General features: G+C 45.8%; 3 protein-coding genes across 10 annotated transcripts; 1 reads left to right on the forward strand and 2 right to left on the reverse strand.

The window, feature by feature from the left end:
- Positions 1–1853: 1853 nt before the first annotated feature.
- Positions 1854–30560, reverse strand: LOC119176407 (type I phosphatidylinositol 4,5-bisphosphate 4-phosphatase-B). Its single transcript, XM_037427669.2, has 8 exons — positions 30354–30560; positions 15857–15996; positions 14650–14756; positions 12765–12867; positions 9928–9977; positions 8601–8691; positions 7820–7874; positions 1854–3567 (listed from the first exon to the last, which is right to left on the reverse strand). The coding sequence occupies exons 1-8, from the start codon at positions 30442–30444 to the stop codon at positions 3482–3484; spliced, it is 723 nt and encodes a 240-aa protein (XP_037283566.1). The 5' UTR covers positions 30445–30560; the 3' UTR covers positions 1854–3481.
- A 1804-nt stretch (positions 30561–32364) lies between these two features.
- LOC119176408 (ATP-binding cassette sub-family B member 10, mitochondrial) lies at positions 32365–34861 on the forward strand. Its single transcript, XM_037427670.2, has one exon. The coding sequence runs from the start codon at positions 32585–32587 to the stop codon at positions 34550–34552; it is 1968 nt and encodes a 655-aa protein (XP_037283567.1). The 5' UTR covers positions 32365–32584; the 3' UTR covers positions 34553–34861.
- Positions 34862–38643: 3782 nt separating this feature from the next.
- On the reverse strand, positions 38644–174805 carry LOC119176820 (oxidative stress-induced growth inhibitor 2). Of its 8 annotated transcripts, XM_075877600.1 has the most exons (6): positions 174535–174805; positions 137372–137590; positions 59068–59122; positions 55046–55182; positions 53000–53191; positions 38644–43249 (listed from the first exon to the last, which is right to left on the reverse strand). In XM_075877600.1, exons 3-6 carry the CDS (start codon positions 59096–59098, stop codon positions 42251–42253), a joined length of 1359 nt encoding a protein of 452 aa, XP_075733715.1. In that variant the 5' UTR covers positions 59099–59122; positions 137372–137590; positions 174535–174805; the 3' UTR covers positions 38644–42250. The 8 variants fall into 8 exon arrangements, with proteins under 8 accessions (XP_075733715.1, XP_075733712.1, XP_075733718.1 ...); XM_075877597.1 differs by lacking the exon at positions 137372–137590; XM_075877603.1 differs by lacking the exons at positions 137372–137590; positions 174535–174805 and adding an exon at positions 123637–123725.
- Between the last annotated feature and the right edge of the window lie 111980 nt (positions 174806–286785).

A 286785-nucleotide genomic window follows, 5' to 3' on the forward strand; every position in this document is an offset into this window, starting at 1 on the left:
GCTCCCTCATAATATGCTTCGCATCTAAAAATGTACTGCCATTTACATTGGCACGTTGGCAATGTAAATTGGCACTAGCAGTAAGATGTGACAAAGCAGAGTGCACGAACATGTTACAAGATGATAGTATCTTCTGCAGTCCTTGTGGGAGCATGGCTCAGTGCCAATATCTAGGAGGCGTTGCACGTGCATATAATTATAGAAGAAACTGCTTTCAACTGCATCATTTGTGCAAGCCCTCGTGTTTTCGCGGTGGAAGTGGCACTCCTTGCAATGCTCCGAAATTCCTCAGCTTTTTTTGTCCTATGCGACACTGCACAAGCGCGCATGCACCATTTTATAAGTGCATATTACATAAAGCAGCTCAATTGTTTCCAGGTCAGGCACACTGCGTGAAGGCAATGTTTCTAGTTCAAGTAGTTCTAGAAACTGAGTGCCGCTGCACCAACCGCCATTGTTACCCACCTAGCCTATTCACGGAAACTTTAAAAGGCCTTGATTTCAACATAACGAAAGATATTAAAGAAATGGAAAGGTTAAATTGTCATTGAAAGTTTTATGAAACAGTAATTAGCCCAATTCCACATTTTAGTTCACACACTATGCCTTGACAAGTTAAAAAGAAATTTCACTCTAGTTGCATCGTATGCTTCAACTTTTCACATTCAATTTTTCTTTTGGGGGAAGGGAGATGGCATTTCATGGGTAAAGAAGAGATGTCAGGATAGAGCTGAGGTCTATAACTATCTTGTCTCTTCCTTTTACAGTAAAGGTGTGCATGGCCAGGGTGACATGTATTTTTCGCACACATCAACAAAAATGTCAGTGCTAAAATCATAAGCATGGCTAGTTTTCCTCAAGCTCCCCGATCTGGCAGTGGTTGTCCACGGTGGTGCACAATAAAACAACTAGAACAGCCAGAAATGAAAAAGAGTTGCTGAGTTACACATTACATTTGTGTTCTGCAGTTTCTATGGCAAGGCCCCGTAGAGTACTGGATCCCAAATAATGTGTCAACAAGGAAAGAGGACGGCAAAAGCAAGGGGGAAGCAAATGTCAATAAAAACTGCTCAGAAAATTTTAAACAAATAATATCTGGGGTTTAATAAACTGAAACCATGATATAATTATGAGGCACATCATAGTGCAGGGGTCCGGAACTGCTGACCATCTGGTGTTTTTTAGTGTGCATTGACCCCGTTCAGTACACAGGCCTCTGCTATTTCGCCTCCATCGAAATGCAACTGCCACGGGATTGAACCCGAAATGTTAAACCAGATCTTACCTTTGTTGGAGATTTTGTACTATCACAGTGTCATGTTCTAAATAGCATCGCTGGTCATCCACCTTCACCTTCACAAAATAAAACTGTGTTGTTTTTTTTCTCACAAGGCATTATACGACACGCCATGGTGATCTAGTGGCTAAAGCACTCTTCTGCTGACGTGCAGGTCGTGGGATCGAACCCAACCGCAACGGCTGCATTTTCGGTGGAGACGAAAATGCTTGAGGGTCGCGTGGTTAGATTTAGGTGGACGTTAAAAAGACCTAAGGTGGTCGAAATTTCTGGAGCCCCCCAACACGGCATCTCTTATAATCATATGGTGGTTTCGGGACATTAAACCCAACAATAATAATAATTAAAATAATAATAATAGTAATAATATTAAGACGATATTGTGCAGCAGTGAAAGAGCACCAATTAGCCTAACTCACGTCCTTAGTAACACTTAAACAGCCCCATCTTAGCCTGCCTGGTCTACCATTTCAATTTTTTATGTAAGCTTGATGCGCCTGAGCACAACAGTCATGATTATTCGGTAGACAGATAAGAAACATTTCAGTGCTCTAACTTCAGCAGAGTGCTCAGCCTCGACAAAATTTATTTAAAAATATGTACTATTCCAATACAGCAGAAAATAAGCACTAAAAAGCATGTATCTTCTCATAAACAACAAAACATTTTTTTGACATGCAAAAATAAAGCACTTCCAAAAAGCTCTAAATAAATTCATGGCTGGAACACCTCTACTACACGTGAATCTGGGTATCCAGGTGCATTATGAAATGGTGATGGAACAGTCTCTTTTGAATAGGACCGTCAATCTTTCGTCAACAATAATCTAACCACAACGGCTTTTTTGCAACTGTACTTTGATGAACTAGAGGTACAGGTGCACAGGATCTTCGTCTATTTTCTCGACAGGTACTTTAGCCATGCCTTTCACACAGAAGCTGTCAACAAACCATGCAGTCCTCACTACACAATATAGAGCATTCCTCACATGTGCAACAATCAGCCAACATTCATGATACCCTAGTAAGACAGTCTCTCACTCTGCATAGCACCAGTTTCAAGGCATCATTCGTTCTTTTTTTTTTTTTTTACGCACACAGCCCAAACACTGGTTCGGTGTTCCATTAACAGCCATAACACAGTAGGAAAGAAAAAAGAAACTACATAAAACATGACTGACTACAGTTCCAAATTTCTGAACCCAAGTGCTGTGGTCACGTCATGTAAACTAGATACAGTCTAAAAAATGTGACTGAGTACAATATAGCTACTCAATGCATGCAAATGACTCTCTTTATGCTACACAGCAGTATTTAAAATAATTAAAACTCATACAATTTGTCAAACAGAGAGGCATATTTGTTCCTTAACATACTGGCCTCCCAAGAGAATCTTGATTAACAAATAGAAAAATTATGTTTCCCTTCATCCTGTACCAACAACACTGCTTTTGAACAACCTATGGCTAGAAAGTTACAAGGCCTGTTTAAAGTCAATAAAAGCATTGAAAAGGCACACAAGGACAACAGAAATGAATATTTTTTTTTTTCGGAAAAAGCAACCTCCGCAAAATCGGCCTACTAGCTCGCTAGTTTCTTGGTAACGGAAAGTTAAGCCTGAAGCATTAGACAGGCCGAGTGTAATATCCTGTACAATTTTTAATAAATGGGCCATGATATACTAAAGTTGATGCGTACACATCAACACATGTACCCATGCCACTATTTACTGGTTTGCATTGCACCAAGCTAAAATATATTGTAGCACTCTGTCAAAGGAAGCAAAATATAACATGGTCACATCCATGCCTGTACTAGAGAGTCGAGAAACATTCAGTGCTGTTGTTTCCCATTAAACAATCAGTCAAAAAATTAATATCAGAGCAAATTTTACATAGAAAAAGGCAGTACATGTCACAACACAAACACACATTCAATCTGGAGCTTCTGCGAGAACTAAAACAGGACCACCACAGAGCTACCTCACCACTGCTTAAAAAAGACAAATGTTATGTACACAATTGCAGCACACACAAAGAAAAATGACAAGAAAGGAAGTGTCAAAATTCTTCCAGCTTTCAGACCTGGATGAAGGGGCTATTGGAGGAATATACGAAAGCATAAGGTGCAGCCACTTTCAAAAGGCTTCGAATGCCTTGTCATTGACACCACAATTACTCAAACTTCACGCAGGCTCTTCAATATGAGACACCCTCATGGTGAGGTAATACAGGGAGCGCAGCAGGAATAGGAGGAATGCAATCAGACCACCTGAAAATGCAAATTAAAAAAAAAGAGAGAGAGACAGACATCAAGTTATTCAGGGATACTCAATAATATACAAAGCATAATTCAAAAATAAAGGCAGTAACATAACAAGCACCTCAGGAGCTGAAAATACCAGTAACAGATCACTCTTCGATAACAAAAGAAACTATGAGAACAATATTAAAGTTCATTGCACCCTACTAGACCACAGATGGGAAAATTGCAGTGATAAAAATGGTGCAGCATCTCGTTTAAATGCAACAACATTTAAAGATTTTCACATATATAACCAGTGCTCTATAAAAGAATTTCCTACCATGGAGCTGCCGCTTAATGCAGATTCCATAGACGAGCAATAGTAGTATGTCAATGGAAACTATCTTAAGCTGCATGAATTCCATCGGTGCATACACCTTTTTATTTTCTGCCTTGGGCACACACATACATGAAGTGTTTAGGTGGTGCCCGAACAACAGTTAGTGCCTGCTGAGCTTTAATTCACACATCACATTCTCATGGCTGAGAAATCAGTTCTGCAATATGCAAAAGGTGGAGCAAGAGTTATGAAAAGGAAAATTGCTACCAAGCTGTTTGTAGCACAAACCTACAAGTAAATCCACATGGCGTTCCCAGAAACAAAAAGCTTTGTAGTCAATGCCAAGAACAATTGTAGGAACCCAAAGAACTGTTTTGCCATGTTCAGTGTCCATGAGCTTCAAATTATTATGCTAACCTCGTATTGCCACAAGCTTGCATTCTGGCTAGCTAAACTGAAAATGAGTTGATCTCAGGTTCAAACCCCAGAAAAGGACGAAGGTTTCGTCAACTCAGAAGCATTTCTTTCCAGAGAAATCTGTATAGGTTTCCTAGTAGGTCTGTGCTAAAAACGGGTGAATGGTAATTTTCTTTCATAACCTTGTTGCTACCAGGCCTGAGTGACTCTCAACGATTGCATCATTTTAACCATGCAGTCTCGTGCGATACCTGTTCTAAACAGCAATCAATGCTAAAACAGTGTCAGCACATTCAGTATTTGGTTTACATATTGGCACAGAGACAGTTCTCATCACAAAAAGTCAGATTAAAACTAAAAGCCAGATAGAGGCAACATGGTTCCTATTCGAATGTTTGGAACAGCCCATGTAGAGCAATATTTCATTCGACATTATCTGTTCAATCTATGATGTCTAGAGAAAAATCTAGTTGATTAAACCCACCTGCAAAGCTAGACAGCAACTTACATTAGGGTCAACAATGGAGTTAATGCAGCGAATATATTAAACACGATAAAAATGAAAAATTTCAGCCATATTCATGAACTACCCTTTGATAACACCAAAATACCAACATCACTCATGCCAAAAGGTGACGCTTCTAGAGCACAAAAATTAAAAGCACACAGGTGGTGACGCTGCTTTGAGGTTTTCACGTGGACCCGGTGTGACAATGTTTGATGGTGTCTGCTATGGCTTACATAATTATTGACATCTAAAGACGAATTACATTGCATTGCAAGAAAGTCAAAAACTTAATGCAGCAAGTTTCAGGAAATTTTATAAGGCAGATGTGCCCGAAATAAAAAACAAAAAAAAAAAAACAGAAAGAGAAAGACATGTGCCTTCCACTGACTTTAGGTACTGGTGTGTAACTGTGAAAATTCAAAAATGAAAGTTAAGTCTCTATTTTTTTTAATCTTCTAATGTTGAATCTATGATGGCAATATTATACATGACAAAATTTTCAAATAACATTTTATTAACCTAAGCTGACATAGTGTTCCCCTAAGTGTCACTTTGGGACGTGATAGCACCAAAGTTTTGAGCGTACATTATGCACTACTTTTAAAACACTAAAAGGAACTGCGTAACAACCTTCACTGCTTTTCTGTTTTGTGTTGCAATTATATGTGTACCATCTAAAGTGGCTAACCTTGCAGCGATTTCTCTGAAAAGTGTATAGGAATGTTTTTAAAACAGAATTTTTCCATCTGCATTTAGTTTCCTTCCATCAGTGGGATGAATGGCCTCAACACTGTCGGTCGAGGCGATGAAAATTGCACTGCCGGTGAAAGTAGAAAACTGAAACCGCACGAGGTATTTTCAGGCTTTAAGTTTTGTTTATCAATAAAAAATATACCTTAGTGGTCCTTTAAGGCACGCACACACTTTTGTTGTTCTTATTAACAGCGGAAGATGCCATGCTCGCGTTTCTTCGCCGTTTGCAGGCAGGCATGCAGGAAAGCGAACACATCGCTGGCAGCACCACCGGGAGCTTCTTTTAACACGTGAGGAAAAAAAAAGTGTTTGGCGCAACATAAAACCGCTTCATGCGCACGAAATACAATTATAAGTTATAGATGTTTGTTTTTCAGCAACAGATTCAACCAGCCGGGATTTCTCATCCTACCAGTAGATTGACCACATCGCTTTTGGATGACGCTAGTGGTCATTTTTGGTCGACTTTGAACATCAAGTTAAAATTATAATTTTATTTTTATGGGACAAAGGCATGCTCATTGCTGCTGATCTGATGAACAATCTTCTCGTTTGCACTACAATCAGAAAAATCTTTTCGAGCGGTAGACAGTCCCTTTAACAGAGCAACTTGGTGAAAATTTGAGCACATTTAGTGAGTAGGACTAATCCACTAGCGACTAATGCACTAATAACTAGTGTGGCTCAATGGCACTTAATTATTTGGGATATACACACAGCAAAATATGTATCTTAGATGGAAACGAGAGACTTGCAACCAGCCATACTAGAAAGTTTGCAAGGTCCACGCCATTGTGGACAAGAATAAAAATCACCAAATAATGATTGCTGCAATAGTACTGAATGATAAAAAGGGGCATTGCATCACTGTAAGTATAACAAATTATGACTAAGGTGATAGTACAGACTTGGTAGCAGCAGCATAAGCTTGCATATCTTAGTTTGGACCGCCACTTGCACAATGAATCAAACAGTTTGCATATTGTTCCTTCCTACAGTGGTATAACTAGTGGTCAATGAATTGGTATTGTTTCTCAAAGCTGGAGGGTAATTTTATTTGCACAGCACAAAAGTAACCATATTTTAGGGAAATAAAGCCAGTCGAACCAGGGATCGTATTTTGACGCAGTTTAGCCAAATCTTGTGCAGGGGCAGCATTGCAAAATTTAGCACTCCCAAAAACTGTAGATTGATAAGGCATTTTTAACGTTATTAATAATAATAAAATAAATGATGGGATTTGATCTCCCCAAACCACAATATGATTACGAAAAAGCCGTAGTGAAGGGCTCTGGGAATTGTGACCACTTGATGTTCTTTAACGTTCACCTATATCTAAGTACACAGGCCTCAGGCATTTTCGACTTCAATGAAAATACGGCCACCGCGGTTAGGATTCCATTCCACGACCTGTGGGGCAGCAGTCAAGTACCATAACCACTCGACCTCTGCGCCACGGTGGGGTTTTTTTTTCTCTTCTTTCCAAATTCATGTTGTGTTTGAAACCCTGACATGAGCAGAGCTATAGATCCAATGACTGTGCAACTGCACTGCAATAAAATAAGCCATCAAGAATTATAATAAAATACGGCCACCGCGGTTAGGATTCCATTCCACGACCTGTGGGGCAGCAGTCAAGTACCATAACTACTCGACCTCTGCGCCACGGTGGTTTTTTTTTTTCTCTTCTTTCCAAATTCATGTTGTGTTTGAAACCCTGACATGAGCAGAGCTATAGCTCCAATGACTGTGCAACTGCACTGCAATAAAATAAGCCATCAAGAATTATAAATGGCGAGGTTATTTACAAACTTATACAGCTCCACAGGAAAGATAAATTTTCCAACTTTCTGGGCAGTCAGCCTTCCCATCAAGACCACAATTAAGTAATGATATCAATTTCTTTGGCATTACTTTTTATGCTTTTTACTAGTCGGTGATCAGAGTTACACAGTGCCAGCACTATCGAAGAAATCTGCCAGCCAAGAATGATGGACAACTAGGATGGCAAAAAATAGAGTGCAACACACTTCTACAAAAACCCTGCTATAGCACGCATACTTCACGTTAACTAGTAAATTATGCCCTACCTTTTTTTTTTATTCTGGGCTGTGTGCTAAAAACATATATGCCCATGTGCATAAAACAACAACCAACATAATGCATGAGCTGGAATTACTTTATACAAGAAAAGCAACAGTACGAAAAGCAACAGTACGACAGGCGAGGAACAAATGAAAAGAGAGAAGGAGGCTACTCACAAGCATAGACAACGTAAATACCCTTCTTTTCAACAGCATACTGGTATGTCCCAAGCTGAGAAAAATAAAAATAAAATCACGAATTTAAATTCCACACTCATAACTGCAATAAGGAAAAGCACCACACTATCACTACAAAATGATAAAACGACTCTTCAGGAACAGAGATTAAAATAAGATTAAGGTGCACTATTTATCGTTGCAATGATATTCAAGAAAGATAATTTGTGGGGTTTTAGGCTCCACAACCACAATACGATTTTGAGACACCGTAATTGTGGGCTCTAGCAATTTTGACCACCTAGAGTTCTTTGACGTGAGCCTAAATCTATGTGCACAGGTGTCTAGAATTTGTCTTGATTAAAATATGGTCACTGCAGCCGAGACTCAGTCCTGCGACCTTTGAGTCAGCAGAGCACCATAACCACTAAACCACATTCAAAAAAGAGAAGTGCAGCTTAGAAGTGAACTAACACCGCCACGTTTTAGCATAATTACACAGTGTGCCACATTAGGCATATAAAGCACATTCCTGGAATACGAATGCCTATTGCATTTCTACAGTGAAATTGTATGAACAAATCAAGTTTGTTCTTTTTGGCATGCTTGTGCAACCAAATGTGCATTCAATGTACCCAATGTACCATATATTAAAATTTGTGAAGCGGGAATTTGAACACCACTGTTCACTAACCTAGTAATCACGCAGAAAGTCAGATTTTCAGTTAACCTTAAAATTCACGGAAGATAGCCTCCACGTGAAAAATGATGAAGCACTTACTGTGATTCCAAGTGTAATGGCTAATATAACCAGAGCCAAAATAAGTGACAAAATTCCTCTTGTGCGGGCAAACTGGGGCCCTACAGATGATCTATCCAGAAGAAAGAGTATATAAAATGCAATTACTACAGACTGATAATTATACCAGCACAATTGAAATCCTGAACATCTAAGACATACTTGCTTATGTTTAATATGCATTTACTTTACAGACCAATGGGACGGCCAGATGAATCTAGAATGTATGACTGAATCATAGACTGCATTTGTCACGCGAGTCTATCTTTAGGAATAACTGATATTTTATGAAGCACAGAACTGTGCTCTTATTAACATGTGTGTGCACATATTATGCATACATGAGTAAGACAGCCAGCTGAGCTAGCAAAATTATTTCTCAGCGCTGAGTTGGTGGACAGCTGACAAGATAAAATAGAAGAGCCAAAGAAAAAATCTCAATATGATTCTGTTCTATTCATGCATTGGGATCTCAATACATACAGTTAATGAGAACTAATAGACAATGATTCCAATATAGGGTTTGTTACAAGTGTATAACTACAATGTGAATGTGAAAAACGAAAATTGGCCAAAAGATGACTTGACGCCAGCAGGGACGGAATCTGCGACCTTCAAATAACACGTCTGATGCGCAATTTGAAGGTCATATGTTCAATCCCTGCCAGCGGCAAGTAATCTTTTTCCCCACTTTTCTTTCTTCACATTTACATCAGGATTACTACTAACAATATCCCCTATACTTTTCTTGGCAAGCACCATTCTCTGTTAGTTCTCATTAATATTGTGTCTAACAAAGAAAACGAGCTCTTAAACGTACACTTCTTGCCAAAACTGTCCTGAAGTGCATATATACCTATGATGCATACATGTTCACAATGCAGAAGCAGTGTACAATGTGTACTGATGTACTGTTAACATACAGAAAACCCTAATGGTGCTTGTGCTGGGTGCATTGATTTGCTAAATGTGGCAACATTCAAGAACACGCATGCTTCTGTGAGCCAACAGTCATGGCTGATGGCTATAGAAAGACTACCGTTACTTAGCAACAAAATTTAAGCTGACAGGCTTGAATCTTCATCGTTATCAAGACTCGCTTAAAGTAGTAGAAATGCTAAAAAATTAGTGTGCATAAAAATATACAAGGTAACGAAAGATTTAAGATCATGAAATACTATACACAGGCTTTCCTGCACTGAATAGTTTCCACTGCACTAATTTTATAATTATAAGCCCCCAATCCTGCACAAGCACTTTTTTTTTTAACTGTTCCTGTCAAGAAAGGAATGAAAATCTTGAGACATACACTTTTCTGCAGTGCGGGCATCGAGACAGAGCATTGTTCAATGTGTTGAACTGTAAAGACAGAAAAACAATGAAAGAAGCAAGAAATGAGAAAGCAGGGACAGGGTGACATAAAAAGAAAGTATTGCAACTTTACTATTGTGAAGGCTGACGAAGGGCATACCACAGGCACTCAACGATTCTCGTCCTTAGCATTGCCACGGCTCCATTTACCAAAGTGTCGATGATGTTCGCCAAGTGCGATGATGGCAATGTTTGAGGCAAGCATGTGGGGTTTCCCTAACAGGAGTACAATCTTGTCAAAGAGATTCGAACACTCCACAAGCCACATGTGCACTACTTTTTGCTGCGTTTTACTGACTTCCTGCTTGTAATGACAGTTGAGATACGTGTTCTCTACAGCAAGTTCAATCAGGTTGTTTCCCTCATCACATGTAGCGACATAGCACCGGCGAAATGAGGGGCATTCGCTTGCTCGACGACGTGAGGGCACCCTTTTTTTGTCTGTGGCATGCAAACAATAAATGTTGAATTGGCAGTAAGCGATCGTGAGGGGCATTCGCTTGCTCGACGACGTGAGGGCACCCTTTCTTTGTCTGTGGCATGCAAACAATAAATGTTGAATTGGCAGTAAGCGATCGTACATGCCCTCTCTGTCCCTCAAGCTGCTGGTTCACCTATTCTCAACACCCAAACCACTACTCGTCCTTGGAAAAGCTTGCCTTTTCTCACGCTTTGACTTGTGTGTTGCGTCGCAAAATATCGGTTATTGCAGCTTATTGCTTCTCCGTGAGATGGCATGAAGCAACACTCAAAGGCAGAGCTGTTGACGCTCAGGTGCAATACATGTTTTAGATGTTGCGCATGGTAAACTAATGCTGTAAGAGGCAGCCTTAAGCGTAATGTACGCAGCGTGCAGCCCGTTGCAGACGTACAGCCTTGCTTACACTAAACTAAAATTCTTTAATAGTATTCCACGACTTTCATTACCTCAATGAAACTCTGAATACGTGAAGGCATTTTTGTTGCAAACACTGCATCTAATGCAGTTGTAAAGCATAAGGCAGAACATTGCCTTTTAGAACTTAGTGTTGAAATCCTCAATTGATTTTGATGAAACTTGCAAAGTTTATGTATATTGGTGTACTGATTTCAACTGTGCAATTACATGCACTAGTAAAATATGCAGTTTTTAAAATATTGAACACTTTCTGTGACTATTTGGAAGCAACAGTTTTTCCTAAATGAGGAGGATGACAAAGGAAATTAGCATACCACAATAATCTGGAATAAGAAATCTATGTAACACAACAAGGATGGTTGTTCTAAAGACATCTAGACTACAGTTGTGGCATCTTTAACATTCGCAAGGAAAATACCAGCTTGACATTGCCTCGCAAAGGTTCCACATGCTATAACTACATGTCAAATGGGTTGGTGACATCAATTCTTCTTCATATCGCATACATTTGTCATGCCAGATAATTGTGATACGTCGACTTATTTTGTAACTAAATCAGTTTAGGTAAAAATCTTGCCCCCAAAGTTCAAGTTAACTTTTACATCTGCATGCACAAATATGGGCTCAAATACATACAGCATCAGGATGTGCCAAGCGTGAAACTGTCAGAAGGACATTTTAATATTAGGGGCCCACATGAAAGATGTGTAACACCAGCAGGAGCTGTTACATAAAGTGTCACTGTCTTTAAAACTACATATTCAGCCCAAAAAATACTTGCATATTCAAAATCAACACACAAAAACATAAAGATTCGGCAAGTTTCATCAAAATGAACCAATAATTTAAAAATTTTCCTGAGCAATCAGGGCTAGAGCAAGATCAGACTGTTTGATGCAATTTCCTTAACGTACACCATCCATGAAAGTATCAAATAGTTTTATTTGGAAAAGTTCAGCTGAGGTGATGATATAATTATGAAATTATAGTAATGAAGAGTAGCTGTAGATAATTACATACTAGCTTCAATTACTTATGTATACTTCAATGCACTGCATAACTTGTTAAAGCTTTCAATTTCATACCAATAATTTTAAAGCAAATTAGAAGTACAGCTAGAAGACATATGCAACAAACTTGGCAATGCACTTTTTGCAAACCCCAGTTCACATCATTTAGACTAGTATTTGAGAAGCACTTTAATTCTTTTTTGCTTTTTTTTACTTTAACATGTAGCACCTGATGTGCCAAATAATAATGACATGCTGTTGATGAACCATATGAACAAAGAACATTAACACTTGCAATTATGGTTTTTATTTAGTGGACATGACAAAAACGATAACAATAGTTCTTTTTTTGTTATGTAAAAGAGAAAAATATTAGGGGATTAAGGAAAAAGGATGCTAAATATACATTCTTCCCGACTTTCTCATTTAAAAATTCTCAAAAAGCAGCTGAAGAAACACCACTTGTTTCAGTATGTGCCGATTTTTTAAAATGACACTGACATGTCAGAGTCACACAAATATGCAAATGAAGTTGTCTTTTCCTCAGATAACAAGCTGCCAGTTCCTCGTTCTGAGCTTAGGTGTTATCTGATCTCGGCTCATAATCTGAGGTAGAAGAGCCACTGCCACTGCAAGCAATAACTCAATGTCTTTTGCGTGCTGCCACTGCAATGCAATCACGTGGTGACACTAAAAAAAAAAAAGTGCTTTCGTTTATTTGAACTCTCAGCTACAAACCAAGAGGAACAACAGATAAAAGGGTGAGCAACATATGAAGATAAAGAGGGAGCAGAGGCCATTCAGGAAGAAGCCCACTGATGGAGCTTCCCACGCAGCATTCCAAAAATATGACACATGCCCACTCACCAAAAAAGTTTGCTGGCAATGCACGCAAGATACTCGACAAAGTCCAGGCACAGAGGCAGGAGGAATGTTGGTCGTACTGGGAGCCAAGTTGATGATTCGATGGCTGTAGCGATAAATTACAAGCGCAAAATTTACTTTAAGCTTTCACAGACATGACAGCACTTGGCTTGAATCTATGAAAACTTTGATGAAACGAGAGTGTTCTTAACACTATAAACCAAAATTTCAAAAGTAACACAATGCTCTTATGCAAACAAGAGGATCACCAACCACAAAAGAAAAGTAAGATTGCTTGTGAGCAAGGGTCCCAACAGAAAACCGCAAGACCTTTCTTTCACTTTTATGTGGTGTGTTGTGTGAAGCACGTCTTACTACCGTCAGCGTAACCCTTTTAGAAACACGTTTTGTTGCTTCAATACTGTAGAAAGTGAAGTTTGAAATACTGTGTTCTGAGGTGTCGTCACTAACCCGTCATTTAGTGCCTTCTAATGACAAAATTGTGAAACTTGCATGCCAGTTTCACAGCAGAATGATGCCCATTCACACACCTAAGATATTCTTTCCCCATGGCCTTTCTCGAGTGTAAAGCTTCTTACAACTTCTTACGAAAAATTACTTTGCACCACTGCTCTTAGACACCCTTTCCTACATTGTGTGCTGGTTTCGGCCTTGGATAACTGGCATGCAGCATGAGGCACTCGCACTGCACCAAGCCATATATTAAAAACAGTGAAGAGGAAAATGGCCACTAGTATGTTTTCAGTTTTCCTGCATTGAGCACCATCAGCCTTGGCATAATTGGCAAAATGAACATTGAAAAAATAAGAAGAAAAAATAAGAGAAAAAGCACAGAAGGAGAAGAGCATGAAAGATGGTGACAGTGAAAGCAGAAGAGGAGAGAGTATAGCAAAAAGAATGAGGATACTTTGCAAGCTTCAATTTTTAGGCAAGTTAGCATAATTATGCTAAGCTGTCTATAAAAAAAAGCCAACTGGGTACATTAACAGATAGAAAAGATTAGTGGATGTGCACTGACCTTACACCTGCTGTCTCAGCCTCGGTGCAAACACTAACTGAACTTCCGGCTTTTATATCTTTGGAGCCACCCCATCAAATAGCCTGAATTATGCTGGCTTGGGGCATATTTGTGCCTAGCATAATCTTTTTAGAGAAATCTAACTAAAAGGAGTTGGAAACCTGGTGCTAAGCACCTATTTCATATGATTCGTATCTTTTACTTGAAGTACATATGGTAGAAGTTATATATACTCTTCTATTCCATTCTTGTTTTCACAATGCTTCTTCGAAATTCCATATAAAAATGCTCAAACACTCTGTGAAGTTTTGCTCCTATAATTTACTAAAAGCACAAATAAATTGATTACAATAATTTATCTCACAATGTGCACGCTACCCTTGGAATGCCTTGAAATAAAATGATGAAATGACAACATTAAAATTAGCATATTTCTGAAAGTAGAGAATGAGATTAACTTCAAGTTCAAGTAACGACTTTTTGGCTCTTCTGGTAACCGGTGTCTGTACATCTGCAGTAATAATGAAGTAATTATTATAACTTAAAGGCTCTAGCCTGCAACAAACAAAAACATAACATTTCACAATTGACAATAATATATTCTTGCTTGGCCAGTACTGTAATTGGTTTTGTTGGTAGTGATCTGTCGCTTTGGATACTGCAGCTGGAAAAAAAATGCAAATAAAGCTTTGTGTAGTGTACTTTGTTTTCCATCTCACTCAAGCTATCTAAAGTTGTTAACAAATAACACTTGTGTTTAGAAATTCTGTCTGTTCACAGGCTGACACTAATGGTACCTCATGAACTGTATGATCAGTCAGACCAACAGGAAAAGAAACAGTGACTCACCAATTGGCCCTCGGGCAGCCTATCCTTTGTGATGTCACATTGCATATCAGTAAGCAGTTACATGGGCAACGCACATACTTTTTGCCATGAGGTGCATGGCGAATTGGCTAGAACAGAGAAACGAGAAAAAATAATTACTTCTGTATAACCATATGACTGAGGAAAAGTGGTTCCCCTTCACAACCAATCAGTTCGATTTCATTACATAACAGATGTGTTATAAGTACTATGAATAGTTATAAGCAGTGCAGAAAGCTGGACAAAAAAAATCCACTAAAAAATTGTATAGTACCCCATGCCCATAATGACTGCAAAGTTTGGGCAGAACTGTTTAAATATATAGATATTTATGTCAGGCCATCAGTGTGCATCTTTTCTGGGTGTTAAATTTGAACATAATGGACACATGCTCACCTTGCTAGCCTCAGTTTCCTTCAGCAGGTGTCCACAAGCACACATTACCCCCAAGCTGGCTTAAAGGCAATTCTTAGCAAACACTCATTAGAAAAATCTACCCATAATGAAGCTGCACACCTAGAAAAATCACCAGCTAAAATAGAACCAAAAGCATTGTAGCCTTGAAATGACATGCAGAAATTAACCTTGTTAGATGACAGAACACCACGAAATTGAAATTTAACTGAATGCTAGTTTACAGAACAAAACATTATGATCATGCAGAAAGTCTAGACAGCAACCTTTTAGAAAAGTGTGATGAAACAGTCTTTAGTAGAACCCTCAAAATAAGGGTACTGTTCCAAGCTTCTATGTAACTGTAACTGTTCAGCAGAAAAAAAAATGAAATATTAATACACGAAATGAAAGCCAAACTACCCTGATTGATCAAGACTAGCACCAGCACCAGTGACACTCCTGTTTCACTGATATTCAAAAGAGTTATTTTTAATTGTAAAGAAAAACAAGGCTAACATAACTCCACACACTACATACCCAGTGATTCATTCATAAAAGACTTGAAATGATACTGTTGCACCCTGCTAAAAGAACCTGAAGAAGATCTCTGGGTAAAAAAAACTATAAAGTAAGGCTACCTGCAGAAAACTTGCTAAACTAACAAAGGCTGCTTCCATATCATATATGTTAGCATTAAACACACTGATGAAGATGAACTACTCAAAATGTACAGTGTATAAAAACTGTCAAAAATAGCCATCAAGTCAATCGCATGACCAACAGGGCTGCTTACCGTAGCCTCATTACAGCGAGAACATTTGACCACATGTTGGTCTCGTCGATTGGTGATGTCAATGACATAGCCGCAGACTCTGCATGGGACAATGTTCCCCTGGGTGGCATACTGAGGACTGTAAGGTGGTGGCAGTTCATCTTTAAAGAAACAAAAATGATTATCAACATGAAATCACTCTGTTTAGTCAATAATAAGAACTGTAATTTTGTATAGCATTAAGGTAAAATTTAGGAGTAAGTCATAGAAGCCAAAATTAATTTATATTTAAAAATAACCCATTGAATACCTTTATTACCCATTTATACTTGGCTATTATGAACTATTTAGACTTCTAGGGTGTGTATAAGTATGCAAGTGGCATAATAAAATATGACATACAAGGAAAACCATAAACAACAAATGTATTCGATTTAATAGCACAACCAATAAAGGCATAATCAAGGTTATCAATGTAGACGAAAATGTTCTAGCTCATCGACATGCTCGTATTAAAAGCCATACTGCTCTTTGAAAATTTTGTTTTTCATGTACATGGGTATCCTGTTAGTCCAATCCGCCGTCATTGCTGCAACTTCTGGTGGTGGTAAGGGATTATTTTTTGCTCGGCAGAAGGACTATACTCTGTCAATAGGCCAGTGAGACGGTACTTTATCGTTATTTGCAGGTTCAACTGGAGTTGTCAAAAGAACGCTGTTCTCTAAAGTTTCATGCCATTATTTGCCCCAAAATTAGAATAGACTTAGGTACCTGTGCCTCAGGTTTAAATACAGTGCTGAACCAGTATATAGTAGAAATTTCTTTATCTCAGATCAAAGCCATGTTATCTGCACTTGATGACATGCTTATCCACTGATAACACAGCAGAGTTGTGACCACTGACTAAGTGCAATAGAAATTGAGAGTTTCTCTTACTAGGGTCAAAATTTCACACATTAGGATTATTTTTTGCAAGTCTACTATTTCAAAGTTAGTAAAGCTAACAGATGCATTACATATATTACAGAAAGTCTTGAAGTAAGCATCAAAGAAAGTATGCACCTTAAGCCAACGTTTTGACAAAAGGAACTATACTTGATATGCTTACCACAACACTCCTTGCCTGACCCCTTCTCCTCCATCACATTGCCCTTTAAAGGGCCACTAAACAACCCTATGGCCGAATATGTGCAAATTTTGCAAATATGTACTGTGATAAGGAAGTTGCAGGGTATAGAACAACCTGCTTCAACTGTATTCGGTTTATTGCTTGGTCTTCGCACTTTTTCTGGCAACCAAAAAGGGTAGTGGTATGATGATGTGTAGGGCTTAATGGCACAAGGGACAATTGGTGGCCAAAAAGCGCCATTTCAGTGACTAGATATGTGGACAATGATATAGTGCGTGGCTGAATAGGGGCCTTAAAATTCCTCGTGCTAACGCGGGTAAAAACGTAACTAATAAAATCATGACAATGGCGTGATATGGATAGTAAAAATGGGTGACAAAAGGTTTCGATAATAAAAGCATGTGTAAAATATTTGGCACTAGCACAAGTGCCTCATCAGCGCCCTTCTGTCCAAGGGCCGAGAGGCAAGTGCTTCTCAATGTAGCCACTGCAGCAGCAACCTCTCTTGAGAGGTCACGCTACGCAATTCCTGGGTATATTACATGGTAAAAACCGAGATCTCTTCAAAAAGCTAGCAATGATTTATGGGTGAAAAGTGGTTCCCTGCCGACAAACATTGCGGGGTGTAATGGTATATGTTGTCGGTAGAGTAATGGAAAGTTTTAACTTCTTAGAGTGTCTAATTGTTTACACTGCATTAAAACGTGAAGAACTGTTAATGCCTCACCACATCTGTCACACAATGATGGATCGTCACCGGACAAAAGATATGAGTGTGTCGTGTATGTGTGTCCTATCCTGAGCCTTGTTAGTGTTACCTCTGTATGACGTGATTTTGATACTGGGGGCCAATGGCCAATGTGTGGCTCGATAACGTGTAGTTTGTTTTGTATGTGTCTATCCCACTTGCTCTGCCAGTAGTCCCTGCGCTTTCGTTTGAGAGACGGCTTAAGATCAAGGGCTGGGATTGATATTGGTGTAGTGGCGGTGCTTTTGTGGACGGATGCAGCAAGCTGATCCGCCATCACGTTGCCTTGAATATCACTGTGCCCTGGCACCGAGCACACTACAACATGTTGTTTGATTGATTGATATGCGGGGTTTAACGTCCCAAAACCACCATATGATTATGAGAGACGCCGTAGTGGAGGGCTCCGGAAATTTCGACCACCTGGGGTTCTTTAACGTGCACCCAAATCTGAGCACACGGGCCTACAACATTTCCGCCTCCATCGGAAATGCAGCCACCGCAAACATGTTGTTTGAGTGTGTAGAGTGTGCATAAAATAGAGTAAAGTGAGACAAGGACAAGGTTTTCTTGTTTTTTTTTAAGATTGTGCAGAGCCATAACCACACTGAGGGAGTCTGTATAAATTACTGCTTTTTTGTATTTGTGATTGCTTGATGTGTTTAGCCGCCACAAGTATCGCGTAAGCTTCCGCTGTGAAGATACTTGTGCCTGGATGTAGAGGGCCAGCATGCGAAAAGGATGGGCCAAAAGCAGCGTAGGACACAGAGGAGTTAGACTTAGAGGCATCTGTAAAGAACTCAGGACGTGTGTGTTTGTGTTGAAGTTCCAGGAAGTAGTTTCGGATATGGGCAATAGGTGCATGTTTTGTAACTTCTAGGAAAGACACATCGCAGTCTATAATCTGCCACTGCCACGGTGGCTGGCATACTACAGGAGCCATTAAACTGTGTTCAAGTGACACTTCAGTTTCCTCAGCTAGACCCTTCAGGCGAACTGAGAAGGGCTGCCTCATCGAAGGCCTGTTTTGAAACAGAATAGAGCTCGACAAATCATTAATAGTGGAGTATAAAGGGTGCTTCTTGTCTGCTTTCACCTTACGAAAATATACAAAGAATATGCAAGTTCTTCGTAGATAAAGCGACCATTCATTTGACTCAACAGAAAGGCTTTGTACAGGGCTGGTGCGAAAAGCACCTGTAGAAAGGTGGATGCCCAAATGGTGCACGAGATCCAGCATCTTCAAAGCACTTTGAGTCGCAGACTGATAAACAACGGCCCCATAATCTAGGCAGGTGCGAATGAGGCTTCTATACAGGTTCATAAGACATTGCCCGTCACTACCCCACGTAGTATGTGACAACACTTTTATAACATTCATGGCTTTTAAACATTTTGTTTTTAAATACTTGATGTGTGGTACAAAGGTCAACTCGTTGTCCAAGATTAAGCCTAAGAATTTATGCTCCGCATTGACAGACAGACGTTGACCGTTCAGTTCAATGTCAGGTTCTGAGTGCACGCCTCTCTTTCGGGAGGACAAGACACACGTGCTTTTTTTCTGGGTTCAGCCGGAATCCGTTTTCCTCTGCCCATTTGGAGACTTTGTTTAAAACCTAACTGAACCTGCCGCTCACACATTGCTAGGTTGCATGACTTAAAGCCAAGCTGCACGTCATCGACATATGTGGAATAGAACATGTTGCGGGGGATGGACAGGTGCAAGGAATTCATTTTGATAATAAAAAGTGTACAACTAAGTACACCACCTTGCGGTACTCCCGTTTCTTGCACAAATGTTTGAGAGAGAATACTGCCCACACGGACACGGAATTTCCGATTGGACAAGTAACTCTCGATTATGGAAAGCATTCTACCGCGCACACCCAGGTGAGACAAGTCTCTTAATATGCCAAAACACCATGTTGTGTCGTAAGCCTTCTCGATATCGAGAAACACTGAGAGGAAGTATTGTTTGTGGACGAAAACGTCTTGGATCTGTGCCTCGATACGCACCAGATGGTCGGTGGTGGATCTATCCTCTCGAAACCCATACTGGAACTGGTCAAGCAGATTGTGTGTTTCAAATAAATGTAAAAGTCGGTGGTTTATCATTTTTTCAAAATGTTTACAAAGGCAGCTGGTTAGTGCAATGGGCCTATAACTTGAAAGTGAGGAAGGGTCCTTGCCCTTTTGCAAAATAGGGATAACAATAGCCTCTTTCCAGGAAGCAGGGATGGTGCCAGAAAGCCAGATAGCATTGTATAAAGAGAGTAAACCTTTTCGCGTTTTGAGCGGGAGGTTTTTCAATATTTCATACGTGACACGGTCGTAGCCTGGGGCAGAGTTACTGCAAGAGTTTAGTGGTGTTTGTAGCTCAGCTAAGTTGAAAGGTTGGTTGTATGCCTCGTGATTTGTGCACTTGTATTCTAATTTCTGCTTTTCTATCCTTGCTTTATATCTTTAAAAAGCTTCAGTATAGTGTAACGAGCTAGACACTTGCTCGTAGTGTGCACCGAGGAAGTTCGCCTGATCTTCCAGGCTGTCACCCTGTGTGTTTAGAGTGAGAGTGAGTGTACTTGTCTTCCTGCTACCCTACGAACCATGTTCCAGACTTTAGCCTCTTGTGTATATGAATTTATCCCTGATAAAAACTTGTGCCAGCTTTCTCTTCTGGCCTGCCGACGTGTTCTTCTGCGTTGAGACTTTATTTTCTTGAAAGAGTCAAGATTTTCGGCTGTTGGTGAGTTCCGAAGCAACCTCCATGCCCTGTTCTGTTCCTTTCGCGCATTACGACACTCTGTGTTCCACCATGAGACCTGTCGTTTGCCGGGCATTCCAGATGTTTGCGGTATGCACTTTGCTGCGTCAGTTAGAAAAGCTGTAAAGTACTGCACAGCTTCATCTATGTTTAACCTACATATGTCTGTCCAACTTAAACGTGTAGTGTTATGGAACTGTTTCCAGTCTGCTTTGTTTATCAGCCATTTGGAAACATGTAGAGGACATTCATATGTTGTTTGTGAACTCAACACTACAGGAAAATGGTCACTTCCATATGGATTATTTATGATTTTCCATTTCAGTAGGGGTAGGAGTGAAGGTGATACGATGCTGAGGTCTATAGACGAGTAAGTTTTGTTGGCAACGTTATAGTATGTTGGCTCTTTCCTATTCAACAAACAGGCACCGGAAGAGAAGAGAAATTGTTCAATGAGACAACCTCGTGCGTCACAGCAAGAATCCCCCCACAGTCCACTATGTGCATTTAGGTCCCCAAGAAGCAAATAAGGTTCAGGCAGTTCGTCTATTAAAGACTGGAATTCACGTCTTTCAAGACGGTGGTGGGGAGGTACGTATAAAGAGCAGATATTGACGAGTTTGTTTAAAAGTACCGCTCGAACAGCCACCACCTCAAGGGATGTTTGGAGTGGTAAATGTGTACACGCTACTCCTTGATTAATGATAATGGCTACGCCACCAGATGACACCACAGTATCATCTCAGTCCTTTCGATATATGACGTAAGCACGTAAAAAATTTGTATTGGAGGATTTTAGGTGTGTTTCCTGTACACACAGCACTTGAGGTGAGTGTTTGTATAAAAGCTCTTGGACGTCGTCGAGGTTTTTAAGCAGTCTTCTGACGTTCCCATGTATAATTTGTGTTTCCATATTGGAAGTAAAGTAGTGCTGTGTGTACATTAAGGGAGTGACTTGTTTAAGCTGAAAGGTCGAGCTCAAATAACAGGGCTATCATCAGGCCCTGTTATGAGCTTTTTAGTTCTCTTGGCGCCCTCCAGAGAGCCGCGCCGCTCTTTTAGCACTAGGGGCGCCGCCGTATCCATTGCCTCCTCGGAGGCACTGGATGCCCGCTCATGCGAGCTGGTTTTTCGAAGCTTTGGCCTCGCCTGGCGAGGTGAGGCCTTGAGACCCGAGGACCCTGGAGTCTCTGGTCTCTGTTCAATAGTAGGCGGAAGAGACTCAACTACTGCCGCCTTGGGGGCAGGCGCCACAGCCAATGGCTCGCTCTGCACAGGCCGAAGGAGTGGCGAGGGCTGGTCCGACGCTTCCCCCTGGCGCGCCGCATCAGCATATGTGGGGCCATAAAATGGCGAGACTCTCCTTCTTGCTTCTTTAAATGTAATGTTTTATTTTATATTTAAAGTGATGATCTCTTTTTCTTTTTTTCCAGAAAGAACAGGAACGTGAGTACGCGGCATGATTACCGCCACAGTTCACACAGTGTGCAGGTGCTTCGCAGTTGTCCGACGCATGGCCCACGACTCCATACAGAGCACAAGTTTTCCGGCCACGACAGCTTTGTGAGCCGTGGCCATATCTCTGACATTGGAAGCAACGGCGGGGGTTGGGAATATATGGCCTCACGGATGTCTTTGTATACCCAGTTTGAATGGTTTCCGGCATATCGCTCGAAGCAAAGGTCAGTACTAAGTGTTTGGTTGGTATTTCCTTTTGATCTCTTCTTATCTTAAAACGCTGTATGTTTGTCACGTTCTGGCTCTTCCATCCTTCCAGAAGTTCAGCTTCAGTCAGGTCAAGCAAATCTGCGTCCAATACTACCCCGCGAGATGAGTTCATGGACCTGTACGGCGTAATACTGATGGGTGCGACTCCAAACGTTGTGAGGGTGTTCAGTTTTTCGAATAGGTCTTTGTCATGTATCTCAAGGAGTAGATCTCCGCTGGCCATTTTGGTAACCTTGTACCTGGCACAGAGAGTTTCGGTTAAGCACCTAGCCACTACGAAGGGGGATACAGTTCTGGCTTGCTTGTTAGTTTTCTCGCAGTGTATAACGTGGAATTGAGGAAAGATTTGTCTCGCCCGGATGAAAAAATTAATATCTTCGGTGCGTACCCGCTTTGAGGAGGCACGATCACTAAGTAAAGGGAATGCTTTATGCATGCTAATTGTATGTTGTTCAGCAGCGTTGGCGGCCACCCACCACGAAGCCCAACGAGGGGACGCTGCAAGTTTGCGGATGCTGAAAGCTTGCAGACGTCAGCCGTACAACTCTGCTATAACCCAATGCGCCTAGGCCAAGGTAGGCTATTCACACAGGATTAACCCTTGCCGCCGAGAAAATTGGAAGTAAGCAGAAGAGAAGAGTAGACAGGAAAGCTAAAAAAGTAAGAAAAACGAAGATGTAGGGAGAGAGGGATAGGAAAAGGCGACTGCCGATTTCCCCTGGGTGGGTCAGCCCGGGGGTGCCGTCTACGTGAAGCCAGGGCCAAAGGGGTGTGTTGCCTCCGCCGGGGGGCCTTAAAGGTCCAATCACCCGGCGTCGGCTCAACCCCCAGGATCCCCTTTTCCCCCGGACATGGCAAAGCCACGCACTGCTAGGCATGGGAGGGAGGCAAAACACCCCCGTTAGCTCGGGTCCGTGGTGTCGCTACACACCAAACGCCTGCTTTCACAGGCACCCCTGCGGGGGAGGGTAGTCGTAGCCCGCTGTCATAACTACACCCACTTTTACAACAAAACAACCAAGAAAGGCTTCCTCCATGTGTCGCTCATGTCATAGCGACATATGCGCAAGATATGGTGTGGCATTTATTGCATGTTGTAGAAACACAGAAGTCCGGATAAATCCCGTTAATTAACAGCAGGTTCGGATTGAATGCTACTTTTATTTTAATAAAAGAACCTCCAATGAAAATGTCTGCTTCTCCTTAACAGCATCCTTGTGCATTACTAACAGAACATTTCCGCATAACGTGCAGAAAGAAAACAACAACTAGCAAGTAGTGTGCAGCAGTTTTAAAGAAGCCCGGCAGTGAAAAGATGAATAAACTTCTTGAAAATGGAAAGTCCCTTTGCTAAACCCCAAATAAAATGTTTCCTTTTGCTTTTCTACCGTTATTTATATTTCAGTGAACACTAAATAACGCCGGTGCATGAAAGTAGCAAGAACTGTTTCTACACAGCAGGGATTGCCTTGAGCACTGCATTGCACCAACATGATACAGCCCCATTAAACACTGCCGATGAGGCTAAGTGCAACTCTAAGCTATGCAACAATTATCAATGCATAACTTTGGGCAAAACAGCCCACTAGGTTGTCATACTATAACAGGAAGTAACAAACAATTCCCGTGAAAAGAGGAAGTACCTGAAGCTCAGGCACATCATCTAGGCTTGCAGCCCAATGTTCTGTGGGATGCTTGTGAACTATAAAACTTTTTTCTTGGGGATAAAAAAGGAAGTGCGACCAATTATTGAGAATGCATTTTTGTAAACAGACAGTGATTCACTTCTCGGAAATGGGTTGTATGATGTGTGAGCAGAAAATAAAAAGTTTTCATCTAGATATGGCTCGTGATTCTCGTTTGTGAGTATGACATTACGATGAGTCTTTATTTACAGATTAGTGCTTTAGAAAATGATGGTTTACTGTGGAAGGTGTTGCAAGCAATGGCTCACAACTGAGTTCATCATTCAACTCTTCTGCCACTTCAGATCGATAAAATGTTTCAGTGCCGTAACGCGCTCACTTTCGGCATCCTATTGACCTGACGATATTTCAGTTCAGTTACGCACCCGCGTTGGCATCCTGTTTTCCAGAAGCTAATTAACATATTTTCTCGGTCGCCATTTGAGGCCATGCACGAGTAAAAAAATATATTTGAAATGTTTCACATTGCCCGCGCATGTGGTTGATTCCCGTCTCTGGGCAGTGCATCGCTGCCTTTGGTGATATGCGAACATGCACCAGCACCACCTGGTGGTTTCCTCCCAAGGCCAACGGTAGCGCGATAGCCGGCGCGTTCACCACACTTCCTTATTCGCCTTCGCCAATGTAGCAAAGCAACTCAACTCCTCTCTAGTAAAAACAACCTATAATCATTATATGCACAGTCAAACCTCACATACACTCACATTTAATTTGTTTTGTAATGTCTCCACACAATGGTGATCAAGTCAAATATATGCACATATTGCCTCATTCATGCTCATACATAAAAACTATAATTTTAGTCAGAAGTCACTATGTGTACACACTATAGATGCCTAATCAGTGATCTCCAGTATACATAAGCTGCTTCCACATTTATGAAAGCACGAGGAAGTGATATCACAGCAAGCTGTCGCCGAATCCACCGTACTCAGGGATGGTTTCCAAGCAAGAAGTGACCAAATCGGTGGATTGCAATTTATCATTGCACAATGAACCATTTCATAATTAGAGGTGCAAAATTACTGAAAATTTTAATGAAAAAAAAAGACATTGCTACTTTTCTCTTTTTAAAAAATAGAGGTGAAAAGCACTTGTTTAGGTCGATCCACTGTTAGAGGAAACACGCGAGCACGTGGCCTGTACTCTGCGGCAGCTGAATACAGTGCCATCAACTAACAATTAAAGAAAACGCATTCACTTTCGGTGTCATCTATTGCCAAACACAATAATGAGTCATGGCCGGTGGGCAAGTGCTGCCTACTATAGATTACGCTCCCTCCCTGCTCACGCAAAGAGCGATGCCTGCAGTGCGTCGTCTGCTGCCGACAAATCGAAGATGGTGCGTGAGCACAACACAACCTGCAGGCATCGCTCAACATCGCTAATTGCTTGAGCGGTGAGGGAGTGTAATCTATCAGAACTTGTCAACCAGCTATGAATCGTTATCTTGGCTAGCAATAGATGACGCCGAAAGCGAACATGTTTTCCTTAGCTGTCAGCTGATGGTGCTATAGGCAGGTGCCACAAAGCGCAGGCCACGTGCTCACATGTTCCCTCTAAGATTGGACCGATCTGTACATGCTATGCAATCATATTCTGCATAGCCGTACATAAAGGTGCCCTGCCACGCTTTTCCAAGCAACTATCGAATGGCTCCATAAAAGAAACTTACTGCCTCATGAATCTACTACCACAAAACTCTTTGAATATGTCAAGTACGAGCTCAGAGTTCTAGAAATTACCACTCGTGTACAGAAAAGGAATAGGCATTATTAGTGCAAACAAGCTTGTGTATCTCCAGAAGTTATATTGATGGCCAATGGACATGAAAAAAATGTGTGGTGAACACTATATGAAATAAACAAGACAATTTACATCAGCAGTCTTGTGATTACACAATCTAGCTTTTTTTCTTTCAGCAAAGAAACTAGAAGCTTAGAATGTGGTTTTCCAATTTGGCCAAGCATTCTAGCACCTTGAGATAAATACTTCCTGCTTGCCACAACTTCTTTGCTCCTGCTGCAGTGCAAGAGTGTCTATACTTTACTATTTTGTATAAAAGGCATTGGGCACAGCTACTTGCTTTGTGAAAAAGCATCTTACATTATGCAAATGGCTCTCGGAAAACTCATCCAGGCAAGCAGACTGGTATTGCAGTCCATAAACAGACAAGACATGCTATAGCGCAAAGTGCATCGCATGAACTTCTATGTATTCAGTGGGATGTCATGACATGGACACCATACCAAGGTCACTAGCTGGGCACACAGCATGCTGGCGTTACTGAAGCACAACCCTTGGGGAAATGTGACACATTGGCCCAGTCAAAAACACTCAAAACTTCCTGTGCCTCCAGTCTCTCATATGATAATTTGCTCCACAGCAGATAGTGACCAGCACATACTATTGCATTTAAAAAAGTTAGTTTTTCCTACATTTGTGATGCTGAAACAAGTAGCTTAAAAGGAAGATTGCTTTATTTTCCAATTTTTTTCTTTTGTTTGTGCCAACCATGTTTGTGATATCTAAATTCATAAAAATATAGTCGTTTTTTAGGAAAAAAAAAGCCTAAAGCTTTTCTTCACGTCACATTGGCAACCATGTCTATTTGCATAGGTAGAAAAAACTGGCATGGCTGTGCTCTATTTCACAGTTGTGTTGACGGTGAAGCTTTTCTTTAAATCTTAACAGTGATATTCAAGCGCACGATCAGACTCAACTTGACATGGACATTACTAGTGCCTACTTATGCTCCCCTTTTTGACCATTTCTTCCTTTCTCAACAACAGAGACATTTCGTGTGCCCACATATTGGAAAAGGGTAATAATGTTTGGAAAGGGGCACACTTACGTGACAATGGATAAAATTTGAATATGGCAGTGCACTTCAAATGGCATGGTGCATAAGACTTGCCAAGCGAGCACGATCTAATCAGGGAGGTAGAAAACCAGACACTCTTACATACATGAATGCATTTTCTGTGCTTTGCCTTCTTCCATGAGCTGCTTAACACAGATGTTAAAAAGAAAAAGTGAAGGAAACAGAGACTGACATGTGGAGAATTGGCATGATTAAGAAGTCCGCACTAGAGATTTATCGAACTTTTAAGCAGGAAATTGTCAAGGAAAAGATTATGATAATACACGGGGTAGGTAGTTCTCTACTGTTTGAGGCCAGGACGGAAGTGTTGCGAACCAAGACATATCGGGCCAAATACGAAGGGGTAGACACAGTATGCAGTGCGTGTGGAGAGGAATAAAAACTGCCGAACACTTGATAATGTTCTGTAAAGGGCTTCACCCGATAGTTCAGGATGATGGCGCAGAGTTTTTCAAAGCACTGAGGTTTAGGAACAGGGAGGGCAAAATAGACTTTAAGCGGGTAGACTTAACTAGAAGGAGGTTATCTGATTGGTGGCTAAGGTCAAGGCACGAGTGAAAATAAACCTTTCACTGCAAAGTACGAATCCTCAACCTCACTATTTCAGAAAAAAAAAAAAAAAAAGATAAATCTAATGGTTAGTTCACTAAGTATTATGGCTGGGTGGCGTTAGCCGCCGCCCGATCTAAAGGGTACAGCCACATCCATACATCCATTCATTCGTTATGATAATTATACTCTCAGCCACGGAGAAAGGAAAGGTAAGGAGAGGGCATGCCCAGCCTGCGCAGGGCGTAAAAAATGTGGCGGAAATGACATCATGGCGGCCATATTCACTAGGCACAATGGTGGCATTGCTATGGTTACGTGTTGCGCAGTGGAGCTGGTCTAGCAGTGAGCGGCCGCGGCTGGCGGCGGAATGTGTGCCTCCACAGGTCTCGTGCTGAGCCGTGGCGGACAATGTCTGTGCTCTGCGCCGCGTTATTGGTTACACAGTATTCTCCTGGCTGTTACATTACTCTTAGCAACGTTTACAAATCCATTTGTCCATCACGGGGTTTCAACAGTGCGTAGAACAAGTGCATATTCATGTGTCGTGCGGCGGATGACGCGGATGAAGCAGTTAGTGTTCAGCGAAATTGCGTTGGGCACCATGACGAAGCTGAATGACGACGAACGCCTTGCAGGTCAGTGACGGTTGAGCAGTGTTACTGCTTGTGACAACGGACGACGCTGTTGAGCCCAGCAAGAAGCCGTGAGGACCATGTGCACATACATAGTTTCGTGTTGTGTGTGTACAGTAACAACTTGCATGTGCGTATTAAAACACCTTTTCTGTTTCGCTTGGTACACTCTCCACCAGCATTGCATGTAATCTCAACGTAACAGCAACCAGGTTCAACTGTCACTAGCACCGTGCTCCAAGTCACCTCGGTCGCAGAACGCTGACGCCGGTGTTTCACGCGGAACACGGACACAGTGGCAGGACGCTGCGTTGGCCGCGTGACGGAATGCAACCGTAGAAGGCGCACGAACGATCGTGTTGTCTGTACAGTTGCTGAATTAATGACGTGAAAGCACTCGCTGTTGTCAGTGTATCTAGCGCGCGTTCTCTCGTAGTTGCTTCGTTGTCAGCGAGCTGTTACTCCCTGTTATTACTTGGACGAAGCGATTTCGCTGAAGGTGTCCCGCTGGCTCAGAGTGATGAGCCCAGTTCAATTAATTTCGGATCGTCACGACACACGCGCTGCGCGGCCCACGTGCTTTCCGAGCCGGAGAGGGAGTCCCGCCTTCTGCTTCGCATTCATATGTAAACAAGAGAGGAGAATTCGCCTAGTCAATATGGCAGACTTCCGGCTTCATCGCGGCTTCACAACGAGCGACGTCAGGGCCTCTCCTTACCTTTCCTTCCTTCGTGCTCTCAGCAAACTTTTAGGGCAATGAAGCCAAGACTACAGAAATATATCGCATGTATCTTACTGCTAATGAATGTAGTCCCACTACTGTGTCCCAATTTTCTGCATGACATAAAACAGCCACCTTTATTTTCTACATGTAGCTTTTTCATCCAGGACGCAGCTCACACCAGTGAGATATTTGTATTTGTTTGTTTTTTATATGTTGTCCCTTCACACTTTTGCATGTGTGACAAAGTTGAGCCTAACACATGTACCTCAATCGCTCAGTGGTGCCTGCATAGATTTTAAACGCTGGTTGCATGCAGCCATCACCCTCCACAGCAGTGCTAAACGCATACCATACTGGACTACTTCCCGTAGAAGTACATGTGTTGAAGCTCTGACCCCACAGCTTTCCCTTCGTCGCCAAGAACTGTTGCCCACAAGTATGGTAACCAACACAACAAACCATTGACTTTGATTAATGCCACCTTATACCAGCAAAGGGGGCTTTCTTAGATCTACTGCAGTGTAGCATTATGTCCCTCACTTTTTTTTCTTTATTCATTAAGATATAACCCACCATAATTTACAGTCAAGTGAACTATTTTATAGATATGTATGTACATGATATTTGTTTTTGCTCATTTTGGCAAATGAACAGACAGTGCTTCAGTCTACACTGAACTTTAGCACTTACTGCGCTGAACACTTCGGAACTACATGTCCCACTGAAACTTCCACTGTCCTGAGACTAATTACCAAGCCTGCACTTTCACAGCATTCCTTCGGAAACTATTTAGTAGCGACAGGGGGTGTTGTCAGAAATACTGAGGGGGGGGGGGGGGGAGGTGCTACTACATCAATTTCGCATGGGCGTAACATATCGCATGTCTACAACGAAAAACGTATGCAGGTACGAGTACAATGCAGAGCTAGCATAGAAGTACAGCTCTCGTCAGTTTCATGTCAGACAATGAGGCTATTTGATATTAAAAGGACCAGAGTATCTAGTTTCGTAACATCGACCAGAAGCAATTTCCTCATATGCGTGTACATTGAACTTGTGGAATGAACATTTCCCGTATATCTTTATTAAAAAGTAACACCTCTCAGCAACTTCCCTAACGCGCAATGTTGACACAGTGACAAGCCCAATACAGAGCACTATCTAGCACTTCCTTGCAGCGTAACCAGCTGACAATTGATGTAAACGCTTAAATAAAGAGAAAAAATAGCTGCATGTCACTACGTCTTCTACGCGCAATATGCTTTGCACGCACTGTTAGGAACTACGACTTCTACGCCGAATAGCTAGTAGAAATTTCAATGTTATAGATACTTCGCGCTCAGCGAGCGACCGGAGGTATTGCTCATGCACAGCTGAGTCAACGAGAGAACTACGATATAGATGGAGTAACGAAAGTAAGGTTTCCACATTCGCTAGCTCGAGGGCATAGATTTTGAAATAGCAGTAAAAACCTCATCAAACACATCAACAACGTCCTATTTCTGCCAGACGGACAAACATCTGCGAAAAGCGATGGCCTAGGGGCTGTGCGAAATAAGAACTTCGATGGGTGGCGACAGTGTTGGTAGCCCCCTCTTATTTGCGTCTTCAGATATGTAACGGGTACAATTTATGATTGATCGACTTCACATACCCCTAGCTTGGACGTTGTAGCTGGGGAACGATGAATCGGATTGCTCCTGCAGTAACGGCGTTCGCTCAGCTGAATCGTCCCTCAGATCCATTTTGCAAAGACAACAAACATGTGACACACAAATTTCAGCGAGGAGGTGAGGATGTGCACCCCCGACCTGCAGTAGGCTGGCTGCAGCGTTGGGCGAGTGGCTGCAACTCAAGGACGATGATAGTGGTGGCCATGACCTACTACACTCCTGACCTGTTCAGATAGCGGGGTTCCTATGGGAGCGCGTGTCCCCGCTCTCGTTCAATCGCTCGCCGTAGGTGGCGCTACCTATAACCTGTTCGTCTGCTACTGTGCGGCCGGCAGGAGGGCGACGGACTGATACCATGCGTCTGCTTCTGTGACAAACTGCCTATACGTGCACGAAGGACTTCAATTATGTCATTATACCCGACCGCCTGCCAGCCCTATATAGAGTGAACAGTTAATCGCCACATTTCGTTACCGGCGTAACGTTTCTAATTACCTTAAGTAAGCTTATACAGAAACGAACAAAGCTGTATGGGAAGATAGAGGTTTGAGATGAGAAATACATTTGACCAAATTCGGTCGCTAACTTCAGTGACACCCAGTGTTCAAGAGTTGTCCATCGCTAAACACACACACACACACACACACACACACACACACACACACACACACACACACACACACACACACACACACACACAGAGAGAGACAAACTGTGGAGGCAGCACGTAAATATTTCATATCATTAATTTTTTTATGGATTTCGGCGGCATTTGTTGAGGCAGCCTTCGGGAAGGGTGCTCGAACCCCTCGCAACCCACCGCTACGCATTTTTACATAATTTACAGATTTCGTATATTTACTTTTTTCTTGTGTGCTATATTTAAATTTCTTGGCACTATTTGTGGAGCCTGCCATATTAGCCGCGGTACTTTAAAAAAGCTTTCATGTTTTTTAGCTCAGTGAATTAGCATAACACACGGAAATAAAGTTTACTAAAGCACCCTGGTGCTTCTTGCTAGCTTGCAACTCGTTCTGAATTGAAACGACTCTCAAAAACACAAGACTCACCTTTTCTTCCAATTGCCTCGATCCATTCTTCCCGTATGTCTGTGGCAGGAAACTCGTGAAAACTTACTTTACTTTGTTTGCCTTGTTCCGATTTGCAATATGGCACGCAGCAATACACCATACTTACATTTGAGGTGTCAGCTCATCTAAAAAAAAAAAACTGCACGCGGCCACTATTAGAGCTGACTACTGCAGCTATCTGCCGTCTGCAAGTTTCTGCACACGACCTACTGTGTTTCTGCGTATCTTCTGCAATTTGTGTATGCGTATCGTCTGGAACCATCGTGATTCAGTGTGAACAATGAATGCCTAACAATAGTTTTTTTTATCTCGTTGGACTACGTTTTCATTCAAGAAATATTTTCATAATAAATTTTCCTTCATTTGTAGAAAAGTTCCCGTCTGCTTGCCACTGTGACCCTTTGTGTGCTTTTTTTACGGTTCTATTTCTGCTTCAAACGTCCACACGAATGCAGCCAACTCTGACGAGGAATCATATCGCTTTATTTGCCATATTTTACACATTCATACACAATTCATGCACAATAAGAACGATTTGCACTGCCACAGCGATGGCTGAAGCAGACGACAGCGAACAGGTGCTGCCTAGCGCCACGCCGCTCGTAGGTGACGGCCCTAGCGGCAGAAGGTATGAACTAGAACGTGGGCGCTGGAAGAGGTGCTCTCTGGGCAGGTCAGGAGTGTAGTAGGTCATGGTGGTGGCGCCCCAAAACTTCACAGATGCCTAGATGAAAGTGCAAAGTAACAATATAACACACACAAAACAGCAAAAATAAATTTTACATCAGCAAAAACAAATTTAGTTTTTTGATTTTTATTTAAAGTAATTCTTGTTTTTTATTACTTGTTTTATATAAAAGCAGTCGGAAAGAAACTCAAAAAACTTCAGCAGTGGGCAACATTGCGCTCGTCTCCTGCAGTGGGGCAATGTGAGTATGGTGTGTGGTGCTGCTGGTGCACGCAAGGCACTCATCGCTCCAATATCAAACTTTTGCAATGTGTCGCCCTGAAACTTCAACTTGCGATCAACCACTGAGAAATGAACCCTACAGTTGAGTCCCACTAGCTACTTCAAGCGCTGTTTATTGCACCAAAAATAACCTCTTCTGCACGAGCTCAACATGCACGCTTTCGTACTGAGCGCTGGCTCTCAGTTGTTTCGTCAAGTGAAAAACCGTAAGCATGTGTTGCTTAGGTTTATCTCTTCGAAGAATGGTGGTGTCCTTTCTAACAGTAGTGCTATTCGTCGAGTCTGCGTGCCTCCGGTGAAATCACTTGCGTCTGTTGTACTCTGCCGAGCTTGCTCAAACGCTCGGCGTGTAGACAGTAGTGAACTAAGGAGACTGTTGCGGCAAGCAAGACCCGAACGATTTCGCCTCGGTGCTGCAGTCCTGTTGCTTTTTGTGTCTAGCTCCGTTATGATCGCTTTCCCATTTTGCATTGGCAAAGTGATCGACGTGATTTACACTTCATCTGATAACGCAGAACTTCGTGCCAACCTCAACTGGATTTGCAAGCTTCTGACTGGCGTTGTCGTGATCGGTGGTCTTGCAAATTTTGGTCGAGTGTACCTTATGAACAGCTCAGCCCAGCGGATAATCAACTCTCTCCGCAAGCAAGCTCACGCCTCGCTGATGCAGCAGGAAGTGGCCTTTTTTGACCGAAACCGAACGGGCGATCTCATCACAAGACTTTCGAGCGACACTGCGCTGGTTGGGATGTCCTTAACACAGAACATATCAGATGGCCTGCGGTCTGCTGTTGCAGTGTTTGGTGGTGTGGGTATGATGCTGTATACATCGCCGCAGTTGTCACTTGTTGGTTTGAGTGTTGTGCCGCCGGTTGCCATCATTTCATTCGCTTTTGCTCGTAGACTGAGGCAAGTGGCAGCGGACGTGCAGACGCGGCTCGCCGAGTCTAGCGCCACTGCCGAAGAACAGCTGTCGAACATCAGAACTGTGCGCGCCTTTACTAAAGAAAAGTTTGAGATGAACAGATACTCTGTAGGGCTTACTAGGTTGCTGGACAAAGTCAATACTGAAACAAGGTTGCGGGCAGTCTTTTTTGGCTGCACTGGTGCCACCGGAAACATGATTGTATTAGCTGTCCTCTATTACGGGGGAATTCTCATGTCTGATGGCAGACTTACTGTGGGAAGTCTATCTTCGTTTTTGCTGTATGCAGCTTATGTCGGTGTTTCCATTGGCGGCCTTGGAGGCTTCTTCACTGAAGCAACCAAGGCATTAGGTGCTTCAAAAAAGGTATGGGAAATTGCGGATCGTGTTCCGACTCTACCAAATTTTGGTGGACTCGCTCTGTCCAACCTCCAAGGGCAAGTAGAGTTTCACAATGTTACATTTGCCTACCCCTCCAGACCAGAGATTGAGGTTTTGAAGAAACTCAACCTCTCAGTGCCTGCCGGATCTGTTTTGGCCATTGTTGGCCCTAGTGGGCAGGGAAAATCTACACTGGCATCCTTACTCCTCCGGCTTTATGACCCTACTTCAGGTACTGTCACACTGGATGGAATCGATATTAGGGAACTGGACCCCCACTTTCTCAGAATGCATGTTGGAATTGTAAGCCAAGAACCAACACTTTTTGCTACCTCCATTTTCGAGAACATTCTTTATGGTGCAAAGAATATGGAGGAAAGCTCAAAAGAAGATGTGATCAGGGCTGCAAGTGAGGCCAACGCACTCGAATTTATAGAAGACCTTCCTGATGGATTTAATACAATGGTAGGCGAACGAGGAATCTTGTTGTCAGGAGGTCAAAAGCAGCGTATCGCTATTGCTCGAGCTATTCTACGGGACCCGTGTGTGTTGATTCTGGATGAAGCAACTAGCTCGTTGGATGCTGTTAGTGAGCGTGCAGTGCAAGAGGCCTTGAAAAAGCTAATGGTTGGCCGCACTGTGCTCACTATTGCTCACAGGCTTTCTACAATTCGCAGGGCAGATAAAATTGCTGTGCTGAAGGCAGGTACTGTTGTTGAGCATGGAACTTATGAGCAGTTGATGGGCATTGCTGATGGGCTCTTTCGCAGGCTTGTGGAACATCAGTTACATGATGAGAGAATGTCTGGGTGAATGTTAAAATCAGTGTTTCTCAGTTCCTGTGATATTATTGTAGTGAAGTGCAAAAATACAACACTGAATTCTGGCTGCTGGGCAGGTGTTATTTAATGTTCACATGCATGCACCAGTGCTTTTAGTTCTTTGTTGTTATCTTGTTATCATTAGTTAGTCAGTGTATCATGTGCACAATTCAAGATTATAATAAATAAGCTGAACGTTTAGAAGAGAGTTCAGTTGAATCAGGTCATATTTACACTACCATAAGAAACTCTGTACCTAGCTATGCTGTAGCAGTGCAATAAAACTATTTTGTATGCTGGAGGAGTTGCATTGCTTCTATAATTTGGCAAGCCATGGTTCACAGATGAGAAGTGGCGACTCAAAAAACAAGTTTCCAATACAAGACTGCACTAGATGGGGCAAAAACGCACTCGAAATACACCACAAAAAAACACCTGAGTACTCAGATTCTGGTGCATTTTAAAGAAACCCGGGCTGTTAAAGTTGCCACAGAACCCACTACTGCAGCGCGCCTGTTTATGGTTGTAGCATGTTAAATCTAATGAATAAATTTTTCAACCAATGTAGATCAGCTTGCATGGAGTGCTTATCATAGCAACATTATTATGTGAACCTTTGCCAGTGAAATTGTTCTTTATAGCAGAATGGCTGATAATGGCATGTAGATTATCTTAACTCCAGCGATAGCAACTGCTCTGGAGCAAATACAGCAGGGATCTCTTGTTTGGTCCACGAAGCCTTAGCATTCTTTGTTCTGGACAACACACCTTCAAGGGACACTAAAGAGCAATATGCAACTCTTCGCTGGTAAAGCATTCATTAGAACTTTTACTAGACCCGCCACGGTGGTCTAGTGGTAATGCTGCTTTATTGCATTCTTGCAGGGTGTGGGATCGTATCCTGGCTGCGGTGGTGCCATTTTCCATGGAGGCAAAAATGCTTGAGGCCCATTTACTTAAAGTTGTGCGTTAAAGAGCCCCAGGTATTCTAAATTTCTGGAGCTTCACTTCAGTGTCTCTCATAATCATATCGTATGGTTTTAGGATGTTAAGCCCAAGCAATTAATATTCAAACTGTAGCTCCACTTCAGTGTCTCTCATAATCATATCGTATTGTTTTAGGATGTTAAGTCCCAATAATTAATATTCAAACTCTAGCATTTATCGGGTGAAAAACTTTATTGCTATTTCACGAAATAGAAGCAAAGCACTATTATTGAATTTTGTGTTCAATATTGATATAATGTCATAAATTTCAAAACATTTATGCACTTCCCCAAGTTTGGGAAATTTTTTATGCTGAGTCTTAAGGCCCTTCAGAATACAACCAAATCACTAATGTATAGGTAAAAAGAATGAAACAGACAGTGTTAGAACTCAATCTTTGTTAGCTTTGCCATCATAGATTTATTTTTAGTACACCAAGTCAATGTCAAAATTTTATTTTTTAAATTTTCTTTCAGAAAATTGCACCTGAATATCAGTGCAATATTATGGATTTGTAATTGTTTTCTCTCTCTCTTTTTGTAATTCAGACACAACTTCATGAAGTTTTTCAAAACTTGTTCTGTTAAGTCTGTGGCTCCCTTAGAACATTATGAAATGAATTTCACACCAAAAGCTGTTGTGATCTTGCAACAACAAATAATTTCCGGGGCATCACAGCTATTACACACATAAGACAAAATACCTGGGTTCGAAGCAGATTTAAACCTAGGCGTTCTGCATAGCATGCCTGGGTTTCTAAACCTGCATAGCAAGGCGGTTTTACCACAGAGCCACACCTGTCTTTAAAACTTTTCAGAAGACGACTCAATATGAACATCATACATGGCATGGAAACGAGTGACCAGATGTAATGTTGTGTGCCAGACGAGAAGAATGGCCCTGGGTATCATAATGGGTATTGTTAAATGAGTAGGTAATTGGAACTTCTCACCAATTAGAAAGGGTTCAGCCATAATTCTTCATCCTTATCATCCACGAAAGCAATAGCACAGTGCCGTAGAAATGTGTACTAGGTGTTTCGCTACTTATAAAATGTGATAATTTAATGCAAAGCGAGTACCTCGCAACTGTACTTGCTGTATGTGCCCGAGCATAACTCGCAATGACTTGGATGAAAGATAGTTCCCCGACTTATGTTCCAACTGTGCTGCGTGTTCCCCACAGGCGTGGTATTTTTAATCAGTGAGGAATTATATACACGCCACAACGTTACCTTTCTGTGAAAGATCCATTTATGCCCAATAAAGTTGTCTCTCTCTCTGTAGCATCCAAATGCTATCAAATCTATGACACCATATTGAGTTCGTGCATAAAGCTCGAGGCAGCATTGCCACCTGTATTTTCTTTTTGCGAGTCTTCTAGCTTGCCAAATGTATTCTTGCAGCAATAGTGGTGTTTCTGGTACTGTTAAAGGGTCAGTAAACAAGCTCCATCTTTTTTTTTTTTCATTTCCAAACAAGCTTTTTTTCAAATTCAAGATTTTTCAAATATGACAGTTTTGCACACCGCATAGATGCTCCTTTTAAGTAATGATTCCCGCACCCATCTCCAGCGCCTGTTTTGTGGTTTCCAACCACTACGCGAGATAAGCTTGCCCATGGGAAAATTACATTGCACAGAGCTCAACTGGCTCTCCACACTACAGAACTGTACCTTGGCACTGTGGTGATGCAGTTTCAGCTGTGCAAGTGTCATGCATGTTGCTTATAAGTCATGCATGCAACATGGTGATATGCAAGTCACATTTGCCTCATCATTGCCTCACGTTATATGCTTCCTCATTGCACTACTTGCGAGTAGATGACATGAGCAACAGGTGGAGAAAGCTGTGCTTATTATTTAGCTGCGTGCCAATTGCCTCAATCACTGATATCGCATTACGTAGGCATATCGGGTTAAACAGTCACAATGACGGGCTGTGCCTACACTGCTCTGCTATGGAGAAGGATGTGGAAGGTGAGTGAAATAAATCGAAACCAGCCGAAGTGGCCACAAATGTATTCTGTAACCTTACTACAGCACTTATTTTGCAAAGTTATATCTATTTTGCAAAGTTATAACAAACGTTATGCATATTTTCAAGAAAGGGGATATGTTATTATTTCTAATTATCGACCCACTTCTATTTTAATCTCAATTAGCAAAATAATTGAGAAACTGTTTGTTAGTCACCTAAATAGTTACCTAAAAATTTAATCTCATGAACAACTGCCAATTCAGTTTCCGTTCAGGCAGTTCAACCGACTAGACAGTAATTTCACTAACAGACTACATTATACATTCCATTAACAAAGGACTATTTCTTGCTTCCAAATTCTTTGACTTTTCCAAGGCTTTTGATACAATTAATCACAGTATATGTTGCTGGAAAAATGAGAAGCCTGAGGAATAACAGGTCCAGCATTAACCTTTTTGAGAAACTATTTGTGTGATAGAAAGCTAACAATTTATTTATCTGGCAGCTTTTCAGACCCTAAAATAATTAATTGGGTATCATTAGCCCTGCTATCTAGTGTAGCGAAGGTCAGTATGGTCCAGCAAAAGAGGAGTCATTTTGTTCCCTGAACATAAATGCAGCGCTTCCAGTCGCCCACCTTTTCTGTGAGAACAGGAAAGTGTTGGTCAGAAATCCCACAAAGGCTAAGGAAAAACATGAAGAGAGAGAGAAAATTTATTTACAGAAAGGCAGAGAGGTCGGCCTGAGCGATAGCTTGCTCTTGCCTGCTACTCTACACTGGGGGAGTGGAAAGAGGAGAAGAAAGACCAATGGATGACGATGGTGAGATAGAGAGGCGAGTATGTGAAATTCTTTCTAGCCGAGACAAATTTTATAGTCGCGCATATAGTCTAGTTGCTTCCAAAAAGGTTATAACCGCTCTTATGACCACAGTTTCACTGTTGGTGTCTGGCCAAAGGCCCAACACGGTCTCATCAGTTAATGACCTACTGTGATAAAAAAAATGAAGATATTTAAAAAAGTATAAGGACCTTTAGCATTGTGCCTACGTCAAAACGCGTCTGCCGTGGTGATTTCTACTTCAATCGCAACTGAGTAGATAGTAAGGTCAGGCAATGTTCAAGGAGCTCATTTATTTTATAAACTGTAGTTTGCTATAACTATAATTGGTTGTTTTAAGTTGTAGTACAGTAATTATGAAAAATCAATAAAAGTGGGCAAACACCCTTTCCGTAGATGGGACCCATAGTAACCTTTGAATTACATGTCCAAATTTCTATCAGTTGAGCTATGTCAGTTGAGCTACAGAGAGTGTTGCCCCATTGTTGGACATTTCTGTACATTTCATTCCTGGAAATGTTGGCAAATGCTACACATACTATCCCAAGCAGTGAGTGCAGAAAACCCTCTTGTTTGCCAGAGGACATCAGGTGACCGAAGTTGACAGTTTGACCATGTAAAATTTGCATAGGTTAAAGCAAAACAAGGAAGTTTCATTTTCAAGTGGTACAGACAAGACGACAAATGTAATAGTTGCATAAACAAATACTTACATAGGCATTCATTAGTGTAATTTTGCATATTTATCAGAAATCCAATATAGCCATCCGATTGTGGATATTTTAAGTGCACAGTAAATTTCTTTAGATTTATTGCTTAAAGTTTTTGCTGGGTGTTCCACGCATATCGTTTGGTTATTTTGTCATGATGGCACTAGCACTGTTGTGCATAGCACTGCGAGATAGCTAAAACAAAAGTGCAGGCTCTTCAGAAAAAAAAAACAGCAAAATTGCTTGGTAGTACATTACAGAAAAGCTGTGGTGTACTATCTACAGTGGCCCAAAGCAGTTCCATTGAAATAGGATTTGAATTTACTACTGAGTTTCCTTTTGTGAAGTCTCGCTTTAAGCAAGACTACAACAGGTTATGCACATCAAGCACCTCTGCGTGTCATGCGAGAGAAAAACAAAGCTGTGGTGTACTACCTATAGTGGCCCAAAGCAATTCCATTGAAATAGGATTTGAATTTACTACCGAGTTTCCTTTTGTGAAGTCTCGCTTTCAGCAACATTACAACAGGTTATGCACATCAAGCACCTCCGCAAGTGTCATGCGAGAGAAAATGAGGATGAAGAAGTTACGTGGTAAAACCTGCTGCTGCAGCATCTGTTCACCTGAGAGATTGCTGTACTCCTGCTCAATGTACTTCATTCGGTCAACCAAAGATATTAAGGAATGTGCAAATAACAAACTACAGGCTTGTGCCTGCTCCTGGCAGCTACAACTCGTCAATCTCTGCAGAGTGCCCTTCCACAAACATAGGATACATTTTAGCACACGATTACCATGCAATGGCAAGAGCAGTCAAATTTTATTTTCTCCATGCTAAAAGAAAAACAGATAAAAAAAGAAATGCAGAACGACTGCTTTGTGAGATCTGTGGGTTTACTAGGAACCACTACAGCTGAAGCATTGTGTTCATGAGTCCACCAAACTTGGGTGTTCTAGGTTGTGCTACATAACCAGAATTAATGAAATAAAGGCAAAAAGTGTGGAGGTGGTATTTTTGGAAAGAACAATTTCCAACGTAGCATAAAAGATAACTGGTTGTGACATTTTCTTTAGACAGAAAATAATTTAACGTGACACATACAACAATTATGTCCGTTGGTATACCTTTTTCTTACAACTCATGATTAGCATAATAACAGTAGCATTACGTAAGCTAAAGAAAAAGTGAATCATGCTGATGTGTATGAAAGGTTTTGATGTGAAAATGTGCTCTGTGTGTTGCACCACAAAATCAAAGGCCAGACATTTACAGAATGGTGATGTTGCTTTGGTTATATAAACTGTGTAGCTCAGGCAGCTGGTGCATTTGCAGCAATACAAAATGACAGCGTTTCTGTCATGTTTGAAGTTCAGTCACCTGTTTCATGACTTTATATTGACATTACCTCATTCTGACGGTGGACTACAGGACAGACGAAACATTGGAACATTATTTAACAATGCCCACAATTTCACAAGATTCTAAGCTGCATGTACAGCTAGGTTAAATGTAGGCTCAATCATGTTCACTTTAGCCCATTATCAAACGAAGTTCATACCTGCAGTTTTATCCAAATACTAGAAATGCAGCTCCTTACTTTAAGAAAGAAATTTCAAAAATTGCTTATGATGTAAAGGTGCTCCAGATGAACCTACATTCACAACTACATTGTTCACGCCACAGCTGCAGACATAATAATCAGCACAAAAAAAATTCTTCCCGTACATAGTGCTGGCTGTAAGCATGTTTCTCCCACTGCTGAATGTCACAGCTGGTAGCACTATAGACTGTGCGCAGCTCCAGGCAGGCTCAAACACTATAAAAATGATGTTATAAGTCTGTATCACAGTTCTCCTTGAAGTTATGTAGTACTTTAACACTGCTGATCAGCTTAAATATACAACAACTTGACCAGGAAAGTGTTTCAGTGATGTACAAGTGATCTGCTACTGTCACAATGTAATGCAAATACACCCTACCTTTTGAGCAGGTGATATGAAAACTATATACGAGAAGCTTCAGAGCAATTACAATTCTCAGTCAAGTTAGTATGTGTAGATTCTGCAATACTTTTTGCTTCAGAAAACCAAATTCCTGTGACAGTGCGAAGCACCATATAGAGAATGATACATTTTATATAATTATCAACATGACCCACTGTGCAGGTATGCATGCACGTGATACATGTGTACATGCATGCATCCATGCACACACACAAAAAAACAAAAACTGTTTCAGCTACCACGGGCAGCTTAACCAACTCTAATACCAATGTAATACATGTATACCTATACTCATTAAGCATTTTTTATGAAACTACTACAGAAAATGAGCACTGGTTTATAAGTGACACTGTTATCACATTCCATCTTGTACGTAATTATGCAATATATATATAAATGTAGGTGTAGTACAACTTGTAACTTTACCTATGACAAATGTACAAGATTTTTCAGTGAACAATGAATATGCACAGTGCAGCTATATATGTTGCAGGACTACAAGACCAGCGATGTATATAAGGATTAACACATGTAAACACCTTGCGAAAAGGATGCTTTTCGAGTTTAGTGAATTGGAGCATCTATCTGTGCGTAGAAATTGATATGCATGAAAAATAAATAAACGTAGAAATGATAACAAACAAGTGAATCGGGGTAATCTTGTATATCATTTGTAGTATCTCGAAACCATTGTGATCCAAATTTTATCAGACCTGTGCTATAGTGACAGCGTAAACCTCAATTAAATAACATTACTACAAAGATCACAAATGGTACGCACCTACACTATAGTATTTAAAATACGTTTCTAATATTAAAAAAGTAACGAAAGTCACGATGTGCTACTTGACTAAAATGGCAACCGCAACAGTTTAAAAAAATGAATTCCCCTGTGGCGTGCACAGCAAAAACTGACAAGCAGCAGTAAACATACTATATAGATAAAAATTACAGACTAGCTCCTACATTGGTCAGAAACCACTTTGTACCATGACTGGGCTGCAACGCTTGTCAGGGCAGAGCTGCCCCATGGTAATTGGCCCATAAACATAAGGTCACAAACAACAGCAGGTAGCAACATGAGAGCCATCGTTGTTATACAGCTCAGCTCACAAGGATTCGCGTAGCTTTTGCGGCCTTGTTTCCATACCTCATGTACACCAGAGAGGCTTAGGTGCCACCCACACTCCTCCAAATATGTGCCGTCACAGCTAGAGCACCCCCCTGAAGGAATCGCACGAAGTTGTCCCCAACAAGAGGCCCAAGAGCATAGATTCCTTCGAGAGCCTCAGTTTCGTGAGTGTATTGATGAATTTGAATTGGGTTAGCCCTGCAGTCTACAGGCAGCCCAGCTACAAGGCCTAGCTGTGTGCCTGCCAAAGGCAGAAAGTCAAGGTTTGGGTGGGATCCAATCAGTACCAGCACGTGGGAGACATCTCGAATGTCTGAGTGCGAATCTAATTCTATTCGGCCGTCACTGTGGATGCAGCGCACTTGGCAATGGGCATATGCTTTGTAGCCCGGGTAATGCTCAGCCGAGGACATCATCTGGTGTACCTTATGGTACTCTGGATACATGGACCGTGGCAGCTGGTTAAATACCAGATCAGGATCATCCACCTTTTTGCGAAACACATGACAAACATCAACACCATGGAAACGTGCCGCAATTACAGCATCTGCGGCTGACAGCCCACTCCCTACAACAGCTAATTTCTTGATGGAACTCTTGGTGTCACGCAAGAGAACTTCCAGCCGTCCCAAATCATGAGACACAAAAGGCAAGTCCTCTCCTGGAATATTCAGTCGTCTTGGCGAATCGTAGTGGCCAGCTGCTAACACAACATGTGGTGTCACATAGCAGAAAGCGGCCCCAGCCTGTTTGTTGACACCTTTGACTTCCCACAGGTGGCCTCCTTTAGGGTCATCTTCAGATTTATAAGGCCGCACAGACTGCACAGAAGAAAAGTTCTGAAAATAATGCTGCAGACGCTTGAGGTTCACATAGTCCCGGTAGTACTCGGCCACTCGCTGCACTGACACGCGGTTTTGGCAGTTGGGGGAGCCCTGTGAAGGCAATGGCTTTGACGAGTCCCACTCCTTGAATGTCAAGTCCGGCAGCTCCATCCAAGAGCCAAGGCTTATGGTGAGGATTCCACCGTCCATCCTCTGCGTATAAGTTAAAAACAAAGTAAAAAAAGTCTTTGTCATAGACCAAGAAAAACATGGCAATATACATTCAAAACAAGCTCCTACCTCAAATATATGCGTGAAGACTGCTTATGGCCACCAGAGCCGATATTAATAAACATTGGTACCCACTATAATGTACTCATAAAATCACAATGCGTACCAGAGGAAAGTTGATCTTTTTGTCCATGTTAATTTTTTTTTACAGAATAGTTACTGCACTTAAACTAAAGACAATAAATAGTGCCCCCACCCCTTGTGTTTCTTGGCTTTACTATCTATTGGCTTCATGTCTTACAATAAATTATTATCCCAACACATTCCCTTCAATTATTTATTTGTTTATTCTTTTTAATTTCAGAGAAACATTCTAGAATGCAGCAAGCTTGATGCCATTAGATAGAGACCAAGGGTTTATTGCTCAGCTGCCAGTTTGCAAAGGTCAGATGCTACATGAAGCCATCAGCAAACTTTCTCCATTCCCAGCTGTGATTATGAGTGGCACTGGCTGACACTTCCAGTGTTGTGGATTCAGAAACACCCAAGGAAATGGACTGGAGAATGACCCCCATTGTAACAACTGGCAGAGTATCGCATATGAAAATCAAAAGCTGTGGGCTCATTCCCCCCTTAAGGTGATAAAAAACTGAACAACCGTTCCCCAGTGAGCTAATGTTATCAAAAATATATGTAGACACACGGAGACAAGAGCGCAGACAAGCACGAAGGCAAGTGTCTCTGAGTGCGCTGTAAGCTATTATGGATCTTCACCAACTAGCCCAGTCCAAAACCTTGGCACTCACTCAGTTCACCCACACATTATGAAAGCAAATTCTGACTTGATAGTGACAAAGAAATATAGAAAGCTCCGAGTGAGAGAAAGCAGCTCAGCCACAAAATGTGAAATCGCATTTGGATACGTCCAAGCAATACCAACATGAATTTTGAGGGCTGCTTGGACTAAACTGTCTACTGGTTTAGAACGTAAGAAATCATCATCTATTACTTCGTAGAATGTCAGTTACTGAATAAGTTGAACTGCTAGTCTGTCAGCATTGAAAATGTAAATACATGAAGGCATGCCCAAGCACCGGTTATGGGAAAAGCCAAATAGTTTGAAACACAACACAATGTGAATGTCCATGTAAGCTTACAATATACAGTAGACTCTCAGTAAACGGAAATCTGTTAAATGGAACTACTGCTTCAATGGAACTATTGCCTCTGCAATGCTTGGTTTCTGGCTTGTATTCTGCACTCATGTTCACCTCTCAACAAATGGAACTTCTGTTAAATGAAACATATTTTCCCAGTCCCTTCAGGTTCCGTTTACTGACAATGTACAGTATAATGTCAACATACTCCACACAGTAATAGCAACAGTCAGGCTGATTCAACTTTGGTATATTCCTTTGCAATGTTTTCTCCAGAATCATACTTTTTATATGACTCTGTGACTCTGTGCTGCATGTCTCTGCCAATGCACCAACCACATTTTCCACCTCATTTCATGGTTAGTACATGAAAACAAAGGTGCTATCCGAGGACGTTTATCAATGACACACAAAAACGCATACAAAAAGGAACAAGGAGTGTGCCGTAGGAAAACAACATCTATTGTTTCCATTCCTTATGTTCAGGGTGCACCAGAATTCGTTCAGAAAGCACTTTGTCCACTGGGTATTAAAACCATTTTCAAGCCTCATTGCACTTTGGGAAACGTGTTCACCAAGCCCAAAGACTGTGCCCTTGTGAACGATCAAAGTGAGTCGTTTACAAGTTACCGTGCGGTGACTGCGATGCCACATACATTGGCAAAACAAGCAGGATGCAGTCAAGGCCCAAGGAGCCCAAAGGAGACATCGCTATAGCCACCCGTGTCATGCATTCCAAGACAGAACTTGTTGAACACTGCTGGACAATGGGGCACGTCTTCAGCTTGAGTAACGCAACGACACTAGCTCGAAAACAAAGGTTTCATTCGTCGTGACAAGTCAACATGCAACAACAAACACAGCCCCCTAGCAGATGTGTACTGTTATGCCACAGGCATGATCCTCCTTTGGGAGTGCTTCTTTCCACAAGTACGAGCACAGTTCAGGCAAACTCTTCCCCCCCCCCTCGCCCTAGCCCCACCCTCCACGCAGAAGGCAGCACCGTGCAGTTCTGGGCAAAGCGTCGCCTCCTCCGCCGAGCCACCGTGCCGTTCCAGGGAAAGCTTCACCTTTTCCTCCAAGCGCTGGGAACTGGTCTCGTAGAAGAGACCAAAACGTTATTTAAGGTTGTGCCGGCCACATGTTCGAGAATTTTCACCTAAGCCGACATTGTCGTGCCGGCCGGCTCTGTACGAACTATAAAGTGCTATAGTAAACGTTGCTACCTGTTGCTGTTTTCAAAACCGATTGCCTCCCTATTCCGCCTTTGGGCGAAGGCTTCAGCGAAGTCCGTTCGACTGTTCGCCGCTTTCGGCTACTGCTACCATTGCAAGAAAAAGGAATTCCTAACAGTGATGGCAGCGGTGGGATTCTATCAAACCCGAATTTATAACAGTGGTTGGCAGCTTCGGAATACATTAACCCTGTTCTCAAAGTTTGCTGCTCTGGGATACGCTATCCTACGCTTGGCAAGTCTGATCGGATCTTTGAGCACGAGGAATACTGCCGTGATAGCATCTGGCTACGCTGGGGTATGCTACCCTATGTTTGGCTCGCCAGATCGGACCCCTGGAAGCTCGAGCACGACCCACCTGATATCGGCGTTTGGATACGCTGGAATACGTTACCCCTGTCCTCAACGCTTCACTGCTGTGGAACCCGCTATCTTGATCTCAACTGCTCGGAGTTGGAGTGAATTCCTGCAGGCTCGAGGACACCCATGACACTGTTCGACAGCAGCCACAAGTTGGACCATCGTCGGCTACTTTGGTTAGGTGAGTGCCCAACGTTTATGGTTCAGTTTGCCAGACCTCTCTAGGACAGGCAGATGTTAGGGGAATGTTTTTTGTTTTGTTGCTTATAATTTCTTATTCACGTGCTTTAAACCATGAGATTAGCTTTAGAGTACGGTGAATATCAGTAGTAGAGCATCACGAGGGACGAGATTGCGATGGAGCAGTACCTTGTGGAGGACCTCCTCGCAATTTGTGGAGCCATGGGGATTTCTGCCGAATTAGCTAAAACAAGGGAAGCGATTCTCGAGGTGATGCGGCAGAGAATGTGACTGCCGGTGAGGCTGATGAGTTTTGGGAGCTCATTTGTGAGCAAAAGCAGAAAGCCGAAAAGAGTTGCGAAGAGCTCGACGGTCAAAGACGCGAACAATGGGAAGCCGAGGCAAGTTGCAAAAGAAGGGAGCATGCACTCAAAATGAGAGAGCTTGATTGTAAAACTCAAGCACTTTAGTGTCAGCAAGCGAAATGCCAGCTCCGAAACTTTCAGATAGACGAGAACGTTGCACATTTTCTCGACGATTTTGAGGTTGTCTGCAGTAATGTTAGTGTCAGTCGCGACCTTTGGGTGGAAAGGCTCGTCACGTTGTGTCCGCACAAGATTGCGCACATTTTGCGTTGCTTACCTTTTGAGGAAGCAGGAGACTTTAGTCATGCTAGATATGCTTTGATAAGACATTTTTTTCTTTCAAATCGTGCTGAAAGTCAGATACAGACAGTGCTGAAACACGTCCTAAGGCGCCAGAGGTAGACGACCGCCGAAAAGAGCGAGAGAATGAGGCGCGACGTAGAGCGCTGGAGGACGAGGCGAGCTGTCGAACGATGGAGGCTGAGGCCCGTCGTGTAGCACTTGAAGGTGAAACTTGCCAAAAAGCGTTAGATGAAAAGGAAAGACGGAAAGAGCAAGAGGCTGAGGCTCGTCGCTATGCGCACGCCGCTGAAGTGCGTCAGAGAAAGCGGGACGCTGAGGAAAGTCGTGAGGCATCTGACGTTGAGGCTCGTCACGAGGTGCAGGACACCGAAGAGCGTCAGACAAAACCGGACACAGAGGAGCATCACGAGGAGTTTGGGGCGGAGGCCCATGGGAAGCCTAGGGACGCAGAGGCGCATCGTAAAGCGCTATAGACGGGGCCGCTTCTCCGAGCACATGATCGGGATGAATCACGTCAAATAGAGCAGGAGGCTGGCTACAAAGGCCTGGGAACACGGTTTATTCTGGAAAGGGAGAGAGAATCCTTACAAACTGAAGAGACACCTTCAGGCGAGTTGATTGGCTTTAAAGGCATCAGTAATCCCATTTTGTCGCAAGCAGAGACAGCTAGCAACGAGCCCGAGGAAAAGCTAGCTAAACAACCTGGAGCTTTGACTCCACAAAGTGAAGGCAGCGTACTTGCGAGTAAGAATGCCAGGAGCTGTGAGCACGGCGGTCAGTTCCATTGGGAAGAGTTGCCGGCGAAAACATAAGGCGAAGTCGAATAACGCCAAACACGCGAAAGTGGCTAAGCGCGATGGCTCTCAAGATGCCTTACTCAATGTCAGGGCTGATGTCGGGACAAAGCTCAATAAAAGAAGGTTGAAGTTCAGGACATCGCTGAGATCTAGATGAAACACGAAGCACGTTGCGAAGAAAGAAACTTCAGTGAAATTCTAAAGCTGAAATCTTTGTTTGGTCTCTTCTCCAGAGCAGACACCTAACAATGACAACAAAGATAAGTTGGTTCAGCCGCATAGAGTTTTGACAGAGCCTATCGAAGACAGCTCACTTGTGAATAAGTGTGTTGGGGCTTCCAGCATTCCTAACCATTCGAAGAGAAACAGGCATCGGCAAAAGCGTTCGAAAAGAATTCGAGAATCGCTCAAAAAAAAATTCTGTTTGGTTTAACAGTGTCATGCACTGACACTTGACTAAAGGTGTGTCCACATTATGTATTAGTCCTGAGATAAGTTGCTCGTTGTGCTATTTTTTAGCTGAGCTCAATCTCAAAGAAATATTTTCATTTCTGCTGGTCTGGTGATTTAATCAGCATTTGGAGGGCGCTTGCTTTGGCCAGATTGGTTTGGCTTTGTGTTCGACTTCGTCGTTCCAGTGATCCCCTGCAGGGCTCTGAAAGTCACCATGGGCAGAGAAAGCAGAACAGCCACAATTCTCAACAGTCAACCAGCATCCCTCCTTCCGAGCCGTGCTAGACTGCTCAAAACTGGATGCATTGTTTGGCGGCGGGGGTGCTGTTATGCCACAGGCATGATGCTCATTCGGGAGCGCTTTTTTCCGCAAGTACGAGCGCAGTTCAGGCGAACTCTCCCCTCTCCCCTCCCAGCGCCACCTTCCACGCAGAAGGCGGCACCGTGCAGTTCCGGGTAAAGCGTCGCCTCCTCCGTCGAGCCACCGTGCCATTATGGGGAAAGCTTCATCTTTTCCTCTAAGCACCGGGAACTGGTCTCGTAGAAGAGACCAAAACGTTATTTAGGGCCGTTTCGGCTCCATGTTTGAAGATTTTTGCCCCAGCCGACGTTGTCGTGCTTGCCGGCTCTGTACGAACTATAACCTGCTATAGTAAACGTTCCTACCTGTTGCTGTTTTCAAAACCGATTGCCTCCCTATTCCGCCCCTGGGCAAAGGCTTCAGCGAAGGCTTCAGCGAAGTTCGTTCGTCTGCTCGCCGCTTTCGGCTACTGCTACCATTGCAAGAAACAGAAAATTGTAACAGTGGGGGGCAGCGGTAGGACGCCATCACGGTAGGACGCCATCAAACCCGAATTTATAACAGTACAGAGACATACGAGACTAGCACTGGATTGTGTGACCTCTGCTCATTTAGTGCCAGTGCGTACTGAGGATGCAACCTGCATAAGTGCCAAAACGTCTGTGTAGATATTGTTATATTTTTCTTGTGTAAAGCCGGAATACATATTTTTGAATCACAGTAAGATATCTTGTGTTCAATAAAGGTTACAGGGGCCTGATTATTCTTATTCATCATCATGGCTTTTTCCCTTCTTTTGCTCTGTAACTACAAACTTCCCCAGACCTTCCCCAACTGCTTAATTCTTTTTTTCTTTCTTACACTCTTTTTAATAAGCAGAACAGCTTAAGAACTTGGACTGTCGTGTGTTGTGATCGCTTGGCATAATGCAGGCAAAATCACGAATAACATAGCCATCTATAGCATACTGAGTGTACGCTCGCGCAAAGGAGAAAGCAGCTTCCTCTTGTTCTTAGATTGCCTTGATGATGATACTGTCACTGGGTCGTGACGTGGACAAAGGGAGGACACTCGATGTTAACATGAAAAACTGTTTATTCTGCCAAACTCGCCAGCGCTGCCAAGCGTCAGCGGGCCATCAACTAACAAGCGGTGAAGCGCGTCGCCATTTATACACATGGCATCCAATATTCTAGTGCTATCGCTAAGCGGTGATGTAACTTCCAGAATAATTATGTTCAAAAAGTGGGCATCATCTTATCAAAATAATCTACGAGTATCACGAACGTTCTCGAACAATAATGTGCAGTGCGCTGAGCATTCCTGACACAGAAATTAGGGGGCGAAAACCGAATCAAAGAAAAGTGAAAATGAGAAAAGCGTGTGGCAATACTAAGTGAAGATTATTTGAAGGGCCCAGGCTGTTGTATGCTGTCATTAATTGGAATAACGCAGGCAAAACCAGGCATAAATATAGGAAAATAAAAGAAAAAGCAAGCAAGAAATAGAAAGAGAAAAATAAATATAAAAATAGAAATATCAAGAAAGGGAAAAAAAAAAGGTAGAAAAAGTACATAAGAGAAAAGAAGAAATAACTGAAGAGATGCAAAGAAGGCTGCCCAACTCCACACTTTCTTCAGACTGTGCGTTGCTATAGAGCCAAGCTGCCTTAATTTTCAACATTGGGGTGGGAATTGCGGGGTATCCTACTAGCAGTTCATTGATTGTCTTTATTTAGGTTCATTTTGTGTCTGTTCTCACTTTGACGCTACGTGATGTAGCTGCCTAGACAACACAAAATGGCTGGAAAATGTTTTGCAGACATCTAAATATCTCATGGTTCCACATAAAGATGCTCGGATTATGCAGGTCACTGGACTATTCAAGGTCATGTGCTTTTGAAAAACCCTATAAAGCGATAAATTACAGTGAACATCATTGAAGTATTTTATATGCCGAATTCGCAATAAGAAAAAAAAGCTTTTACATGAAAGTCCTGTGATTTCTGTCTGTGAAATCAAGAATGCTAACATAAAATGTCTCAATACCTAATAATGAACCTATATAGAGTATTTGTGACATCGCTAGATCCAAGTGTGTGCACGTGTGAAATATGGTGTGAGATGAAAGTAACAGAAATAAATAAGGCTGGCCTTGGTCTACATTCTAATTTCTCATACATTTATGTATATATAAACAGAGAAAAAAGGTAATAATCATATGAACTTTGCAAAGATATTTAAATATTTTTGTAGCATACTGCACATTTCACGATCAATACCTGAAAAGTTAAAGCATACTAAAAAGATTCACCGTGGTCTTCCCAAATGATTTTCAAATGATGCCTCAAAGCAAGCCATGAGGACAAGGTTACAATACATTGAAGGGCAGTCGAGAATGTCCTCGCATCAAATGTATTCTGAAGACATTTTTGATGTAAGTAACATGTGTTGTTTAAATTTTAACTAAGCCAGAAGTAATTAAACAATAACAGCTTCTCATTCTGTATAGGCTTGGGCAAATATTAGAATTCTTCGAATATTCAAAAGAATAATGCAGTATTCGAATTTACTTTGAATAAAATTTAATATATTGAAAATTTCAAATTATTTGAAAGGAACGAATCGGTGCACATTAGTCCACATGTAACATCTTGTAAAAGTAGTTTCACTGCAGTAAAGAAATGCTAAGCACTGAAAGCACCTAGTTAAATATACATATATTAATTCACATGTAACTTTTTGTAAAAGTGGCTTCACTGCTGTGAAGTCATGCTTAGCCATGAAAACACATAATAAAGAGAATTCCGCACTGCCACAAAACCTTACTACAAGGTTATATGAAGATATTACCCTCACATCAATTCATTTTTTTTTCAGTTTAAAATCTTGTTATACAGAATTATATGCTCTAAGTATAACAAATTTTAGAACTCGACATATTTTACAGGCTATCACTTGCATTCTACAGAAAGTGAAATCCTTCTACTATTCAAGGTTGTTTCCAGTTCCTTTGATGCAAAAAGAAAAAATAGCATTTGAACAGGCCTTGTTTGAATTTCCAAAAAAATATTGTGCAGGTTAGTATGGTTATCACAAATATGCCCCTCTTTTTCTAAACTATGCGATATATACACTATTCGAAATCGATTCAAAATTATTTGACCAAAATCACAATTGCTTCGAATTAGCTTTCAACCTAAAATTCACTATTCACCCAAGCTTCATTCTGTGAAATGCCTCAGAAAATCTGAATAACAAGTGTGCATGTGTAATTGCTTCTTTACTGTTTGCTGGTGCACATAATAAAAAAAAGTAACCAAACATCTAGTAGCAGTGGTGTAGCCAAGAGGTAGTACACTCGGTCCAAGACTGCCTCCCCTCGATTTTTTTTTTTTTTGCCGTGGCATACAGAAAAAAAAATGACCCCCCCCCCCCCCCCTTCCCCTGCAAAAGATTTCTGCCTACTTTCCTGTCTAGCAGCACTCGCTGTTAAGCTAGTTGGTGCATCTCTGAAACCAAAAGTCGGCTTCATTGGCTATTGATTTCAGAAGACGAAGAAACACACAGGCAGAATGAACTTCTGGTAATCAAACATAAAGGCATGATTATTTCCCCATAAGTGTCTTGGAAAAGCTTGCCAAAATGAACACGCTGAGTTTCTAGCTCATGCAGCAGCAAGTATATTTCTTTCATTTTTGCTCATTGCTCACTTGCTTTTCCTGCAAGGTTCGCAACACTTGTTTTTACTTCTTGAATTAAAGTACTTATGAATTGATATTACATATTCACCAGGTTTGGTCTTTCTTTTTTTTGAGGTTTATCATGTGAACCTCATTTACTGCTTATAAATTTCCCTGTCTTTATGAAACAACAACATACCATGCCTGCCAACCTGGAGAGCTTGAAATCCGGCAGATTCGTGAACTAAATGGGCGGGGTGGGGGAAACCGGCAAGAAGAAAACTGCTGTACTAAGTACTGTTTCTCACAGCTGTAGCGATCTCATAAGCGCATGATTGCCTGTAAAGTTTGTAGGTGTCAGCGATCATACTGGTGCTTGTCATTATATAGCATGTACATGTGTGTTTAATTAGGAGTCAAGATCTGCTGTGTCCCCCGACATCTATTATAGCCCCTGCTCACCTGCACGTTGCGCAATCAAATTCAGACTGCGGCGGCTGCATTTTTGATGGAGGCGAAAATGCTGTAGGCCCGTGTGCTCACATTTGGGTGAATGTTGAAGAACCCCAAGAGGTCGAAATTTCCGAAGCCCTCTACTATGGTGTCTCTTATGAGCATATGGTGGTTTTGGGACGTTAAACCACACATATCAATCAATCTATTATAGCGCCTTGACCATCTTAATTCACTTTTTTGCAAGACAACACTGTATTGGGGTGAAAGTGACATGCATTGAACATACGATCATAGCATTTTTAGAGCCGACGTCTTTAGTTTTCTTTTAACTTGAACCTATACCTGCTTTTAGGAAGATTTATGACCATTGACATACAATGGCGAAGGTTACCTGAAATTCTGGAGGCCCCTTGATAAATCGGGAGAGTAGGATTGTACGCCTACCTGCCAACTGCCTCCTGGTGGACCACTGCCAATGACAACATGGTCCAGTGCTTTGGATGAATCGTGAACCCAACTCAGAGTGGAAGGCTCGTCAGAGCCAAGATCAGCATCGGGATGGCACAAGGTGTCTAAGAGCAACGACACCGGGTTGCACGAGCGTCCCTCGAGGCCAGAGCTCAATGACGAGAGGTCCTGCATTCCAGAATGACAGAATAACAGTAGGCAGAATTCGATGAAACAGATGGAAGACAAAGCCAAACCATAATCATTTGAGTATCTCCAGTTTAGAAGCTTAGTGGCTTTTTTATCTGCAATATTAAAGTATATATTGCCATCCCTTTGTTTTTATCTCTCTTTTCATCATATAAAATAGAACAAATGCTCATAAATCAAAAAGTGTATTTTAGCACACTTTTAAGATCACCACGTTCAAGCACGCTTTACAAGATATCGTATTAGTGTTTCTAGCGAGATTTACTTTGTTGAAGACACATCATTTTGACGGTTTCATTGGAGTCGCTTTCTAATTATTGACACGGTTTGGTTCACTATAAACATTTTACAGAAAATATACTGCAGCAAAGTATCTACATGACTCATACAAGGCTTTATACTCCAACCCCTTTATATACTCCAACCCCTTTATAAGAAACACTGATATAAAACAAAAATGGGTATAAGAGGCACCAGTGAACCTAAAGTAAAAGCTGGGCTGAAAAAAGAAATGCATACGAGGTACCCTGCTTATAAGAGACATCTCATATAAAACACAAGAATTGCTGCCTGGAGTATGCCTCTTATAAAGAGGTTTAATTGTATATACTAAAATTATAGGTCTAAAGCAGCAATTACATAAAATTTTAAAGCAAACTGCAAAACAAAATAAAACCTCTAGGAATCTGCCAACTTACAGAGAAAACTTATCTTATACATATCCAACATTTGGTAAAGTCAGAGTATGCAAGGCAGCATACTCGTACCATTAATCTTTCTTATATTTATTAACAATATGCTGCTCAATAAATCTCCCACCATCATGTATAACAATAATAAAGCAGTATTGCTCTAACAGGCCTTTAAATGCCTTTTTTACAATGCTGCAAAATATCATGGGTATGGGGAGGGGATCCTCTTTTCATAAATGTACTATAGTGACTACAAATACCAACTTTACATCGTGATAGTTGAGTGCAGTAGTGAATACTAATGTGTAATTAAAAATAAGTTTTTATCAGACCAAAAATAATATCAGGTTTAACTGTAAATGTAGTTCCTTATCTGAACCCAGGATAGCCAGCACTTTGTCATCAGCCCCTTGCCCAAAATAGGGTAGGACACTGCATGTGCAGCCAATAATGTAATATATTTTCACTGTCTCCAGTAAAATAAATATTGCACACATTTAACCTAAAGGGAACTCTCAGTAGTATGCGAAGCAGCTATGGGTTGACTTGACATTCTCTAAAGAGGTGCTCTGTATTCATCACCATAGACGTTCATGGTTGTGTTTCCTACATCATAAACTTGAAGCTACAATGTCGATAAGTACATTGGCATTCTGGACCACAAGGGTTGGCTTGCCGGCGCTTGCGTCTCACTTCAGCTTCGAGCTCTCAACTCTGGGTCTTGCCAGTGCTTCCACGCTGCAGCCACTTTGCAAGCCCTCGCCTCCACCACACTCATGCTCATGTCTTCATTCATGCTACTACGCTGTATGTGTGAAAGAGAGAAGAGCAAGTTCTTTTATTATTATACAGAGCAGCGCAGCGCTGGTCTACTCGTACCGAAGCACACGCTTAAATGACGCGGATCGAGTGCTCTACCGCAGAGCCATCTATGGGCAGTCCGAGTACTAGCGGCGGCTATGGCATGACAAAAGATAGGCCTTATTCATAAGCTGATCTTCACATCTAAAACTACATGTTGCGAAGGAACAAGCCAGAACCCCAGAAATGTTCTGTATAAATGTAGAACTGTATGCTGGCAAGATGACTGCTAATACTTGTATGGTACAGATGTGTTAATAGGGCATGCTCATTTTCTTACCTGTTCAACTAGAGAAAGATCTCGATTATCTTCAAGTCTTGCATGTAGGTACGGGTTTGGGTGACAGGCACCAGGTGCGTAGTACGGCCAATTACCAGCCAGGAAGTATGACATGGTGATGCCCGATGGCCCATTGCCTGAATAGATCAGATCAGAACCATAATATGAGCACTGGTTATATATACATAATGCCAGATTGCTAAAAATGATTTTTGCACAATACCCGCACTAACTTCTTCTGTTATGTGATTAGGATAAATATAAAAGTGCCAAATATTATACCTATAGTGCATTATTTTTTAATAACCACTAACTACAGAAATATCGTATTTACACAATTATAAGTTGACTTGAATGCAAGTCGACCCCCGAAAATGGCACGGCATAAAAAAAAAAAAGAGAAGAGCACGAGCACATTTCAATAAAAAAAAACATAACACATCGTGAAGCAACCAATCTGTGAAGGTGGCTTCACGGCAGTACCTAAAAAATGTGCACAAAAGCTAGCTTTGCAGAAATACGCGGAGATCATTTTCAGAAAGACTTCACAACCGAAACTCGTTTTCAATTCAAGGTTCAACCCCCCCCCCCCCACCTCGGATTTCAAATGAAGACAAAATCAGTCGACCTTACAATCGCGTAAATACCCTCTATATATGTATATAAGCAAGGGGTGGGAGGACAAAGTCTGCTTTATAGGTTTACTCAGTTATGGTGACTGAGGTTTCTGACCGTTATGGCACTCAACGGTCCTTTAAGTTGCACTACAAGATCTGATTAATATGTTGGGTTTAACGTCCCAAAACCACCATATGATTATGAGAGACGCCGTAGTGGAGGGCTCCGGAAATTTCGACCACCTGGGGCTCTTTAACGTGCACTCAAATATGAGCACACGGGCCGACATTTCCGCCTCCATCGGAAATGCAGCCGCCGCAGCCGGGATTCGATCCCGCGACCTGCGGGTCAGCAGCCGAGTACCTTAGTCACTAGATCACCGCGGCGGGGCGCACTAAAAGATCTGTTTACTTCCCATCTTTATTTCAGCTCAAAGAGCCAGGGGCCAAAAGTAGGCCACTATGAGAAGCTACGTTTTCATTTTTTTTTTTTCATCCATTCTGAAACGTGTTATCCCCTACCAACCAGGGGCGGGGGAGGGAGGCTGCGATGAAACTTGGCCCACCCCTCCCCTCTATGCGGAACAACGCACACGCACACTGCAACAAACCTCGTTTCGGGATTCCACAGCTTCTCAAGTTTGCATTTTGGAGTCTTCGGCACTCCGCTGGTGCACTGCCTCAGCTTTGCGAGCTCGACGTTTGAGCGCATGTGAAGATCACGTGCCGCTAAGAAGGCGTATATATAATTGGCTAGCGAGAACATCTAATATCATCAGGAGCGGCACCAGGATTATTTTACAGGGGGCACCCACAATAAGTCAATTCCTTCAGGGGGCCAGAGAGGTGGAACTTGGTCATTGTGTTGTGTGGCGGCAACAATTTTAGAAAAGCTCCCGTACAGCCACCCCACCCCCCACCCACCCCTTCACGTGCCCACTCTTTGGCGCCGCCTCTGGATGTCATGAATTCGCCACCAGATTTGACAAGCGTGTGCTTCCACCTGATTTCTCAAAGAAAGTTTATGTGAACTGCCGGCTCCGTGATGACGTTTTAGGGGACGCTTCGTGATGTAAGTGCTCCGCGTGAAAGGCAAGCGCTTACAGCTGATTGGTCGATAAACTGACCTACCGGCCAGCTCAGCCAATGCTCAGATACCTACTACTAGGCGGCGGCCGTGGCGGCGGATGCTGCTGCTGCCTCCTCTGCCCTTCGAAATGCGACATTCCTTGCGACCACACAGCAAGTCTCATACGATGCGCTTCATTTATTTTGGCGGCTGATGTCAACATACCTATGACCGAAACGTGATACGTTCAAAACCAAACCACACTAACGGTGCTGCGATTTCCGTGTACACTTACAAGTCACATAGCTTGGCTGGTAAGCACTTGACGTCGTATTCGCCGTGTTGAAGGTCAGCGTTTTCGCTGCAGGCGCAAAAACTCTCTACACGTGCTGTGTCCGAAATTCGTACTCGGATGACTAGAGACAACCGGAACAACTCTTGCATCCGACATACGGACGGCGCGCATGAACGGACCATCAATAAAGCACGGCGGTGGTGTGGCCACCTTGCGATCACAGCTCAGCGAACGGGCGCTGCCATGTTTGAACACATGCCCCGCCGCGGTGGTCTAGTGGATTAGGTACTCGGCTGCTGATCCGCAGGTCGCGGGTCGAATCCTGGCTGCGGCTGCTGCATTTTGGATGGGGGCGAAAATGCTGTAGGCCCGGGTGCCCAGATTTAAGTGCACGTTACGGAACCCCTGGTGGCCGCAATTTCCAGAGCCCTCCACAACGGCGTCTCATAATTATATGGTGGTTTTGGAACGTTAATCTCCCCATATCAATCAACCAACGTTTGAACACGCGATCTAAAGGCTTTTTCCTTTCCACTTCACCGTCGACGATGGCCGGCCGATTCGCCGCCGCCGCTCCCGGATTGAAGACCAGCAAAGCGGTCGCAGCGCATAGTCTGCGCAGCCCGTTTCTCTCTCTTTTTTTTAGGGGCGAAGCTCCTTAAGGCGTGGGCTGTGCGTCCCCTGTATGTAGCCACCTCTCGTTTAGTTCTTGCAGTGTCCACTAGATGGCGGTACCGTCTCCTGTATGTCGCCTTCTCTCGTTTAGTTCTTGCAGTGTTCACTAGATGGCGGCACCGTCTCCTGCATGTAGCCACCTCTCGTTTAGTTCTTTCAGTGTTCACTAGATGGCGGGTTTTGTAGCTGATGATGAAGAGATGCAAGATGTTATAAACTAGACGGCGGTACTTGTAGTTGATGATGAAAGATGCGAGATGTTATAAAATAGGAATAATGTCACATACGGCACGTGTCATCATTGGCGAAAGGCAATCGTTCGATTTAGTGCGGCGACGTACGCTAGGGGGAGCATTGTAATAAAATCGAGTGGGCAAAAGGTACGGAAGATTCATGGTTTACCAGGTTTTCCTCCAGAGCTTCGCCCACTCATCATCATTCACTTCGTGGATATGGCGGCACTTTTTTCTCTTAGACACTGCGCCGTGTCGCGTTATGGCTGACAGAAATCGGGTGCCTTTTTTTCATTCTTTAAGAATCACTGCCACCACCGTTTCTCGCCGTAGGCTACAGGGAAACGTCCGCCCCACGCCACATCGCGGCCGCGCCGCCGAGGAGCCGGCCGTGGCCAACGTTTATAAATGTATATCTATAAACGTTGGCCGTGGCAGTGCGGTGGTGCCATATAGTTTTGAATATACAAATTAGCTGTGAAAAACTGTCTATAATAATTCGGAACACTGGCACAGCCGGGGAAAGGGTAGAGGTTCATCCCAACCACTCACCCGGAAAATTTTCAATATTGCATGCGTACAGCACACACACGAACGCACGAACGAGCTCAGACTACCTATAACTAACCTCCAACCCCCACCCACCCACGGGAAAAAAATTCTGGCTGCACTACTATTGTTCAGTATGCGAACTGCTCGCTCTACGTCACTTCATTGGCAGGTTTGCTTCTGCTGCGAACCCGACAAATCAAGCAAGGGATTTGGGAATAGTCCCCCAGTAAGTCCCGAGTAGCTCCTTCGAAGGTAGCCCTTGCCAACCTGAAGAAAAGGCGGTTGTTTCTCGTTTAGTTTCAAAATAAGGAAGGGGGAGGAAACATAGGTTCGAGCAAACATAGTTGCTTAGTCTAGTGTTTAATGTCTCAAATTGACTTATAGGCTGCACGAAACGCCATTATGGAGGAATCCATGTCACATGGATTGAATTTAGACCACCACGGAGTTCGTAAACGTAACATCGAAATGCGATCGCCACGACCGTGATTCAATCCGCGTCATTCGGGTCAGTAGCGGAGCACCGTGACCACTGGGTCACCGCGACGAGGCAAAAACAACGAGAAAAGAAGACTACTTACCAATAACAACAACCTCCTTGTAGACGGCCATATCTACACGTACGCCTTGAATTTCCTAAAATCAAAGAAATATGAGCAGTTACGAATGTGCTCTCGACACAGCAAGTATACTCACACGGTAAACACGTGTTGGACTGCAGCAACACACAATTATGTAAGACATAGTTGAGATTTGAGTGGACTGCGCACTTGCCCATAGGCTCAACAGGAACCGTTTGCTTGATGGGGCCTATTATTAGGCCTGGGTATCCTCGATTTTAAAGTTACTTTATAATGGAATAAGGCATAACTTCTCCGTTAGAAAAAAAAAAGATTTGTATGCAATATACTGTTCACATATAAGCAAAGCAGTTGTTTTCGGCCAGTATATTTCAAAAAAAGTTTTTGACTGTTTTATTGATTATGTATCCGCGATATATGCAATCGTCGAATCGATCGTGAAGGCTGCCTCTCATTGCCACCTCTTTTTCAAGCTTGTCTGCTAATAAAATAAAACTCTCGACGTGACGGCGATGCACACGGCGAACATTAACGGCCGCGTTCAGCTGCGATTAAAATGAAAAAGAAACTATTGTGTTTAATTCTCCAAAATCAAATGGACAAACATTCATCAACCAGATATTCTTGGCATGACTGGCAGGTAGTCAGCCGGAAGGTATTTGATAGCTGCAACCGAACGTTTGACAAAGTATAAGGTCCGGCTCACGCAGTGGAAATCATGTACTATCAGCATCAAATTAAAGCCGAACAGCGGCAAGACTTCGCGATGATATAGCCGTCCACTTATCAGCAAGGACAGGCACGCACATAAGCGCAGAGCTCCCAAACAGGATGCGCGCGCCTGTCGATGGTGATAACTGGACGGCACGCACTATGCCATCGTGACGGCTTGCCGCTGTTCGGGTTTCATTTGACGCTGATCGAACATGCGATGCGCAAAAAAAAAAATACTGACCCCCCCCTCCCCCCAATGACTTCTGACAGCAAAAAGCTAAAGGAAAACGCAGCCAGAGCCTTGCTTATTGAAGAGTATACGCATATAATATAGCTAGCCTCGCGGAAGTTCTGTATCCCATCCTTGAAAGAGCCACGTCAAGTAGCGTATATAGACGAAAAAAAAAAATGTTAGTTCCACAGTTGGTAAGTTCGTCGAAAATAAAAACAAATTACGCAAACTAGCATAATACTTGCTTATATATGCACACGAGTCATTCGCGGGCATTATTTTTTCCTTCATATATTGAGGAAACTCTACCACAACCAAGTTTTCACTTATGTAAACTTAACTGCTGTTTTAAGACATTGAAAAATAACCAACCAAAAAAGATTGAGAGGTTGGTAACCAAGCCCCGCCGCGGTGGTCTAGTGACTAAGGTACTCGGCTGCTGACCCGCAGGTCGCGGGTTCAAATCCCGGCTGCAGCGGCTGCATTTCCGATGGAGGCGGAAATGTTGTAGGCCCGTGTACTCAGATTTGGGTGCACGTTAAAGAACCCCAGGTGGTCTAAATTTCCGGAGCCCTTCACTACGGCGTCTCTCATAATCATAAGGTGGTTTTGGGACGTTAAACCCCACAAATCTAATCGAGGTTGGTAACCATCTGTGGAAGACATTTGAAGAAAGATGAAAAGAAAACAGTCGAAAACCACCCGTTCCTGCATCAAGCAGCGTCGCCGTTGGAGGCGTTACCGAAATAAAAGAGAAAAAAAAAATACCTAGGAGGATCAAATCCTCATGTGAAGGTGCCCCCGCTTACATGCCAAAAGCAGGAGACACCTCGTAACCTAGGCAGACATTTACCAGCCAATGCATCTTTAGCACTACCTCGGTCGACTAGGACCGTCCAGGAGCCCTGTGAAGTGTTCGGAAACCTCTCGCTCCCTTCCCCATTACAGGCGAGTTCCTCAATGGGCTCCTAGCCCCTCCCCAGGACTCAAATAAAGTTTGTCAAAGTGACCGACTGAACGGGATTTGAACCCGGGACCTCTGCGTGGCAGTCCAGTGTTCCATACCACAGAGCTCGAAACCCTTTCGCAAAAAGACATACCGGCATCATGTCGGACAAGGAATCGGTTAATCTACGTAATAGAGCATGACAGAAGAGTAAAATGACAACCAGTCATCTCACAATGCTAATTGCGCAACGAGTGTACGGTTTAAATCCCACTCACTGGAAAGCACTCAGCCATAATTCATCGTCATCATTTCCCGCGATCTTGTGAAAAGCGGCAAGTGATCTCACTTGCACCAAGTATCGTGTTTATTTCGTGCTGTGCGAAAGAATAGCGCAATGATTCCACCGTATCTTAATTTGCACAGTAAACAACTCAGGCACTGCGGAGCTTCGTCTTGCAGCCAGGTGAACCTTTCGCCCGCCTGCAAGAAGCAGCTCCGCAGTGGCTGCACCCGAGTTTGCCATTATTTCCCCGACGGGAAATACAGTAAATGCACACGCGTGAAAACGGCCGGTTTGGCACAATCGACATGTCACGATCTTGTCAATTCACACCACCAAACAAAATGGGAAAACATTCGCTTAACAACCAAAGATGGCGGAGGTAATGCGTCGAATGTAAAAGCGTTCATAGTTTAAAAAAGAGTAGGTAAGAACCATACATCACACACACAAAGCCAGCAGTCTACTCGTGTATCTTAGACTATTTGCCGTTTTTCCATGACCAGACTCTCCTTCAACGCGCCTTGTCGTCACTTCTTTGTCACGCAAATTCCGGTTTGACGTAACAGAGTGGTCGCATTTTTTGCGCGCCGGGCACTGCACTGCCAATTTTGATATCAACATTGAAATTCAATTGTGAGTATATCAAATTGAGTGCGCGTTTAGTGATTTTTAAAGAAAGACAAAATGTATGTCATAAAAAGGTATGTCATAAAAAAATCCCTAGAGTCAATACTTTAAAAACTAAGAATTTTTCGTTAGTCAGTTCGACTTCAATTTAGCTGTGACAAATCGATTCCATCTCGACGTATAGCGTTCACCTGCAAAAACAACCGAATCCTGACTGCGATAGAAATTTTATTAAAGATATGTATTGCATAGAAAGGTATCCTGCATAACCTTGCTGTCTCTTTAATTGGCATTCTATGACTAGAGGTCAGTGTTAGTTTGTAGCGATTGATTCTTTAATTTAAATAAGCCGAAAAAATTACTTCACGTACCCATTTCAGCCATATTTGCTGACACCAGAAGGGTAGTCAGCAGTCGTGGCAGGATGGTAAAAGTAGAGGCCAAGAAAAAAAAAGTATAAAGACAACTTACAGCAAACGTCATGCGCACGCAATCTGATCAGACAATATTTCACCCTTATGAAATCGGCGACGTCAAGGATATTTCCATTTATAGCCTCTTGCGTATGGCGATACGTGAGGGCTCATGAACACGGTGAAATGAGACACCACGTTACTGCGTACACGCGCGTCATATCGGGTTACAGATTAATGATTGATATGTGGGGTTTAACGTCCCAAAACCACCATATGATTATGAGAGACGCCGTAGTGGAGGGCTCCGGAAATTTCGACAACCTGGGGTTCTTTAACGTGCACCCAAATCTGAGCGCACGGGCCTACAGCACTTACGCCTCCATCAGAAATGCAGTCGCCGCAGCCAGGATTCGATCCTACGACTTGCGGGCCAGCAGCCGAGTACCTTAGCCACTAGACCACCGCGGCGGGGCTATCGGGTAAAAGGTACCGCACGAATGCTGACGAGTGTGGAGTAATGAGAGAGAACCTGCATGAAAATGGGCATCTTGCTTTCATAAATGGGATATGCCTGCAGGATGAACATGAATGCCGGATAGCGGTCGAAACGCTCGAATGAAAAACATTGTTACGTGCAGTATTTATTTATTTTCTTTTTCATTTTTACAGTTCCGCCTCCAATGCGGGTTCGCTTCGATTCCCAGTACCTCCGGCTTCTCTAACGGGAAGACAGGTACACCGGTCGAGCGCTTGTTGTTGTTGGCCCTCGTATCTCGATAAGATGACCTACCTTTTCCGCGGAATTCTCCCTCCCGTCCCTCCTTCCTTCAAAGACGCTGATTAACGCTCCTTTATGATATAGATTGCAAAAATAGGTCTTTGCTCTAACCAAAGCAACACTGATTGGCGAACAGCATGCAACTTTAACACCGCATTTTGCGTAGTGCTTTTCTCCGCAGACACTTCCCCCTTCTTACCATTCTCCCTTCGACAAACATTAGGTTAAAAAAAAAAAAGATCACTGGGCTAGTTGGTCGTGCATAAGCGGGTGAGATAAATTAGTGAAGAAAGAGGATAAAAAACGAGGAACGCCTTTCTTCGTATTCTTTCTTCCTATGTTTGCTCTAATTATATGAACTAATTACACATCAAGATGCCTGTAACGAAGGCATAACTGCCTCGACGTCCAGCCGTGCGCGTTCGCACGAACAGTCGCTTGAATTTTTCTATATTTTGTAAGACAGCGTATAATGCATACAAAATATAGCATGGCATTACAGTTATGACATAATAGCGGTACGTACGCCGGGCACTAAATTATACGCTGCATAGAATAGTCAATGACAATAGTACGCATGTAGTTCAGTTTCGTATAATTGAAATATAACTGCTTCTCATACATTTCAAAACAAGTTGAATCTGTTCACACTTTTACGTACAGATATGGTAGTAGAACGCAGCCACCTTTCACCGATTAAGTTGGTAGAAATTTTAGCTTTGATAAGAGCGGCGTCCTCTCCACGAAAGAGATACACATGACTAAAGCGGCGCGTCGGCGCTAAATTAAGACGGACGAAAAACGGATGTAACACAACTGACCGTGTCTGCACGGTCGAAACTTCCTTCCCTTCGAGATAATTGCCCCCGCTAAGTCGGCGCGTCAAGCCAGCAGGGTCCCAGCCCCACGGGTACGACACATGTCTACATATCACATTTCAAAGCAGACACACGATGCACTTGCAGGCCATTCGACTCGGCGGGCGAGGTGAACGCGCTGGCCGTGGAGGTTTCTGCGAAGTTTCGGCGCTACACGCGATCACGGAGACACTTTCCCAGACACAAACGAGCGCGCTTTCACAGTCTCGGGAGAGAATTAGACTGTCTGCGTCAGTTGGCGGACGCAGCGCGATAAAATCGGCTTGCGCGAGCCAGTCGCGACGCCGGCCTTCGCGCGGCCGGCAACCACGTGTGTGCAACTTTTGGCGGCCGCTCGGACACCACTGAAAAATAGAAGCGACTGGTCGCGCCCTCGCTGTAACCCAACAGTAGCCTTCTTTGGCTCGATTTCTTTCGGCACTGAGCACATGCATAGCACGCAGGTTAGTTCCGCGAACCACTGCATTCGACAGGTGGATCCCTTTCGCGATGTATAATTGATTGATTGATTGATTTGTGGGGTTTTACGTCCCAAAACCACCTTTGATTATGAGAGACGCCGTAGTGGAGGGCTCCGGAAATTTTGACCAGCTGGGGTTCTTTAACGTGCACCCAAATCTGAGTACACGGGCCTACAACATTTCCGCCTCCATCGGAAATGCAGCCGCCACAGCCGGGATTTGATCCCGCGACCTGCGGGTCAGCAGCCGAGTACCTTAGCCACTAGACCACCGTGGCGGGGCTCGCGATGTATAGCAGTCGCAGCTAACGCGCCCAGCGCATCTCTCTATACATTTAATCCTATCCTTTTAATCCCCCCTCACCCCCGTCCCTTGTGATCTACTGTTGAGGTGTCGCACTCTGATGCAGACAGTTACGGGGTTCACTTTTCTCTTCTTTTGCCTATTATACCCACTCCTCTCTCTGACGGCGTTCCCATTGTCCCGGCGAAGCGTCGCGCTTGGCGCCGCACACGTTGAACACGGTGACGCTGAACAACGCCGAACGTGTTCCCGAAAGTGATCGACCTAGAATACGGACTTTTGTAGAGCCAAGGTGGACCGCTTCGCAGATTTCACTGGACGTCAGTTACAGTATGGTATCACAAAACATATAGTTCAAGGAGCCTAGAAGTGCACAGGTCGCGGCGCTATACGCGTAAGACCAGCGCCCCATACTGCTCATGTCGTAATTGTCATTCCGTCTAACTAAGCGTTATCAACCAAGTTTCATAATGCGGCTCTCTTTTGTTCGCATATGATTGTGAGACGTGAAAAAGGCACTGCTGGCTCGTCCGTGTCCTGTGGTCGTGAAGAGGAACGCCAGTGGACAATAATGTCTCGTTTCAGTTCTTCGATATTCCGGTGCACTTAATTTTCGGGAAGGAGGCTCTCCCAATTCAGCGTTTTGTGAACGTGTTGCAGCGACATTCACAAGTATAGAACAAACAAAGTAAGCCAGCGACAGCACACTACGATTCATTGATTGATTGATTGATATGTAGGGTTCAACATGCCAAAACCACCATATGATTATGAGAGATGCCAACTCCGGAAATTTAGACCACCGGCGGTTCTTAATCGTGCATCCAATACTGAGCACACGGGCCTACAGCATTTTCGCCTCCATCGAAAATGCAGCCGCCGAAGCCGGGATTCGATCCCACGATCTGCGGGTCAGCAGCCGTGTATACCTTAACCACTAGACCACCAGACAGAACACTTCAGGACTTGCAGACACCATTTGTTATATGAACGGTGGCTTCATCATTCTTGTATACAATCCGTATTTATCAACTTAAGCGACCTTCCCTTTGCTTCAGAGCAACAGCCAATCTGAAATATAACTTCAAGGAAGAAGAATTTGCCGTCCGAGTGAGTGTTGCTGTAAAACGAACAAAATGTGTTTCTCAGAAATTAAATCATCCGGTTACAAAAAAATTGACGGTATACCACAATCGGACCATGGTTAACCGCGAATCCCATTTATATAACAGCCGTAGAACGATATACAGACAACTGGAGGCGTTAAAATCGCAATGGTGCCGATTTTCGAAATGAGACCCACGCACAATTCGCAACTTTCACACACACAGAAAAAAAGAAACTATCGAAACAACCATAGTGTGTATATTATACGAAAGATCACCTTTCTTTTTTCTTCGAAAAAATCCAGACGCAATTTCCCGCGCAAACCTGCCTCATAATAAGCATGCGCTTAAACTAATGGGATACGCTAACTAAAGAGTTTGGGTTGTCAAGCATAAAGTGTTGCTGCGAAGGAATTCGCCATCTCGCACAATTTTATTTTAAAACGAATGATGAAAGGAATATCTGGCAACTAGCCTTGTACACTACGCGAATATATAGTGTTCCTAGCTTAACTATCAAATAAGGAGAACAATGCACATTGATTGATACGTGGGGTTCAACGTCCCAAAACCACCATATGATTATGAGAGACGCCATAGTGGAAGACTCTGGAAATTTCGATCACCTGGGGTTCTTCAACGTGGGTCCAAATCTGAGCACACGGGCCTACAGAATTTTCGCCTCCATCGAAAATGCAGCCGCCACAGCCGGGGTTCAATCCCGCGACCTGCGGGTCAGCAGCCGAGTACTCCACTAGACCACCGCGGCGGGGCAACAAATCACATAAGCAGAATTCACTGTCTGTACGCTATGACCAGCAATCATTTTACAGAACGACCAGAACGTCGCCAACATAGAGAATGAGGATCTCGATTGATTGATACGTGGGGTTTAACGTCCCAAAACCACCATATGATTATGAGAGACGCCGTATATAGTAGAGGGCTCCGGAAATTTCGGCCACCTGGGGTTCTTTAACGTGCACCCAAATCTGAGCACACGGGCCTACAACATTTCTGCCTCCAGATTATCGAAAGTTAACGGCGACTTAAACACGAATATTAACGTGACGAAGATGACCTTTTTTATTATATGCACGCGTAATGATGAGTGAAGCAGGATTGTTTGAAGCCTGTGGGCTGAAGCAAACTGTTTTTGAAAAATGTATGAACAGGTGACATTTTTCAAAAGTTGCTGTATTCAAAATTTTTTTTCCACCTAAGATAAACCAGCTATTGTTTCATAACTTGGTGATCTATTAAAACACAGTGTTTACAATACTGCATGTCAATACCGTTGCTGTACCTCAAAAATATTTTTTAAATGACTCCAAACTTTCAATTTCGTCGATAATCAAGCCTATTAAAAATCAATATTTCAATGCACCCCTCTTCATTTTTTCTTATATCCCCCCCCCCCCCAAAAAAAAAAAGACCCTAGCAGATCACGGAAAAAGAATATGAAAAAAAAAAGCACGCTGCATTATTTTATTTGCAGCGACGATATTATGGGTAGAAGTTCTAGGTTTTCGAGGATGCATTTAGGCGATAAACGCATGAGAAGTCAGGAGTAAAAAAAAAAAAAAAGGTGGGCCTCAGCTTCTGAGTCAGTTGAACGGGACCATACTTGCAGAGGAAAAGCAGATTAAATACTTTGAGGAATAATTACCTGTAAAGGTGCATTTCTGGTGCGCTTCGCTTATCTTTAATGCCAGATTACGAATAAATACAGTGACACACTCTAAGGTAATCCGTACATATTTGCAGACAACGCGATGAATTAAAATGCTCTAACACCAGCATAGGAGCAATCAAATCTAAAATATGAACTTTCGGACCCGTGTCGACCTCTCATGGAATTACCCACGTCTTATTAGCTTCAAAAGACGAATGCAAAGACGTCTTAGGGAGCAGTATAGCCGGAGCACATTCTGGAAACGTCAGCTTGAAAAAGTAAGAGCAATGTGTACGGCTAACCTTTTTTTTTTAATTTGAGCATTTCGAGTTCTCTGTGTGCATCAAGGGTCGCAGCAATACGTCGGCATTGCGATTATGCGGCAATATGCGGCTCACATCGATACATCGTAAGTTTACGTATAAGTAAACACACGCGGATGGTGCGTACTGCACCGCGCTGAGCCTTGTTGGGACTCCGGGTCCTGCCGGTCTCGTTTTCGGTAGCTGGCGCCGTCGCAGGATCCATCGCCCAACAATTCAGCGAGAAGAAGCGCCCGAACGAACAACAGAGATTTATTTACACGTGGAGAAGTGGTCAACTGACCCAAAGAGAGATGAGAGCGTGTGATACAAAACGTCTTCGGCATTTTATAGCGCCGCGCCGTTGACACTGGGCGCCCCGCCCCGTCCGCATCGTCAGCCAATACGGTGTCTCCGGCACCTCGGCTACGAGAGAGGGGGAAACACACCTCACAACACATGGAGTGGCACAGCCTAACACAAGGTCCATATATGGTCACGGCGCCCTAAAATGTTACCAAACATGGTCACGAACGCACAGCAGACCCCGGAGCTCTCCCGGCGAGAGGAGGAACCCGAATGGGGAGGTGGGGGTGGACGACACCGTCGGTCAAGAACCGGTTCTCCCCCAAACTCTTCCTGCTTGGCTCCCCAGGGCCGGTCGTAACAGTCTCTCGCGCGGGGGGGGGGGGGGGGGGTGAAGATCTCGATGGGCTGAGGTTTGCAGCCACTGTCCGGAGAGATCAGCGCCGGCAGTCGGTTTGGTGACGACCGTCTTTGATGAAGTAGAGGGCAACACCTGCTTCATTGTGGGCTCAACAGACATCACATACGCACATGAAAACACAACTACTCAGCCGGTGAGCGCCGGACAATTCCGCCAAACTCCACCAGGCAATTTTCCCCTTTAACTGATATTAAAGGAAATACACAATTTATTAAAAATGTTACTCACACTTTAAGGTGACACAAAACAACAACACTGGAAGCACACCGAACCCGAAACCCTGGATAGCCGTGTCTTCAACGTTTTCAAACAAGTACACCTAAAAGAGTAAAAAAACAATCACTAGCTCTTGTCTAGGTCAGGAAAAAAAATGCCAGAGTTCTCGAGACATCCTCTCGCGTCAGGGGCATCGACTTAAGCCATCAGCGTTGCCATGGAGTACACCCTTTTTGTAGCGTATTTCAAACGTATATTGTTGCAAAACGAGGCTCCAACGCAGCAGGCGGCCGTTCTTAGAGGACATGGTCTGTAGCCAGGTGAGAGGAAAATGGTCCACTTCCACAATGAACTTGCTTCCGGCAATATAACAAGCCAGTTTCTGGACTGCCCAAACCAAGCATGCACATTCCTTTTCGCTAGCGCTGTAAACCTGCTCGCGAAGGGTGAGTTTCCGGCTAACATAGAGGACGGGATGCTCTTCATCCCCCTCATCCCTTTGACTAAGAACTGCCCCCATGCCTCTATCACTAGCGTCGCATTGGACTATGAAAGGCCTCGAGTAGTCCGGTGAACTAAGCAAAGGTTGGCTCGACAAGGCCGCTTTCAAAACGCGGAAAGCCTTTTCTTTCTCCTCATCCCAGTCGACCATTTGGGGCTCGGTCTTGCGCAACGCGTCAGTAAGAGTGCTGGCAATGTCGGAATATCTAGGGATGTACTTACGATAGTAACCAGTTCCAAGAAAGCCCGAATATCGGTTTTCGTGCGGGGCTGGGGAAAGTCTCGGATAGCTGCCACTTTCATTTCAGAGGGACGGCGATGCCCTCGACCGATAACATGCCCGAGATAGAGTACCTCTGCTTGTGCTAGCTGACACTTGGGCGCCTTTACCGTTAAACCTGCTTCGCGTAGGCGTGTCAGTACTGCTCTCAAATGCGCCAAGTGTTCTGGCCAGGACGAGGAAAACACGGCGACGTCGTCCAAGTAAGGCAATGCGAAGTCCTCTTGACCCCGCAAAACCTTATCCATTAAGTTTGAAAAGCAGTAAGGCGCGTTCTTTAGGCCGAAACTCAACACTTTAGGGCGGAATGTCCCCAATGGTGAAATAAATGCAGCATACCGGCTCGCCCTCTCGGTGAGCGAGCGGCACCTGCCAGTAACCTCTCACTAGGTCTAGCGTTGAGATAAATTGCGCGCTGCTTACCCTCTCGACGCGTTCCTCAATGTGGGGAATTGGGTATGTCTGATCCTTGGTGATGAGGTTTAACTTACGATAGTCTACGCAAGGACGCGGATCTTTGCCGGGTACTTCCACAAGAATTAACGGGGAAGTGTAATCACTTTCACACGGCTCAATCACGCCCAATTCCAGCATCCTGTTAACCTCTGCTTTTATTAGCTCAAGCCGGCGAGGTGACACCCGATACGTCTTAGATCTTACCGGTTCCGACGAGGTAAGCTCTATGTCATGAGTGAGGACGGATGTCCGGCCTGGCTCGCTTACAAATCTGTCCTGAAACTCGGTCAAAAGACCACGCAAGTCCTGCTTCTGCTTCATTGTCAGCTGTGACTTTGATACTAAATCCTCAACTCTTTTCTCGATCGGGACTTCGTCCGATTTGAGAGCTAATTCAGGAATTTCTGCCGGAACCTCTTCCGGAACATTTAAAGTCATGTTCACGATGGCTTCCCTCTCTTTATAGGGTTTGAGTAAGTTGCTATGATACACCTGGTGTACCTTACGACTTCCTGGTAATTTTACCACATAGTTGGTGTCAGACAATTTTCGAGTAATCTCGGCCGGGCCGACCCATTGCACTTCAAGCTTATTCTTTTGGGAGGGCCTCAACAACATGACCCTGTCTCCTACAGCAAAGTGTCGCGCTTTAGCTGTCCGATCGTAGTAAAGCTTAGCCTTCTGCTGTGCTTTGGTCATCGCACTCTCGGTCAGTTTTTGGGCTTTTGTTAGACGATCCAATAAGGTGAGGACATATTCCACTACTACAGGATCATCACCCTGACCTTCCCACGACTCTCTCAGCATACGAAGAGGAGACCGCAGTCTGCGGCCGTAAACAAGTTCCGCTGGCGTAAACCCTGTTGTCTCATGTGGTGCAGTTCTTAGTGCAAACATCGTTGCAGGTAAGCACATTTCCCAGTCAGTTTTTCGTTCAAAACATAAGGCTCTTAACACTCGCTTCATCACGAAGTGAAGCTTTTCTATCGAGTTCGACTGCGGATGGTACACTGAACTATGCAATAATTTCACGCCACACCGCTCTAGAAAGGTTGTCGTTAAGGCACTCGTGAAAATGGTGCCCTGGTCTGATTGTATCTCGGCAGGAAAGCCTACCCGGGCAAACACGGACAGAAGTGCGTTCACTACTTCGACGGAACTTAGCTCTTTTAGCGGGACCGCCTCTGGAAATTTAGTAGCTGGGCAGATTAAGGTCAGGATGTGACGGTAGCCTGAAGTTGTCTTGGGCAAATGACCTACTGTGTCAATTACCAAAAGACGAAAGGGCTCCGTGATTACGGGTACCAGCTTCATTGGAAATTTCGCCTTATCTCCCGGCTTACCCACTCGCTGACACACATCGCAAGATTTTACAAACCTCTCTACATCTTTAAAACATCCAGGCCAGTAGTATTCCTGTAAAAGACGATTTTTCGTCTTCTTTACGCCTAAGTGGCCTGACCATGATTCTCCATGCACCAAACTAAGCAAATCCTGACGATACGCCTGAGGTACGACTACCTGGTCAAATTCTACTCCTCGCCTATCTAGATATTTTCGATAGAGTATGCCGCTCCTCTCTTGGAATCTCACATTTCGTTTGGCGATTCCCTCTTTCGAACTGTCCTGGAATTGCTTAAGCGTCGGGTCCCCCTTTTGTTCGGTTATTAATGAAGCGGGGCTCACCTGCAGCAGCCGACTGAAATTATCCGAAGTTGGCATGACACACAACTCTTTTGTAGTTCCTAGTACCTGGAATGTGTCACCCTCTGTGCTATCCTCTGTACTACCAGGAAGCGGCTGGGGAGCAACGGCATTTTCTATTTGCTCGGTCAACGAGGTGTAATTGACCCCTTCCAATTCGGGAGGAGGTTCAACGTCGCCTTTAGGAATGGTTGCCTCCGCGACTACGGCTTCTGCAGCCTGTTCTCGCACAAGTCGATTTGTTACCGTGGTGTCCAACTCGCAACCAGACCCGTTGTCGATTTGAGGCTTGTTTGCCTCAGTGAATGTTGCTCTCGCAGCCAGCGCACGTGCCTTCGATCTAGTCAGTGCCTGCACTATGCCTTCTCCCAACGTTAGACCTTTCTCCTTCAGCATTTGATCTGACTTATTTGAAAATAAGTAAGGATACTGACGGGGTAGATATGGCGATACCGCGGCTTCCGTTTCCAACGTACCAAATGCGCCTTTAAGGACAACTTTAGCTACGGGAAGGCACTGACTGTTTGCTTCTACGGCTTGTCTAATCCAGGCACAGTCTCCTGAATACTGTCCGGGCTGAACAAAGGACGGATGAACTACGTCCATAGTGGCTGCGGAGTCTCTAAGAACCCGACACTGCTTGCCGTTCACGGTAAGGTCGTACATATAGGGCTCTAACAACTTCATGTTCTCGTCGGCTTCATTTATAGATAAAAAGGCCACCTTTTCTTTCGGGCAGTGTTTCGCGAAGTGCCCTGTTTCGTGGCAATTGAAACAAGCCGCCGGTTTTTTTGCCTCAAATTTCCTTTTGCTTGCCTCTGCCGACGCCTCATGGTTAGATGCCTTGTTTTCCTCACCCTTTTGTGCGAGACTTGTCGGTTGTTTTCTAAACGGCGCCTTATTCAGTCTTAGGAATTTTTCCCCTTTTGGCTCGCTGCTTGCCCCGAGGGCGCGGCGCGTAACGAATTCTTCAGCGAGCTCTGCGGCTTTCCTTACGGTGTTCACGTCCGGTCTATCTTGCACCCAGAACCTCACCTTTTCTGGTAACCTTTGATAGAATTGTTCCAGACCGATACACTCGAGCACCTTGTCATGATTCCCATACGCCTTTGCCTCTTTGAGCCACTCCCCCATGTTGGCCATTAACTTGTAAGCAAACTCCGGGTACGAATCATTGTTCTCTTTTACGGCGTTGCGAAATTTTTGTCTGAAACCTTCCGCTGACAACCTGTATTTCTTGAGAAGGCTCGACTTTACCTCACTGTACTCATCAGCCTCCTCTTTCGTGAGGCGTGCGATTACTTCTGAGGCCTCCCCCGGAAGTAGGGACAACAAGCGTTGAGGCCACGTATCCTGGCTGAAACCTTGCCTTTCACAAGTTCTCTCAAAGTTGACGAGAAACAGCCCAATGTCCTCCCCTAGCTTGTACGATCTCATTAGGTCCGTCATTTTGAACCTGACCCGCTCTGCGGTACCGGATGCCTCGCTGCCTCCTGCTCTACTATTATGGCTAATCTCTAGCTCGAGGCGCTTCATTTCAAGTTCGTGCTTTCGCATCTTATCTGCCTCGGCCGCGGCCGCCTTTCTTTCGGCCTCGGCCGCGGCCGCCTTTCTTTCGGCCTCTGCCGCTTGCCTCTCCTGAATCTCCTCGACACATTCTGACAGCTCGTCATCCTCCGCCCCCAATGCGAGAATCGCCTCTATCAGCTCTGGCTTTCTTTGAGAGTCCGACACCTCCAGATTCAACTCCCTTGCAAGAAGCAACAACATGGACTTTCGCAGGGATTTCAGATTCATGGCTGCCTCCAGTACCGCTGTCTCTGTTCCACAAAGATTCCTGTCCTGCAACTAATTAACCTTGACGGCAACGACAGCTCTAGATACCTGCCTTGCCTCAAGTTTTCCGTTAACTTAGTCTACAAATAAATCTTCAAAAGCTCTTACACGGAATCCTGCCCTGTCACTGTTAACCTTGACGCCACTGACAGAAAGAGCTTAACCAAGCTATCACACAATTTCTGCCTGACGCAAGTTACCTGTTAACCCAATGACCAAGACAGCCCCTCTCTACCAGCTTTTACTTAACACATAGAGTAAATGCCTGGTAAAATTTAACAGAGAAAGCCGGCACTCACCCAGTTCGCAGTCATGTCTCCGGCGTCGTGCCTCTCAGAAGTGCCGTTCGATTCCCTCTGGAAGTCGATGAGCTTGTGTCCTTCTTCTCCTGTCGTCCCGTTGTTGAACTTCGGGCTCACTCCGTCCAGTGGTCGCTTTCGGGGTTATCGGCATCCCGCCGCTGCCATCCAGTTGTTGGGACTCCGGGTCCTGCCGGTCTCGTTTTCGGTAGCTGGCCCCGTCGCAGGATCCATCGTCCAACAATTCAGCGAGAAGAAGCGCCCGAACGAACAACAGAGATTTATTTACATGTGGAGAAGTGGTCAACTGACCCAAAGAGAGAAGAGAGCGTGTGATACAAAACGTCTTCGGCATTTTATAGCGCCGCGCCGTTGACACTGGGCGCCCCGTCCGCATCGTCAGCCAATACGGTGTCTCCGGCACCTCGGCTACGAGAGAGGGGGAAACACACCTCACAACACATGGAGTGGCACAGCCTAACACGAGGTCCATATATGGTCACGGCGCCCTAAAATGTTACCAAACATGGTCACGAACGCACAGCAGACCCCGGAGCTCTCCCGGCGAGAGGAGGAACCCGAATGGGGAGGTGGGGGTGGACGACACCGTCGGTCAAGAACCGGTTCTCCCCCAAACTCTTCCTGCTTGGCTCCCCAGGGCCGGTCGTAACAGCCTCTAACATGGCGGTATGCACACGACAGCCGACAGATGGCAGCAATTTTACACAAGGTCTATATAGTACGGTGGTTTTGGGACGTTAAACCCCACATATCAATCAATCACAAGGTTTATAGACCAAGAAAGGCAAGAACAGCGCTTTGGACAGTAGTCAAGAACAGCCTCCTCGTATCGCATGAAGGAAACGGGTTCGAATAAAAAGACAAGGCCTACGAGCTTGCCAAGAACACCGACACAGAGGCACGCATGCACGAGGAGCAGTTAGCTAAGTATGAACGATAACTGACGCAACGGCGCGCGTTGGCCAACGGGCTGTTCATTCAGTCTTGGCGCCGTGCCAGCTATACGCGCGGCGCGAACTTGCGCGAAAGTACGGAAGGCACCTGTTAAACGGCTCTTATCGGTCGTACGGCAAGCATGTAGGCACAGCGTGCATTTAAATGTGCGGATATATGAGTAAGTATAAGAATAACAGCGGCTGGTTTATAATGCCCATTTAATTAAAGCTTACGTCCTAAACTTACTTGATGCGCGCGACGTATCCTTAGCGGTTTATATGCAATCCTTAGACCTACAGCTTGACGGGCAAAAATGAAGACGCGTTCCGTTCCTGCTCTGCGAGCGAACGTTACATTATACGGCAAGGGCAACGTGTACCAGTATGTCCCTAAGGGCCAGTGAGGTGGAGCAATGCACGACAAATCGTGCAAAACAGTGTCTCACGCAGTCAGCTATATAAAGCGCAGGTCACACACTACGCACATAAGTACGGCTGTTGATTAGTGAAGAAGTTCAGTCATGGATTTCTTTTGTTCATACAAATGTAGCGGACCAGAGGCGCGAGTTTCGAATTTGCCCAACGAAGAGAAGTCAACTATGTGATGAGAAATATCTGGCAACGCTTGTTGCCACGAAAATTTGGAAGCTTGCTTGTGCAACGTTCATTTCAGCGTTACGCCGCACCCGCCTTTTCTTGTATCTAACGCCTTTGGTAGCAGAATAAAAACAAGCGGCTGCGAAAAAGGTCCTCTGAGGGTGATTGCATGCTATCGAAGTCTACTATAACATATAGATCGGCAGCAGCTGTTGTCTTTGTATAAGCGAAAATAACGGTCGAATTCGCCAACTGTGCCATACTCATAACATTTTCACAGGAAGCGTGCGAACCGTCTCTACAGGGACTAAACTATAGTTCAGCGCTGGGTGCAACCACAGTGCGGCGAAATGAACCAGGCCTTTCGTTCAGACTCGCACAAAGCACATCACTTTTGGTTCACTCAGACTCACGAGAGAGTCGCGCGTTTGAATGAGACGACTCATGAGTCAGTCTGATTTCGTGGTGTTAGGAGCGTTTACACAAGCTCCAACGCAAAACTGCCTACAGCGGTTTCAAACAACTTGCAAGAGGACTACAGAGAAAAGAATGACCAAACATAAACAAATATTATAGGCACTGACGGAGATGTACTGCATAGTAGCATCTAAATGTCTATCACATTACGAAAGAAAGGTACATCACAATAAACCATGCATAAAAACGAGACGAGGCGCACAGAAATTAATGAGAAGAACAAGTAAAATACAAGACAAGACTAAAATGCACAAACTATTGCAAAGCATTTGCGCTGATACACAACGAAATACTGAACATGAAAACCACTGACACTGTGAGCGCCTACGACCAATATCTGTAAACTAAAAGTAACAGTAATACCACAAAAAGAAAGCAAGCTGCCTTCATGACTCGCAGCTGTCACGAAACAATAAGCAGATTCCCTCACTAGACAGATAGCGGTAAAAGCGCTTCTACACGTGGGAGTAAAAAGAGGTTCACATCAAGGAACAACGCGCTCAAAAAGCTCTTCGAACAAGATGCGTCACGGTCAGGGTCCAGCGTTTTGACAAGCTGACTGGTCTCCGCCAAGGCCCCGACAAAGACCAGTCTCGTTGTCGAAACTCTTGCGCGCCCCCGGAAACAAGCGGCGCAGGCGCCAGCCGCAACCAAGGTCCACCTGGGCTCTACTGTGCGCGGGGCCGATATGGCATGCCAACTTTGGGACCGCCGTTTACAAACAGGGAATCTCTTTGTTTGGCTCCCCTCCTCGCAAGCTCCCCAACACCGGCGTCACGCACCGATACAAACAGACGTTTTCCGGTCCCTTTTAAACGAGAAAACTGCACTCGACGTACGTCGGCCAGTGAACGAGCCTTCCAGTCTAATTACCTGAGATCCCTGATGCACGTGCGACGAGCATCCAAAGCGGTCTTCCACGGTGCAGCTCCAATCGAGCGAACAGCCACGAAGCTCGCCATTCATTGGCGCCGCACGTCGGAGCGGCGGCCGCTCACTTCCCTCTCCTCCGCAAGGCGACACACGCGTCAGATGAAGACAACCGCGCGAACCGGCGTGTGAGCGTAACGTGTTGAAACACGCGCGTCTTTTCCTGCTGGATACCCGGCAGGCGGGATCGTTGCTCCAGCAAGAAGACCACTCGTGCAGCCGAGGTGCGGAAAACTACGCTCGAAACACCCGCCGGCCCACTGATAATATAGTGAGAGAGAGTGTGTGAGGAGTAAGATATAAAAAGACGCCAACTCCCGACAGATAACAACCTCGGGGCAAGTGCCACGCTGACCTTGAACGAAGCCTGTGCGAGTGGGCACGCGAAGACATGCCGAATGAAAAATAACGCCGTGTCTCGCTGGAAATCTGGCGAGAAGCAAGGTGGCCGAGAACTGTCGGAGATTCTCCACCACGTTCTCTCAAAAAGCGCGCAACCACTTTTTCGTGCAACAAGCGTCCCGTGGAGAAGCGCGCGTAATCATTTTCCACCAACGTTAGCGAGGAACGAGAAAACGACATACTAGCGCTTGCTCGACGAGAGTGCTCAACTCTCGAGTGTTCAAGGATGCTTTGTGCCGAGCAAACACGGCGTAATTTCTGCTGCGTGTGCAGTTGGCACTTGGCGCAATACGTCTATAACGCGAGTCCTGCAACATCATTCGCATTCGCGAACCAACGCCCAAAGACGGCCGGACCCATTAGGGACTCACAGCACATCCATTTATTCGCGCGTCCCCGGCCCGGCAAGCGTTGAATATGAAATGATCTTAATAGTCCCGGATATAAAAACTTCTGGTAGCACTTATCACAAGGTACCACGGTGATTGCATAAACGCGTACTGTCATCGCGCGCGTTTTGTCACTTTATGACTATACGCAACCACACACAGACTGTTGCTAGACTTTTTACTTCTATATACAAACTTTTTTTTTCTCCTCCGTTTGCGAACCTCCTCGACGTGATGGCAAAACGCACGCGGTACCGGCATGCATTGCGATCACCTATGGTAACATGCGCATACTGCCTCATTCATTACGTTACTGCGTTGGCAGATGGCCCTGAAAAATCGATAAGTTAGTCATTGCCGTAGAACGCACTGTTAGTCGAGCAACGGGTTTCGGTATATATGTTCACATTTCTGGAGTACTCAACGTTTCGCTCAAAGTACCTGCACTAAATTGTGAGTCATGCGTTTTACAGCGACAGCTGTTATGAGATCACAACAATGGTCGCGAGCGCCATGTATAGTTGTCCGCCGCCGCCGGTGTCCGTAACCACTATCACACGAAGTAAAAAAAAAAGCTAAGGAAATAATGCCACGAAGGACTCAATGGTATTCGAACCAGCCCAGTACTCTACCACTGAGCCACACTGGTGATTAAGACTCCATAGCAATTAAACTGAAGCCAGGCTTCATGTCGGGAAAGGAATCGCGTCATGTGCCTAATAAAGCATTTCAAAACAGCAAAGGAACAACCAGGCGTCAAACAATGATAATTGCGTAAAGAGTGGGTCGTCTAATGGTTGAACTGATTACAAAAGCTTGTTATTGTTCTTGTTCACCTACTGACTGTGGCGCGTACCGACTATGCATGGGGAATCAGCCAAGATTTGAAGGCATAATTCTTCATCGTGGTTAGCCACAGCGTCAAAAAATTGCACGAAATTCCTAGCAAGTGCGTAGCGGATACCAAACTTCTACGAAGAATGACGAAGGATGACATTGTGAATGCCTCCCTACTACACAAAAATTATGATTTATAGCGTACCTGCAGGTGTGCTTGCGGCACTTACCCAAAGAGTGCTTAAAAAAGGCTGAAGGCCACTCTTCCAGCTTACGCTGCGACTGTGCAGCGCATTCCGCACAAGCCTACCATATATATATATATATATATATATATATATATATATATATATATATATATATATATATATATATATATATATATATATATATATATATATATTGTACAGCTCGAACCGGCATTTGTATAAATTTCACGACGACCACGTAGACGCATAGTTGTCTACAGCAGCGGAGCACGTGGCTGTCGACACTGTTGTTGGCCCCGCCTTGTATCTTACGTTAGCGTTCATGCTTAAATTATAGCACGAGGACATATAGCACGCCGTACAACCATGTTTCGTATCATTACGTTGTCGGTATTTACATATTTCTGCAGAAAACAGCAGCTGGAACAGACGGCTGAGCGCTCTGGACCAGTATAATTTCATCTGCACATAATGATTGATTGGTTTGTGGGGTTTAACGTCCCAAAACCACGATATGATTATGAGAGACGCCGTAGTGGAAGGCTCCGGAAATTTTGACCACCTAGGGTTCTTTAACGTGCACCCAAATCTGAACACACGGGCCTACAACATTTCCGCCTCCATCGGAAATGCAGCCGTCGCAGCCGGGATTCGAACCCGCGCCTTGTGGGTCAGCAGCCGAGTACATAATGCTACTGCACATAATGCTACTGGTACACACTGCGTCCCGCCATATAACATTTTCACCAGAGTGTACAGAGCAAAAAAAAAAAAAAGTTTGCTACACCGTTCTCACACATATAGAAGGTTGTCTGTACACCGTGTGCTGAACGGAAACAATCGTTCTCATGTGTTTTCTGCAGCAAAATGTGTTTTCAGTTAACAACGGCAATGACAGTGGGGTAGTTGTCTTCCGCCGCCGCCGCCGATATCCGTAACCGCTTTCGGGCGAAATAAAAACAAATAAAAAAAAACTTTTAACAACGTCAGTCACAGGTACAGTGCCCTCAACCTCGCTTTTCATATCAAGCAATGGAGTCAACCTGGGCGACACACACCACTGATGGTGACTGTTATTCCTTGCTTTCACCCACCACTTACCTATACCCATTGGTAAACGGCCACTCCGTGCTTTCGGCCGTGACTCTGATGACAGTAATGATGGTTTAAGCCCTTAATTATCGACGTAAAATCTGTATTGCAAAACACAACAAAGGGCGATATAAGCGCCGTATTTACACGCCGCCAACGCTAATGTCCATAACCGCTACGCTATCGCGAGAAAAACAAACGTGTAATTAGAAAAATTACTAGGAATTGATGGTATTTGAACTGGGACCTCTGCGTGGCCATCGAGCATTCACAGTGCCACGCTGGTTGTTGAAAATCCTTCGCCGAAACACGCTGCAGGTGCCATGTCGGGCAAAGGGCTTATATATACATAGCATTGTGGAAGAGCAAAATTACAAACAGGCGTCACACAATGTGAATCGCCCAACGAGTGGGTCATTCAATGCTTCCAACTTATTATAAAAGGCTCAATCATTATCCTTCACAGTCATCAGCCACATCATAAAGTGTGCATAATTCTTTACATATCTGTAGCGGGTACCTCGATTGTCCGCAGAATAACGAACAGTTGTACATGGGTGCTTCTCTGCATTCCTGAAAGACACGGTAGTTTGTGGCGTAGTATAGGCAGATTGCATGCGTAGTTTTATTAGTTACCCCCAAAGTCTACAGATGGCTCTAGAAAGAACACTGTTCTTGTTTTTGCTGCGACTGTGCTGCCTGGTAATTTTTGTGCTGTGTCAATGACAATAAGATATGTTCAGCTGCAGCTCGTACAGAAAATACGATTAAACTTCTAAGCTTACATATACGACATAGGTAATAAAAAACACGAAACCAACGAATTAAGTTACAAGGCTGGCTCGAAAGTGTCGTCATCCAAAACACATCCCGCGTTCCTCATTAGCCCGCACGTTAAATCATTTTCGTGCCACCTATACGGGGCTGTTGAAAGTATATACGACAACCGACCAGGAACAAGAGTTGACATTGTTTAACAGAATTAAGCTTGACGAATTCTGTGCATCTTGCGTAAGTACATCAGTTACGCTACAGGAGAAAAATGAGCCTATATAGAGGATGAAATAATTACAAACGCGTTAGGCGAAAGCAAGAAAAATATACGGCTGTAACTTTCCTGTACCACGGCGACGCAACAAAAAGGCGCAGCTGAAGCTTTTTACCGCCCGACCATGCCAGCAGATTTCAAGTAGAGATGAAAAAAAAAAAGAAAGAAAAAAGAAAACTCGTACAAATATTACCAATGCCGACATAATATTGAAAATTTTTTGTTCCAGCTGTTGTTATCAATAGTGCTGCTTTTGAGATCAAAGTGCAATCAATCCCCACCTACAGCCCGAACCTTACGAAAATGACAAAGACGGGCGCAATGTTATGAAAACGACCGGTGTCTTCCCCTGTTCATTGTTCGGGGTAATTGGCTCTGTCGGTGAACTCTCTGTTAAACAAAGAAAGGCCGCCCATCACCACCATAGCACGTTTTCGCCACTGCATTGTGTTTATGACAGCGGGCACGCCTGAAGCGGGACACCTGCTTACGAAATATCGCTACCAGACCTTATAGATGTAGCTTGCTTTGGTATAGCTGACGCTTGGCTATACAGTCGTGTACTGTGTACCCGAGGCGATGAAAGTAAGGCGGCATTTCGTTGCGCTTCACTCTCCACAAGCGCGACAGCGTCGGCCACTGTCACAATACGTTTCTTATTTTTTTGCGTAGAAATAGTGAAATTGATAAACAATTATTCGATTAAAGGTAATTGACTAACCGATTATTCGCAATCTTTTCTTTGCATTTCAACTAGGTGAATTGATTGACTAAAATATTCGAATGTTCCATTACGGCAACTGTTACTTTCATCCCACCCTTTGGCCAGTGCGCATGAGGGCGAGACGAGCGATGACGTGACGCAAAAGCCGAGCGCACCTACTCTTTCTCCCTATATCAGCGCACATTTAAACGAGCCAAAAGCCGTATGCGGCCCTACCACACAGAAGCAGATATTAGCTCGCCCTGGTCTCCGTCGCCGACGGCGTCTACCTCCAATACCCCCCTCCCCAAGGCTTCAAGCGCGGGAAGGCGGTGTCCTTACCCCGACGACGCAGAAATGCACTCGCCCGCTTCTCTTCGCTCACAGCTTATTGAATTCACCCCCTCCCGCCCCCTTCCTTCAATCATGCGCTGATTAACCGTAGACAAAGTACACGTGGTGCTTACTTGCTATATTGCGTTGTTGTTATATTATGCTGATTTCATTGTCATTCGGTAAAACTTGCAGCACGGCGACTTGGTTCATGCTTCAATTAAGGTAAACTGGCGCGGGCAAAAAACTTGCGTGAGCACGATGTGGGCGTTGCTAAAAAAAAAAAAGATTTGAAAACGACGACTGCGATTTGTGATAAAGAAGCAGCAATGACTGAGATGTGGGGTTTAACGTCCCGAAACCACCTTATGATTATGAGAGACGCCGTAGTGGAGGGCTCCGGAAATTTCGACCACCTGGGGTTCTTTAACGTGCACCGAAATCTGAGCACACGGGCCTACAAAATTTCCGCGTCCATCGTAAATGCAGCCGCCGCATCCGGGATACGAACCCGCGACCTGCGGGACAGCAGCCGAGTACCTTAGCCACAAGACCACCGTGGCGGGGCTGCATAAGCAGCACTCGAAGCCAGTGACGGGAACTTTCAAGATTTTAGCTGTGTCACGCCAAATTTATCAATGCGCCAAGAGTCATCCTCTAAAAAAAAAAATGGTCATGACCAAAATTATACAATGTTGAGGACCTCGTTCCCAAAAACACCAATCCGCTTTTTCAGGCAAGTTATCAGTATCTCGCTACTTGCCCAAGAGCCTTCGTGTAATTTCTTGAAAATGAAGCCGCTCTTCAATTACACAAGCGATTCTTATGTTTTAAAAGAATGAACCGTTGGGAATTCATATTCGTTCAAAAAGCTGGGTCCTCTTCGCAGAACCGTTTCCCTTGTCCCGTTGTTTTCATCGCTCCGGCTTCATCGACTGAAAGCAGCAAGGCGGTGTGTCAACGCTCAACAGAGAAGCTTGTTCCTTTCTGTCCATATCAGGCGTGTGAGCGCATCGTCTAGTTGCTTATTTTGTTTGAGTTCGTTTTCAGCTCCGCGCTGTTTCATCGCACAAACTCAGCTTTCCTTCCCTCTGACAAACGAGTTACTTCGCCTGCTGTGTCGATGGCTACTTTCTGAGTTTTTATTTAACTCGCAGGCCCATCATGGCAGATCAGTGGTTACATAGCTCGGCTGTTGACCCGAAGGTCGCGAGGTTCGAACCCGGGTGCGGTGGTCGCATTTGAATGGAGGCGAAATGATAGAGGCCCGCATACTATGTGCGACGTCAGGACGCTTTAAATAACCCCCAGATGGTCGACATTTCTGAGCCTTCCACTTTAGCGTCCTTCAGAATCATATTGTGGTTTTGGGACATAAAATCCCACATCATGTTAATAATAATAATAATAATAATAATAATAATAATAATAATAATAATAATAATAATAATAATAATAATAATAATAATAATAATAATAATTTACAATTACTATTATTTCTTTTACGCACGATTGAAGATGCGTGCGTGGCGCCGAGTTGAGGCAACCACGAGGTGAAGTATATGGGAAGTATACACCTGCACAACTGTCGTTCCTTTAAACCAGTAGCAAAAGCTTATGCCACTATATATATAGTTCCCCCGGTTGCCTGTACACCGACATTCCGTGTGAGGACACGGTATGTTGCTGTGCAATCTCGCGAGAGTCACTTCGAGAAAGACATCACGTGAGTACGCAATTGGCCGCTTCCGCAGTATCTAACGGACAAACGGAGAAAAGGTGCCGTCCCAACTAAGGTATACACTTCCTCCTTATCTCTGCTTTGCCTTTCGCGGGATTTCTCGACCCTCGGCTACTCTGCATGTTTTCGGCGCGTCTTTTCGACCACTGCGGTCACCGAAAATGGCCAAGTGGGCAGGCTTCGAGAAAATCGCCGAATCGTCCACGAACAATGGCCACAGATCATTCAATCCGAGATATCACCCAAAAACGACGGTTTCGCCTTCTGTGCTCACTGAGTGCGAATTTTCGCGAAGGCGGAAAATGCTCGCACGTCATCTCTAAGCGTCTGATGGACATCGGTCGAGATCAAACGCAAACAAGGCTTCTCAAACATCGAGATGCCCTTTTTATATAACCAATCGAAATTGTCGATTATTAGATTAAAACATCACACCAGAAGCAATTAATCGATTAAAGGGTAAATCGATTGACAATAATTCAATAAAAATTTTAATCGATCATCCATACTTTCGTTTCGCGCAGCACCAAGTAGCGAATAAAGGGGGGGTAATATATATATATATATATATATATATATATATATATATATATATATATATATATATATATCGAGAAAGCTGTGGATAACAGGCACATAGGCATGACATGACACCACATTTGGTAAAGTACACGAAGAAGCAAGTAAGAATTTGTCCATAATGCAGCTTTCATTTAGGTGGATGAGGTTTCACGATTAGGAAGGTAATTACTCCATACGTACTTCGACGGATAAAAAAAGAAATCACTCTAAATCGGCAGAAAAAGCCTCCGGATTGAGGGAACTGCATTCATCTTGGACCATGCACGCCGCAACACCCGCTGCCCTACACAGAATATGTCAGTTCCGACAGCACGTTTGAGTTTCTTCAAAGGTAGAGACGCGTGCATCAAGCGAAATACGACGTCGTCCCATGGGTGCACTGTAATCTTGTCACGTACGTTAGTCGTAACACAGTACTCTCAGCCGATGTGCCACATGAACTGATCTTAATTCAGGCATTCACCCATCATCATCATCATCATCATCATCATCATCATCATCATCATCATCATCATCATCCTGACTACGCCCCCTGCAGGGCAAAGGCCTCTCCCATGATCCAACAACCAACCCGGTCTTGTGCTTTCCCTTGCAACGTTATACCAGCGAACTTCTTAATCTCATCTGCACACCTAACTTTCTGTCTCTCCCTAACCCGCTTGCCTTCTCTGGGAATCCAGTCAGCTACCCTTAATGACCAACGGTTATCCTGCCTACACGCTACATGCCCGGCCCATATTTATTTCCCCTTCTTAATTTCGACTATGTTATCCTTCACTTCGGTTTGTTCCCTGACCCACTCTGATCTCTCCTTGTCTCTCAAGGTTACACCTATATGTTTCCCTTTCATTGCTAGCTGCGTCATCCTCAATCCGTCATCCGCTGAACCTCTTTGTAAGACTCCAGGTTTCTGCTCCGTAAGTAAGTACCGGCAAGATGCAACTTTTATATACCTTCCTCTTGAGGGTTAGTGGCAGATTACGATTCATGATTTGAAATTGCTTGCGGAATGTGATCCACCTCATCCTTATTTTTCTAGTTATTTCACTCTCGTGGTTCGGCTCCGCGGTTACTACCTGTCTTAAGTAGACCTCTTCCTTTAAAACTTCCAGCGTCTCTCCAGCTATAGCAAAGTGCTGTTTTCTGCCAAGACTGTTGCACATGATTACTTTAGTTTTGTGAATAATAATTTTCGGACCTATACTGTTCTGCTTTCTGTGTCCAGTTCAATAATCATGAGCTGAAATTCGTCCCTTGAGTTACTCATCAAGGCAATATCATCAGAAAATCACAGATTAAGATGATACTCTCCATTAACTCTTATCATTGGCTCCTCCCAATCTAGAGCCCTGAAAACCTCCTGTAAACACGCAGTGAATAGCACTGGAGACATCATGTCTCCCTGCCTTAGACCCTTCTTTATTAGAACTCTGTCACTTTCTTTACAGAGAAGTATGGTGGCTCTCGATAAACTGTAGATTTCTTCCAGTATCTTTATGCAGGGTTCGTCGATGCCCTCATTAAGTAGTGCCTGCACTACTGCTAATGTCTCGACTGAGCCAAACGCCTTCTCGAAATCTATGACAGCTATGTATATAAAGTTGGTTGTATTCCGCGCATTTCTCTAATACCTTATTAATAGTATGAATATGACCTATTGTGGAGTAGCCTGTACGAAATCCTGCTTGGTTCTTTGGTTGATTGAACTATAATGCCCCCTTAATTCTATTAGCTATTATTTTTGTAGATAGTTTGTAGAGAACGGACAGTAAGCTGATCGGGCTGTAGTTTTTCAAGTCCTTGACGTCTCCTTTCTTATGAATTAAAATGATGGTGGCGTTCTTCCAAGATTCTGGTACCCTTTCGGTGAAGAGACACTTCGTACATAAGGAGGTCAGTTTTTCTACACAATTTCTCCGCCATCTTTCAGCAGCTCCGTTGTTATCCTCCCCAGCGGCTTTTAGCGTTTTTGCATTCATTTTAGGGCTTTCCTTACAATTCCCCTGTCGTTACTGGTAGGATGTCGAAATGGGCTATTATTGCTTCTTAAGATATCATTCGCACTTACCTGCAACTAAAACGAGGAGAGACGAAGTTTCTCCGGGACCGCAAAGATCTGCTTGTCGACAGACTCAACGCGCATGCAGGTCTGATCCGGCCCGTGGGAACGTTACGTGATGCCCCGTCCGTCCAGAAACACCACGTGAGGGCGCAGAAACACCACGTGAGGGCGCTCTCCCTGCGGCGCTTTCCGCCACGCGTAAACAGACTGACGTGGACTGATCCGGATGCATATATATCGGCTTTCAACAGCGACATGGCAGCCTCCACGTTCGCGGCCCACACCATCCATGGTGGCGTTTGTAGCACGCCGTCTGGCGCCGTCTGGCGTTTGTACAACGAATGCTTCGATGAGAGACCAGATTACATCGACGGGTGAACGCGCATCTCTCTTGCATTGACAATCAAATAACTTAATTCGATTCCGAAATGAAAAGCAAGCAAACATGCAAATAACAAAAAGATGGAGCTATAAATAGAGCTGAAAACAGGGGCGTAGTCAGAAATTTTTTTTAGGTTCAGGAAAGAAGGGGGGGGGGGGGCACCCACTTGAAATGGTCATTTTTCGTTCTTTATGCCAACGCTCAAAAACAATTTCGAGGGGGGGGGGGGGGGGGGGAGGCCTGGTGCCCGTCGTGCCACCCGCTGGCTAAGCCACCGGCTGAAAGCGCATGTGTATTGGCGTAAGGTATCCCGGACGCCAAGCTTTGGGGAAGTAGCATGGCTGTCGACAGAGGGCATAGACAAAATTTGTTTTAATTCTTTTTTTTTGGGGGGGGGGGAGATGGGGGTTGAACCAACCACCGTTTATGTATATTCAGAGAAGGAGAGAGAAGTTAGGTTGACATATTCAACCTACCCCCCCCATCCCCCCCCCCCTTCTATGGCTACGCCAATGCCTACCGAAAATTTCTTCGCGTCAACTCTGTATCTGGCTGCGTGACATGACTCAGCTGGCTATTATTGGAAGACGCTTTGTACGTGGCTAACGTATTTCCGTTTTCCCGCAACATTTGTTTTTGTTTTTAAACTAAGCAGAATTCGAAGCGAATGTATTGCGGAAAGACGCCCGCGGGGGTTATACTGTCGATGTCGTGTTCATACAAGCTCTGCCTGTTGTTATGCCGATAGCTGGAAACTTTTGAATTTTGACTTCCACTTTCAATCATTGCAAGCACTGTAGAGGAAAGTGTCTGAACATTGAATGTTACTTCGCTCTCTGCAGGTGCCGTATAAACTACTATTTGTTAGCGCTGTCACAGTGTCATCGGCCAACAGTGAAGTTGAAGTATTCGTGTAAGCTTAGCTGTCGATGAACGACCTCTGGTATGGAACAGGCGCAACATTTTGGGTACACTATCTTCCAGTCGACAGTCCGCGGCGTGCCAGTGGCCTCATTGTACTCGGTGAGCCAAGCGCAGGCATTTCCTTACGCGCTGAGAGCGACGCGAACATCGACGTCCTCAAGCTGCCAAAAAAAAACTCGCATGCAAGCTATAACGGGCGAGCCCGACCTTACCAGCCCCTGAAGCGAAGTGGAGGTAATGCATACCCACAGATATTTCCGCCGGGGGAAAAAAGAGCACTAGTGTTTAAGGCGGAACTTTACCAGCCGGCATGTGTCGTGCTAAAGTTCTCGTGTCACTGCCCGAACTTTTCTGCGCGCGTTGCTCCCTAGCACTGCGAAGTCAACCCCTTGAAATACGCTGCCCATACGTATTGATGGGTGGTTCATGTTCTGTGTCAATCATCACCTTTCTATGAGACTCAATGGCCATGCCGAAACGCCCTAGGTAACGCTTGATGATTATTTCTGGAAAGGCGAGGCTTTTCCTAGAGCACACTCGAGAACTGGCGAAAAGACTACAGCAGCCGAAGAAACGGTTCTCAGCTCTAGTACTACTGCACTGCCTGAATACGACACGTGTGCCAAAAGAACTCCTCAAAATCGATTGGAGCATGATGCGTGAACGGAAACAGAGATTCCTGACGGCATTGGTCTTTACGTGTTTCATGGGCCATTACGACAAGACTTGTAGGACGACGAGATAAGACGACGTTTGCTAATGACGCCATGAAAACCAGACGCTAACTACAGCTTTCCCCCAGTTACATAGTAAGCGCTATCTGAAGTTTCCACCTCTCTGACTAGAAGTGTTTGCCTGGCTGGTGCATTCCAAATATCAGGAGGGAGCTTTCTGCAAGACAGGTGTGCTTCTTGGAAAAGAACGTTCAGGCTATAGGGGACTCACCAAGTTCTTGGTGGATTGGTCCTTTCTCCGTTCACACGTTGGAAGAACGCGCTCGAAACTTTCAAAGGCCACAGCGAGTGCGACTACCACACGACCGCTGCTCTAAACGCTTGTCAATCTTCGTGTCAATTGAAAAAGATAATCAGCACTATTCCGCTGTGGTATGTGTCTCTTTGCTGCGTGAAACGTTGCTTACACCAAGTTTATTTCATTTCTTGTGAATAATTATGGTTACTATGTATATTGTTTCTTAATTTTACATGAGGTTTTCTTCATTCTGTGCATATCTTCTTGTGCCTTATGTCGCTAGCTGCAGAAATCGCTCGGTGTTCCCTTCTATAGTAATGTCAATGTAAAAGGACAAACAGATGAAGGGAATCAATATACATATTTTTAAATTTGTCATATATTTTTTCAGATTCATGTTCCTTATTCCAGCGCTGTTTGCCACACTGCTGAACAAGAAAACTTGCGCTTATTACAGCTGCCCACACTGCATTTCTAATTACACTGCTTTAGGTGTATGACCACCATCTTTTTATACATCAGCTTAAGTTACATCATGCGTATATTAGTAGGCCTTTCTAAGGTTGTGATTTGCCTGCACGTTTGCCAGTGTCGCACTTTCATCATTACACAACACTTCAGAGTGCCTTCGGCCGTTATCACATAGTAAAGATATGTATCAATATATTGTGCACTCGCATACAAGGGGAGTTCGGTGGATAAGCCGAATATTATGTAGCGCGCACACGCATGTGTGTGTGGTGTGTGTGTGTGTGTGTGTTTAGATGTTAGAAAAACATGCGAAGGTTGTATAGAAATGTTATTCTCTGGCTTGAGGATATCTCAGCACACGTACGAAAAGTCACACTATAATATTGTTACGGTGCATCATCGACAGGAGCAAGCGTGGCACTTTGCGAATATGAAGAAGACGCCTGTGCGTTATGCGCTTGCGCGAGAGGCAACTCAGCCATTTTGTTCGGCTGCCGATTCTCGGTGGACGCTATCCTATAAGCCTAGATCTCGCCCCGTCACAATATGCTTGAACGTGGCCTATCAGACCTTGGAACTGTGTCTGGCTTTTACCATTAAAACAAAGTTCTGCCCATTGAAAATTATCGTTCTGGTGGACTACGACGAGATTTATTCCGACGGCTACAAATATGACCACCGCGGCAACATTAATCCCGTCCGCGAGTCAACTTAAAACGCTCGCGGCGGAGATTCCTGCCCAAAAGCTTACTGGGTGCCAAAGCCTTCACACACACCTCGACACGTTTTTCCGTGTACATACATTGAACACTGTAAAAGCACCCAGGGAAGCTTTGTGATAGTAGCACCGCTTTGTTCATAAATCACGTCAGCGCGAAATGACAAAAAAAAAAAACGTTGTAAGTGGCTGGGGGGGGGGTGAGGAAGGGGGGGGGGGGCTTACATCCTCTTGGCAACGCTACTGAACAGGCGAGCACACCGACGGTCCCTTTATCGTTGTTGAGAGACGAAAAGCCGAAGTGGTAAAGAGAAAAATAGATCTCTCTCTCTCCCTCTTTCTCTGCCACCTGATGGTCGCTGTCTATGCATGAGTCTGGTTGCAAAGCCTGCTTTGCAAAAGTTTCCACGGTCCCACCAGTGCGTGCTCCCAGTCATAAGCGTGTTGTATAAAACGGGGCTGAACAATACCTGCTTCGCATGTAGCGCTGACTTGGCAAGGGTCGTGATCAGGTTCAGATAACCCAAGCGCCTGATAAGATAAAAAAAGAGTATTTGTCAAGAGCGGCGCGAATTAACTTGAGAGTTGCTGACACTGCCGTGGCGATAAAGAACACATTGACACTGCAGTGACCGCGGCCAAGGCCCTTCCTATGTCAGCTAACGCACAGATGACTTCGTGCACAAAAAAAAAAAAAAAAAAAAAACGTGCTTAAAACTCTGCTTGGTTCTAGCGCTCATACTATTTGGATCTATGAAGAGCTCCAACGAAACTCGTCTGTTCAAGACTGTTTAGTCACAGGTAAAACTGAAAAGCAAGAAAAAAACGGGTTTCTAATCTCATACGGGCCTTTGTAAACCACAGGTAAACAAGGCCCTCACGGGAGCCGAAACTTCTAGCTTTCTTATCTTCTTTGTGTGTTTGGCCAGCGTCCATTTTAACTTTGATTATATACGCATATCAACGTAGTTACAAAGCGAGATCTCATCAGTGCAGAGTAATTGTTGACTGAATTAAAACCAAAAGACAATAAGGCCAAGGAAGGCATATGTCTTCCGTATTCCTTCTTTGGATGAATTTTCTGATGGTTTTCATCAGGTTCTGCCTAACAAACAAACCAGCCCTTGATCCAACCCCTTTGTATCGTCTTTTTATAAGCAACAAATTTAGTGTGAAAGACGAAGTGGAAGGTTTTTCATTTCGCTCAAACAGGAGGTATACACGAGAGTTTAGGCAGCGCGCTTTCATCGCAGTGAGACGTGTTAAACAATTACATAAGGCGAAATTGGCGTAAACAAACAAACTAATAGCATCCATTTACTTCTTCTAGGCTCTACAAACTTTTGATTAACAGTTAAGAGATTACTAAATCGATAGCTGAGATATCCGACCAAAACAAAAGAATAATCATTTTAGGGCATGCATACACTAGTTTCCAGTGTCTAAGTAAACGCAGAAAATGCAGTAACATGTTGGCGGAGCTCTCTGTACATAAAAGTCTCATTCGATTGCTCCAGGTATTTACAAGGTCCGGCGCAACTGGCAGCAACTGTAACCGGTACCAGTAGCAAAGTACATGGCAACGTGACCAATCGAATAAGCACTCCAGTTATTGTAAACGTCAGTTGCGCTTTCGGGGGAATCTGGTGATCTACGAGACACTCGTTCGTAATGACAGAGCAAAGTACTGGGCGGGAGGCCCACCACTGGAAGAGGGGGCGCTGCAATCGCTGTGACGCGCAGAGTTGGATCACGTGATCTTGCCTCCCTCTGGTGCAGGAAAGAGGGCGGTTGAATGCGTTGTTCTTAAGCGCGACTTCGCGGTGTTTTCAATATTGAAATGCGTTGTTCTGGTCTCACTTCTTGCGTGCCAACTTCTGAAGACTGCACAGTCAGGAAGAGTGCGGTAAAAGCCATCAACAGCGATTCTGCTTCGTGCTAGTGCGCTACGTACGAGAAGCAACAAGGCGTGATATTCCACTTTTACCCAGCTTCGCAAGAGCGTGATGCCACTGTCACTTAGCTCTCTTATTTTGTTAGGGTTATTGTGTTTATTTAAGGCCCATGGGGCTAAAATGAACACCCACCGCGATCTTTGTGCACATAAAAGCAGAACGTTTCAGTTGCCGCCCAAGAGCCTTGTTCACAGTGTGCAAAAGAGTATATATATATATATATATATATATATATATATATATATATATATATATAAATGAAGTTGTTTTTGGATCCAGGATCCAGTGGAAAAATACCAAGAAGTAGAGGACGGGCAAAATGAAAACTTTTATATTTCCTACGTTTCAGCCAGGGTCCGGCCTTCATCAGGTTTGCCCTGATATATATAAATATATATATATATATATATATATATATGTGTGTGTGTGTGTGTGTGTGTGTGTGTGTGTGTGTGTGTGTTAAATAAATATGTATGTTTCAAAATATGACGTGCAACATGCGTACATGTGTGGGAAGTTGCCATCGTTGAGTTTAAGAATTCGCGCCGTTGTCTTCAAGGAGGAGGAAAAGGTTGAGGCGAGGAAAAAACGCTATTTCCGCAGCCCAAGTTGGGGGCACGGCTCGTTAGTTGACAAACAACTCTGCATCGTGGAATGTGGGAGAGAAATGAAAATAACTGAGACAAAAGCGTGCTGTGGTCTCTACAGTTAGACAAACTACTTCACGTTGAGCACACTGCGCTTAAATCAGGTAGAATTAAACACGTGCAAAGTCTGCTTTGAGCATTCCTAAATGCAGGTGCCCGTAATTCTCTTCCCTGGCACCTCCAATCACCACGATATGCAAACTCCCCTGCTCCAACATGAAGAAAGATAGAGATTGTGCGAGGAACAAGGTATAAAGCGAAATACAAGGCACCTAAGAACGAATTATGGTGAATCTTTCCCGAGCTTTGAGACAGCTACCACACTATGACACATGTTTTATGAATCCCACATAAGTAAAAACTGCCGAAATATCTATAAAAAGGCGACTTCGCATCAAAAGAAACAAACAAATAAATAATGATTTCTTCTCGCTGCCCGAACAAACATCGGAGGCACATACAGACACGCATGTATCGCAGATTGCATGACGCCGTATAACACATGGAAATAAAAAAATGGTTTTATTCCTGTATTAAACACGCGTTATCACTATCACCTGCAAGTTTAATGTGCGAAGGCACACTTTCATGTCTCCAATTAATTATAACTTTGCGAAATATTTGCAGAACATGCACAATTTCAACTTTTTTATTCTGACTTATCACCTCTGAAGACCTCCCCCCTTAAACACGGACTTTAGCTTCCATTAGCTTTTTCCTATTAAACTTCAGGCAACCGCACTTTGTGCTTTTCCTCAATTCTCCATTTATAGCGCTATTGCAAGCTGGGAAGTGTGCCAAGAAATTCTAGGTGTCGCTCGCAATATATCGCTAAGACGACTCGAAGGTGAAAGAAAGCCTCAGTGGTGATAAATCGGCCAAAATCCGACAAGCCCTCTCCCTTCATGCTTGTCTAGCCTCACCTGGCGTTAAATACCTCAGAGGCCCATTACCCAATTCACTATCCCTGGCTAGGCGTCTTCCATTGCGCACCCTTTAAGTCCCAATCAAACGTACGCGTTACAATGCGTATGCGCGCGGCATGCTCTCTCCCTTTGAATGGAGAGGCACGCAGCCACACGTAGATCCCACCCTTTCCCATCACGGAGAGAGCGCACGAACAGTGAGCGCAGGCCACGCACTGATGCGTTATAACGCGTACATGTTGTTGAGGCCCGACCATACGTACCGGTACCGTCACTGCAGCGCGTCAGCGCATTTTTTTACGCTACGCCGCACGTTGTCTCATGAGAGTGGTGGTGGTGGTGGTAGTGGTTCGATGAACAAAGGAAAAAGACGCTTATTTCAGCAGCCCTTAAGAGAGCACGGCGCAGTGTCCATGAGAGTGAGGGAACGCGCTGCCACGCGACGTTGCACGCCTTCTCTCTCTCTCCCTATAAAGAAAGGGCGCGGCGCCTCGTCGGAAAGACGTGTTGACGCGTTGAAAACGCGTACGTGTGGTTGGGCCCTTAGGGCTTTACGCGTTCCTTCAAGTAGACCAAGTCGCGGCAACGCTGCAAATACGAAGCGAAAGCACAGCTCGCGCGCCTCGAGCCACGCTAGACAATAATAGTTGTTGGGGTTTGACGTCCCAAAACCACCATATGATTATGAGAGACGTCGTAATTGATGACTCCGGTAATTTCGACCATCTGGGGTTCTTTAACGCAGACCTGAAGCATTTTCAACTCCACCTGAAATGCGGCCACCGCGGCTGGGATTCGATCCCACGACCTGCGGGTCAGCAGCCGAGCGCCTTGACCACCGTGGCGGGTCAGCCACACTTCAGAGATCACGTGATAACTTTTGCGCCGTTTCGGGCTCACACCGCGATTCCATTCAAGGCCACCTCCACGTGAGACATAAGGCGAATCTGTGGTTTGAGTTCATAACGTAAGAAACTTCCCGGCGCAAATTGTACGAATACGAACACACCTAACACCGATTTCAAAGAGCTGGAAGTTGGCACTCACCCTGTTTATAGCGTTGTTCTCGTTCAACTCGCGCCGAGCAGTTCCTCACATTATGAATATGCAAGTGACAAGCCAAAGCGTAGTATATCAGCTCACATTGAGAAAAAAAAAAGTACTGTGATTTTAGCTGCAACATGTGGACTGAGCAAAATAATAAAAAGGGGGATGTGGGCTACCGTATCTAGTACAATGTAACCGTATGTCAGTCATCTACCTGTGAAGCCGTACGGCTTGTATATCATTATATTTGTTGCCGTTCAGAACTAACGAGTGAACGGAGCGCTACGTCAACTTCTTGCATGCATTCACACATTCACATGCAGCATATAAAGCACGTCGTGGTTCGCGACTATTTAGCACCTATTCCGGCTCCTTCACTCCTTAAAACGAGGCTCTAAGTGGCTGTTCCGGGTATATTACAGCCCCATTGTCGGTGCGTATAGCTCTAGTCCTAGTCGTCAGCGAAAAATGAAAAGGCTCGTTTGCATGGCCGAAAAGAAGACTAGAGAAGTACGAACTGATGAAGCATACAAAGAACGAAAGAGTGGCGCTGAAGAGGCCCGCGATTTCTTCCGTTCGCAGCAACGAACGCGGCCGCACTCGAAAGAGTGCCGTGTTGCGCCACGCTACAAAATCAATTTTGCACGATACACGAGCCACGCGCGTGTCCGACGGACACGGGGGGGGGGGGGGGAGGCGACGAGGAAGCAAGGACTTCTCTACGCGAAAAGGAGCGCTTGGTCGCGGGACGCCGTTGCGACACATACACTCGGCGACAAGGTCGTCACAACTGGCGGTCTTCCGCAAAAAGTTGCGCTCACCCATTCACACGTGCATTCTATACATACGCACTAAGCGGATCGGGTTGCTTGGCGCCCGTATATACGTGCCTCGTGACGTCAGAAGCGACTGCGAATAGCGAGCGATGCTCGAACGGGGACAAACGATGCGACACGTATTCGAGGCACGTCGTGCACGTGCCGCGTTGCGATTCTCAAAGCGGCTCGCGCATGCGCATGTTGCAGGCAGCCCATTGGGCGAAAGACCTCGCCTCTGGCACAAGATAGAGAGGGGTGTAACTGCTGGAACAATAATAAGAGAAAAAAAAAAAGAGCTGCAAGGGTGAATAGATTCTGTATCCTGCGACTCAGCCGTATATATGATAAAGGTGCTATTGCAACGTTACCAAGGGGAGCTTTCAAAATAGTTCGGCATGAATTGAATACTAGCAGGAAACGCTCCCCGCTTATCAACTTTTTCTATACAGTTATCTCTCATAATCAAATGGTGGTTTCAGGACGTTAAACTCCACATATCAATCAATCAATCAATCAATCGGTTATCTGTTCTTCGAGCAGATATAGGATACTCGAAAGTAGCCTCAGAATATTCCCGATTGCGGGGGCTATACTGGGAGCGCGATAAATGGGCCTTTTCCAGGTATATAGTCTGCGCATGCACGCCGGCCTTGGGCAGACACGCGCCATGATTTATGGAGGCCAAAACGTGACGACACGTGTGGTGCTTCAAACATGCAAATGTTTGCCCCAAAGAAAGGCGCGAACGCAGGCCTCCAAGACTGGCCACCGACATGCGGCGGACAATTTCGGAGTCCCAAGAGCCACCAGTTTTGATTTCGGCGATGTTCACTCGGGGTGCTGTTCGGACTAGGAAAAGGGCCGTTACGCGGCAGAAACGCCGGACAGCCAGCGGGATCTGTTGCGAATCGAACACGACGGCTGTACACGATGCACCCAGCAGGAAAAAAAAAGGATATAAAAAAACACGCAGAATCATTTCTAATTGGCCTCGTTTAAATGAATGCCACGAAATAGCAACAACGTGACTCGGGTGAATTTGAATGCTACTGCACGAGCGTTGTATCTTACGCTAAACCACGAAGTGTAGAACGTGCACACAAATCAAGCAGAAATCATACGAGACAGTCACAACGCAGGTTTTACGTCATTGTAAAGCATTGATCTGGTAAATTGACGAACAAGACGACCAAAAAAGAAGCCGTATATGATGCGCTGTTTCTCATGCGCCGCCATGGGCACTGTAAATTACGAACCGAACAAGTCCTCCTGTCGAAACGTTAGCATAGCAGTGAGGCGTCGCTTTGTGGGCTTCCTGTACGGCTAAACACGGCTAAACATGAACAGGGCGCAGATAAACAGGACACGGAGAAAAATACCAGTTAAACTGAATGGTTGTACAAGGTAATCGACATCACTGCCACGAAAGGCCGACACAAAAGAGGCAACAAAATAAACCGCGAAGACACGACTCACCGCTGCTAGTTGGCGCATGCGCAGAATTTCTCGCAAGGAACAGGTGGAATGGCGGACTATGACGCTGCTTCCGAACGTTCGCAGCGATGTGGCAGGCCCCTCACACCAGCAGTCCCAGTGCTCAAACAACCGTATCCGTCAGGTGAATTGCCCCAAGCGGCATCAACCCAACGCAATCTAATCACGCGCCAAGGACGAGTGACCGCGCTCTCGCTCACCGCATCGGAACGAATCGCATCGCCTAATCGATCACGCCATTCAAACGTGAAAGCTCCTGCCTGCAGCAGACGTGAAAGCTTCGGGGCACCTTATCGCCTGGTAAGATTAGCCTTGGTTTTTACCGGACAAAGTTCGACAGCACACATTGTGCGACGCGGCTCGGAAAGCGAGCCCCCCCCCCCCCCCCCCCCCGGCCGGACGTAGGCCGAGAGAACGCGGCTGCGCCCTTACAAACACAGGGAGACGGCAAAAAAGTTAACGTGTTGGTTAAAGTTGGTCGTAAAAGCAGTACTACATGTTATCGAAGTAATCTCGGCGTTGCAGAGCTGGTAAGCGCGCGCTCGCATTGTGAACAGCCGTCAAAGTGCACGTTAGGAAACGACCGGCTGAAAAAGATCGGGTGAACGTACGGACTATGACCTCCAAGATCTACAGGAGCCACAGGTGCCGCGCTCTATCGGGACCCCGAATTCTCCGCTGAGCGCACTGTTCTCCATACCCGGTGTTTTCGCCTTTCTTTAGGAAGGAAAGGAGGCCGAGAGTGGACCGAGCAAGAAGAATTACACTTTGTATTCGACAATGACGAAACATCTCCAATGCGCACAACTTCAGATGAACCTATACACTGTGTGCAAATGTATTGATATGTGCCTTTTCCTGCAGTATGTTCCAACTAGTCCCCACACAAGCCTTTCTGATATGTGGGGTTTAACGTCCCAAAACCACGATATGTTTATGAGAGACGCCGTAGTGGAGGGCTCCGGAGATTTCGACCACCTGGGGTTCTTTAACGTGCACCCAAACCTGAGCACACGGGCCTACAACATTTCCGCCTCCATCGGAAATGCAGCCGCCGCAGCCGGAATTCGATCCCGCGCACCTGCGGGTCAGCAGCCAAGTACCTTAGCCATAGACCACCGCGGCGGGGCCTGTGTGCAAATACAACAGTATATGAGACAAATTTCTGCGCCACTTTTCACGATTGTAATGTCATGCAATTCTTCCTTCATGCATACTGAACGCTTTGAATGATTCTCATATATAGGATCGGTGCTTCTAGATGCTCAAGAAAATAGTAGGGAGCAGAACGGGGACGACTATACAGCCCTGCAACGGCCCTGTTGCGCTGTATCGTCGAAAGTTCATTTTTCTCAAAATTCTCTAAGTTGGCGGTGAAAATATCGTAGCATAATTTTTAAAGAATGGGTCAGTATGAACACATCGAGACGACAGTACTTTTGATCGTATACGCGGTGTTGCTCGGTGCCGCACTTTATTTTTGCCCCAAAATCGGTCGGTGCAGCAATGTTCACACGGAAGTGGACACAACTTATTACGGACACGGAACAGTTATAGGTTGGTCAGTTCAGATTGCCTGAAATACTTTTCCAAACTTACTACCGGTCATTGTGCAGAAAATCAGCTGTCTGCGAAACACACGAAACAAAACCACGATGTGATGGTTAGGCACGCTACAGTGGTGGACTGCAGGATAAGTAAGGTTCTTTGATGTGCACCGAAAATATAAGTGGCTGGTGCTTTTTGTGCACTTCGCCCCCACCGACATGCGGCTGCAATGACCGCGGGAACCGAACCAGCGCCACCTAGTTAAATAACGCAACACGTTTGTCACTGTGCAACTACGGCGAGTGACATGAGAAATGTTTAATGCTTTTATAACGCAGAATCCTTACCAATGAAAAAGTGAACTATATAGACACAAAGGAACGGCGCCAGAATCCACAACGTCACGTCCGGCATAGAGCAGAAACATCATTCAGCGCCATGTCAATACCTGTCTTCCGAATGAAGCCTTTCCGGCCTTTTCTGGCCTTACCTAACGTCCCTTCTTAGTTACCGCTTTGATATATATTGCAAATGGGCTATGCTTACCGCAACAAAGTCGCACAGAATTCATTTAGAAACACAGTATTTCGACAAAAGTGACCATATACTTAAATATAGCAGATAATTACTTACGCACAGACGTCGTGCACGTGCACAGCAGGATGCTTACACCGCATATATGGGCTGTACAGCACCGGGCCGGTATAGGTTCAGAAACACCACCTGACGTTCATGATGCGCGCCTTGATGCGGTCATCGATCACGCTATATAGTGAACTAAAGAAATGCGATTGCCCGACGGCTATGTACAGTCTGGGAAACAATCTGCACGACACAACCTTGTAACGGCAGGTGGCAAGGCATCACTACAATAACAAAGCCAGGATGCACCGTATGAAAAGAACAAACTTAGGGGCTCTAATTGTTCACCAATGGCAAAGCTCGTATACCTTATACATCTTTTTGCAGTTCCCAAGATTGATTACAGTTAAGGAAGTTTTATTACGGCCTCGCTCAACGGACGAACCGTCATTTCGTGCGACCGAGGCCGAAGCCAACGTTTTCAACTATACCGTTCGGACAACTCGGTCTACTTCGGACAGTTCAAAACGCTGGCAGCCCAGTTTCTTCATGAAGGTTACGAGCTTGTCTCGAGCTTTGCATCAGTGTATGCGTTTGTTCACCGGTCCAGCGGATGCCAAAAGCTTTGCATGGTGGTATAGCGAAAAAAAAAAAAAGGCAGACACTGGCTATAAACAGACGATACGACTCTTAAACTGTGTCCTGTTTTTTGCGTCATTACACCATGCATTTATTCCAACTGGCTTGGTTTTCCTTACTATCCGTTCAATGTCGCAGTCTTAAAGTATTTAAAATTGGGAAATGCTGTTGCTGCGGATATATGCGGCGAAGCCGTAAACGGCGGTCTACATGTATTATACACGTAAGTTCAAGCGTGAACATGCTTAAAATGACTCTCACTTGCTCACACGTACGATTGAATTCAGTTCCAGCGTTGTTTGCGACATGGACAATCTCGGTTGCAGAAACTAAATCTGCAGCAATTTCACGATTAAAGACTGGCTACGTCGAGCGCGTACGCATCGTGCACTTTCAGTTACACATGATTGTGCGGAACACGCATTATGATCAGTTATTTTTGATTAACGCTTTTTAAATGTTGAACGATATACGGCTCGAGAAACGACGCAAGTTTTTTTTTTAATTTGATATTCAATCGACATCAGCCGTCGAGTTCAGCAAGATCAAACTGTCTCAACACTTGGCATGTTATTTCAGAGCACCCCCTCAGTCAGTCAACCAGTATGCACAGCACAAGACGGTACTGTACGGGCACGTGCCAAACTGAAGCAATCCATTCACTCGACCGCATTTGCATGCACTGCGCTGAGCGACAGGAAAAGTAAAAGTAATGGTAATACCTGGGGTTTTACGTCCCCAAACAACGTGATTATGAGATACGTCGTAGTGGAGGGCTACTGAAACAGACAAGTAAAAGTCAGCCCCCCCCTCCCCCCCCCCCCCCCCCCCCAGTACGATTCGTTTACAGTTACTGCATTTGTTTAAGTGGTCACAACGAATGTTGCCAACCAATTTTTGAAAAATAGTGTGATGTCCCCGCAAACGCGGACCGAACCCCGGGCCTTTCAAGATGTTTACGTTCATTTCTTAAACCCCCGCATTGGAAGAAAAAAAAAAAAGAAAACTTTCGGGGTAACGAGTGCGCATTTCGGAGTGGAGTTCCTGGAAGGGTTCTGTCGACGGTTCTCGCGGGCCCACCACGCAAACACCAGGACCAGGTGGCGCCTTGTTGTATACGGACACTATACGGTGGCGATGCTCCGTGCACGCCCTTCAGATTTATGGCATGGGGGCAGCGAAGCCCCTCTTGTTGGTTCTGTATACATGCGACCCTGCTGTAGCGCCTGTGCCGGGCCCGGCCTGACATTCTGTCAGCCTCCGCGGCTCCAGGGCTCATTACTGCGTTCTGCCCGGATGACCACCTGCGGCGTTGAAGGACGAAGAAGCGGCGGCTGCGGAGAATTTTGCGGGAGACACCGGGTTGCATAGAGGCGTCTAAACCCGATCTGAACATCGGCTCGTCGGGCACCGCTAACCGGGGCAATTGGGGCGGCCGAAAACATTTCGGCACAGCACTCCAAATTCTGGGCGTCGGACATTTGAGACGACGCACTTTGTCGGAACATTGGGACTCCTGGTCGCCCGTAATTCACGTGTCATCGGACAGCTCGCCCATCTCTCTCTCTCTCTAAAGTTTAAGTTTGTACATTGTTACTTGATCTGCTTTGCTTGGGAGAGGGCTTTCCACTGGCGTAGGCTGCGAGGGCGGCCGTCGAAACTGACACACTCCGACCGACAAGAAAATATGCCGCATCGATAGTGGCGATTGGTTTGGTGCCACAGAGGTGCCGCGGAGGGGCGGAGTCGGGTCCTACGAAAAGGTACCGCGGAACCACGGCCGAATAAATGGTGCGATGAGATCGATATGACAGAACCACGGAATGTAAAAGGAAGATATTACGGTGCGAAGCGATAGCGATGAGAGTCAATGAGACGACCAGTGACGGTATGATGAGGAAGGGAAGTTAGAGATGGGAGACGAGTAGGCGAATGACTGGGGCACATTGAGAGAGGAATAAGATAAAAATGACTAAGAAAGACGAGGAAGGCGACGATGACGAAGACGATGAAGACTTTGATGAATTGGACAGGGACCCCAGGAAGCCCTGAGCCCAGACTCGAACAGCCAGCTCCGAGGTCCCGACAATATGACCTTTCGTGAGACGAACCTCATCTTCCTTACTTAGACGAGTCTTGCGGGAAGGGAGGCAGTGCATTGAGACATAGCGTGGTTTATTAATTAATAACTTTATCACTTGTGTCGTCGTGTGTTTACTCTGTATTGACGCACGCTTGTACTGTCACAGTTACTTTGCTTATGTATCCTGTGTTGCACGTCGCGAGTATTTTACTGGTGTGTTATAATTTTGTGCAGCAGAACTGTTGTACGCAGGTAGCATGCGTGTACGTCGTTTGCCATTAGTAATAAATGAAATGCATCAGTAATTAAGAAAAGGTCATAGCGTCTCTTACTTCCCGGCCTCAGCATGAATCCCTGTGTGTTGAAAGTGATTGAGACACACAGCCAAGCGGGAACCGAATAGAAAAAGGGTTGAGTAGTCTTCCCTCTCTTTGGCGATCGGGGACGTGGCGAGGACGTCTCAATACCCATCATGGTCAAAGTTGCTTCATATTTTTTATTACCCTGTGCATCTTACCCTATACGCCTAAAAATGACGCAGTGACGATAATACAGTACAGACAATATTTCACTGCACGACACGCCTTCGTCCGACGTCTGCATATTGCCAGGCGTCTACCTGCAGACTGTAGTCTGCAATAAGGCACACAAAGTTGGACTCTGCATTTATAAGGACTCATTTTATAGGGATGAAACGTTAGTTCAGCTGGACAAGATTTGGCCGTAATGTAATACTACTACTGCTACAACTACTACTACCACAACAACAGATAATAATAATAATAATAATATTAATAATAATAATAATAATAATAATAATAATAATAATAATAATAGAAATAATAATAATAATAATTTATTTAAAATGCCCAGGAACAGCCATGAGCTCTTAGTGCAGGCGCAGCGAAAATAAAAAATTAGAAATAATACAATACAGACCCTCATCAGAAAAATCAGAGTGAAAAACACACATAAAAATTAATCAGCGCAAAATGGGAAGAATGAAAAGACAAGACGAGAATCATGGAAAGGAAGGGAGAAATAAAGAGAACTATACACAACTATAGTTGTGTATATTACCCTTTAATTTTCAGGAAGGTGTCTACATATATGTAGAAACCTTCCTGAACGACGGAAAGGGAAAGAATCTGTACCTTGTGAAAAACTATGTTAAGACATTCCAGAGCTGAGATAAAAAATAATGACAATGGAGAGTGAAAAATATCAAGATCATGAAAGTTAACATTATACTGACTTTCTATTCTGTGAACAGTAAAGATTAGAAATAAGTTGGCAGGTACATGAAGTGGTCGATTCTCTCTGGTTCACTTATACGGAACCCGCATATTGATTGATATGTAGGGTCTAACTTAGTAAAACCATTATATGATAATGAGAGACGTAGTGGGCTCCGGAAATTCCAACAAGCTCGGGCTTTTTAACGTGCTCCCAAATTTGAGCACACAGGCCTATACATCATTTTCGCCTCCATCAAAAATGCAGCCGCCACAACCGGGATTAGATCCCACGACCTGCGGGTCAGTCCGGAGCCGAGTATTTTAGCCCCTATAGACCACCGCGGTGGGGCATCTGGAGTCCGAAAATTTACATAACTGAGAAGTAAAGGGCAGGATATCATACCATGAACTTGATTGTAAAGAAATGATAGGTCAGCGCAACTTCACCGGCAGTGAAGTGATGACAACGATAATAATCTGGCAGTGCACATGGGAACAAAATGCAGAGTCATTTCTAGCGAAAGGATGATTGTAAATGCTTATGCATTTTTTCTGGACTCCCTCAATGGCCTCACTACCAGATTTAGCAATGTCATTGCAAATCACAGATGCATATTCATGTTGAGGAAGACACATTGCGGCGTAAGAGTTTGGGGAAGGTTGTATATATAGGAGAAGAATTCTACGAACGCAGCCGATTGAACGAAGGCCACGCATAGCAGCACGTTGAGAGTGAGCAGAAAAATTTAGCGTGCTGTCGAAAAGAACACCAAGATCACTGAATTCATAAACTTTACATAAGGACATGGTATTGGCACAGTATGGAATTGGCACGATGGATGTTTTGCGAGATATAGTCATGAATTTGGTCTTTGAAATATTCAGACAAAGGTCATTGTAACCACACCATTTGGAGAAAGAACCCAAGTTTGACTGCAGCACATGGCGGTCATAATAAATAAATAAATAAATAAATAAATAAATAAATAAATAAATAAATAAATAAATAAATAAATAAATAAATAAATAAAGCTCTCGCCCCCTCACCCCCCAAAAAAGGCAACACCTCCTTTATTTCACTCAATTCCAGTGCAAACGCGCGCTCTTCAACGGTAGCCGTCGGTCTGCCTTAGTTGAGAGAGTGGTCACGATGCGACGCCGCGGGTGGGGAGGGGGTAGGGCTGCTTGCATCTCACGTGCTTCCGAGCACTTTCCCACGGAAACGCGATAGACGTGTGTCCCTCTTCAATATCATACGTTTGTCAGATTTTTGTCCATCGTGCTCCTTCTTTGTGGCTGGAAGCATTGCCGCCGCCACCTCACAGCGCTACTCGTGCAGCAGCGTCATCAAGCGCATTTCCATTGGTGGCCCGCATCATAGAGTTTCCTAATATACACTAGAGGGAACTCTGGCACTAGTGTCTATGGGAGCTGCAACGCACGGCGCTTCAGCGAGCATGGGAATGATGGGTAGTCACACATTTGTCTAATATTCGTACTTCTGGCCTGCTTTTGGCTCCGTGTGTGTTCGTGTGACTTGGAGCTGTTTTCTTACGAAACAAGTATTAGCAAATATTCAACGGTTGCGCTTCACCATTTTAGTTTGTTAGACTTACTTTCCAAATCGGCTCACGAAAATCAAAAGGGTTCAATTTTTCTTTCAAAACAAAACCGAAACACAGTAATAAACGAAACCGCAAGTACGATTCGCCGCCCGCAAGTACGAAGACTAGGCAAATGTGTGTGCTACCCATCATTCCCATGGTCACTGAACGATCGCAGCGCCAGAGTGCCCTCTAGTTAATTTTGGGAAACTCTATGGCCCGCATAGCGCCACGAACGGCGGCACACCATCTCAAACCACCGTATCACTTACAGAGCCAGCGTGACTGCCAACGTTGTAATAACGAGGACCGCAAGACACCACCCCATAGATCTGCACACAACTAAACGAAAAATTATATTATTCCAGTCTTGAGGCACTGCATGAAGGGCTCTCTTCACACAGGCGAACGCTGGGTGATGGGCGAGAGCAGAAAATGACTAGAGGAGAAGGCGGTGAACAGCTCGATCGGGCGCATCTGGCTGCCACTGATAAAATAGAGAAGGCGCTGCCAAAGGAAACTCTGATGGGATGCGAAGCAGCAGTGTAACGCACGGGCGGCTTTACGGGTTGAACGTCGCTACCGCGGGTGCTGTGGTGAGCGCTGGAAGATTCGCGAGCGGCGGTAGCGGCAAGTGTTGCGGGCGAACGGACGAGGCAGCAGATGCCGGCGCTGCGGCAAGCGCGGCAGGCTAGGGAGAACGTGAGGTCAGCACGCAGTGCGAGGCGCGCGTGACGTCAACGCGCAGCTGGAGCGTTACCTACTTGGCACCGCTCCAACACCTGCGGCGAGGGAAGCACGTTGCCGCGCGTTCGTACGGACGAACGGAGGGACAGAGCTACACGGGCTAGCCAAAGAGCTGCATCGCCTCTAAAAGCTTGAGCTTGGTCAAATGCAGGTCACCGGCCTTTATCAAAGAGACACCCTTCCATCCATCCGTTCATGTGATTGAAAAAAAAAAACTTGCATGCTCCCTTATGCACTCATCTAAGATGACATATTTTTTTCTCCTTCTCATTCGATTACTCATGATTAACCCCCCATAGAAAGATGTCTGCACCTATAGCGTGGTTTTGCAGTTCTCCGTGTAAACGGACGTCGCAAGCGTTCTGCACCTCACATCCCTCCGGAGCGGAGTCTCCCAATGACGACGTAATTATAATAATATCTGGGGTTTTAGGTTCCAAAACCAAGATATAATTATGACGGACGCCGTAGTGGAGGGCTCCGGGAATTTCCACGATATGGTGTTCTTTAACATGCGCTGACATGACACAATATACAAGCGCCTCAACCGCTTCGTCTCCTTTGAAATGCGACCGCCACGGCCGAGATCGAACTCGCGACCTTCGGATCAGCAGCCGAGAAGTGACAATGTAATGAGATGACGTCACCATCGAACTTTACATTGTGACATCACTATGACTTCATTATGCCGTCATGAGGTGATAGCAGAAATAATAATATCAGGTTATCTGGGGTATTACATTCCGAAACCACGATATGATTATGATAGACGCCGTAGCGGAGGGCTACGTTAACTGAATGCTACGCAGGCAAGCAATGCATATGCCGTGTTCGCAACAACCTGATGTAGGAAGACTCTAACGCCTTTGATTTAGTCGCCTGTGTAGCAACGCGAGGTCGCTGTCAACATTGCCCCTTACACGTTCAGAATCACTCATCAATTAATGCATGACTAAAATTTCATTTTTCACTGTGAAGTGTGGAGTTGCATAGGTAGACAATGCTTGAACAGAGCTATAGACGTGCTCGCCCATTCCGGAAGGAGGTCATATACACCTTAAGCGTAACTATAGCTCTAAGGCAGTCTAAAGGAAGAAAGCTTTCCGGTTAGTTGGTTTATTACGAAACTAAAACCATGGTCGAGCGTAAAAACGCGGACAAAAAATAAATATACAATCTTAAGGAGGGTCTGTGAGCACGTGCGCATCCTGCAGTGTATATGCGAGTTCTTTTGCGTTCTGAAGGCAACTTAACTATACGATTAAAAGCTCTTTTGGGAGGAACTACGTTACATTTGTTTCAGAACGATGATCAGACGTAGTAAGATACTAAAACAACCAAAACACAGCCCTATTATCCAACCACTCTCAAGCGAGTGATTAGATTGATATCGAATTGAGCACAACTGAACAACATCTACGAAAAGAAAAAAATTTTTTTGGCACGAATGATAACGAATGCCAATAATTTTACCTTGGCGCCACAGGTAATTTTTATGAAGGTAGAGTACAAGAAATCCGAACTTGACATTGTCTGAAAACGAAGACAGAAAACCGGCCCAGAAAACTAAGTTTCAGAATGTTCAAGAACTAATTGGTTACCCTACACACTGCCGAACTGTTACCTTCAGCTGAATACTTCCGAACGTTCCCGTAATGTATCGGTAGAAAAAAATATGCCATAACCACAGGAGCGCCACACGTGCAAGCTCCTGCGCAAGCATAACGCATTCATACGTACATAGTAAAAGATTCCAACACCACGAGGTGATTATCAGGAGCGTCGTAGTGAAGGGCTCCGGAAATTGTGACCCGTGGTGTTTTTCAAAGCGCACCTAAACCTAAGTAAACAGGCCTGTAGCATTTCGCTTTCATTAAAATGCAGCTGAGATTCGATCCCGCGACCCCCGGGTCAGCAGTCGAGCACTATAATCACCAGATCGCCGCGGCGGGTAAGTATATACAACGTACGTACACGCATTACGCGTAGCTGTACCAATGTGGTGGTACTAGAGATTAAGTTCCATAATGCTCCGAAGGAAATAAGTTCAAATTTAAGGGCTCGTTTTTCTTTGTTAGACAGTATTTATGATCAAAAGACGCGGACAAACACAACAGATAACAAGCTTCATGAGAGTGCGGTCCCAACGATGGCGTGTAGATGTCGTAAAGGTAGATGAGCTTTAGCATCGAAATAAGCTATCAGCAGATAAGTGAAGGAGTCACAAGCCGCAAATGGGCAACGATTGACAACAAACGAGGTAATTTGGCATCGCGCTTGCGATAAGAGCCACTCTAAGCTTACAGTCATCCGCAAAGCAAGAGGGAAAGAGAGAGTTTCGTACAGCAGTTGCAGCGATGGGGAGCAAACCACATTCGTAAACAGAACGTTAGCCCAGAAACCAAGATACCCGTTATCAGTAGTGCTGTTATAGAGGCACAGGAAAACTGATACGAAGTGACGCATGACCACGCAAATACCCTAGAGTGTGCGCGGAGAGGCCATTGGACAAAAAAAAAAAATTGTGCGGTTCGAAAAGCTCGGCCAGCAAGCAGTTTCATATCCTGCTAATTATTTTTTTTTTCACTGAAACATATAAGCTCCGTTCTCTGTGTTGAACACAAGGCCACTGACATAATCGCAGATATCACCCAAGATATACGAAAAAACCCACAGAAGCCACGTGTCAAGCGGTTGGCGGCTCATTGCCACCGCCATCTACATACATATCGCGGGGACTAGCAGATGCTAAAAAAAAAAAAAAAAAAACAGAATATGACGTCACGACGGGAAGCGGTAGCGACGTCGCTCATTAGCACTACATTGCGCGAAATAGAAAATTTTTCGCAATTTCTGACTTTTTACATGCTTTTGATAACTACGAGATTTTGATGCGTCTTTATGGCACGCCAATGGCGGGCGTTAGAGAAAGCGAAGATCAACAAAAATGACTGCGGAAGCAAGCTTACCTTATTAGCCGAATAGTGTACTTGTAATACACACCTGAAAAAATTTGGATACAACGACTCGTAAGAGCAAAATAGCCCCGTATACTTCCAAAATGCCCCACGTACAATCGAGGAACACCACTGGAGCGAAACGGCTGCCTTCGGCGTATCACTTGGGCAACCTTGGAGTGCAGCGCTTCATCACGAAAGGCGAGGGCATGCCGGCCGTGTACCAGCGAAAGTAGTCAGCAGCCACAAGAGCCGTTTATCCATTCCGCGAGGCTTCTACAGCTTCTTTGAAGCGTGACGGTCACGCCAATAGACAACAAATAAATAACCTACGGAACATACGTGCGAAACCACCACGCAAAAGTGAGCGATGCCTTGTTCACCCGACGGTGTACCGAACGAAACACCAGCCCACATCCCACAGATTTTCTGATCCCCCCCCCCCCCCTTCCCAACCACCACTCCAATTACGGCTATCGAGCGAAAAATAAGTCAGCTAATCAGACAAGTGTCAGATGAACCGTAAAATAAATTTCTAGTTTACTTCGACATATATAAAACATAGAGAAAATTGCATTCAATTGGTCTTCGTTATTTGTCCCCTTGCTCCTCCTCTGGTCGTGATTTAATCGTAAGGCGGTATTTGATGGTCTGTGGCAATACGATTGCGACGACTTTTTGCTCCAAGTTTCGCGACCGATATAATTTGACCTTGCGATCAGCTTCTTAATTCACCATAGCTGTAAAAACAACGGAGCAAATGCATATAAAGAGGAAGTGTAAAAAAATCAAAAACTGATATGGGAGACCAGCACACACAGTTCACGTATATCTACATCACATACGCGCTAACTTACATGTAAGCGGCCCAGAAACGTGTATTGTGAGCCCCGCCGCGATGGTCCAGTGGCTAAGGCGCTAGGCTGCTGGCCCGCAGATCGCGGGATCGAATCCCGGCTGCGGCGGCTGCATTTCCGATGGAGGCGGAAATGTTGTAGGCCCACGTGCTCAGATTTGGGTGCCGTTAAAGAACTCCCGGTGGTCGAAATTTTCGGAGCCCTCCACTACGGCGTCTCTCATAATCATATGGTGGTTTTGGCAACTAGCTGCTGCGTTAGCTCGCCTTGACGACATACCTTTGTCTGAACAATCAGTGCTTGAAAGGCGACATAATTTGTGTGCTTACAGAAAATCAGTGTAGGCCTTACTGAACTTTTTGCGTGGCAGCGGCCTACTGTATAGACTATAGCACCCCAGCCCCCCCCCCCCCTTTTTTTTTATGCGATCGTCTATTTCCCTCTTCGCTTTCTTCCCCATTCCCCCTTCCCCTAGTGCAGGGTAGCAAACCAGACGCTCCATTTTTTGGTTAGCCTCCCTGCCTTTCCCTCATTTTATTCTCTCGCTCCGGGACGTTAAACCACACATATCAATCAATCAACATGCATTGCGAGTAAGCGGCGAATGCTGACCACGTGCGCGCTGTGCATGTATACACGTCCAAAGCGCCAATCGTTTATAGTCACATATCCTAGATAACTATGTGGCACTCCTTCGTGCAAGCGGTTGATAGCATGCGAAAAAGCAAGCGCTGCAGCCGACTCACCACGCACACGAGCGTCTCGTTGCGCTTTAAGCGTCCCTGCCTGTTGTTCAAAGCACGTCCATCACACTTGAAAACGAGGCGTTAAACATAACTACACTTTCAGTGAAGCATGGAAAGGTTCACGGACAGCGTAAAATGACGCCGCTGGAGCACGCGAAGCGGCACAAGCTGCACAATGCACATGGGATGTTACCCGGCTCGCGTGGTCCTTGTACCAGCGCCACCGCATCTGCAGCCATCGACGCAAAAGCTATATAGGCTCAACAGGAGACGAACGAGGGTACTCCAGCCTCAGCCACAACAGCGGCGCTGCGAGGAAGTAACTCGGTCCGGCTTCTGCGCGCGATTTGCCCGGGCCAAACGTCGTGCGGGTTTCCAGGCAGAGCTCTACTTTCACGTACCTAAACATAACGCATGAACGTGTACAAAGCAAAACGACCCAGAAATCACTACAGCGTCGACGCTACCCGCTCTGAAGTATACACTCTCTAAAAAAAAAAGCCCATTTGAGGCGTCCTTTTGTCACACAACACTAATAGTCTAGCGTGCACTTTACTGCGCTATCGGCGCACCCCCGCTATTTCCAGTTGAAAAACGGTGTGAGCGCTGTCAATGCGACGCATAGCACTTTTGATAGGAAAGTGGCGATCTCCGAGAAAGGAACTGCAAGAAAGCCAGCAGATGATTGTTGGTGCGAGGCATATATACCCTCCAGAGGGTGCATCCTCTTGTTTAAAGTGTAACCATTCCCAATGGACGGCATGCACCCGAAGCGCAGGAGAGAAAGACCTCTGGAACACGGCGGGTTCCCCATTTCAGGATGAATACTGTGTTTCCGCAGGTTGGCAACCCCGACCGAGCATCCACCAGCGCGGTGGTCCCGCACTTGCGCAAACGATCCCGTTTGCGAAATAAAATAAAGTAAAAAAGACACTTGACCAACAACAACAACAAAAAAAAACCAAAGAGAATGCCTGGAAATTAAGGTGGCGACAGGAGCTATTGGTGTTCTCTTTCTCGAGCAATGACGAGCGAAGTGATGCATGTACTGCAGATAACTTTAATAGACGTCTCTCCACACGGCAAACTCGTAGCAAGCCTCATAAACAGCTCGGTGCGATAAGCACGACTAATTTAAGGCGTCCTCGACGCAACGGCCTTATTCCAGAGCAGACAAAAAAAAAAACAAAAAAACTAGGCCTCAGCTTGGTGGTGCCGCTATCTAATATATAGAGAGTTTCGCTCATTCTTACACGGTATTCGTTATCGAAGTGACGCTGCTACATATACCTCGTTTATCTCGCAAACTCACGATTTCGTGCACTCAAAGCACGTCAAGTTTTCTGTTATAGATAATTCCAATTAAGGTGAATGAAGCCCGCCTCTAATACTATGAAGAAATGCGTGAACGACGGTGGGATCGAACATAACTGTCTGTTCCAACACGACACAATGACGTGTCAGAACCTACTACCATGTCTCACCTATTCCGTCTCATGTATGTTAGGCATGATCGCACGAACGTTTTCCAGGTGCCGAAGTCGCTTTCATATATGCTTGGCACGAGCGCCATGCAGGTGCCTGTGTCTCGCATTCATTTAGCAAGCTTTGGCGCGACGTAGAGTTGCGTTTGGCTACGCCTACACTTTTTATTTGCTCAGACGGATATAGGCGGCCGTCTCCATATAGTGCATGGTACCGCTCTAAAGTGCAGTGTTTTTCTACGGTACCTCCCAACGTTCACCTCCGAAGAGCTTTTCCAGAACGTTTTGTAGGACTATATATATCTTGAAAGTCCTCCTGGATTCGGTAGTATTAAAGAGATGCTCAAACGCAGTGGACGAGTGGTAAAGAAAAACGATGGTTTTATTGTCATTCTGACAATAAAACATCGTTTTTCTTCTCCGCTCGTCCAATCTATATATATATATATATATATATATATATATATATATATATCATCAAACGCGTTATTCGAAGGTCGTAGGTTCGATTCCTGCTCACGACTGGTTATTTTTTCACCCTTTTTTATTTCTTCTTATTTACATTCCAATTGTTCTAATACATTCCGTTATACATTCCTTGGCATTATTGTCTGCTAGATCTCATAATATTGTGTCAAAACAAGGAAAAACGAGCCCTTAGGTACACACTTCTTTCCCTTATATGTATATATATATATATATATATATATATATATATATATATATATATATATATATTGGACCTGCCCACGGCAAGTTATCTTTTCGCCCACTTTGTTCTTTCTTCTCATTTACATTACAATTGGTCTAATAACTTCCCCTATACCTTCCTTGGCAACATTGTCGGTTAGATCTCATTAATATTGTGAATATTGTGTAAACACGAAAAACGAGCCCTTAAGTATACACTTGTTCCCCTTATATATATATATATATATATATATATATACATCGCCAGGCGGCTCCCTCTTCGACCCCGGGGTAATTGTAGAGAAGCCTCCGAACACTGAACTTGGTCGAACCCTCAAGTGCTTTCTAGTGTGTCTATCCAAAAAGGACGCCGCTCGCGCTGAGAGTCCGTGCTTGGCCGTTACTGTCGCCATTGTGTATGCTCGCTGTGTGCCGGCTAATAAACGCCATAACATTATATATATATATATATATATATATATATATATATATATATATATATATATATATATATATATATATATATATATATATATATATATATAATTTTACAACGGCTGATACTATAACATCATGGAATATCAAAAAGGACTGAAGATTGAAAGTTCGCTTTACAGTGATTAAAAAAATAAGGCAAACTTTTTTAGTTTGGATCGGACCACGGTTCGGACCGTGGTTGCGACCGCCCACTGTTTTTCACGATACTTATCAACGACTACGTACTTTTGCCTCTATTCCAGGATTGGCGCGCCGAACGGTTCGAGTGCACAATCCAGTCAAGTGGTAAGGAGGGAGACCAGCCTAAACAACATGACAGATGTAACGCAAGCGCTAAATGCCATCCAGTTGTATTCGTGGTGTCGCGCGGGACTTCTTTTGTTCTCGATAAGGTATACCGATATACTGCATTTAGCAAGTATGACATAACAACGGTAGGTATCTGGCTCGCAGAAGCCTTGAGAGCGAAGGCAACGAGGTCGTGATGGAAACTTCCACTGCAATTTTGTCCCGCCAGGCGGTAGACTATATACCGTGTTTTCGTGGTGTTTGAAGAAGGGAAAAAAATAAGGCGCCGTTGCGCAAGATAGGGCTATATATATATATATATATAAATATATATATATATATATATATATATATATATATATATATATATATATATATATATATATATATATATGTATGTGTGTGTGTGTGTGTGTGTGTGTGTTGCGAAGGAATAATTTATATGACCTATACACTTGAGGTCAGTTGGCGCTATACTTAGGCCTTTCCTCTAATTGTCGGCATTTCGTATTACAAGAATTTGGTGCAAACACAAATCCACTGGTAATATATGTGAATCTACTTATCGTTTTCAATGGTTTTTACAACGAAATGTTCATGCATATACATAGTACATCTACGTTGAAAGGTACAAAATATGTTTAACACGTGGCGCACAGACCCACAGAGAGACAGCGACACAGAAAGATAAACTGGGGTTTTACATGCCACGATCATTATCTCTCATTAACGTATACACACGAAGCAGTGGGGAATGTACACGATCGAGCGTTTTTGCATCACACTCCCAACCGAACGCAGCCGCCGCTACCATGCATGGTACCATGTGACTTCACAAAGAGCTACAGTGGTGCACCATGGGTACAGAGAGAGCGAGAGAGAGAGAAAGGGACTGTGCACGCAGCCGTATAGACTATTTTACTTCAGGCATGCGGGTGTCGCCATCTTGGACTGTTAAGTAGACGTTTTCTTGTTTTTGTATATAGCGACGTGAATTCATATGGCCATCAAACATCATTTGCACCAGCCCAACCGTTTTGATGCATATGCGTCTATATACCGTAACGCTGTTCGTTTATTTGTTAAAGCTGCAAAATACAAAAGTGAACAGAAAAATATGGCGGCGTACAAACCCACCCGTAAAGTATACTCTGCACTGGAAAAACTTCAGATGCCTGTCTCGGTACAGGCGCTCGCGCGGGCTGCGAATTGTGTTAGCGCTCCCGACTTCAGCTGTACGTCAACACGCTGATTTCAGCACAGAGAACGGCAGATCCTTGCCAGCACTCGAGAAGACCGACTGTACTTCAAGAAATGCAGTCCCAGCACTGCCACCGCATCTCTTCTTTGTAGACAGAACGACGAAGGGCAATCTAAGCGCAAACTCGCTCTTTCCAGCGACTGAGCGAAGGAACGCCCTTGGTCCTCCTCCACCTAGTCCTTCAAACAAGACAGTATACGGTACGCATATTCCCGCAGTTGGGGAGCAACGTCATTTTTTCGTGACCATTTTCGAGCAGTCGAATCACCGGGCACGAGCTGACTGTAAGATATTCTAATTATCAGCTGAGCCTCAGCGCTAAAGGGGCAACCAGGGACACGTTCAAAAGGTTTTCACAAACATTCTCCGGAATGGGGAGCCGGGTTGGTCAGTTCGATTCATGATTAGGTTGAACACGTGAAAAGACATGATCTAAAATCAAAGATCAAACTATGCCGGCTACGGCGGCTGCATTTCCGATGGAGACGGGAATGCTGTAGGCCCGTGTGCTCAGATTTGGGCGCACGTTGAAGAACCCCAGGTGGTAAAAATTTCCGGAGCCCTCCGCTACGGCGTCTCTCAAATCATATGTTCGTTTTGGGACGTTCAACCCCACGTATCAATCAATCAATCAATCAATCAATCAATCAATCAACCAATCAATCAATCAATCGAAGATCAAACTCGCTACATCGTGCCACAGCCAGAAGGCGTGGTAGGGTTATATATAGGTTCGAACCTTCCCCATCCTGAAAATTGTAAATTTCGCAAATGCGTATACATACACGCGGCACTAATACACGCGCAAACATACTAAGCGTGCGGTGCAGTCCTCCTCTGGTGTACACTCCCGCCACGTGCGCAATATTCTGGTCCGCCTCCACCTCGTGCACATAGCCACCGATGCTGCGTGCAATGAAATGTCAATGAGCGACCTGTACACACGGATCTGGAATGCTGCTACTTCCGCTATATAACACCGCAACGTTCACATTCGAGAAAATTTAATTCATCGAAATATTGTTACTCTAGTGACCTCCCATATTGCAGAGTAATTTCAGCGCGGTCCCAAGTTTACAAGTGCAGCACATGATGCCAGCAGGCGTGTCCTCTTGTCATTGCTATGATTTTATTATATATATATATATATATATATATATATATATATATATATATATATATATATATATATATATATATATATATATATATATATATATATATATATATCACAGCCGCATAGCAAACGAAAGAGTAATGGACTATCTCGCGCCAGCGTCGACCTAGCCAGGGCTCTCACGTTACCGCAACGGTGTGTGCGTTTGGCTGAGCTGCAGAGCCGCCCCGGTTTCCCAGGGACATTGGAACGACGGCGTGACTGTCGCCAGACAAAATAACAATTTAACCACCACCACTCGCCAGACAGCAAACGAGCCAGACCATGTGTGAAAGAAAATTCTAGAGCAAGGAAACGACAAAAGTGCATGCGCTCTGCACCCGCGCGTTCGTAAGGAAGAAATAGATTTTGCGGTAACGTTATAATGTTAAACTTAACGGTATACCTGACTGCTGTATTTTCCCAAAATGCAAAATGCAACTTTCACAGGATTTGAGATTATATATATATATATATATATATATATATATATATATATATATATATATATATATATATATATATATATATATAGTACCGAAGCATAGTGGCGCCAGCTCTGTGCCAGCGTGAAAGAAGACGTTGACGTCCGTGTGTGGCTCGTGCTTGCCGGGTTCCTGCCTGTACCAGCTTGTTGCGGCTAACGTTTCTGGAATAATAACCTGTGTTTTTACGCAACCTTGCTCGTTGCATTTGGTGGAAACGTGCTGGGTAACGTCCTGGAGCTCCGCAGCCGTAAGCTACCATCTCAGTCCACGATGACCGAGCGCGTCGATCCCCCGCAAGGCTCTTCCACGCTGCCACCCGTCATGTGTTCTGGTGTACTTCGTCTGCGTGACCCACCAGTATACAACGGCACTGAAGATCAAGATGTCGAGGACTGGCTGGCAGAGTACGAGCATGCCAGCGCGATTAACAAGTGGGATGACCCAGCGAAGCTGATTCACGTCATCTTCTACTTGACGGATTTGGCCAACCTATGGTTCACCAACCACCAAGCCGACATCCCCACCTGGTCGGTTTTCAAAGAGGCCGTCACCTCGTTTTTCGGTCGTCCAGCCATGCGTAAGCTTCGCGCTGAACTGGGACTGCGGGGACGATTTCAGCGAAATGGTGAGAGCTTCACGAGCTACATTGAGGATGTGATCAGCCTCTGTAGGCGAGTTGATGCCAGGATGACGGAGGCTGACAGAATAAAGAACATAATGAAAGGCATTGATGACGACGCTTTTCATATGCTTGTGGCCAAAGACCCACAGACCGTCACGGCCTTGATTCAGTTATGCCAAAGTTTCGATGAGCTGCGCAAGCAACGAGTTTCTACACGTCGCGCTAATACGCAGACAGCTGATATTTCGGCCTTGGAGTGCAAAAGCAGTGGCTCCGACTACAGCGTGTTAATGCCTCAAATTCAACAGTACATCCGGGAGGAAGTTGCTCGACAGCTCTCTCTTGTCGCCACCATCAACGAGACCCCCACAACACTGGACCACTCACTTCGCCGTGCTATTCAGACGCAAGTTGCCGAGGGTCTCCCTTCGCCCACATCCCCAATATCAGTGGCTGCACCGCTGACTTATGCAGAAGCCGTCCGCCGACCTTCTGCCCAACCGCCGCTCCCTTCATACAGTCCAGCCACCAACTACTACAGGTCACCAGTTTCAGTTTATCCGGTAAATCGGCCCATTCCACCACCTCGAGCACCTGTCAACTCTTGGCGTACTCCGGATAACCGGCCCGTCTGCTACAACTGTGGTATTCCAGGACATGTCGCGCGCTACTGTCGTCGCCGTGGATTCTATTTTAATGATGTGCAGCATTCCGGCAACATACCTCGGCCATCAGAATCGCATGTGACACCTGATTCACATGACCCCCGCTCACGTCGACCAGACATCAGCCGACGTCGATCTCCTTCACCCCGTCTTCGGTCTCCTTCCCCCATGCTTCGCCGTTCCAACCACGCCCAGGAGGAAAACTAACAGTCGCAGTTCCTGAGGCAAGAGCTGCGCCACCGACGAAATTTCCAAGGCCTCATCTATCGCCCCCTAACGAGATTGCCGTGTTTGTGGACGGTTTCGCCACAACTGCTCTTGTCGACACAGGTGCCGCTATTTGTATAATCAGTGAAGTGTTATGCCGCAAACTGAACAAAGTGACGACTCCACTGGTTGAAATTTCTTTACGCACGGCGAGTTCGCAACACGTCCAACCTTCTGCCACATGCACTGCTCGTGTTGTGATTCAAGGAGTGCTTTACATCGTTGAATTTGTCGTCCTTCCGCATGCGTCTCATGAAATCATCCTGGGATGGAACTTTCTTTCCGCTAATCATGCGGTTGTTGACTGCGCTCGTGCTCAACTCGTTTTGTTTCCATTCAGCACGACATTCATAGATCTCCCTCGCTCACCCAAAAAGGTGATCGTCGCCGCTGACGTCGTCATTTCTGCTTTTTCGGTCACTGCGGTATCTCTTTTGTGCAACTCCGTTTCCGATTCAACTGCCCTATTTATGCCGTCACAAGAATGCGCTCGTCGCCGGAACCTTGTCGTCCCGTTTGCCGTCATAACACTTGCCGATGGCTCCAGTGCCGTGTACGTGTGCAATCCGTTCCCTTGTCCCGCTACCTTATTGCATGGCGAATGTATTGGGAGTCTTGACACTTATGATGACATCTTTCCTTTCGATGCCCGTTCTGATACGACACCGATGTCCGTGGATGCTGTCACAGCTGGCACCGCGGCCTCACTACCTGACGAAGACGTTCTGTTGCGCAGCGTAGACACCGGCCTTACGCAAGACCAGCGCAATCAGCTCATTCAACTACTTGACCGTTTCCGCGCCTCCTTCGACCACGGACAACCTCCCTTGGGACGCACGTAAGTTGTCGCTCACCATATCGACACCGGTCATCATACTCCACTTCGTCAGCGCCCCTACCGCGTCTCGCAGGCCGAGCGTGACGTCATCACTCAACACGTCGACGAGATGCTGCAACGCGGTGTTATTCAGCACTCACACAGTCCTTGGGCTTCGCCAGTGGTCCTCGTGCGAAAAAAGGATGGCTCCACCAGGTTTTGCGTGGATTATCGTCGACTAAACAACATCACACGCAAGGATGTTTATCCCCTGCCACGCATTGATGACGCCTTGGATTGCCTTCAAGGTGCGGAGTTTTTCTCTTCACTGGATCTGCGCTCTGGATATTGGCAAGTACCAATGGCTGAACCAGACCGTCCAAAAACGGCGTTTGTTACCCCTGACGGCTTATATGAATTTAATGTAATGCCCTTCGGTCTTTGCAATGCGCCTGCGACTTTTGAAAGAATGATGGACAGTGTCCTCAGGGGACTTAAATGGCACATCTGTCTTTGCTATTTAGACGACATAGTTGTATTCTCGGCGGATTTCGAAACTCATCTTTCCCGTCTGGAACAAGTTCTCCAGTGCCTTACGGCAGCCGGGTTGCAACTTAACTTCAAGAAATGTCGTTTTGGCGCCCGAAAACTCACAATTCTCGGCCACGTCGTTTCAAAAGAAGGAATATCGCCAGATCCTGCCAAACTGCGTGCCGTTGCCGAGTACCCCAAGCCTACTACCCTAAAGGAGCTTCGTAGTTTCATAGGCTTGTGTTCCTATTTTCGGCGTTTCATTCGCAATTTTGCCTCTATAATTGCCCCTCTGACTCAGCTTCTCTCCCGTAGCACGGACCTCTCTGGCTGGAATTCCCACTGCGATGAGGCATTCACGGCGCTACGCCGGCTACTCATCTCTCCGCCAGTTCTCCGCCACTTCGATCCCAATGCACCCACTCAAATTCACACGGATGCAAGCGGTGTCGGCCTCGGTGCCATTCTCGCTCAACGCAAGGATGGCTGCGACGAGTACGTTGTCGCCTATGCCAGCCGTACACTAACGAAGGCAGAGTCCAACTATTCCGTCACGGAAAAGGAGTGCTTGGCTATCATTTGGGCTATAGGAAAATTTCGCACCTACCTTTACGGACGCCAGTTTGATGTTGTCACAGATCACCATGCCTTATGCTGGTTAGCGTCCATGAAAGATCCTACTGGCCGCCTCGCTCGTTGGGCTTTACGCCTTCAGGAATACGACATCCGTGTTGTTTATCGCTCAGAACGCAGACATTCAGACGCCGATGCACTATCCCGTTCTCCACTGCCTCCTGACCTTGCCTGCTTATCAACTGCCATTTGCGCTTCGTCATCGTTGAGCATCACTGACATGCCATCCGAACAGCGCAAGGATCCCTGGATCAATTCCTTGCTCGACGTCCTCTCTCACAGTTCGTCAGAAACGACTTCACGCTCCCTCTCTCGTCAAGCAAGACACTTTGCTGTCCGTGAAGGCTTGTTGTATCGCCGCAATTACGTGACGGATGGCCGTAGGTGGCTCCTTGTCATCCCTCGTCATTTGCGTTCGGACATCTGCGCTGCCTTTCACGATGACCCCCAGTGTGGCCACGCTGGAGTATTTAAGACTTACTCTCGCCTTCGTCTAAGATACTACTGGCGCGGCATGTATCGGCACGTTCGCCAGTACGTTCGGTCATGCACCACGTGTCAACGGCGCAAGACGCCTTCTCACAGCACTGCTGGCCCTTTGCAACCCTTAACCTGCCAAGCGAGACCATTCGACCGCGTCGGAATTGATATTTATGGTCCTCTACCCAACTCTCTTCGAGGCAACCGGTGGATTATCGTCGCCGTGGATCATTTAACACGCTACGCTGAAACATCTGCGCTGCCTGCTACCACTGCGAAAGACGTTGCGTCCTTTCTTCTTCACCATCTCATTTTGCGACACGGTGCACCTCGTGAATTACTCAGTGACCGTGGACGCGTGTTTCTCTCGAACGCCGTCGACGAGCTACTCAAGGCATGTCGCACTGTCCATAGGAAATCCTCGGCATACCATCCCCAAACCAATGGCATGACAGAACGCTTTAACCGTACCCTTGGAGATATGCTTGCCATGTACGCCTCTGACGACCACACTAATTGGGACCAAGTGCTCCCTTTTGTCACGTACGCGTACAACTCTGCGCCACAAACAACCACTGGCTTTTCTCCTTTCTTCATTCTGTACGGACGTGAGCCATCATGCTCCATGGACACCATCCTCCCTTACAGGCCTGATGTTTCCGAAGCGACGCCTGTTTCCGAAGCAGTTGCTTATGCCGAAGAGTGTCGTCAACTCGCTCGCTCATTTACCGCACAAGACCAATGGCGCCAGAAAACTGACCACGATTCCTCTGCGTCTACTGTACACTATAACCCAGGAATGCTGGTTTGGCTCTGGGTCCCGTCTACCCCTCCCGGTCTTTCCCCGAAGCTTTCGTCGAAATACCATGGCCCCTACCGTGTGGTGTGGCAAACATCTCCTGTCAACTATGAAGTTGAGCCCATTGATCCACCCTCGGACCAACGCTGCCGTGGGCGTGAAACAGTACACGTATCACGCCTCAAACCGTGCTATGACCCCCTTGTCGTGTCCTTTCCCTAGGTCGCCAGGTTGGCTCCTTTCTGCGCGGGGAGTAATTGTACCGAAGCATAGTGGCGCCAGCTCTGTGCCAGCGTAAAAGAAGACGTTGACGTCCGTGTGTGGCTCGTGCTTGCCGGGTTCCTGCCTGTACCAGCTTGTTGCGGCTAACGTTTCTGGAATAATAACCTGTGTTTTTACGCAACCTTGCTCGTTGCAATATATATATATTGCGAGATCATTTTGCCACAGCTTCAAGTTACTTGATGGTTCGACAATATGCTAAAGTTTGAAGAAAAAAAAAAAGCCTACTCCTTTCGAAGCAAAAACACTTCGGGCTGACCAACTTTTAGAAAGAAGGTCTGAGAGACAGTGCTAACAGCTAGTGTTCCAAAGATTGACAATGATGTAGTGCGCGCAGCGTATGCAGCTTCTTAATCTTAAATGAAGTGCGTAATTTAGTGTCCTCAAGCTGCATAATGCACAAGCTTCTCGGAACGCGCATGCAGCGATCGGAAATCGAAGAGCCAGGGCAACGGGTCATGAGGCAAAGACAGCCACACGGCGCAAGCGTAATCTGTTTAGCGGGGCAGAACTAGTCGGTGAAAAGGGGGTCCGTACAGTATACTGCTCCGGAAAGTTGACGGGAAATATTGGCCAAATTACCTCTCAGTATACAGTAGACATATTTATGTCATCTAACTTCGAATGACAGTATGATACCTCAGCTGTCGGTCGTTATGGCGAATCATACGGTTCACACTCGACCTAAAATGTTCTCGCCCCCACAATATTTCAAGTATACGCCCTACTATTCACGGTCAGGCCCGTGTGCTCACATATGGGTGCACGTGAAAGAACCCCAGGTGGTCGAAATTTCCGGAGCCCTCCACTACGGCGTCTATCGTAATCATACGGTGGTTTTGGAACTTTAAACCCCACATATCCTCAACAGTCAGGTAACATCCTCTGTAAGACGTGCGGCGTTGCAGAGACCACTCGGAGCAACACTGTTTACAATATTGTAAGAGTCAAGAAGCGCACTCACTGCCTAAAGGGACATGCTGTCACAGATACAACTTTGAATGAATGAAAACTCGCTATCTAAGCATTCCAAACGACCAGGTTAGAAGGAGGAGACACGCGAGCCATTTGTAGAATGCAAAACCTTTTTTGTTTTTTTGTTATCAGTTCATTCCCACACTTTGCAGTTACCGCATGCGACTGTTATCAGAGGACATGCCTATGAAGAAACTCCTACACCGCTGTTTCTATATGTAATGAACAGATATACGAGGTATTGTACAAAGCTGCTGAATTTCATTTTAGTGTCTGCAGCCCTGCAGGAATCTACTATGTGAGCATGCGCGCGCACGCCGGGGAACGGACCTTGACAGACGGCGGTGTGGCCTATAGCGGACAGATAGACTTGCTGCCACGCCCACTCTATAAAGATACAAGTTCACGCCTAGGATTTGACGTACACAAGTAATGATGAATGAATGAATGAATAAAACGCATGCATTCCTGAGATACAAGCACGTGGCATGCATGAGCGCCTATTTTTTAGGAGTAAACAGAATTAACGATCACCAAACATTAGAAGAATTCCACTTGTAACTTCCTTTAAAAACGCTTTCTCGGCGTCGCGTTAACGGAACGCCAGCATTTTCGGAAGGGATATGTCTAGTGTTTCACCAGGCTATGGGAAGTTGTACTGAATTCATGCATATCCCCCGAGTGCTGACCAGGTTTAATAGGCCATTTTCACAATTGCAAGGCTAGTCTTCAAGCTGTGCAGTTTGTTTAACTATTGACGTTTATAGTCACTTCATACATACAGCGCGTTCAAGCAGTTTGGTTGCACTATGGCATGGAAAATGTAGACTGAGCTCTTTTGCCATGACAGACAGGCTCCGACACGTGCAACTATGATCACGTCACCCTTTGAAGCCCGACAGGTGTCGCCATTAGTTGGGCACATATGCAGCGCAGGGAAGTGCACTTGCAGATTACGAAAAGGGTCTTTTGCGTGAGCGGAACATACGTACTTTGACAAAAGAAGTAGTTTAAAACAACGCATAAAACTTTTTCAGCTAATTGAACGTTGTCTGTACATTCTCGCACCACAGTGTCGTATGCCTTTGAAGGTAATCCAGCATAAAGATCTATCCACCTTACCTAAGAAAACATCACAGCGTAATCGGTTATTTGGAGCCTATATGTCAGTCATGACACGAAAGCAAAAGGTCCAGGTGTCGCTTTATGTCTGCATAGCGACACAGGCTAAGTTCATTATTCAAGAGGTGAGCATCATAGCAGCCGAGGAAGATGTACAGCGTGTATTGCTGTCGCGGCACAGAACACGACATACAAGCGTCGTGCCTGCAGTCCGCCGAGCGTCCTTACGTAAACGCATACGACATGCACAGTTCAACGAGAACCGTCAAAAGGGGCCGACAGCGCATCTTTGTTTTGTTTTTTTCTTTTGGTGTCTTTTTCACCGCTACCGGAATGCGCAAAGTCGCGGTGTGGCTTTCGCTTCCTCTACCGCAATGTCGCAAAACAGGGGCAAGGGAGAGGGAGGGTGCACCGCTACATACCAGACAAACAAGCTTATTCTCCTTCACTCCTTGAACTCTCCCAGTCTCCTTCACAATATTTCTCAGACAGCCTTCACAGAGAAGCTCTACAGTACACCATTCAAGCACGCACACACACACACACACACACACACACACACACACACACACACACACACACACACACACACACACACACACACACACACACACACACACGCACACACACACACACACACACACGCACACACGCACACACACACAGACACACACACGCACACACACACACGCACGCGCACGCACGCACGCACACGCACGCACGCACACACACACACGCACAACGCACACACACACACACGCACGCACAACACACACACACACGCACACACACGCACGCACAACACACACACACACGCACACACACGCACACACACACACGCACAAACGCGCGCGCGCGCAATCGATTTCGGTTTAAAGGTGTGAGTCGGTAAGTGAAATAAACTTATAACGAGCTATACGAAAAATCATTTCCTACATGTCGATATTGCTTAATTGATTCACAAGGCAACAAATTAACTGCGCAGAGATTTATATAGTTATTGATAGCCCACAATGGTGACAAAAAAAAGAGGAAAAACGAAAGATCACGCTCACCGACGGCCGGCAAAGACCTTCGTTCGTTCCAAGGGATTCGTTTTATTTGTGAAGCGCTTTAGTTATCGTCACAGTAAGATGTCGCTGTAAATGCAGAACTGCAAGGTGCGCACGTGCCACACAGGAAAAATGCTTCCGCCACCGAGTGTGGGACCTGCAGAACCTGTTCGTCCGTCGGCCTCACGTTTGCTTACGACAACACCGGGACCCTGCTTCGTCGGGCTGCTTTCATTCGAGGGTCGATAAAGCTCGGGCTCGACGGTAGCAGGAAAGAAAGACTCCGCAAAGACGTAGAAAGTACCAACGTTTGCAGGCAGAGCTTGAAAAAGGAAAAACATAAAGGCCCTACCATATTGCGCCAAAGAGCTGCCGAAAGACGTGCCCATGCAGAAAGGAAAGGGGAACACAGAAGACAGAATACCGTGCCTCAATTTCCGTCCTGTACCTAAACGTCTCAAGCCGAGACGCAAGTGCTCCTCCACATGGTAGAAAAAAAAATAGCAAGTCTCGGTGATGTTAAAGGGACACTAAAGAGAAACAATGACTTCGTTTTGATTGACAAATTGCACTCTGAGAGCTCTAACATCACATGTTTCACTATTCTAAGTTCCATATTGGCGGAAAAAATCCAGGTTGAAGTTTCATTTTTAAATTTCGCGCCGAAATGTCCACACGTGACGTCAGAAATTTAAAATTGTATTTTTGGCATTTTCGTGACACTGACTCAATGAAATTGGCCGAAACTTCGTATGCTAGGTTTATAGTACCCACAGTTGACAATGTACTACATTTTTATCGATCAGAAGCTACATAGAGCACAGTAGACGTCTTTAAAATCTACGTCACGGTGTTTGTTGCGGGAACCTCAAGGTGGCGTCTCCAAGCGCATTTTCTTCAGATTTTAGGGATATTTTGGTTTGAGGGATAAATATGGAAAGCTGAACACGTCCGCGATAAAAGCAAGTAGGAGACGGTTAGAGTATTGGTGGCAAAAAAGTAGAAATAAAAGACAGAAATAGTGAAAAAAATGAAGTCACTCTGCCTCAAGAGGCACAGATGAAACAAATGATTTTTTGTAATAATAAGATCCATTTAATCGACGTAGATAAGGCAGGCCAACATAAAAAGAAAGTTTCCTTTTCATTTTTTTTCCGAGCTTGGTGGCCTACATGTCACCGCCCCGTCACAAAGGGGACGCTCATAGCCTCCCATCCATCCATCTTTTCACGTGCTTACTGGCTTACTAAACGTCGTGTCACGGTAAGAGTGGTACTGTCGGGATCGTGAAATCGTACTTTGCAGATACGCGAGAAATCGGCAGCACTCAATAGTTGGCTGTTTGATCTATAAAGCGTAATTGAAGCATCTCGGTTGCAGATCAGTCAAATATGACAATAATTCAGCCGACAGCATTTAGTGAGAGACGTCTACAGCAAACTAATGAGATGCGCTAAGTTTGTTAATTATACAGAGAGAAACTATAGACAATAGCTGGATCTAGAATAGTCTCTCTGTGTAAACCACAGCTGATGATATAGCAAAACGTGTCTATAACGTTAAATTAATAAATTAGGATGCGTACGTATACGTTCTCCTCTTTATCATAAGGTTTATCATTAACAAAGTCGATCCAAGAGATGTGCGTGCGTCTCGCTGAATGGAGTCAGTTTCAGATGTTAGACAGATTTGTAAATGTACTTAAAGCGGATCAGCCGACGTAAGTGAGTATATAGGTATAATAATGCCGAAAACTCAAATTTTCACGATAACAATAAGGTCCTCAGAGAGAGAAAAATCATTGGAAAACGCTAGAAAAAGCTTAACGCGCAACTGTAGAGCAAACGCTCGTTAATTCGACCACCGTTTATTCAGAAAACCTGATTGTTCGGACGGGTTCTTTGACCAAACCAAGCATACGTATAGCTTAGTGGTATCAAACTATCGTGAATTCGGTCGTAATGGGCCGCAACCCGGTTATTTCGGACAATCCTCGAAGTGAGCCAAGCACGAAGCGCCGCAAACGTATACGGTATACAACGCAAAGGAGCGAAAAACGGCGTTCGCGAAAAACCGAGACTGCGTGGACGCTATGATCGTGTCTTTATAGCGACCACGGTTTCGTCCATGCGGTACTCAGTAGCTTCACTTTGACTTGAAACACGCGCAAGCACTGTCACAAAACTCAAACGTGGTGGAAGCTGCTGAACATGAACTTCTACCACGGTACGCATTTTAGCATGTAAAAGCTCGCTCGCTACATTGTGATGCACGAAAGATGAACTGCCGGCAAAAAAAATCATCGTCACGTGCTCGTGGTGGTAGGTAATGAAGGATGGCGCAAATGACGTGAATTGGGGCTTTTGCACTGTTCTTATGCCATATAGCACTGGATAACATCGGACATACACACTTATCTAGTCAAAATGCGTTGATGTAATAAACACTTGTTTATTGTATTCTTGGCACTTTCGATAATTCGGCATTCAGTTCATTTCGGACATAATTCCCGGTCTCTTGAAATAGGAAAAAAAAAACCGAGCTTTTATTGAATGTGTTATGACCTCGAAAATATATGCAGGCCAGGTCATACAATTATTATTGTGAGTGAACTCTGCGTAAAAAAAAAAAAAAACACCTCCAGGACAGAAATAGCTACAGAGCCGCTGCAAGAAGACGCTGACACAGTGAAAAAGCTGACCACCTTGGCACGCATGTTCACACCAGCATGCAAGTACATGTCACGTCTGTCGTCAAGGAATGTCAAGACCTCATCCAAGTACACACACACTCATGCGTCCACGTGAGAGCGTGCGTGTGTGTGTGTGAGTGCTTCGCAAGCAGAAACAGGCTGAAATGAGCGTCTGGTATCTTGTACTCCTAGTTATTTAGTTTTCAGCTAATAATCAACCCACCTGCTCAATATAGGTTTTGGGAGTTATGTGAATATTACGTACTCAGCGCCTTCGAAACTTTCCTATTGCTCGTGACACACAATCGTAACCTGTCGCGTGGTCCTTTTTACGAAAAATAAAACTAAAAAACCGTATGCGCACCTGCGGGCATTGACGCCAGCGGTCTGAATGGAGCGCAGTGGTATAGTGTAGGTCGGCGCAATCACAATAGTGTATACTCTGACGCACCCTAGCTTCCTGCTCATTTCACAGGCCCGGTGGATAGCGCTAGAGAATTACGAAGAGCACACTGTTCATAAAATCGAAAGGCGTAGGGCTCAGATGCATTCAGGTAGTACACTATTTTTTTAGCGTCTGAGTAGCTCTGTAACAAACTCTGGCACGACAATGCCGTTGCGTATACACATCGCTGCACCCCTCCTCTCTATGCGTTCTATACTAGGGAGCGAAAAATTGCATGAAGCTATAGACGCTGAAGAAAGCCTGGCGCCGCCAGAATGCGCACACTCATTTTTTTTTTTTTTTTAGGAAGCAAGAGGCTGAACGTGGCTAGTGCTAATGCGAGCCACTAGCTGAGCGGTGTCTGCTCATAAAAGAAAAGGCGGCTGTTAGACATGAGCTCCTGCGTCGTCAAGAAGACCTTCAAACACCTTATAAGCAGTAAAGTACAGCGAGGTGTCAGCATGTCGTAACATGAGTACAAGTACATAGCGTATAGAAGTGATGATGATCTTGCTTTCTACTCTACATATCCGGAGGAAAAACAGGTATTAGACAAACATTTTGCTCTTGACACGTAAACAATAAAGAGCGCTGACAACCAATTGCTATGGTACCTGCTTTTTTTTTTTTTTGCTCAGCGGAAAGCTTACCAATCAGGGTGTCTATTCATGGAGTGACAATTAGGAAAACGCTATGAAACATTTTTTTTTAAATCACATTTTTTTTTTCATCTGCAGCGCGCGCACAAAGTCGTACTCGCAACACACGTTGAAAACAGTGATAGCGCTTCGTGTATACGTGCGCTCCGGTTCGCTAGTCGTATACGTACTTGAAGTGAAACGTTAAAAAAAAAAATAGGACAAGAAGAAACACAACAGAGGAGCGCATTGATTGATTGATTGATTGATTGATTGATTGATATGTGGGGTTCAATGTCCCAAAACTACCATATGATTATGAGAAACGCCGTAGTGGAGGGCTCCGGAAATTTAGACTACCATGGGGTTCATTAACGAACAGAGGAGCGCAAACAATGAGCACCAACAGATGAGCCTGCCACGCGCGTGCGTCGCAGCTCGACATGATTCCTTACCAAAGAACAGCACCGCTTTTATGAGGCCTCCATTTACTTCACAAGATAAAGCTGCCCCTCGTACTATACAGGGCGTTTCAGCTAAAAACCACAAAAAATACATACATAAGCGCTACGCGTCTACAATTATGAGCGCAGTATTGCTCTGAGCGCATATCAAGCACGTCACGATATTTTTTTTCCCGATCCGCCAAGCTTAACAATTAACAAAAATTGCTTTGTGAACTTTTTAAATAAACGACTCAGAGAAAAAGTTTCTATACGAAACTTGTAGCGCTTAAGCTGGGATAATAAAATTTTCAATCTGCGCCAAAATAACTGCGCTGCCAATTTTTCCCCCAGCTTTTGTTTAAGGTGCTCGAATTTAAAAATAAATACCACGTGATTATACCGCCTAAGGCACGGCTGTTTTAGTGCCCTCAAATGTAAGCCGAAACGTCAGACAGTATAGCGTGCAAAGCCAACGTGCGTCGTACTCTACTTTTTCGCGTTAATTTGTTGCTGCAACTATATATATATATATATATATATATATATATATATATATATATATATATATATATATATATATATGTGTGTGTGTGTGTGTGTGTGTGTGTGTGTGTGTGTGTGTGTGTGTGTGTGTGTGTGTGTGTGTGTGTGTGTGTGTGTGTGTGTGTGTGTACAAAGTCTGTTCCCCACCCGCCACCCCCCACCCTGCAAAAAAAATGCCTCACCGTTGACGCTTGGTTTGGGGAGGCTATCGAACTCTCACTGCATAATTCAAACCGTCCGTTCTTGGACAGTCAGTGCGTTGAACGACGTTCGCGATCGATTCATCACTCTCAGGCAAAAAAGAACGGGAAATGACTCTGGGGCGTCTCTCGACGCCCCCACGTGACTAAGAGTGCGTAAAAGTAACGGTTGCTCCGCTGATTAAGAATGCGTTTCTGCCGGAAGTGCTACCACAGCTTCAGGCGGCGCACACGTGGAGAAACGCCGTGTTGCGTAAAGCATTCGAAAAAAAAAAACACAGCAGCAACGCTATCATCAGAGCAGTGTTTTCGCTAACACAATGAAACAACAAACGAGCTAAAGGGAGCACAGAAGAAAAAAAAAAATGTTCGTGAGATATTGTTCCAAGAAGTGCACGTGCCTGCATTGCGGCAGACTGCAGGCTCGACCCAAACGGCCTCCGGGGAAAGGCAACGCGCGGAAATTCTCGGAATTCGCGAGCGCCAATATAGCGTGTTATATAGGAACATTACGGCGAACTTGTATTGCGCCGAAGGAGCGTCCCAATCGATCCGGCACGAACTCTGCTGCAATTTACGAACACGGTGGCGCAGTCTGCAGGCATCCGGCCACGTGGCATCGCTGAGCTGTATTAGACAAAACTTCCCGAACGTCCTTGACAGCACAGAACGTGTAGAACACAACGCGCAACAATCCACGAGTCGCGGCCGCAGCCACGTGCTGCGAAGGACGCGAGCTCGATGTGCGAATACTCGCCTCGACAGCCACACAAAAATAAAAAATAAAAACCACAGTCAATCTGAATGAAGTCGTCATCATTTAGGTTACACAGTAACTTTAAAGTAGTACTGACGCAAGATAGTTGAAATCAAGAAGAGGAAATGGACATGGGCCGGGCATGTAGCGCGTAGACAGGATAACCGCTGGTCATTAATAATAACTAACTGGATTCCCAGAGAAGGCAAGCGGGTTAGGGGGAGACAGAAGGTTAGGTGGGCAGATGAGATTAAGAAGTTTGCGGGTATAAATTGGCAGCAGCAAGCACAGAACCGAGTTGACTGGCGGGACATAGGGGATGCCTGTGTTCTGCAGTGGACGTAGTCAGGCTGATGATGATGATGATGGCGATGATGATGACGACGACGACGCAAAAAGTTTTCATTTTCAAGTAAAAGGTCAAATCCTCAAAACCCAAAAGAAAGAATTAATGTACTGGTAAAAGCGTGAGTGTGCCCTCATAAATTACATCTTTATAAAAGCTAGTTTTGCCTCATACCATTCCCTGACGTCACGAGCTTCTTATGTGCTCAAGCGAAATATCGTAAGGTTGGCGCGCACCCGCTCCACTCCGTGGTTCGTTTGGCGACGCACGTAAGCGGCCATTTTGTATGTTTCCGTGCCTGGCGACCACAACTGGTGCGAGAAGCTACCAGAATAGCTACTGTAGCCTGCCGTCAGGCTATAGTGTCGATGTCAGTATACGGGTGCAATAGGAAAAGTGACCCTCATTTCATAATAATGTATACGTCATCCGCATTTCCTGAGGACTTGCTCAGGGCCGTCCTCGAAACTTGGTGTCAGTACGCTTTTAAGAAATCGCGCTTGTGAGCTCTCTTCTATGGATTACGACAACCAGCTTAAGATACTGTTCGGGGTGTAGTATGCACGAATCGGCCACCGATCGATTACTCGGCTATCCTAATAACACTCGACCCGATACCAAAGAACTGATTAAAAAATTCACGCGTTCATCAAAAAAGGAAGCACACTGCCAAAATCCCATAGGCATATAATAAGCAGGATGAGTTTCAGTCACCGATGTGTCTTGTTAATTCAAAAGCTTGAGTCACTGAAACGAAGATTTTCAAGACAGTCACCCAGCATTGTTGATGTTTTCTCCAACGACGTTAAAATGAATAGAGAAGTGACCATCACATATGCACAACACTTGGTGTCATTATGTGTGTTCGATAACACAAAACTGCAGAAACTCAGTTTCGCGCGCAAGACGTCACTTCATGCCATAAGCCAAAACAACTCAGACACTCAGCATACGTTTACAAGCGTTTAGCCAAGACTTCACTGTTGTACGATACCGCTGACAAGAATAGCACAATGCATCGAAAGCACGCTGCCTGCTAGACAAATGACCGGGACGGTTGTTTCTGAACGCTTAATCTATAATCCAGTATGCGGTAAGCAGTATGGCGCATAACAGGGAAACCTTGAGGAGCACAAGAAAAAAAGAGGTTTTCTTCAAGTCCATCAAAATATACTAAATAGTGAAGCCACCTATTTAACGATAATTTAATAATTTGTACGTTAATTGACAGTTTTGGGACGTTAAACCCCACATATCAATGAATACGTTAATTGACACTGCACAACGTGGATATATAGCATTATAGCCAATGAATGACATCATTCAAATCGTACAGACTTAGCTTTTCTTAATAATGGCTAGTTAGCTAAACATAGTGAGCGTCTCGACCATACGTGACCACGTATGGAGAAAAAATAACGCATACCGTTTGTCAAGGGCACGTTGGCAGTCCAACGAATCTCGGACATTCATCGAGCGACGCGCAGCGTGGGTGCTGCGACGTCACATCGGTATGACAGCATAGGGCGGCGGCAGTATACCGTTTCCGTGGCGCTTTAGAGCAGAACGCCTGACCTTCGGCGGTTGCCGAACAGACATACACCAAACCGCGGCCCCGGCATACGAGCGAGCCGATCAGGCTGGCGCCGGCCGAAAATGTGCGTACACTTTGTCATGCGCGTCACGCTGTCTACTTCCATTCAAGGTCCCACGGTGCTTTTGTGCGAGCCACTTCGAGCGAGACACAGCCACGTCGCGTGCGTCACATGGATCCGAACCGCCGTCCGAACGACCACTGACACCATTACGGACGACAAGAATAATCGCGCTGCAGTTCGATAAATCGATAGTCCAATACACGCGGAGAACACCAGCGTACGGAGACCGGCAAACAAACAAAAAAAAAAAACACCATGCAGACAACGGGCAAAGCGAGTGCAAACAAGGCCACGCCACCGGTGTAATAGAGTGGCCGCGAAAAGAGCTTAAGCGTCACAGTGGCACTAATGGACCACAAAAGCGATAACCTCTCCACGAGTGAACTTCGGCTCAGTGCACCAGTCGTCGTTTCGAGTCGCGCCAGTGAGCTTTGTGTCTGGACACTTGGAGCGATACGATGTTCTTTACCATATATAACGCTTACATATGTATAATGGGCATGACTTGGGCACGCCCTCGAGACACCGATCAAGTGTTGTCCGTGCCATATATAGGAAAATTACACTGAACTCCGCTAACTCGCAGCCGGAAAATCGGCGTTATGAAACAAATAGGGAGATTGAGAATCAACCATTAATAAATAGTTCAGAAGCCATGCGACCTCATTTGAGAAAGCGCATGATTAAAACGTTTCGTTTGTTTTAAACTTTCGGAGCCGAATGAATGGGAGAGCTAACAAAGACGAAGCAGTATCACGAACAAACCGAACATACACTTTGCAACTGTATACTCCTTAGGCTGGAAACCAACATATGAAGTGTCGCAGACAAATTTAAAATTGAGGACCCATTGTAAACACCTAGTTTATAGACAACCATGCACTCCGACACGGCAATATGAAACCGAGTCAAAAATCAAGAAATTGTGAAACGACGAAAATAAAGCCGTATTAACAGAAATATTTGAACAAGGCTGTCCAAGCACTTGCGTAGCAAAGTATAAAAGGACAGGGTATTATAAGAAATGTGTCCAACAATTTTTAAAAACAAGGGGAATGAATATCTGCTCGTTGCCGTCGTATATTATTTTTCTGTGGTGCTGGACGCCTTGAAATGATTGAAGCCATCAGTTAAAGCCGTGATTGAATAAATTAAACTAATTTTTTAATTAAAAGAGGCGGGCGGTCAGGTCAAATGGAACAATCGAAGCCCTTCCTGTAAAGATGCTACATCCACTTTGATGCTACCAAGAAGCGAGTGATGGTATTTTTCCATTCGAAGCCCTTCCTGCAAAGAGCCCCTTGCCGCTTTGAATCTTCCAAGAAGCACGTGATAATGATTTTCGCGAAGTGATGAATTCTCACGAATTTGTTCGGAGAAGCCGGAACAGGGAAGGGCGCACAGCCAAAACATTCCAAGACGCCTAGGTTGAGGGAGTGTATTACAGCAGTCATCGACCGAGTTCGCTTCGTGGGTGCACCCTTCGTGGGTGCAAAGCTCAGCCCCCTCATGAGGGGGCTGAGCTTTGCGACTATAGCAATCATGGCTCACATACATTAGCGAGTGCAAAACACAGCTACAATAATTGTCAGAAACAATGACGTCATTCTGGTCATCTGCTATCATCAGTTACAACCTAAGAGGAAACGTCAGCTTTGCGGCACATAGCTGTCCTTAGGTAGACGGTCATGTAGGCTGATTGTCCCTCTCATGGAGAATTTGGCGCGATTGCTCCATCCAGTTTAGCGTTTACTTAATTACGTGACGTCAGCACTTCTCGAGCAGAAATTTTTTTTTTTTCAGAATGTCACAACGGCAATGGCCTCTTCGCCAAAATGTCTTCAATTCTTCCATTCGACCTGATTGCCTGTATCGGCTTAAAAAGTTAATTATTATACTATTCCTTAATATCTGCCATAATTGGTGTCTCTAGTCATCTTAAGATGTCTGCCGCAACAGAAAAAAAACAATTTTGAAGCCAGCAAGCCAATATCCCAATTTTATTATTGAATGGTTAACGACACATTTTTTGAAACACCCAGCTGTTAGTGCTAGTATGTACATGCGAGAAAAGATTCTACCAATCGATACGGCAATAACTACATAAAGCCAAAGCTGCATTAGTTGTTCTCTTCGTGGCGACAGCAGACGCAGCATTGTCCACTCATATTCTTTATAACGCGCGTTAGCGGGGAAAATCCACGCTTGCCTGATTGCAAGGAGGCCAGGCCATCATCTCGGGGTTATACAGCCGGTTGACTATCAGGCTACTGTGCCAGAGACCGGCCTGGAGACCCAACGTTCGACACGTATATATATTTTTTTACTCATAGAGAACGTTAACTCGGCACCGCATATAAGCCTGCCAGACATGAAGAAGGTAAAGCAGTATTAGCTCTAAAAAGCCGTTTTTTCTTTCAATACACAGTCGTTTCTTGACACGTGCCGTAATTGACATTTAACAAACTGCGTGGCCATAATGTGAGCGCCGCTCTCATTGTAGGTTTAAGCCGATAGCAACTCGCAGCGACACGTTATGGCGGATAGGCTATGCGCGTCCGAGATGAAAAACACCAAGAACACTCACAGCCGGATGATATGCAGAAGTGGTGCTGATTCAGCTAAATTAAAAAAAAAGATATTTCACGCTATTTGGTATAGCTGGATAGCTCTACAAGGCATTGCGAAACTTTCCGCCGCAACCACCGGTGCCGTGCACCTCGAGCTCAACTGTTACGCGCAGAGTAGGGCTGTTACACTAAAGAAGTAAAGGCCAGCCGTCCTCACTCATTACAGGCGTTGCTTAACGGCTGGTGATGCATTGCACTGGTACATATGAAACAAAGGATTAACGACGGATGACGAAACTGTATTTTCCATAATATTTACAAGGATACAATTGCTTTCATTTCTTTCGCTCGATTAATTTGTGCATCATTTCACCAAGTATATTGCCGTACCTTTCAATGAGCTTACAGGCATAACGGCGAAATAGAATTCGAAACTCATTTCCTGCCGACGCGTCTACGCCATATGGCGAAGACAAACAAGACCTCGCGCCAGCTACGACAGCCGGCGATAGCCAACGTAGTGCACTTCACAACCGAACACGCTAACAGCTGAGCCAAATACAGCGAAATAAAAATTAGCGCTTAACAATTTGCGCACAGTGTTTTGATAGTGACAGAAAGTGGGCGTCTGCATTTCCGAGGGCACAACGAGCAACATCGAAGCGGGCGAAAATCAGCATGCGCACTAATACATTAATATCGAAGAACGGTTTATTTCACGTTATTTGTTATCTATAAAGGAAACGTTATCTATAAAGGAAACTTGATAACCTGAAAACCAATCGCGAAAAAGAAAGCGAGGTGCTGCTGTGCGAGAACCTGCTATACTGAGCCGTACGAATACTCAATATTGGTTTCTATATTTTTAGCCTTATTCATTTTACTTTGTTGACCAGATTCTCCTGTTTCTTTTGTTTCCATTATGTGTCTCTACATTCACACCAACAAACACCCTCTTTAGCGCTTTTCTAGACCCTAAAGGTGGTATTCATAAAAGCGTTTTTGTTTTTGTCAATGAACACATGCCAACACACACAATTACTTCGATACTTTGTTACAGAATGTCAGATACACTATAACACATCTACACAGCCGTTCTTACAGGATGAATAAAGCCTGTATGTATATGCTCGACGAAGCCGAGAAATAACGGGCGATGTATAGCATCGGTGATGCCCCGTTTGCAGCTCAGGCGCAGGACTACGCCGTGGCTGCCAGCCTCGGTGAAACAGTTGAGCTCGGCTCCTGACCCGAAAGGTCGCGTGTTCGATCACGGGCGCGGCGGTCGCACTTTGGTGGAGGCGACATGTCGATGCCCGCGTGCTGCGCGATGGTCGAGATTCACGGAGCCCTCAACTATACGGTGTGCCTCGTAATCGCACGGCAGTTTTGGCACGTAACACGCCCCGTACACTATATCATCAGCCGTGCTCAGCGCTGTTGAACAGAAGCAACGATTCTCAGAACGCCTCCAATCGCCACCGCGTATAATATCGCTCCGGCTCGTCCTCTCTAACGTACACTGCAGCTTCGCCATCGGTTATCAGTGCAACACTCGCGCAGGTTCGCCTCGCGTCTACATAGCTGTCACGCGCGATACCACGAAGCAGAGATACACGCGTGCCGCCAGATAAATCGGTGCGCTTCGGTGAACTAGTATACCGACTTATCTCTGCCGACGTATCGGCAGTGGTTATTGATGAAATAAAGCTACAGACAGGTTTCCTTCGTAGATACCGATCTCAAACAGGCCACGTGCGCACTAGTGTCCCCCTGGGAGGTTATTATATATATATATATATATATATATATATATATATATATATATATATATATATATATATATATATATATATATATATATATATATATATATAAGGGTCTGAGCATCCAAAACAAAAATAAGGGAAATTAAACAATTGTACGTTATCTCGCCGCTTTCATAATTACTTCTTCTGTAGCGCCAGACATTTCACTTTTTAATTAGAGGAGATAGGTACATGAATTAAACAACGAAAATGTAGTCACGCCTACGAAGAACCCAATGGCGCTTTAAGATTTTGAAAAAAAAAGCTGCCTCTGGTAATTATAACGGCGTAATGAACTTCGACGCGTGCCGGCTTGGGCTATATAGTTGGTATGACATGACGATTGGTATAGCGCGAATACAGAACGACGACAAAGGGACAAAGGAAGACGAGCATCTCGATGGAGACGAAATGTTATAGAGGCCCGTGTTCACTGTGCGATGTCCGTGCACGCTATACAGAACACCAGGTGATCGAAATTTCCGGAGCCCTCCATCACGACACGCCCAATAATCTTCAATGTTTCTGGCGAGCAAAACGCCATACATTATTATTATTATTATTATTATTATTATTATTATTATTATTATTAGTATTATTATTATTACTATTATTATTATTATTGTTGTTGTTGAAGTTGGACGAAATAAGTTCACTACCGAAATCATGAGCGCAACTAGCAGACGGCCAAAATTACGTCACAGTACACGACGATTGCAGCAGTGTTCCATATTTGTTAGCGCTAGATTTAGACGTTCCAAAAGAAAGGCAGCTACGCTTTTCAGAATTTTGGTTTCAATTTCGCAGGCGAAATTAATCAGATTTCATCACTCCGCTCAAATTACCAGCCGCCACTTTCTGAATGATCTCAAGGCAGCGATGAGCTTTTAGCAAGAAGGGCTCAAGTTTTCCTATTTGATACGACCACCTGTCTCAAGTAATTAAAAAAATAATCATTCTGACTTATTTGATTGCATCTGTTATTGATGCCTCAAGTCACCTTCGGAATAATGCCTCCACAGAAAAAAAAACAATTATGAATACGTACTCACCTCATTTTCGATAATTTTCGGACACATGCATTGATTTCTTGAAACGCCCTGTACAGCCCACACCCCCCTGAACAAGTCCAAGCACGGCAGGTTGTACCACTGTCAATTATTGATAGCTTCGGCAACTAAGGAAAGTCAATATATCTACAGAAATGTCAAGCTATGTTTACATATACTAGCACGCTACGTTTTTTTTTCTTTTTGTAAAAGGTAATGAAATGAGTAGACTATAGGCCGTGAGGCCCTCTCTCAACTGCTGTGGTATCACGCGTCACGCAAGAGGAGCGCACACGGACCGCAAACGATAAAAGCTTTCCAGGGCGTTCTGTATCTTTACTGCGCGCAGTGACACCTGATTCATGCGATATAGCTCGCATGCACGGCTATACCTCGCTCGCTGCTAAACATTATAATGATATCGGACGTATTGGACAATACTGTCGTTCGATTTGCGTGACCTCGAGCTAAATATCCGGAGCAGGCGATGAGGGGAAGGTGACCTCCGCCGCGTTCGAAGCGAGCAGACAGAACAGCCGAGCTGATAACCCAAGGCGTCCGATAAGGGCGCACGACCACGTCATACCTGTTCCGCAGTCGGTGTCCGGAATGCTGCCGGCGGCGAGCTCCTCCGATCGGATCAGTCGAGGCACGGTCCTGGGCGCGCTCCGGGGCGCGCAGTCTTCTGCTGCGGAAAACCCGACGCTCCGCGGCAGCCGGGAACCAAAGCCGCCGCCGATGCCACGTTCCACGAGCGAGGTCGCACGGCCGTACCTCGCCGGGACTCGTGCCTCCGAAGGTCGCCCTGCGTTCGGTCGCGAACGGACACTGAGCAAACGCTCTCCTCCTCGCAACCCAAACGATCCCTGTGTAACCGCATTTACATGCGCAGATCAACGCGCTGTCGGGTCTGGCTACAGCCGCGTGCTATATACCGTAAAAACAAAAAACAAACTGACGGTGCATAAAAAAACAATACAAAACTGAGTTTGCAGTTAATTGTAACTCACAAATGTGAAAACGAAACAAATAACAAGGAAAGTCGCGCCACGGCTCATAAATTTTGCTTTCACTTTACACACGTAATCTCCCATTGTGCGGCAATGTGGACGTTGCCGATATACCTATCAGAGCGTATGTTGCTAAATTTCCACAATCCCATCACTCGCAACCCGAAAGCTATTGTTTTCTATAGCGAAACAAAATGTTGATATGTGGGCTTTAACGTCCCAAAACCACCATATGACTATGAGAGACGCCGTAGTGGAGGGCTTCGGAAATTTTGACCACCTGGGGTTCTTTAACGTGCTGCCAAATCCGAGCACACGGACCTACAAGAATTCCGCCTCCATCGGAAATGCAGCCGCCGCAGCCGGGATTCAATCTTCCGACCTGCGGGTCAGCAACCGAGTACCTTAGTCACTAGACCACCACGGCGGGGCGGAAACAAAATGTTATCCACTAAATCACAGCCGTCAGTTTTCTTTAAATATACTCGTCTAATTGGCAGTCAACGTGCCTGTCACTGACATACATCATTTTACACACAGAGAAGGCGCTTACGTCGCAGCGACCGATACAACGCAACATCAGGAGCATTGAGATATCTCGGTGTCGCAGAATACAGCGCCACTTCTTCTTTTCAGGTACACTAGAGGTAACAATTTCAGGCCCTGAGAAATTCAGCGGTTCACTTCTTCCCATATCAAATATTTTGCGCACCATTCGCTTGCTCCTGCCGACGGTGTAAGAAAAATACTTAGGTACTGCCCAAACGAGGGTGTGCCTCTTCTTTCTTGACGAGCATGGGGTACCTGATTGTTCAGGCCTGAATACGAAACATCTCTCATTGTTCAGACGTGAAAAAGACTTCTCGCTGTTTACAAACAGAGGTCCTGGAAGGCTTTCGGTTTTGTGCGCTGGCGTAGCCTAGAATAGCGTTGGCGAAAAAAAAAAAAGCCTTAGCGAGTGACCAGCTCATTTTCAACCGTTTTCTCCCTGTTTCTGGCCAAATATTTCAAATGCACTTTTTTAAAAGCCACAAACTACATTACACAGTAAGCGCTCACATTTTACCTCAAAGCGGGAAAAGAGTTTTTTGCTTACTCTAGCATAACTCCAAAAACACGACTCCTGCTTCGCTGATCGAGAGTGATTATCGAAGTTAACGACAGTTCCTTGGGAAGGAGGAGGGAAGGTAGGGGGGGGGGGGGTGCTATTGCTATGTTGAAACCAACCGAAAATGCGAATACAGTTTGCGCGGGATAACATCGAGCGAGCTTTAGGAATAGTTCAGACTACGAGCGAAGCCTTTCAGTCTTTGCGGCTAAACGTTTCCACGATCGAAAGCTAACCCACTGTCAAAAAGAGAGAGATAGAGAAACCTGCCATTCCTGTCAGCTTCTCCGAACAAGGTCTGGCGAAACGAGCCTTGGTTTTTTTGTTTCCGCAGAAAAGTTCGAGCCCCGTGTACACATTTATTCGTGCAATCACGAGCCACTGCCGGATGGCGGCTCCTTGTTCAGCCCGACAGGCGCACCTGCACCTGACAGTAGCGACAGCTGCCCCACCGTTGCGACGCCAGAATGAGTAATGCCACGAGGTGCCACAAACCCCAACGTCGCACGGTGCGCCGAGTGTCATGGGATCGGATGACGTGTTCCGCGTTTGCGTTTTGTTCTAACGTGACGTCGGCAAATTTAGCATACCACTTCCCCTGGACACGTACTCCGCGTTTAGCGAAATCGACTGAAAGCGTCAACCTTGGAACAACACACAATGTGAAATAAACTCGGCTACAACCTTGACCATCCAAGCACACGCACCCACCTCTCCTCAGTGTGCAACACTGAACCATCGCCAGCATTTAATTGCACGGAACAACTTAAGCACCCCGCAAACAACCCTCGCCCCCGATTTATGCGAATGGAAAGTTGTGTAACTACCAACGAAAGAAAAAAAAAGAACCATAGCACATGCTGCAATTTCGATGACCGGTATACCATATATAGCTGCCCCGAAGGACGCGTGGCATTGCTAACAGCGGGAAAATTTAGCGCCCATTACGTAACGACGCTGCCAGCCAAGTTTTATTTTTTTTTTGGTCTATTTCTTTACGTTATCTCTACGGATGAGGGTGCAAGAGTTTACGGAACAGAGAAACCGCTCGCTCCCACTCTCATCGCTCTGTGCCAAAGGCGGGGATGTCGTAACAAACGAAACGAGACAGCTTTTTACTGCCCGTATACGTCACTCAAAGAACTGGAAGCCGTAAATTTCGCTGGAAACGCGAAACGCAACGCATGGTTGGGCATGCAAGTCACACAAAGGCTTCCCGGGATCTCTCCAGTAGGTTATAGCAAACTGCTAACAATCGGAGAAGGCAACTTCTAGACACATTCATTTACCGCCAGTGCGTGTTAGTAACCTCTGAAGCTCATCTCACCCCACCTATAACATATCTCTGCTGTGCGCCGGGCACTTTCAGGTCACTATTGGCACGCGGTGAGCAGCACGACAAAGCCTTTTCGATACGAGAGTAGCGAGAGCAGTGTTGAAGAAAGGAAATACACAGAACATATAAGCTTAAATTGACGCAATTACCGTGTTTACTCAGTAATGTTTCAGCAACCGCGAAACAGCTTCCCGCCGAAGAACGATATTTGCCCCTAGCTCGCTTTTTCAGGATGCAGATGTTGTTGCGCAGCGCACACGTTCCCGCCGATACAGCTTTGACTGACTGGGCGAACAAAGCATGCACATAGAGTAATATGCATGCATGCCTTATAGACGTGCGTGCACGCCGCCGCCGCGCGCACATGTGCGTCGAAGTGTGTCGACACGTGGCGAAACGCCGGAGTCCTCGCGAGTTGCCCGTGCCGGCAACAAGCACCGGTGTGCGGAACACGTGTCGCGTACGAGGTCTCGGATGGCGATGCACGCACCCTCAATTTTAACAGTGCGATCTTCACCGTGGGTGGTGCTCACGTCCACTAGGCGAGATATATAGCTCTCACGGGTGTTCCGTCACACTTCCATCAAGCACAGGTACAAAAACGTTTAAATCGGTCACTTTACCGCCCAAAGTTCCCATCCCAATCCACAATACCACATATATATATATATATATATATATATATATATATATATATATATATATATATTAAAATAGAGGTGTTGTACGTCGAGAAAGGTTCAGACGTAGCTTGGCAAAATGTCCTTTATCAGGCAGGTCTGGCTAATGGCGAGCGGCGTGCGCGAGCTACTCCTGCAGCCACCGATCATCATCGTCTTCTTCGTTGCCAGCAGAGCGTCTGTTACTCAGATTCATTAATTCATTACAATTACTCCCCGCGAAATAAGGAGCCATCCTGGCGACCTATGGACAAGTAAACACGGGAGGGTCGTAGCAGGGCTTAAGTCTCGAGACGTGGACAATTTCCTGGCCACGACGACGTTGGTCAGAAGATGGTTCCAGTGGCTCGATGAGGTAATTCACCGGTGACGTTTTTTGTAGCACACGATATGGGCCGTGATACTTGGGGACCAACTTAGTAGAAAGGCCAGGTGTAGCAGAGGGAACATGCAGCCAGACGAGTGAACCTGGATCGTAGGAAGTGGTGTTATTTGATGCGTCATGGTGGTGCTTTTGGCGTCCTTGGTCTTGGGTTGTGAATGCTCTTGCCAGTTGGCGGCATTCCTCAGCGTATGTAGCGGCTTGAGACAAAGTCGTGGACTCTGAGGAGTCAGGTTTGTACGAAAGAATGGTGTCCATAGTGCAAGAAGGTTCGCGTCCGTAAAGGAGGAAAAAAGGAGAGAACCCAGTAGTGCTTTGAATGGCGGTATTATAAGCGAACGTGATAAACGGGAGCACTCGGTCCCAATTGGAGTGGTCTGACGAGATATACATAGACAGCATGTCACCAAGGGTGCGGTTGAAGCGCTCTGTCATTCCATTGGTCTGGGGATGATAGGCGCTTGTAGTGCGGTGAACGACGTGGCACTCACGCAGCAATGCTGTGATGACGTCTGACAAGAATACGCGACCACGATCACTCAGTAACTCCCGAGGTGCTCCATGCCGTAATACGATGTTGTGAAGAACGAAAGTCGCAACGTCCTTTGCTGTAGACGAGGGAAGGGATGAAGTTTCGGCATACCGCGTGAGATGGTCGACGGCAACTATGATCCAGCGGTTACCGTCAGCGGTGTTGGGAAGGGGACCGTAGATATCGATGCCGACGCGGTCGAATGGTCGGGATGGGCATGGTAAGGGTAGCAAGGTACCACTGGCGTGACAAGGGGGAGTTTTTCGTCTCTGGCACGTCGAGCAGGCCCGAACGTATTGCCGTATAAAACGGTACATGCCACGCCAGTAATATCGGAGACGTATGCGAGAATAAGTCTTCAGGAAACCTGCGTGGCCACATTGGGGGTCGTCATGAAACGTGGAACAAATTTCGGATCGCAGATGACGTGGAATCACGAGTAGCCACTGACGTCCACGGGGTGCGTAGTTGCGTCGGTACAGCACGTCGTCGCGAGTGGCGAAGTGCTCCACTTGCCGACGCAACGTGCGAGAAGGGGGGGGGGGAAGCCGTCCGCCCAGCCAGGATGTCTAGAATCGAAGCAACCCAAGGGTCCTTGCGTTGCTCAGATAGCATGTCGGCGATGGTGACGGCAGTGGCATCGCAGGTTATACTTTCGCAGCAGTCCGGGTCAGGGGGTAGAGGCGAACGGGATAGGGCGTCTGCGTCCGAATGTTTCCGGCCGGAGCGATAGACCACGCGAATATTATATTCTTGGAGGCGTAATGCCAATCGGGCGAGGCGACCGCTTGGATCCTTCAATGACGACAACCAGCAGAGGGCGTGGTGGTCAGTCACGACGTCAAAAGGGCGCCCGTACACGTAAGGTCGAAATTTTTCTATCGCCCAAATAATGGCGAGGCATTCCTTTTCAGTGACAGAATAGTTGCTTTCGGCTTTGCTAAGAGTTCGGCTTGCGTAGGCAACCACGTACTCTTGGAAGCCGTCTTTCTTCTGTGCAAGAATATCGCCTAGCCCGACACCGCTAGCGTCGGTGTGGATCTCTGTGGGTGCCGATGGGTCGTAATGTCGCAGAATAGGCGGCGACGTGAGGAGGCGGCGCAGTTCATTGAAAGAGTCGTCACAGGTGGCAGACCAGGATGAAAGGTCTCTGGAGCCGGCGAGGAGCTTGGTCAAAGGAGCGATGATCGTCGCGAAATTGCGGACGAAGCGCCGGAAGTAAGAGCAAAGGCCTATGAAGCTTCGGAGCTCTTTCATGGTGGTCGGTTTGGGAAACGCTGCAACGGCTGTAAGTTTGGCAGGGTCAGGAAGAATGCCGTCTTTTGAAACCACGTGGCCAAGGATCGTAAGCTTTCGAGCGGCGAAATTGCACTTCTTCAGATTCAGTTGCAGCCCCGCGGCAAAAATACACGCGAGGACTTTCTCGAGGCGGGTTAAATGGGTTGCAAAATCAGTTGAAAAGACGACAATATCATCTAAATAACAAAGGCAAACGTTCCATTTGAGGCCTAGAAGAATAGAGTCCATCATCCGCTCGAAAGTAGCTGGCGCGTTGCAGAGGCCGAAGGGCATCACTGTGAATTCGTAAAGCCCGTCGGGCGTGATGAAAGCAGTTTTTTCACGATCGGCCTCTGCCATGGGTACCTGCCAGTATCCAGAGCGGAGATCTAAAGAAGAGAAAAATTCGGCTCCCTGTAGGCAGTCCAAGGCATCGTCAATGCGTGGCAGCGGATAGACATCCTTGCGCGTGATTCGGTTGAGACGCCGGTAGTCCACGCAAAACCTGATGGATCCGTCCTTCTTCTTCACCAACACAACTGGAGAGGCCCAGGGACTGCTTGACGGTTCGATTATGCCACGTGTCAGCATGTCGTCAACCTGTTCATTGATGGCACGGCGTTCGGTAGTTGACACACGATATGGACGCTGCCGTAATGGCGTCTCTTGACCGGTATCTATACGGTGTACAACAGATGACGCTCGACCTAAGGAAGGCTGATTGTGGTCAAACGAGGCTCGAAAACGCTGTAGGAGCTTGATCAGCTGTTTCTGCTGCCCAGGCGTGAGGTTACAATCGATGGACTTGCGGAATACATCCATAGGTTCATTAGCGTCAGTTGCGGGTGTAATGGCACAAGTCGGTAGAAATGGCTTGTCTGGATAGATCGGGTCTTCAAAAATACAATTTAAGGTCTCGAGGCTTCCCAGACACTCGCCGCGTAGCAGGATGTACGGGCAAGCAGAAACTTTGCACGCATAAAGTACCGCCAAACCATTGGAAAAGTTGATGACGGCAAACGGGAGGACGATGGTTCGGTGTTGAATACTATAGCTATAGTTGGTTGGAAGAGGAGCGTCGAGTTAGTGGCAGCAGGGGAAAACACAGGCACTAGGACGGCGGACAACGGCGCGATGCGGACGTCAGCTGCGGCAAACACTTTCGAGGGACTGTGGTGGTCGATAACAAGGCACGGGTTCGTCAACGTGAGTTCAGCACGAGCGCAGTCGACGAGGGCCTGATGGGTAGAAAGGAAATCCCATCCTAGTATCACGTCGTAAGATGAACGTGGGAGAACAACAAAGTTGACGGCGTACCAAACATCTTGAATAAGAACGCGTGCTGTGCACTGAGCTGTCGGCGCGAAGAAATGGGAGGTGGCTGTACGCAGAGCAAGATTCGTAAGCGGCGTTGTAACTTTTCTCAAATCGCGACACAGTTTTTCACTTATTACAGAAACGACGGCGCCTGTGTCGACAAGTGCACGTACAGCAACACCTTCTACTAGCACATCAATTTCGTTGGACGGACAAAGAGGAGGTCTTAGAAAGTTCGACGACGACGCAGTTCTTGCCTCCGGAACTGCGGCTGTCAGTTTTCCTCTCGAGCGGGGCTCGTGCGCCGAAGCATCGGGGAGACAGATCGGCGACGGGGTGGTAATGACCGGCGAGAATCGACGGGGCGTCGTGGGGACAATGAGTCGGTGATAGGAGAAGATGGTCGCTGGGGATTCTGGGCAGCCTGGTAATTTGCAGAATTCCCATGGTCTGAAGGCTGGAAGCTGCGACGGCGACAGTAGCGTGCTATATGTCCTACCAAACCGCATGCGAAACAGATGGGTCGATTATCCAAGGTGCGCCATGGGTTAACGACAGAAGGTGCAGGGGGCGAAACGGGATGGGGTGCCGTGTATGTAGGCAGCGTCGTAGGGTAGGAGGACCCGGTGCCCCGGTATGCGCCAGAGACAGGTGGGGCTGGGGGTCTAGCAACGACGGCAGCGTAGGTCAGCGGCGTAGGGACAGGTGGCGATGGAGGCAGTGCTTGCGTGACCTGTGTCTCAATGACCTGGCGTAGACGTGGGTCTAACGAGGTCACTGGCGCGGATGCTTCGGCCACAAGAGAAAGCTGACGCGCAACTTCCTCACGAATGAATTGTTTGATTTGGGGGAGTAAGACGGTGTGATCAGCAGCGACGTCGTGTACGAGGGCGGAAACTTCAGCCGTATCTTCTGCGGCCCTGCGCGTCGAGACACGCTGCTTACGCAACTCGTCGTACTCCTGACAGAGGTGGACAACATCGGTGACGGTCTGTGGATTCCTAGCGACGAGCATCTGGAAGGTGTCGTCGTCAACTCCTTTGATGATGTGCTTGATTTTGTCGCGTTCGGTTAGAGATTCATCGACGCGCTTGCAAAGGGACAAGACATCTTCAATGTAACTCGTAAAGGTCTCGTCCCTGCGCTGGACTCGACTACGGAGACGCTGTTCCGCGCGAAGCCGGCGCACGGCGGGACGGCCGAAGACCGCGGAGATGGTGGTCTTGAAGGCGGACCAGTTGGTAATTTCGCCTTGGTGGTTCTTGAACCAGAGGCTGGCCACATCAGCGAGGTAAAAGCGCACGTTTGTGAGCTGGTCGCAGGCGTTCCACTTGTTGGAAGCGCTTACGATTTCGTACTCGACGAGCCAGTCCTCGACGTCTTGTTCATCGTTGCCGCGAAAAATTGGTGGGTCGCGTTGCCGAGGCGCGCCAGTACAGTAGACTGTCGTTGGTGAGGCAGCTTGAGAAGGGCCAGGAGCAGTCATGGTGAACGGTGAGGGTAGCGTCCGATTGCGAAGTTCCAGGTTGATGGGAACCCCGGCACCTCCACCACTTAAAATAGAGGTGTTGTACGTCGAGAAAGGTTCAGACGTAGCTTGGCAAAATGTCCTTTATCAGGCAGGTCTGGCTAATGGCGAGCGGCGTGCGCGAGCTACTCCTGCAGCCACCGATCATCATCGTCTTCTTCGTTGCCAGCAGAGCGTCTGTTACTCAGATTCATTAATTCATTACAATATATATATATATATATATACAGGGTGGTTGTCTGTATGCAAAGTCGACAGATATCTGTCGAAGATGTTCATCTATAAAGTTGTTCTACGTCCCAAATTATGGCGACCCTATTATTTTAAAAGTTGACAATATCGCGCCTGGCTTCAGAGATCAATCGTCGAATTTACAGACAGCGGTGCCAAAGAAAGAAGCTGAACTAACGCACCGAGTGCGGCGAAACCAGCCTAGTGCGTCCAGTTAGTTTCGGTTTCCCGGCACCGCGGTATGCAAATTCGACGATGGATCTCTGAAACGACACGTGAAATTTTCAATTTTCAAAAAAGAAGAGCTCGCCATGATTTGTGACGTAAAACAACTTTGCCATAGAAACCCCCCCCCCACCCCCAATTCATAAAACGTCAATCTATATTTGTATTAATTATTCATTCCTAAGTCATCTAATTATTGCAAAAATCTTTCCTCTTCAATTGGCTGCGAAGACGGCCAGTGCCTATACGTTATAGTTTTATTTTTTCAAGAAAAAAATATTTATTGCTTAAAAACATATATATATATATATATATATATATATATATATATATATATATATATATATATATATATATATATATATATATATATATATATATATATATATATATTGTGGGGAATGTACAAGGATTCGGTGAAGGTTATGAAGGGTCCTGGGCCCCAGGACCATTTGAAAATACAAGTGGTTTTTCCGAGCAGCCTAATTGTCTCGCTGGCCGCCGGAGGTAGGCTCTCGTTGCTTTCATGACGCTCTCCCGCCTCGGATGCGATCACGTGACCCAGCCGTGCTTCCCAGACGCCAGCTACCGGGGTCGAAGGTCGAAACACAGCCACGGTTGGCTCGAAAGCAAGAGGTGGGATAGCAGGAAAATACCTCTCGCTTTTCCCAACAATTCGAAGAAAGAGCCGCGGTCTGTTCACCATCAGTTTAATGACCCACGCGGCGTCTCTGTCCGGCTCGCGGGGTGCGAGGAAACAGCCTGCAACACCGATAGATTTTGGTGGACAGAGTCCGACCACAGGACAATATATATATATATATATATATATATATATATATATATTACCCAAATGTCTCTCATGTTCCGCCAGTCTCCGAGTATCATCTGCCCACCTAACTTTCCCCTCCTAACCCGCTTGCCTTCTTTTGGAATCTAGTCAGTTATCCTTAATGACCAGCGGTTATCGTGCCTACGCGTTACATGCCCGGCCCATGTACATTTCTTCTTGATTTCAACCATGATATCCTGAGCCCCGGTTTGTTCCCTTATTCGCTCTGCTCTCTTCTTGTCTCTTAAGGTTACACTTATCATTTTCCTTTTCATCACTCGTTGCGTCGTCCTCAATTTAAGCTGAACCTTCTTTGAAAGCCTTCTGGTTTCTACTCCGTATAGGTAAGTACCGGCAAGATGCAGCTGTTATACCTTCCTTTTGAGGAGTAGTGGCACTCTACCTGTCATAATTTGAGAGTGCTTGCCGAATGTGCACCACCCTATTGTTATTCTTCTAGTTACTTCAGTCTCGTGGTTCGGCTCCGCGGTTATTACATGTCCTAAGTATACGTGGCCTTTTACAACTTCAAGGGCACTATTACCTATCTCGAAGAGCTGCTCTCTTCCGAGGTTGTTGTACATTACTTTAGTTTTCTGCAGATTAATTTTAAGACCTACCTTTCTGCTCTCCTTGTCAAACTCCGTAATCATGAGTTCCGATGCGTCCCGTGAGTTACTCAGCAATGTAATGTCATCGGTGAAGCGCAGGTTACTAAGGTACTCTCCAATAACTTTTATCCCTAACTCTTCCCAACACACACACACACACACACACACACACACACACACACACACACACACACACACACACACACACACACACACACACACACACACACACACACACACACACATATATATATATATATATATATATATATATATATATATATATATATATATACATATGGCACTTTTTGTTTATTTTCTACATACAAAGAACTACGAGAAATCGCTCGTCACCACTGAATCTGGTTGCTAAAGGTAAAAGGTATGCTGGCCCTGACACAAGTGGCGGAGTCAAAGTTTCACCGATATGACACGAAATGTAGACGCTGCAAACGAAAGTACCACTACTACAAAGCACTAAGTTCTCGCATTTTTTTATCTGCGCTTTACTGTATATATAGGTAACTTTTCGCAACACAACTGCCACAAAAGACATTGTAACAAGTCCATGGCATCCCATATTCCCAAGCTTACCACGGCATCGCAAAATATGCACCCTTTTGAGTGAAAGATCAATGTATGAAAACGTCTTAAACACTGATATACGCATGAACGCTTTAGCTTATCGAATAATTAAAGTAAATGTAGAAGACGGTTTGCGCCCCCAGTGGGAAATTTCGGAGCACGGCATGACGTAGTAAGGCCTCAGGAAAATTACTTTCACGTACAACTATCCACGATATATAGAAACATTTTAGTGCATTAAGAGATAGAATAAAATGAAACTACTGCATTTCAGACTATTTAATGAAAAAGAAATAATAAAAAAAGAAGGAGGGAGGGCTGAACGACGCAAATTCTATTTTCGCCGGGCTTGCTCCGTGTGCTCCGTTGAGCCGCAGGGCAGGTTGTCGGGCAGTAAAGCAGGTAAAAAGCGGGGATCACTATACGTCAGAAGGCCTTCATCGGAAGTGGGCGGTTTGTATTGCGCTAACGGCCTAAGTCCCACCAAAACGTAATTTTATTTGAAACTAAGGATTTCCTGGGCACGACAAGCAGTGCGAGGTTTCAGGAACACTATTGCAAAAATCCACGTGGAATAATTGTTTGCCATTAACGTTCCATCAAGTCACATATAGAACGCAGGAAGGAAAAATATTTAGCACATATGTTGATAACTGATAATTTGGTACGGCTTTTTAGGGGCGAAGCTCCTTAAGGCGTGGGTCGTGCGTCTCCTGTATGTAATTGCCACCTCTCATTTTAGTCCTTGGAATGTCCGCTGGATATCGGTACTAGCATATGATGATGAATATATAGTGGAAAAAAATACGAGATGGCGGTACTTGGAGTGTTCACTTGATGGACGGATAGACGGACGTGCGGACAGACGGACAGACAGGCAGGCGGACGGACGGATGGACGGCCATACAAGCAAGCAAACAGACAGACAGAGACAGACAGACGGACGGACGCGGCCAGCGGATGATTCACGATTTGCCGATAAAAGCATTCGAAGCTTCGCCCCACTCATTATCATTCACTCCGTGGGTATGCTGTGTTTTTTTTTTCTGACACATTCTGATTTTTTTTTTTTTAGTTTCGCACAATACCACCATCTGCTATTCCACTTTTACCATTTCCCAGCAAACACGTGCACTCCTCGTTCGTGTGCGCGAATCCGGGTCTATAAAGAAGATTTTTGTGAAGCCTAAAACCTGCCGTCGCTGGTCGCTAGCAGATTACAATACCTGCTCCCGAGACTACGCACAACTACAGCAGACAAAAGCTGAAAACAAAAGAAAGAAAAAGAAAGATAACTGAAAATGGAGGATGCAGGAGAGAGAATAGGGAATGGAAACGTATTTACTCACACCTACTATAGACATACAGTTACAGCCTCGCACGACACGAGAGTCGTCGGCTGCGCACTTACACGCCGTCATTATCTCCATCGTCATCCTACTTACGCCCACAGAAGGAGGGCCTTTCTTGTGCGTAAAGATTACTTTCTAGCGTAAGCGAAACATTCAATCGATGGCGAACGCCAGACTGCCCCACGGTGGAGGACAGCGCCATCGACCGTGTGTGTATGTACGATCGAACGCAACGCCCACGTTGTGGATTTTAACGAGTCTTCCAGACGCGACAATGAATGGAAAGGAGGCGGGAAAGTCAAGAGAAATGCTTTCTCCTCTCTCGTGCGAGCTGAAGGTCTGCCCCTTCTGCTCGGCGCCGGCCTACACTTGCCTCAGACAGGGCGAGGGACGGGTGTGTGATTACGGCTGGTGGAAACCCCGCCACCCCTCCGAGAAAAGAAGAAAGCGGTGAGGCCATCTTGACGCAATGAGCGCGCAATCTATGCAAAAGGAAGACAACCACCACCCAGTAATTGTCCAGCTCTTCGAGTAAGGCCAGTGACGTCACCACGTGACGTTGAAAGAGACAAGTGGCAACGACACGTACCTATATCACGTCATCGTGTTAGCACGAAATATTAGAAAACGAAACGAAAAAGCGGAGGCAAAACCAGCTGCAGAACACGAAGAAAATGCATGTACAACATTTGATGCCATCAACAAAAGAAAATCCACGTTTAGTGCACTCGTGACATTGCCGCGCCATGCGTGTTGAAATGTATGCGGTCCCGACGAGCTAAGCACAAGGAAAATGCGCTACGTATACGACTGGACACGCTCTAAAGCTTCGTTTCGTTGACGAGGCGACCATAATTTACCGACATAAAAAAGTATGCGCTGCTTCAGTCACGGTATATGCGCACGAGTCAGTCACAGTTGATTCTGCTCATTCTTTGAATCTTTTTTTGGCTTCCGAGAATGCTGAGCCGCTGCTCCGAGACTGTGGGCGCAAACTGCAGGCGCAGACGAGTAGAGCTGACTTCGCGCGGAGTGCACATTTTTGCAAAAGCCACAGCGCACGCAGAAGCGACAAACATGACAGTCGGCCCGGAATGCCATCCTGCCATTTCGACACGGCCACCTGCAAACACTAAATGCACTGTTTCACCGCGGCAGCACATCACATTTCCGCAATTCAGCATTTAGGCAATGCTCGAACGAAAATTTTCAACAGACTGTTTAGACGAGGACTAAACAAAAGTGATCTCAAAAGGCATGCTTTCGGTCGGCAATTTTTATTTATAGTGAGTCAAAGAGGTATATATATATATATACATACTGCAGTTTAGAATAAAATACATTTTCATCGTTTCAAGTACGTACTCTATACAGTCATACCAGGGTGCGCCTTCCTTTTCCAACAAGTATATTTCTATCACCAATGTATGGAGGATGGCTCTGATTGTTCCCGTTTTTAAAAAAGGTGACCGGTCCAGCTTTCAAAATTACCGTCCGATATCTTTAACGTCTCAATGTTGCAAGATCATTGAACATATTATTTCCAAACAGATTTTTGAATTTCTAGACGAAAATGCCGTACTAACAAATTTTCAACATGGTTTTAGAAAAGGTTATTCCACGGCAACCCAATTGGTGACAATATTTCATTCGTTAGCAGCGTGTCTTGACAATAACGGCCAAATTGATGCTATATTTTTAGATTTCAAAAAAGCTTTCGACAAGGTACCACATGACAAATTAATAGCAAAACTTAAAAACATTCACATTCCGGATATTTTTGTTTCCTGGATTGCAGCCTACCTATCCAACCGCCAACAGCTTGTAAAAATTAACAAAGAAGAATCTCGGTGTCTTCCTGTCACCTCTGGGGTTCCACAAGGTAGTGTTTTGGGACCATTGCTTTTTTGTTGTATATTAACGATTTAGTAACTGTTGTTGACCCTACTGTTCAAATTCGATTGTTCGCTGACGGCTGTGTTTTGTTTCGGGAAGTCACATGTACTAATGATCAGAAAGAACTTGAGAAAAACATTGAAAACGTGCAGGAGTGGTGTGTAGAATGGGGAATGGAATTAAATTTGGAAAAAAGTGTATACCTCTGTGTAACGAGAAAGAAAAGCCCCAGTGAACACGTGTATAAATTAGGATCGTCTTCTCTCACACAGGTTGACAGTTAAAAGTACCTCGGCGTTACGTTAACAAACAACTTATCATGGAACATGCACATAGATAATATTTGCTCGTCTGCCTTTCGGAAATTATGCTTCCTAAGATATAAGCTCAGAAATTTCCCTCCAAACGTAAAGCTTCTTAGTTATTTAACTTTCGTTAGGCCGAAGCTGGAGTATGCGAGTATCGTGTGGGACCCCCATACTAAACAAAACGTTAAAAAACTTGAAAGGATTCAGCGGAAGGCTATTCGGTTTGTTTATTCTAGGTTTTTGCGAACGGACTCCCCCACAGACCTAATGCTAGCTAATAATATTCCTTCCCTTCAGGATCGTAGAAAGAAGTCCCGCCTTGATTTTCTGTCTCTTTTATATAATCGCAAACTTTCCCTTGATCCAACCCCTTTTCTTTCTCCAATAAACCCAAGACCGACAAGACATCGCCAACCAAATGCACTAACTCCGTACTTCGCGAGAACGGACACGTTCAAATTTTCATTTTTTTCCACGCACCATTTCAGACTGGAACCAGACAATCGAATGATTGATTTGTGGGGTTTAACGTCCCAAAACCACTATAATCAAATAGTGGTTTTGGGACGTTAAACCCCACAAATCAATCAATCGAATGTAGTACTTGCGATACTGAGTAACTGTGCACTGTTTTTTTTTTTTGTTTTGCGTGTATTGTATTTCTCTTCGCATTACACCATGCCCTCCTGCTTGGACTGAAGTGTGGTCCGCAGTATGTATTAAATAAATAAATAAAATATCCTGTTGTAGTTTTACTGCAACACACGACGAGGTTAGCTGACATGTTCGAGTATAGGCCGCATTTTCTTTGACGCCGAAATAGCACGAATCAAAGCCTCCTGTAGCCCCGTTTCTTGAGGAGAAGTAACCGTTGTCCTGCATATATATATATCGGACACTAACGACACTACCCTGTACGTACCACCTCCTTATCTCCCAATCACCTAATAGCATCATCAGCATCACGATCCAGAACAAAAACAAAAGGGTGCATATCTTGCTCATCGAAAAGAGACGCCTGTAAGACTGCGTTGTGTGTATATGTAAATATGTCCGCAACACTTACCACAGAGTGGCCAACGTCTAATCACCTTTTGGTTGCTTGTGAACTGGAGAAATTTTAGTGCCTCCCCATCGAGGTCTACTGGACTCCTATCAGTGAGTGCTACGGACCTCAATTTTTCCCGTTCAGAGGTCGCGCGCTTCAGCGAGTGCTTCACGAGCTCTCTACAACGCGCCAATTTGGACCATTTGTCTTCCTTTTTGCGGGGAGAATATACTTCTCTGGCATTCTTGGGGGCTTTCCTATAGTCAGCTGTGCGTGGCGCGTGGGGGCTTATGAGTCCGTTGCGGGAAGCAGATCGAATGACCCTCACCTTTCTTTTCTCTTCTCTCCAATCCTATCCTTCTTTTCTCTTTTATTCCCAATTCCTCTGCTGAGGTGTCATCGTAAGGAGAGACAGTTACGAGTCGACACATTTTTCTTGTGTTATAATCACTTATATATTTTTAAAGTGCCGCATGCGCCCGAGTAGCCAGCGCAATAGCTCATCAGCGCTTCGTGTGACAGCACGATCGGGCTCGTTTAGTCCATGAATATTTTCAGAATGTTCCAGAAGCCATATATTGCCACTATCAAGAAATAACGAGACAATGTGTTTCGAAGACACCATGATCTCTCTATGATTTAATGGCATAGCCCTATCAAGGTAAGAGCAGCCTTTCGTTCCTATAGTGTCCGCTTCAGCCCGCATGCAAGCGACGGCTCGCATGCGGGCTGGAAACAAGGTCTCTCTTGAACGTTAGCGCCTAATGGACCAGTGGTAATGAATGCAGGACTTTCCACAAGCACGAGACGGATGTTGTCACTGGAGCTTTAGCTTTAACGTAAGGGTATAAGCCTATGGTTCTGAGCCATTCAGAAAAACACGAGGGCAAACAAAAAAATGGTGAAAAAACAAGGAGGAGCGAAGACGGTGACTTGTAGAAAATAATCGCTCTAAGTGAGCACATGTGCACATTTATTTATTTATATCTTATTCATTTATACATACATACATACATACATACATACATACATACATACATACATACATACATACATACATACATACATACATACATACATACATACATACATACATACATACATACATACATACATACATACAAACATACACACCCAAAAAGGAGGAAATTACTGACGGGAATGAATTTTCGATTCCTCGCTATTCATTACTAGCTGATTAACCGCTACCAATGAAGTTGTTGCATGAAGTTATTGGCTGAAACAGGGGAAGAGAATCCCAGTTATGCACTATTACAGCTACTGATTAACGAAAACAAATATATAGTGTCTTGTGCATATATAGGTGGGACTGATCCAGCAAGGTAGTTTTAGGCCCTTCAAGGTCAGATGGATAAATGAAGAGCAGACGTTCTTGTAGGACGTGTAGATAAAGTCAGAGCTGCAATGTGGTAATAAATTCTGTTAAACAAAGAGTGTCTGAAACTTTTTCGGGGAAATGCAAATTAGGCAATGTGAAGCTTATTTTTCATGTACGTAACGTTTGCTGTGTGCGGTTATAGTTGCTAGTAATAAATGTGGTGGCGTTACCTTGAACAAGTTCCATAACGTCCACAGTTTGGCAGGTATCAAGTGAATTGATCCGTTATAGAGGTCCCATATTGAAGTTAACTTCAATTTGATAGAAAGACAGAATATATCGATGATCAATGTCGAAATCCGCTTTACTGTGCACAAGTAATAGAGAAAACCGGCATTCAAAACCACATCACGCACGCGCGTAAGCGCGCATTCATAGACAATTACTACTGCACGTCACCAAAGCCGAACCGGCGCCTTTGCCAGAAACACCCGCCTGCCTTGCAAGTTGCAACATACAAGTGCTTCCAAGCGGCTGTCGGTGTCGGGAGGCCAGATTGAATTTCCGCAAGCTGCCTATTATAGAACACCCAGCCAGACCGTGACACTGGACGATATCTCGATCGATAATTCCCCACGATGCTTGCGCATTCTTTTTTCTTTAAATATATATGCAGGCTAACAGATGTCGACACGACAAAAAGAACTTCTCATAGTCGACTTCTGGTTCATTAAAACGTTTATCCGTGACGCTGCGTGTTGCATCGAGCTAAAAAAGGCGAGCGAACGCGAATACGAGCACGCGCAGCGTTGGGAGCCTTCACGTGTGATCGTGACGAAAGTGTCACGTGGCTGTTCCAGACGGCAGCTTACCTTGCTTCCTGTGAAGTTACTCACAGGCGAACGAATAACCCCGCGAGTGCATTTTGCTGAAGCAGCCCCACTGCATGCATATACGAGCATGAAACGCTCCGCTCACTATATGCACGTGCGACAGAGCGGAGCATGATAGACGAGGAGTCCACGGCGCGCAGATGCGGCCTTCCATCACACCCTTTCATGCGCTGCGTATACAAATGATACTCGACGTGCTGCAGTAATCGACGTCTGTATGCAGACCGCGTGCAGACGAACACGTGCAGAGCTTTCGCTATTTAGCACTAAAGATAACCCGGCTCTCACAGAACCCTGAAGAGCAAGTGTTCTTGCGCGTCAAATAACAGCAAGAAGCGTATAAGGACGTCTGTAAATAAAGGTTGCAGGATCAGTGCTCGCCTGCGGCAAGTATGTTTTCGTCCACTCTACTTCGTTGACATTTACATCGTTTTTTTTTTTACTACAAACTACACTCCCTATATATTTGACGTGTACGCGCTATTCGGGAATTTCGAACAACAGGGTTTTCTTCTTTAACACCTGCAATCTGCGGCGCCGATAAATGTATGAAGTTTCTCAATGCTCGAAAAAAAAAGCAGCATGATTCCTTGTTTCTGAACGAAGTTGCGATACGAAACAAAATTATTCAGAATCTTAAAAATATCGATCAACTTACTTCTTCACTCGTCTGTCAAACGTCTCAACACGCGGGAACTTCGCAACTTTTTTTGAAGCCACGTTTCGAAAGCGGCACCCAACGACGCGTATAGTAAGCTTAATTCGCGTAAACGTATCACAATACGCGTTAGATAGAAGAAAGACTTTCAACCAATCATCCGTTGCACCGTTCATGCGGTAAATTGCAGCAGCGGCAGCGCAACCGGATATGTGTCCGGAACGGAAGCTGCCGTGTTCCCCGACTTGACATGCAATACCGACTTTGCATCTGCACGCGTTTTTTATTTCAAGTTGTACGAGTGTTTCGATTGAAAGCCAATATGAAACGACTCAAAAGTGCGATGTTCTGTTGATAATTGGTTGGACCGGACTTTACGCCCCAGAACCAAGATATTACCGCATTCAAATAACGCGCCCATCACCGTGCGCACAGGACACACATGCTCGCCATGTCGTCGTGCCGCGCACAGACCATCATGGCACGATCCCCTGGCCGGACCCGGCTCGTATGCGCCACGCGCTCAGTACTTGGAGAGGAAGAAGTCAGCAGAACGACGCGGACAGCTTTCTTGGGTTGTTTCAAGTTCGGGGAAGACCCTCGCATCTAGCATACGGCTCCCGGGTCCATGGCCTTGGACCATCGAAGGCACGCTACCCTCGACCGCTACTGTTCTACCATGCAAACTGGGCCGCTAAAGAGGTGACACGTGAGCCAGTGTCAGTGGTTGTTTGTGTGTTTGTGTGTGTGTGTGTGGTGCAAGGAAGAGAGCCCAGCGGACTCCCAAGCACATCAGTCGCCAGCGAACATATTCGGAGCTGCGCGGACGTTCCCTTTTCTCTGTCAATAAATTAGTTCGTTTTGTTTTAATCAATCGACCTTGTTTCACCCTTCGGTGTTTCACGACTTGAGCCATCGAGTCGTAGGGACACACAGACATTTTTGGTGTTTGACTGACGCGCAGTTCTACGACCTCAGTCGCTTTGAGTAGTGGGCACAGGTTCGCTACCTTATAAGTACGTTTACTCTAAAACCCTGAGTGCATCAGCATCGCCATGATAACATAACGAGAGAAGCCGTATGGTGGAAGGGTCCGGAAATTTCGGCCGTCTGGTGTTCTATAACGTGCACCTGAATCTACGAACACAGGCCTCAAGCATTTTGTCTTCATGAAATTGCGGCTCAACGCCTGGGATTCAATACCGCGACCTTCGGGATATGATCAGTCAGCGGGTTTGCATGTTCTGTCATTCTAATACTGAACGCTATTTATTTAAATACCCCTTAACAAAGGAAAAGCGCTAAAATACTTTGAAACGTGTCAAACATTGCATCTTACAGGAACAATTAGAGCGCATTCTAAACATCTATAATAGAGAGCTTAACTTTACCGCGGCTGGGATGAGTTAGATAAAAATCTGATAGCCAGGGTACGATAAACGCAAACCCCTAATTTCGCGTCTTACTTTTCTGTCTGACCGAAGTGCTTGGCTCTTTTATACGCCAACACTCTCCGAGAGCACGGCGACAGTCGTTCATAGATGCCGCAGCAGCACCTCGCTTTATTGCGAATTCACGCCTCATCGTGTAATGCACACTTGCGCCATTCAATGCCGCAATAGGTTTGTTTCGACCTATCTCATTCTGCCTCCGACACTGAGCTTGTATTATAAATGTCAAGTTTACATTGAAGCCCAACTGCACATGCGGCCACGGACACAAGGCTTTGAACAAAGGGCGACGTTCCAACACACAAAATTTATCTCGTGAGGTAACTATATAACATGCAAGAAAGTATCGCTTCACTGCTTTATTTTAATGAACTTCTTAGTATGTAAACAAAAATAAACATTTTTTTTCGAAAACAATACAGATTTTTTTGAGGCAGTGTACGTTGCGCGCCCAAAAGTTGAAACATGGTCAGATGAGCCTTCACTCCGGCTCTAGGATATGCATGCAAACATTTATGCGCTATTATACTGAAGTCATACAAGCCGGCACGTTCCGTCCCAATCACTCAAAATAATTTGCTGCTTCCGAAGCAACGAATGCGCAAAGGCTAGCACATGCCAATACAATTAGGCCCATGCCTATAACGCTGCACAAAATAATAATAATAATAATAATAATAATAATAATAATAATAATAATAATAATAATAATAATAATAATAATAATAATAATAACTAGCGCAGATACATTAAGTCGCGCAAGGCTGGGTGAAAGCCGAGTTGGTGGGCACCTATAGCTGGCCCTGGCTCGGCTTTTCCCTCTTACGTCTCTTTCCCACATCTTGCTACACCGTATGCATGGCTATGCTTGCTCCCTATTTCTGATTCTGTCTCTCTACATATTTCTATGTGTTTATTTCTCAGTCTTTCTATTTTTTCTGACGTTCTTCCCTTTCCTTTTCATTCTCTTTCTAAGTCCCATCTCTCTCTCTCTAGTCGTTCTCTCAGCTAACTTATTTACTTAAACCGTAACAGCTCGGATGCAAAACTCCTCCAGCCAATGAAATAAAATTAAATGCCGCTAATATAATTAATTTAGCGCAACAAAGTCCCTCAAACTTGCATGTAATCTTCGTGAGTGAGGATTGATCGAGCTGCATGAATGACGCCGCAAACGTATACAATTCAAAGGCACCGCTTAAAGTCACAACAGCATATAATTTTTTCCCCAGCCATGCGTGTGACGGATGCTCTCCCAAATATGACTTGCAAGCTCAGATATGTCTCTTTCTGCCTAGGCAAATAACGTTTGTTTTAAACTTGAAGCAGTTCCATGAATATAAACGTTGATAATTAAGTATTACACCCGAAGCTAGTTAAAAGATTCAGAAAGCCTTACGTTCGTTGGTGAGCTTTGCCATTGGTCGGTTTCCCTAATCCATGCGATCTAACTAACAATTCTAGCGTACGCAGGTTTCCGTATAGGCCACCTCTGCGTCACCAGAAGCTTCCTTAATACAGTTCCCCCTCCACAAACTGAAAGCGGAAACGCGCGAGGCAGATCCAAGCGCGAGAGTTTAATTTTAAACCAGGTGACCTCCCCGCCCTGCCACGGGAGTGCCGAAAAACCAAGAAAACCGTCAAGAGGGTCGGTCAGGCGAGACGGGAAGCGCTAACTGAGCAGCTCATCATGATATCTCAAGAGCGGGATGTGCTTGAACAAGCAGAGGAAGTTAACCGATAGGCAGCACGATAACGCACAGCTACAGTAGTCAAGGACAAAGGACGATGCAGCCGACTGACCCAACGAAGAGGCCGACGTCATAAGTCAACGTTCCACGAATATGCAGCGCCTGCACTTCATATCCTGCCGGATATGCCTCACCTCTAAAGGGCGCGCGGAGCCTCCGGCCAAGCCGGCGCCTGGCAAACATTTAGTTCCTTTTCCGATTCTTGTATGCGAAGCCGAGTGCGCGGGACAGAAGACTTCGAATAACTGCAACTCGCAGAGCGTTTGGATATCCTATAGCGGAACGTTTGGTCGTGGTCACATAAAGAAGAATCACATGATTTCAGCAGAAACGCCCGTCCCATACAACGTCGTACCACCGCCGCAAAGTTTGAATGAAAGAAAAATGTTTTGTCTGGCGTTGCGTAAGTTATCGCTATTTTGCCACCATGTCAGTGATTGGCCCGTGTCACTTAGGGGTCAGTAAACAACACCATGCCGCTTCTTGGTTTTAACTATTCTGCCAGCATCGATACTGCCAGAACCAGAGCCGACAGCGACATGCCGCTCAAACCAATTACGTCATGCGACACGTTTCTGCTCAGGTCACATGACTCTACCGCCTCCAACAGCAACCGGAAGTTACGCTACTGCGCTCTTTGGGATACGGGAACACGCTAACTAGCAAAAGGTCTCATGAGATTGATGATAGATATGTGGTGTTTAACGTCTCAAAACCACCATATGATCATTAGAGACGCCGTAGAGGAGGGCTACGGAAATTGCGACCAGCTGGGGTTCCTTCACGTGCACAAAATCTGAGCAAACAGGCCTATGCAGCATTTTCACCTCCTTAAAGATGCAGCCACCGCAACCGAGATTCGATCCCGCGACCTGTGGGTCAGCAGCCGAGTACCTTAGCCACTAGCCTACCACGGTGTGGCAGCGTCTCATGAGATGCAAAGGTGTCATGCGAAGGTGTCCCACGAAACGACCCTATATACATATACGTCAATGATCAGGCTGCGATAATTACACAAGGCGAACAGAACTAACGAGAAGAACTTATAACCACGGATTTTAAGAGACTGAAAAGAGGTTTTGAGTGCAATACCCGTAAAACACCGAAGAACATTTTTTTGTCATATTTATATCTTTTTTGTCACATTTCTATCATTATAGCTGCATTGAGTAGGAAGGCGCACACGCTGACAGTGTACTGAGCGCAGCAGTGACAGGTAGAGGCGATAGCGTTTACATGTGAGCGGTAATAAATATTTCAATCTCTAAACCCTGCGCATGTTTTTGAGGTGTTTAATCATCGATCCTCAAACCCGGGAGCGTAAGAAGCCTACTGAAATGCTCCTCCACAAAACGAGGGACGCCACAGCTCGCCAAGTTCGTTTCATTTTGTAACACATATGGAATAAAGCTCATATGTCTGTTTAGGTACACTTTTAATTAAACTATTCGGTACGGGAATTAAACAAAGCAGTTTACAATATAGTTATCTTACTGCATGCAAACTGCATAACACCAAGGTTTCTCAGAAAATCGGCGCGGCATCGTTTTTATGATTTCCTGTGGCAATTTAGATATACGATTCTTAATCAAATCCTGAAAAGCATGCTAGATTTTATCAGTATAATGTGGCAAAACCGCAAATACTACAACAGACGGCGTCGTCCTAGACTTGATATGTCTTGAATACCGTGAGGTCGCTGCGATAGTACATAAGGAAGATCAGCCACATAATGGCTCTTGTCACCGGCTGCGCCCATGCAATGATGTAACAAGATCGCAGAGAATAAACATCAGACAGTGCTTTTCGGCTCACCATTTTCAACTTCTTTATTGTGCTCCCGTTCACCCTAATAAAAAAGCTAATAGCAAACGCTAAAAGCTAATAGCAAACGGCACACGCGAGTGCACTGAGCAGAGACCGTACACGTCAAGAGCCCAATATCCCGAAAAGTACACTGACATAAAAAGCCGTCCAAGAATCGGCGAAGAATTCAAAGAGCGGAAAAAATTCAAATGCTTCGAACGAATTACAGAATCGCATCAGGAGTCCGACAGGCTCCAAACACTGGAAACATATACATCGTCAAATCATAATGGGACTTGAAAGGCCACTGAAAATAGCTTTCTTTCTCGTTGTTTCGTTAGAGCTTAGGATACGATAGAGAGCGCGTAATGATGTCGCATGCACTGTTTCCACGTGATCACATTCTGATCGATGGTGTCACGACACAGCCATTTACTGGCCGCCATAACAGAGGGAGAGTGGGCAAAAAAACAAACAAAAAAAAACAATGCGATTGAAGTCTGAACTTTTTTGTGGATCCTGGGGGGGGGGGGGATTTCTCCTCTTCCCCGAGGTTTTTATGTCCAGGACCTATATGCAACAACAACAACAACAACAACAACAACAACAACAACAACAACAACAACAACAACAACAACAACAATAATAATAATAATAAACTCCCAGTCAGTAAAGATGATCCACAGATACATCTTACAGCAGTTCTGAACAACCTGACATTGGGGCTCAGTGTTCCTACAGTCACTTCTTTTTTTTTTCTTTTTTATCGGCTCTAGAAAGCTTGCCGATGAGCCTAATGTTATAACTGACCGATACGTGCACGCACTCTTCGGTCGATGCACTGCTGTCGAGTTTTGACAAACTCGGACGAATATGTACTTGAAGCTTCTGGAACGCTTTGCACAACTTGGGTGGGCACATTCAAATGGTCGTCTCCGACCGAGCTTGTTTATAGTTGTAGCTGGGAATTAAACTGGTCTTTTAGGACAGTCACCATATTTTGGAATCGGGGAGCAATAATAAAATCATTGACGTAAGTACATCCAGGATACACGTTGTCGGTTCCAGCTTTCGGGATCTCTACGGCCGCTATGCAGAAGATAAACACCTATTCAAAAAGCGTCAACGCAGGTGGTCAGTGGCCAGCGATGCTCAGCCAGACAGAAAAGACCTATTTACTACAGCTATAGTAAACTCAGCTTCTGTGTCCTCAAAACATTTCGGTTTCAACGGCGATGCGACAATATAAACGAAACAACGACGAACCGCAGTTCAAAAAAAAAAAACAAAAAACTACCAGTTACATTCTGGCGCTATTCCATTTTCGTGAACGTAGCTCGAGAAGCTCAGGCTGAACGCTTAGGTAATGCGTCATCAGTCGGCTGTGAACCGTGAATTACAAGGATACAGTGAAACGAAACCCTAATATTATACGACAGTCTTCACCGTTACGTAAGAGCAGCGATAAAGGCAATACGCTTTGAAACCTATATATATACCTGAAGGACGTCGGATACTCGTATTATAATACTGATTACGTGGAATTTCGGAACACTTTCCTAAATGAGTACTAATATTAGAAGACAGGCAGATTGGGCAAGTTGATACATTATCGTACCAAGTACATTATTGGTATCACTGACATCGGTACCAATAGCGTTGCGTTATTTCGTACGTAATGTAATTACAGGTTCTCACGTGCACAAACGGAATGCTTATGAAGCACACCACACGGGGAGATTCCGAATTCATTTCGAAATTTCCAACCTCCAGAGTTCCTCAAAGGGGTCCTGAACCAGCCTTCGCGTTTGGCGGAGGAACACACACACACAGCGGGAAACTGTCGCTGCTGTGAGAACTTGAGCGAAGTCATGCAGAGGTGCGAGTGCAAGGAGAGCTCAATATGCAGAAAGCCGACTTGCTGCTCTCTCAAGCGTCCCCCCTTCGGAGATGATGGCGGCTGCTGGATGACGTCATAAAGCAGATCGGTACTAATGGCCAATAGCTGACGCGAACCAAAAGCGGTGTACATTTGGGTCACGCATATGCACTTTTTGCCACGGAGTGTCGGCACGTGCAGGCGCTGCGTTCTATACAGTATACGCTAAAATTACACAGTTCTGCATTTTCGATGGAAGCGAGAATGCTGTAGGCCCGTGTACTCAGATTTGGGTGCTCGTTAAAGAACCCCAGGTGGTCGAAATTTCCGGAGTCCTCCACTACGGCGTCTTTCATAATCATATGGTGGTTTTGGGACGTTTGAACCCCGCATATCAATATATCAAAATTACACAGTTGCTATGCAACTGCTCGAGATTTACACGGGGTGTGAGTGACCAATCACGTTTCATTATGCGCGCTGATTTAGCTTTTTCCCACTTTGTAATACCCCTCTGTGTAGATTTCAGCACGACAGAAGCACTGAAAGCGTGCGACGAATCTCAAACGCCACTCGGTTAACGCCGCGATTCGTTACCTTATATACATGTGATTCCTTCTGAGAGTGGTGTGATGAAAGATGGTCGTCCGCACGTTGTGTGTTAGCCAGGTATGTTCACGGAGAAAGCGGGTGTATGGGGCGATATATAGAATAAATTTGAAGAGCCTTCGTGAAAAGGAGGCCGCTGTTTTTTTTTAATTACAGGGAAATCCTTCGGCACCGATTTACCAGCAAGGTCTTCTGTGAACTGAGACATTTTTTTTTTCTTTAGAGTGTAGGTCCTCAGAATGGCCCAGCCGTCGGCACTTATACTCGTCATCGTGCCGGATAAAAGTAGAGCGGGATTAATTCTAAGCTGCTCTCCACATGTTCTCTCATGCGTGCGCAGTGTTTCCCCGCTATCAGAGCAGAGTTAGAATGCCTCGATACCAGCGCTGCCGTGCGTGACGTGCTTGTTCACCTTGCACGCGGATCGTGGTGCAGCCCTTTTGCAAAACGAAATCGTACGCTACGCTCATTGCTCCTCCTAATGTTTTTTTCTTCAATTTCGTCATTTAGTGTATTCTTTTTTTTTTGTAAACGACGCTCTTAGACGCCTTATCAAGCGCGAAAATAAACCATTGTTGGCGGCATTGACACGAGTGTATTGACCATAAAACAATAATCACTAAGCGCAATACGACGAAAAGAAAAGGAGAAAAAAGAAGCAATTTGAGGACTGATATAGCACCCACATTGCTCATTTTCCCTGTTTTTCTCGTCGTTTTGAGCTATGTGACCTTGCATGGTTTCACGGTATCAAAACACGGTATATCAACCTACTGGCCCAACAGCGAGTACTTCTGCGCCAACCCGAGTGATGGAAAAATGACGCGATGACGTACGTCGCCACATGACGCCACAGATCGCCGAAACTCGTGGCACCATTATAACGTCGCATCACTTGACGGTCACGTGATGACGTCGTCGCGTATATATATCTTCGCTTGATCAAGAGTGGACCAATCACGGAGGCAACGCAACACACAGTGATGTGCGCTTGCAATGCCTCCGATCCTGGAGGTTGTGCAATGCCACGTGAAGGGAAGAAAGCTTCCCAGCTGAAGGGGCCGGGGTAGGATAATTACAGACTGAAAAGGAAAAGATGGCTTGAACCTTCCAGTCGTCTTAGGCGAATGCTTTAAAAAGACCCTGTGTTTTTCTCCCCTCACTCAAGGGAGGAATGTTCTTAAAAAGGTTCTGCTGCCATGGTATGACTTCGAAGCGCGAATGCAAATTTCAAAAAAAGGTGCGATTTTCGCTGTGTTAGTGTATAACTTCTGGGGCGTTTTACCAGCCAAAACCACGATATAATTACGAGGTACGACGCAGTCGAAAGCTTTTATAACGTGCACTAACATCGCACGCGGTGCACGGGTCTCTGACATTTCGCCTCTATCGAAATGCGACTGCTCCGGCAGGGATCGCGCCCGCGTCTTTCGGCTCAACAGCGTGAGCGTCGGCAGGATTTTGTCTTGGGGAGTGCAATACCGTGTTGCATCGCAGTTGGGGGAGGAGGGAAAGCGTTGGTATAGCTTGTGTGTACTTTTGGTGTACGTTATAGTGTGGCTTCAGGGAGGCAAGTGCCCCTTTTTCACCCCCCCCCCCTTCTGCAGACGCCCATGGTCAGCAGCCCTTCACCGTAAGCACAAGTTCACAGCGGCGGCAATATCGATGTGTTAACTATATAGGCAGGTAAGGTCTCGCGCTGCTATACGCTCGTGAGCACGGATTCCATTCCTGCCCACAGCGGCCCTATTTCGATGGGGCCGAAATGCAAGAGCACCCTTGTAGTTCGACATACAGGTGCACACTAAACACAAACACACATACACACGCACACACAAACAAACAAACAAACACATACACACAAACACACACACAAACACACATACACAAGACAAATTAATCCCCATTCATTCACAATGGCTTACGTCGTTGCCAGATCGTGGTTGTGGCAAGTACAGAGACAACGGGCGCTGACTACCAAGTGAAACTTACTAACAAAAAAAGAAAGTGTGAACAAGAGTAACAAAAATGTAAAAGCGCGCACATACACAAATGAAAAAAAAATGCTTAGTAACATTCCGATTTCCCCCCCTTTTTTTAAGTTTAATCTTTTTACAAGGTCAGCGAAAGTTCACCAAATGAAAGACGTGTTTTCGCAGTAAATTTTCTGTAAACATTCAGTGTGTCTGTACCAGACCCCCTATCCCTCCCCACCTCCTCCTCGCTTCATCTTGTAAAGCCGTCCACACGTGCGTTTATATCGCTTTCTTTTTCCATCCGCCCGAGTAAGAAACATAATTTTTCATCGATTGATATGTGGGGTTTAACGTCCCAAAACCACCATATGATTATGAGAGACGCCGTAGTGGCGGGCTTCGGAAATTTTGACCACCTGGAACATAATTTTTTCAAGACAGCGCATGTACCGCGCTTCGTTCACCTTGCTGTAGCTTTTTTTTTTAATTAAATTCAGGCTCTCTTGTGTAGACCAGAATTTTCATGGCTTGTAGAAAGCAGCCATTGCCGACCGTGTATTATACGGCTCAGACCAAAAGTGCGAGCACGACAGTGTCCGTCGTCATTACGGCCACGCATGCCGCTAAGTCGCCATCAGCTATGACCAACACAAATCCTCACGTGCAATTCTGACCTCGCTGACAGGTCAGGATTTATGCGCGGTCGCTCTAAACGACGGCTGCGAGGGTAAAAACAATTAGGTCACAGGGACTGCGGCTCAATTCTGACGAGTATACTGTGCAGCGTGCGAACCCTACCCGCACACATGCGATAAGGATGGGCCGGAATACCATCGTATCCGTTAATTTTACAGTCGTGATCACGCTTAGCGTAAAAGCGGGAGCACGTGGCGCACTTCCCAACACATACACTGCAGGCGCTGCGCGTGCGTAACCGGCGAGACTGCCTCTCCATCGCGCACACCGAGTTACCTGAACGCATCTTCGGCGAACGCGCGCACCTTTTGACGCGGAAACCATGCGCACGTCGCCTACAGACCGCACATATGCCCAGCTTCACGCTGGTGCAGGTAGGCGTAGCCGATAGCATTATGCATGCGCTACTACACGCTCCCGCGTTTACGTTAGGCTTCCAAACGACATGGAATTCAATGGCAGCCGTCTGCCCGCTACAAGAGATCAAAATCGCAAATCGAATTTGTACAAACTTGCTCGAGCTTCGGCGCTTCAAAATTTGGAGTTCTAAAGTGTGCGACCTCGCTGCAAGGCATGTCGAAGTGAAGGTCCCCGTTAACTTCGACGAGCGCTAAAATCCAAGCATAAACGAGCATGCACACCCTTTTCGGCCGGTTCGAGATGTGGTGGGGGTTCGAATCCCCCCCGACCTTGAGCTCAGCAGCGCAACGTCATCCACGTCTTCCAAGCCACAACGACAAACGCGCTGCCGGCCGCGAGTGCATGTTGCTCTGTCGGCGAATGAATGGATTCGGAACAGACACGTTCTCGCTCGTTCATTATTTCTTTCTTTCCCATTGTCTAGCCGTCTCAGCGAGTGACATGTTAGGCAACCCGACCATCCAGACCTCTCGAATGTCGAATTAACATTTAAGACACCACTATGCACGACCCTGTCAATGATTTCATAGCTACCTAAAATTTCTCATCTACCCCCCCCCCCCCCGACAACATAACGCAGCAAGAAGTTTTATTTATTTATTTATTTCCTTATAAAGTCGACAGGAATTAAACCTGTTCATTATTAATCAACATGGCAGTTGCAACAGCCAGTATAACTCTCATGCTGAGTGATAGCTAACTTCGAGTTACCTATATGGGAAGGCAGGCTACGTTAGAGCCGGCTATCCCAATATCACGGTAGTCAGATACAAGTTACACACAAAGCTATGGAAAAAATTAATAGAAGAAAAAATCAGAAGCGCTAACCTGGTTATTATTTTGTGCTGCCATTCTAGAAACAAAAGAGCGTGCCGGCCGCACGCAATCAGTCGAGGCTCGCGCTTACGTCAGCCGTTCCTCAATCCTGCATCAATTATCTGTGCTTATCTTATAGTTATATTTCGAGCAAGTATCTCCACCATACTGTCGCCGTTTTAGCCTTGCAAACCACTGCACGCGCGCCATCTCTCAAGGAACTTTGGAACCAAGCTTTTTTTAATTTAAAGGAGCACTGACATCAAATTTACTCATGTCTAGATTTTTGCGTCAACGAGTAGCTATCGACCCCCTAGAAGCGATTCGCGACCTAAAACGCATCTGAGTGACGAATGAGTATCTGTAATATTGAATAATATATTCGATATCGAACTGGTTTCAAAATGGGTGGAAAGCCCGCCAAATTGTAGTGCTGGTAGCACTACATCGCGGCCACGTCGAGGCCGCTGCACAGCTGATGCCGCTTCACAAAAAATGGTGACGTCACACTGGCGTTTTGTCTGCTAGGAGCGCACGTAGTCAGTCCAGCTGTGTCTCTGAAGGCGTAGACATGCCTCTGTCACCAACATCGTCGCCCTCGCCGACGTCGCGGTCAACATCGACAAGTGATGATGACAGCGACCTGGAATTGGGTATCGCCGCGATGATCCTTTCCTGACAAGCTCCGCGTTAAATGCAACGTATTTATCAGTCTCGGCCGTACTGTCGGAGCTCAGGAACACCAATTACGCACCTCATGTCGCAGACGTTTGGCGAGTGAATTGCTGCTTTCAGCTGCAGCAAGGGCACACGGTAAAAATAGCCTCGGCCTCGAGAAGAGGCCTCGTACTGCCAGTGAAACCCAACTGGTTCGCCAACACAGGATTTACCCTGTAGCAGCTCGTCGCAAAGTGAAGGGAGCAAATGCGGCTGTTCTTCACAGGTGTCCAGTCCCTCTATCCAACGGCGCGTACGAAGTCAACCCACTGGCTGCGTTGAGGTTCGTGGCTTGGAAAGGCATGAAACGCCACGCACTTCCTGCTTTTTCGCGCCTCGACGTGCAAGTGCTTACTAAGCAGCGGTTCCCCGGCATTCTGGCACTTTTTGTCGCTCTGAATGATCGTATACTCACGCGCAGTGGAGCACAACGCAAATCAGTCGATGCGACACGATGAACCACACGCACGCTTAAACACAGCAAGGAGAGCCACTAATGAGAGTATGGCTGGGAGTTGGTTCCAAACACACTCAGAGATCGTCGACGTCATCGTTACTAGTGTATCGTCACTCAGGATGGTATTTGTGGAATGTATCAAACCGAACATGTAGCACTAGTGTCGATGTCACAGGGCAGTGTATTTTTCGTTTTTTCTCCTTAGCTTTTCTACGCTGTTTGACGTCGAAATAAAATAACTTTTACGCGATGGACGCCATTCAAATTTGGCCAAGAAGACCTTTGCATACCAAGTGATCGAATGATGGACACATCTCAATCTTGAAATTTGATGTCAGTGCTCCTTTACCGACAATGTCTGCGAGTTTTACGTCCCAAAGCCATGATTTAGAAGAGGTTCCGTAGTCGAGGTGCAGGAAATTTCGACCATCTGGTGTTCTTCAAAGTGCAATGACATTGCACAGTATACACGAGCCCCAACCATTTTGCCTTCATCGGCGAGATAGAACCCGCCAACTTCGGGTAAGCAGCCGAGCAGCTTAGCAACTGTTCCAGCGAGGTGGACAGCGTTCCTAATTTAGTCCACCCTAAAGTGTAACGACGTGGAAAAAAAGAAGATAATCGACTTTTAATCTACAGAGATTCGGGAGACCTTTGGACACCTTTTTACACTATTTAGGGGCGAAGCTCCTCAAGGCGTGGGTCTGTCCATCCTCCGTCGTTGCCGTACGTAGCCACCGGGATGCGAGATGGCGGTACTTGGTGTGTTCACTAGATTGAAGCACGGACGGACGCACAGATAGACAAACTAGCATACGAACGGCCGGATAGACGGACACGCAGAGCGGGTATTTGCCACAAGGGATGCGAGATGGCGGCACTTGGAGTGTTCACTAGATGGACGGACGGACAGACAGACTAGAAGACGGACGGACAAATGGTCGAACGCGCGGACGCACGGATGGACGCAATAATGGACGCACGAACGGACGGAAGCAAGAACAAACGGACGGACGGAAGCACGGACGGGCTGACGGACGCTTCGCCCCACTCATGATCATTCACTCCGTGGACATGCTGTGATTTTTTTTTTCGAGATTACAAACACGTTAGGCGTGCTAGTGCGGACGCCAGAGCGAGGTCGGTACAACATGAACACCCCTTCTTTCGTGCCCTTGTTTGCACGTGTGCCGTATTTGATGATGAATAACTACCAACTAACTCAGCTTTCAAGCATTTTCTTTTTTGACCTTCTCTCAACGTCGTATTTGCGTATATCCACCGACAATGGCAACATCACAATCACATGGAGGGCAGAAGTCAGATATCGAGAACCGAAGGGACGAGTATAGTATGGACTTATATACAAGTCCCAGCTTTACTCTCAGTGTTCAGGGTTATTCCAGTACGCCCCAAGAGGTCATCTGCAAGGTACCTCCTTCCTTATTGTGTAACCTCTGGCATGCTGACCTCAAAAACCACAAAAAAATACAAAGAAGAACAGAAAATATGAGAGTTGCGCGGCCGTGCGTCAACTCTGCTCTGTAACCGCTGATTCACACACACACACACACACACACACACACACACACACACACACACACACACACACACACACACACACACACACACACACACACACACACACACACACACACACACACACACACACACACACACACACACACACACACACACACACACACACACACACACACACACACACATATATATATATATATATATATATATGCCATTTCTTCGCTCACTCGCGTATGGCTGATTGGCGTTTGTTTCCGCCACCTGCGAAAACACGTCCTGCCCACCTGCTAGTCTCTATCGAGGGCGAAATACGGAAGCGAGCGACAGACGCGGGCTGACGACGCCAATGCATCAAAAGGAGAGAGTGCATGAATCGACAGAGCTTGGCTTTCGGCCACGCATCAGCCGCAATTTAGTTCTCATAGGCAACGCATTCAGCTGAACCGATCGTTTACTAAAAGTGCGTTGACCCGTTTCAAGTGAATATATGTTTTTTGAAACTCATAGAGCCAGAATTCGGTCGTGGCGTCCAACGTGAAAAAACCCACGATTGCGAAGAAATACGGCCCTGCGCTGGTCACATGCGTATTTGTAATAATTGATGCCCTCCCGATCGTGGTCCTTTCGGCGAACGGCCATTTCTGATGCACCAATACGATCTTTTACCGAGGTTTAGGGGCAGCGGCAGGATTTTTTTTTACTGGCATGGTGTGGGGAGGGGGCACCGACGGCCTCCAGGGGGGCAGGGAGACTGGGAACATATGGGGGTGGGGTTTGACTATGCTTGCTCTTGGGAGGCAAAGAGTGTGGGGAGGGGGGCAGGTAGGAATTAGGAAAGGGGCAGTTCTCTTCCCCCCCCCCCCCCTATACCACCCACTGGCGCCGACCCTGTCGAGGTCACTGCTCCTTTCACGTTGCTACATTTCATTTCTGCCTGTATATGAACGCGTGACCGTCGTTGTTGCCCGTAGCAACCAAAGCGTGGCGCTGATACGATGGCCAATGAATGTCCAATCCACCTTTTACTATTTACTATGCTGTCCTCTGTAATATTTTTACGGCGACGGAGTTCTACGCCATGATCTGAGACAACCGTGCTCAACAGAACGTAAGCCTCCGAGATCGGAATGCTTGTGGAGGCCTTTCTACAGTGATTCGCGATTTTTCCGCTAAGGAAGGGGCGTACGCATGCGAAGTGGCCGTCACAGCATGAAGGAAGGATGAAGTCTGGAGGGAGCATTGTGCAATGCGATAGAAAGAAAAGACGAACGTTTCTCATCTGCTGCAGCAATAACCCAGACGGCGTCGCTGGGGAGGTGGCGGTGTAGGAATTAGCTGTTAGACGAATGCAGCTAGTAGTTAAGGCTGATAAGGTATGCGGATCAGAGAACGGAAGGAGGGGGGGGGGTCCACGGTTTCACTCTATTGTGGATAAAATACGTAAAAGAGCAGACCCACGTGCCCCCCCCCCCCCCCCCCTTTAGGAAACGCCTCTGACACGGCGTCACTGCCGGACGGTCCAAAAAAGAGCTTCGACCATTGCACAATAAGTGGGCATATGCCGAATACAATTGATCGGTCATCACGTGGTGACCACGAGCAATGCCATTTTGGAAATTCCGCTCAATTTAGTGCGTCACATGTCTGTCTGCTCTTGGGTTTTGGAGTTTTCATTGCGTATGCCTGGCACATAGCCAGCGCAGTGTGAGAACAGTCTGCCCGTTCAGGACTCATCGATTCGCTTGCGTTGCGCGAGGTTGTGCGACTTCCAAGGGTAACTGCAAGGACGACGTTGCGACGAATTCCATGATTCACAATGCAAGCCCAATAAAAGAAAAAAAGTCCTAAAAAAAAGCATGAGCAGTGGGTATCTTAGAAGACTGCAAGAACGCTTGACTAATGCTCTCGCGCAATACTTGGAATATATTATTCCAACAGTTGCGAGACTTGCACCCGAAACTTCACCAAGAAGCAAGGCGTTACTTCGAGAGAGATATATATGAGGTAGCGGGCTCGCTACCCAGCAGCAGCGGCTGTAGTCAGACGACCTACACTGAGTTTTCAACGTTCGTGATGATAGTTTAAAAACGGAGGTGGGGATCATTGGCTGAGGTGATGAAAAGACGCAACTTCAACAAGCTGCAGAGGAAGCATGGCTTTGCGTCTGAATGGGGAAGGTAGCACAGCATGAAAAGTTGGAAAGCGCTAGCGGCTAGTAGGAATGAGGGGATAGCAGCGTTTTTGGTCTGGGACGTGGCAAGGGCAAGATGGCCCTTCACATGCAAAAGTGAATCGCGTCTGCACCCCCCCCCCCTTTCCTTTCTACCTCCTTTGCACCTTTTAAATTATATTCGTCGTGTGCTGGGAAACAAGGCGAGAATTGGTCCGCTATCCCCAGCCGTTCACAGTCATCAACGGGACAGCTATATCCCTGTATACAGGACTGGCGGATTCCACGGCGGTCTAACGGCTAAGGTACTCGCCTGCTGACCCGCAGGTCGCGGGTTCGAATCCCGGCCGCGGCAGCTTCATTTTCGATGGAGGCGAAAATGCTGTAGGCCCATGTGCTCAGATTTGGGCGCACGTTAAATAACCTCAGGTGGTCGAAATTTCCGGAGCCCTCCACCACCACGTTTCTCATAATCATATGGTGGTTTTAAAATGTTAAACCCCACATATCAATCAAGAAAATATTGACGGCATAACTTGCAGAGTTGTAAATCATCAAAACAAGTATCCATCCTATACTGTCGCATATAACATTCGTCATATACTCTAACCTCCCAGCCGTTACACCCATAGTCGGCAGTTTTAAATAGCGTACGCTGAGATGGCGCTCGTTGCGATCGCCCTGTATTCCCTTTAGCGGGGCCCGCAAGAAGATAGCGTGCGGCGCATGCGCAGTAGGGACAAACGCTAACGCAAAGTTTTTTCGTACGCTATGCAAAAGCTGCCTACCTCATGCGCACGAGGCTTGGCGGCTGTACTCGTTAATGGAGCCTCTGGGCCTTCCAACAGCATTGACATTGGGGCGTCGCTGTTGCTGAGTTTTCATAAAAAAAGCAACCGCTGTTCTGGTCTGAAGCCGGAGAACATAAATTATTTCCTTGTCACAGCGGGATGAAAAACGAAGCGCTCTCCGGGGATGATTCATTGCGAGCCTCCGATACGGCACGCGGGCGTCAGTTGCAAAAAGCAAGGCAGGTATATAGACGATTGCGCTGACACATACGTAAGCGTTCCCGTGTAACCGTGAACTCTTATCAGTTATATATACATACTTAAAAAACGTGGCTGAGAGGAATGCGAAGTTTAAAGTAGAATTAAATAGATCTAGTAAAAGCAGCTTAAGCCTGAGCCATGTGCGGGCAAAGAACCTGCTTTTCCTTTTTTGTTCACCGTTAGGACCTAAAACAACGGGAATGTATCCGCCTAATAAACAAAAATTTCACGGGCCCCAAATAAGAAAAAAAAAAAAACCTGAGCAGATATGCAAAGCAGCAAGTTTTCTTGACGGCATTTCCTGTAGATGCAATATTTTGAAACTTCAATTTAGCTACAGAGAAACAAAAACCAAAAATTACCTTGAGACATGCGCTTGATCTTTCTAGATCAAACCGCCCTGAATTGCGCGCTCTATCTGTCTGCGTGCGTGCGATAAATATATACTAACACGTGTTCCAGGGTTTTGCTATGTGCTCATGACTCCCTTCAGTATACCTAGCGTGTCCACTCCAAACACAGCCTAGCTTTGCAACGAATAGCTGTCATTTATATAATCGGGACATAGTTAAACCGAACACCAAGCACTGCCTTTCGTGGCACGAAGCAGTGTCAGCCTCTTCAAATAATCAATCCATCCTCGCTTACCCCCGGCACTTTGTAAACTGTCACGTGACTTCCGAGAACCTCTCGCAAGCGACTGCAGGAAGTCGTATAACCAGTGCCGACGAAACAGTCACCGATTCCCCCCCCCCCCCCCCTTTTTTTTGCTTCTTTTCTTTAGATGTTCAAAGTTTTAAAAAACCAGGATACGTATACCTCACCGGTTATTATATATATATATATATATATATATATATATATATATATATATAACAATTGGAAAGGCAATAGACGCGGGAGGGGAAGCTCATCTATCATGTTTCAACTTTTTCACGTGCCCGATTTTTTTTCTCTTCAAACCAGTACGCTTTGACATTCAGGAAATAGAGTGAATATATCTTAAACTTCACGAAATCCAACGGTGAACTTCCCGAGTGCGAGCGCCTTGTTGTGGTCCTTTTCTTCTTGCCGGTCCCTCAGTGTACGTACCGTAAAATGTATCAATTACTATCGGATCATTTCGAGCACGCTTGGCAAGTTTCACGCTTGCAAACTTCACCAACAATAAGCCGTAAGGCGGTAAGAGCACAACGGCAGAGGCCTCTAACGCGCTTTTGCCATTAGCGCCGATTCTAAAAAGATTTCAGCAGCTCACCTCGTACTCGCTGTTCCCGCGGTGCACTTTCATTCTGCCGCGGCTCACGTTGTACCAATGAATGGGATCCGATGCGGCGACGGAAATGTGACTTTCCACATAGCGTGCGCTGCCTAGCGCTAGCGGGAGAAATTTTCAGTACATGTGTGGTGCGAACACACCCTCGCTGGGGCTAGACACCACACGAAAATAGCCGAATCGCGAAAGCGTGCATGGGCAAGCTTTCGCAGCGGGACGATCTAACGCCGGCGCTTCGCGTACCTCATCACAGAGCGCTAGGCTTGCAGTTCCGGAAAATTTCTCAGCATTCCTCCCAGATGGCGCCACCACCTTGTAGCGGTGGCTGCTGCGAAACGAGGACGAACGCTTTCATAAAAAGCCGCGTCCCCGTCATGTTACAACGGCCTAAAAATACTATTCGAAAACATCTTAAATGCTTTTATTTGAACGCACAATAAGAGCATACATAAAAAATTAAGACCCTCGTCCGGACCCAGGGCTCAGCGTCAGAGCGCATTCCCTCCTCTAGCCTCCTTCGCTTCGAGTACTGCGGTGGAAGAAATTTATAATTAGGAGAAAAGAGAGCCCCGCTGCTGTCTGCATCTAAGTGCGACACCTCAACAGTAGCTCATGAGGGAAGGGGATAAGGAGGGTTTAAAAGGATAGAGTGAGAAGTAAAGATTGAGAAAGAGAAGGATTGGGACATGGTCGAAGGAGTCCGAGGACGGGGCACCACTCAGCGAGAGTTTCACGGCGTCAGAAGATCGCGGAGGGCGAACCAGTCGGCTAGAGCTGCACTAACATCGGAGATCGCGGGGGTACAACCATTCGGCACAGAATCCAGCAGCTGCGCAATGTGCACATTTGCTCTAATATTCAAATTTTGAATAGAAATAAAATAGACCATGCTTTCCGATTTGAAGTTAGTGCTTTATGAACAATTCGTTTCCTTCGAATATATACAGAAGCATGTCGACTGTCTATGAAAAGAAAGTCGTTAATGTTAGGAATCTTCCAAATGTTTAAGCCATAGGATAGTTGCGGTTAGTGGCGGTTGTCGTACCTCCGGAGGTAAGCACCAAGAGGAGAATAATTTATGTCAAGTAATTGACCTTGCTTTTAAAGTTGATCTCTACTACCATGTCTGCAGCTCTCTCAAAAGGATGCGCAGCATGCCTTTCATTGTGTCATTGTTTTAATTGCGGGGGGGGGGGGGGGGGCATCAGACGTGTTTTATAGTATAAATATTGGAATCGAAAACCCCACCATTCGAACACCATTCAAATTAATGATCTAATTTATACAATGTTGGCTGCGGACAGACTTCATATTCATTTTTTTCCTTTTTTAAAAGAAAATAGTCGCTATTCATTTTTGAGTTCGAAAGTTGTTCTCCAATATTTACGTTTGAATAGATTTGTAAATTTCAGTATTCGAGCGCAATTACCTTTTAAGAACAACGTGGCAGAGACAGCGATGGCAAAGAATGAAGCTGACAGAATAATGAACTTGCATAGCTATTGCTATTATTAATAATAATAATAATAATAATAATAATAATAATAATAATAATAATAATAATAATAATAATAATAATAATAATAATAATAATAATAATAATAATAATAATAATAATAATAATAATAATAATAATAATAATAATAATAATAATAATAATAATCAATGTTGTTCGTTGATGATAATGTTTTTCCGCATGCTGCTTCTCAAACGAGCATCGACAGTTCCTATATCAGAATGTGCAATGCATATATTTGTTTTCATCGACAGAATACCAAAGGTTTATACTCATGGCACCGTAGCGAGACAGAATGAACTTTATTTTGGCTCAGAAACTGTTCTGTAGAGCACCTGTGGATGGGTTCTCTGTCCAGGTTTCTCGCGCTTTTATCTGCCCGTCTGGCGCGTACAGCCATCCAGATCTGTTCGTCTGCTTCCCGGCTGGACAGCACAGCCTCCCACTGCTTTGGCATTGTACTGTGTATGACGGGTACTGCCGTTATATTCTGGCATCTCCATATTGTAACGTAAAGTGAGGGTTTCTCCTCACACCAAGGACACGTGTCTCTGTATTAGGTTGGGTGCATTTTATTGTAAATGTTTAAGCATGGGTATGAATTCGTTTGCAGTGGCCGCCAGGATACCCACTGATCCCTGTCGAGTTTCTTGTCGGGCGGAAGACATCACCTTAATGTCTCTGAACAATGCTCCACAAGTCTATGTTATTCTATGTGTGGTGTTTAAGTGCGGTCAAAATAATGGGAAATGCATAAACAAGGAGGGGGGGGGGGCAGCGCCGATACATGCGATGTGATACTGAAGCTGAACTTTAGTGAAATATGTGGGGTGAAAATGTTCGATCCAGAAAGGCATTGCGTGAGTGCAGCAACCCCTGCATCGCCCATTATTGCCGGAAATTCCCGTCTCGGATTTCTTTTTTTTTCATATTTTTCTTGCGAGCTTTTAATACTTAGGAGCTTTCTTTTTTTTTTCCCGTGAGCTTTTTTTTAAGAGTTGCTCAATGTTGGCTATAACACTAGAGTGGTACAACTACAGTCATGGGCTGGTTTTGGAACGTAACCCTTGAATATTATTGCCCCTGGTGATGGTATATATGTTGGTACTCAAAGCTAAAACAATTCGCTCGTTTACTTCTAAAAAAAAACAAGCTGACGTGAACACACACGTTTATGGAGAAAGCGAAGAAATTCGACGCAACATTCCTAGGAGTAAATAATAAATACGGCATGTGTGTTTAAAAGAGGAGTTAACGATTCAGAGAAGTAAGTACTCTACCTCGGGAGAGCAATAAGCCATCCCAGAGCAACAGAGATGAATGCGGGTTCAAAAAAAAAAAAAAAACGTGCATAACAATTTAGAGTATTGGTACCCTAAAACGGGAGAGCAGAAAGCTGTCCCAGCCAAAACATGTGTGTTTTTAAAATGCCCTTCCTGCGCGGAATGCACGAAACTGTCACAGTGAACGCTCGAAAAGCGGCCTTTCAGAGCCTTTTCTTAACACTCTGAGTAACTGCCACAAGCACACTTGCTGGGTACTCTTACGAACACCGGACGCCAATACGGTCCCGAAGGCGCCACTGCTCCGAACTCCGCCGACACGGTCCCCAGCCGTCGGTAGCGTGTGTTACTCAGCTCGCAACTGCTTCTGCGCAGAGCTGACAGACGAGTGGACGAGACAACGGTGAGTTAAGGCAAGGTTTATGTACAGCATAGAAATAGAGGCGTTACAAATTCGACACTGAGGCCGACAGCTTAGGGACTCGAAGAGCCGAGATGTCTTCTCTGACACATAGGTCTACTGCTGGTGACGCGCTGCAGGGCTTTTTTTTATAGGCACCGGGTGGATCCTTTGAGTAACCAAATGTCCAACCAGAACTGCAGCTGGCCATGGTGTCGGAATCCTCCAATGAGGCGCGCCGCTGCGCGTGGTTGCACCCAAGGACAAGGGATGTTGCCACGCATTGCGTAAGACTCGCTAGACTGGAAGGCGCCTACTGCTGCGCCTAGTTGCAGCCAAGGACGATTCACGTTCCCACGCATTGCGTAAGACTCGCCAGACTAGAAGGCACCGATTGCTTCAACGGGCTCGGGGGCTTAGGGACTCGTGGTGCGTTGCGTGACAGACCGGCGCCGCCACTTGACGTCGTTTAGTCGATTGCGTCAGGCGGGCTCGAGCGCTGGCCTTGACACAGATTGCTTTTGCAGAGACATTGGCGTTCAGTGTGGACTCCCAATCGTAACAGCACCCCTGCTGCCAGACAATGCACCGGAAAGACGAGCTGCTTCCACGTGGCTCGAATGTCGGGCGTGCTCGTTCACCAGGTCACTCCAGGTTGGCCTCCAGGGCCATGGGGAGAATGTAGCTCCAGACTCCGTTCCGTAAACACATACCATTCTTGAGGACGGATCCCACCTCCACTGGCTTGTCGCCACAACTTGCCGGCCAGCTTCGCTCGTCTGATCTGACGATTTTTAGTCTCAGCACTTGTCGATGGTTCTTCAAATTGTCTAGAACCGTTCGACAACAGACAACACAAGACACAAGAAAGGGCCCTCGGTCACCCGACAGAACACCAGACAAAGTATAGTACAACATATACCTAGCTACGTGTCTATCGGAATTTCGTTCCCTCTACATCAAAATGCACATGTGGGACACAAGACCCTTAAAAGGAGAACTCAAATTTTTACACGTACAACAACGTAACGAAATAGAATACAACTTAAAGTTGGCCCCTTGAGATCACTCTGGACGAGAGCGCTCAGCTGAGGCCATAATGAAGACAAAATTTCGCCTCGAATTGCCAGCGAGAAACCGAAAGGTGGAGAAGGTACTAACTAAAACGCACGGCTCAATGCGCCTGCACTAGCGTTTAGCTTTCCTTTTTTTTTTTGTAGCGAACGTCAAAGTTGCGCTGCTGGAGTATCATGCTCTACCTCAGTAACCGGCCACTTTAAGGCGACGATACCTATGCAGTACCAAGAGCTGCTCATGCTTGCGACGTTGCACATCTGTGTAACTACAATATGGCAGTCCTGATTTCTCATAAAATGAAACATTTCTTTTCTGTTTTCCCAAGTTTACGCTTTTCATAAGCACTTTAATCGAGAGGTCCTCACGCGGCTCTCGAATGAGTGTTTCTCGATCAACCCTCGACAGCTCACTCCAACTTTCCGTTACAGGCGAGAGCGTCAGCTCACTCCAACTTTCCGCTGCAGGCGAGCGCGTTGCACCCCTCTCACTCTGACTCACTGGCGCCATGTCGTCTCCTCCGCCGACACAGACCGCGCCAGTCGCTTCGGCGACGGGCCGCTCGAGTGACAGCTCAAATGACTCCCACGGAGAATTTCCTGTATGAGGTTTCGTTGACTTGCCGCCATGGTCACACAAATGAGCAGCCTTTGAACTTGGTGCTTCACCACATTGAACAAGATCAAGTGCCTGCGAAAGCTTCCGCGCTTGCGATCGCGTGATGGCCATGTACACTAAATTGGAGAAGAACGATTTATCCAGCTCTTTGAGAATCTGCTCTGAGTTATTAGAGAATAGATAAAGAAAACGATCGGGAAGCGTGGCAGACACAGCCACTTCGGCGCGAAGCTTACCGAATGGCAACCATAGAGATTGGTAAGCAAGCACTCTGCTCCTCGGCGACTTGCCTGATCTACGCGCATTCTCCTGTAAAGTCATCCGGAGGCACGAACAAAGGATGTACAACGTCCATTTGAACTTGGTGCTTCACCACATTGAACAAGATCAAGTGCCTGCGAAAGCTTCCGCGCTTGCGATCGCGTGATGGCCATGTACACTAAATTGGAGAAGAACGATTTATCCAGCTCTTTGAGAATCTGCTCTGAGTTATTAGAGAATAGATAAAGAAAACGATCGGGAAGCGTGGCAGACACAGCCACTTCGGCGCGAAGCTTACCGAATGGCAACCATAGAGATTGGTAAGCAAGCACTCTGCTCCTCGGCGACTTGCCTGATCTACGCGCATTCTCCTGTAAAGTCATCCGGAGGCACGAACAAAGGATGAACAACGTCCATGGTTGCCGCTGAGTCTCGAAGTGCTCGACTCGTTTTCTCATTCACACTAATTTCTTGGAGATACGGCTCTTACAACTGCATGTTCTTTTCCGATTCTCGGATTGTTGCGAAAGCAAACTTTTGCTTACAGTTTATAGCGATGTGCCCTTCCTTTTTGCAGTTGTAGAAGATTAGCGGCTTCTGTAATTCAAACGGCTGTGTGGTATCAGTGCGTTGTTTAAAAACCTCACTCGATTTCTCCGCTTCCGTTTACCCTTCCCCTACAGTGTCCTTCGTAAGAGACGGGTCCTTCCTGAAATTACGGTGCGGAGCGGGTTTCCGTTGATCATGTTTCTTTAAAAAGCCCTCTTTCCTTTCATCCTTTTCAACGCGCACTGTCCTGCTATGCAACTTTCGGCGAGTATAATACTCCTCAGCTAACTCTGCCGCCTTGTTTAGCTGTACTTCACCAAGTTTGTCCTGCAGCCAAAGCTTGACACCCTCCTCAATACAGCGGTAGAATTGCTCCAACGCGATGCATTCTACCACTTTATCGCGATCGTCATAAACACCTTCGCTCTTAAGCCATTCAATTAAATTGGCTTCAAGACGAAGCGCGAAGTCAAAGTGTGACTCATTCCCCTTTTAAGCATACCGAAACATTTGCTTGAAAGCCTCGGGTGATAACTTATAACGTCCCAAGAGCACATCCTTAACCTCGTCGTAGCTCTCAAACGCTTCCCTCGACAAGCATGTTATCGCGTCGGACACTTCGCCGGGAAGAAGAGCTAACAGGTTCTGCGCCCAAAGAGACCTCTCCAAAGCATTTCGCTCACAGACGTGTTCAAACTTGACGAGATACTTCGCCATGTCCTCGCCTACTACGAACGGTGGCAGTTGGTCACGAATTCTCTGACCGCTGACCTGAACTGTCGAAGAAGCTACGCTAGGCGCCTGCGAACACTATAGGATTGCCTATTCTATTCGTTTCAACTCAAGGCGCTCCTGTCTCTCGGCATTCTCACGGCGTTCTCGCCTTTCAGCTTCTTCACGTTCGCGAACTTCTCGACTTTCAGCTTCTTCGCGTTCGCGCACTTCTACCTCTCGCCTTTCAGCCTCCTCGCGGCGTACTTGGATATCCGCCCAGGCCTCATCACTTCCTCAGTCGTCACTCCTGCATCCCTCATTATCTTAAGTATCGCTTGTTTTCGTTTCGCACGGCGCAGAATAAGGCCGAGTTCCTCACAAATTTTGATGACTTCCTTCATTTTACGGTTCTCCATCGTTCACACTAGCCTCTTGCTGTTTTCTCCTGTTAACAATGTACTTGCCGTACCCACTATAAGTCTAATAGCAAGACGCGCAAGCAATTTTTAACACTGCCGTGTTTGCACCCTCCACATTAACTTTGGTTTCAAAGCGCTTCGACTTGGCTTGAAACGATCAAAGCTCACTATAATGCTTCACACAGCACTTCCCTAAACTACTGTAACCTGTGCTAGAGTAGTCTGGTGAACTGAGGGGAAAACATCAGGCACTCAACGCATCGATGTCGCTGTCACCGGCCGATCCCGCAGCTGCCAACCACTGTTACGAAGCCGCACGCCGACGAGGTTACGAAGGGCGCCACGAAACTCGCCGCTGCCAAGGACACTAGCTGCGCCGACAGCGAAAGGGGCTCGAAGCAACAAGAGGCTTCACTGACACATAGGTCTACTGCTGGCGACACACCACAGGACTTTTTTTATAGGCACCAGATGAATCATTTGAGTCACCAAACGTCCAACCAGAAGCGCCGCTGGCCGTGATGTCGGAATCCTTCAAAGGGGCCCGCCGCTGCGCATGGTTGCACCAAGGACGAGGGAAGTTGCCACGCATTGCGTAAGACTCGTTAGACTGGAAGGCGCCGATTGCTGCACGTGGTCGCAGCCAAGAACGAGTGACGTCCCCACGCATTGCGTAAGACTCGCCAGACTGGAAGGCGCCGATTTCTTCAACGGGCTCGCGGGCTAAGGGAGCTTGCGGTGCGTTGCGTGACAGACCGGCGCCGCCGCTTGATGACGTCGTTGAGTCAATTGCGTCAGGCGGGATGGAGCGCGGGCCTTTACACAGATTGCCTTTGAGAGGCACTGGCGTTTAGTGTGGACTCCAAGGCGTAATTATACTCACTTTGCCATAAATATTAATAATTTTTGTGTAGTAGGCTGTCGTGCTCTATGCTGTCCTTCATCATTCTTAGGAGAAGCGTGGTATCCGCTACACACTTGCTAGGAATATTATACAATATTTTTATGCCGTGGCTGAGGGCGATGAAGAATTATGGCTAAAGTGGGTGTGCGCCACAGTTAACAGGAGAACAAGAACAAGCTTTTGTAATGGGTTGGTCAAACTCTTTACACGACTTGTATTGTCTGACGCCTGGTTGTTCCTTTGTTGTACTAACAAGTTTTATTACTTTTATTAGCGCAAATAATTTCCCGACATCAATTCTATACCTGTAAGTCCAGTCTTGAAATGAATTTCAAGCGCCGGCGTGTTTCAGTGGTAGAGAACTGGGCTGGTACGCAGTGGGCTCAGGTTTGGTCAAATGTGTACCTAATGTATTTTTATTTACTGTTTTCCTAATTCTTGCTATATTTGATACGGACACCGGTGGTGGCGTCGCTTGCGGCCTGAATGTCAAATGAGACTGAATGCCCGCTGAGTTGGAATGTAAATACTGGACATTCAGGCTCGAATTACATGCAGTCTCGTTGGACATTCGGTATCGGTTGGACATTCGGTCTCGATTGGACATTCCGACTCGTTGGACATTCCGTCTGGGGTGACAATCAGACTCGTTGGACATACAGTCTCTTTGGACATTCAGTCTCGGTTGGATATTCCGTCTCGTTGGACATTCAGTCACGCCATGGTCATGTGATCCATGGAACATTCCATCTCTGTCGGAAAACGAGTCTCTCCAGTCAAAGGAACCAAAATGTTCTAGCGTGTTCCGGGTCATTTTGGCTTGTAGGTTTGTGGCACGTAAAACCAAAGAATTTAATTTAAAACAAAAATTCTTTCATATCTTTTTCAACAAACATTCTTTAAAAAGAAATAAAAGTTTGAGGGGCTCATTTTTCGACAGAAAGCCAACAAACAGTCCAGGCAAGGAAACATGGGTATTTTATTGTTGTTTTTTAAATGTGGCGTAATGTGTATGACCAAAATTGAAAGGATGAAGGGGGTGAAAAGCATCTTCCTGGTACTGGGATTTGGACCCCAAGTTTCCAGTAACACGTCTGATGCTCTAACAAAGTAGCGACAGAGGTCTCTCCCGTGTTTAATTTTTTTGGGTATTTATGCGAGTACGCTCCCCAGGACTGTCATCCAGCTGAACTCCCAGTAGTAATTGTAAAGATGGGGGTTAAGAACCTCCCTCTCCTTCCATACTCCTTGATGGCTTATGATCCTATCGATTGGGTGCTTTTTTGTGCACTTGAATTTGTTTTAAAAGAGATTACAAATATTACACTACAGGGTGGTGACAACATCAAGTGCATTTGATATTTTCGCATTCCGTAACGTATCCACTGTGCCATAAATAATTGTATTGGTGAAGTATTGGGCAGCACTCGCAACGACATTATTCGTCTTTATGCGGATAAGCGAGGTACCCTCTACACATGTGTCTGTATAAGGTATATTATGTGCACTTTGTTGACGCTGCGTTTAGGCGACGACAATTAAGAATGACGGCTGGCCACTTTTCAGTAAATGTAAATGACACTGGTTGTGCAATTAGCATGGTGCGAGAACTGGTTCTTAATTTCTACCATACGAATAGGTTTGAGGGACCATCTTCGCTCCGAGGTAGAATACTCTAGTGTCATGTTGAAATTCCGCGTTCGATTCCTATTATGTACCGTTTTTCCCCCTCTTCTCATGTTTTCATAAGTATCAGTTACTTTTTCATGTTTATCGGGTACGTACCAACGGTGATGGCGATGCCGCTAAGCGCGGGAACGGGTGCCTAGTAGCTGAGCTGTAATAAGCAACAAATAATGTCCGCAATTATTCATTTAGCTTATAGACCATTGCACTCTTAACTAATAGAGTAGCCCTTAAAACAATTATCTTTCTTTCGCAAATTTCAAAGCTAGGGGCTTCCACCCGGCAGACGCGAAGATTTATGTAGCATGGTAGCTGCCACATAATGTGAACATCATGCGCCTTGTGACGCTTTATGGCAAAAGAAATACTCGCACAAAGTGAGTGAGGGAGCACACTTTCTCGCCATTATTTAGAGGACGTGATAAAACAGCACAGGAAGAGGATGAGCAGAGTACGAAAAAAAATTGGCAGATCCCACTTACCTTATGAATCAATGTTATGCGAAGCATGCCGGTGTAAATTGACTGCCTGTAACTTTTTTATTCAGCGAAACGTAACGGAATGACGTTAAAGATACGTGCAAATGTTGCACGCACACAATACTTCGAACACTCGCATATGTTTCATATGAGCAGTTGTTTACAGCTGAATAACGATGTGAACAGCTACATGAATATTAGCAAAGTGCGTTTAGCTGATATGTAGCGCTTGCGCTTGCGAGGATGATAGGCCTACAGACAGGGCAACATGACTTCAGCAGGTCATGCTTAAATACAAGTTACGTTAACCAGACGTGAAGGCTGTATCATAGGAGTGCATATGTAGTGTTTATAAAATTGCATAGCCAGCGCTGCAACCACAATGGATGTTTAGGAACATTTGCCATTGGTCTATTTGAAAAGTAGTTCCGGGACGGCAATGTGGCTGTGTGGTAGAATACTTCATTGCCGCGCAGATTGCTGTGTTCAATTTCTGCTGGAACCCCGACATTTATTCTTTGCACCCATCGGGTCAACGCTGTCCATGTCACCTTTTTCTTAACACTCCAGCGTTCAAATTATCAATGTCTGTTCTCGCCGTGGTTGCCGTTTTTTTCTGATCATGGCTCGTACCCAATGAAGGGGATTGGACGATTACAAGGTCAATTTTTCCGATACTTTCCGCATTGCATCATTCCTGGGAACGCTAGTTCGTTGATCTGGATCTGAAGTGCTTATTGGGAATTTGAGTATCTCTAGTGAGCCCACAATTTAGCGAGAGAATCATTTAGTCACAAAGATGTATTGCTCAACAGCAAATAAAACATTTCTCTGGCTGTGCCCCAGTGTAGAGGCTCCAAATGGGAGAAGAACAGGTTATGATGACTGCAGGCCCACGTTTTGAAGAGGTGGTGCTGGTATGCTTCTTCTGAATAAATGAAAACGGCGACAAGATATTAAAAATGACTGATCGTTTTGTCTTGATGAAAGTAAATGCACATAAGGGAATTCAATAAACCTTTATTACGCAAGTAAAATTTTAAGGAGGTAACAAAATTTTAAGATGGCAACTTTTATCATCCTTTAATTAGACAGTTCGCTGCGCCAGGAAAATAACAGGTGGTTGTACTCCGGAAAAGCCGTCTGTGCAAGGTCTGATGAATTTTGCCTCATTTTAAGCGTGAGAAATCGACCCGCCGTTGTGTGTATACTGCAGGTGGGAAAATAGAAATGATGGATGCTGATAGCGAAGCTTTCGCAAAAAAAAAAAAAAAAAAAAAAAAATCGACCATTTCATTTAGGAACAAACCTTCGTGCCCTGGTGCCCATATTAAATGAATACTTCGGAGATGACAAGGAACCAGTTATTCAAAAAGTTTTAGTATTGGTGAGCCACTGGGTGTGGACAGAGAAAAGCACAGTCAGTTATGATTGCCACGACTAGAATCGAAGTATTTAACTTGCGCAAAGCCCTCATTATTGCCATATATTCAGCCAGAAAGACCGGAAGAGAATCTGATAAGGGCAGTGAAAGTGACAATGAAGTACAGCACAATATGTTCTCGCCGTTACTGTGTCGATATAAGCTGTCAATCACCTGTGGCACATGCCCGCATAGTTGCGGCACATAAACGCCCATCAAGGGTACACGGGTACGTACCACACGTGTATAGCGGAAACCATCTGACTTCCTCATACTTACTTAAGTTCACCCAAGGTAATGGGGTGGTCCCACGTTCCTGCGAATCAACGTAATGCGAAGCAGGAGGAGTGAAGGTGACGGTGTTGCAAGTTTTTCATTCAGCGACACCTCATGAAATGACGCTAAATTTATGTGCACATGTTGTGCGCACAGACATATGTTCAAGAGTTGCATATGTTTATATAACCAGGTGCTTGCACTTGCGCAACGATGCCACCCAGATCATCCTTCTTAGCAACATGAGAAGCTCATATGAAATGCTGATGCTCGCGAAGATGCTGGTCTTGGACACTGCTGCATAAATCAACAACAGCGCATGGCAACTAACCACAATACACATTAACTCAGCGTGACGGCTGTATCGAAGGAGTACATATGCAATGTTTATAAAATTGGGTAGGCAGCAGTTCAACCACTATTGACGTTTCAGGAAGATTAGCGTCTATTTGAAAAGTAGTACTAAGACCTGGCGTTGGTCATCTGTAAAATTCTTCGTTGCCACGCAGAATGGTTGCGTTCGATTCCAGCTGTAACCCTGTCATTTATTCTTTGCATTCGTCGGGTCGACGCCAGCGATGTCAGGTATTTCTTAACGCTCCCGCATTAAAATTGCCCAGGTGTGTTCTCGTCGTTCCTGGGTAGATACAAAGTGTCGATCACCTGTGGCACATACTTGCATATCAGCGGCACAAACCCGCCCGTGGGTAAGTGCCATTGTCTGGCGGGAAGTGTTTGACGATGTACGCGACGTGCTTGGGACATTATTAATTTCTTGACCAGCGCATCATATTCGTCAAACCACCTTCTCACGCCAATTTTAGCTCACAACGATAAATATTAAGTTAAGGGGGTGACCATGAGAGCACCCAAACCTAAGAGGATAGATAGATAGATAGATAGATAGATAGATAGATAGAGAGAGAGATAGAGAGAGAGATAGATAGATAGATAGAGAGAGAGATAGAGAGAGATAGATAGATAGATAGATAGATAGATAGATAGATAGATAGATAGATAGATAGATAGATAGATAGATAGATAGATAGATAGATAGATAGATAGATAGATAGAACGACGGCACGCCCCCCCACGCGGCTCTTCGGAGAGGCTTCAGCGCGCTCCGTAGGCTCCGCTTGCCACTCGTCACACTTCCCTAATTTAGCCACTGTATTTCAGGCTTTGAATCCGGTCGCGAACAACTACCGCGCCGTACGTGACTTGTGTTCTGCTCAAAAAAAGGAGTAACAATTTAGAGTACTTGGTACTCTACTATGGGCGGGAATAAAGCCGTCCGTGGATCTGGGGGGGGGGGGGGGGGGGGTTAGAAAAAGTGGGTAACGATTTAGAGTACTTGGTACTCAACTATGGGAGAGTTTTAAGCCGTCCCGTGGGTCGTTAGCCTCACATCAAGATATAAATTATTAGCGTTACGGTGTTTTTGCATGCCACGCATGGGTATCTTTGGCCAGACCATGACACAAATTTGCAATAGCGTCACTGGTTTTGTTTTAGAAACTTGACATGTCTGGTTAACGTGTTTAGACATCATGAATTCTTACTCAGCGAAACATAATGACTTGAGCAGTAGCAACGAACCTTTAATTAAACACGTGCGTAGTGCTTATAATCGCCGACAAAGAGTACTTTCGGTGTGAGCGGAAACCAGCTATACAGTGGCTGTTTCACTTGTTCAAAAGATTCAGTGCAAAATTTGTGCCATACCTTGCCTTCCATTTTCAATTATAATACCTTACTAATTTCGATCTGGTGTGTTGTGCATCAAGCAAGTTACGCCTGATATTTGTAAACGCTACATTAGAACTTCAGCCACGAAGTAATCCTCAAGGTACTTCCATCTTGCCTGATCGTGTCCGAGCTTTCACAAGTTCCTCTTTTCGACAGCGCTCCTTCTCCGTCCGCATCTTAAAATAGGCTAAAGCTACGGCAACTTCAACACGCAACGTGGTGTTCCGCAGCGGTCAGTTCTCGTGCCAATATTATTCAACGTTACACAACTACCGATGCCATGTAAGCTATCAAGCATTTTCGGTTTAAATGTTTTGATTTATGCCGATGACGTGACAGTGCGGGCACTGCAGGAAGCCCTCGATTCAACATTTTCCTGGTGTTTTTCAGTGGGACTCACAATCTCACAAGAAAGTAGTATACCTACATAAGCATTGAGAATAAGTTGGGCCGCCACAAACATGACCGAACCCCTGTACGATTTATGCTTGATGCAGAGGCGTAGACAAATTTTTTTCGGAAGGGGGGTGGGTCACACCAACCCGATAGGGGGGGGGGGGGAGATGGAGAACAACAGGTATCAGCTTTCCTCTTTGACATGACTACCAGTGGTAGTTATAGCAGCAGATAGTGTACATGTATACCAAGCCACGAGATACCCCCTCCCTATGTTTCTGCTTGTGAAGAGAGCGAGTAAAAGTGCAGTAATCGCAGTAAAATATGGTAAACGACAGGTACAGTGGCCGTTAGGATCAACGACAACATGTCGCACTATTGACTGGACTAGTCTTCGCAAACGCGTGATCGCGACAATCCTCCTTGTCAGAGAAGACATTGTTAATCGTTACTTTTTGTTAAGCTTAGATGGCATGGCTGGTCCTCCCCGGGGCGAAGTGCTGGTGGTGGTGATAGTGGTTGTTGAAGAAAGGAAGAAGGCACCCAATGTCTGTCTGCTATAACACGACACAGCACAGTGCATTGTAGGGAAGGGAGAAGGGATGAACAGGATAAATGCGTTTCACAAGCCAAGGACGGCTGCGCTCACAACGGGAATGATAGGTATACGCAGCATGTTTTTGTATATTCCTAAATACATATCGGTTTGCTTTGTTTGCTGAGCTAATTTATTACTCTTGATATTTGTGGCTGCATGCTTATGGGCATAATTTTTATGTTAGGCTCTATATGTCAGGCAGCCCTGATGCAGTGACAACATTTTGTCAATCCTTTTTTTTTACTTTACTGGGTGTAGCCAAGCATGCTTGCAATACGCAATAAGTAATTTTCAGGGGCGAAGCTTATTAGGCCGTGGGTTTTAGGTCCCGTGTCGTCGTCGTGGTATCCACTTCTCAGTCGGTCGTTAGAATGTCCGCTGGATGGCGGTACTTGTATATGATGATATATGGTGAAAAGATGTGATATGTGGTACTTTGAGTGTTCTCTAGATGGACAGCCAGACGGACAGATGCATGGACAGACCGACAGACGCACGGACGGACGCATGGACGGACTCACTGATGGACGCATGGACGGATGGACAGATGGACGGACGGATGGCCGGATGCACAGGAGGACACAGGTTCACACGGATGGACGCATGGACCAGCACCTCTTCTATTTTAACAATGCCAGCCACGTCTGCCCGATTGAGCTATTCACCACCTTCTCCTCTATCCCTTTTGTGCTCTCGCCCAACTCCTAGCCTTCGTGAGTGCTTTGCGGTCATGAGGGAGAGAGCCCACGACGCAAATCATGTGAAGTGTATATTTTTTTGTTCAGTTGCATACAGATCCGTTGGGTGGAGCCTTGCATTCATCGTGTTCATAATGTTGGCTCTAACGCTGGCTCCATAAAAGATACGGTAATTTGGGATAGCACGTCGTCGTTCGTGGCGCTATGCGGGCAACCAATGAGGAAGCGTTGCTGCAACGCAACTGCATGCGCCGTCTTTGAGAGCGCTGGAATGCAGCGGCGGCATTTGTTCGAGCCAAAATGAAGGAGCTTGGAGGAAGAAATCTTACAAACGTATGATATTGGAATGGCAAACGCGCCTCTCGCATTTTCAGGGGAAAGCGCTGGGAAGCACGCGTGACTCGAGCAGCGTGACCCTTCATATATAGCGCCGCACCACGAACACCCCCTGAACTAAGGCGAACCGACGGCTCCCGTTGAGAAGCGCGCGTTCGCACTGGCATTGAAATAAATAAACGAGACACTGCACGGACGGACGCATGGATGAAAGCAAGAACGAACGGATGGACGGACGTACGCTTCGCGCCACTGATCATCATTCACTCCGTGGATATGCTGTGATTTTTGAGTGGCCGCCGAAATCTTGGAGCAAGCACTCGGAGTGTGCCAAACGAGATCTGTGATTGGAACACCTGAATGCCGCACGTGACATCTCCCCAGAAATATCTTCCGCATACGTCACTAAACCGGTACCGGAAACTTTTTTTTTTGCTCACGACGTTTAAATGAAAACGGTGTCGCCTCTTCAAAGCACGCATTTCGACCACGCAGTCTCGGGCAAAGCAGGGCTACCGCTTTCTAACTTTTGGAATGTAAACAAGAGCTCAGGATTACTATACCGCCTGAGAAAACACTCAGGGCAACCTATAGCTGCCCGACTGTACCGGAAATGACGGTAGCGCATTCTCAGAGTTGCGGCGCAATCCGTCTCTGCAAGACGGAGCACGTGGAACCCTCCATCGCGGAGTGGATTGCTCCGAATCTAGCAGTGGAAAATGCGAACTTGTTCCGAATCAACCAAGGAAACGCGGATTGTCAGCTTTGGAGCAAGAAAACTTGCTCCCGCTCGACGAGTGGAATTCGCTATGAGTACCTGCTACAAGCACACTTGCTGGTTGCTCACTTCGCCATAAATAATCATAATTTTTGTGTTATATGCATGTGCTAACTATGCAATCCTTCATCATTCTTAGGAGGAGCGTGGTATCCACTACACACTTTCCAGGAATAGTGTGCAATATTTTGACGCCGTGGCTGACGGCGATGAGGAGTTATGGCTGGAGTAGGTATGCGCCGATTCAACAAGAACAAGCTTTTGTAATGGGTTCGATTATTGGACGACCAACTGTTTACGCAACTCGCATTGTCTGACACCTAGTTGTTCTTTTGTTGTTATTACGCTTATTAGCGCGATGAATTTCCCGACATCAAATCCATACCTATAAATCCAGTTTCGAAATGTATTTCAAGCGCCGGCGTGGCTTGGTTGTAGTATACTGGGCTGCCACGCAGTGCACTCAGGTTCGGTCAAATGTGTCCTTAATCTTTTATTATTTATTTACTGTTGTCGTAATTCTTGCGATAATAGTATTGGACACAGGCGGTGGCGGCGCTAGCGGCCTGAATGTCAACGAGACTGAATGTCCACCGAGACATAATGTCCAATAGGGGACATTCAGGCTTGATGGACATACAGTCTCGTTGGACATGCGGTCTCGGTTAGACATTCAGACTCGGACATTCCGTCTCGTTGGACATTCCATCTCAGTCGACATTCAGACTCGTTGGACATAGTCTTTTTAGACATTGAGACTCGGTTGGAAATTTCGTCTCGTGGGATATTCAGTCACGCCGCGTTCATGTGGGCCACGAAACATTTTATCTCGGTCAGAAGACGAGTCTCTCCAGTCGAAAGAACCAAAATAATCTGGCACGTTCTGGGTCACTTTGGCGTGAACATCTGTGGCACGTAAAGCCCAACAATATAATTTAAAACAAACATTTCTTCCATATCTTTTCGACCATCATTCTTTAAAAAAGAATCAAAAGTTTTAGAGGCTCATTTCTTCGTCAGAAAGCCAAAAAACAGTCCAGGCAAAGAAACAAGGGTATTTTATTGTTGTTTTTTAACTGTGGCATAATGTGTATGACCTAACTTGAAAGGATGAAGGGGGTGAAAAAACATCTTCCTGGCGCTTGGATCTGAACCCCAAATTTCCAATAACCCTTCTGATGTTTCAATTAAGTAGCGACGGTGCTCTTTACCCTGTTCAAATTGTTGGGTATTTATGCGAGTACGCTCCCTAGGACTGTCATGCAGCTAAGCTCCCAGTAGTAATTATAAGGTTGTGGGTTAAGAACCTCCTTCTCCTTCCTTACTATTTGTTGGCTTATGATCCTATCGAATGGGTGCTTTTTCGTGCACTTGAATTTCCTGTAATATAGATAACAATTACTACACTAAAGTGTGGTGACAACATCAAGTGCATTTGATATTTTCGCACTCCGCAAGGTATCCACTGTGCCGTAAATGAATGTTTTTGTGAAGTAAGACAGCACCTACAACGACATTACTTGTCTTTATGAGGATAGGCGAGGTACCCTCTACACATGTGTCTGTATAAGGTATATTTTTGACGCTGCGTTCAGGTAACGACAATTAAGAATGATGGCTAGGCACTTTGCAGTATATGTAAATCACACGCTGGTTGTGCAATTAGCATTGTGTGATGAGTGGTTGTTATTTTCTACCATTGCACATCATGTGTAGGTTAATAACGCGATTTCTAGCCCGACGCGATGCCTTTATAGGGTATTTTTCGAATAGGTTTGAGAGACCATCTTCGCTATCAGGTAGAAAACTCTAGTGTCATGGTGAAATTCCGCGTTCGATTCCTAATATGTAGCGTTCTTTCCCTCTTCTCATGTTTTCATACCTATCAGTTACATTTTCATGTTTATCGGGTACGTACCAACGGTGATGGCGATGCCGCTAAGCACGGGAACGGGTGCCTAGTAGCTGAGCTGTAATAAGCAACAAATAATGTCCGCGATGATTCATTTAGCTGTAGACCATATCACTCCTAACTAATAGAGTAGCCCTTAAAACAATTATCCTTCTTTCGCACTTTCAAAGCTAGGGGCTTCCAACCGGCCGACGCGAAGATTTAGGTAGCATGGTAGCTGCCACATCATGTGAACATCATGTGCCTTGTGACGCTTTATGGCAAAAGAAATAATCGCACAAAGTGAGTGAGGGAGCACACTTTCTCGCCATTATTTAGAGGACGTGGTAAAACAGCAAAGGCAGAGGATCAGCAGAATACGAAAAAAAATTGGCAGATCCCACTTACCTTATGAATCAATGTTATGCGAAACATGCGGATGTAAAATGACTGCCTGTAACTTTTTTGTTCAGCGAAACATAACAAAATGACATTAAAGATACGTGGAAATGCTGCACGCACACAATACTTCAAACACTCGCATATGTTTCATATGAGGTGTTGTTTACAGCTGAATAACGATGTCAACAGCTACATGGATATTAGCAAGGTGCGTTTGGCTGATATGTAGCGCTTGCGCTTGCGAGGAGTGTAGGCCTATAGACAGGGCAACATGACTTCAGCAGGTCATGCTTGTATACAAGTTACGTTAACCAGACGTGAAGGCTGCATCATAGGAGTGCATGTGTAATGTTTACAAAATTGCATAGCCAGCACTTCAACCATAATGGACGTTTCAGGAACATTTGTCATGGGTCTATTGGAAAAGTAGTTCCGGGAAAATGTAGCTCTGTAGTGGAATAGTTGATTGCCGTGCAGAATGCTGGGGCTGCATTCCTGCTGAGACCCGTACTTTTATTTTTTGCACCCATCGGGTCAACGCCGTCCATGTCACTTTTTTCTTAACACCACCGCGTTCAAATTATCAATGTCTGTTCTCGCTGTGGTTGCCGTTTTTTTTTTCTCTGCACATGGCTCGTACCCAATGGAGGGGATCGGCCGATTACAAGGTGAATTTTTCTCTATACTTTCCGCATTGCTTCATTCCTGGAAACGGTAGTTCGTTGATTTTGTTCTCAAGTGCCAATTGCGAGTTTGAATATCTCTAGTGAGCCCACAACTTAGCAAGAGAATCGCTTAGGCACAAATAAGTATTCCAGAACGGCAAGTTCCTTTTGTTGTACCCCAGCGTAGAGGCCCCAAACAAGAGAAGAACAGGTTCTGATAACTGCAGGCCCAGTTTTTGAAAAGGTGGTGCTGGTATGCTTTTTCTGAATAAATGGAAATGGCGACAAGATATCAAAAAGGACTAATCGTTTCCTCTCGATTAAAGTAAATGCACATAAGTGAATTCAATAAACCTTTATTATGCAAGTAAAATTTTAAGGAGGTAACACAATTTTAAGATGACAACTTCCATCATCCTTGAATTAGACAGTTCGCTGCGCTAGGGAAACAACACGTGGTTGTACTCCGGAAACCCGTTTGTGCAAGGTCTGATGAATTTCGCCTGATTTTAAGCGTGAGGAATCGATCCGCCGTTGTGTGTATACTGTAGGTGGGAAAATAGAAATGATGGGTGCTGACAGCGAAGCTTTCGCGAAAAAAAAAAAAAAACATCAGCCAGTTCATTCAGAAACTAACCTTCGTGTCCTGGTGTCCATAATAAATAATGCTTCGTAGATGACAATGCTACGTGATGACGTGCTAATACATGAGAGCGGCCGTGTCAGCAGCACGGGTAAGTGAGCTCTGCACATATCTACCTATAACTTTAGCAATTTTGGTTCTAGGAGGGTGAGAGTGGTGTCTATTTTTTCGTGAAGATACAAGGAGTTCAACCGCTACAAATACTGCTATTACAAACGAAAATTTCAAATTTTAATTTTAAATTATTTTTTTAATTAATAAATTAAATTTTAAATTTTAAACAGTGTGAATCTGTGAAAACAACAACAGTCGGACCACGTGTTTTTTACGATCCCTTGTAGCTTCGTTATTATTCTACTGAGAAACTTCTTACTTACAAAGTTGAAAGTTTTTAGGGTAGACCTGACGCTACTGAAGTTTGATCTGGCCAGGTTTAATAAATCTAGAGTTATTCTGCAATCAAAATTAAGCCTAATCACTAAAAAGAATAAATTGGTATTATCACCTCGCAAACGTTTTTAAATTTTGTCCGCTTAATATAATAATAAACCGCACCCCATAGGCTACCAGGAGGCCGAATTCCGTACACTCTAGGCCCTTAATTAAGGTGGTAATCAGCAAACAGCTCATTTAATTAAAACAAATTTTCAAAAAAGCTACAAACGTCACCGAAAAATAGCTAATATCTTCTTTTAGAACACAACAGTCCGGTTTTTACAGTGTAAAAATAATTTTGATAGCTTAAGGTAACCGGATGATACAGAGTTAGAAAGAATATAACGAGAACCGCAAATAAACCTGTGGCGCCCGCGTCTTCCCTCGCCCTCGCTCAGGAGGAGGGTGGCTCACTGCTCGGGAGAAAGGTACGCCCGTCAGATCAAAGCCTTGAACCACGTGTTTTTTTTCCTTACGATAGCTTTTAAATTTGCTAATAACCTACTGGGAAACTTCTAACTCATACAGTGCAAAGCCCTAGTTGTAGACCTGTCGCCGCTCAGGTTTCATCAGGACAGAAGTAATAGTACCGGAATTATTTCGTGACCAAAATTAAGCCTAATCACTAAAAAGATTAATTTGTTAACATCACCTCACAAACGAATTTAAATTTTGTCCACTTAATATATTAATAAACAGCACCCCATAGGCTAATCGGAGGCCCAACTCCGTACTCTCTAGGCCCTTAATTAAGGGGATATTCAGCAGAAATCTCATTTCATTAAAATTTTTTTATAAACATAACCACAAACTTGACTGATACACCGCTGAAACTTACATTTAGAACATAAAAATCCGGGTGCGGCGATGGCGTAGTGGTTAGAGCATCCGCCTCGCATGCAAGAGGTCCGTGGTTCAAATCCCCGTGCCGCGCAGTTCCCAACCGGATTTAAAAAAATCCGCGTGTTGATGGAACTGCATTAAGAGGCCTGGGGTGAGGCCTCACCGGTAACCACCACCGGGAACGCACTCCCTCACCAGAAAGGATGGGCCACCCTGGTGAGGTATCTGGTCACTACCTCCCATATGCATACGTCAAATAACTCACGGCCCTCAGTCCCCAGCAGCTGCGAAGCAACTGGCGGCGGTCAGATCTGCAACGCAGCAGAGGGTGCTACGAATCTCTGGATCCGGACAGGCCGCCATTGGAACCAGAACTTGGCAACATATAACGCTAGAACCTTATCTAGTGAAGGAAGTCTAGCTGTACTATTCGAGGAGCTAGAGGTTGTTCAATGGGATATAATAGGGCTCAGTGAGGTTAGGAGGACGGATGAGGCCTATACTGTGCTACAGAATGGGGCACGTCTTTTGCTATTGGGACTTGGCAGATAGAAGAGAACTGGGAGTGGGGTTCCTAATTCACAGAAACATAGCTGGCAACATAGATGAATAGGGTGGTAGGTATTGTAATTAAACTGAATAAAAGATACAAGATGAACGTAGTACAGGCTTACACGCCTACATCCAGCCATGATGACGCTTCAGTTGAAAGCTTCTATGAAGACGTGGAATCGGCAATGAGTAAGGTAAAAACACAGTATACTATAGTGATGGGTGACTTTAATGCAAAGGTAGGGAAGAAGCAGGCTGGAGACCAGGCAGTAGGAGATTATGGCATCGGCACTAGAAACGCCAGACGAGAGCTACTAGTAGAATTCGCAGAACGCAATAATTTGTGGATTTTGAATACCTTCTACCGAAAACGAGAAAACCTCAAGTGGAGATGAAGAAGCCCTAATGGCGAAAATAAGAACGAAATAGACTTTATAATGACTGCACACCCAGGAATCGTGGAGGATGTGGAAGTGGTTGGCAAGGCACGATGCAGTGACCATAGAATGGTGCAGTCTCGAATTCGCCTGGACTTGAAGAAGGAACGACAGAAACTGATACGCAAGAAGCCAACCAATGAGCTAGCACTGAGAGGGAAAGTACAGGAATTCAGAGTGTCGCTGCAGAACAGGTACTCGGCTCTTAGTGAGGAAACCAACCTTTATTTATTTATTTATTTGTTTATTTACAGTACCTTACAGAGCCCTCGAGGGGCATTGTGTAAGGGGGGCGATACAGATAATATGTTAGAAAAATACATATACGTAATATCTACACATACATAGGCAAATAATGAATATAATAGAAAATGCAGTTCTACTTATGAACATGTAGGCAAAATACATACTAGAAAAGTGAGTTACAGTATGTGAAGGTGAAATACAAACATAACTATTTTGACAGTAACTACAACCTAGCAATAGTGCAAAAACATCGGCAACAGTCCTAGAAACACTGATGATTGCGAAGATGCGATAGAGCAGTTTTTGGTGCATAAGTATTTTTTAAGAGTATGATAGAACTTTGTGTGGTCTTGTTCTGACGCAAGATCATCTGGCAAATCATTCCACAAACGAATAGCTCGTGGAAGAGCCGACTGGGTGAAAGCGTTAGTATTGCCGTACATGCGTGATAAGCTAAAGGTGTTATGTAGTCTGCTCGAAGTTCGATGTGCTAGATTAAGGTGAACAGATGGCATCATGCTGGTGTGGATGCGTTTGTGAAATAGTGATAAAAGTGAGATGTCACGGCGAATTTTCAGTGGCTCGAGTGCAAGGCTATGTTTAATCTGTGTTACGCTGGACGAGTAGCTGTGATTACGCGCCATGAATCGACTAGCTCTGTTCTGTTTACATTCTTACTTATCTATGAGGTATTGTTGATATGGTGACCAAATGGAGGATGCGCACGTAGGTGCAATGAATGGTAATCTGACGAGTATCATTACGGAGTGTGCAGTGGAATTTGGAGCCAGGGTAGTTAGACAGGACACTGGCAAGCTTTCCCAGGAAACGAATAACCTAATTAAGAAGCGTCAAATCATGAAAGTCTCAAGTACAACAGACAAAATAGAACTGGCAGAGCTTTCGAAGTTGATTAATAGGCGTAAGGTATGCGATGTAAGAAGGTATAACATGGAGAGAATTGAACATGCTCTGAAAAACGGAGGAAGCGTCAAAGCAGTGAAGAGGAAACTTGGGATAGGCAAAAGTCGGATGTAAGCACTAAGGGACAAAGAAGGCAAAATAACTACCAATATGGATAGGATGGTTAAAATAGCGGAGGAGTTTTACAGAGATCTGTACAGTAGCCGAGACAACCACGACCTTAATACTATAAGAACTCGCAGTAACCCAGATGACACCCCACCAGTAATGATAGAAGAAGTCAGAAAAGCGTTGGAGAGCATGCAAAGAGGCAAAGCTGCTGGTGAGGATTAGGTAACATCAGACCTGCTGAAAGATGGAGGACAGATTGTGTTAGAAAAACTAGCCACCATGTTTACGAGGTGTCTCCTGACGGGAAGAATACCAGAGTCTTGGAAGAACGCTAACATCATCTTAATACATAAGAAAGGAGATGACAAGGACTTGAAGAATTACAGGCCGATCAGCTTGCTCTCTGTAGTATACAAGCTATTTACAAAGGTAATTGCTAACAGAGTAAAGAAAACATTAGAATTCAATCAACCAAAGGAACAAGCAGGATTTAGAACAGGCTACTCAACAATTTACCACATTCATACTATCAATCAGGTAATAAAGAATTGCTCAGAGTATAACCAACCACTATACATAGCCTTCATAGATTACGAGAGGCGTTTGATTCAGTAGAAATATCAGCCGTCATGCAGACACTGCGGAATCAGGGCATAGATGAAGTATATATAAACATTCTGGAAGAAATATACAGGGGATCAACTGCTACCATAGTGATTCATAAAGAATGCAACAGAATACCAATCAAGAAGGGTGTAAGGCAGGGGGACACAATCCCCCCAATGCTATTTACCGCGTGCTTACAGGAGGTTTTCAGAAGCCTGTAGAATGGGAACAGTTAGGGATAAGAGTTAATCGAGAATACCTTAGTAACTTGCGCTTCGCCGATGACATTGCATTGCTGAGTAACTCAGGGGACGAATTGCAACTCATGATTACGAAGTTAGACAAGGAGAGCAGAAAGGTGGGTCTTAAAATTAATCTGCAGAAAACGAAAGTAATGTACATTAACCTGGGAAAGGAGCAGCGCTTCGAGATAGGTAATAGTGCACTTGAAGTTGTAAAAGACTATGTCTACTTAGGGCAGGTAATAACCACAGAGCCGAACCACGAGACTGAAGTAACTAGAAGAATAAGAATGGGGTGGAGCACATTCGGCAAGCACTCTCAAATTATGACAGGTAGATTGCCACTATCCTTCAAAATAAAGGTATATAACAGCTGTATCTTGCCGGTACTTAGCTACGGAGCAGAAACCTGGAGACTTACAAAGAGGGTTCAGCTTAAATTGAGGACGACGCAGCGAGCAATGGAAAGAAAAATGGTCGGTGTAACCTTAAGAGACAAGAAGAGAGCAGAGTGGATTAGGGGACAAACGGGGGTTAAGGAGGCTATCATAGTTGAAATAAAGAAAAGGAAATGGACATGGGCCGGGCATGTAGCGCGAAGACAGGATAACCGCTGGTCATTAAGGGTAACTAACTGGATTCCCAGAGAAGGGAAGCGGGTTAGGGGGAGACGGAAGGTTAGGTGGGCAGATGAGATTAAGAAGTTTGCGGGTATAAATTGGCAGCCGCAAGCACAGGACCGGGTTAACTGGCGGAACATGGGAGAGGCCTTTGTCCTGCAGTGGACGTAGTCAGGCTGATGATGATGATGATGATGATGATGACAAGGAACCACTTATTTACCGAGTTGCATTATTGGTGAGCCACCGGATGTAAAAAGAGAAAAGCACCGTCAGTTATGATTGCCACGAATGGAATCGAAGTATTTAACTTGCGCAAAGCTTACATTATTGTCATAAATTGAGCTAGAAAGACCGGCAGAAAATCTGGTAAGGGCAGTGAAAGGGACCAATCAAGTACACAGCAATATATTCTCGCCGTTACTGGGTCGATATAAGCTGTCAATCACCTGTGGCACATGCCCGCATAGTTGCAGCACATAAACGCCCATCAAGGGTACACGGGTACGTGCCACACGTGTATAGCGGAAACCATCTGACTTCCTCATACTTACTTAAGTTCACCCAAGGTAATGGGGTGATCCCACGTTCCTGCGAATCAACGTAATGCGAAGCATGAGGAGTAAAGGTGACCGTGTTGCAATTTTTTCATTCAGCGACACCTCATGAAATGACGCTAAATCTATGTGCACATGTGCGCACAGGCATAGGTTCAAGAGTTGCATATGTTTATATAACCAGGTGCTTGCACTTGCGCAACAATGCCACCCAGATCATCCTTCTTAGCGACATCAGAAGCTTATATGAAATGCTGATGCTCGCGAGGATGCTGGTCTCGGACACTGCTGCATAAATCAACCCCAGCGCATGGCAACTAACTACAATACACGTTAACTCGGCGTGACGGCTGTATCGAAGAAGTACATATGTAATGTTTATAAAATTGGGTAGGCAGCAGTTCGACCACTATTGACGTTTCATGACCACTATTGACGTTTCATTAGCGTCTATTTGAAAAGTAGTTCCGAGACCTGGCGTAGGTCATTGGTAAAATTCTTCATTGCCACGCAGAATACGTGGGTTCAATTCAAACTGGAACCATGTCATTTATTCTTTGCATTCGTCTGGTCTATGCTAGTGATGTCAGGTATTTCCTAACACTTGGTGCGTTAAAATTGCCCATGTGTATTCTCGTCGTTCCTGGGTCGATACTAAGCGTACATCACCTTTGGCACATACCCGCATACCAGTGGCACATACCGGCCCGTGGGTATGTGCCATTATCTGGCGGGAAGGGTTTGACGAAGTACGCGACGGGATTGTGACCTTACTCATGTCTTGACCAGTGCGTCATATTCGTCACACCATCTTCTCATGCTAATTTTAGTTCAGAACGATAAATAATAAGTTAAGGGGGTAATCACGAGAGCACCCAAACGCAAGAGGCAAGATAGATAGATAGATAGATAGATAGATAAATAGATAGAAAAATCGATAGACAGACAGACAGACAGACAGACAGACAGACAGACAGACAGACAGACAGATAGATAGATAGATAGATAGATAGATAGATAGATAGATAGATAGATAGATAGATAGATAGATAGATAGATACGCTGTAGGTCTTCGAAGTTTGCTGAAAAATGCTTCGCAATAAATATGCGCTAAAAATGCGCGTATACGTTAAGAAATGTGACGGTATATGAATAAAGTAAATATTCAATATCCACACAAAACAAAAAAATAAAATAAAAAACTAAAAAAAGTTGTAGTAAGGCTGAATGCAGTAAAAATGAATGAAGAAACAAAAAATATGACTCCCGATGCCACAGACAGCCAACGTTTCCAAAGAGCACAAAAATGCCCTCTTGCGTTAGGCTATCGCCACCAAAAGTTGTCTGACAAAGTTCGAACTAAGGCGCATTCTTGTCTTCTTAATTGGATATTCTGTCTCGGTTGGTCATTCCTTCTCGTTGGAGATACAGACTTTGGTTCGACATTCCGTCTTGTTGGACATTCCGCCTCGTTCGACATTCCGTCTGGGTTTAACATTCAGTCCCTCCAGCCACGTGAACCATTGGACCTTCAGGTACAGTGGCTAGAATAGGGAAGTGTGATGAACGTGCCGGCTAGCACGTAACGCCTTGGGAGGAAGCCGCCAGGTGGCGCTGGCGGTTTACACGTTTGCATGTTTGCACGATTGTAAACATCGCCCCAGCTGCTGACGGTGCTGGGTCGGTGACTAAGACCATGTCTGAACTTCATGTGTTCGAACCTACGGAGTGAACATGATAAGAGAGGTTTGGACAAAACGGCTTGAAAAGCTGCGCTTATCGATCGACTCTTGCAAGCGATGTGGGATGAAGGCGAGAACACAGAGACTTACCAATTTACAGTCCAAGTAGAACCGACATAAACAACCTCCGGGTCTTCAGAGACAGTAGCAGTAAACATAGACGCTGAGGATTGTGGACAATAGCTGGCGAAGAATGCGAAAAACACTTGCAAGACATGGCTGGAAGAAGAGCCTAACGCCGGATGGGTGATATCAAATGGATGCGAAATGTGGATCCAGCTCGAACACACGCTTTTCGCGACAACCGATGAGACGCAGGCAGCCAAGACCTATTTGTGCAAGTACTTTGAAAGGTTCAGGCTCCTAAAGGAGGAGTTCTTGCTGATGACGAGAGAGATGGACAAGGGATGGCGACTGGCAATACAGAATATCGCAACACGACTGACAGAACACATAGAGAACACCGCGAAAGAGAGGCGTGCATTAGGAGAAGAGCTGGCTGAGGAGAGAAACTGGAGGACAGCTCTTTGAACGCTTGTTGAAGAGCTTCGGAAAGCTCCTCTGTATGCGCGTTTAGAGGCAGCAGATCAAAACTTAGCCCAGGACAGCGATGCAGCAGAGGAGAAATCGAGGCGGGTATCTGGATGCGCAACAACAGGCAACAACACAAAATGACAACCTAAGAGTAGTCTGGACTCAGGGAATAGAGACAAGGTATCAGAAAGTGAGCAGAATGTGGAGACAGAAGGTCCGCAAACAGGACAAGCATGGAAAGTTGCCTTAAGCAAGAAAGGCAAGAAAAAGAAGAAAGCACAGCAGATGCGAGAATTGACAACACCAGGAGGCTCCCCAGCTGCCACTCCACACACGCCAGAACACTTCAAGGGCATGATAGGTGTCAAGAGGAAAGAGCGACATGCATTCACCTATGGAGATGTGAGTGCTGCCAGGATGAAACATACAGTCCTTCACACGGTAAAATAGAACAAGCTTGTTCACTACCGGGTGAGTGATGGTGCCTTTATCCAAGAAATCAGCGCTCAAGTGGATTCTGCAGCATATATTTGGAACATACCTAAAGCCATGATTGTTCTACACGCGGGTCTCATCAATATGCAGAAAGATGAGGTGTCAGAGGAGGTGGCCAAACCTTAAAGGCCAACATAGTGGCCTGGAAGGAGATAGGTAGCGGCCCCTTTTTCGTTATATACGGGATCCCCGAAACTCTACAAGGAGATGCAAGAGATGTGGCGTGGTGTAAAGGCTGGAACCAATGTCTTGAGCGAATGTGTGCTGAACTGGGAACAAGAGTGGAGCTTGTAATACAAGGGGGAAGCAGACCTACAGGTGATACACAGAAACCGTACAGACCACAGAAAGCTGGTAGTCGTGTAGGCCACAAACTTCGTTCTTTTTTAGGACAATGAGCAGCAGCCCTGAGTGGGACACGGCATACAAGCAACCCTACTACCTGGATTAAAGCAGCCATGGGGAAGGCACTCTTTCAGATAGCCAGAAAGCAGCAACTTTCCAGGCAGAAAGTACGCTCACAAGACTCAAGCCAGTGAAAGTGTATGCGGGAGACAGACGCCGACATCGCAAGAGAGTTACTTCAAGAAAAGTAGGCTTCCTAAGCATGCATGGAGCAAGAAAACTAAGCAGGTGGGAGGAGCGCTACAGGATGTTGTATTCTGAGGCCACAGAGCTTTACACGGTTGCAGAGACGCATCTTCGTGAGCTAGAGGAGCCACCAGTTAATTCACAGTGGCAGTGGGCCGGTAGCAACCATGAAGGGGAAGAAAAACTACAAGAAAAAGAATTCTGCGAGTTATTGCAGTCTTTATTCATTTGTAGAACGCGTACACATACCCCTTCTTGTACCACAGGAGTTATGCAATGAATAAAATCAACATAATAACGAGGTCAGTCTACAGAGCTGCCTTAGGATTACCCACCTGGGTCAGCAACAACAAACTCTTGGAGCTTGGGGTACATAACACCATAAACGAAATAATTGGAGCACAACGAGCATCAAAATGGTGCAGGCTATCCTGCACTCGACAAGGACATGATGTCTTTAAGCTCCTAAACTTGGAAGCATTAACTGGACCCACACTGAGGCTTAAAATACCACACGAAATCAAAGCTAAGAAAAACATTCTAACACTGCCAAAAAACTTGGGTAGTCTAAACAAAGGACGTCGGCAAGCGCGGGCGGACGCACTAAAAAAACACTTGATAACAAACCAGCAGCGTATGTGGACGCCAGTCACGTTGGCGGGATGATTTACCTTATATTGGCAGTTAATGGCTATGGATGCACAGTGAGGACAGAAACCATTCATGCCGGCTCCACAACCAAGGCAGAAGAAAGAGCGATTGCTATTGGAACTACAATTAAGGGCACGAAATTTATTATATTGGATTCCATGTCGGCTATCAAGGCATATGCTGCAAGGTATACAAATAAAATCGCACTGCAAAAATTAGCGTGACCTAAACAAGAAATCAAGCTTATTTGGGTTGCGGACTACTGTGGGAACCCGGGAAATGAGGCCACTCAGCAGACAACCCGAGGGAACATAAAGCGGGCAGTGGTGCGGTCCCAGTAACCAAATCCGACTGACCTGGCGCTCAGCTATGGAGACCGGCTCAGCAGGAACCGAGAACAAAGTAGGCTTTATCCACCTCCAGATGAAGCATTAACCTGGGCCCAAGTGACTACATTGCGAAGCTATCAGACTCATATTATACTCAGCCCGAGGAGACTGGCCGCAATATTAAAAGATGAAAAGCTACACAAGTGTATTATCTGTGGCCACGTACAGGTAGGAGAAGACCACGTATTATGGGGTGGCCCCAACAACCCTCCACTCGAGGAGCTCCTGCAGCTATCTCTCTCACCGAAAGCCTGGGAGAGGTTCTTAAGGAGCCCGAATTCGCATATACAGGCCAAGCTGGTGGACTGGTCTGCTAGTGTGGCGGCGCCTTGGGCCCCAACCTAGCCACCATCAAACTTGGTTTCCCCCATTTTTCTTCCCCTTTCTGAATAATAAAGTTTATTTCTGCTCCTTTGTTTACAAAGATGACCCAGGGCCACCCGCAGTCGATCGAGTGGCTATAGTACAGTGAAATATGCGGCAGTACGCACCACCAAAACAAGGCTTGTGCAGTGGTGGTGCAGGACGCAGCGGTAGTAATTTATGTTGACAAAATTGAAGGCGTGCAGATACGGGGTGCGTACGCCTGTAGAGTGTTTTTGTTACTTTACTTTTGAAGTGTTTTTTCTCTGGCCAGGGCAGAATAATCTAGCCAAACTAATACAAAGGGATCTGCCTCAAATCACCATCATCATCATCATCATCATGATTATCAATGTCAGCCATGGCGGCGATGAGCTGCGCAGAGACGGGAATCAACCACGCGCGCGGGCAATGTGAAGCATTTAAAATGTATTTTGTTGCTCTTGCATGGCCTCAAATGGCGACTGAGCAAATATGTTTATCAGCTTCTGGAATTACAGGATGCCTAAGTGGGTGCGCGACCTAACTAAAATATCGAAAGGGTGGCGAAAGTGAGCACGTGACGGCACTGAATCATTTTATCGATGTGAAGTGGAACGATGAACTCAGTTGTGAGTCACTGCTTGCAACATTTTCCACGGCGAAGCATTACTTCTTAATGCACTAATCTGTAAATAAAGCATTATTATTCGTAACATGCATAGCTCACTACAGCTACTTCTGCTAACACCATGGAGTTTCATACAATAGTACCTATGACTAATACATAAACTTCGAGACGAGAATCACGAGTGGTATCTGGATAGAAAAATTTATTTTCTGCGTACTTGTCATACAACGCGTTTCCGAGTAGTTACTCACCATCTGTTTGCATTAATAATTGGTCGCGCGTCTTTTTTTTATCCACAAAAAATTTTATAGCTCACAACGCACCACAGAATATTGTTTCCGTTGGCCAGGTGACGTGCCAGAGCGTCAGCTATTTTTCACGGGAAGATGCTCACTCCTCGTGGAGTGCCTTTGAGTAAAAACGCAAATGGGTGCCCAGAAAAACCTTGGTCACTGGATCGGTGAGGCTCGGACTATGTTTTGGGCAACCTAGTGCGACATTTTTTTTGCAGGCTTATCCGCGGTGGTCTAGTGGCTAAGGTACTCGGCTGCTGACCTGCAGGTCGCGGGATCGAATCCCGGCTGCGGCGGCTGCATTACCGATGGAGGCGCAAATGCTGTAGGCCCGTGTGCTCAGATTTGGGTGCACGTTAAAGAACCCCAGGTGGTCGAAATTTCCGGAGCCCTCGTCTACGGCGTCTCTCATAATCATATGGTGGTTTTGGGACGTTAAACCCGACATATTAATCAATTTTTTTCGCAGAGAACAAGCTCTTCCAAGCTGTCACTGTGAAGCTCGTTGCATCTAAACCACTTTGAAAAAGTGATTTCAAGGGTGTCTTCAAATGCGAAGAGCTTCTTCGAAAGGCCTACTCATGGACGTCAGCACGTGGGGGGCAGAGGGGGTGGGAGCCCCTTCTAGTCACCCAGCTTGCAGGGGGGGGGGGGGCGAAAAATCTGCTCTATAGATTGAGTAGGCGGCGGGGCACTCTTTTAGTTACCTAAAAGGATGGCACAAAGTTTCCCTCATACACTTCTTTATTAGGAAGATTGAGGCTGCAATGAACCTTCGCCCCCCCCCCCTCCCCCAGAACGGGTATCCGGCGCACGCCTATCCTTAAGAATGCGGACAACAGACACTTTCACCATTGACAGTGTGCTCGAAATGCCGTACCTCTCAGCGATGTGCAGCTCGCACACAGCCAAATTTTCTTCAAGCAGCTCGTCAGCGCGCGGATTATCGCTCTCCGCCACTGCACTAAGACCTCCGTACTTTCGAATTCCGAACAACGCATGCTTATTTTTAGCTGACTTGTAGTCTGTAGTGCACCCCGGGACGAAGCAATGACTGTTTTTGCGCCATGAAAGTACATGCAGAGACTTTGGCGTCAAGGTGTCACCGCACATGAAGAAACGAGGGCAAACGCGCCCGATGGAACTGTTGGCTTCAGCGCGCTCCGTAGGCGCCGCTTGCCACTCATCACACTTTCCTATTCTAGCCACTGTATTTCACGTTCTGAATCCCGTGGCGAACAACTACTGCGCCGTACGCGACTTGTGTTCTGCTCAAAAATGGAGTAATGATTTAAAGTTCTAGGTACTCTAGTATGGAGAGCATAAAGCCGTCCGTGGACCTGGGGGAGGGGGGGAATGGGGGGGGGGGTTAGAAAAAGTGGGTAACAATTTAGAGTACTTGGTACTCAACTATGGGAGAGCTTAAAGCCGTCCCGTGGGCCGTCCAGCCTTACACAAAGATAGCGCACTGTTAGCGTTACGGTGTTTCTGCACGCCAAGCATGGGTATCTTTGGCCACACCATTACACAAGTTCGCAATAGTGTCCCTGGTTTTGTTTTAGAAACTTGAATTGTCTGGTTAACGTGTTCAGACATTCTGAATTGTTACTCAGCGAAACTTAATAACTTGAGCAGTAGCAACGAACTTTTAATTAAACACGTGCGTAGTGCTTATAATCGCCGACAAACAGTACTTTCGGTGTGAGCGGAAACCAGCTATAGAGTGGCTGTTTCACTTGTTCAAAAGATTCAGTGCAATATTTGTGCCCTACCTTGGCTTCTATTTTCAATTATAATACCTTAACTAATTTTGATCTGGTGTGTTGTGCATCAAGCAAGTTACGCCTGATATTTGTAAACGCTACATTAGAACTTCAGCCACGAAGTAATCCTCAAGGTACTACCATCTTGCCTGATCGTGTCCGAGCTTTCACAAGTTCGTCTCTTCGACAGCGCTCCTATTCCGTCTGCATGTTAGGCGAAAGCTACGGCAACTTGAACACGTGACATGAGTTCCGCAGTGGTCAGTTCTCGTGCCAATATTATTCAACGTTACACAACTACCGATGCCATGGAAGGTATCAAGCATTCCCGATTTAAAAGTTTTGATTTATGCCGATGACGTTAGAGTGCGGGCACTGCAGGAAGCCCTCGATTCAACATTTTCCTCGTGTTTTTCAGTGGGACTCACAATCTCACAAGAAAGGAGTACACCTACATAAGCATTGAGAATAAGTGGGGCCACCGTACACTTGACCGAACCCCTGTACGATTTATGCTTGATGCAGAGGCGTAGACAGAAATTTTTTTCGGAAGGGGGGTGGGTCATACCGACCTGATAGGGGGGGGGGAGAAGGGGAACAACAGGCATCAGCTTTCCTCTCTGACATGACTACCGGTGGTAGTTATAGCAGCAGATGGTGTACATGTATATCAAGCCACGAGATACCCCCTCCCCATGTTTATGCTTGTGAAGAGAGTGAGTAAAAGTGAAGTAATCGCAGTAAAATACGGTAAACGACAGGTACAGTGGCCGTTAGGATCAACGGCAACACGTCGCACTATTGAAAGGACTAGTCTTCGCAAACGCGTGATTGCGATAATCCTCCCTCTCAGAGAAGACATTGTTAATCGTTTATTTCTGTTAAGCTTAGATGGCGTAGCTAGTCCTCCCCGGGACGAAGTGCTAGTGGTGGTGATAGTGGTTCTTGAAAAAAGGAAGAAGGCACCCGATTTCTGTCTGCTATAAAGCGACACAGCACAGTGCATTGTAGGGGAGGGAGAAGGGATGAACAGGATAAATGCGTTTCACAAGCCAAGAACGGCTCCGCTCACAACGGGAATGATAGGTATACGCAGCATGTTTTTGTAATTTCATAATTACATATCGGTTTGGTTTGCTTTGCTGAGTGAATTTATTACTCACGATATTTGTGGCTGCATGCTTATGGGCTAAATTTTCATTGATTGATTTGTGGGGTTTAACGTCCCAAAACCACCATATGATTATGAGAGACGCCGTAGTGGAGGGCTCCGGAAATTTTGACCACCTGGGGTTCTTTAACGTGCACCCAAATCTGAGCACACGGGCCTACGTCATTTCCGCCTCCATCGGAAATGCAGCCGCCGCAGCCGGGATTTGAACCCGCGACCTGTGGGTCAGCAGCCGAGTACCTTAGCCACTAGACCACCGCGGCGGGGCGGGCTAAATTTTCATGTTAAGCTCTATATGTCAGGCAGCCCCGATGCAGTGACAGCATTTTGTCAATCATTTTTTTTTTTTACTTTACTGGGCGCAGCCTAAAATACTTGCGATACGCTATACGTATTTCTTTAGGTGCGAAGATCCTTACGCCGTGGGTTTTATGTCCCGTGTCATCGTCGTAGTATCCACTTCTCGTTTAGTCTTTAAAATGTCCTCTGGATGGCGGTGCTTGTATGTTATAATATATAATGAAAAAAATTGATATGTGGTACTTGGACGTTTCCCTAGATGAACGGACAGGCGGACAGACAGACAGACAGACAGACAGACAGACAGACAGACAGACAGTCAGACAGACAGACAGACAGACAGACAGACAGACAGACAGACAGACAGACAGACAGACAGACAGACAGACAGACAGACAGACAGACAGACAGACAGACAGACAGACAGAGAGACGCACGGACGGACGCATGGATGGACTCATGGATGGCCACATGGACGGATGGACAGATGGACGGACGGATGGCCGGACGCACAGATGGTTGCAGGGTTGCACGGATGGACGCATGGACCAGCGCCCCTTCCATGTTATCAACGCCAGCCAGGTGTGCCTGATTCAGCCATTCACCACCTTCTCCTTTATCCCTTTCCTGCTCTCGCCCAACACCTAGCCTTCGTGAATGCTTTGCGATCATGATGGAGAGAGCTCACGACGGAAATCTTGTGAAGTATATTTTTTGTTCAGTTACATACATATCCGTGGGGTAGCGTCTTGCATTCATCGTGTTCGTAATGTTGGCTGTAATGCCGGCTCCATAAAAGATACGGCGTTTTGGGATAGCGCGTCGTCGTTAGTGGGGCTATGCGGACAACCAATGGGGAACCGTTACTTCAACGCAACTGCATGCACCGTCTTTGAGAGCGCTGGGATGCAGCGGCGCCATTGGTTCGAGCCACAATGAAGGAGCCTTACAAACGTATGACATTTGAGTGGGAAACACGGCTGTTGCATTTTCAAAAGAAAGCGCTCGTAAGCACGTGTGACGCGATCAGCGCGACCCTTCATATATAGCGCCGCATCACGAACCGACGGCTTCCATTGAAAAGCGCGTGTTCGCAATGGCATTCAAATAAATAAAGGATGCATTGCGCGGACGGACGCATGGACGGAAGCATGAACGAACGGATGGACGAACGAACACTTCGCCCCACTGTTCATCATTCACTCCGTGGATGTGCTGTGATTTTTTGTATTTATGCTGCATGCTGGCAACTTTATTTAGCACACGTCATTTTTCGGGCAGACCTTCTCGTAATCTTGATTGTCATTAGCGTTGCACTGTGACTATAATTAGCAATGAAGTGCTCCGCTCGTAGGGGTTTTATCGTGCAATTTTCGAGGGCAAGGTAATCATGGTTGAGAAATGTTCGCTATGTCTCAATCGAAAATGCAGCTGGGACCATAAAATACCTACCCACATAAAAATAGCTTGTTCGCTGCACCGAACATGCGCTAGAAAACTTAGACACGCGCGAAACGCGTAATGTAGTCGTTTTTTTTTCGTAGCTTTCTTTGCTCTGCTCCTTGACACGATAGAGTTTCGGCAAGTGTCAGAAATGAAGGCAGAAATGACAAGGCCCGTGTATTGTGCGTTGTCAGTGCACGTAAAAGAACACCAGATGATCAAAATTTTTTCCGGAGTGTCACAATACGGCATCTCTCAAAACCACGATATAATATCGAAGTTTTATGTCATAAAACCATAGTAGTAGTAGTAGTAGTAGTAGTAGTAGTAGTAGTAGTAGTAGTAGTAGTAGTAGTAGTGGTCGTAGCAGTAGTAGCGCCCGCTTATCGAATTCGCACATGTCTTCGTGGCACCCTGTAATTCGCGTGGCTTTCCAAAAAGGCCCATCCGCTTATTGCTGTGGCGTCACAGAAAAAGTGCTGCTGGTAAATACGCTGTGAAATTAATTGAATGCCAGATTTTATTGATGTCTCACCAATAACTTCCGGATCCTTCTTCGAGATTACCGCGTATGCGCTCGCGCCTTTGTTTCCATTCAAGTATCGATAGTCTACGACGCCGTTTTTGATCACTTTAGCTTTCGCAGGCCCCTTGTCACTGTCAGACTCTTGTGCACTCATCCTTGACACGCGCAAGTCGTTAGCGAAAATTTCGCACCGAAACCAAAATAAATGTCCCATCGAACCGAATGACTTGTCAGGTTAGCCATGGAGAGCGTTTAGTCTTTTATTGCATGTTTAAGAGCAGCAGTGTTATAGCACGCAAGCCGAAGGCAACAGGGGCTTATTTCACTTTCCTCAGCTTACCTTCGAAAGTGCAAAAAAAAAAAAGAAGCTCGAGAGATAGAGAGAAAAATAATACGGAGAAATACGGGGAGGTTAACCAGGGCTTACGCCTGGTAGGCTACCCTTCAGTGGGGAAGGGGAGAGGGGAAGGAAAGTTATAGAGGAGGAGAAAAAGTTACTGACTTGGCCAACACGTAACATTTTCATGTTTCACATCACAAACGATTAAACAGGCCGGTGTCTTTGAAAAAACCCCACAGTGCTTTCGTGGCCTTTCGGAACTGGAATGGGCATCGCCATGGTCCCAATACCTTCTTAATAGTGAAATCCCTCCTGTCCAGTTTATTTAAAATACTGTGGAGGCGAAGCCTTTCATTTTGTTACACCGGGATGTAACACGAAATGTGTTCAACTGTCTCATCAACGGCGAAGTCGTTGCCCTCCGCACTGTTGGCCATCCCAATCTTAGAGTAGGCATTCGTGAAGGCTACGCGCTGACACAGGCGGCACATTACTTTTCCTTCTTACCTGGAAAGACTAGAGGGAAGCCGCAGTCGAAGAGATGGTTTGGTAGAATACAGTCGATGATGTGCGAACTGTGATGACTGCCACTTCTAGAATGTCATGTTCTACGCAGCTTATTAAGTATCCAGTCGCGTCAGTCCTAAGTAAAGGTATGGAAACAGGGTACGTTTGCACGTGTGCATTTCCATCTGCTTCATCGGTAAGGTCGTTGCCGGAGATACCGCACTGACTAGGTATCCACTGAAACACAACGTTGTGTCCTTTTTCGGTTGCACAGTGCAGCATTTATCTGATCTCCCACACAAGTTGTTCGTACGACCCGCGACGAAGTGCCGACGAAAGACATTGTACAGCCGCATTGGAGTCGCAGAATACTGCCCATTGATTAGCCGGTTGTTGCTTGATACAATCGATGGCACCTCGCAGGGCAAAAATCTCCGAACCAGTCAATGTACTCGCCTTACTAAGTTTGTAAATGATGCTGATGTGTTGCGATGGAATGACGGTGGCACCGGTGGAGCTAGTCTGGGTGATAGAGCCATCCGTGTATACGTGGATTCTGTCAGTATATAAGGTGTGCAAATAGTCCAGAGCTGCTTGCTTCAAGGTCAAGGTAAAGATGACTTTGCCATTTCTCATTTCTGGGACGGAAAGGCGCACGTCGGGTTGTCATAGGCACCACAAGGCGTACGGTGAACGCGCCATGGGTATGAAACCAGATGGTAGCAAAGCGCAGTGGGAGCTGACGACTTTAGAGATTGACGTCAACGGTCGTTGTTCTAGCTGAAACTTTAGATGGCTCGATACCATTCGTAAAATGTGCCGAATATGTGCTCTCAGCACGTTGGTTGTGACGTAGGTCGTAACTAGATGGTCTAATATAACTGTTGCAGCTGTTGAGGTAGTTCGTGGTAGGCCGAGACAAACACGTATGGCCTGTGCTTGCACCCTCTGAAGTGATCGAATGTTTACTTGCAAGTTTTAGTTAAACTTGCAAGCAGAGGAGAACTGTATCACAGTACATCAATACAAAGTGATTGGTATAGCTGTCACATGGAACTCAATGATGGACTCCATCTTTTTCCAGCGATGAATTTCAGGTCGTGATGGGTGATCTCCTTATCCTTATCTGATTTCCTTATCTAAAGGAAATAAAATGATTGATTGATTGATTTATACGAGTTTCGCTTTCAAGTGAGTCACGTGATGGCTCTAAGAGACGTCGCGGTCAAAAATGACACCTAGAAAACGATGACTACGCTTGTAAGAAATGGGCTGGCAATTAATGCACACTAGGTGACTGGTCGTCGCCTTGCGCGTAAAAGCCATCGGTGCACTTTGTCTGTGGAGATTGTTAGACCTTGCGTGCGAAGATAGATGCTTGGGATGCTTCCCCCTGCATCCTTGCTAGAACATGTAGGCGTGTTACTGCTGGTGGCCAGACACAGATGTCATCAGCGTATATTGAAACAATGACTCTTTCCGTGAGAGCTTCCGCCAGGCCAAGTAGAGCAAGGTTGAAAAGAACCGGGTGCAAAACACCACTCTGCGGGACCCCACGGCACGTATAGTGGTCTGAGGTCAGGACATCTTAAGTATATACAAAAAATAATCTTCGTGTCTGGTAGCTTCGGATCCATCGAAACATTCGCCCTCCCTGTTCAGTTAACAGTATAGTATGCCTAATAGAGCTTGATGGTAAACGTTGTCATATGCGCCTTTCACATCAAGAAAGAGCGAGAGTGCAAGTCGTTTCCTGAATTTGCTGCTGCTCTATCGACAACACCAAATCGATGACGTTGTCAATCGATGAACGGCCTCGTCAAAATACCGCCATAAAGTCGGTGTAAATGTTGTGCCATTCAAGGAATCATTTCAGATGCGTGAGAATCATGCTCTCCATTAGTTTGCCAACGCAAATGGCGAGAGCTATAGGCTGGTATGATGTAAGTACCAGGAGATATTTTTCTGCTTTAAGAAGGGGCACAAGACGGCTAGCGTTTTCATTCTTGAGGCACGACGCCATCTTCCCATGGCTGATTTAATGAATTTAGCAGTTGTCGTGTAGCTCTTTAAGCCTAGGTGAGGCAGAGCCCTATACGTTATTACATCGGGCCCTGGTGAAAAAGAACGCTTACACAGTGTCATGACAGCTTTTAGCTCTTCCATAGAAAATGTAGCATCCATATTCATATCTCGTGGACTGGGGATATTGCATAAAAGCATACCTGAGAATAGGACTGTCCCGCCAGTGTTGTTGTTGCGAAAATCATCTGCAACGTCAATTTAACGGTGGTTTTAACAGAGTGCAAGAGCCTTGAAGGAACGACAATACAGGGCGCATGAGTGAAGACCGTTAGAGTTCTCCATGCATGAGACAGTGGCTTGCGTTGGTATAATGACTCGCAAAAGCGTTTCTATTTTTGATGCTGCAGCTTGTCTATTCGGCGCTATATCTTTTTCTGCGTACACCTTGCTACTCTGAGACCAAGAATCGAGTTGATACGCCTGTACCTTCTCTCAGTAGGTCTACGTAACGCCTCAATCCTTTCTAATTTGATGTGAAGCTCCGTGTGCTTCGGTGAGTGTGTGAAGCGGCGCGTACGATTTTGCATTGCACCAGCAGTTGCATCTGCAAAATGCGCAGGCGTTCCTGTGACGTACGTGGTTGGATTCTTCTGCCACCTTCTCGCGCGCAGCCCAAAGGCGCTTTTGCGTCTCCTTTTTTTATTGTTATTCTTGTACTTCCCTCAACGAAATCAGTAAAACACTGCTGCAGCTTCTTCCCTGACTCTACGAAGTGCTAAATAACTGTCCTGGAAAAGTGTTACGCTCCTCACAATGCCCGACAGCCGGTGTCGTCTGAAATGACGACCTAAACTAAAAACATCACGGTGGCCAAGCGCGCCGCCTCTGCAAAAGGTGACGGCTCATTCCCTGTGTAATTGAAGCAAACGGTAAAGAAACTTATCTTTGCTGGCGAAACCAGGCTACTTCATTCATAACCTTTCTGTTATGATTGTGGGCAAACATGAGAATCACGCACGAGCGTGCCTCATTCAGAGTTGTAAGCTTTCTCTGTGGCACTCACCTAATATCACGAAATTTCTGCGGTGGTCACACGTTGCACATTTGATCGCCATCGAGCCACACATGGGAGAAAATTATGAATGATTGGTTCAGTTCCAGAGCTTCTACAACGAGATAAATCATGATTTTCAAAATGCAATCAGCCAGCCATATAATGTTACGCCCTTGAGCATGCTGGGAGGTCTTGCGTACCATGATCTGAACGGCAATTTTCTGTTTCAGTAAAATTGCTTGTGTCCAGTATTTTTTTTTTTTTTGCAGTTTCATTCATAAGCTGTGTAATATTTCACGGTAGCTCTCTTCAAAGACCAATCACTTTTCGAAACTGACGACGTTTTTGCCTGTAGACCAAAACAACATTAGGAGGAAGTCACAGTGGCTATAGGCCCATTCTACTGATGGCAATCTATAAGCAAAGAACCCTATGTGCTGAAGTCGTCGACGACAGGCGCGTTGACAGAGATTGTTTTTTCGGAGGAGGCACCACCTTGATTAGAACTGAAGGCCGGGCAGGCAGGCGTGGGCGACGATTATTCCGTGCGCTATATACCATGGGAAAATCTGGGAGGAAAGGGGGGGGGGGGCGAACATGGTGTGCTATCCCTTGGTTACGCCACTCGCGGATGGAAATACCACGTGGTCAGATTCACGCGTGGGAACGGACGCCTGGTGAGGAGGATAGTGGTGGCACAGACTACGGAAACAGTTACCACGGCGAGAAAAATAAGGTTTAGCGAAAAGTTGGGCGGCGCATGTATGGTGTAAGAAAGACGGTTTCGTCGAACACACTGGCTGAGCACACAGAAGGAACAGGACACGAAATAGACCAGACTCAGGGTAAAAGTAACGAAAACAAAGGAAGGGAACTGCACTTCCGGGCTATATCTTGACTCTCGGACAATTCAGAGTCCCATTTAAAAATATACATAATAGAACTGTTTGCACATTCATTTTTCATTGTGAAAGAGGATCACGTGCGGAAACTGAAACGTTCTTTTTTAATGTTAACATTCATGGTCTCTGCTCACTTTAACTCCATGGGCCCGAAATAACAACCACAAAGAGCACTGCTAGCGGCCGCGACAGTGGCATCGCGTACGTAGCGCACTGTGCCACGCCGCCGGTAACGTTTACTGCAACTTTCCGCATTGTGTACTCTGCAGAAGAGCGCACAGATGAAGTCAGAGCAATACAACACTGTTCAAAAATGAAAACACCACGAAGTCGCCATTAAAAACAACGCATCCAACCGCCAGTTTTCCTTCGCCAGAGCGAGGCGAGATCACGTGATCCAACCATGGACGTCACAGCGATTGCAGAGCTCGCACCTCTGGTGGTGTGCCTCGAGCCCAATACCAATAGACCGGCGGGGATGAAGTTTCTTGGTCATCAATGCTGGCATAAGTTGGCATGCGATCGCTACCCTAGGTTTCGATGTCAGTAAACCACCGCACTTTTAAACTTAGGCAACACGGCACCAGTGTCAGGCTGAGGCAGCTTCTATACGTCATCCCTCGCAGGTATGTCGGGCTACCATCACTCAGAAGGCGCAGGTTGCAGTCTGACGCAAATGATATCAGTGAGCGGCCCTTCGAATTTACCATAAAGCTTCCCCATATCGGATGATGTGCATTGAAATCACCTGTTATATTGCAAGGACCTGGAATATCTGCCATATTGTATGTTAGTCTCTGACAAATAAGTAGACTTGTAGAATATATATGTACACCAATAAGTGTAAAAGACAACCCCTTCTTCTTCATAGTAACGCACTTGTACTGGTTCTCGTCATCTAGCTGTGAAGCATGGGCGAAATATGTATGGTCCTTGGAATGTAACAATAACTTTGGTGCTCCTTTCATTCGTGGTTGAAATTTGAAAGACTCGTATCCTTATATTCTTATAGTCGGTAAATTTGGCTCAAAGAATACCATTATCGGGAAGCGGTTTTTAAACACGAACGGCTGGAAATCCGATATGCGGGACCTCAGGCCTCTCACATGCCATTGAAATATGAAGGCGTTTCGTATATTTTTTTGCAAAAAATCTAGCTGCGCCGTTGACAAATCGTGATTCTACCGTTAATATTGTTAAGCAATTGACTTCTGAAGGTTTGCTAGATCAGGGCTGATGGTATCCAGCAGCTGCAATGCATTTCGTGCTATTGCTCTTTGCACCCTCTGCACGAACACAGGAATGGTAGTCACAAGGGAGCAGCCCATGGCGACTATTTCTTTATCCTATTTTGTTGGTTTAGAAAGATCGCATCAGAAGTGCTTTGCTGCAGAAGTCTGATGGCACTCTCTAGTAGCGTGTAGTCGAGGGAGTTCCGGCTAGGCGTTCTGTGTCGCTGTTGGAAGCTTCGTTATCCTTCGACCCGACTGCGCTTGTTCTGGGAGATAGAAGCGGAGGAGACTGAGCGCGGTTCACGAAACAGCGATACCTTAGAGGTCTTGCAGCGCCATCGACGACGTGATCGTTGTCGTCTAATAGATGCGGCCACTTCCCGATAAGACGAGTGATCTTGACCCATTTTCTTCAGCACTGCCATTTCCCTTCGATCATTCGGACAGTCCTTCAAAGATGCATCATGAGGCCCTTCACACTTCGAACATTTCAGCATATTGGCCTGACATGTGCTCGTGGTGTGGAGTCCAGTGCATCGGTAATGTTCTTGCACATGTTGCTTACGTGACCCAACTTCACACATTTCCATCACTGAAGTGGCCTCAGCACGAAGGGACGAACAGCGTGCCGAAAGTGTCCCACCTTCACGTGTGACGGGAGGGTTTCAGCCTTGAATACGATCTTTACGCAAGGTGACGTGCCGAGACGAAAAACACTTGTGATAATGATGTCTTCTGTAGCGGGCTTGATCACGATGGGCAAGTCTGCGTTGACAATGGTCTCGTCAACAAGATTACTCCAGTGCTGACTTTTTTGCCCGGTGGTATGTGAGAGTGGACTTCCATGCCATTGAGCTCTGTGACCTTGTGCAATATATCCAGCGCAGCTGTGAGGTTGACGTCAATGGGTCAAATATTCTTGCACGTGTTCGCTCTGATCTCTTTAATTTCGTTCGGCACCAGTGCCTCCAGCTGTGCAAATACGGCTTGCCTGTTCAGGAGCCTAATATTGTCAGTGGCAAGAACTGGCATGAATAGGACGTGAGTGCCTCGATATTGCGCGAAGATCTTATGATGGACGCACTCGAATCAGATGGCGTGCTCAGAAGTAGTCTATCAGCCTTGCGGATCCTCACCAGCTCGAATGTGTCTTAATTGCTGACATAATAGTTCATGGTGTCGTCGTTGTCAGTGTCACTCTCGGCGCCATTGCGCTTCCTGGAGACGGCTGCCGTGGGTGTCGGGGGGCCTGGCGGGCGCCTGTGTGACTCCATCTCCATCGCACGCCGGCAGGAACCCACACTTGGCTGGTGAAATCGATGTCATCCACAAAATATATAAAAACTGAAAGACGCAGCGTTATTTTGTGTGTTTGTTTGCTTCCCTAGATGAATGGAACGTACCCACATTGGGGGATTGGCCAAGAATGCAACTTCGACACTGTTAAATGTTATTTTAGGTAAGCTATGAAATCAGAAACCAAGCTTAAACAAATGAACTTGCAAATATACGTAAAATATTCAATTTACCTGCAAGTGATGTGCTTTTGAGCTTGTATTCCACGCTGCCGTATTAACCTGATGGGAACAATTTAAAAAAAAAACTTCGGTTTTAACTTAATAAAATGATTGATGATTGATTGATACGTGGGGTTTAACGTCCCTAAACCACCCTATGATAATGAGAGACGCCGTAGTGGAGGGCTCCGGAAATTTCGACCACCTGGTGTTCTTTAACGTGCACCCAAATATGAGCACACGGGCCTACAACATTTCCGCCTCCATCGGAAATGCAGCCGCCGCAGCCGGGATTCGTTCCCGCGATCTGCGGGTTAGCAGCCGAGTATTTTAGCCACTAGACCACCGCGGCGGGGCTTAATAAAATGATAAAAAATTTTAAATACCAGATTAAAATGGTACTCGATCGTTGAGTAGTTATAACGAAATTACGCATGGCGTCAAAGGCATCCGTGTGGGAGTATCCCAAGCCTGAGGCACCGAAGCTTAAAACATTTTCCTCTGATAACTTCAAGTCTGTTTTTCGAAAAGGAGTAATTAGAAGTCAACTTCTAATACGAGAATGTCTTGAACATGACCAAAAGTAATGTGCAATATTTTATAGTTCTCCGCAGAGTTGGCAGAGGGGTGATATCGTCCGATCAGCCCTGTACTAGTAAAAGTTTAATTAGGGGACACGACATCGAAATCTGGCGATCGTCACTCCTGATTGTCGAGAATGGCTCCACTGCGACTTCTATGGATATTTTACGTGATTATATTCCGTTCATCTTGTTATTACTTCCGTCCTATCGGTGTGAATAGCTAATCTGCTAAACCTGATTTGCGGTGAAGTATTCTACCACCGGGAGAACCTGAACTATTGGGAGATCTAGCGATGAGCGGGCTAAGGCGCCGGCCATTTCATTTAATGTTAAAGACACTAAAGTCAAATAAAAATTTACGTCAGAGTGAAATATCAATGTATGACAACATCTAAATCGACAATATTATCAACAAGAGTGCTCTACTTACCGAGAAATTAGGCTAAATGCACAAGAACACATGCGCCACAGTAGGAAATTTTCAAAATGATCCCGATGACACCAGATGAACTGCTTAAAATAATCACTAGTAATCAATCTAGCTGCACTAAATAAAGAACCTTCCGTGCGTCAAAAGACGCAATAAAATGTTGCTTGTTCGTTTCTGTTTTATTAATGGAAAAAATAACCGCCGGATGTTACTATGGGGAATGGCGCGAGTGATTCGGAAATTCAATTTTCGCGTATAGTTACACTGGACAAGTGGTGAGATCCAGCTGGGCACAGTTCAACCAAAAACGTCTACAATATTGGAGCTAATGGCGAGAAATTGATCAATGGCCGCTGTTGCTGCTGTGGCTCCCGCTGCTTTCGGTGTGCACCTACTAGCGCAGTAAAGCCAGGCAACTTTGTGCATGGCAACAATGACGTAAGTCGGTCTGTTCGGTCCGCTTCTTGAGGCGAGTAATTTGAAGTGCGCCAACCCAATGCGGACCACTAAACGCGATGTTATTTCAAAATATGCCCTTTTTTGGCACAAAAGTAACACTACGAGGTTTCTCGAGCGCTATTTTATAAACCGACGTCGACTCAGTAGTTGCCTTTAGTGTCCCTTTAACCCACAGTGACCTAGGACCCATACTAATTTCAGGTACTTCAGCTGAGACGGAACTAAACATTGTAACATCGTGATGGCACGAGAGGTATGAGAAGTTGTAAGAGTTGTGCATACCGAGAGTGAATCAGTAATTATTAATGACTTGTTCTGAGTCATCGTAAGTTTTCGCAGTGCCGTGATGACTGCCATGAGCTCCGCTTCAAAAACCGGAGTAATATCTCTAGCCTCACGCCAAACGACCAGCCAAGTGAACGGGAAACTATTTCTACGCCTACCCTTTTCTCATTGACGGAAGCATCTGTAGCTATTATATTATGTGTCTGTGTACACTCCAGGAAATCTGCTAACCTATTCTCTAAGAATTTGTGGAATTGAAACTTAAATTGTGGTGGAAAGATCTCATCACATTCTATACTAAGAATCTGGTTTCAGTTATCAGATGCGATTACCTCACTAATGTTGACATTTATACTTGCCAGTTTCTTTTGTACATTGATTATCTGGGGTGTATGGAAACGAGGTCAATAAGCGAGAAAGAACAAATCTGGGTCACTGATGAAAACATATCAGCTATTCTCACTGGTAAGCTGTAAAATTTCAAGAATGTTTGTGCTGTTAACAAGCGGCAACTGACAGAGCAATGTAGGCAGACACGCTTCCTGGTAAATAACATTAATTGCTATTGCTGCAAACCTAGGGAGCTCCAGACACAAGCGCAGAGCTTCCCGCTCCAAGAGAACCAACGGCTTTGTTTTGTACGCAGGTCCTCCTGAAAACGAGACACATCCAAATTCTAATGTTGGGCACATATACATTTTGTATACCATTAACATAGTGTCTCTACGTACGCCAAATTTGCAATTACTCATTCTTCGCAGTAAGACTAAAGCCCGTTGGGCCTTAGCCGCGATGTATTCTATATGTGGACTGTAGTTAAGTTTTTCATTGTACGACACATCCAAATATTTCAGGGAGTCTACTTGATGGGTTTCTGATTATATGCAATAGCGATGCAATGGAACCGGCTATGGGAAACGCCAAGAGAGCACTTTTATTTACATTTAAAGTCATTGAAATGGACTGCAGCCATTTTTATAGCATGTTCAAGTATATTTGTAATTTTTGCTGTAGAGCATAATAATCATTGTCAGCAGAAAAAAATGCTATATCATCAGCATACACATAGACATATCCTGGCAGGTTTGTAGGGAAATCATTAGTATATTAAATAGAAGTGGTGATAGAACTGCTCCTTGGGGAACTCCGCGACTATTTGTATCTAGATAACGAGCATCCATTCTTGACACAATAAAATTCTCGTGAGATCAAGAACTCTGCTAACCACGCCGTCATATACTGTGGGAAGTTTCAAGTGATCAGTGTGTTCCATAAAATCGAATGTTCAACGCTATCATAGGCTTTTGCAATGTCAAGAGTCACTAGCGCCGTGTATTGTATTCTTTTTTTTAGCAAGCTGTATTCAGCTTACTAAGTCTGCATGGGCGCACCAGATTGAACAATCAGATCTAAAGTCGATTTGTTGTGGTTTTAGTATGCCCTTGCCTTCTATCCAATTCGTGATCTTGCCATTCAGAACCCTCTATAGAAGTTTGACTATATATGTTAGAAGTCAAGGATATAGGTCCTATATTTTCTACGTTGAACCTTGATCTCTGTTTCTTAGGTATTGGAATCACCTTCGATATTTTTCAATCATGAAGAATCCATGCATGCTGTAGATAATGATCTATAACAATAATAATTTCACAAGGAGATATCCTAAATAATATCCGGATCATAAACACTGTAGTTATATCCGGGCCCGCAGCTGAAAGGGGTCTGCCTTATCACGCAGGATAGTTCGGAAATTGTAACTTCCTCAAAATCAGTCAAATTTCTACTCTGCCACTTGATAGGTACAGTTGATTTAAATCTACCTTCTAGGCCTTTAGCGACTAAAGGTAGAGCTTTTGTCATTTGTTCTGATTATAGAAGTTCATAATCCAAATATACTGGTGATGGCAGAATCTTCCTTTTTTCCATGTATCAAAACAGTCCTTTCTTATTTTTTTGGTTTTGAGAGGAAGTCGTAATGTCTGTAATTATATTCCTGTTATGCTTTAGCGGCTGTGTGTTTAAAACTAGCTGCTATTAGTTATAATCAGACCGGTTTTAGGGGATTGACTTTGAATAAACAGCTTTCAAACTTCATTCCAATGTTCATTCTACCAGGAACTACAGGGCGCCCTTTTGGCCGATTCAACAGTAAATTCAGCTCGTTTATAGGCACTTGGTTAGGGATGACAAAAGAAGTGAAAAAAAATAAAAGACCAAGAGAAGAGAACGAATGAGCGAGAGGCCAGAAGAGAAAAACTGGGAGAAAAAAAAAGAAGGAAGAAGGGAATGCGGGGACGCCATATTGGACGAGAGCACGCAGAGGAGAAGACAGGGAATGATCGAGGCTTTATCCTCCTTTTGTTAGGATTACGTATCATTTGATAGATCTTAAATTTATATTCTCAATTCTTGGCCAATCTCCCTGTGTGGGCAAGAGCCACAGCGGAGGCATCATCATCAGGCAGCCTGGGTCCTGCCCCAGGACTGCAACGCGTCGAGAGCCACCCGAGCATCCACCTCGGCGAGCTACCGTCTTTAGTCTTCCAGCTGGCGGGCGGTGCAGTGAGGGGCCGGGACAGGCCAGCGTCACACCGCCTATCTTCAACGTTCGCGGGCTTGCAGACATCTGTCTGCTACGTCAACAGCACACGGGCCTGAGGAGGCTGTGTGTGCCAGGAGTGCCTAGCGGCACGCGTCTCCTCGCCAGCAACGGGCTTCGCCAAGAAGGCGCTTCCCAACATCGCTGCCGAGCGATGCACCAAGCGACGATCTTCTAACAGCGTCCGACTGTGCGTAAGCCACCGCCAGTTTTTAGAGATACATTAGGTAGACGTCGTTTGAGGGGCCGAATGGTTTTTAAAGATTGTTAGCTTTCTGTATGTACTATGTGTTGTTGAGTGTGTAATGAAGGCTGGTTTTGTGGCACATGCCGTGTCCCCTTCATGCGTTAATCCCGTTTGACTCAAACAAAAAGCGCCGGGCGACAACATATTGTGACACTCTTTTAATAAGTTTATTTAACTTCATCGCTTTGCAATCGTATACTCTCGCCGGATGAAGTCGATGAAGCTGAAGTTAGGTTGTCTCTAATTTTTTTTTGTAATTCACAAACTCTTATTTGAGAACAAGGAGGGGTTCTCGGGCAAGAAATCTCAAAACCCAAGGAAAGTGATCGCTATTTGTTGCACAGTACAGCGCTGCCCAGGACGAGCTAGAAATGCTCGAACTTACGAAACTTAAATCTAAAGCTGATCAACATCAATTGCAAATAAATGGGGAGGTTCTGGTGTTTAAGCACGACAGATTATTATCTGTTGCCCACTCCCACAAACGTTTACCACACTAATCAGTTTTAAAACCCCAACACGTGTGAGGAGAGTTAAAATCACCGACTACAATTGTCTCCTTACACAATAATCTGATTGCCATATCCAATCGTCTAGTGTCTTGTACATCATCCGAAAAGTACTACGGTGAAAGGTTGGCAACCGGGTAATGTGACGTCTATTGCGGAAATTTCAAATTATGGGGACATATACTTGCACGAGATTTTCGCCTTTAAGCTGATTCGGTTAGTGATAAAAAATGCTAGTCCTCTACCGCTAGACGTGCAGTCTAGCCTAAACGAACAGTAACTGGTTAAATGAGACGGTTTATCTACGGAGAGAGCTCCTACAATGCAAGAACATCTGGGGCGAATTTTCAAGACAAATGTACCAAATCAGTTATAAGAGTGAATTGATCTACAATTTCAATGGAGAATCTTAAGTGACCCTATTTTTCCGAAAGAATCGCCTCCGAAACCACCTTATCCAGAATTGTTCCTTCGAAAGGCCTGTCGTTCTTTCAGGTATTTTTTTTTTGCTTTTGCATGCTTTAGGGAGGTTGTTTTCTTCGATAGAGGGGACCTAGTGCGTTTTAGTGATTTAGGGTCCAAATCCATGTCATCAGACTTCTCACTCTCGTCATTTACGTCATTCTTTTGGCTCTGGTTGTGATCTAGAGGGGGTCCTGCGTGACCAATGTCAGACGGCGTAATTGTAGTTTATACATCTTTAACCGGTCGTGGAAACGCTGTAGTCTGAGAGATTAAATTATTCGCCAGCGTTCTAAATATGTGAGCCATTTTTTGGCCAAAATTTAAGAAAGAGCCTCATAAACGTTTGCCACAAGGCGCTCCATAGCCTTTTCCATTGCTCTTTTGACCATTTCCACTATGGATTGGGACAAAGATGCACCCGACGACGTGGTATGCCGTGCTGCCACCCCTGCATAACCCTGACTTCTAGCCTGAATTTCAGCTAAGGCCTCTTTTTGCGAGCAGCGTCTCGATGTACGATTTCGAGAATTTGGATTTTTCGAGCCTTAGCAGAGCAATTTATATTGTCCGCACTGAGCGCTTTATTGCATAGACAACATTTTTTTTTCTCTGCTCTGACACTCACTTGAGTTGTGAGGCCGCACATCTGGCATCTAATAACGGACTTGCAGCCTTTCACCGTGTGGCTATAACGCCAGTATTTCACGCACTGCAGTGGTCGAGGCGAAAGCGGTTCAACTCTACAGATAAGGGCCATGGCTCGATTTAATGATGATTGATTTGTGGGGTTTAACGTCTCAAAACCACTATTTGATTATAAGAGACGCCGTAGTGGAGGGCTCCGGAAATTTTGACCACCTGGGGTTCTTTAACGTGCACCCAAATTTGAGTACACGGGCTGGCTCGATTTACGTTGGTCGTCTCAATCTGGCTAATGTTCAATCACCGACTCCGTTGGGACTTTGGCCTTATCAACCACACCGCCACACCTATGAACGGAGATTGCACCAGTCGCTGCAGGCATCTAAAATGCCTCTGATGCAGTTAAATTAATGTCTACGCCTCACACAAACCCTTCCACACATGCTAAGTGATGAAGGATGAATGCACTCACCGGGTTGAATGCAAACATAGAACACTTCAGGAGGTCTTGAACACAAAGGTTGTCTGACGACAAACAGAGGATACCACACTTGCCAAACTGGTGGACCTCTGAGATACCCTGCAAATGAGCTTTGGCTGCTCGCAGCACAGCCTGTATTACTTTCGGATTCTTCATTCGTACCCTAATTGGTTAGAACCGGGGCCACAGGAATTGCGGAGATACTGTTACGCAAGAACAGGTCCATGGGGGTCTCCCGCAGTGATAGAAAAGCGTCAACAAGAAAGCCATTGGTACAGGTGAAGAAAACGGCATGCTTGAAGTAACAAGCGCAAAAAGCACTCACTGATTGATAATAGCGCTAAAACAACACTACGAAAGAATTAAATTGGGCTGCAGAGACGCAAACTTTGGCCGCAACCCCCCAAACGAGTACGATCGACAGATAGTGCGCAGCACGTAGTACTTAAGCTTGTTTATTTACCAGGAAAGCAGAAAAATAAGAGGAGGACACGCATAATAATGGAACTTCTACGGATGAAGGATCGAAACGTACAATGTTTTATACGCGAATAAAACCTCTCTCTCTCTCCTCTTCCTTTGTAACCTGGTGAATGGTAGCTGAGTGGTCCCATTAGCAGAGGAGAGGGCGATGTAAGGTGGCATAAATGTCCCACGGCATCTACGCTATAAGTACAAATGAAAAAAAAGTGAGCCGCAAGACACCGGTTATAACCAGAAAGGAGGATCTTTTTTTTAAGAATCGGAACCCACAACGCAGCGTGCCCTGTGCACAGTCACTGCATGCGTTTCCGCCCAGCGGCCGTGGAATGACACACGACCCTGCCCACTCGCTGTTTATGTCCTAAAACACGCTCAACAACGCGGACGAGGACAAGTTCAAGAACTTGCCATGAAAAAAAAAGCAAGCGTGAAGCAGAGGTGGTGTAGGCAGTGGATGACCGTAAAACGTAAAACTACTGTTGAAATAAATGAAAAAAAAGAAAGTGGGAGAGCTTCGAAATGGTTACAGTAAGCTGCACAATGGTGTCGGAAGCGTAGAGTGATGCGGATCCCATGGAGTTAGATTGCAGTAGTATATTTCTGTAGTGCATTCCGAACCCAACCAGTTCTCCGCAGTTTGAGTGCCCCACGGCTACAGGGTGCCGGGTGCGTGCGCCGAGTGAGCAAGATTTATGGCCTTGTCGTTGGCGGTTCGTACGCGTGGCCAAAGGGGGCACTAGTCTCTCAGTTCGAGCACGCTTCGAAATGCAAACAGCATTCGCAAAGTCGACCTACCCCGCTAGAAACTTGTTCAGCTGCCTGTGTCCTTGTTCCACAGTACGAACCGTGGAAGTGTTGCGTCGCTACGACCAGTACCAATGCTTTATATAGGCACACCCGCCATGGTGGTGTAGAGGCTATGGAACTCGGCTACTGACCCGCAGGTCACGGAATCGAATCTCGGCTGCGGTGGCTGCATTTTCGATGGAGGCGAAAATGCTTGAGGCCCGTGTGCTTACATCTAGGTGGACATTGAAGAACCCCAGTGTGTACGAGACGATATCATGGGTCGAACAGCGCCTTTATTGCCTATAGTGACGAGTTTAAATAGGCCAGGCGGGTGACGTCACGCATACGTAGGAGCGACAGCTTGCGCTCGCTATCGCGGCCGTGCCAACTCGGTTACATCTTCCTTTCCTTGGGGCAATATAGGTCGCTCTGGCATGGGGTACCGACGAGGCTCGCGACGTTCCCGAGCGCTTCTCCGTGGTAGTGGCGGCTCTGGAACGGGACCCGAGCCTGGCAAGCTTGAGGAAGGTGTTGTAGTGTCGGGGCATGGTAGCTCTGGAACCTCCCGGAGATGTTCCCGTGTGCGTCGCATTTCTCGGCCATCTGTTTTTACCAGTACGGAGCGTGGAGCTCCCGCTGATTCCAGCACAACGACCGGGGACCACGTCCGTGTGTGCGTGTCGTACAACGAGGCCCTCTGACCCGGTGAGAGGGCGCGCAGGTCCTGAGCACCTCGATTGTAGTAAACCTTCTGCTTGTGGCGAATCTCCTGGAGACGGGAGTGCACCTTCCTGTTGGGCAATGGTGCCGGCTTCAGGTGGCAGGAGGGAACCGGGAGCAGTGTTCTCGTCTGTCGACCCATCAGCCTCTCCACAGGTGACATCAGAATAGCATCACGTGGAGTATTGCGCAACTCAAGCAGAGCTAAATGGAAGTCTGGGCTGTTATACGAACACTTCTTCAGCAGCGTTTTCGCTTCTTGAACTGCCCTTTCGGCCATGCCATTTGCGCGAGGGTGATAAGGGCTTGACGTCACGTGGGTGACTCCTAGTTCATGCAGAAATTCACGGAACTCTTGGCTACTAAAAGGGGGCCCGTTGTCACTACAGAGCTTCACTGGTAAGCCGTGGACAGAGAAAACTTTCGCGTACCACTCCTTCAAGTGCCGGGCTGTTGTATATCGAAACTCCTTTATTTCAAAATAAAAGGAGTAGAAGTCTACAATTAAGGCAAACTCTTTACCACCGTGATGGAATAAGTCCATGCCAACCATTTCCCATGGCAGACTGGGGACATCATGCGACAGTAGAGGCATCTTAGTGTTTTGCTTTTGGTGAGCCTGGCAAACTTTGCATGATCCTGCAACCTGGTCAATGTCACTCGACATGGATGGCCAAAACATGACACTTCTAGCCCGAATTTTCATCTTTTCCGCCCCCGAGTGGGCCAGATGAAGAAGCCGAAGGATTTCAGCTCTCTTAGCGCTTGGTACGGTTACCTTGTTGCTGCGAAAGACGAGGCCACCTTGTGTATGCATCTCTTCTCGATACGCCCAAAATGGCCTGGAACATGCTGGGACGTCCTCTTTGTTTTCCGGCCAGTCAGTCTCTGCATAGGATCGGATGGTCGACAGAGCAGGATCCTTGGCGGTTGCCACACGTAGTTCCTCGAGGCGACGCTCAGAAGCTGGAACAAGGGCAATGACGTTAACATTGAAGCGCTCGGTTTGTTCCGTCAATAACGCCTTGCTTGGAAAACGAGAGAGCGCATCAGCCAAAAACAGCTCTTTTCCTGGCTTGTACAGTAGATTAATGGCGTATCGCTGCAATGTCAGTCGCATTCGTTGCAGTCTAAGTGGGCACTGGTGAAGTGGTTTACTGAAAATTGGCACCAACGGACGATGGTCGGTTTCCACCGTAACCTCAGATTGGCCAAAAATATAGTCGTGAAATTTTTCGCAGCCATGCACAATCGCCAGAGCTTCCTTTTCAATCTGCGCGTACCGTGTCTGAGCATCGCTGAGCGATCTAGACGAGAAAGCGATAGGGCGGCCGTCTTGTATCAGAACGGCGGCAACGCCCATGTGGCTGGCGTCAACAGAGAGGGTGACTGGCTTTTTCGGATCGAAGTAAGCAAGCACTGGCGCTGTGTGAGGGATAAGGTTCGGGCAATCACGGCAACTTAAATAATCGTTGTCGAGACTGACGAAGACATTTGCAACTTGAGTTATAAGGCTTTAATGCCACGAAAAAAAAAGAAAAAAACGATAAAGAAGCTTGGCGTGTTACATGGCAACAGCGAAGAACTGCCTTACGTACGAGCACGACACACGTTCTCGAAAGACAAGGTCTGACGCTTAGCGTAGTCCCCCACTGCACTACACAAGGTTTGAAACACTTCACCGTGTGACGTCGAAGGCAGATGAGTCGATGCGTTGCGTTGCGTCTTACGCCGACATCAGCGATGCCTCAGGCATGGTCGGAGCGGAGCGTGAGGCAGAGTCGATGTGTGGCAAGCACGTCCCGGACAGCCAGTAGTAGGCCCAGGTCTGGAAAACGCCCGGATCCGAGTACAACGGACCGGCGCCGGCTGCTGGATCACACGGTAGAAGGGAGCCAGGCTCGTGCGGACCACAGGCACAGGTAGGCTTCGGGACCACGACCCGACGAGCGCTTCAGCCTGCCACTGTTTCGTTCCGATCCTTCTTCTCGAACGCCCCGTCGTCGTCTTCCTCTTCTCTCTCTTCTATGGCTTGGCTTGACTTTGACGACACGATTCCGCCTTTTCCTTGTCTCATCGTCATCTTCGTCGGCGTACGGCACAGCACAAACTCACAAACATCGCGCACCAGATGAACCTACCGCGCATATCATGACAAAAGTCCCCCCTTTCAAAAGTTTTTTTTTTTAAAAAACTGTCCAAAGTGTGCGGGAGACAAGACTTACGACAAACAAATGTACAGAACTGTTGCACCAAGAGAATAGTCTGTATGTGAGAGTCCCTAGGCATATGGTACATTATTACATTAATGTGGTATAGCTAGCACCTACACCTGTAGCCTGCTCATATAATCAGCACCTACGTTCTCTGATCCTTTGATATGCTCAACGCGAAAGGTGTACTCTTGCAATGCGAGACTCCAGCGCAAGATTCGGCTGTTCAAATGCTTGGCTTGAGAGAGGTATCGTAGCGGTTGATGGTCAGTCTGAACGACGAAGGAGGTTCCATAAAGGAACATATGAAATTTCGCGATCACCCAAACTAACGCTAAACACTCTCTTTCAATTGCAGAGTATCTCTCTTCCCGGGGCATAAGTTGGCGGCTGGCATATGACACCGGGTGAATCCGACTCTCCTTCTTCGACTACAACGAACGATGAAGCTTGACTAGTGACTTCTGGTTGACGTTCTTCGTAGCGCTTGAGCATGTTTATGTGAAACATTTTCGTGGTGTGCCCAAGGTCCAACCAATAGTCGTGGTCATTCTTTTTTCCTGTAACCGGAAATGGCCCCTTCCAGTGCATAAGAAGCTTGTTTTCCCTGGTTGGGAGCAATATAAGAGCCCGGTCACCAACTTTGAGCTGTCGGGTTTTGGAGGTTCGGTCATAATACTTCTTTTGCGAGTGTTGAGCTCGGGAGAGATTCTCTTGAGCCAGCTTCAAGGTGCGTTCAAGACGTTCTCTCAGATCAAGCACGTATCCGTAAGTAGTCTTGATATCTTCCTCTAGGTCTTCCCCTGTCCAGAGTTCCTTCAATATATCCAGGGGTCCTCGGACGTGCCGGCCGTAGATCAGTTCAAACGGCGAGAAGCCCATACTGGCCTGAGGTACTTCTCGATAGGCGAATAACAGAGGCGCAAGAAATCGGTCCCATGACTTCGGCTTCTCTTGGCACAACCTGCGCAACATCTGTTTCAAAGTGCCGTTGAACCTTTCGACCAAGCCATTGCATATCGGGTGGTAAGGCGTCGAGCTCAAATGTCGAATAGCAAGCAGAGCATTCACCTCTTCCATCAGGCCTGACGTGAAGCAAGATGCTTGATCACAGAGGATCTCCCGTGGAAATCCTATTCGAGAGAACATCTCCAGTAGTCCATCTGCTACTGTTGCCGAATCAATTGCGGGCAAAGCCACCGCGTCCGGGTACCGAGTGGCGAAATCCACAAGGGTAAGAATGTACCGATTACCCTTCTTTGAAATCGGCGTCAGAGGTCCAATGATATCAACGGCCACACGTTCGAATGGTGTGTCAATCAAAGGCATTCGTCCAAGAGGCGCCTTGCCTACTTTGCCTTTGGGATATGTCCTTTGGCATGCGTCACATGATCTTACGAATCTTCGTACCTCCTCCTGTACACCGGGCCAATAAAACGACTCCAAAACTCGGTCCTTCGTCTTCTTGATACCCTGGTGACCAGATAACGGTGATTCATGTGCCAAGTGCAACACATGGACACGCAACGCCTTTGGAACCACCGCTTGTTGAACTGATTTACCCGGAGTCAAGTGGTAAACGCGGTACAAGATTCCTTTCTCGAACATAAATGAGTGGTATGTGGCTCCTTTACCGCTGATGAGGGTGTCGACTTTCGCCCTACAAACATCCAGCGACCGGTCTTCCTCTTGTTTTTGGCGAAATGACTCCTGTGTCACCTCTAAGTTTCCAAATTTAGCAGTCGTGAGCTTCCGGCGATGTCCTTTGCTTGAAACACCAACCATGACTGTGCTCTTCGTCCCGCATCCATCCTTGGATTTCTCTTCAGAATTCAATGCCTGATAAGTTTCCGACTTCAGGCCCGCTGACTCCTTCCACGTTGAGTCGGGGTCATTAGCGTCACGGGCGCCGGGAACATTTCCTACGATGACATCGTAAAGTGGCGACGTCATGCATTTGACTATCGCATTTCCGGTGAAATAGGGCGATAGAATCCGTACTTCTGCTTCCGGTACCTCGATGCAACTACCATCGGCCAATAAAATAGTGGCGGTAGTACCCGTCAGCGCATCATCGGGAACGAGGGAACGTCGCACGACCAGGGTGTTGCTTCCAGTATCCCTCAAGACTGATACAGTATGTCCAAACACTTCTCCCTGTAACACCGGCAAGTTTCGTGTAGCTGTTGCGGTGCGCGTTCGGAGTGCACTAGCAACATATTCATCTTGTGATGAATCATCGGCACATCGGGGCGTCTCGGACTTCTGGTCAGTAGACACGATGCAAGATGTCATTTTCTTTGACCCGCCGTTGCTTGGGCATGCTCTTGCATCGTGGCCGGGCTTCCGACAGTGCCCACAGAAGACTCGTTGGGGTTTCGTGCGGCAATCAGATGCTCTGTGGCCGGGTCGATCACAGACGAAACATCTAAGAGGAGGCTGGGTATACGTAAATCTTTCTTGCTCCTTGGGAATGTTGTTTGCAGACTTGGTACGAAATACCAACAAGTTTGTTTGCCGCTGGGCTTCCAAGAAGGTATCAGCTGCTTCTGCCATTTCTTTTACCGTCCTGCATTTCTTCTCCCTTAGAAAAAGTGCCAGGCGATCGTGGCAGTTATTCAGAAACTGCTCAGCAACAATGAGGTTGCGCACGGATGCAAAGTCCTCGTCCGTTTCCGACATTTCCAGCCATCTATCGAAGTAACTCTGTAATCTCGTGGCGTACTGTTTACCAGTTTCGCCGTCTTCAGGCTTGCTTTGCCGAAACTTTTCGCGATAGCCTTCGGCTGTGAAACGAAACCTCTGGAGCAAGGCCACTTTTGTACTCTGGTAATCTATTGAGTCTTCTGGCGACAGACGACCGAAGACTTTCAATGCTTCCCCACTGAGGCATAAACTAAGCGCTGTCGCCCACTTCTCCTCAGGCCACTCTTGACCAACTGCTACGCGTTCGAACCTCTTGAGATACGCATCGAGATCGTCACGCCCCTCGTCAAACACTGGGATCAGGTTGTGAGGATTGATCAAGCACGGGCGGCTTTGACTCCTCTCAGGTTCGCGGTCCCGCGCTGTTGGCTCTCGGCTACCTTCAACCTCAGCTAGTCGAATTCGCAGTTGAAGAGTTCTCTCTTCTATCTCCAAACGTTCCTTCGCCGCCTGCCTTTCCGCGGAACGCTCTTCACGCGCTTGCACAGATTCCTCATGAGCCCGCTCTAACCGCGCGTCTACCCACGTCTTTAGCTCGGCTCCTTGAAGCCCCATGCGTTCCGCTAGCGTTATAAGCTCTTGCTCACTCATCTTCCCTATAGATTTCAACCCAGTGCAAACGGCTTCGTCCTGTCGCGCGGACGCCAATTGTGAGGGATAAGGTTCGGGCAATCACGGCAACTTAAATAATCGTTGTCGAGACTGACGAAGACATTTGCAACTTGAGTTATAAGGCTTTAATGCCACGAAAAAAAAGAAAAAAACGATAAAGAAGCTTGGCGTGTTACATGGCAACAGCGAAGAACTGCCTTACGTACGAGCACGACACACGTTCTCGAAAGACAAGGTCTGACGCTTAGCGTAGTCCCCCACTGCACTACACAAGGTTTGAAACACTTCACCGTGTGACGTCGAAGGCAGATGAGTCGATGCGTTGCGTTGCGTCTTACGCCGACATCAGCGATGCCTCAGGCATGGTCGGAGCGGAGCGTGAGGCAGAGTCGATGTGTGGCAAGCACGTCCCGGACAGCCAGTAGTAGGCCCAGGTCTGGAAAACGCCCGGATCCGAGAACAACGGACCGGCGCCGGCTGCTGGATCACACGGTAGAAGGGAGCCAGGCTCGTGCGGACCACAGGCACAGGTAGGCTTCGGGACCACGACCCGACGAGCGCTTCAGCCTGCCACTGTTTCGTTCCGATCCTTCTTCTCGAACGCCCCGTCGTCGTCTTCCTCTTCTCTCTCTTCTATGGCTTGGCTTGACTTTGACGACACGATTCCGCCTTTTCCTTGTCTCATCGTCATCTTCGTCGGCGTACGGCACAGCACAAACTCACAAACATCGCGCACCAGATGAACCTACCGCGCATATCATGACACGCTGTTACTAAGGCTTGGCGCAGCTCATTGAAGCTGCATTGCTCTTTTTCTGTCCAGACCCAGGCAATCTCTTTGCGCAGCAATGTTCTAAGTGGTGCGGTGAGTACAGACATTCGAGGAATGAAGCGCTGCACGTAATTCATCGTTCCGAGAAAGACTTTCAATTCCTTACTGTTACTTGGCGCTGGCATGTCCAAAATGGCTTGGACGCGATCGGGTCCCAGGCTCAGTCCTTGCGTGGTGAAAACGTGTCCCAAGTAGCGAACTTGCTCCTGCAAAAAGACACATTTCTGCGAGTTCAGACGGAGGTTGTGCTCACGGCAGCGTGCAAGCACCCCGGTCAAGTTGTTGTCATGTTCTTCCTTCGTTGTGCCCCAGACTAATATGTCGTCCATTACAACCGCTACTCCAGACAGGCTCTCCAAGAGGCTTCAGTGGTGCCACGTATCTGTCGAAACTGCTCCTCGCCTTGCTCTTGGATGCGACAGATTTCGACTACTCTTTGGCAAGAGGGGTTTTCAGAAATTAACTTCTTTAGCAGTCCCTTGTCCTGGATACCGAGTATGATGCGGCTACGAAGCATGCACTCTTCTAAGTCTCCAAAATCGCAGTGTTGGGCTAGCGTTCGTAATTCGACAAGCCAGTCATTGAAACTTTCATCCTCTTTTTGGTCTCGGGAGCCGAAGCAAAACTCGTGGTAAGTGAGGTTCTTCGCGGGCTGGTAGAAGTCTTCAAATTTTTTAATTATAAGGGTTACATCGGTTGTGTCCTCTCCTGGCCCAAACTTGAACGAAGCGAACACTTTTCTAGCCTCTTCCCCAATGGTCACTAAAAGCGTTGCCGCCTGCACTTCTTTTGGTTGCTTGTTCAGCTGAGTTGCCGTGGAAAACAGTTCAGACTCACTTTTCCAGGTCTTCCACCCAAGCCAAGCGTCTCGCGATGTGTCGAGGGGCTTCGGAGGCGGCAGGAGCGTTGTCGGCAATGCAGGCGGTGTCGGCAACGTAGGCGGTGTCGTCATGCTGGCTGTTTTCCGCTGCCACCATGTGTACGAGACGATATCATGGGTAGAACAGCGCCTTTATTGCCTATAGTGACGAGTTTAAGTAGGCCAGGCGGGTGACGCCACGCATACGTAGGAGCGACAGCTTGCGCTCGCTATCGCGGCCGTGCCAACTCGGTTACACCCAGGTGGTCGAAATATCCGGAGCGCTCCAATATATCGCGTCTCTCATAATATCATCATGGTTTTGGCACGTTCATTTCCAAAAAATTTATTATTATTACAATGCTAGGCTCGATACATTTGAAGTGCCTTAGCAGCGAGACAACTTCACCATTGCGTGCACTGCGTCATCTAAGCTTCGACGACGGCCAGTCGTGGATCCAGAATAGGGGTGGTAGGGGCGATCATCCCCCCCCCCCCTCACTCCAGTGTAGTCCACCTACAATCAGCAATTAGGACAAATGAGTGAAGCCACTGTGAGCACACATAAACAGTATTGATCCTACGAAGCGGTTTTTCCACTAGTAACAACAAAAAGTGATGACCACGCCCCCCTCTTCAATGTTACTTCAAGCTAACGCCCCCTCTCCCCCCTAAAGTGAGTAGCTGGATCCGCCTCTGAAGACGGCGCTCACTGAAAGCACACGATAGTAAAAATTGGGGGACTTGGCCTTTATAAAAGTTGAACGCGATAGCAAAATCTGGCCCCTATAACCCTTCTACCGCTAACTGCATACTTTATATGTTTTGTTATACACACACACACACACACACACATGCACGCACGCACACGCACACGCACAGTAGATTGTACCAGCATGTGCGTCCGAATGGTACATACAGGTTTTTTTTATCTAAAGCAAGTGTCACATATGTCCCGTTTATTAGGGAGGCGATCGCCGGGCTAATTCCAAGAGCCGAAGTATTGGCCCCCCGAACCGCACCACGAAAGCGTGGACAATTTAGAAGTGGTCCTTTTTGGCGCGCCAGCGGTCGCCGGCTGTGGCCCAAAGAACAAGTCAGAGCCGAGAGTTGATAAACAAAACAAATATTATATTCTCAAAAATGGCAGATCGAAAACAATACACAAGAATGCACACTCCACAGTAGTTACATACAATACGTCACCAGTCAAACAACGTACTACACAGTACAATCAGCCACACTCAAAACAACGGACATAGACAACGAACGATACGCTCTACAATGCAGTCGCATGCATTGAACAACCAAGACACTTAAAGACTAAAGAGATAGAAACCTATCCAGTCCAAAGTTCTTGGAACAAAAGTCTGGATGATACTCTTCCGAGAATCACTCACTCAAAGTCCAGCGTTGTTGTCGTTCCGCGCCCTCGAAGTTTCTCTTCCAGGAAACCTCGCGCCTTCAATTGGCCACTCTCCAAGCTGCAAACTTCTTCGCCCGAACACGTCGGCTTCACACACGCAGCTGTCGCCACGCGTCTTCGCTCGATAGCGGTAAACACACTCTCTTGCCTGTAGCTCGGGCCTTCACCCCTCAGGTGGAAATCCTCTTCATCTCCTGCTTCGTCCCTACGGACAAACCTTCGCCGACTACCCGGCGGGATCCCTTCGCACTCTGGCGCAACTTCCGTCTTCTCCTGATCTCTCATCTCCGCTGCTCGGTTAAATACCTTCCGCGCGACATTCCAGAAAGTTCTCCTCATTTCGTCGGCGCGATTCGCAGCGGAGGCTGGGGAGAGGCGCGAGACTGTACGGGGGCCGTCCCCGACAGATGACTCAACTCGGCATACACGCCCCTATCCTTCTGGAAATTTCTAGCGCTTGCCCGGCCGCCGCTGTGGGGCGAGGAGGTTCGTCGGCGAAGCCACGCTTCCGAGAGGAGAGGCGTCGCGCGCCCGGGGAGCCTTGGATGCTTGTTTTCTCTTTTGTCTTTTTTTTTTCGTTGACCTCGCCGCGTCTCTCTGGGCGCGTTATCGCAAGAATTTGGCGGCGCGCCCGTTTTTAGCGCTCGTTCTGTGACAGCAAGAGTCGAGGGCCTCGAAGATACACGCCACGCGGTTGCCATCTCGTAGGCCATAAAGAGTCTCACAATGCCTCACAGATGTCAGCACATTATCTAGCGTTTGCTGTTTGCTTGGTCAACGTCTCTGGCAAGGCATGAAATGTTGTCCGCTAGATGGACATAGTTGTCCATGTTTAGAGCTGTTTGAAAGTTGATTCACTGATATGTAGGGTTTACGTCCCAAAACCACCATATGATTCTGAGAGACGCCGTAGTGGAGGGCTCCGGAAATTCCGACTACCTGGGGTTCTTTATTGTGCACCCAAAGCTGAGCACACGGGCCTACAACATTTCCACCTCCATCGGAAATGCAGCCACCACAACCGGGATTCAATCCCGCGACCTGCGGGTCAGCAGCCGAGTACCTTAGCCACTAGATTACTGCGGTGGAACGCTGTTTGAAAGTTCCTGTGTGTTTTTAGCGGTAATGGCTGCACTCAGTCTCCCGGCCTTTTTAGACGTAGTTTGATGGCATCCCAAATGCGCCTACAAATCACTAAATGAGCTCGTTTTCGTCGTGACACCGGTCGAACGAAATGCGTTAAGAAGACACCTTCCGCTACATGGCATTTATGTAGTTTTTTTCCGAAGCAACTGCAAGTAACCGTGGCTCACCTGCTTGCCACGCAAACGGCCCCGAAAATTCTATTCTTTATTGTATTTGTTTTTTTCTCGATTTTTCGCTCACAACCAACGGTGCCGACGCCGACGGCGGAATTCCGGCGACACGAGCTCTCTAACTCTATCGCGTTACAATAGCTACACCGCAGACGAAGTGCGCATGTACGGAGCACCACGTCTGAGCAGGCGTCGCTGATAGCATCGTATGGCACGCACTCTCACGTTCACGCTATGCGGGCTCACGACTGTACGTGCGCACACATCTATGAAATCGTAAAGCCCGCAACCACTTTAATTGTATAACACACCAGGGTTATATCACGCAAGAGTCCGATTTCCTTCTCTTAATTGTCCTATACGTCGTTTCACTCGGGATGTGAAACAAAGACGTTGCGTTACTATAGGAACATATTACGCATTTAACTACAGACTGTGTAATGCTCATGAAAGCGGTTCGTACGTAATCACCAGGCAAGTTTTTTGTGTTTCTTTTTCAACCAGCATCAGGGAACTCACCCGCCTGTAACGGATGCAACAGATATACATAATCACCACTCTCAAATTTTCCGCCGTCTGCGAGCGATCAATAACTTCTAACTGCAACCCGAGGTCGGCACATGGCTATACCATCGCTTGCGTCTTTAGCGGCGTCGTTTACCACATTGATCCGGCTCTTGGTAAAGAGCTCTGATTGGAAGGAAAAAAAACAAAAACTCAGAATAGAGGCAGCTTGAGAGCGGCAACAAGCGCGCGTCGTATTCGCATAGCGCGCCTCCGCAGGTTGTCGAGGTTACGTACATACATCATTCTTTTCAATTTGCACCACAACGCGTATTAATGTATCTTCGGCAAATCTCACTGGTGCGCACAGGGACTCCAAAAAATTTATGGACGAAACGGTGTACCATGACACACTGGTTTGATTTATCGGATGATTTTATATTTGAGTATTTATTTTTTATTTGCTCGTGTAATGAAGAAGTAGTTGGTCAAGCAAAGCTCGGTAGTCACATCGTCAGCGCTAAGCATGTGAGAGGCTCGGGAAGACGTCACTGTTCTCGCTGGCTAGGTCTATGCTCCTGTGGAGTCCGAAATGTAAGTTCTACTTGTCAGGCTGTCTCAGTTATTTATCATACTTATTATTCATTTATTTATTTATTTATTTATTTATTTATTTATTTATTTATTTATTTATTTTGTGAAGAGGTTTATTAGCCGTTAAAGGCAGCGGCGAGACAGCGTGAAGAACCGTCCAGCGATCGGCACAGCAACGAACCAAAGCACGAGCCGAGAGAGCCGGGCGTTGGCGATGCTGCTTGCTGCTGGCACATCTTCTTCTTCACAATCGCCCCCGCTGAAAAAAGAGCCATCCTGGCGACCTAAGAAGTTTCAGGGAGAGGCTCATGATACGGTTTTAGGCGGGAAACATGGACGATGTCACGTGCACGCCGGCGCATGTCATCCGATCGGGAAACTGGCTCAATTAGGTAATTAACTGGAGAGGTTTTCTCTAAAACGGTGTAAGGCCCCTCGTACCGGGGGACAAGTTTTGATGAGAGTCCCGGAGTTTGGTATGGGATGGCAAGCCACACGAGAGACCCTGGGGCATAGTTGGGATCCGGAAGAGAGGTGCAACGGTTTTCTTTCTGGCGTTGCTGCTCGTCCGAGGTGAACGCACGGGCGAGCTGGCGGCACTCTTCGGCTTGTCGAGCAGCATCGGAAATAGGTGGACATTCTGAAGCATCAGGATGGTAGGGAAGTAGAGTATCAATTGTATGGGAAGGGTCACGTCCATAAAGAAGAAAGAAAGGTGAAAATCCCGTGGTTGCTTGTATTGCAGTATTGTATGCAAATGTCACGTATGGGAGAACACGGTCCCAGTTGCTATGATTAGATGCCACGTACATCGAGAGCATATCACCCAGCGTGCGGTTAAACCGTTCCGTTAGCCCATTAGTCTGCGGGTGGTATGCTGTCGTTTTCCGATGAATGACGTGGCATTCCGAAAGCAGAGCTTCGACGACCTCGGAGAGAAAAGCGCGGCCTCTGTCACTAAGGAGCTCTCGAGGTGCGCCATGTCGAAGGATAAATTGACGTAAAATGAAAGAGGCGACATCCTGAGCGGTAGCGCTCGGTAAAGCGGCTGTTTCGGCGTAGCGTGTTAGATGGTCGACCGCCACTATAATCCACCGATTGCCATCTGATGTCAATGGAAGGGGGCCGTAGAGGTCAACGCCAACGCGATCAAAAGGCTTGGCAGGGCACGGAAGTGGCTGCAATTCGCCAGTAGCACGTAGCGGTGTTGATTTGCGTCGCTGGCAGTCAGGACAGCACTGCACAAATTTGCGTACGAAATTGTACATGCCGCGCCAGTAATAGCGATGGCGAAGGCGTTCATATGTTTTGAACACCCCGGCGTGGCCACATTGTGGATCGTCGTGAAGAGAAGCGCATACCTGCGATCGCAAAGCGCGTGGAATGACCAGTAGCCACCGGCGGCCATCAGGAGAGTAGTTGCGTCGATGGAGAAGTTGATCGCGGATGGCAAAATGGAAAGCTTGACGTCGGAGGGATCGAGATACCGGAAGGTTGGGCGTACCGGATAGATATTCGAGAAGAGATGCGATCCACGGGTCACGACGTTGTTCGGTGGCAATTGAGTCAAGATTTAACGATGACAAGTACTGGAGGCACGTGTTTCCGCCCGTCGGATCTGGTGGCAAAGGTGAGCGGGACAGGGCGTCAGCGTCAGAGTGTTTGCGTCCACAGCGGTATACGACGCGAATGTCATACTCCTGGATGCGGAGTGCCCATCGCGCAAGGCGGCCAGAAGGGTCTTTCAGCGTGGAGAGCCAGCAAAGCGCGTGGTGATCAGTTACTAGATCGAACGGGCGGCCGTATAAGTACGGCCGGAACTTTCCAAGCGCCCACACCAGAGCCAAACACTCTTTTTCTGTCACGCTGTAATTAGTTTCGGCTTTCGTCAGAGTGCGGCTAGCGTAGGCTACAACGTATTCTGAATAGCCGGGTTTTCGTTGCGCGAGGACAGCACCTAGCCCGACGCCGCTGGCGTCGGTGTGCACTTCGGTAGGAGCCGTCGGGTCGAAGTGGCGAAGAATGGGTGGCGAGGTGAGCAGACGGCGCAGAGTAGTGAAGGCAACGTCACATGCAGGGGACCAGGAGGAGAGGTTCACGTCACCGCGAAGAAGCTGGGTTAATGGTGACATGATGGATGCGAAATTGCGAACAAAGCGCCTGAAGTATGAGCATAGGCCTACAAAACTGCGAAGTTCCTTCATGGTTGTCGGCTTGGGAAATTCTGCGACTGCTCGAAGTTTTGCTGGGTCAGGTAATACGCCGTGCTTCGACACGATGTGGCCTAGGATGACGAGCTCGCGTGCAGCGAAGCGGCATTTTTTCAGGTTAAGCTGCAGGCCAGCGTTGGTCAGACAAGTCAAAACCTGCCTGAGGCGAAGGAGGTGCGTAGGAAAGTCGTGCGAGAAAACCACGACATCGTCGAGGTAGCAAAGGCACATATTCCACTTGAGGCCACGTAGCGTATTATCCATAAGTCGTTCAAACGTGGCGGGCGCGTTACAAAGCCCAAAGGGCATGACGTTAAACTCGTATAGTCCGTCAGGTGTAATAAATGCAGTTTTTTGGCGATCGGCTTCAGCCATTGGAACTTGCCAGTAGCCAGACCGCAAATCCAGCGACGAGAAGAATTCCGCTCCATGAAGGGTGTCGATGGCGTCATCAATGCGCGGCAAAGGATATACGTCCTTGCGGGTTATCTTATTCAAACGACGATAGTCTACACAAAATCGGATAGATCCGTCTTTCTTACGCACCAAGACGACAGGAGACGCCCAGGGACTGTGAGATGGTCGAATAACGTCTCTACGAAGCATATCTTCGACTTGATCGTTGATGACGCGGCGCTCTTCAGTGGAGACACGGTATGGTCTTTGACGCAGTGGCTGGTGTAGGCCGGTGTCAACATGATGCTTGACTTGCGACGTGCGGCCTAGTTGAGGTTGGGACACATCGAAGGAATTCCGGAACTCATGCAGAAGATCAAGCAGGTCGGCATTTTCGGTGGGAGTAAGGGTGTCGGCGATGGTGCTGGAAAACGTATCCTTAGACGACTCCTCGAGGGCCGACAGTGATTTTGGGTGGTCGCAGTATTCATCCGGGACATCAACCAAAGACGAAGGGTCGAGATCCTGCACGCGGCCGAGACATTCTCCCGCAAGCACAGTGACAGTTGTGGAAAGCGGGTTGAGTATGAACATATTGCTTCTTCCGGCGGTAAGGTCAGTCGTTGCGAAAGGCAGCGGCAGAGCTCGACGACTCGTGAAGATATCGGAAGGCATAAAAAAGACTGTAGCGTCCGTGTAGGCGTTGCATGAAATCGGAACAAGTGCGAAGTTTTCAGGCGGAATATCGGTGTCTTCATGCACAAACAACTTCGGCGGCTGATGAAGAGCGTCAAGTAATGGGACATCACAAAAGGGTGAAAACTCAACTTCAGCGCGTGCACAGTCGATGACGGCATTATGGCGGGATAGGAAGTCCCATCCGAGGATGACATCATGCGAACAGACAGCAAGGACAATAAACTCCACAGTGTAAACAATGCCTTCGATGGACACTCTTGCAGTGCAGGCTGCGAGAGGCGTTACTTGCTGTGCACTTGCGGTGTGGAGTGACAGTCGAGAAAGCGGCGTCGTGACTTTACGTAATACACGGCAGACATTAGCGGCAATAACAGAAACAGCGGCGCCGGTGTCTACAAGGGCGAAAGTAGAATAACCTTCAACTGTTACTGCGACCACGTTAGCAGGAGAGGGGCGAGGGCTTAGACAGTTCGAAAATGGCGCAGTTCTTGCCTCTTGAACTGCGGTGCTTAGTTTTCCTGGTCAGGTCTGGGCCGGCGACGCATGGGGGAGGGCGATCGCCGACGAGGAGAGGGTGCGCGCGGCGTCACGAAGTCGGGGTCGTTAGGAGGGGCATAGCGAGGTGACGAGACCGGCCCGTATTGCGCGAAGGGTTGGCTGCCGGTTTGCGACGATCGGACATAGTCGCCGAACGCCTGAGGTCGACGGCGGCAGTAGCGAGCAACGTGTCCGGGAGTGAAGCAGGCGTAGCAAATCGGTCGGTTATCGGGCGTCCTCCAGGGATTGGCGACTGGTGCTGCCGCCCAAGGTGCAGTGTAAGCAGCCGGGTGTGCGGGCTGTGAGCGCGTGGTGTAGGATGGTTGCGGAAGCCTACGCACAGCGTCTGCATATGTGAACGGCGCTGCTACAGGCTGCATAACTTGCGAGCAAGCGACAGGAGGAGCCACAGGCTGTGCTGCATACGTTAGGGGCGCGGCCACAGGCTGCATGGCTGGCGGATAGGCGACAGGAGGGCCTACTGGCTGCGCGGCACGCTGGCAGTGGGCAAGGCTGGATAGAGGCGGCTCGTGGTGCGCAACAGGAACAGCTTGGGCAACCTCTTCCGAAATAGCAGTGCGAAGCGGGGCAGGTAGACGGGTGGTGGTCTCGTGAGTGAAGGGCACTAAAGAAAGTTGGCGGGCGACTTCCTCACGGACGAAGGCTCGAACTTGCTGAAGCAGTGGTGAATTGTCCAGCAAGGTGTCGAAACTGGACAATGACTCACCACCATGCTGAGGCTGCCGAGTCAGAGTGCGTTGCTTCTTTAACTCGTCGTAGCTCTGACACAAGCTGACGACTTCGGAAACTGTGCTCGGATTTCTTGCCAAGAGCATTTGAAATGCGCCGTCGTCGATGCCCTTCAGGATGTTTTTGACCTTGTCAGATTCGGGCATGGTGTCATTCACACGTCGACAAAGGTCGACGACGTCCTCAATATAGCTGGTAAAGGTCTCGCCAGTCTGCTGAGAGCGGACGCGCAAGCGCTGTTCTGCCCTCTGCTTGCGGACAGCCGGCCGACCGAACACTTCGGCACATGACGTCTTGAAGACGCTCCATGTGGGGATGTTGTGTTTGTGGTTATTAAACCACAATTCGGCGACGCCAGTGAGATAAAATATCACGTGGCCCAGCTTGTCGGCTTCATCCCACTTATTGTTGGCGCTCACCAGTTCGTAGTGCTCGAGCCAGTCTTCGACGTCGGTCCCATCCGCACCGCTGAAGACCTTCGGCTCCCGTAGCGTAGGATGGCCAGGGCAGTTGAACTGGAGCGAAGGCGTCGATGTAGTGGCGTTGGCAGTCATGACAGGTGGTAGCGTGCGGCTTCGCAGCTCCAGGGTGTAGCAAAGGGGATTAACAGCACCTCCACCAAATGTGAAGAGGTTTATTAGCCGTTAAAGGCAGCGGCGAGACAGCGTGAAGAACCGTCCAGCGATCGGCACAGCAACGAACCAAAGCACGAGCCGAGAGAGCCGGGCGTTGGCGATGCTGCTTGCTGCTGGCACATCTTCTTCTTCACAATTTATTTATTTATTTATTTATAGATATCCAAGAGGCCTATGTTGACGCATTGCATAAGGAGGCAGTACAAAAAGTGAACTTCAGTGTCGTTCTCAAAATACAATACGCGTGAACATCATTCATGTACCAACTGACATAAAGAACAGAGTACTTAATTAATACTTAACACAAATACTTAATACTTATTAATTGATACAAAGTACTTAATTAGTTACTGCAGTACTGGTAACAAAAAAAGAAATCTACGCATTAGAAAACGCCATGGTACGCAGTTTCACCAGTCGTCAGCGTGTAAATTTGCTTTTTTTGTTTCACTTAGGCTATGAACATTAATAAATTAAGTGATGGGTTTTAACGTCCCAAAACTAGGATACGATTATGATAAACACTGTAGTGGAGGACTTCTGAAATTTCGACCACATGAATTTTTTTTAACATGCAGTCACCAAAGAGGTGAAGGGGCAAGGGACGCAGAGTCCGACCCCGCGCATTGACTTAATGAGAAAGAAAATACCGCGACGAGCCTCCCCCTCCCTTTTTCTAGTGCATGCCTATGCCACGCGGGCCTCCAAGATTTTAACCCCCTTTGAAAATGTGGCTGCCGTGGCCGGGATTCCGCATGATGGTGCGGAATCCCGTCCCCCGCTACCGACGGCCAAAAAGAGGGAGGTCTGCTCAGCCCCTTTTCTCGGTTCCTTCTTGTCTATGTGTCTCAACAACTTTCCACACACAGGGACTCGTGCTAGGGCCGGGAAGTAAGAGACCATACAACCTTTGTTAATTACTAAGAAATTTCACTTATTACTAATTGCAAAGGGTGTACACGCATGCTGCCTGCGGAGAAGAACCGCTACACAAAATTATAACCCATGATTTAGACACTTGCGACGCACGGCCCAGGGTACATAAGGAAAATAACCGACAATACAGCGGTGCGACAATGCAAAGGAAGCGCACGATGACACACACACGATGAAGTTATCAGTTGATAAAACAGCAAATTGTCTCAACGCATGGCCTCCTTTCCCGCAAAGCTCGTCTATAGATAAGGTACATAAAGTTCGTTTCACAAATGGTCCATGTTGTTGGGGGCCTCGTATAGCTGACTGTTCGAGTCGAGGCTTAGGGCTTATTCTTGGGGTCATGGTCAAATTCGTTAAGGTCTTCATCGTCTTCGTCATCGTCGCCTTCGTCGTCCCTCTCATTTATTTCATAATGTTCTTTCATAATGTCCTAATCACTCGCCTCCTCATCTCCCATCCCTAACTTTCATTCCTCATCATCCGTCCATGCCTCAGTCATCATCTCATTGACTCTTACCACTATCTCTTCGCACCAATATCTTGATTTTCCATACCATCTCTCTACCATCTCGATCTCATCGCACCATCTTCTCTACGCAGTTCCTTTTTGTAGGACTTGACTGCGCCCCTCCGTGGCACCTAACCAGTTTCCACTGTTGATGCGACATATGTCCCTCTCAGTCGGTGTGTGTTAGCTTCGATGACTGTCCGCAGCCCACGCCATTGGAAAGCCCTCTCTCAAGCAAAGTAAAGCGAGTAACAATGTACAAACTCAAAATTTAGAGAGAAAAACGGCGAGCTATCTGATGACACGTGAATTATGCGCGACCAGGAGTCCCGACGCTCAGACAAAGCGCCCCGTCTGTAATGGCCGAAGCGCGGAGTTTCGAATGCTGCGCTGAAAAGACCCTGGCATCCCCAATTGCCCCAGTTTCCGGTGCCCGACGACCCGATGTCCAGATCGAGTTTCGACGCCTCGAATACGATGTTTCCTGTACACTTCTCCGCAGTCGCCGCCACTCGTCCTTGAACGCCGCAGGTAGTCATCCGGGGAAAAACAGTAATGAACCCGGGAGCCGCGGAGGCTCATGGAATTTCAGGCCTGGCCTAGGACAGGCGCTACAGTATAGTACAGCAGGGCCGCATTAGCAGAAGCAACAAAAGGCGCTCCGCCATGAAACTTTAGGGCGTGCACGGTGTATCGCCGCCGTAGTGTGCGCATACAAGAAGCCACCATTCGGTCCTGGTGTTTGCGCAGCGGGCCCGCGAGAACCGTCGACAGAATTCTTCCAGGAACTCCACTCTGAACTGCTCATTGATTGCCCCGGGTGTTTTTTTTGATGCGTGGGTTGAAGAAATGGACGTTAACATCTTGAAAGGCCCGGGGTTTGGTCCGCGCCGTTGCGGGGAGGTCACAACGGCATTCTAACCACGACCAAAATAACGCTGTGCTCATTCAGAGTAACAACTATGTATTCAGAGTAACAACTATGTATTCAGAAAAACAACTCCCTTGTTCCGCCTCAGGGTAGCATATGAACAACATTCTTTCAAGAAGTGGTCAAATAATATTGCATAACGAGGTTGAACACATCAAAAGTGCGCAGTGTGGGTAACGCGAGGGACGCACCAGTGAAAGGATAATTATTTTCCAGCAGTGTTGCCGTTACTGTTGGCTTCGGGTATCGTAGGCATAAATTTATCATCATTATCATGCATGCCGGCACGCGCTTTCTTCTTCAATGTCGTCTTCTTCGCTTCCAGAACGTGTGCGCCCATCTCTTCCCCGTGGGATGCAATATATAGCTCTGATGGGCGAGACGTGTGCTGAGCGTGAGAAATTATGAAGATAGAGAAAACGAGGAATTCTCGGCGAGAGCATCGCCTGACGGCGGCGTCATTTTGGCGGTCCGGCCGTTGGCGAGTTCGTGAGCGATGTACCTGGCAATACGCTCTGTGTGCACTCTCCGTCTTCACTGTCCGCGCGTCGTAAGTGTCGAAGGTCTCTGTGCTGTGCAAGCCATGCTCCTTAGCTCACACACAGCAGTGTCTTGTGCGTGTTGCGTATTTGTATTGCGTGAAAAGTCTTCGAACGAGTTTATTTGCATTTGCGGAGAGGCGGTACGTGCCCTGGTTGCACGCCAGCCAGCAGTGAGAGAGGTGAACTGTGCCATATTTAGTTGTAACAACCACGCAAAAGAAGAAGACACAGGATCGGAATGTTACTTACGCGGGCTTCTTTTTTCTTTTTTTTTTTACACCAAAGGTGCTGAAAAGTTGGAGTACCGCTGAGGTAACAGCACAGCGAAGGATGGAGTGGTTTCGTGGCATATTAACCTCGCAGACTTCCTGCCCTGATATCTTGAGATTGTGTTTACCAGATTCACCGGCGCTCACGATCGACAGTAGAAACCCGATTGGAAATAAACAGGAAGTCGGCTTACCTTTTAGACAACAGCAATCGGGCTGTACGGCAAACTTCCACGCCTGCACTAAACAGCTGCGATCACTGAGCACGGTACGCAGCGATTGCTCAGAAAACAGCTAGTGCAGCAATTGCTTGTAATCCCTTTCCAGCTATGGCATCCCGTTGCTGTGTTTATAGTATCGACGCAGTGCTTGCATGACACCATAAAAGCAATTGCAACTGCACGAGGGAGGTCTGTTTACCTTTCCGTCTACCACTATAATTGTGCTCTTTGGGAAAACCTTCGCACCCGGCTGTTGCACCCATCTGCTCGTGAAATTGTTGTGACCACTCCATGGATTTGTAAACATTTAGTTAGTCACGTGACACAAGACTTGTCACGTGACAAGGTAGCCCACTATGTCAGTGAAGTTGACTCGCGGCAGGAGTTCAACATCGCACTTGAGTTCAGCGTCTTGAAGTTGGACGCCGCCGCAAAAACGCACTTTCTCCGGGTAGTACTGTCGCGCAGGTTTATCTGACTAATGTGCGTGTGCGCTTTAATTCAGTGCTGTCTCCAGGTGCACCAAGAAAAGAGAGAAAGGCAGGTAGCTCCAAAGTGTCACCGCAGCCTCTGAAGCACTTCGAGCCACTGAGACCGCCAAGGTTGCGGCATCCTGGAACAACGCTAGCGCACCTTGCGGATGGCGGTGGCAATAGTGGTTAGAAGAATAAGGCGCCTAACTTCTGCAGGCCGGTAAGGATCACGGCGTATGCAATCGAAGAATGACGTCAAGTGAATACCCCCTATTGTATAGTAGAGAGTGGGAAAGGGAAAGGTGAGAAGGTGAACGCATAGCCAAGTTAGGAAAAGCATGGTGCGTGCACACCAGCTACGCTGTGACACAGCCTTGCGCGGCTAGCTGCAAGACATTTCCTCATTACTCTTAAAAAAACATTTTCTTTTGGTTCGAGATTTTTAGCTGCTCCGCAGGTGCCTGCAATCACCCCTTCATGCAGATTTTCTCATTATCCGTCCGAAACGCCCGTCAATAATGTATAAATCATCACTGCCATGATAATTAATTGTGATCGTCATTGTCGTCACCGAAGTTTCATACCGTGGTTATTAGTAATACGCTGTTCTCCGAGAGCATGTTTCCATCGTTGCTCGGTGACACCCTGCGATTTGTTCTAATAAAACCAATGAGAAGAAGAGCAGCGCAACAAAGCCTACAAAAAAACAAACAGGAAAACCCCGAAAACATTGGAGCAGTTCACTATGTCGCTAGGTAGCTGTCTACTTCGAGTTTCAGCTTCGCGCATGCGGGCTGTAGAGCATTTTCGCCTCCATCGAAAATGCAGCCACCACAGCCGGGATTCGATCCCGCAACCTGCGGGTCAGCAGCCGAGTACCTTAGCCGGCCCCGCCGCGGTGGTCTAGTGGCTAAGGTACTCGGCTGCTGACCCGCAGGTCGCGGGTTCAAATCCCGGCTGCGGCGGCTGCATTTTTTATGGAGGTGGAGATGTTGTAGGCCCGTGTGCTAAGATTTCGGTGCACGTTGGGTGCAGGTGGTTGAAATTTTCGGAGCCCTCCACTACGGCGTCTCTCAATCATATGGTGGTTTTCGGACGTTAAACCCCACATATCAATCAATCCGGGTATCTTAGCCATTAGACCACCGCGGTGGCGCAAAGTTCTAGGAAAGGAACAATAAAACTTGTGAAAAATGCACAACCGAGACCTAAGGCGCCTGAGTTCCAAGTTATCAAGATGTGCTCTGGATTTTAGTTTTGTAGCAATGTGGTGCAAAGAATAATATGAATAGATGCTGTGAACTGCACAGTTTTGAATTGATTCAGGTGCTTTAAAGGTTAGTTTGATGTAGGTCCCAAGCGGAACATGCATATTCTAACTTGGCCATACGCATGTTTGATAAGCTAACAATTTTACCGATGGGGGAGCAAGACGCAAGTTCCGTCGAAAGTATACCAATGTGTGGTTAGTTTCGTTGATGATGCTTGTGATGTGAGAGGACCAGGAAAGATCGTCGGAGATAGTGACACCGAGGTACATACATGAATGGACGGTAGATATCACAGCGTTGCACAGGACTTACTGTGGTGGAGGCAGATTCCTTCTGCGGGTGAAAGAAACTATATCAGTGTTTTAGTAGTGTTTCGCGACATAAGCCATTGATTGTATGTGTGGAGTTTAACGTACCAAAACCACCATATGATTATGAGAGACGCCATAGTGGAGGGCTTCGAAAATTTAGACCACCTGGGGTTCTTTAACATTCACCTAAATCTGAGCACACGGGCCTAAAGCATTTCCGTTTCCATCAAAAATGCAGGCACCGCAGCCGCCGTGTCTGCAGTTCGCTGCGCTAGTGTGCGAATATCATCGACTTCTTTTTGTACAGCAGCAATGAACGAGGAGTCTTGGTTCTAGTTCGGTCAAGCGTTTCCTGATATCATCCAAATCTTTGTCGCTCTGGCTTAACTTCTGGCGTATCGACTTCGCTTAGCAGTGACGCCTGCCCGGAGCGTATTCGTTGAGTGCCTCCATGATATCGGTGGTCTCGTTTCCGCGAGTGTTTGGAACAGGGTTTTGTTCAACACCTCATGACTATACCAACAACTTCGCAATAAAGCGCGTACAATTTTTGGCAACCACAATACGACACCATTGGCTCGGTAGCACTGACAAACCAGCATAACGAGTGCGCGTAGTAAATAATGAATATTGGTAGTTTGCCTTTTAAACGAGTAGGCGTTGAAGGTGAGCGTTCATGCTTTCTGCTGCAGCGTCACTGAGCCAACTGGAGGCAGCGTAGCATCCGTCCGGGTTTATAAGGCTCTAATGCGGAGAGAAGGTGGTTGTTAGTTATCAACAGTTCCACGAACGAGGGTGGTCAAAACCACATGGTTAGCTTCTCGCAGCTGTCGGGCCAAACTTCTCCCTAATCATTTATCAATAATGCGTTTTTAAAGTTTGCTACGCTCAAACACAATGCTGATTTTTACATGCAGCGTTATCACAAATTAAGGATGCTCGATCGTGACCTAAGCATGTGCGGACGAGAGTGGAGGGCTATATTCGCGTGTACAGTGCTTTGGGAGCGCAGTGAAGAAATGCATGGTAGAAGTTATAAGACGGAATAGCGCCCTAAAAACCCCAAGAAACACACGAGAGAGGGACGAGGTCGTCTTCCCCTCTTGTGTTTCTTGGGGTTTTTAGCGCGTTATACCATGTTATGTCATTGAGTACATACTAGCTCAATCTCCCACTCACCTTTGGTAATCCGGAGCGACCCATGACGATGTATTCTTTTAAGACAAACGACGTGAATGGAAAGGTCGACCCAACGTTAGGCGCCCTCTTACATATGAATCGTTCATGCCTTATGCTTCTTGTCTTGCCCAAAGTCCTCCTCTGCATGTCCAAACCGCAGCGCATTTTCTTTGCGTGTTGTTGCGACCGGCCTTTGGAGGCACGGGAGACTCGGGATGATGATGTCGAAGCAACATGATAAGACTGAATGGAAACCTTAAAGAGATTTAATTACAGTAAATACATGAGTAAATACATGGCGAGAATTCCGCTATAAGACGAAGATTTCGATACATCATGAATATATCTAGTCCATCATGATGACGATATCCGCCCGAAAAGCCTGCGGGCGCTATTTTCCCCAGGTCGGTACACAGGAGAACGGCTCCAAATTGCGCTGCCCAATCATAGGAGACGCACCAATTTCTATGATGCCTCCTGCATCCACCCAGGTCAACGTCCTTGACCGGGGCGTGGCCACCACACCTATGACCGCACTCTGCACCTGTGGCACCAAGGTGGTTCTTCCCTGACGTGTGAAGGCCACAGGTTGATCAGTGCCACGCATGGACGATCAGGCACATGAGCAGGTTCACCGCCTTGAATCATCGGGGCTGACGCCGCTGTCTCTTCAAAGAGGATGTCACGAACGGAAACCATTGTGCTCGTCTCGTCAAACTTCTTGCTGCATCGGACTGCATGGCGCCTCACCTAACCGCCCAAAATGGCAGTACGCGTCATATGACTGTCAGCAGGCCAGGAGCCGTTCGGTCACTTGCTCGAATGACTGAAGATGCCGCTCCTCTTTTGGTTAGGTTGCGATCACTAAAGTGACCACAAAATGACAGGCAGCCAGATACGATTCACCGTTGTCAGAATTTAAACTTCAAATGGGCCACTAGTCATGCCGTACAGAGGAAAGAGAGAGGTTTATTGCCTGGGACCGCCGCTTGAGTTCGCATAGTCTTGCGTTCTATTGTACGCCCATCCGCATCCAGGGAGTATACAAAGGAGTATAGGGGCTGACTATTTATCTATCTCTTACTAGTCTTTTGTTATCTATCACTTTCCTTTCTAATATTCTCCCTCCCCCTCCCCCCTTAAGTGTAGGGTAGACAACCGAGCCAAAGCTTCGTTAACCTCCCTGCCTTTCCTCTCTATTTCTCAGTTTCCCTCTCTTTCCATGGGGATCGGGCAAAATAAGTCTCTATAGTGTCAGACTGGATTTTTGTGGAAACGCAGCGCCACCGGTCGACGCAGTTTTGAGTAGTGCAAAGCCCGACTCCTTTGCACAGTGTGCTACGCAACTGGATGCAACTACTGCGTACGAAACAGCAATTGAGCTGAATATTAGGTGTATTTGCGCATTGAACACTCAGAAAAAGCGGTACGAATTGCTCTCCGCTAGTCGGACGCGTCACCGAACCGCCGTGGCAAGGGGACCCCAGTTTACGCTACTGTTGCGTTGTGAAATGCCACGGACGTAAACTACTTTGGTTCTACTGATATCTGCAGCTTTCGCAAAGCAGAATGTCCAGGGCGCTGGATACTGCCCGTTGCAAACGTGTTGGGTAATAGAATCACTCGCGTTCCCCACAGCCGTTCGCATGAGTGTGGTAATGTAGGTCTCCTGTTTTTGTTTTGAGTATCCTTGACGTAAAAGCGTCATAACTTTGATTACGAAGTTCCAGAGACCCTCTAACCACGGTGCGCGACGTGCAACAGTAAACAGGCGACACCCGCGATAAACATCGCACACGCCACGGCCGCCCATAACCTGAAGTTGTCGCAACCACACAGCCTTACGGACGCAGGGCTTTGGAGGCTTTTAGTCCCCTTTTTAACGAAGAAATGCGAACACATGCGTCATACAGGTAAATCGAAAAAAGATCGCGGCCTCAATTAGGTTTTCCTTGCCGTTGGTCTCCGCGATTACCGGAGCTATCTCGGAGGCCTCGGTTTTGCCTTTCGTTGTACACTGAGAAAGGGCACACGCATGTATCCTCATTTGCATTATATACAAACGGAAGACAACCATCAACAGAACATTTGAGCATGCATGATAAAACAGTTCAATGCACAGGAAGCGAGAAATCAATTGTGAATGCAACTACAAAGGGAAAGTCACCAGAGACATTCGTGTCGAATAAAGCGAGCTTCGTATCACTGATCGCATAGATTGCTCGTGAATGTACTTCATCGCTTTGGCATAATGTGTATGTTCAAGTTTAATGCATTTAGGTGTTACAGAATGCTCGTCGGAGTGCTTGCCTTGAACTCGATGTCATGCGATGCTCGCTTGCATTCACTTAAACTGCCAGTTGCAGCACACAGAAATAAATGAAACATCTTTTGCATTGTACCCGCATTTTATTTTGATGAGCTTCCTACTTTAATGAAGTGAGGTTGGATTGAAGGAAGAACTTGCCAGGTCCTTAATTTCCAAGAAACCGTACCTCAATACCATCGAAAGAGGAGGGTATGCACGTTCACTTGTGTACGGCTCTCTTTGCACTACCCATTTATGGCCGGCGCGGTGACGGAGGCGCTGGTGGCAGCATTTTTCGCAGCGCCACCTGTACAGAGAATGACGTCTATGCACTCAGGGCTAGCATTCTTTGTGAACAGTGTTTATTATAAATATGGTTATTAAAATGCATGATTTTCTCGTGTTAAGCATTGCTGCTCTTGCGTTTTCATAAAGTTGTGTACTTCAACTCCTGATGCACTGTTTTCAAAAACGATCGATCTTATTATGTTAACGTTATGCATTTCTTCAAATATCAAAAGAAAACATTCAGAGATAGCACTGGCCTCTTACGCAGCACTTTCCTGAATGAGAAATGAGAGAGAGAACGCAGAAGGAAAGAAAGAGAACTACAAAGAAAGGTAACAAAATGTCGGTCACATCAGTGGCAAAAGTCAACGACAGGACTGATTTTGTTTGGCGAGCGTGAGGTATATGGACAGAGGGCCATTTTTTAACAAAAAACATGTTTTCCCGCCTAAGATGATGAACGCTTAGTCAGGACGGATTAGCTTCACAAATAACCTTTACGAAAGTGAGTACGCGGAGCTGCTTCCTGCCTTCAGCCGTCGTTAATAGTTATCTAAAAAAAAATGAACAGAAAAGCGAGGGGGCTGCGGGCTTTTAACGCTCATGAAAGTGTCGGCGTGGTGGCAGCTTTAAAAAAAACATATAAAGTCACCGATAAGTACGTTTTGTGAGCGTGCTCGTGCTTTGTTAAGAGAAAAAAAAGAAAGAAAGAAAGAAGAAAAGAGGTCTGTGGGAAGGGGGAGGCGACTAACGGAAACAAATCACAGCATATCCACGGAGTGAATGAAGACTGGGGCGAAGCTTCGAAGGGTTTTGTCGGCAAACCGTGAATCATCCGCTAGTGGCGTCCAATCGACCGTCCGTCCGTTCGTCCACATGTCCATCCGTCCGTCCATCCATCCGTCCGTCTGTCCGTCTGTCCGTCTGCCTGCCTGCCTGCCTGCCTGCCTGCCTGCCTGCCTGCCTGCCTGCGCATCCATCAAGTGAACACTCGAAGTACCGCCATCCAGCAGACCTTCCAAGGAAAAACGAGAGGTGGCTACTATACACACAGGAGATGCATGACCCACGCCTTAAGGAGCTTCACCCCTAAAGCAGATGGAGTATGCAGAAAGAAGACTCAATTCAATTGCCAAAGATTGTGTTTGAAAAATTCGTATCGACACTAAATTAGAACCTTGCGTCAACGGAAGCTAGATTTTGTACATTCAAGCCATGAAAAATTTTAAAAGTCACCTGTTGCAAGCAGAGTAACTTATAATATCTGAGCCAGATTACCTAATGGTTGTTTACAGATGAAAAATTGAGATGGATAATCAAACTATTACCATCGATGTATTATTCACGTTTTATGGGTAACGCAGTTCACCATAATCATCAATCAGCTGCAGCACAATTTTAACCTACTACAACTAAAAGGTTTCACTCAATGACTGCTAGTATAGACCTCGAGATGTGATATGCTGGCGCCTCTGCTCGAGATCCCTCTCTCTGCTGGGGCAGTGTCGGACATTTATAATTGTAGCCTATGCTCACGTCTGCATGGGTTAAAGTGGCGGCCACTGTTTTCCAAGAACGACAACCATAGTTTTTTTTTGTCAGTGTACATTAATGCGCTGCGCTTATGTTTACTGTGCTTACTAGAAAAAAATCGCTGGGCCTGGCCCCGCCATATTGTCAGTAGCGAAAAACTGCGTTTTTCTCACTTTTAATTCAAGTATACTTGGTTCTTTAAAACTAGGTGCTATCAACATTGGTTGTCAAAAAAGCAGTCGATCATTCACAATATTCACACCAAGGCCTTACCGGCCAAAATTTACTACTCTCAGAATGTGCAGTGACCAGTTGTTGAAAACTTAATTAGTGAATTTCTCTTGATAAGTTCATTACACATTTACATTCGTAATACATGTTCACCTGTTGGAAAAAAAACAAATAATCATGCTTTATGATAAGAGCCACGCATGCGCCATTTCATTTCTGCAAAAGTCTGGCAGGCTGTTAACAAGTGAATCTGAATAATCACTGCATGCTCTCGCACTTTTGACGCCGATATAAGGTCGCACTCGTGCAAAACGTAATATATGTATGTCGGTCGCCTTTTTAAGAATAAATGTAACAAGTTTTCAATTGTACAGCCAGCCTTGTAAGCCTATACTGATTCCGACGTTTCACATTTCAAAGAAAGGTGTTTCTTCAGCTGAGGAGATGGCCGCTTTACGCAGGTGCAATGAGCGTTTTCCTGCCGTGTCTCTTCCCAACAGAAGAGCGGTTATAATCGCGTTTCAGAAGTGTCGACTTTTAGCATAATCGGATCAACAAGGCGTAAGAGCTGTAGAACGAATGCACAAACAAGTGAGATCTTTCATTCCTTCTGACAGCCTTCTGTTCGGATCCGGTGAATCTCTTTAAAGCAATGAAGGTAACAAGATTGTATTACGACGAAGATCAAAGAAGAAAGTGGCTAAAGCAGACAGAGCAGCGTGAGGTGTAACTTGGGATGTGCTCTCGACAGCCTATAGAGACTTGGATGCTCTACATGAAGCTTCAAACAAGAGGAGAATACTCCTGTGCTCTAACTGGCATTGACGACTGAGCCCACTCATTGGCAATAATAGAGCGTTTCCTGCACACGATAATCAGCACCGTAAAGATATTCGTATGTCTGCGTGGATGCTCACGGTGTGCTAACCGTCTACAAGGAGCAAAAAATATTGCCGCGCTCTTAACAAATACGGCGTCAAAATTTCTGATCATGGTTGAAATGCAGCGATTGCCTATAGATGGCTTGTACTTGACGTCACGGACGCAGTTTCTGTAAGGAATCTATGCTCCACGATGGCTGCTTCAATGACAAACGGGTTGTTTCTCTGTGAATATGCCGCGACAGGAACGTCTCTGTGCGTGAATAATGACGAACCCTGCGTGGGATGATTTGATAATAATAATGCGACATTGCAAACGTCGCGTCCCCACATGTTGGTACTCCAAGGTGACGCTCTCAGTGACGTCGGTGCAAGCCACCTATATGTATGTTTTTTTTCGGAAAAGTTTTCGCGAAACTTTTGAAGTCGTTTCATGCAGCACATTTGCCAGCAACCGAAGGGGCTATACGGTATATACGCCGAACAACAGGGTACAAAAACGAGAAAAAATCCAGGCAGCTTTGCACTAGCGGTGCCAAACCTGACGGAAGTGCCGAGCTGTGCAGGCTTCTTTGTTTCTATTCAGTTTTCTTTTTATGTCCTGCTCTTTTTCTTTCCTGGTCTCTTTCCCAGTTTTTACCTTTATTTTTAATTGTTTCTTCCTCTCTGTAATTCCTCTTCGGGCTCTTTTTATTTTTTCTTTCTTTCTCTATTTCTGCTTTTCGCTTGCTCCAATGTTTAGACGTGGTTCTGCCTGCGTTACGCCTTGCGGCTGCCCAACACGACAGCCCGCACTTAATATCATCGATGAGATTAAGCCCGCACTTGATATAATCGCAAAAGCTCTAAGAACAAGAGTATCGAGCGCGCGTGCGAGCTCAATACGCTTTAGTGGGCTATGATGTATCTGATTTTACCTTCGTTAATATCATCAATCATTAGTTAAAAACAGCGTCAAGTAATCAAGGGCAATAATTCATACAGGACCAGCGCTGACTGCCAGATGTTTGGCTGGGCGCGAGCAGGGGTCCATTTGGTATTCTCGAGCCCCAATAAATAGAGATCCCTATGACCGAAGGTAAACAAAACGAATCAAACAAGCGAGCAGTGTTTGAAAAAGCACGCGATGAAGAATGTTTCTTGCTGGAGCAAAGTTGTAAGCGAGATCTCGACAACTTGTGGAAACACCTATATTTTAGGCACACAGGTCGTTGCCTCCAACGACCCTATGTGCGAACACGCTAACCACAAGGCAAGAAGTGGCAGCAATTTGGCCATTCACTGCATGGCTGCCTGCCACGTTTTCGGGAGACCTTGGTGCTGCGCACGTACAAAGAGCACGCTGCAAGTCAAGTTTATGAAGCTTTAGCGATGAAAGGTAGAGATGAAGCATGTGCTAGCGCGCCCTCAATCAACCCAACAGACAAGGATTGCAGATATATTTCTAAAACTAATATCTTATGAATAAACAATAATGTACCGCTGGACAGGCACCGCCAGAAGATTTGATATGTTCTCCTTCCCATCGTTTTACTTTCCAAAGTACTATATGTAGGCATCTAGTAATAAACCAAACAGTTGGCAATCAGCGCTGGTCCGGTGTGAATTATTGTCCGTGTTTACTTCGCGCTGTTCTTAAGTACGGATGCGTACCAACTTACTCGCGTTCACTTTCTTTTGAATCAGCATCAATGCGCTCGAAGAACACGAGCGAAAAGACTGGCGTTAATATATCTATAAAGGTGCTAGAAGAACAACAGGAAGAAGGCTTCTATTTGACACGAGCACGTGCTCAATATGCTGCAGCTGGCTGTACTAAGTGGCTTTGTCGGCGTTGCGCCAAATGGCGACGACAGCAGAAGACTGCGTACGACAGCCCGACCCCCTATAGTTCGTCGAACTTAAATCTATACATTGTAGTTCCCGCGATGGTAGCATCCGAGAAAAGGGAGTACTTGAAAAGTTGTGCGTGGTGACGCGCACTGAAATGCCTGACTGTGCATGCCCACTTAACCTGCCACTTCGCCCCACGACAATCGTAAAGGTACATCTGTTCTTACCATACCGGACATCACTGAATCGTAAAGTCATTCTGAAATCTTGTCCAGCTGAGACCACCTTCCAAGGAAGAAGTGTTGCCATGTGACTACATAAAAAAAAAGTGGTGCGAGTTTGGCGTAGAGTGAGAAAGAGAGTGCGAAATAGAGACACCATTTCTTGTCAGTCATAAAACCTCTTTCTCTCTCTGCTCCAGATTTTCGTCTGGTAGATTGCTCAAATAAGTTGGATTGCTACTGACCAGCTGATGAGTTGTTTGATTGATTGATTTGTGGGGTTTAACGTTCCAAAACCACTATATGATTTGAGAGACGCCATAGTGCAGGGCTCCGGAAATTTCGACCACCAGCGGTTCTTTAACGTGCACCCAAATCTGAGTACATGGGCCTGCAACATTTCCGCCTCCATTGGAAATGGAGCCGCCACAGCCGGGATTTGATCCCGCGACCTGCGGGTCAGCAGCCGAGTACCTTAGCCACTAGACCACCGTGGCGGGGCATGAGTTGTTCAACAGCTGTAATTTGATTGAGCGAATTGCACTGTGCGCGATATGCTATGAGCACTTGGTGACCTTTTATTCAGCACGTGAACTCAGTGTAAAGAGTTTCCGGCTATAAAATTTATGTCGTAAAACGCAGGTCACTTCTGATGGCTCCTTTAACGCATACTGCAACTTTTATTGCCGTATCGGTTGCTCGTAACCTTCTGCGAAAACAGATACCCACTTCGATCGTAGGATTGTTTCAAGCAGGCAATCTTGAGACCATCGTCTCTTGCGTCGAAGCTACAGAAAGCCACAAAAGCACTAAAACTTCGATCTCTGGAGGCTGCTAGACTATGTTACCGCGTGTGGCGTAGAACACAAAGCTTTACTACGTCAGCGGCATTACCAATGGACTTTCTCTTCTCTCGAAATTTCCCACTTTCAATGCAGGATAGCGAACAGGGATCAGTCTCAGTTATTCATGCCGTCGTTCACTTTATCATATTTATTAGGTTGTGTTTAACAAAAGCAATGAGCATCCCCGTTCGTCGTGCATCCTAGTACACAATGTGTCTCAATCAATACGCCATACGGGTGAAGAGGAAGCTGGGGTATCTGTTTCTTTCCTTACGTGTCCAGTGCTGCTGCACGCTCCGCTACTCTGAGATTACGGAAAAGAAGGTGTATTGAAGGCTTGACCGTAGGCTATCGGCGCAGTGCTACGTGAAACCATCGGAAGGTCACTAACCCATCCAGTAGAGGTTGTCGTCTTCTTTCAGAAGGTGGCATAGATAAGAAGAGCGGCATTTTTTATGACCTATAGGAGCCCAGGCCGACATCTTTTGCAATGGAGTTTCAAGGGCACGAAAAAAACGCGTCCATTGGAAGAGAGAGCGAAAGTGAAAACAGAGGAGAAAGCACAGCGCAAACGAGTTAAAAATGACCTGGGGACGAGCCCGGACGACCACCTTTGCTGCTAAGCTTTCTTTTCGACCCATCTTTTCAGTCCCCATCCCCACCTTTCTATACACGCTCAGCCAAGGTCCAACAAGGGCCACAGAAAAAGCACATCTCTCCGATTTTTAAAATTTATTTTCTTTTCTAAGACGCCTATTTCGAGAGTGTTTCTAACACAATATTTTCAGCGCTGCTGCGTAATACAAATTCATTGTACAACTATTAATAAGGAGATGTGAATTTTTCATCAACAATGTCGGCACAAACATATCTTCGGACGTGGACGCACTATTGTCTATTTATTGGGTATGCATTACCGGCAACTTACATCCACTCATTGGTTAATTTTCTTACGACGCTCTTCACTAATTTCTGTTTCTTTTTTTTTGCCTTTACGTTTATTAGGTGGAATGGCAAAATGGAATTTTGTGAGCTCGAGATCAAAATTAAACAAATTAATAAAACAACCTTACTGAGGTGGCTGACTGGGATATAGTTCGTGACTGATGGAAGCAGTTAACAACGCTTCCTTACTTTTTTTTTCGTTTGATCCGTTATTGTTAACCCTGTTGGGCTTGCCCCGCCGCGGTGGTCTAGTGGCTAAGGTACTCGGCTGCTGACCCGCAGGTAGCGGGTTCAAATCCCGGCTGCGGCAGCTGCATTTCCGATGGAGGCGGAAATGTTGGCCCGTGTGCTCAGATTTGGGCGCACGTTAAAGAACCTCAGGTGGTCGAAATTTCCGGAGCCCTCCACTACGGCGTCTCTCATAATCATATGGTGGTTTTGGGACGTTGAGCCCCACATATCAATCAATCAACCCTGTTGGGCTTTTCTGGGATGTCCTCGAGAGACGGCAAACGCTTGTTTGAATGTAAAGTATGTCCCGCCACGGTGGCCTATAGTGGCTAAGGTACTCGGCTACTGACTCGCAAGTCGAGGGATCGAATCTCGGCTGCGGCGGCATGCACTTTCGATGGATGCAAAAATGTTGTAGGCCCGTGTGCTCAAATTTGGGTACATGTTAAAGAACCTCAGGTTGTCGAAATTTGCGGTGCTCTCCACTACGTCGTCTGTCATAATCATATGGTGGTTTTGGCACGTTAAATCCCACATATCAATCTATTGAACGTATAATATGGTTGGCCATAGCAATACACTATCAAATGTCGATCAGAGCGATAGATAACATTGCTTCAATGCAACGTACAAGTGACGACCGTACATGCTAAGTATAGGATCAGCAGCCGGACAGGCAAGCTTGTGTAATACAAGTCACACACGTTAAGATCGAAATCATGTTACCCGTGGACGCTTTATTTCACGCAAAGTAGACATGCCGCATCTCCTTTGGCATTTGTGTCACTTACGCGTCGACGTTCACGATCGTTAACTTTGACGCTGTTCACGTAAACAGCTCACTTATCTTGCAGCTTCCCCGAAGTTAATGGCTTCTTGCGCCTCTCATTTATCGAGTGGCTCTTGCATTCTGTTTTCTCTCGCGTGTGTTCTTCCGACATCCCGACCAAAATGCCTGCCTCTAGGCAAGAATCTCGGCTGTGTTGCCCGAGCTTGGAGGGCCGGCTGAGACATTCCGCGAGCGTTTTTCCTCATGCGTTACTTCAATCCCGTGATCGACAAGGTGTGTCTGTATGTATGCTGCTTAACACGCATTCCTCCCTAATGAGGTCCAGTCGCATTCCCATTTGGTGGCTATAACTGATTTCGAGCTCATACTGGGTATATTGTTTGTTTGTTTGTTCAGTTGGTTGGTTTTGCAAGGAAAGCTGTGACAGTATCAGGTCCTCGACTCTTCTAAAATCGTCCGTGAAAGGCCCGGTGTTTTCTCCGATTGTGGGTAACTCATTTCCCGCACCTGCGTGACATGCAGCTGTTTTTCTTTGTTGTAATTACTTCCTTGTTCTTGTTTTTGTTTTGAAGTTCCATGCCAAGTGACAGTTTGATGAGTATGACTCTGTGTGATATTACTGGGCTCAAACATAACAGTAGCAAATGGTATAGTGGCGCTGTCGTTATGCAGCGACCAGGCAATGTATACGCTTAGAGCGTCTTTTCGGCAGGGTGTAGTCTCGCCTATTTCAGAATGCACCATAGGTGAGGGTTAAAATACGGTCGGTGTTGTTGCCGCATTACGTTTCGTTCACGTGGAACACTGCTGTCTCAAAAGCACCGCACGGTGCCTTTACAAAGTGACGACAAGATGTCGTCAGCGAAGTACTGAATCGAATCGACATAAGTTCAACGCTTCCAGCTATAATGGACGTGATATAAACGGTGCATAACAAATGATATGAGAACTTATATCAAGGCAAGTTAATTATACATGCACGAAGACGAACTGTAGCTAACCGCCAACTACTGAATCGGTTCGAGAATGAAGGGCTCGCTAAACCAGCAGCAATGCAACGGAATCACGCATTAAAAACGACAAACGTTACACACGAACTGCAACTCAGCACAGCCCCCTTTTCCAAGTTTGTCAATCGGTGAGCCTTTTTGTTCCATCTAGATGACCAGTAAAGCAGACCATCTTCATGGGCCTGCCCACTATGTGAACGCAGCAAACTCGGCCGATCCTGGAGTAATACCCGTGCCACACGGGCATAGAAAATGACATTTGGTGGCGAAGGCCTTCAGTTCCCGAATGACATTCGTTTCGCCGGCGCTGCTACACGTCCAAAGCGAATGACATTTGACTTGATGATGTCGATCACAGCACCTACCAAGTGAGCATTGAGTGAATAGCAATAAAAAAATTAAAAAGCATTTACAAGCTTCATACACATCAGATAATCATCAAATGTAGAAATAAGCGTATTACGCTGTCCTAAGTTTTAGTTTCTTGCTTTGTTTTACAACGTTGCAGCCGACCGTAGGAACCCAAGCCAACACTAGTCAGATCCACAGCGTAAATAGACACTAAAATTGACAAGCGTTTCATTATCGATACTTTATTTTCTTCGTATAACGTTCAAAGCATCTTTTTAAGACTTTAGTGGAAATAAAAGACGGAAAATTTCATTTTTAGCTCAATATGATTTGTTTTATATACTTTCAGGTAAATCGCACTTCGCGAGCTGTGTCGTCAAGAGTAGGCATTTCTCAGTAAACTGCGTTCTGGCGAAGGCAGTTGGTGGCGAATGGCATTCGAATGGCATTCGGATGAATGCCATTTCGTTCGCCCGTGTGGCACCGCGCGAATGGCAATAAATCTGAAGGCATTTGGGGGTAAATGCCATTTTTTCTGCCCGTGTGGCACGGGTATAAGCAGAGTGAGGGTCATGTGCTCCACATTGACCTTCATGATATGATTGATATGACTGGCTAACGAAGCTGCTTAACACGACTGCAAGTTGCGTTCAATATTGTCTTCTTGAATTTGGACACCAGACACAAACAGTTCACCCCTGTTACACCAAGACAAACATTTCAAACAGAGCGGATTTTAAATACATTATCATATACGATTATTGAAGGATGTCGATAAAGCAGTTACCACAGAACATGTAAAATGTAAGTGCGTGCTCTATTCGATCAGAAAACAGTAATCAATGTTCTACAATAAAATCATTATCAACATTGTAGTTTGAAATTCATCCATTCAACTTTAAATGCCATTCGCATTGGTGCCCAACAACTATTTTTTTCGAACATGTCAGCAGCGATAACTGTGCATAAATTCTTTTTGTTTGTTTATGACAAAAATTTTGAACTGTATCACTACATTATTAGTTTTCATTTTTTGGGGGACCTAGACAGAAATTATGGCTCCTGGCTGGGCTTTCTGTTTCCGGTGCATATTTTCACAGTACAGACTATAGCCTTTCTTAATAGCGAAAAATTGCGTTATAATTGTTGATGATGATTACCTGTGAAGTTTAACGTCCCAAAGCCACCATATGATTGTGAGGACGCCGTAGTGGAAGGCTCCGTGCATTCTATTTCTGGTGTGCACTATATAAAAGAACACACGTGTGTTCTTCGACATGCGTGTTTGATTTTGGGCCCAGAGAACGCCCTGTTGCTCTTCGGGTCACTTACAGGCGTGGTAGTTCCGCATAAGAGGCTAATTTTTCCCACGTGCTCATAAAACAGGGAAGGGCAATGTACATACAATACACGTTGCTTCAGGATGTCCCTTGAATGCTGATGTCGTGCGAGAACCCGACGTCAAACAGTGATCCAGTGCACGTGGTATATAGCGATAATTCCTGTCCAAATTTAGCTCGCCTGGTAGCTTTCGAAGCGACGCAACAGGCAAGGCTCTTATCACCACTGTTCCTCATGACGCGCGGGCAATCCACATCCCATTCCGGTGGACGTTTTGGGAGCCGCATTCTTCTTTTAATAATGTCCTTGGGCTCAGCACACATCGGCCAGGCACCTTCACAAGTAATACCCAACGTCGTAGCAGGCGTCAAGATAGAATGTCACTTTAGCCTGCTTAGCCTGCTTTATGGAGGCCGTCGTATCCACGCCTTTCACTTCTGATTATGACGCCAAGCATCACCTGGCTCTTACGGATCTAGCGTTTTTTTTTTGTTTCCTACACAAGCCCACTTATTGTACGCTTACCAATTACAAATTAAAAGAATATTTTTGATAATTATCAGCTTCGGCTACGACTCAGATGCCGTGATAATTTGACGAAGTACAGCACATTCCTTTCAGAAGAGCGTGGTAGCCTAAAACATTGCTTCGCTTCTGCCTGACGCGAACAAGATTGAAGCCGTGGCCTTGTCAGAGCAAGTTCCACAAAAAGACAAGCCTCATTTACACGTACACGTACGTACATGTACAATACTAAAAGCAAGGGCTTTGGCTCAGATCAGTACCTTCTACACATGCTTGCAGAAAAAATTATGACACAACATCCGTTCATTGTTATCGATCGTCGGCTATTCATCGCCATCGGCGGACGCTTATGTGGAGAAATTCAAACTATATGCCTTTCGCAATATCGGCCTGTTGTATGCTGATGATAATGAAAGCTTCGAGGCAATTCTTGATCGAACACTGATTAACGGACTGCGTAGTCGATAGAAACTAGTCGAAGAATAACGAGGTTTATACGCAACAACGTGGCTCATAAACGCCGGTTTTGTTTTACCGAGGTGAAAAAGAATAAAATAAACTTGATTGTATGGCCGCATCTCAGTGGGTTAGTTCTTTTCATCTAACAATGGAATGAAAGTACCAATTTGTAACGTAGCACTGAGACTGCATGTTACCGCATGTCTTTTCCCTCTTTTGGAGCCGATGGAGGCGAAAATTCTGTAGACCGTGTGCTTATATTTGGGTGCACGTAAAAGAACCCCAGGTTGTCAAATTTTCCGGGGCCCTCTACTACGGCGTCTCTCATTATCATATGGCGGTTTTGGGACGTTAAACCTCGCATAACAACAAACAACTACTTGGAAGCATATCTCCCTGTCTCTCTTGCATGCAGGTTGAGAATCGGACAGCTGATAGCACCAGGGATATCTTGTGTTGCACATTGTGCCCAAGTACACTTGTAAATTAACTGCAAGAAAAACACAGCCAGGTCCTACGCCTTGAGGGAATCAGTTTCAGTGCGAAAAAAGTAATCGTCTATTCGGCTTTTATTTTACGCTTTGAGCCAAGCGTTACGAGATGAATCAAGGAGTTTTTGTAAGCGTAGCCGTATTGTGCACATCGTGGCATAACCAGGAACGGCGACTACTCCAGCGCATAAAGGGCAACTTATGGTGCGACGTAACGTCAGCACTCATTTCAGAACATAGAAATGAGTGCGCCTAACTGTGCCATGATGTGAATATTATACGTAACTTAACCTTCTTTAATTAGCAAATTCCTCCAGGGTTGAGGCATGCTTCAATATAGCTTGCTGAATCATACGAATACAAATGTAATGTTTATTAGACTTGTATGAAAGCGACAAATACTGGAACCATAATTGAAGATAACCCGGCATGACGCTTGTATCATAGAAGTACATAGTATACGTTTGTTGCTTTGCCCTCAAATAAAAAAGCTAGCAACGCAACCACAATTGACTCTGCGCCAACATCACGCCTTCATGTAGGGTCTTTCTTAAAAGATCAAGACGTGGTGTGGCTATGTGATAGTATACCTGACTGACCCGCAGAACGTTCGAGTTTGATTTCGTCTGCGACCGTGATTTTTCTTTGTTGTCGTCGGGTCAAGATGTCGATGCCGGCTTTTCGTTATGCTCTCGCTTTTATATTGCCAGTGTCTGTTCTCGACATTCCTGGGCAGATACGAACTGTCAATACCCTGTGGCGCATTCCCGCTAGCCATGGCCTGTAGCATATGGGTATGCGCTACAGGTGTCTGGTGGAAAGGGTTTGACGACATACACGTCATATTTTTAACATCTATTATGTCAAGACTTCGTCCCATGGCGTCTACACCAAGCTAAAAGATCACCAGAGCCCAGATGGTGACGGAGACAGACAGACAGACAGACAGACAGACAGACAGACAGACAGACAGACAGACAGACAGACAGACAGACAGACAGACAGACAGATAGATAGATAGATAGATAGATAGATAGATAGATAGATAGACAGATAGATAGACAGATAGATAGATAGATAGATAGATAGATAGATAGATAGATAGATAGATAGATAGATAGATAGATAGATAGATAGATAGATAGATAGATAGATAGACAGACAGATAGATAGACAGATAGATAGATAGATAGATAGATAGATAGATAGATAGATAGATAGATAGATAGATAGACAGATAGACAGACAGATAGATAGATAGATAGATAGACAGACAGACAGATAGACAGACAGATAGACAGACAGACAGACAGACAGACAGATAGATAGACAGATAGACAGATAGATAGATAGATAGATAGATAGATAGATAGATAGATAGATAGATAGATAGATAGATAGATAGATAGATAGATAGATAGATAGATAGATAGATAGATAGATAGATAGATAGATGCGTAAATATACGCCAAAAGCGGTTGCATGAGATGCTTCGCATAAAAAAAAAACGTTTCTTAGATCTGTTGCGTTAAAGCATCGCCTCCTAGAAAACGTGGTCGCCCGTTGGAAGGAATCTCGTTTTTGGGATCTTGCACTTGGATACGTCCACGATCACGTGTAAACGCATGCACTAACTTATATATATGAAGTATGATCGATCACCCCTCCACCCACCCGAAAAAAAAATTCTATCAATTCTACGAGCGTGAAAACTACCTAAATTAACGAGCGCCTATCAAAATACAATACATGATATACGAAACGTTACCCGGCAGAAGAACAGAACAAGGGAACTTCGCAGTAACGAAAAGATTCCTAAGTATAAGTATGAGTGATCTGTATACATGAGAGCTCAAGTATACCGATATGATGAGGCAATGAAATTGAGGAGTCTTTTGCAGTGTTAAGAATCAATGTAAGTTGGAAAAAGAAATAAGAGGTCGGGAAGAAAGAGTCGAGGGACGTTACATACGACAAAAGGAAGAGGTGCAGCAAAAATGAAATATTCAAGGCAAAGTGCTGGCGGGCATTTACAGAAAACCCGTAACGAAGGTGGGTCCGTCGCATGCAAGTTGAGCTGTGCGTCCACATTAACAATCGTAAACGAACCGCGTTTCCTGTCCTTTCTTTGTTTGCAAAACCTTCCTACGTGCTCTGAGATACGGGCCAAGAATACTTTTCAGGGGCGTCCCCGCAATTGCAGAAATCTGAAGGCTCTGCTGATGGAGAACACGTGCTCGCCTAGCTCGAGATTTTCGAGGCTCTCATAGTTTATAGATAGGACCAGTTAAAAAAAAAACATTAACTGCCACGCCAGTGGTGAGATGCTCTGAAGGACGAAGAAAAAAACAGCTTACCACTACTCTTGCTGTGTGGATAATTTCGCTAGAACTCTGCTCAGCACCTAAATATTATTCAAAGTTACAAAATCACAAATGGCAGCTCTAGTGCTTGCGTGTTTCATTCGCTGTGTCGTCCTTGGTGATGAAGTGTATTTTGGAATAGAAACTGCGCCCTATTTCTGGCAAACCAACCATTATTGTTCTGCTTCTGAGTGTTCAAGCGACCTCAGGCAGTAAAACGCATGTCACGCGGCACACCTATAGGTTTTTCAAGACATCTACGTGGTTCACAGCTAAGTATGAGAAAGATATGCCTCCATTTTATTTTAGTGAAAAAAAAAACTGCGGCTAACGTTTCTCTGTCCATCAGGAACACCTTCATAATATGCTGTCGATATTTTGATTCAAATCATCCTGCCTGCGTCATGGCCTTCACCATCACAAAAAATCTTCTTTAACAATGTAAGCGAGAGGTATGAAGTGGAGAAGACAGTGATTGACTCCTGATAAAGGTGAGTTAGAGCCCACGTGGTGGTACTGCCACACGAAGCTTATGATTACTTGTCATTCGTTTCAACCGAGCTCATGATAGAAAAAAAGCAAAAGTTTGGAACAGTGGTCCTAACATGACAAGAGGAAGTCGAGGGGCTGCTTTGATACATTAGCGCGAGAGCAAATAAAGCTCAAGAAGCACTTTGTTGTCGACTACTTCCTTCGTATTGACTAAGAAATGTGCTGCATAAGATAATTGAATGCTGGGGTGATCTGCAGGTAGTGCATACGTTAGCAGCCACCACAGACGCCCTGCAGCCGGCAGCGTTATATAGCTGAAACGGCGAATTTGACGGGTTCTGAGAAGTGACGACACAAGCAGCGGAATTAAACGACTGCGATATGTTTTTTTCGTTGCGCATCACATTCCCAGTTCTGCTGGCTCTCAACAAGCGTTTAATTGTTAGCAAATGTCACTGCCCTTAATATTGGAGCGTATGTTCCTTTTTCGTCAGACCTACAGCACCCTCAACTAAACGCCGCGACATGCTATGCATAATCAAGAAACACACGGCAACGACGAAGACGTTGGTGCGTGCGCGCGAAGTGGTGAGCAATGCCTTGACAATAAGAGCATCCGACCATTCTCAGGCTGTCGGGGCTGCAGTTTTAGCGGCAAGCTGGAAGCATCGACCATGCGTTTCGTGAGCACTAAACGGTGCGCAAGTTTAATCTGTGTGTCCTCGATTATCAGAGCTACAAGCAATGCATTGCACCTTCCGCGGCGCTAATTTAAATAAAGAAAATTAGTTACTTGAATATAAGGAGCACGGCATTATGGAGATGTTTCGTTGACTGGACCAAGCACAACGGAAAAGTGCACCTCCATATTCATTTCATTCATTTTATTTATTGATACTGTCAGCCCTTTGCGGGCTATTACAGGAGTGGAGTTGACTCATATAAAACAGAAATGTGCATAAGAGAAACATAAGAAAAAGAACCTTCACTACTGGAACACATCATTCCAGAGCACATACAACAAATATATCATAATGGTGAAGCATATAGTTTAAACACAGAAGTTAGTGAAAAATAAGAAAAGAGCATCACTGCCGAAATACACATCATATTTTGCGCATAGTAAAACACAATAAATATCATAGCCTAGTTACAAAGCACGTAATTCACACATATTTACAATCTTAACGCATGCATGGTATCAACTCACAAGGTCCCTTTCAAGTTTCGCCTAAGACGACTCGAAGGCAAAGAACATTTTCTGTCTGTTCTCAGTCGATGTATTTATGCTTCCCCCACATTTTCGTGTGAGCTTTATAGAACACCAAGCATGGTTTTTCATTGCGTCCAGCCCCGCCGCGGTGGTCTAGTGGCTAAGGTACTCGACTGCTGACCCGCAGGGCGCGGGTTCGAATCCCGGCTGCGGCGGCTCCATTTCCGATGGAGGCGGAAATGTTGTAGGCCCGTGTGCTCAGATTTGGGTGCACGTTAAAGAACCCCAGGTGGTCTAAATTTCCGGAGCCCTCCACTACGGCGTCTCTCATAATCATATAGTGGTTTTGGGACGTTAAACCCCACATATCAATCATTTTCATTGCGTCCATGATCAGCCCAGCTTTGACCAACCAACGATGTCGTATGCCATTACTTCATCGTGCGACGTCATGTCACGTGAGGTTATGTTGGTGAATGGTGACGTCATCTCGTGATTTCTCGAATGACTTATGCCGGCACGGCTTACGCCACCGACGTTCAATTTTCGCGTTTGACAAGACACCTAAGGCTTTCGACTTAATAAACACGCCGGAAAGATCGACAACAATCGAGCTATGCTGCCTGCACTTCGGATTTAACTTTCTTCATGTCACGTTTCGATTGATTGATATGTGGGGTTTAACGTCCCAAAACCACCATTTGATTATGAGAGACGCCGTAGTGGAGGGCTCCGGAAATTTCAACCACCTGGGGTTCTTTAACGTGCCCCCAAATCTGAGCACACGGGCCTACAACATTTCCGCCTCCATCGGAAATGCAGCCGTTGCAGCCGGGATTCGAACCCGCGACCTGCGGGTCAGCAGCCGAGTACCATAGCCACTAGACCACCACGGCGGGGCATGTCACGTTTTCAGATAAACGAAAACAGAGGCCCGTGTACATATAGATTTAAGCCCGTCTGCTTAGATTTAAGTGAACGCTGAAGAACCCCAGGAGGTCAAAATTGCCGGAGCCCTCCACTACGGCGTCTCTCACAATCATACGGTAACTTTGGGACGTTAAACCCACACAATTATTATAAATTATTAATATTATTAGCTTCTCCTTTCACTGCTCAAGCAAAAAGCACCGACGTCGCGCACGGGCTGCTGAGATTCCAGATGCTATCGTTTTTCCGAGATGAGAGAGTACTCGCGGAAGCCACAATTTAGCCCAAACTCCATAAGCGCGAAAATGCACGCGACAGCGACGAGCGACGCTATGAGCGACGAAACAGGGCGTTCGCGCGACGTGTCGCGTGCTCGTTTTCGCGCGATCGCTTGGTTCTCCAGATTTGGAAACCGTCGCTCATCGCCCGGAAGTGCTGGGCTCAAGCAGCCAATAGCGAAAAACCGGAAAAGACGAAGACTACATAGGTGCACGTGACCCTGCCCGAGTCACGTATGCGCAACAAGAAATAACGCAATGTTTATTACGCATGCGCATATAAAAAATGCTGCAAGGCAATAATAAACACTTTCCGTTCCATTACACAACAATATATCTTATTTTTTAATCGGAAACCGCTCGCTACGCGGTTTTCTTGGTGCGAGTAGACGGCCTCATGCCAGCAACAGTGGAATTCGCTCGCCGAAGCCGTCGCGTGAATGAGGTTTGCCTGCGCTAGCGACTGATCGCGCGACGCCGATCTACGTCGCGTCGCTCGTCGCTGTCGCGTGCATTTTCGCGCTTATGGAGTTTGGGCTTTTTCGCGACAATATATGCGAGTGTTCCAAGACAGCTTCGCTACAGACGGGAATGGAAACCACCTCAGTCGGACTATTCTCGCCGCGAAAAACGATGGAACACCTGGCTTTCTAAAGAAGCTAGAAATACACATTATATATACTAAAAGGAGAGACAAAGTGGTTAAACGTAATGATTAGCCAAAAAATTTATCCACAGACTAACACGTCACCTAGCAAACGATGAGGAAAGAACCTGCTGCCATTGGTGGGGAAAATTATGCTCACGTGATTAATTCTCTATCTGCGTGAGACACCACGGCATGCGCGCCGCCACAAGGAGTGCTCTTAAATTGCTTTTACGCCACTGTTGGGGCATGTCTACCTTAGGCACAAAGAGCAGCAGCCTCTTTCAATGTCACAAAGCATCGTTTATATACTGTGATGACTAACCAGCATGCAGAAGAGAGAGAGAGAGAAATATTTCCCTGAACGATTGAGTCAGCACAAAAACGACCTCCGCCGCTAAATTGGTAGTAAGAAAGTCAAAGCGCTCGTCATTTATGTACCGCTCCCATAAAAGAAAACGTAAATACCTTGAGTCGAGGGCCCGTGGCGAATTCAGGGCGCCTCCTAGACAATGTTCTCAGTAGCTTATTTCAAGTCAGTCATCATGAAGGAGTCGCGGGTACATGGAGTAAAATTAATACAGCTGTTTGGATGTGAACTTTTGTTCCATAATACAACTGCTGGGAGCTTGCTTTAGCAGAGGTGAATGATACGCATGTTGAAATGTACTTGCGCATTTCTCTCAATTGTTCATGCTTAAGTCTTTGGCTTAAGTATCTGGTCGTCGGGCCTATGTAAGTCTCTGGCTTGTATCAAACACAGTTGTTGCGATAATATGTACCAAAACCACGCTATGATTATGAGAAAGACCGCAGTGGAGGGCACGGGAAATTGCGACGCCCCGGTGTTTTTTAACACATAGTCGTACCCAGGATTTTTTTCTTCCTGGAGTTGTTTACGTGTAAAACGGCTAACTCTTGGAGCTAGTGGTTGATGTGAAGGCGTACAAATACTTACGCATCACCAGAAAAAATAAAGCATGAAAAAATTTTAGGGGGTGCAAGAACCCCTTCAACTGTCACCTACATCACGGCCCTTCTTCAACGAGCACTGAAACCTGAACTCACGGGTTTCTAGTACTTTGCCTCTCCTTTATCGACAGTACGGCCACCGCGGCCGGGCTGTCAACCTTAGTGACGGAGAGATAGAAAGAGCGCCATAAATCAATCCTGCCCAGAGCAAAGAGCGACAGTGGCTTACATTCTGTGCCGGGTCTTCAGCAATAAATATAGGGTGGGCGAGGGTAGCGAGACGGTGGCTCAGGGGCAAAAATAAGAGGGCAGCAGACTGGACAAGGAATGGCATATAGAGCAGGGGAAGCTTAAAAACGCAGAGAAGCAGGAAAAAAAAAAAAGACGGTCGCGATGTCACGCTGCATAGTGCGCATGCCGTGTGTGTTTGCGAATAGGCCAGGAAGTTGAATGGGCACCCTGCGTTCGTTTGGCAGGCTCGCAAAATAGAAATCGTAAATGACGATGGAATGGCGGTGTCTTGTAGCGAAGAATACAAGCAGTGCGAGAACACGCACAGGCGGGTTACCCTCCAATCCGGCAACTTTTGCGATCAGTTGCGGCAAAAAAAGAAAAGAACATTTGTAAAGAACGCAATGAAAGAACTTCCCTCTTGCTGGTTCTCGAAAACGAAGTTAAGTTTGTGTGTGGAGGAGCGGGAGAGGTGGAAGGCTAGCGGGAACAAGGCCGCCCCAGAAAATAGTTTCAGGGTATATATGGCACCAAAAGATTCTGTACATACGCGGGGATTCGTGCCTGGCCCTATGTGTCACCGGAATGCCTTCTTGTGGGCAGCTTTCCCAGTTTATTGGTGTTGCCACCCGGGGCGCAGGTGGTTTTAAAAGCCATGGAATGAAGGTCAGCGACTCATGTTTGAAGCTTCAAGAAAATGTAACCCCGTTTTTGGGTCATTTCTGATAGTGTTCTGACATTAACTTTTGATAGACATGTCTATACTGATTTCCAGAATGACTAAATTCTGGATGACAGTTCTGGAATATAGAGTTTTCCTTTCGCGGTGACGTTTCAGTACATAATGACCACATGGGGTGGCTCAAAAAAGAAATATAGGCTTGAGACCAGTGCCTCTTCTACAGCTTACCCGAACAAAGCACTATTAATTTCAATAGGTGACAAAGAAATGAGAGTACTCTTTAGCAATGTCGCAAAAATTTATTCCACGTAAAGCCGTGGGCCACGTGTGACCTGCGGGCCAAGTGTTTGAGACTCTGGGATAAAAATTCATATAGTAAACAGATGTCCAAGATGGCGGTCAGACCTGCGACAAAGCGGAGGGTGCTAAGAATCTCTGGGCCCAGACAGGCCGCCATTGGAATCTTAACTTGGCTACGTTCAACGCTAGACTGCTTCTAGTGAGGCTAGTCTAGCTGTGCTATTCAAGGAATCAGAGGGTGTGAAATGGGATGTAGTAGGGCTCAGCGAAGTTAGGAAAACATGTGAGGCTTATACAGTGCTGAAGAATGGACACGCACTATGCTACCGTAGATTAGTTGACAGAAAAGAGCTAGGGGCGGGGTTTTTTATACGCAACAATATTGCTGGCAACATAAATGATTACTACAGCATCAGCGAGAGGGTGGTAAGTATCATAAATAAGTTTAACAAGGTACAGAACGCGCCTACATCGAGCCATGATGATAATTTGCATGAACGCTTCTATGAAGCCGTCGAGTGAGCCATTAATTTAGTCACAGTATACTATTCTGATGGGCGACTTTAATGCCAAATTAGGCAAGAAACAGGCCGGACACCACGCAGTGGGGGAATATGGCATCGGTTCTACAAATGTCAGAGTTCACAGAGCGTAATAATTTACGCATCTTGAATACTTTCTTCAGAAAACGGGCAAGCCGTAAGTGAACGTGGTGAAGTCCCAATGGTGAAACTAAAAATGAAATGAACTTCATTCTGTGTTCACAACCAGACAATATACAGGATGTTGAAATAGTTGGCAAGATCCGATGCAGTGACCATAGAATGTTAAGAGCTCGTATTCACTTACATTTAAAAATGCAAGGTCATTCGCTGATACACAAGAAGCCAAATAATGACCTCGCTGTGAGAGGGGAAGTACAGGAATTCAGAGTTTTGCTGCAGAATGGATTCAAAGCTCTAAACGAGCTAACCGACGTCAGCGTTGACACAATTAACGATAATCTTACTTAGAGATAACAAACCGTGAAAGCCTCAAATGCAACCTATAATATAGAGCTAGTGGAGCTTTCGAAGTTAATCAGTAGGTGAAAGGTAGCCGACCTCAAAAGGTATAACATGAAGAGAATTGAGCAGGCTATATAAAGCTGGAGAAGCCTAAAAGCTGCGAAGGCATACTTGCACGTAGGCTTAAATCGGGTGTATGCATTAAGGAATGATATAATCAATATGGATAGGATGATTGAGGTGGCGGAGGACTTTTAATGAGAGCTGTACAGAAGCCGAAACAACCGGTTTGATACCGTAAGAAGCAATGATAGCCCAGAGGATTTCGACATCTCACCGGCAGCGACAAGGGAACTACAGAAAGTCCTAGAAGGAATGCGAAGAGGCAAAGCCACCGGTTAGAATAAGGTAACAACAGACCAGTGGAAAGATGGCGGAAAAATTGTGTTAGAAAAATTGACCACCTTATATACGAAGTGTCTTTTGACGGGCAGAGTACTAGAATCTTGGAAGACTGCCAACATCATTTAATTCATAAGAAAGGAGACATCAAGGATTTAAAAATTACAGGCCGATCAGCTTACTGCCCGTTCTTTACAAACTATTTACAAAAAATTAACGGCATCTTCCTAAAGAGAATCCTGAGAATCCTGATGGGATGCGAAGCAGCAGCGTTGCGCACAGATGCGATCGGCGTTTTTGACTAGCGCCTCGTCGGTGGTCTTCCGCTGCCGACGCTTGCGCGTTCAGCTTCCCTGGCTCGCGCCTCGTCGATGTTGCAGGCGCGATGTTGCCATTCGCGAACGCGATCAGCTTTGCTAACCCTCGCAACACCGGCGACGGCAGGGTTAGGCCAAATCGCTTCGGTGAATGTTTCAGCGGGGGAAGGAGCCTCTTTCTGGCGTCTTCTCCATCGCAGATAAACGAACCGAAAGAGTGTTCACTCAATGTGTGCTCGAACATTGCGAGTGGTGGAGAGGGTGATACGAGAAAGATGACACACGGCGAGCGCGCGGCAGGCGAGGGAGAGAGTGACGCCACCACACACTGCGAGGGAAGGCGTGACCTACTTGGCACCGTCACAACACCTGCGGCAAGGGGAGCGCGGTGCAGCGTGTTGGCATGGAGACACGGACAGACAGTGTTACACAAGCTAGTCAAAGAGCTTCACTTTATTTTCCTTAAAGAACTCGCAGGGAGGTATCACATAAGGGGTGCGGTTAACAAAATCGTGCCAACATACTCTTATAGATAGCGTCTGCCCCGCCACAGTGTCTAGTGGCTAAGGTACTCGGCTGCGGACCCGCAGGTCGCGGGATCAAATCCCGGCTTGACGGCTGCATTTTCAATGGAGGTGAAAATGCTGTAGGCCTGTGTGCTAAGATTTGGGCGCACAGGGGGTCGAAATTTCTGGAGCCCTCCACTACGGCGTTTCTCATTATCATATGGTGGTTTTGGGACATTGAACCCCCCCCCCCCCCAAATCAGTCAAAATACTGGCTACAATACATGTACAGGATAGTGGTTTTCATGCATTTATTGAGACATGCCATGTTTTAATTTTTTTGGAAAATGAAGATAAGCAGATGGTTTGGTAAATATGGCGGGGCAGGCCGTTCCAGTCAGCTGATGATCGACAAAAAAAGATTAAGAAAAAATCACAGCATATCCACGGGGTGAATGATGATGAGTGGGCGAAGCTCCTGAGGGGAAACCATCGGTAAAACCGTGACTCTTCAGTGAAAGTTCGCCCACAACATCATCAAGAAAGACGTGAGAAACACTGTGTGTGTACATATACTCGCGCTGTAGCACGGCGATAGCATTGGCGCGAGCCTGGTCGTTCTTGGTGGAAGATATTGTGACTAGACTGTTTGAGAACCACCATCTGTCGCACACACTGCAACTGTGTCCGAACGTAACGTCTAGAAAGTCTCGCTTAAACCGCGCGTCGGCACCTTGGGGCTGAGCTCGCCTGATGCGTTTTGCAGACGCCTCACGAGCTCTCACTGCATCGGGGTCTGCCTGCCGATACGCGCGCTTTCTCGCCGCTTCCCGTTCTATGACGTTTTCGAGATCCTCTTCGTGCCGCAGCCGTGCCGCTTCGCGTACGGCAAGGTCCTCGTGCCGTTGCCGTGATGCTTGGTCCTCTCGTTCTGTAACACTGGGATCTTGGCGGCGGCGTCGCGCAGCTTCACGGAGCGCATCTGCCTCGCGGGCTCGCACATCGGGATTGATTGATATGTGGGGTTCAACGTCCCAAAACCACCATATGATTATGAGAGACGCCGTAGTGGAGGGCTCCGGAAATTTAGACCACCTGGGGTTCTTTAACGTGCACCCAAATCTGAGCACACGGGCCTACAACATTTCCGCCTCCATCGGAAATGCAGCCGCCGCAGCCGGCATTCGAACCCGCGCCCTGCGGGTGAGCAGCCGAGTACCTTAGCCACTAGACCACCGCGGCGGGGCTCGCACATCGGGATTTTGTCTGTGAGCACGCGCTGCCGCCGCCTTGCGCGCTCGCCGCTTTACTCTGAGCGCACGCCAACAGCGAACGGATTCTATTACAGACTAGAGGTGGGCTTATCCATCGGGCAACTCCGAGCGCGCGCCAACAGCGAATGGATTCTATTACAAACTAGAGGCGGCTACATACATACGCCGAGGATGGACAGACCCACGCCTTAAGGAGCTTGGCCCCTAAATGTCGCAGTGCGGCTGCGTGTACGAGCAACTTGCAAGTGATGCCCTGCGCGCAGAGATGTGGCGGGGCCGAATATATGGGGCGTGATGAAAGCTGCAGAAAAACTTGCAGAAAAGAATTAATGAGTCAATGTGATGCCGGGCCGATAGCGTGTTTAAAACAGACTGTGCTTTTGGTTGTGATACGCTGGTGTTATAAGAATATGATGATTGAATGAACCTTCCTGCGCGGTTCTAGATGGCTACTAGGGCATTGATAATCAAGGTATGTTTGATGAGATGACCAGATGGGAGAAGCGTATTCCAGCTTGGGGAGTACGAGCGACTAATATGCTGAAAGTTTTACATGACGGGGTGCACGGCACAGATGACGTTTCAGGAATCCAAATATGAGGCGACCAGATTAAGTCATGTGAAAGGGTAACACCGAGGTGTTTAAATTTACCTACATTTTCTAATGAAGTTTTAGCAGTAGTGTAGGGTGGGCATAATGGCTGTAGACGGTGAGTGAAACTTATTGCCTTGCATTTATTGGGATCGAGGGTCATCAACCATTCATTGCACCAATCTTGGACATTTTTAAGATCTTCTTGCAAATAGAGTGGTCAGCATCGTTAGTGATTGCGTGGTAGTTTACACAATCCTCTGCGAACTTTCAAATTCGAAAAGCAACATGTAGAGTTAGGTAATTGATATAAATATAAAATAACAGTGGGCCTAAGACGCTACCTTGCGGGACGCCAGAAGTTGCCGGGGAGCGGGCCATAAATGGAAATATTGACATGTACTGACCGTGATCGGTTGGTAAGGAATTCATCGATTCAATGGAAAACGTCGGGATGCAGACTAAACTGTGAGAGTTTAGTCAACAGTCGTTGGTGGGGTAATTCGTCAAATGCTTTTGCATAATCAAGAAAAAAAAACGGCATCAACCTATTTGTAGGTATCAAGGTTGATATGTAAATCATGGATGAACATGACAAGTTGCGTTTCACATGAGAGGGCCTTGCGGAATTCATGTTGAGATATGTGAAAAAAATGGTGTCAAGAAACTGCATGATTTGCGTGTAGATCACATGCTCCATCATTTTGAGGGCACACTGGTCAGGAAATCGGTCGGTGTTTAAGAGGAGAATTTGGTTGCCTGATTTATAGACTGAAACGATATCCCCTTATTTCTAGGAGTGAGGGATGCTACCGGAAGATAAAGAATGCGAGAAGATTAATTTGAGATAGGCTGCGCAGATGTTCTTGGTGTTTTTAACACTTTCGTATTGATATCATCTTCCTCTGATATTGATGAAAGTTTAAGCTTTTCCTATATGGCCATTACTTTTTGCTCGCTGCAATGGATTGCTAACATGACATCCTGGTCAGCAGGAGGCGGGCTGACTGGTAGAGGAGAATCAAATTTAGTGGTGAATACAGATGAAAAAGCAAGACTAAATACATCAGCACATTCTTGCTCAAGAACTGTAATGCCATCCTGTTCGGTAATGATAACCGCTGAATGTGGCTTGGGGTTACGATTTTGCTAGGATTTTTTAGGGTTGCATTTCAGTACATAAGGCAAGGTATCATAAACGAAAGATTGTTGTCATGGCCTATAGCTGATAAGTAAACATTCTCAGCTACGTAATAAGTTTCCCCTGGCCGTATAGAACAATTTTTGCCAAACGGCTAAATTTTCTAGATATTGTTTTCCTGGTGAACCACGGTTTGTTGCGCTTGGCTTGTACTTATATAATTGAAATATGGTTAGTAGCAAGTTCAGTAAACTTTTGTTGGAAGATCGACTAGTTTTCTTGTAGTCTGGTTATGAAAATCGGGCAAAAAGTCGCGTAATAAGAGTTAAGTTTGCCGTTTATGGCATCATAGTCACTATGCCATATAATCGTACTGCTTTAATCAACGATTCTTGTATGGGCAATGTAAAGCTGAATACTGCGTGGATGATTTTATGGTCGCTGATTTTATGGAGGTAAAATATCGAGGAGAGGCTATTTGGATTATTGGTTAGTATCAGGTCTAAAACGCTGGCCGAGTCCTGCGTAATGCGTGTTAGTCGCAACACAAGTTGACCTTTTGAAGTTAAACCAATGATCGCAAAAATTGTTATCACTTTTGCTCAGTGTCGAAGGCGGATTTCTATCCAAGTTTATGTGAGAGAAGTTAAAATCTCCGAAAAACAATAATTGAGCGTTAGTGTATTTTGTCGCTAATCTGTCTAAGCAAATAAAGTTTTTTTCACTCCAATACATTCTGTCTAAGACGCAGGTAGGCTTCTCAGTAAAGCATGCATCTGTTTGAGGTGGGCGGTTGCGTACATCAAGTAAGATGGTCTTAGGAGAGGAAAGAAAGAGTAGCCACAGTATTTCATGGCCACCGGTCGTATGAACGATGGTGCAAGGCAAGGTATTACTGACGGCAATGAGCACACCGCCGCCTCTTGAGCTCTGGCGATCTTTGCGGAAAACCTGAAAGCAGGGTACGTCATCCATTACCTATTCGTCAGATATATCAGCAGTGAGACATGTTTCAGTAAGTATTACCAAATTACATCCAGATGAGAGAGCAATATTAGATATGATGTTGCGTTTAAAGGAAAAAAAAAACTCCGTATATTAGTGAAAATTGATGAAACTGAAGTGCTTGGGCTCATTGCTATTGTGCGCTGAAATGTCTGGCGGTGATACAGCAATTGCTATCTGATTCTTTCTACACATTTCACAGCTACATCGTACATGTACTTGGTGGATCCTGTGAACAGGGTTTTAGAACGTATAGAGAAAAGGCAACAGCTTTTTTCTTCGCAAGAGCAAGAAGGTGTTTCCAGGATTTTTGTACGGCGCGAAATTAGTCCTGACGAATTCTGTAGTTCCTGCCTTTCAGGTTGCAAAAGGTGAAAAGGAGAAAGGGGACAGAGATGGAGTTGGAAGGGGAAGGAAGAGTGAAAGGAGCCGCCCAGGGGAGTCCACTTTATATTCTCCCTTTTTCATTTTTTTCTTTTTCTTCTTTTTTCTTTCTTTTCTTTTCTTCTTTGTTCTTTCTTTTTTTTGCTTTTTTCCTCTTTCTTTCTCTCACCCTATGATTCAAGATTGTACAAAGCTGAGCACCAAAAAACTGTACCCTCAATCCTGATGAAGGCCAGACTCCAGGTCGAAACGTCGAAATAAACCACGTTGTGATCGCTCACGGATGATCTACTTGATTATATATATATATATATATATATATATATATATACTCATAATTGCTCATCAGTGCAGCTGTATGAGTAATTACGAGTGGAATAATATATATGTGTTTTCTTTGGTTTTGGATGTTTTCTGACTGAAAATAGTCCAACTCCAGGCAACGTGAGAAACATGCATTTGGTCGCGTCGCAATTGCGTGTGCCGGCATATTTTTAAACTCTGGCTAAAGTTACGTTGGACACTCTGTATAAAGCAAATATTCTGTCGCGTACGCGCGCTTGTGTGTGCGCGCGTTTAGATGTGCGAAAATTCAATAAAAGAGGTGCGAAAATTCAATAGAAATGCTAGTCTCTGCCTTGAGTATATCTCAGCGCACGTACGAAGGGTCACACTGTGATATGCCTGAACGTGGCCTATCAGACTTTCGCATAGTGTATGCCCTTTTCCACTAACAGGAACCTCTGCCTAGTGAAAATTGATTGATATGTGGGGTTTAACGTCCCAAAACCACTATACGATTATGAGAGACGCCGTAGTGGAGGGCTCCGGAAATTTCGACCACCTGGGGTTCTTTAACGTGCACCCAAATCTGAGCACACGGGCCTACAACATTTCCGCCTCCATCGGAAATGCAGCCGCCGCAGCCGGGATTTGAACCCGCGACCTGCGGGTCAGCAGCCGAGTACCTTAGCCACTAGACCACCACGGCGGGGCGCCTAGTGAAAATTATCGTAGTGATCGACTCCGGTGAGATCTGTTCCGGTGGGTACAGGTATCACCACAGTTAAATAATCACGTCGCCAAGCCAACTTAAAACATTTGCGGCCGAGATTCCTGCAGGAAATCTCACCGAGTGCCGAAGCCTTGACAAACATTGCGACACGTTTTTCCATATGTAGACATTATTCACCGTAAATGCGCCCAGGAATGATACTGTGATGATTGCACCGCTTAGTTTCTAAACCATGTCAACGGAAGGCAACGAAACAGAAAAGTGGGTAAGTGGCGGGGGAGGGGTGTTCGCAAAACTTTTTGGGGTGGGGTTTGAACCCCTCCCCCTCCTCCTTGGTTACGTGAATGTACTGTACAGAATCTGCAGTGAATCCACTGCCACCATAGTTTTTTATAGAAAAAACGACAGAATCCAATAAAGCAAAGTTTAAAGCAGGGGGGCACAATCTCTCTAATGCTATTCACCACGTGTTTACAGGAGGTTTTCAGGGCCTTAGATTGGAAAAAGTTAGGGATAAGAGTTAATGAAGAGTATCTTAGTAACCTGTGCTTCGCTGGTGACATTACTTTGATGAGTAACTCAGGGAACGAATTAGATTTAATGATTACTGAACTGGACACAGAAAGCAGTAAACTAGGTTGGCAAATTAATATGCACAAACCAAAGTAATGTGCAACAGTCTCAGCAGAAAACAGCACTTCGCGATAAGTGGAGAGACGCTAGAAGTTGTAAAGGAATATGTTTACCTAGGACAGGATGTAACCGCGAAGCCGAACCATGAGAGTGAAATAGCTAGAAGAATAAGGATGGCGTGGATCACATTCGGCAAGCATTCTCAAATAATGAATGGTAATCTGCCACTAATGCTCAAGAGGAAGGTATATAACAGCTGCATCTTGCCGGTACTTACCTACGGAGCAGAAACCTGGAGTCTTACAAAGACAGTTCAGCTTAAATTGAAGATGACGCCGCGAGTGATGGAAAAGATATTGATAGGTGTAGCCTTAAGAGACAAGAAGAGAGCAGAGTGGCTCAGGGAGCAAACTGGGGTTAAAGATATCATAACTGAAATCAAGAAAAAAAATTGACATGGGGTGGGCACGTAGCACGTGGCACGTAGGCAAGATAGCCACTGGTCATTAAGCGTAACTGACGGGGTTCACAGAGAAGGCAGACCCACGAAAGGTAGACAGAAAGTTAGGTGGGTCAATGAGGTTAAAACGCTCGCAGGTATAACGTGGCAAGAGAAACCACAAGACCGGATAGATCGGCGCATCATGGGAGCTAGAGGCCTTTGCCCTGAAGTGGGTGCAGTGAGGCTGATGATGATGAGTCCGAAAGGAAGTATATGGAATAGGAAAGATGAGAAGGGGAGCAATGCTAAGCAGTTTACCCTGCTCTGGGGAGTGGGGTGGTGGAGTTAGAAAATAGAAACGTTGCATTCGGCTTTTCACGATTAATTTCTGCCTACGAAGAAATGGGTGGTTACCAATGTTTTCGTTTACGTGCTCATATTCAAAATTTACGGCTAAAATATGATTCTGTTTTTTCACGAGCACTGCCGAAGCCTGAGTGGAGAAGGGTGATATGTATTTTACCAAATGAGTGCTCTGACAAACTGATACGCTTAGGGAAATGGAATATTTGGCAGAGCAAGAGCGTGAACTGTCTGGCTATTCAGAAGAAGTCTGAAAGTGGCCCCCGTCTGGCCGATATACTGAACGTACTATACGTAGCATATAAACTGCATTCTCCCTATTGCAAAAACCAGCGCCACTGGGTACCAGCGTCCACCGGCATGCCTGAATATGGGCTCAGTATAGCGCTGGTACCAGCGCCTTCCCGCGCAGGTACTGGGACGCTCACTGGAGCGGCAGAGTCCCAGTACTCTGCGCAAAATGGCTTCACAGGGTTAAAACGGGGGTGCCCATTCACCAAAACTAAATAAATATACAAAAAAAATAGCGCGTCTTCACATTGAAAAAAAAATATAATGAAGAAAAGTAAAACGTCTTCTCACGGGATTCGAACTCGCCACTTCATGATTTTGAACCGAGTACGCTACCCACTACGACATTCAGAACATGCGTGCTGGGTTGTAAAATGACTATTTTTATGAAGAAAGCGCAGTTCAACTTCATGTTTACAAGTCGCACAGTCAAGAAGCGATATTCCTTTCCAAACAACAATTGCGCTTCGATTTGACAGTGACGAACGGCTTCCGGGCACTGAATGACGTGCGGATATTAGCGCGGGCGCAAAGTTTTTTTTGAAGCATACACATATTAACTCTAGAAAATCTCAAATTCACTGGAGGGGCAGCCACAGATTGTCAGCTGTTGCTGCCGATAGTTGTTTTCCTTTAATAGTTGGTTCTTGCCCTTGCTACTCGTCAACATGTACAGATGATTTAAATTTCTTGTTCGGTAGATATCCGCGCACATTGGGTGAATATTGAGTTTTGTTTTTTGTTTTCTTTTGCGCAAGCGACGATGTAGCAGTACACATCCGGCGTGCCAGACTACATGTTTGCAGTTATTAGGGGCGAAGCTCCTTATAGCAGCACCCGTTCATCCCTCGTAGTCGTAGTCGTAGTGTGTAACCTGTCTTACGTTTTGACCTGCAAGGTCGTACCTGTGCGTTGTTGAACAATAAAAAAATTGGTAGCATGCGCGTCAACTAAAAGCCGTATTCTTCCGTCTCTCATTCCCCATTAGCAGCCATTGGCATGTACATTGAGCACTATCTGACAAGAAAGGGTTGCTACGTTATACTCGCTGGGCGTAACTTCCTTGGTTTTAGAAAGGTTTAGCGAGCGTTGAGCCGCAGTGCCATGAATACACTGACGTAGTATATGCCATGAACTCAAGCTGGTTAAAGGTGGGAAGTAGGTACGAAGCGCAGGCCGTAAGAAAGTAAAAGCTGAATTCTCCTGGTCTCTCATTCCCCATTAGCAGCCATTGGCATGTACATTGAGCACTATCTGACTAGAAAGGGTTGCTACGTTATACTCGCCGGGCGTAACCTCCTTGGGTTTAGAAAGGTTTAGCGAGCGTTGGGCCGCAGTGCCATGAATACAGTGAACTAGTATATACCATGAACTCGAGGTGGTTAAAGGTCGGAAGTAGACACGAAGCGCAAGCCGTAAGAAAGTGTGCGTGTGCCACCTCTCGTTTAGTCCTTGGAATGTCTGCTGGATGGTAGGGCTTCTATATCGGGAATATATGATGAAAAGATGCGAGATTGTGGTACTTGGAGTGTTGAATAGATGGACGAACGGACACACAGACAGATGCATGGACGGACTCACGGATGGCTGCACTGACGGATGGACGCATGGGCGGACGCATGGGCGGACGCAGAGGCGGATGCATGGGAGAACGCAGGGACGGACGCACAGATGGACGTGCGGACGCACGAACAGGCGCACGCACGGGTGGGCCGATGGACCCACGGACGATCACACAGGCGGACGCATGGACGGACGGAAGCAAGAACAAATGGACGGACGGATGCTTCACCCCACTCTCCATCATTCACTCCGTGGATATGCTATTTTTCGATACCTGCAACTAGGAAACCGCCGAAGAAATGACTAATGCAATCTGCTGAAAAAGTATGCCAGTATGGTAGTTCACTAACGCGTTCCAAATTACCAACTCAATATTACGTGTTCTTAAAAGTACCGGCTCCTGCGCTCAGAAGGAAACTTTCGGTGACAGCCTACGTTGCTGACGACACATCGATCGTCGCCGCTCCTTGTGCGAGCACCGCACACGCAGATAAATGATCGATTTGGGCTCAGGGATGTGTAAACTGCACTCTACAGTCATTCTTACGCTTTATAATTGTGCCTACTTAAAGTAATAAGCGCCGGTAGCATGTACACCGACGCGGCCGGCATGATAGGCCTCACTGGGACGGGGCACTGGCTAAGGCTGCTCTCGAAGCAACTGAGTTGCGATGCTTGAAGTTTATGCATTTGAGCTTTCCAACATTTCTAACTGTTACTTAAACTGTACCTGAAGTAAGTGGAGAGTCAATCAATGCCAGAAATGCACTTACGGAGTGGCGATGCTGAGCGAGAGCCATTTTTCTGGGCTTCGCTGGCAGTATACAGCGGGCGTGCCAGTGTGCAGATATATGCAGTTATATCAATACCAACAATTAAGGAAAAAAATCACCCATAGAAATATTAATGCAATCCACTGAAAACGTATGCCGGGGAGTCAGTTTACGATGGTGTACCAAAATACAAACTGTTAATTGCGTGTTGTTACATATCAGTCAGAGAATTCGGCTATGTGCGGCCGACAGCTTTCGGTGACAACCTGCGTAGCTGAAGGCGCGACGTTCGATCGTCAGTGCTCCTTGTACAAACTTTCGACACAAGACAAAATAGTTGCTTTAGGTTCATGGATGTCTAAACTATCCTTTACAGCTATTCTCACATTTTCAAGTTGTGTGTACACGAAGCAATAAGCGCTGGTAACCTATATACTAACGCGGCTGGCACGACAGGTTTAATGCTTGCTCGGCCGGGCACTGGGTAAGACTGCTCTCGACGTGGTGAGTTGGGATGGTTGAAGATTCTGCATTTCAGTTTCTGAACATTTCTAACTCTTACCTGAAGTAAGTAGGCCAGACATACATTTATGTGGTGTGGCGTAATCGAACGACAGCTTTTTTTCTCGCCTCCGCTGGGAAACCTTGCGAAGTGATCGAGAGAGCTCATTTACGCTTCGTCTACTTTGCGCTACTTAACGCCGGGCACTGCCAGAGCATGCGAGCGAGTGTGCAATTATCCACCACACAGCTGGGGCATCTTGGGTTTTTGCCTTCAGTAAAGTGTCTGAACGTTCTACGAGACGGGAAAGAACCTGCATGCCTGCAGCATCCGGAGAGCCGACGACTGCGGTCTAGTGAGCTTGGAATGCGAGAAAGAGTACTTCCGCCTTAACAAGTGGTAGTGAGAAGTAACTTTGCGAAAGGTGCAAGTGGATCCCTGAAGCTCTCCACGAACCCACTTCCCCGGACACCCCGGACTGCAGCCCCGGAGTCACCAAATATCTCCGGACGCAAATGGTCCTTCGATATCTATTATTTGGCTGGCGGATTTCCTTTGTAAAAAGATTGATTGGCACTACGGTGCGCTGTGTCCACTTTTTCTTGAGTGAGATAAAACCCCCACGTGGGACCCTTTGCATATCGGAAGAGTTTTTTTTTTCAGCTCGAGGCAATCTTTGTTTGGGTGGGTTATATTAATACTCGATAAATTTTTTATTTATATGTGTTTTTAACGTCCCAAAACCACTATGTGTATACGAGAGACGCCGTAGTGGAGGACTCCTGAAATTTCGACCACCTGGGGTTCTTTAACGTGCACTCAAATCTAATCGCACAGGCCTACAGCATTTTCCCCACCATCGAAAATGCAGCTGCCCCAGCCGGGGTTCGATCCCGTGACTTGCCGGTCAGCAGCTGAGTACCTTAGCCCCTAGACTACCGCAGCGGGGCAATACTGTATAAAAAATAGACAGTTACAGTTTTACTTTAGTGCGTTCAACAGAATGAGCTCTGTCTCAAAGCTCATGTCGATATAATTAGACGTTGCTCACATGGCGTACCTCTGGCTGAAATGGGGTGAATATTGAGATAAAGTGCGATAGAACTGTTCTGTAAGAGACTTTTTTGCAAGCACTGATCCACGTAATGGGAATCGTCCACCGTCAGTTCATGTCGTTTTTTAATCACGACCTTAAAAGAGTCGGCACTTGGTTTCCAGTCTCTTGACTCTGTGAGCCAAGGTAAGCATGCACAGGTGTGCCTCTGTGGATATGCTGTTGACAAAACGCTTTGATATCCCCACGTATGTGTTATGATGGGCCCCAAAAAAGGTAATTTTGCATGCCCATTCATTTAGCGGCGTGACTTTTTTGCTTACCGTTACGAAGAATATTTCCCAAATGCAACAATCATTTCTCAATGTTAGCGAATAGTACGATGTTCGAGGCAGCATACTTGAATTTTTTTCACTCTGCCTGTCTTAATAGCCATAGCTCGTAATCAGCGTCTGCGCCTCTTCGAACGTAATAATTACTGCTTTCGCTGATTTGCTCTAATGTGTGACGAAGCGTTACGTTCCGAAGCCATGGCTTGGATATGAGACACGCCGTAGTTGATCCACGGATGAGGTTGGTAAATCACTTTGAAATTTATTAATGTACACCAATATACTATGTAATCTTACTGCATACGAGTTCGCGTCCTTGCGTTCAGGCTCAATCAGAATGGTAGCCGCAACAGGTAATGAACATGCAACCAGTGCACTGTGGCAGCGTCACAATTAACCACTGAGCCATAGTAGACAACAATGTATACACCAAAGTAAGAATTCTTTTTCTGTCCGGTTCGACTGGGGGTGGAGTCTGCTTCTCCTGTGCATCCTTTCCCCTCAAATTTTCACTTGGCTCTGCTCTGTTCATATTTCTTTTCTAATTGGCATTGCCTGCTATATGCTTATGGTGCAGGCCGAGCATTTGTTTTTCCTTACCTCACAATAAAGATTGAGCCACAGTAACGAGTAATGGTCAGAATACAACGCAACCATCGTATACGTACAAATTGTGTAGCAAAAAAAAAAAGAACACAGAGAAAAGGCAAGGACGGGAAAGCGGTTCGGGAGCGTTTCGTCGCCTTTCTCCAAGGATGTAGATGGCCACCTGGCTCCGCTTGTTAGCGGACGCCCTTCGGTGGAGTTGCAGGATCTCAAAGATAAAAGAGCAGGAAGCCAAA

This window comes from Rhipicephalus microplus, chromosome X (assembly GCF_043290135.1).
Source record: "Rhipicephalus microplus isolate Deutch F79 chromosome X, USDA_Rmic, whole genome shotgun sequence".
NCBI classification, from domain to species: Eukaryota; Metazoa; Arthropoda; class Arachnida; order Ixodida; family Ixodidae; genus Rhipicephalus; species Rhipicephalus microplus.

Coding starts and splice junctions, on each gene's coding strand:
- LOC119176408 (XM_037427670.2), top strand. CDS start 32,585: ATGCACGCTTTCGTACTGAGCGCTGGCTCTCAGTTGTTTCGTCAAGTG.
- LOC119176820 (XM_075877596.1), bottom strand. CDS start 76,806: ATGAATGGCGAGCTTCGTGGCTGTTCGCTCGATTGGAGCTGCACCGTG. Junction 55,183..59,067: donor CAAGGAGGTTGTTGTTATTG/GTAAGTAGTCTT, acceptor TGATCTATTCAG/GCAATGGGCCATCGGGCATC. Junction 43,250..52,999: donor CACCAGGAGGCAGTTGGCAG/GTAGGCGTACAA, acceptor ACTTATACGCAG/AGGATGGACGGTGGAATCCT.
- LOC119176407 (XM_037427669.2), bottom strand. CDS start 30,444: ATGGATCTGAGGGACGATTCAGCTGAGCGAACGCCGTTACTGCAGGAG. Junction 8,692..9,927: donor TGCCCGCACTGCAGAAAAGT/GTATGTCTCAAG, acceptor TCTTCTGGATAG/ATCATCTGTAGGGCCCCAGT. Junction 3,568..7,819: donor TATTTACGTTGTCTATGCTT/GTGAGTAGCCTC, acceptor TTGCATTTTCAG/GTGGTCTGATTGCATTCCTC.